This window comes from Oncorhynchus kisutch, linkage group LG26, assembly GCF_002021735.2.
Source record: "Oncorhynchus kisutch isolate 150728-3 linkage group LG26, Okis_V2, whole genome shotgun sequence".
Taxonomy (NCBI): Eukaryota; Metazoa; Chordata; class Actinopteri; order Salmoniformes; family Salmonidae; genus Oncorhynchus; species Oncorhynchus kisutch.
In genome coordinates, this window is record NC_034199.2 from 14,128,393 (window position 1) to 14,416,750 (window position 288,358).

At 43.6% G+C, this 288,358-nt stretch overlaps 5 protein-coding genes, 1 non-coding gene and 1 pseudogene across 16 annotated transcripts; 6 read left to right on the forward strand and 1 right to left on the reverse strand.

Moving 5' to 3' along the window:
* The first annotated feature begins 36,815 nt into the window (after window positions 1–36,815).
* LOC109871313 (integrin alpha-6-like) lies at window positions 36,816–66,901 on the forward strand. The gene is made up of 26 exons (XM_020462145.2): window positions 36,816–37,114; window positions 52,051–52,178; window positions 52,315–52,394; window positions 52,549–52,810; window positions 53,546–53,677; window positions 54,200–54,413; window positions 56,222–56,415; window positions 56,501–56,595; window positions 56,702–56,829; window positions 56,927–57,016; window positions 57,138–57,199; window positions 57,324–57,493; window positions 57,587–57,730; window positions 57,867–57,982; window positions 58,101–58,260; window positions 58,348–58,434; window positions 58,536–58,615; window positions 62,637–62,714; window positions 63,432–63,534; window positions 63,626–63,802; window positions 63,934–64,026; window positions 64,108–64,224; window positions 64,332–64,430; window positions 64,567–64,692; window positions 64,862–64,996; window positions 65,530–66,901. Exons 1-25 carry the CDS (start codon window positions 36,933–36,935, stop codon window positions 64,967–64,969), a joined length of 3,225 nt encoding a protein of 1,074 aa, XP_020317734.1. The 5' UTR covers window positions 36,816–36,932; the 3' UTR covers window positions 64,970–64,996; window positions 65,530–66,901.
* A 6,214-nt stretch (window positions 66,902–73,115) lies between these two features.
* LOC109871150 (pyruvate dehydrogenase (acetyl-transferring) kinase isozyme 1, mitochondrial-like) lies at window positions 73,116–86,607 on the forward strand (annotated as a pseudogene).
* A 55-nt stretch (window positions 86,608–86,662) lies between these two features.
* Window positions 86,663–121,768, reverse strand: LOC109871312 (neurabin-1). 4 transcript variants are annotated; one of them, XM_020462142.2, is made up of 20 exons: window positions 121,603–121,768; window positions 117,384–119,367; window positions 98,004–98,136; window positions 97,703–97,823; window positions 97,138–97,242; window positions 96,485–96,617; window positions 95,619–95,777; window positions 95,477–95,530; window positions 95,023–95,252; window positions 94,327–94,423; window positions 93,480–93,624; window positions 92,629–92,774; window positions 92,100–92,430; window positions 91,866–91,917; window positions 91,720–91,791; window positions 91,386–91,581; window positions 90,334–90,378; window positions 89,745–89,861; window positions 88,510–88,698; window positions 86,663–88,076 (listed from the first exon to the last, which is right to left on the reverse strand). In XM_020462142.2, the coding sequence occupies exons 2-20, from the start codon at window positions 119,208–119,210 to the stop codon at window positions 87,918–87,920; spliced, it is 4,311 nt and encodes a 1,436-aa protein (XP_020317731.2). In that variant the 5' UTR covers window positions 119,211–119,367; window positions 121,603–121,768; the 3' UTR covers window positions 86,663–87,917. The 4 variants fall into 4 exon arrangements, with proteins under 4 accessions (XP_020317731.2, XP_020317730.2, XP_020317732.2 ...); XM_020462141.2 differs by lacking the exon at window positions 121,603–121,768 and adding an exon at window positions 119,950–120,145; XM_020462143.2 differs by lacking the exons at window positions 90,334–90,378; window positions 121,603–121,768 and adding an exon at window positions 119,950–120,105.
* A 9,106-nt stretch (window positions 121,769–130,874) lies between these two features.
* Window positions 130,875–189,315, forward strand: LOC109871314 (rap guanine nucleotide exchange factor 4-like). 3 transcript variants are annotated; one of them, XM_020462148.2, is made up of 31 exons: window positions 130,875–130,982; window positions 134,580–134,722; window positions 134,817–134,905; window positions 137,380–137,526; window positions 170,612–170,687; window positions 171,110–171,174; window positions 173,370–173,420; window positions 173,513–173,619; window positions 175,793–175,914; window positions 176,602–176,785; window positions 177,000–177,084; window positions 177,535–177,595; window positions 177,837–177,913; window positions 178,112–178,258; window positions 179,959–180,080; window positions 181,084–181,169; window positions 181,625–181,703; window positions 181,970–182,120; window positions 182,382–182,470; window positions 182,564–182,594; window positions 182,698–182,776; window positions 182,996–183,142; window positions 184,672–184,769; window positions 185,091–185,216; window positions 185,442–185,620; window positions 186,848–186,938; window positions 187,108–187,158; window positions 187,391–187,478; window positions 187,986–188,050; window positions 188,262–188,316; window positions 188,415–189,315. In XM_020462148.2, the coding sequence occupies exons 1-31, from the start codon at window positions 130,900–130,902 to the stop codon at window positions 188,540–188,542; spliced, it is 3,102 nt and encodes a 1,033-aa protein (XP_020317737.2). In that variant the 5' UTR covers window positions 130,875–130,899; the 3' UTR covers window positions 188,543–189,315. The 3 variants fall into 3 exon arrangements, with proteins under 3 accessions (XP_020317737.2, XP_031661488.1, XP_031661489.1); XM_031805628.1 differs by lacking the exon at window positions 173,370–173,420; XM_031805629.1 differs by lacking the exons at window positions 130,875–130,982; window positions 134,580–134,722; window positions 134,817–134,905; window positions 137,380–137,526 and adding exons at window positions 153,848–154,273; window positions 154,391–154,550.
* Window positions 158,285–158,339, forward strand: LOC116357754 (U7 small nuclear RNA). Its single transcript, XR_004205697.1, has one exon. It is a non-coding gene; the product is annotated as a U7 small nuclear RNA (small nuclear RNA).
* Window positions 189,316–189,637: 322 nt separating the features above from the next.
* On the forward strand, window positions 189,638–236,086 carry LOC109871317 (mitogen-activated protein kinase kinase kinase 20). Of its 6 annotated transcripts, none has more exons than XM_020462153.2 (20): window positions 189,638–189,822; window positions 199,300–199,497; window positions 200,022–200,109; window positions 203,970–204,071; window positions 204,481–204,546; window positions 204,704–204,732; window positions 204,848–204,985; window positions 210,096–210,182; window positions 210,583–210,657; window positions 213,567–213,673; window positions 225,444–225,579; window positions 230,183–230,227; window positions 230,351–230,381; window positions 230,496–230,635; window positions 230,779–230,841; window positions 230,928–231,023; window positions 233,250–233,366; window positions 233,646–233,720; window positions 234,399–234,552; window positions 234,691–236,086. In XM_020462153.2, the coding sequence occupies exons 2-20, from the start codon at window positions 199,339–199,341 to the stop codon at window positions 235,410–235,412; spliced, it is 2,430 nt and encodes an 809-aa protein (XP_020317742.1). In that variant the 5' UTR covers window positions 189,638–189,822; window positions 199,300–199,338; the 3' UTR covers window positions 235,413–236,086. The 6 variants fall into 6 exon arrangements, with proteins under 6 accessions (XP_020317742.1, XP_020317743.1, XP_020317740.2 ...); XM_020462151.2 differs by lacking the exon at window positions 189,638–189,822 and adding an exon at window positions 192,038–192,939; XM_020462150.2 differs by lacking the exon at window positions 189,638–189,822 and adding an exon at window positions 192,038–192,927.
* Window positions 236,087–236,193: 107 nt separating this feature from the next.
* On the forward strand, window positions 236,194–239,511 carry LOC109871328 (cell division cycle-associated protein 7-like). The gene is made up of 10 exons (XM_020462170.2): window positions 236,194–236,352; window positions 237,120–237,251; window positions 237,368–237,487; window positions 237,603–237,821; window positions 237,915–237,989; window positions 238,123–238,305; window positions 238,474–238,608; window positions 238,728–238,877; window positions 238,986–239,122; window positions 239,225–239,511. The coding sequence occupies exons 1-10, from the start codon at window positions 236,332–236,334 to the stop codon at window positions 239,253–239,255; spliced, it is 1,203 nt and encodes a 400-aa protein (XP_020317759.1). The 5' UTR covers window positions 236,194–236,331; the 3' UTR covers window positions 239,256–239,511.
* The last annotated feature ends 48,847 nt before the right edge of the window (window positions 239,512–288,358 follow it).

The following is a 288,358-nucleotide window of genomic DNA, read 5'->3' on the forward strand; positions in this document are numbered from 1 at the left end:
GGAGTTCAAATTATATTTATATGGTTCAAGATTGTATTTGTTTTAAAAGATTTCAAAGACAAATGTTTTATTTTACAGGATCATATTTCAACGATAAGTATAGGACATAATGGCATCTGTGCGCCACCTGTCTGCGCCCAAAAAGAAAAGACCAACACACAAACACACACGCACACACGCACCCCGCCTTCTTAACATTTTAGGCTTCTACTCACCAGATTGAGGTGTATGCCTAAACGTCACTGCAATGAAAATTTGAGGATGAGAGGATGTCAGACCCTGAGAATTTTCTCTTCACCTTTTGGTTTTGGGCGTGGAGGTTATGATTGACATATACTACTCCTGCCTGTAGCCCTCTGGGAGACCGTCATGGTAGGCTAGCGTCCTCATGTGGTGGCAGAATATAGATTGTGAAGATTTTCTCGTTGAAACGAGGATGCCTGAGATAATTTATAGATTAAGTGGACTAGTGTAGGCTTACTGAACTACCAGTTTAGCGACCTCCAAAAACGGCACCCACTTCGAACCCTATAGGCCTACTAGAACATGGAGGCGAGTTACCTACACGGGGAAGAACGGTAGAAGAGACACGGATGTTGGGGGATACCACATCGCAGAAGCAGCTGGCTTGTCTCAAGCAAGTTTCTATCCCCATCTTGGTCAACATTTCTTGCGGCACTTGCAGGTCCTTTTCCACTACAAGATGGCAGCATGTTGGCCCACAGACATTTACTGCACTTAAACATTTATTTTAATTTTTACTGCACTTCATTTTTTTTGGGGGGGGGGGATTCTTCAGTCATGTTTTATCGAATGTATACGCTATTTTAGCTCTGTAAACACATCTCAGCAATGTAAAAAAATATATATGTCTTGTTTTCCCAGAGAACATGACTGAAGTGTCAGCCTCTTTCTCTATTTGAAGTGATACCTATTCTGTCCTCTAAAATTTACATGAACATATCTTCTACCCCCGTGAGAAGACTATTTCGACTATTTATACACTTTTCACCAGGCAGCGTGACATGATCGTGAGTGACATTGAGGCAAGTGTAAACATTGTTCTCTGTTGCTACAACTGCATTCACCTTCATCGTGGTATAAGAAATATACCATAATAATATAGTGGGTGGGTGGTACATTACAAATTAAGAGTTTATTTCCAAAACTCTATATCAAAAAATATATATATATTTTTTTAAAATCAGAAATGATTTCTTATGGGTACGTTCATGTGTGTGTAAAATATTGCAAATGTTTTATTCATAGATTTTAGACGTGTGTGAAATAATTGTTTTGTTGTTGCAGAACGCTATATATCCATTGTTTAGCTGGAATTGTTTTATTTACTTAACCCTTATTTTACCAGGTAAGTTGATTGAGAACACATTCTCATTTACAGCAATGACCTGGTTCCACCCTAGAGTTGATGTGGTAGGAAACTCCTGGTTTCTCATTCCGGTTTGGGCCACAACCCTCCTGCGACCGGTTCTTCTATACAGAACCATGAATATTTCGGAAACGTAACCAGATAGAAACTTCTCATCTTTTTCCCGACTTAGGGGAAGTACATATTACTGTATTGAAATATTATTTTAACCATTTTTTAAATATTGATGTCACAGATCTATCATTTGTTTATTAAAAAAGTAGTTATTTGTTGCATTTGACTGTGGTAAACCTAGCAGGTCTACTTATTTTTCTGAGAGTGAGGTGGATATATAGCATGTAGTAAAAAAAACATGATTATTTATCTCTCTGAAATGAAACCATCAAGTGATAGATTTTAAACAAATACATGCATGTCAACCCCATGCCATAATTAGATAGAGAGAAAACACACTAATCTCTTTCATAATTTCTTTAAACATCCAAAGCTAATTGACCAACATTTCTGAAAATGTATATATAGCGTTTTGGAATGAAACTCTTCAAATCATTCTGTTCTTTTGATGAGGGCACTACACACCTCTATTACGAACTCATCTTGGTTGATTACATATAGGCCTATATGTCCTTTCTAAGACAACAACACCTGGCAAGCAACTCATATTGCTATACCATTTGCGTCCTATCTGAGAACTGATGCATGAGGACATTAAGACAGCAATAAGACGACAAATAATATTGTCAATCATTTTTATGCATTATTTTGGTTGTTTAGAGTGGCCCAAATATGCCCTCTAGGGGTCAGTATCATCTCATTTAGCCAACAGATTCTTGAAATAATGTCTTCTGTTTTATTGTAGACAGGCAGTCATACACATTCCAAATGCCCTTGATGTACAGAACACCCCATGTATCACAGCATTTCAAGTTGATATGAGACTATGTGGACATGATCATACTGATCATACAGTATATTATATGAGGTTCAGTAGAAACTGTATTGAGACTCCTTCTCTTGTTGCCCTTACCACAGTAACATGGAGATATGCTTGTGAAGAAATGAAACCATGAGCATACAGCAACAGTTGCAGTTCTTAATTTGTAAATCGGGAGGTGCCGGAACAAAAAGTGAGCACAAGGGGCCTCCCAGGTGGCGCAGTGGTCTAGGGCACTGGATCGCAGCGCTAGCTGTGCCACCAGAGACTCTGGGTTTGCGCCCAGGCTCTGTCGCAGCCGGCTGCAATTGGGAGGTCTGTGGGGCAATGCACAATTGGCCTAGCGTCGTCCGGGTTAGGGAGGGTTTGGCCGGTAGGGATATCCTTGTCTCATCACGCACCAGCGACTCCTGTGGCAGGCCGGGTGCAGAGCACGCTAGCCAAGGTCGCCAGGTGCGCAGTGTTTCCTCCAACACATTGGTGCGGCTGCCTTCCAGGTTGGATGCGCCCTGCGCAGTGCGGCTTGGTTGGGTTGTGTTTCGGAGGACGCATGACTTTCGACCTTCGTCACTCCCGAGCCCGTACAGGAGTTGTAGCGATGAGACAAGATGGTAACTACTAATAATTGGATACTACGAAAAAGGGGGAAAATTTGCTTTTAAACAATTGAGCACAAGAAGGGGGATCTCCGAGGTACCGGAAAGCATAAGAAAAAAAAATACAATAAACTTTATAATAAAGCATTGCATGAAAACTATTACGGTCTACAAAGGGAAACCCAGATGCGAGCTGCCCAGTGACGCAAGCCTACCAAACAAGCTAAATTACTTTTATGCTCGCTTTGAGGCAAGCAACATTGAAGCACGCACAAGAGCACCAGCTGTTCTGGATGACTGCGATAACGCTCTCGGTAGCCAATGTGAGCAAGAACTTTAAACAGGTCAACATTCACAAAGCCGCAGGGCCAGATGGATTACCAGGATGTGTACTCAAAGCATGCATGGACTAACTGGCAAGTGACTTCACTGACATTATCAACCTCTGAGTCTGTAATACCTAGATGTTCGAAGCGGACCACCACAATCCTTGTGCCCAAGGAAGCGAAGGTGACCTGCCTAAATGATTACCACGCCGTAACACTCACGTCGGTAGCCATGAAGTGCTTTGAAAGGCTGATCATGGCTCATCAACAGCATCCTCCCGGATACCCTAGACCCACTCCAATTCGCATACCGGCCCAACAGATCCACAGATGACGCAATCTCAATCTCACTCCACACTGCCCTTTCCCACCTGGACAAAAGGAACACCTATGTGAGAATACTGTTCATTGACTACAGCTCTGCGTTCAACACCATAGTGCCCACGAAGCTCATCACTAAGCCAATGACCCTGGGACTAAACACCTCCCCTGCAACTGGATTCTGGTCTTCTTGACGGGCCGCCCCCAGGTAGGGGTAAGGGTAGGCAACAATACGTCTGCCACGCTGATCCACAACACTGGGGCCCCTCAGGGGTGTGTACTTAGTTCCCTCCTGTACTCCCTGTTCACCCACTACTGTGGTGCCAAACACGACTCCAACACCATCATTAAGTTTGCTGACGACACAACAGTGGTAAGCCTGATCACCAACAACAATGACACAGCCTATAAGGAGGTCAGAGAACAGGCAGTGTGGTGCCAGGACAACAACCTCTCCCTCAATGTGAGCAAGACAAAGGAGCTGATCATGGACTACAGGAAAAGGTGGTCCGAACAGGCCTCCATTAACATCAACGGGGCTGTAGTGGAGCAGGTTGAGAGAATCAAGTTCCTTGGTGTCCACATCTCCAACGAACTATCATGGTCCAAACACACCAAGACAGTCGTGAAGAGGGGACGACAAAACCTTTTCCCCCTCAAGAGGCTGAAAGGATTTAGCATGGGTGCCCAGATCCTCAAAAAGTTCTACAGCTGCACCATCGAGATGGTCCTGACCGGTTGCATCACCGCCTGGTATGGCAATTGCTTGGCATCTGACCGTAAGGCGCTACAGAGTGTAGTGCGTGGGCCAAGCTTCCTGCAATCCAGGACCTATAAAATAGGCGGTGTCAGAGGAAAGACCATAAAATTGTCAGAGACTCCAATCACCCGAGTCATAAACTGTTTTCTCTGCTACCACACGGCAAGCGGTACCAGAGCGCCAAGTCTAGGACCAAAAGGCTCCTTAACGGCTTCTACCACCCACGCCATAAGACTGCTGAATAATTGATCAAATGGCCACCGGACTATTACATTGACCCCCCCCCCCCCTCGTTTTGTACACTGCTGCTACTTGCTGTTTATTATCTATGCATAGTCACTTCACCCCTACCTACATGTACAAATTACCTTGACTAACCGGTACCCCTGCACATTGACTCTTTACCTGTATATAGCCTCGTTATTGTGTTACTTTTTATTATTTTGTATTTTTTTACTGTAGTTAATTTGGTAAATATTTTCTTAACCCTTCTTGAACTGCACTGTTGGTTAAAGGAATGTAAGTAAGCATTTCACGGTAAGGTCTACACTTGTTGTATTCGGCACGTGACAAATACAGTTTGATTTGAATATCGTCACATTTTTATTTATTCTTTATTTAACCTTTAGATAACTAGGCATGTCAGTTAAGAACAAATTCTTATTTACAATGATGGCCTACCAAAAGGCATGTGACCTCCTGCGGGGACAGGGGCTGTGATTAAAAATAAAATAAATAACATAAATATAGGCCAAAACACACATCATGACAAGGGAGACAACACAGCACTACGTAAGAGACCTAAGACAACATAGCAAGGCAGCAACACATAACACAGCATGGTAGCAACATAACATGGTAGCAGCACAAAACATGGTTCAAACATTATTGGGCACAGACAACAGCACACAAAGGGCAAGAAGGTAGAGACAACAATACATCACACAAAGCAACCACAACTGTCAGTAAGAGTGTCCATGATTGAGTCTTTGAACGAAGAGATTGAGATAAAACTGTCCAGTTTGAGTGTTTGTTGCAGCTCATTCCAGTCGCTAGCTGCAGCGAACTGAAAAGACGAGCGACCCAGGCATGTGTGTGCTTTGGGGACCTGTAACAGAATGTGACTGGCAGAACGGGTATTGTATGTGGAGGATGAGGGCTGCAGTAGATATCTCAGACATGGGGGAGAAAGGCCTAAGAGGGTTTTATAAATAAGCATCAACCAGTGAGTCTTGGTCCTCTCCAGAAAGGAGAGACAGGTTAAAAAGGTTGGAGATAGGCTTGGTGATGATAGGGGCAGCAACCTTAATGAAGAAAGGGTCTATCTAACCCAGATGTTTTTTGGGGGTCAAGTTTCAGGAACTCCTCTAGCACCTCAGACTCAGTGACTGCCTGCAGGGAGAAACTTTGTAGCACATTCAAAGGGGTGGGAGATGAGGAAATGTTGGAGGTGCAAGGAGGCACGGCTGAGTCAAATGGGAATCCTGACTTAATGAAGTGATGATTCAGCCATGTGATTCTTGTCAGTAACAACCACATCATTTAAGCGACATGGGCAGCTGTGAGGAGGAGGGTTTATTCTCCAGGTCTTTAACCGTATTCCAGAACTTCTTGGTGTTAGACCCACAGAGAGAGGACTGCTCCTTAAACTAACTAACTTTGGCCTTCCGGATAGCCTGAGTGCACTTAGTTCTCATTTGCCTGAATGAGAGCCAGTCAGCCTGAGCATGCGCGTGCCGAGCCTTTCACCAAATGCAATTCTTGAGGTGGAGTAACTCTGCATGATCATGGTGGAACCAGGGGCTGAACCTGTTTTCAATTCTCATTTTCTGTATGGGGGCGTGTTTTTGTTAATAATACCACTGAAAATATAAAAAAGAAGGTACAATTTACAGAGGCCAGGTCATGAAGGAAGGCTTGCTCATTCAAGTTTTTTTAGCAACGTCTATGACAAATCAGGACAGGTCGTTTCACTGAGCAGCCATTATGAACACAGGCTGTAAAACAGTGTTCACTAAGGTCATTACAGAAAACCCCAGGCTGATTCCTATCAGGATTATTTGTGAGAATAACATCAAGAAGAGTAGCCTTTTCTGGGTGTTTGGACTCATACCTTGTGGGATTGGTAATAATCTGAGAAAGATTTAGGGAGTCCCGTTGCTTTAGGACTTGGTCAGGTGGTTTAAGCATGTCCCAGTTTAGGTCACCTAGCAGGACAAATTCAGACTTGGTGTAAGGGGCCAGGAGAGAGTTTAGGGCAGGTCGAGTACAGGCCGGTGCTGATGGAGGACAATAGCACCCAACAACAGCCAACAAAGAGCTATTTGAAAGTTTAATACTTAAAACCAGCAAATCAAATTGTTTGGGGACAGACTTGGTGGAGACAAATGAGCACTGAAGGTGATCCTTGGTAACGATTGTCCCTCCCCCACCTTTGGAACTTCTGTCTTGTCGAAAAAGGTTATTACCAGAAAGGTTAACATCAGTATTCCAAACACTCTTCTTTAACCACATCTCAGTGGTTAAGGACTGCACATTTGCATAGTGCAGGGTTTTCTGAACTCGGTCTAAGGGGTGGGCGTTTTGGTTTTTGCACTTATCATCAAGCTTTGATTATTTGAATCAGCTGTGTAGTGCTAGGGGGAAAAACCAAAACTACTTTGGCACTGTCAAACAGATAATCTGAGATCAATAAAAACGCCCTTGTCTTGAATCCATAGCCTAGGCCAGAGGTGTCAAACAAATTCCATGGAGTGCCTAGTGTCTGCTGGCTTTTGGGTTTTCCTTTAATTTAAGAACTAGACAACCAGGTGAGAGGAGTTCCTTACTAATTAGTAACCTTAAATCATCAGTCATGTACAAGGAAGGAGCGAAAACCAGCAGACACTCGGCCCTCTGCAGAATGAGTTGGACACATGGTCTAGGCCTGGACATGTGGAGAAATATTGTAGGCTACAATATGAGAAGGAAATGACTTCGGACATTGAACTCGTCATTACATCTGGTTGGCAAGCATGTGAATGGTTTGTTTCAGGAGTGTATGGTCGATGAAACGGTGGAGCTTGTGTTGTTATATTGTAAGTATGTTGAAGAGAGGGAAAGATTGAAGTGTAGGGCCATTGAAGTTGGACGGGGTTGGGGGAAGGTCTATTAGAAGTTAGTAGGGCTTTTTTTTATTTTCTCAGAAGTACTGAGTTAGGTAGGATTTAGACATTTTGTAAACTGAGATTGATCACACACTCCAGCACAGTAGGTGGCGGCATGCACCTTTAACATTTTGTTTGCAGACCGCCATTATATTATAGAAGAATGCGAAAAAGAAGGTAGTCCTAAAAATGCTTTCCATTTTCACTGACTCACCCAATGATGCGCAAACGTACCACAAGTTTATATCTCCCTCTCTTAAAACTCAAATTAACTTTGATCCCTTTCAGTATAATGTTTGTATAGCAAAAAGTGACAATTATTTCTCATGCCACGAGATGTACTGGATGCGGCCAAATAGGTTCCGGAACGAAGCAGTCCAAAATGGAGAGGTGCTGGGGAAACAGTCAAGGTTGCCATGTTCGTGTTTTTTTTTCTGAAAATTGGAGTACTTCGAAAACGATGTCCTGGGTGAAAATGTATTGTTCACAGGTTGCAGTGTTTTTTTGGGCTACTTCTAAGTTGCACCGCAGCCGCCATGGCATTTCTCTTAAAAAATCAAACATATATTTCACTGTGACCTGTTGCTGCTGACTATCAGGCAGTGTGGCAGGCTGTAGCTGAGTGGTGCTGAGAGTGCACAGCAGTATGCAGCTTTGTCCCCTATTGGCTGAGTCAGGTGAGTGAGAGGAGACCGAGCAGCACACGTCCTGACAACTTTTTTACCAGTTGTAGGTAGGATATTTAACGGAACTGTTTAGCTATTTAACCCCCCTGTGCCTTATTGCTTAATCATAGTAGTCAAATGAGTCAAATCGACATCCATTGAAGGAAAAGGATCTGGCGAGTTTAATAATGGCAAATTGTATTTTCTCTTGTGACATATTGGTGGCTTCCGAGTGGTGCTGTGGTAAAGGCGTCACTACAGACCCTGGTTTGATCGGCGCACAATTGGCCCAGCGTTGCCGGGGTAGGCCGTTATTGTCAATACAATTTTTTTCTTAACTGACTTGCCTAGTTAAAGGTTAAATAAATCAAATATTCAAGTTAGTTTATTATGTCATAGTTCGCAATAATTATTATTTGAATGAAAACGGCATTTTGCTTCTAACGTAGTTACAAGTTTTGTCGATATTCCTTAATTTGCTCGATAACGTAATGGAAAAATGATTCAAAAAATAATAATTGGCTAGTTTTCAGGCCTATTGGGTGGGTTTTGAGTGTTCATTGGGCTACGAATTACACCTGGCAACCCTGGAAAGAGGTGCCAGATCTGGCTCAAATAAAGCACTGAACAGTCGTCAGTACACATGCTTTTTGTCAGATCTTGCACAGGACTCGGGGTACGATGGATGCAGGGATGGGCAGGGGTCAGTACACAGGTCACTACACCAGTACCAACAGGCCCCCCTACACAATGGACACAATCTGAATTCATTCTAACTTAGATCTCACTTTCTCTTTCCAACAACTTTTATCAGTGTGTAAGGAACTTTTGAATGACAAAACGAAAAGAGGAATCTCACATACACTGAATGACCCGATCAATCAATTTGTCTAATTTACCCTTTCACTTCAAATTCACCTACTCAGAAGATGTCCAATTTGTCCAGGCCCGAGTGAACTTTGCATTGAAAATGTCGAAAGGTATATGGATACATCGTAAATAAAAGTCAACATTTCTACAAATAAGCTAACAGTAAAATACCTGCTGAGATTGAATAAACCATAGACATGACCCTCTGTTTCCAGGTTACCTTTGACCTGGCCATCTGCTGTGGTGGACATGGTCAGTTTGAGTTTTCTTAGTCATTCTGGCAGAGCCAGACTGCTGGGATCTCTCCTCCTCACATAATGAGGGGGATATATCTGCCCATTGTTTCCAGGGACACAACGCTCCATTCCCAGGCTGGACTGATGGGGACTGCCTGTCACAGCCCATTAAGGATCTCCACAGTCTCATTGCACTCAGCCAGCAACAACCTAATAGTCTATGGCCAGAATGAGCTGCTCCCATGCAGTTAAAGTAGCAGCACTGAAGCTGATCTGTCTCATTACCACTTCATGTTTTACTAAGGATATACTAAGTTTGAGTTTATTCTTTGAAATAAGCATACTAGAAAAAAACAATGTATACCTACAAAACATGGTTAATCAGTGGTTTCACTACGTTTCCTACGTTTAAGTTGCTTTTTTATTTTCAAATGTGTTTCATACCGAACCATTTGGTTATTGACACGTTGCGGTTTGAGACTCAACAAACGGCAAGAGACAACAGACAAGTTGTTTTCAGCCAGGACAGTCATCGTACAGTAATCTGGAGGGAGAGTGAAAGATGAGCAGTCATCACCCCTACTACTACTCTCCTCTGCTTGGCCCTGTGTGAAGAGGTGAGAGGTGAGTCTTGGCTGTGTGCCACGAGAGTGCCCCTGGAATAGATTTGTCCATTGTCTCAACATCTGTTTTTCCTCGGGAGGCCAGCTAACAAGGCACAGGGTGCAAATACTTGGCACGGAAAACGTAAGTACTGTCAGAAGCAATTTAAGGCAACAGATACCCACTGGGAATGCATGATTCATCACTTTCGGATTGTGGAATGATGGAACTTCACAGTGTAGTTTCACCGTTCAAGAGGATTATTTTGTTTAAATATTAAAGTTAAATTGTCATGTGCACAAGAACAGTGAAATGCCTTTAGTTCGAGCTCTATCTCAACAATGCAGTAAACAATATCAGTAGTACTATAAAATAAAGTAGAACAAAAACACACCAGAAATAGAAATAAGGAGAACATGAGGAAGTAAGGAAGCGATATACAGTGAGTGTGTGTGCATGTGTGTGAGTGTGTGTGAGTGTGTGTGCATGTGTGTGAGTATGTGTGCATGTGTGTGTGCATGTGTGTGAGTGTGTGTGCATGTGTGTTGCAGTCGATGTTACTGAGGGGAGGAAGGCTCATAATAACGGCCGAAATGGAGTAAATGGAATGGCATCAAACACATGGGAACATGACTACTCTTCTCCATCAAGGATAGCATAGAGGTTTTGGGAGGCACTCAATACAGATTCTTTAGTACTCAACATTTACCATCCTGATTCTCATAATCGGAGTTTATTGCACATCAATAGTTCTGTAGTGTAAGGTCCTGTTTGTATTCAACGTATTGATTTTGCTGTTAGAGTTCTTCCCTTCAGTGCTGTGCTTAAACATGGTGCTGTTTGTCTGCTCAGTGTTCACTGAAATGAGGATGATGACAGAAGACAAGAAGCAGGTGCCTGGGCCTTTTAGAGCAACCACGTCTCACCCCTGTGCTTGTAACCCTCCTTGACCAAAGTAAAACTCAGTCTGTTTTGAACCTCTGATTCAGAATCTTTGTCACGATGACTCACTTGTCGGGAACCTTTTTTCTTCATACTCTTCCCACTGGACACACACTGGTTGAAGCAACGTTGTTTCCACTTTATTTCAATGAAATTATGTTGAACCAATGTCGATTATGCGCTGAATTGATGTCTGTGCCCATTGGGTTCAGTCTGACCTTGAGAATTGGGTCACAAAGTGTTGACTTCACAAGTTCGGCTTCTCGCCATCTGACGAACATGTCGGAAGAGGTAGTAGCTCAGAGTTTAGTATAAGGGTTTTGCCATGGATGGAGGTTGGGGAGGCCAGCCCCCGATCATGGATTGGCCTCCCGGGCAGGGTCAGCCCCCGGTCATGAACTGTGGTTGTGCTGAGCCTGCTGGCAGAGCCAACCTCCAGCCTTATGTCGAGGTTGTGCTGGCCTTCCTGCTGGCTATAACAGGATAGCCCCCGATCGTGGCCCAAGGTTGAGCTGGCACCCCCAAAAGGAATATCCATGAATTGGAGGCCAAAAGTATGTGGACACCTGCTCATCCATAATCATGGGCTTCAATATGGAGTTGGTCCCCCCTAGCTGCTCTAACAGCCTCCACTCTTCAGGGAAGGCTTTCCACTAGATGTTGGAATATTGCTGCAGGGACTTGCTTCCATTCAGCCATAAGAGCAATAGTGAGGTTGGGCACTGATTTTGTGAAATTAGGCCTGGCTCGTAATCAGCGTTCCAATTCATCCCAAAGGTGTTTGATGGAGTTGAGGTCAGGGCTCTGTACAGGCCAGTCAAGTTCTTCCACACCGATCTCAACAAACCATGTCTGTATGGACCTCGCTTTCTGCACGGGGGCATTATCATGCTGAAACAGGAAAGGGCCTGTTTCAGGGGCCTAGTTCGAACCAGGAAAAGCATTACCAGACCACTAAACCTCCACCAAACTTTACAGTTGGCACTATGCATTGGGGCAGGTACAGCGTTCTCTTGGCAAACCTGGACACGTCAGTCGGAATGCCAGATAATGAAGCGTGATTCATCACTCCAGAGAATGCATTTCCACTGCTCCCCCCAAGCTTTACACCACACCAGCCGACGCTTGGCATTGCGCATGGTGATCTTAGGCTTGTGTGCGGCTGCTCGGCCATGGAAACATTTCATGAAGCTCCCCACACACAGTTATTATGCCTACTTTGCTTCCAGAGGCAGCTTGGAACTCGGTAGTGAGTGTTGCAACCGAGGACAGACAATTGTTACGTGCTTCAGCACTCGTGACCACTTTCTGTGAGCTTGTGTGGCCTACCACTTTGCGACTGAGCCCTTGTTGCTCCTAGACGTTTCCACTTCACAATAACAGCACTTACAGTTGACCAGGGCAGAAATTTGACGAACTGACTTGTTGGAAAGTTGGCATCCCATGACGGTGCCACGTTGAAAGTCACTGAGCCCTTCAGTAAGGCCATTTTACTGCCAATATTTGTCTGTGGAGAATTCTGACAGGTGTATAAAATGAGCACACAGCCATGCAATGGGTGTGGCTGGAGTAGCGGTGGTGCTGGTGGGCGTACTTGACGTAGGATGTGATGATAGGAAAGTCACACATAGGGACATTGACTCCTCCAAAAAATGATCAAGCTTCAGAAGGCCTGGTCAACAGGAAAGGAGGGTGAAGGGTCGGGGCTCGGCGTAGGGAGGTCCGTGGCTGTGGGGTAGAGATGGGAGCTAAGTCCCGGCTGCAGAAGAGAAGGGGAGTGAGGGCAGGATGCCCAGTCTGGGCTCAGAATGGACGCAGCAAGATAGGTAGGTGTGAGGTGGAAGCGGGAGCTCTGGCTGACTGCTAGAGAGAAGGTGCATGCAGGAGCCTCAGTCCTGTCTCATCAGAAGGCCCTGAGAGGAGGCTCTGTCCAATCCTGCCGTGGAGGAATGCGATGACTGTGGGGATGACGTGGGAGCAGTGATGTAGTCAAGTCCCTAAACCTCAAGTCCGAGTCGCGTCCCTGGTGTTCTTTTATTTATTTTTTATTTAAAAAAAATGGACCCCCTTTTTCTCCCCAATTTCATGGTATCCAATTGTTAGTAGCTACTATCTTGTGTCATCGCTACATCTCCCGTACGGGCTCTGCAGAGACGAAGGTTGAAAGTCATGCGTCCTCCGATACACTACCTAACCAAGCCACACTGCTTCTTAACACAGCGCGCATCCAACCCGGAAGCCAGCCGCACCAATGTGTCAGAGAAAACACCATGCACCTGGCAACCTTGGTTAGCGTGTACTGCGCCCGGCCCGCCACAGGAGTTGCTGGTGCGTGATGAGACAAGGATATCCCTACCGGCCAAACCCTCCCTAACACGGACGACACTATGCCAATTGTGCGTCGCCCCACAGACCTCCCGGTCGCAGCCGGTTACGACAGAGCCTGGGCGCGAACCCAGAGTCTCTGGTGGCACAGCTGGCGCTGCAGTACAGCGCCCTTAACCACTGCGCCACCCGGGAGGCCGCTTCCCTGGTATTCGAGTCCCAGTCTGAGTCCTGTATTCGCTAGAGTCTAGTCCAAGTCAAGACCCTTGGGAGTGCTAAAGCTGTGCTCTAAAAATGTAAAGCTACATTGGTAATGGAGTTACACATTATGAAGGCTGGCTAGGAAACAGCGTGGGAGCGTAGTTCCAACTGTTAGAGAGAAAATGGGTGCTTGCAGGAGATTCAGCCCCGTCCTAGGGTGGAGCCAAAGCTCCAGTAGAGAGCCAAGTTGGAATGGACACGTTGCACTTCGGTGAATGAGCTGAGTCATTCACTCGACCTAGTTGAAGTGTTTGCTTGTAGAAATGCAGTAGAGTGGCCAATATCGAGTGGCAGGTGCTTTTGGCACGGAGGAGGCGAAAAGAGCAGACGAGGGTGGAAATGTAATGTAAGGGAAGCCCCCGTCCGGTCCTGGACCGAGGTTTTGCTCAATCCCACTTCCTGGTAGGGTCAATCCCCAGTTATTGACTGGGGTTTTGCTGGACTGCCCAGCACAGAGAAAGGTAGAAATGGACAGGGAGAAAGTTGAGTTATTCTCTTTGGTGAAGTCTTTAGCCAAGTTGTCCTCTGGAGAAAGCTCTGTAGCTCTGTAGTTGCCATCTTTAGCATTATATTGCTTGGGGGTTGCTATCAAAACTGTTCATCCCAGTTTGATGCATATTTCAAAGGATTACCATGTTAGTCATATGAGTGTTAAGACTCGCACGAATTGGTTGCCCCCAAAATGGTTCAGGCAGATGCCGGAATGGTTCATCTGGAGGAGCTGGGAACTGTCAGAAGGCAGGAGGGGTGCTAAGGATGCGGGAGGTGCACTTTGGAGATGGAGGAAAAGTGGCGCGGAGGGAGTGAGGGCGGAGGGGCAGGTGAGTGGGCGAGAGGAGCAGTGAGAAAAGGGAGAAAGTGGCTGAGAAGGCCAGAGAAGCAGCAGGTTGCAGTGTTTTGCTTTGTCTTTCGCTTCTCCTAGAGCAGTGGTTCCCAAACGTTTATAGTCCTGTACCCCTTCAAACATTCAACCTTCAGCTGCATACCCCCTCTAGCTCCAGGGTCAGCGCACTCTTACATGTTTACCATCATTGTAAGTCTGCCACACACACACACTCACTAGATAATACATTTATTAAACATAAGAATGAGTGTGAGTTGTTGTCACAACCCAGCTCGTGGGAAGTGACAAATAGCTCTTATAGGACCAGGGCACAAATATTAATAATAATTTTGCTCTTTTTATAAAACATCTTACATGTAAAACATTATTTTTTTCATCAAAAATTGTGAATAACTCACCTATAGGTTAATGAGAAGGGTGTGCTTGAAAGGATGCACACAACTCTGCAATGTTGGGTTGTATTGGAGAGAGTCTCAGTCTTAAATCATTTTCCACACACACAGTCTGTGCCTGTATTTAGTTTTCATGCTAGTGAGAGCCAAGAATCCACTCTCACATAGGTACGTGGTTGCAAAGGGCATCAGTGTCTTATCAGCACAATTTGCCAAGGCAGGATACTCTGATCACAGCCCAATCCAGAAATCTGGCAGTGGCTTCTGATTAAATTCAATTTTCACAGAACTGCTTGTTGAAATTTCAATGAAGCTCCCTTGAGGCAGGGCATGAAAGGGATAACGAATCCAGTTGTTTGTGTCATCCGTTTCGGGAAAGTACCTGCGTAATTGCGCATTCAATTCAGGTGCTTCGCTGTATCACATTGTCCGTAAGCTTGAATTCATTTGCACACAAAAAATCATACAATGATGGAAGACCTGTGTGTTGTCCAGACAGAAGAGCACCAACTTCTTAACCATAGCCTCAATTTTGTCCCGCACATTGAATATAGTTGGAGAGTCCCTGTAATCCTAGATTCAGATCATTCAGGTGAGAAAAAACATCACCCAGATAGGCCAGTCATGTGAGAATCTCATCATCATGCAAGCGGTCAGACAAGTGAAAATGATGGTCACTAAAGAAAACTTTAAGCTTGTCTCTCAATCAAAAAACTTGATAACCAGTGCACTTCTGTATGTTGTAAAAGCATTACATAGTCGCTGCCCTATATCCATCCTGCCCTGCCTTTCTAAAGTCTTCGAAAGCCAAGTGAACAAACAGATCACAGACCATTTCGAATCCCACCGTACCTTCTCCGCTATGCAATATGGTTTCCGAACTGGTCACGGGTGCACCTCAGCCACGCTCAAGGTCCTAAACGATATCATAACCGCCATCAATAAAAGACAGTACTGTGCGGCAGTCTTCCTCGACCTGGCCAAGGCTTTCGACTCAATCGCCGTATTCTTATCAGCAGGATCAACATCCTTGATTTCTCTGACTGTCTCACCTGGTTCACTAACTACTTCTCAGATAGAGTTCAGTGTGTCAAATTGGAGGGCCTGTTGTCTAGACCTCTGGCAGTCTCTATGGGGGTGCCACAGGGTTCAATTCTCGGGCCGACTCTTTTCTCGTAAAACGGACTATCCTACGGATCCTTGACATCGGTGATGTCATTTACAAAATAGCCTCCAACACTCTACTCAGCAAATTGGATGCAGTCTATCACAGTGCCATTCATTTTGTCACCAAAGCCCCATATACTACCCACCACTGCGACCTGAATGCTCTCGTTGGCTGGTCTTCGCTACATATTTGTCGCCAAACCCACTGGCTCCAGGCCATCTATATGTCTTTGCTAGGTAAAGCCCTGCCTTATCTCAGCTCACTGGTCAGCATAGCAACACCTACCAGCAGCACACGCTTCAGCAGGTATATTTTACTGGTCATCCCCAAAGCCAACACCTCCTTTGACCGCCTTTCCTTCCAGTTCTCTGCTGCCTATGACTGGAACAAATAGCAAAAATCACTGAAGTTGGAGACTTATATTTCCCTCACTAACTTTAAGCGTCAGCTGTCAGAGCAGCTTACCGATCGATGCAGCTGTAAATAGACCATCCAACCAACTACCTACCTCATCCCCATATGTGTTTTTGTTTTTCTGCTCTTTTGCACACCAGTATTTCTACTTGCACATCCTCATCTGCACATATAGCACTCCAGTGTAAATTGCTAAATTGTAATTACTTTGCCACTATTGGCCGATTTATTGCCTTACCTCCTTACTTCATTTGCACACACTGTATACAGATTTTTATATTTTGTTATTGACTGTATGTTTGTTTATCCCATGTGTAACTCTGTGTTGCTGTTTTTGTCGCATTGCTTTGCTTTATCTTGGCCAGGTCGCAGTTGTAAATGAGAACTTGTTCTCAACTGGCCTACCTGGTTAAATAAAGGTGAAATAGGGCCTCGCGGGTGGCACAGTGGTCTAAGGCACTGCATCGCAGTGTTAGCTGTGCCACCAGAGACTCTGGGTTCGGGCCTTGCTTTTAATAAAGTTAACCATTTTTCACTGTAGTGTCCAACACACCGGCATTCCCTTGGCAGCAAGAGCCTCTCGATGGATGCTGTAGCGTACCCAAGAGGCATCGGGAGCAACTGCTTGCACACGCTTTACCACTCCACTACGTCTCCCTGTCTGGCTTTTGCACCATCAGTATAGATACCAACATGAGCAGCAGTTAGCGGAATTCCGGTTAATGTGATTGGATGTTAGTTATTTGACTAGGCTACCTGTATTTGACATTGTGTTGTTATTTCGCTGAACACTAGATGGTTTAATTTTGGCAGTGAAACAAGGCTACTCAGGTGAGAAAAAAAACTCACCCAAATGTATAGTCACGTTGGAAAATATAAAATGTAAATGTGTATCACTTTTTTTATTTGGCGTACCCCCGACAGCATTGCATGTACCCCTGGGGGTACACATACCCCAGTTTGGGAATACCTGTCCTAGAGGAAAAGGAGAGAGGAAGGACCTCCAAGTCAGGGGAACTCAAGGGTGGAACCATGGCAATGGACCCTGGCAGTGAGGCAGCATGCCAGGCCAGTCACAGCAGGAGCCATTGACCATGGAGAAAGATCAGACTGAGAACAAAGGCATTAGCAGGGCAGATAATATTCCACAGGGGTCATCATAGGTAGAGGGGGATAGAAGTTCTCACAACTTGAAGGCACATGACAACACAAGCTAGGTGTTGCAAGGCCTAAACTGCTTGATTTGGGGGACCAAAAACAGTCATGGGTGAGGTCGCTAGGCAGATGTACAAAGGAGTGAGGATGGATGCCGTTTAAATACTATGAGGGTGGTTGATTAAGAAAGGGGATCCAGGTGAGTGAGGCGGGCTGGTAGCTAATGAAGATTGGATGCAGTTGAGCATATTGGCATGGTCAAGGCTCTATGTCCATATGGAATACCTTGCTTATAGGCCACGTTCCAATATGGGTGTCTGGGCCCATATATGGCTTTCCTGCTCCTGGGCCAAGTTCCAATATAAATGTCGGTGACCATGTAAAGAGTTCCTGCTCAGGGCCACATTCCAATACGAAAGTCTTTGTCCACATATGGAGTTCCTGCTCTAAGGCTGATTTCCAATACGGAATGCCGATATATGGAAGTTCCTGCTGTGGATTAGATGTGTCATCTGAAGCTTAAAGTTCTCCTCCCAAAACTGCGTAATAAACTGAACATAATAAGAAACCGTTGAGAGGAACGTGTGAAAATCTGCTGCTGGTAACTAGAACAGATAACTGCAGGGAGCTTTCAATTAACAGGCTTTTCCCAGTGATTTATTGTTTTAATGGCTGAGGAAGGATTTTCTTTGGCCAGTTCACATACTGTGCTGATGTCCTGTTAGATCCGTTATAGGATAAAAGCCTGAAAGCAGGTCTGATAGAGGCACTTCTCTTTTTTGCTGCATTATCAATTATTGAATGCTTGAAATGCTCATATATTATGTATTATTGTGTACAGTCAATAGGGAGATTTAGAAAAGGTGCCTGAACATATTCTAAATAGGTTTTTAAAGCAAACTGTACTTTACTGCCACATTGATTTGATGTGCTTGGTATGAATGGACATTTTATAAAGGATTTTGTTACGTGTGGAGCATGAGTGTTTTATTTTGACTTCAACAAGGCCAGACAAGGTTGATGTGCTTTATCATCTTGGTTATGGTGATAACATGTTCCTATTCCTGTGTGTGTGTGGTTGTGTGTGTCTCTCACACTCTCTCTCTCTGTCCATTTTACTAATACACACAGCACACAATCTGTAGAAACAAAGGTTTCACACCTGCTTTCCCACCAGAGGTTATGTTAAAAAAAGAAGAAGTTTGGAACAATCTTCCTCTCATCCCCCTTGCATTCCCACCCACATCCTCCCTCTGACTCCGTGTCACTGCCCTCGCTGGCACAACAACACATTCCTGCCCTCTCTTCACCCATGTTCTCTGCTACTTTAGAGCCTCATACAAGAGCCTACGACAAGTTGCCATTTGTAGTTCTATCTGATGCAAAATGGTTACAAACAGGTTTCAGTAAAGGTTAAACATCAACTGGCGTTAATACTTGCTGTGAGCAATAAACGTTCAGACAGCAGGATGTCAATGTGCAATGTGACAGATAACAATTCTGACCATTAAGTCGATCTATACATTCTGCTTGAGTGTCCAACGTATCCCAGCAAGTTCCATGTTACTGTGCCTCAGCTGGAGGTATAAAAGCTGTTTGAAGGAGGCCACACCTGAGAAACTTTAGCAGGACACCTCTTTTCTGGAGAAAATAAATGGCTTGGCATGATTCCATGGCATCCCAATTGGCCCTGGTTTGAGCACTCCAAGCTGTGAGCGTTGTTGTTGTGATCACACCTCAGACACCAGTAGGGAATTAGCCGTCCTGGTGGCTAATGGAGCTACAGGGGAACACAGTCAATCATGCTAACACTTAGCCACAAATCTCTCTCAGCTGTCCTCCACCACGCCCTATCATGGTAGTGCCAATGTGAGGCCTGAGAATATGACGTGTGCCTATGTACTTGACTGGAGTCATAGCTACTGGCAGTTTCTCAGATTGATGTGCTCTTTCTTTGGGCCTTCACTGTAATGCTTTATTTGACCCCAAGCCAAATGCCCATGCTGGAATAATAAAGATTGACTTCAGGCTCCATCTACCAGAATGTCCGTTAATGAACTATTCCTGGCAGAGGACGCTCTGGTTTCTTTCTCAAAACCTTTGGCTGCCAGTGGAAAAAAACAAAAAATGACTCAGGATATTGAGACTCAGATACAGTAGGAAATGATAATTAGTGGCCGCTCTGGCAGCACACAAGCATTCCAATTAAACCATCTATAGTTATGACAGATAGAAAAATGAGACCGATATTTCACCAATGTGTAAATGTAAAGCAGCCGCTTGGCGTTTCCATAGTGAGAGGAACCCCAGTGGCCGGCAGTGGGAGAAGATGGAAGGACATGGATTTTGACTGATATTCTGCACATTTTCCCGTTGAAAGTTTTCTCTTTCCAAAACTAGAATCTGTTATGAACAGAGTAGACTACGTTTTTTTGACTTTAGAACCTTTCCCAAAGTTTTTTTAAATCGCATTGTTTAGATGGAGTGCAAAGGCCAATTTAGTTATTGCACATGCTCCACTGGCTCCAGGTCATCTATAAGTCTTTGCCCTGCCTTACTGCCTTATTTCAGCTCACTGGTCACCATAGCAACACCCACCCGTAGCACGCACTCCAGCAGGTATATTTCACTGATCATCCCCAAAGCCAACATCTCCTTTGGCTGCCTTTCCTTCCAGTTCTCTTCTGCCAATGACTGGAATGAATTGCAAAAATCGCTGAAGTTGGAGACATATCTCCCTCACTAACTTTAAGCACCAGCTATCTGAGCAGCTCACAGATCGCTGCAACTGTACACAGCCTATCTGTAAATAGCCCATCCAACTACCTACCCCATCCCCATATTGTTTTTATGTACTTTTTTTTGCTCTTTTGCACACCAGTATTTCTACTTACACATCATCACCTGCACATGTATCACTCCAGTGTTAATTTTCCATGTTGTAATTACTTTGCTACTATGGCCTATTTATTGCCTTACCTCCTTACTCCATTTGCACACACTGTATGTAGTTTTTTCTATTGTTATTGACTGTACTTTTGATTATCCCATGTGTAACTCTGTGTTGTTGTTTTTTGTCACACTGCTTTGCTTTATCTTGGCCAGGTCACAGTTGTAAATGAGAACTTGAAACACTTTTTTGCTTACTACATGATTCCTTATGTTATTTCCCAGTTTTAATTGTCTGAAAATAAAAATTAATTAAAAAGAAAAATAAAGAAAAATCCTTCAATTAGTAGGTGTGTCTAAACTTTTGACTAGTACTGTAGGGTAGGGAAATGTACTGGTGATAGACATTAGCATATTTGGGCACATGGTCAAATATATGTGCATTTGTGCCAACCGTCAGTGAAAGTGTTTTAGCAGTTTAAGTGTTTGGTGGCTATGCCGATTCAAGTCAAACATCTCCTTTGACACTGTCTGTCCTGCAAACATTGTAAGAGAATATGTCAGTAATGAGCAGCACTGTGAGAGGTTATTGTTCTCTTTTTCACTAAGTTAAAACCAACTTGTTGCTGTGTATTTGACGTTTCTTACCTGGAAATTACCAGTTAGTGTAAAATGCACAATACATTGCCAGGAACCTACAGGACAATTTCTGCCACTAGCAATCCTTGCCGGTAAACTACAGTGTTCACCTACTCTTCTATTGACAACATGTGCATCACTTGCTGATTGGCAGCGTACTGTAGCACCGGCAGCCTATCAGAAGATTGCAGGTGTAGCTTATTGGAGGCGTGGCTTTCGGCTAACTTTTTAAGGTCTCCCATGAAAGGGATTGTCATCCCAGTTAATATTGTATTCTGCCTTATTTAAAGCTGAGTTAAGTGCGTCTACTGTGAAAAAGCATGCAATATTTAATTTATAGCTGATCACCATGTTGTAATACTTCCTACCAGACTATCAGGTCAGAGAGAGTGATGGGTTAGCTATGTTAAATGTTACCGACTGGCTCCATTTGGTTTTATATAGCAACATTTGAAATTGTTTACATTGGCTAAAAGTAGAGACTCGGAGCTAGAAAATGGAATAACATACACTACATTTGAGGAACAATGGGAAAGTCATTCTGCTTTGAAAGTTGATAAACTTGTAACTTCACTTTTGAGAAAATGGCCTTTCAATGTTTTGGTACACCTACTGGAGAGTTCTTTGTCTAGACCCATTCAGTGTCGTTCACACCTTCTTAAGCTTTAGCCCCACCCATCTCTTTAAGGGTTGATCTGAGAGTTCTGTCCTAACCACAGCAGTCAATACCCAACCTAATTGGCTAACGTTGGCTAACTTGCTAACTACTTCCAGACACAAACAAAATAATAGCTCACTCTGACCATTTTACTTGCCCATTTAGAGCTGGTTAGGCTGTTTTTGTGTTATCCAGAGTGTTGGCAACTACAACTGTACTGCTGGCAATAATTTCCCTTTTTTGCCAACGTTTACTGACACCGGCCATATTCAGCTGGTGTTGGTGTTCGTAAATTCCTCAGTTGTTCTGTGCTATGGCACACTCAGATGAGAGTGCTCTGAAATCAGAGTAGATAGCCAGAGCAAGTGACATCATTAACATTAAATTGAAATAGTTACTTGCATAGTGGAGTCTTTTGTTAAGACATGTAGCAAGTTAGCAAAATAATGAACCATAATCCCAATTTATGATGTTAAGACCCTGTATGAATCTGCAGGTAGCTAACCAACCAGGTTCAATGTTAACTAACTAACTTTAGGCTATAACTAGCAAAGCAAATGGCTCTGATATATGAATAAATATTACTACACAGTTCATACACATAATGCTAGCTAGCAAGCCCGCCAGCCAGCTAATGTTAGCTAGCTAACTAACAGTACACTTTAACTTGAAATGAAAATGACTTTCTGACAAAATTAGAAACGTGTAATATCTGAAAATGTAGCTAGCTACAGTAGACTCTTACCTGTATACATGGATGGATGCCTCTTCCTCTCTGTCACTGATGCCATGGTTGCCCTTAGTTTGAAGATCCTCTACTGATTTCAAAACTTGGTCCTCCAGAAAGTGAAGAGCAACGCTTATGCAGTTTTACTAAGCAATATATATATTTTTAAATGCAGCGTTAGACAGGATTACGCTTGATCTGAATAAAAATAGGCCTTAATGTCAAGTGTCCCTGAACTTTTTGTTGGTGTAGTCGCATAATCACACAATTGGGGCGGCAGCGTAGCCTAGTGGTTAGAGCGTTGGACTAGTAACCGGAAGGTTGCGAGTTCAAACCCCCGAGCTGACAAGGTACAAATCTGTCGTTCTGCCCCTGAACATGCAGTTAACCCACTGTTCCCAGGCTGTCATTGAAAATAAGAATGTGTTCTTAACTGACTTGCCTGTTTAAATAAAGGTAAAAAATAAAAAATAAAAATTGACTTGAATCTGGGCAACTTTTAGCTAAGTGCAGAAATGTATGGTCGATCGTTGTCATGGCCACAGACTCGGTGGCAAAGCAGGAAATACATGTTGCTGGCATCCAAGAGGTTGTGAGTTTAAATCCCTGGTGTGGTTGTGTCCAAAGTGTGCTTACCAATTTTGAGGTTAATTCCAGTCAATTCAGAAAGTCAACTAAATTCTACTTTATCATTTTCTAGCATTGAAAGTAATTAAAATTTCTGTATACTTCATGGATACAGTTTTTGTTGTTGTAAATTTACTGACAAAATGCAGTTCAGCTGTAGAAATACATTAAATACATCACCGCAACTCAATAGCTGGTAGCTTACTATAAAAGAATAAGTGAATCTAAAGTATCCAAAAATCGAATTGCAAAAATCACTGAAGTTGGAGACTTTTATTTCCCTCACCAACTTTAAACATCTGCTATCTGAGCAGCTAACCGATCACTGCAGCTGTACATAGTCCATCTGTAAATAGCCCACCCAATTTACCTACCTCATCCCCATACTGTTTTTATTTATTTACTTTTCTGCTCTTTTGCACACCTGTATCTCTACTTGCACATGATCATCTGATCTGCTAAATTGTAATTATTCGCTCCTATGGCCTATTTATTGCCTACCTCCTCATGCCTTTTGCACACAATGTATATAGACTCTTTTTTTCCTACTGTGTTATTGACTTGTTTATTGTTTACTCCATGTGTAACTCTGTGTTGTTGTCTGTTCACACTGCTATGCTTTATCTTGGCCAGGTCGCAGTTGTAAATGAGAACTTGTTCTCAACTAGCCTACCTGGTTAAATAAAGGTGAAATAAAAAATAAATAAATATCCTATAAGTTTAAATGCAATTGCAAGTGAGGCATGCTAAGTTAATTTGTAGGACAGGCCAAAAAGTAACCTTCCCATGTGCATTGTGATGACAGTAAATATATAGCAGAACACTAATACAGTATCCGATTACTGTAGAAATGTACAGTAAAATGACAAAAAATTCCCGCTAAATTTACAGCATTGGCTAACAATTCAGTTTCATGTTATCACATGTTGAACCACATGATTTCACACATGGAAAATGTATTTTTGGAAAACTTCACGTGACAGTTCACATGTGAAAACGTGTTTTTGGAAAACTTCACGTGACATTTCACACGTGAAAATGTGCTTTTGGAAAACTTCATGTGACATTTCACATGTGAAAACGTGCTTTTGGAAAACTTCACGTGACATTTCACATGTGAAAACGTGCTTTTGGAAAACTTCATGTGACATTTCACATGTGAAAACGTGCTTTTGGAAAACTTCATGTGACATTTCACATATGAAAACGTGCTTTTGGAACACTTCACATGTAACATTTCACATTTGAAAAAGTGTTTTTGGAGCACTTCACGTGATTATTATTTTTATTTCACGTGCGATTTAAGTGCAATTTCATGTGTTATCGCCAAAGTACAACCCTACCAGGGATTTGAACTCACAACCTGGACTTGAAGTACACTCACCTTTCTGCAGCATTCACATACACGTTCAATAGTTAATAATACATCTCTGCACTTAGTAAAATAGTGTCATCTGCACTGTTATTTTAATTATCAGTTATTCTGACGATTCTCTCATCATTGATTTCAGCAACTTGAGGATTTTTTGTATAGTTGTCTAATGTTGGTTGGGCATATTATTCTGATTTAATGTTACTCCTGAATCACTATGATAAATATAATAGTTTTTCTTCAGTGTAATTTTAACAAAGCTGAGATCTACTTTGAAGTCCAAAGTGTAGGAATACAGGGGAAATCAGTAATTGACACAGATCATAGCAGGATGATTGAAATACAGAGGTTGTGAGTTCAAATCCCAGGTAAGGACATAATGAATAATAAAGTATAAACACACTATTTCATATGTGAAAATCTGAAGTGTTCCAAAAACACATGTGAAATGTCACATGTGAAGGGTTCCAAAAACAGATGGTGGTACATGGTTTCACGTGCCAAACGTGTGGAAATGTCACATGGGAAATCATGCCGTTTTTCCATGAGGGTTGTTAATGACCCCTGTGACTCAGGCCCTGGGAAACATGACCCTTGATACAAATGTGGTCTTCCACCCTGTTCTCTGTTTGGAATTCCAGGTGTCCAGGGTGACCAATACTGTCTGTTTGCACTTCCAACTCCCTTTATAAAAGCAGCCATTCCTCTCATCAGGCATACATTGGCAGTGGGAGAGGGGAGTGGTAAGGTTATATTTATTAGTATGTTTCCATGTTGTTTATTTATCCCTTGAATGATTCTGAAATTAGACTATACAGACAAAGGCCGGAGATGCAAATGGTGCCTGGTGGTCAGGCCCATTTCAGCAATGAGAAATCTGTTACTGTTTCAACTTTCGACATGGGAAAACATACACAAAACATACATGGTGGAGTTTGCAACACTTAAGCTGCCAAGCACGGCTCCTGCACCTCACAAGATAACAGGAGAAAGTAGAGGATATGACTTTCATTGTGAGGCTAATCAACTATGGGCAACCCCACTGTGTAAGCTGGGACCTCCCGTCGCCCTGTCCACTCTCTCACAATGCTGAGCAGTGGTGCAGAGGAGCCCCATAAATCTACTGGGGTGGATACATCTACCATAGCCTTACGCATACTGTATGAGACAATAACTCGGTTCAAATCTACAAGACAATGTCATACATTTAAGTTTGAGTAAACTATGAGTGAGAACACTCAATGAAATGCAGACGCCTTTCCAGTTCAGTAAAATAGCTTTTGCTGCGATTCACGGAACCTATGCCCTGCTGAGAGTTTTGCAGCATTAATCACTATGGCAAATCGCCCTTGTTAATCCCTTAGTTCAGTGTACCCAACGTTTATTATACCTGGTTGTTTGTGTGGTGGGTATCCATACACAACCTCGAAAACAACTGGTGGCTTATTTTTCCCTTTGTCTTAGCACACAAAGCTAATTTACTGAAAAATAGCATATAGCATGATTTGCTGATTAGTCAAGCACCAACTGTTGTTTGATTCATATAACCATTAATAAAAACACATGCATGCCATGAGTGTATGGAGTTTTCGTAATGTATCACACGTGATTGTGTATCCTGTGAACACGGATACAATTTCCTTAATGGTTTTTAGCTTTGCAAGACCATTCCCTGTCAGACTGGGGCCAAAGTAGCTCTGACACTGTTCCTCTGCTGGGTGCAGGAAGAGACTGTTTATGTTGGGACCATCCACCCCTGGGCTCTCATGATTGAGCACATGTTTCCTTTGAATTAGTCATGCTGGCTTTTGTCAGATGCTAGGGTATTTTTGAACAACAATGGCTTCCATGGGCAAGCTGCAGTAGACAATCACAACTGGAAGGAAGTCTTCCCTTTGGAACTCTATACTGCTATTTAGGTTAATGTCTGATGTGCTTGAGTGCATATTATTCAGCTGATAATGTCAGTATTGATGGGGTTTTTCTTGTTTTTTGACACTTTAAAATAGTATTTTTCATTTACACATTGCGCTCATTTTGTACATTTAGATGTTGAATACAACATTGGTGTGCACAGAATATAATTGTGTTATTAATCTATTACATATGTATTATAATACAGAATGAGCCATTTTTGATGATATTATACATTTACCTTATTCAGTAATTACCTGCTGATGAGCCTTGTGATGCTATGCAAGAACAACCTGCGAGGCACATGGAGAGATGCATGGCTTTGTATCCAAGGAACGCAGTCCTGCAGTTTGCAGAGAGGCAACAAAGGGGAGTCCCCCAGAATTCCCTGCCTCATCTGCTGGACCTGCCTGAGAAAGAATGCAGTGAGGTCCGTGAGGTCCCACTCCCCTCATTGTTTATTCAGAGGCACACCTCCCTCAGAGGAGTCGTAAATGGAGGCAGTGCTTTGTGAGGAGGACCAGAGCAGATTTACTGCCAGGGGTTCCTCCACAAAGGGCCTTGTCACTGTCACAACAGGAGCAGATGAGGAGCTCTCCCTTTCACACAGTGTGATTTAACGCCACGCTTCACACAGCCACTGGTGCAGACAAAACTATCTGGCCACAGACTTTTCATTGGGGCCTTCAGCTTCAGCCACACTCACTCACCAGGCATTCCCACACGTTCACTGTAAAGCAGTAAGAGGTCTGTGTACTCCATATTAATAGCTGTGACTAATGTTTGCTTTTCCTGAAATGTATGACCTTGATAAAATGCTAATGTTCAGTTTCCTATAAAGTTGAATATTTGTATTTACCTATTTTTTTATTATAAAAAAAAGAAAAGAAAAAAAAAAGATTGATTTTAAGGGATGCCGAGAGAGAGGATTGTGCGGTTGGTGTCGCAATAGTGACACCATGATCACGCCAGAGACTGTGCCCTGTGGAGTTTCGCGGTGAACTTGTCTCAGATAACACTCTATCGTCCCTGTTTCGGCTGTCAAACTGAATGTAAGATGAATATGCGAACATAAGCAGGACAAATCCGTCTGAGTGATGTTTTGACCAAAGAACCACCTGATATGCATGTAGCCAGGTATATCTCCCCAAACACAGATGTTTGAAATCATTATGACGTGATCATGTAACCAGTGATCCTCTCCTTGCCTAGTGAAGTATGGGAGAGCGATTTATTAGAGCTACACCAAGGTGGATTACAAAGGCATCCAACTTTAAAAAACGGATCTCATGAACAGGAATGCTTTGAAATCCCTGTGAACCTACTTCCTCATGACAATCGGCTAAGTATGTAATAACTGAGGTGGACAGATGGCATGATAATGACTGAGGAGTTCTGTACTCCTTAGTGGTCTAATAGTGCATCTGTCATTGCATTGCATAGCAGTGACCAGTCCAGGATTGTTAGATGGGGTGTAACGGCAGTTGTCTAAATGCCTTTATGAGTGCCATGCCTGCTGTGCTCTTTGGGCTGTGTCCGATAACTTGTGGGTTTGATTTCTTTAGCCAGTCATCTTTGATTTCACCATAGTGTAACTTCAGAAGTTAGTCCTTCAGTCTCGAAAGCAGCTTGGGTGACAGGTCTGCAAAATCCAAACGGCAGTGTTACAAAGATGCCTGGACAAAGCAATGAAGTCTGATTGCAAAAAGTACTAAAAGTTATCCATCTCTTTTTGTTTATACAAATCACCAATCTTTAGAGGGATTATAGAATATATCAAATGTATATAATGGTTTGAACATTATGGAAAATAAATGTTGAATTAGGTGCACCCAAATAGCACACACTCATTTTCAAATAATGTCTGACATTTTTCACCACAGCTTGATTACGCAGGGGCCCATATCAGCATCACACATCCTTCCTCTCTTTAGCATTTGGTAAAAAAAAACAAAAAAAACATTGCTTCTGAAAGATAGTGACAGTTGGGGCATGACATGCATGCTTACGAAATATATGCCACTGAGATGTACCACACATTTTTGAAAATAACGTTACAGCAGTTTTACTTGGGGTCAGTCTTTGTGTACAGGACTCATCATTGTATTTTGAGCATACAAAGATGCAAATGTTGTAAGAAGACCAACCACATATAAAGGTAAAAGCTCCCTCCTGCTACAGATGTAGGATCTTAGTTTGATCACTCTTTTGTTGCTGAGAATTTTCTTGCAAAGCAGGAACTGCAAGCTGTAGCCTATTTGAGTTTTTAAAAGGCTTCTAATGTTTAAGAATATCCACTTGGAAATTTGAGACTTGATTTCCCTAACACAAAATGTATCAACCCCTACAAAAATGTCCATTAATCATAATCCACATAATAACTGGAAACCAGCTCAAATTAAGATCCTACATCTGTATACAAATGACTCAAATGTAAAAGCAAATATGTAGAGAAAGGCTCTCTCATCTGTGAACACCCACCTGTGTCCCTCCTCAATATGCACCGTCTCTCAGGTTACCTCCTACCATTGACATGAGAAAATCTGACATAGCAGACTGACCTCTTCTGACTGCTCACATTACACAGCCACCCAGGGCTATAGTGGACATGAAAGCCCTGGCTGGCCCTGCTGTTTATCTGGTTTCTTTTTTAAATTCCTATACTAGTTTGGTAATTAAAGGCTACACCTCATACAATGCATTTGGAAATTGTTCAGACCCCACCCCCTTTTTCACATTTTGTTATGTTACAGCTTCATTCTAAAATGTATTAAATAAACAATTTTCCTCATCAATCTACACACAATACTCCATAATGACAAAGCGTAAACAGGTTTTAAGAAATTGTTAGAAAATGTATTACAAATAAAAACAGAAATACCTTATTTACATACGGTAGGTATTCAGACCCTTTGCTATGAGACTCGAAATTGAGCTCAGTTGAATCCTGTTTCCATTGATAATCCTTGAGATGTTTCTACAACTTGATTGGAGTCCACCGGTGTTACATTCAATTAATTGGACATGATTTGGAAAGGCACACACCTGTCTATATAAGGTCCCACAGTTGACAAGTCACTCTGACTGAGCTCCAGGGCTCCTCTGTGGAGATGAGAGAACCTTCCAGAAGGATTACCATCTCTGCAGTACTCCACCAATCAGGCCTTTATGGTAGAGTGGCCAGACAGAAGCCACACCTCAGTAAAAGGCACATGGCGGCCATCTTGGAATTTGCCAAAAGGCACCTAAATGACTTTCAGACCATGAGAAACAAGATTCTCTGATCTGATGGAACCAAGAAGGAACCCTTTTGCCTGAATGCCAAGCGTCACTTCTGGAGGAAACCAAGCACTGCTCATCACCTGACTAGTCAGTATCGAGTTAAAGATGAATGGAGTAAAGTACAGAGAGATTCTTGATGAAAACCTGCTCCAGAGCACTCAGGACCTCAGACTGGGGCGAAGGTTCACCTTCCAACAGGACAAAATCCTAAGCACACAGCCAAGACAACGCAGGAGCGGCTTCAGGACAAGTCTCTGAATGTCCTTGAGTGTCCCAGCCAGAGCCTGGAATTGAACCCGATCAAACATCTCTGGAGACACCTGACAACAGCTGTACAGCGACGCTCCCCGTCCAACCTGACAGAGATTGAGAGGGTCTGCAGAGAAGAATGGGAGAAACTCCCAAATACAGGGGTGTCAAGCTTGTAGCATCATACCCAAGAAGACTTGAGGCTGTAATTGCTGCCAAAGGTGCTTCAACAACGTACTGATTAAAGGGTCTTATCAGGATAAAGGTAAGACTCAGATGCAGACCGTGTCGAAGTAACAATGTTTATTACAGCAACAGGGGCAAAGGTACAGGACGGCAGGCAGGCTCAGGGTCAGGTTAGGCAGAGGTCGCTAATCCAGAGGTGGGACAAAGGTACAGGACGGCAGGCAGGCTCAGGGCCAGGGGGAAGCAGAGTGGTCAGGCGGGGCGGGCTCAGGGTCAGGACAGGCAAGTGTCAAAACCAGGAGGATGAGAAAAGAGAGACCGGGGAATAGCAGGTGCTGATATAAAAAACGTTGGTTGACTTGACAAACAAGACGAACTGGCAACAGACAAACAGAGAACACAGGCATAAATACACAGGGGATAATGTGGAATATGGGCGGGGGGTGGACAGGTGAAACATATCAGGGTGTGACAGGTCTGAATACTTATGTAAATGTGATCATTTTTATTTGTATTTTTACAAATACATTTTCAAAGATTTCTAAAAACGTGTTTTTGCTTTTTCATTATGTGGTATTGTGTGTAGATTGATGAATACTTTCCAAATGCACTGTAGGTAAAAGGCCCTGGTGACTTCATGACCCTTTTCTACACATTGATTTAACAAATCAAAATGCTGGACAGTAATACAGAATAACAGATTGTATAATTCTTTATGATAATATACAGCACACCGCACCATCAGCCGCCTTGATTTATGTCACAAAGCCATTAATTAATTTGCCACCTCATTTGTTAATTTGCCAACATTGATCAAGATAAATCCTTTCTAAGTACATCTTACAATAGACTTTGGTCTGAACCTGAACTCCTGTGACTAAGCTTAAATCAAGAAGTTCTTTATTCACTCTAAATCTAGTATATTATCCTTAACCTAGACGTTAACAGAATGCTACACGCCTATCAGCAACATTAGAAGCCTGTTTCAGAACAGTGTCACTATTAGCCACTCACATTCCAGTGTCTTTAAGAGAAGAGCGAAAGGTGACATTTTGACTCAGAAGCTATTCAACACGCAATCTGGAATTCTTGTTCCTGACTCAAAATGGTCATGTAATTGGCTTTGTGTTTGACAAGATGTAGTTTAAAAGGATAAATACAAAAGTTCCTTTGGATTGGAACTCAATAGCTTGCTTTATTGCAACTGGAAAGCAAACACTGACTATGTGAATCTTCTTATTGAGTAAATGCTGAGCTTAACACTGCAAACATACATTAACTGTACTATTCTTTCTACCTCATGAGATAACTGGACTATGTTAGCAAACATACTTCCATATGGTCCCTTGCTTTGGTCTTGTGAGCTCCATAATTGTAACCCTTGTGTTCTGACACATCTTTGCTGTAACCAGTAATGCTGCCATTATGATGACCTGACATAGGCCCCTTTCTAATCCTTTGTAGAAATTAGGAATGCGTTTAGAAAGTCCTCTCTCTCTCTCTCTCTCTCTCACTCTCTCCTCCCTATAATCTTTGAAAAGTTGAAATGGGGGCAGACTTAGCTTTGAGGTCTCTACAATGTCCACATTGTTTTATGATCTGCAGTGAGAATAAGACCCAGGCCAGTTCAAGCTGTAACCCATCTTAAAGGCATGATCAAACGACATCTTTTGTGAATGATAGGCAGAATACATTCCATTGAAACATGTTAAAACCAATTGTGTGTGATATACACTGAGAGCACAACACATTGGGAACACCTGCTCTTTCCATAACATAGACTGACCAGGTGAATCCAGGTGAAAGCTATGATCCCTTATGGATATCACCTGTTAAATTCACTTCAATCAGTGTAGATGAAGGTGAGGAGACAATTGAGACATGGATTGTGTATGTGTGCCATTCAGATGGTGAATGGGCAAGGCAAAATATTTAAGTGGTAGTAGGTGCCAGGCGTACCGGTTTGAGTGTGTCAAGAACTGGGTTTTTTCACACTCAACAGTATCCTGTGTGTATCAAGAATGGTCCACCACCCAAAGGACATCCAGCCAACTTAACACAACTGGGGAAGCATTTGGGGTCAACATGGGCCAGCATCCCTGTGGAACGCAGTCAACACCTTGTAGAGTCCATGCCCCGGCGAATTGAGGCTCTTCTGAGGGCCAAAGAGGGTGTAACTCAATATGCCTAATGTTTTGTACACTCAGTGTATGTGAATATACAGTAGATTTATGTGCACAGGTTCGGGTTTTCAAGGAAAACATTTTAAAAAGTGTTCCTCAAGGCTAAAATACACTCATCAATAATGTTTTGTCTCAGGACATGTCAACACTGTATTCATGCCTTTGTCATCCCTTTGTCCAGTCAACAGTCTCCTAATAAGAGTGTTATTCCCAGTGTTGCCCTCGAGTTCATCAGACAAGATGGCGCCGTACTGGATTGCTCCTACCCCTTGTGATTTGTTTTGGCATTTTCACAAAATGTATCCACTACCGTTTCTTATAACCGATGATGACTTTTGAACATGAGATCTGCAGTTACTTACCCCAATTCCAGCTTCAACTTTGACTTCGACTCATCTGCGCTGGGCTCTTTCTGTAATTTCAGGGTAACCAAGAGGAAATGGCGGCATTACAGAGGCAAGAGAGGGGGAATTCTGGCGAGATTAAAGCAAAGGGAAAACCGGCCACCTCTTTCCTCCATTCTATTGGCCAGTCACTGATTTGCTACCAACAGGACTCTCGTAACTGCAATATTCTCTGCGTTTCTGAAACATGGTTTTCCAACTCGTTGGATTCTCCATTCAGAGAGCGGACGGGACATTAGAGTCAGGGCAATCGAGAGGGGGAGGGGTGTGCCTCTTCATTAACAAAAAATGGTGTTCTGACTCGAGTGCAGTGGTTGTCTCAAGCCATTGGAATACCTGATGGTCAAATGCCGACCCTTCTACCTCCCAAGGGAGTTTTCAGCTGTTATCGTGACTGTTGTATACATTCCACTTCAGGACAATAACTATAACAAGCTGGCACTTAACAAACTGTATGAAGGCTATAAACAAGAAGGGAAACTGACATCCCGAGGATGCCTTCCTCGTTGGTGGTGATTTTAATTCTCTGTCATTAAGACACGTGACGCTCAACTTCCATCAACACGTCTCTTTCGCCGCTAGGGACGATAGAGTCCTAGACCACCGTTACTCTACACACAAGCAAGCATACAAGGCCCTCCCCCGTTTGCCAAATCAGATCATGACTCTGTACTCCTGCTTCCGGTTCACAAGAATAAGCTCAAACAGGAAGTCCCTGTGACTCACTCCATTGAAAAATGGTAATCAGTATCAGAGTATATGCTACAGGACTGTTTTGCTAGCGCTGATTGGAATATGTTCCGAGACTCCGCGAATAACATCAACGAGCAAACCACCTCTATCACCGGCTTCACAAGGAAATGCATCGGCGACATTCTCCCCAGAGTGAAGGTTTGCTGCTTTCCCAATCAAAAGCCCTGGATTAACATAGGAGGGCTACCACACACAAACTAAAGGACAGGGCTACCACACACAATGCTATCGCTGACAACTCTGAGGCCATAACTGAGGACAGGAACAAGTACATGAAGTCCTTCTACGAGCAAAAGTCCAATATAGGAATAAGGTGGAATCATATTACACAAGCACCTATGCCTGTCCCATAGGGCAGATCAGCTGGCAGGCATATTCACATGGATGTTCAACCTCTCCTTGTCCCAGTCTGTAAATCCCCACATTTTAAGATGACTACCATCATTCCTGTTCCCAAGAACTTTAAGGCTTTATGCCACAATGAACACTGCCCTACAGCACTCACATCTGTAATCATAAAGTGCTTTGAAAGGCTGGTTATGGCACGCATCAACTCCATCATCCCAGACATCCCAGATCCACTCCAATGTGCATACGTCCCCAACACCATTGTCCCCTCCAAGCTCGTCACCAAGCTTAAGGATATTGGGACTGAACACCTCCCTCTGCAACTCAATACTGGACTTCCTGACGGGTCGACCCCACGCTGACCCTTAACACGGGGGCCCCACAGGGATGTGTGCTTAGTCCCCTCCTGTACTGACTGTTCACCCATGACCGCTTGGCAAAACACAACTCCAACACCATCATCAAGTTTGCTGACGACACAACATTGGTAGGCCTCATCACTAGCGACGATGAGACACCCTGCAGGGAGGAGACCAGTGACCTGGCAGTGTGGGGCTGGGACAACAACATCAATGGACTATCTGAATTTACCCTTATTTTTTATTTTTGCTGTCTTTATGCATACTCACAGGACTCTACACATACGCACACTGACACTCCAACACACACAGTACATGCACACACATTTATACTGACTCCACACACACACACACACACACACACACACACACACACACATACACACACACACACACACACTCACACTCACATGTAATCTTAATTTACGCTGCTGCTACTCTGTTTATCATACATCCCGATGCCTAGTCACCTTACCCCGATACATATCTACCTCTATCACTCCAGTATTCTGCACATTATAAATATGGTATTGGAACTGACCCTCTAAATATACTGAACAAAAATATAACTGCAACAATTTAAAAGATTTTACTGAGTTACAGCTCATATAAGGAAATCAGTCAATTGAAATAAACAAATTAGGCTCTAATCTATATATTTCATATGACTGGGAATACAGATATGCATCTGTTGGTCACAGATACCTTAAAAAAAGGTAGGGGTGTGAATCAGAAAACCAGTCAGTATCTGGTGTGACAACCATTGGCCTTATGCAGCCCAACTCATCTCCTTCGCATAGAGTTGATTAGGCTGTTGATTGTGGCCTGTGGAAAGTGTGTCCCACTCCTCTTCAATGGCTGTGCGAAGTTACTCGATATTGGCGTAACCCCACCGCCACCATGGGGCACTCTGTTCACAGCATTGGTATCAGCAAACTGCTCACCCACACAATGCCAGATACACTGTCTGCCATCTGCCAGGTACACCGGGATGAAACCGGGATTCATCTGTGAAGAGCGCACTTCTCCAGTGTGCCAGTGACCATCGAAGGTGAACATTTTCCTTCTGAAGTCGGTTACGACGCCAAACTGCTGTCAGGTCAAGATCCTGGTGAGGACGATGAGCACACAGATGAGCTTACCTGAGATGGTTTCCTACAGTTTGTGCAGAAATTTGTCAGTTGGGCAACCCCACAGTTTCATCAGCTGTCCAGGTGGCATGTGGAGGTCCTGGGCTAGCGTGGTTACACATGGTCTGCGGTTGTGAGGCCGGTTGGACGTACTGCCAAATTCTCTAAAACAACGTTGGAAGTGGCTTGTGGTAAAGAAATGAACATTCAATTCTCTGGCAACAGTTCTGGTGGGCATTCCTACAGACAGCATGCCAATTTGCACACTCCCTGAGACATCTGGCTTTGTCTTGTGTGACAAAACTGCACATTTTAGAGTGTCCTTTTTATTGTCCCCAGCAGAAGGTGCACCTGTGTAATGCCACACCTGTCAGGTGGATGGATTACGTTAGCAGAGGAGAAATGCTCACTAACAGGTATGCAAACAGAAATAAGAGAGAGATAAGCTTTCTGTGCGTATGGAACATTTCTGGAGTCTTATATTTCAACTCATGAAACATGTGACCAACACTTTACATGTTCCGATTATATATCTGTTCAGTGTATCTTTATTCCTCATGTGTTTTTGTTCTACCTTATGTTACCTTTACTATTCAATTAATATTGATCATTGCATTGTTGGGTTTATAGATTTGCCAGAGATACATTTCACTATACTTGTGCATGTGACATTAAAACTTGGCTGCCTTGACAGACAGTTAAGAGTTAAAAGTGTTCTCAGCGCTGTCTTACAGTGGCTCTGAGTGACTCATCCATTTGTTTTTTACGTCCCCAATATGTCTTGAGAAGATAGCAGGGCATGGCTGGCACATGGGCTGGGTTCTTCCTGTAAAGGGATGTTCCAAGGAGCTTGGAGAGGAGGATGCCATTTCCTGAAGACCTTTCCACAATTGTGACGTAAACGCAGAGACCACATTTAGGGATCATGACTAATTCATGAACAGTGTGTCCACCAGGTGTTGTTAGTCAGAATGGTCATACATATTTCAGAAGCCGTTCTCTTTTGGATGAATGATTAGGAGCCTATCAAATGGACCATTGTCTATCAAAAAATATGCCTTGTTTTAAGAAGCTTTAAACATTTTAATCAACTTGGCAAACTACTATGACACAAGACATTCCCCGACTCTCGTGTTTTTTTTTATGGAGCTTGAATTAGAGAGGATCCATTCCCTGCAGCTTAATGAACACAAAAGGCTTGAGGCAGAGTATCGAGTCAGTGCCAATCCTACCTACCCCATTGTCCACCTGGATTTGGGAGGTTCATTTGTCCAATTGATTCGCTTCACATTTGACCTAGTGTCCATCTGCGTCCAACCACTACGTTTACTGTCTGCAAAGACTAAAATCCCTGGCCACTCGTGCATTATTAGCTAGATGCCCTAAGACACATGGACCTCTTTTGATGATCAGTTCTGGGCATAAGAGTGTGATTATTGATAAATATACTGTACATGTTGATGAATAGACTTAATGTGCCTCTCAGTCCAGTCTGGTTACCAAATAGCCATTTCGGATCAATATTGGCTACAGTGTACTTTGATTTAATTTAATGACACCGTGTATATTTTTATAAAATGTTACCTCTAATGTGAACTGGAATGAATGAAGACGACTGAATGGGCAGGGACTGGAGGTCAAATCAAACCCCAAAGTTAGAAAACTGTTAGGGATTTGTGTGGTGACGTAAAGGGTGGAGGGAGCAGAGGAGGAGCGCTGTAGTGCACGATTACTAATCCGTAAACCCGGGATAACAACAGAGGCATTCAGCAGGTCATGGAATTCTGCAGCGAATCCTGAGCGAGGGGTAGTGGAACAACCAGCACAGCATTGAACTATAGTGGTACCCTTAGGTCCTAACGCAATGGTGCACCCGAGAATATATTTTCCAATTCACGTGGTACTTATTTGTTTGCTAGAATGGACCCATATATCAGGCTTCAACCTGGATACCTTGAATGTCCTGAGGAAAGACGGAGAACCGGGCAGTTTATTTGGATTCTCTCTAGCCATGCACCGGCAACTTAATCCTTCAGATAAAACAATGTAAGATTTGTTTTTTGTTTGTTTGTGTTGTTGTTGTTGTATGAGTTCTGTTGCGTTTATTGTACTACGTTTGAGTTTGGTTAGCTACTTATTTTACGTCTCCACTTTACGCATCGTTGGATCATTCATCTCTCGAAGCATGGTAGCAGGTTCATTGGCCAAATTCTTATGGGACCGTTTTCTTGTCGACGGAGGTGAATAGGTACATTTAAAACTAACACGTTTTGTTGAAAACCGTTCCTAATTAAAAGCAACTTTCCGCAATTGTTTCATTATGTAGATACATTATCCATTGCTTTTCCTACATGGGAATAAGGACAGATTCGTTGAAATACTTGTAGAAATTACGTTAAGGAATTTTGAAGATTTTTACTCCCAATGTTTTGTAGACCTACATGTTGAATGCGCTGTAGTAAGAGCACAGTGAGGATTTATATTCAGTAGAGCGTGGGGCCAGGCATTGTGTGTATTAAGAATGCCCTTTTGACAGAGACCTTGCTACAAGTTAACAATGGCAAACCAGAGGTAACAAGCTTTGCCACTCGAGAAATCTTGCATGTTAATTGAATTTGTTCCAAAGAAAGTGACTCTAAATCCCCAGTAACAAGTGACTACTCAAGGGATATCTATCTAACCCCTTTTCACAGTATTGGACACTGTAATGCATGCCTAGCTGTTATTTAAAAAGTATAATATTACTGTTATATTTCAGAAGCCTTTTGGCAGTGTCAATTGGTCAAATAGTATTATACTTAACAAAAATATCAACGCAACATGCAACCATTTCAAAGATTTGACTGAGTTACAGTTCATATGAGGAAATCAGTCAATTGAAATAAATTCATTAGGCCCTAATCAATGGATTTCACATTTCACACAGATATGCATCTGTTTTCACAGATACCTTAAAAAAAAGTGGGCCTCACAATGGGCCTCAGGATCTCATCACAGTATTTTTGTGCATTCAAATTGCCGTCGATAAAATGCAATTGTGTTCATTGTCCGTAGTTTATGCCTGCCCATACCATAACCCCACCGCCACCACGGGGCACTCTGTTCACAACGTTGACATCAGCAAACCGTTCACCTACACAACGCCATACACGTGGTCTGCGGTTGTGAGGCCGGTTGGATGTATTGCCAATTTCTCTAAAACAAAGGTGGAGGCGGCTTATTGTAGATATATTAACATTCAATTTTCTGGCAACCGCTCTGGTGGACATTCCTGCAGTCAGCCAGCAAATTGCACACTCCCTCAAACTTGAGACATCTGTGGCATTGTGTTGTGTGACAAAACTGTACATTTGGCCTTTTCTTTCCCCAGCACAAGGTGCACCTGTGTAAGGATCATGCTGTTTAATCAGCTTCTTAATATGCCACACCTGTCAGGTGGATGGATTATCTTGGCAATAGGAGAAATGCTCACTAACAGGGATGTAAACAAATGTGTGCACAACATTTGAGAGAAATAAGCTTTTTTGTGCATCTGGAACATTTCTGGGATCTTTCTGTGACCAACACTTTACATGTTGCGTTTATATTTTTGTTCCGTGTACTTTGTCTGGGGTTCTTAGTGTCAATATTTCCTTTCACCAATGACTCCAGCCTTTTGCACTTATTGAATGAGTTCATAACATGTTTATAAACCCTGGTCTATAAAACAAACGGTTGTCATTCTATTAAATAACAACTCTGGCATCTTCAGTGGTGTGACCATGGTTTTCACTATTAAGCTGTGATCCATTCTTTGGCAGTTGAGATTTATCCTGTGAAAAGAGCAATGAACTGTGACCTGTTGTTTTCCCAACAGTGAGAGTTGCTACGTGTGACATGAGTCAAGGTTAGTTATTGGTTTAGAACAGGAGTGCTAAGGGCAGTGGTCCAGACAGAACACACTGGGATTTTAACTGTCAAACATCTGTGTAAGTACAGTGCATTGTGCACCATTTAAAAACATGGCAGCCCAATCTGCAAACCATGCAGATGTGTCCATATTCAGAGTTTTATTGGCTCTTGGCAACCACCACAGAGTTACGCACGCACACACATCATAAATGCACCGTTCTGTATACATCTGGCCCTTGTGTTGTCGTCCTCTGGTGGCTAGCTAGCTAGCTAAGATGGACCCTTTCCTAAATTAGCTATGGATGGAGATAGGGATTTGGACTTGTGGTTTTACTTAATTCTCCTTACTGGCCAATTATTATAACGGCGATCCAACCATAAATGTATACATAGTGCCCCTGGACTGAGATGATGGAAGTTCAATATGTAGCTAGATGTAGACGACTAACGATAACTAGCTAACGTTGCCCATGAAAGGAAGTTACGCTAGCGAGCAAGCATTTTATTCAGGTAGCCTAGGACAACAAAAAATAAAAGCGTGTACTGTATGACAGAGTGATAGACCGTTTCATCAACATGAAAGAGAGGAGGATGGCATTGGCTTTTCTCTACAAGTAGAGTGAGTCAACATGTTTGGAATATTTTAGTTGTCACTGTGTTAGACTAAGCATAGGTGATTTGATGATGTTGAAATGGTGTTGGATTAGTGTAGGCAGCTCCTGTTTTCTTTGCGACTTGCAGTAACTCTCCGTGGTTCTGAAATTGTTGGAAACATTAACTTGCTTGACCATGCTGTAGGTCATGTTTGTTACATGCAATATGCTTTCACCAACAAACAAGCTGTCATGGTCCAAACACACCAAGAAAATAATTAAGAGAGCATGACAACTCCTTTCTCCCCTCAGGAGACTGAAAAGATTTGGCATGGGTCCCCAGATCCATCGAGAGCATCGGCATTTCGACCGTAACGCGCTACAGAGGGTAGTGCATACAGCCCTGTACATCACTGGGGCAAAGCTTCCTGCCATCCCGTACCTATATACTAGGCAGTGTCAGAGGAAGTCCCCAAAAAATGTCTGACTCCAGTCACCTAAGTCATAGACTGTTCTCTCTGCTACTGCACGGAAACGGTACCAGAGCACCAAGTCTAGGTCCAAAAGGCTCCTTAACAGCTTCTACCCCCAAGCCATAAGACTGTTGAACAATTGATCAAATGACCACCCGGACTATTTACATTGACATGTCCCCCTCCCTTTGTTTTTACACTCCTGCTACTCGCTGTTTATTATCTATTCATAGTCACTTCACCCCTACCTACATGTACAAATTACCTTGACTAACCTGTACCCCCGCACATTGACTCGGTACCCGTACCCCCTGTATATAGCCTCATTATTGTTACTTATTTTTTTAAACTTTAGTTTATTTAGTACATATGTTCTTAACTCTATTTTCGACGCATGTGACAAATACAATTTGATTTGATTTTGACTTCACCGGACAGAGGATGCTCTCCGGTTTTGTGATGAAACAAAGGTGTGGTTGAATGTATTCTTCTCATTGTCTCTGCCTTAGGCCTATACAGTATATCACGGTCGCAAGGCTTATGAACTAACGGGTTACAGAGCAAACAACGCAATTATCACAACAGGTTGAAAAATTGCTTTTTTTTGGCTTCCCCAGTGATTTTATCCACACACTGTTACTGACTGTAGACCACATAGCCTATCATTATCATTGCAGACACCAATTCACACAACTAAAGATGAGATGTCAACATCTTGGCAGAGAGAGAGGCTAATAACTGCTGCCAGTCAGAATTGACGGCCTACTCTCTCTGGCCAGCTAGAGATCTTATCTGATAGGCCATAAATCAAGTGTGCATGCAGAGTGCACCAGGCCATTTAGAGTCTTCTACTAATTTGATAACTTTATCTGGCATATAACACATTATCTTCCAGTAATAGTAGCATGCACAACATACTCATACTAATACACTATATATATACAAAAGTATGTGGACACCCATTCAAATGAGTGCATTCGGCTATTTCAGTCACAGTCATTGCTGTCAGCTGTATAAAATTGAGCACACGTCCATGCAATCTTCATAGACAAACATTGGCAATAGAATGGCCTTACAACGTGGCACCGTCATAGGATTCCACTTTTCCAACAAGTCAGTAAGTAAAATTTCTACTCTGCTAGAGCTGCCCTGGTCAACTGTAAGTGCTGTTATTGTGAAGTGGAAATGTCTAGGAGCAACAACGGTTCAGCCGTGAAGTGGTAGGCCACATAAGCTCACAGAATGGGACTGCAGAGTGCTGAAGCACGTAGCGAGTAAAAATGGTCTGTCCTCAGCTGCAACACTCACTACCGAGTTCCAAACTGCCTCTGGAAGCAACATCAGCACAATAACTACTGTTCATCAGGAGCTTAATGAAATGGATTTCCATGGCAGAGCAGCCTCACACAAGCCTAAGATCATCAATTCCAAGACGCCAGCTGGAGTGGTGTAAAGCTCGCCGCCATTGGACTCTGGAGCAGTGGAAACACGTTCTCTGGAGTGATAAATCACGCTTCACCATCTGGTAGCCCGGCGGATTAATCTGAGTTTGGCGTATGTCAGGAGAACTCTACCTGCCCGAATGCATAGTGTCAAATGTAAAGTTTGGTGAAGGAGGAATAATGGTCTGGGGCTGTTTTTCATTGTTTGGGCTAGACCCCTTAGGTCCAATGAAGGGAAATCTGTACACTACAGCATACAATGACATTCTAGACGATTCTGTGTTTCCAACATTGTGGCAACAGTTTGGGAAAGGCCCTTTCCTGTTTCAGCATGACAGTGCCCCCGTGCACAAAGCGAAGTACATACAGAAATGTTTTGTCAAGATCGGTGTGGAAGAACTTGACTGATCTGCACAGAGCCCTGACTTCAACCCCGTTGAACACCTATGGGATGAATTGGAAACCTGACTGCGAGCCAGACCTAATCGCCCAACATCAGTGCCCAACCTCACTAATGCTCTTTTGGCTGAATGTCCCCGCAGCAATGTTCCAACTAGTGGAAAGCCATCCCAGAAGAATTGAGCCTATTATAGCAACAAGAGGGGGACCAACTCCATATTAATGCCCATGAATTTGGAATGAGATGTTCGACGAGCAGGTGTGCAAATACTTTTGGTCATATAGTGTAAATACAGACATGCAAAATGTATATTAACTGGCAATTCTGTACTGACGATATGTATTAGTTAAACAGGTAAACAATGATACCAACTGGCGACAGAACGACTACGTTATAGATGTAACAAGATAACCAACATTATTCAGGTTTCTGTAGCATGCAGTAATCATCATAAACAATCCCCAACAATATAAAGCCCCAACTTACATTGTGGATGCACACACAACACTTCTCAAATAAACACTGAAAACTTAGTCGCCGGCTAGACTTGCATCTTCTGTCGAAGACTAAAAAACACTGAGCTACAGTGGGCGGAGCCAGAATCCAAATGATCATTCAAAGCTGCTGATTGGCTGAAAGGAATGGCCTTTTTTACAGCCGCCCTTGGATTTCTTACGGAAATCCAAACAACTTCGGAAATACCTCAATGTGGGGCATAGTCTTTAAGTGCCTTGCCCTATCCAGCAGGACAGGCAGGGCACAGGGTCAGAGCAGCTAAGGGACCAGACAAAATGGGGTCCAGTCCTACTGTGCATCTGGCCAAACTAGAGGGGCAGCTGATAGCAAGTGTCACTTTAGAGGACCATGGGGGCCTGGAAGGTGCTGGCTTTGGGGCACGTAAGGGCGTAGGGGCCACCCCACGAGGAGGAACAGTGTCTGGCCATCCCATGGGATGCCACAGGGATGGTGGAAGATCCTCTAGCTCAGCTGGTTGAAGGCCTCTGGGGCCCATTCCTGGGCACTGAGTTAGTGACTTCTCCCTACTGCTGAAGAAGATGGCTCCCATGGTGGAGCAGGTGGAGACCTCTAGTCGAGGCTCATCAGAGATCCGAAGGCAGGGGCAGGCTGGGCCCCAGAGATGAGGTCAGGTGATTTCCCAGGTGTGATGGCCAAGGGTCTTCAAGTGCAGGAGGTGGGGCGGCCTCCCAGAACTGGAGACAGCCGGCCCCTGAGTCAGTGAACAGTGGTTCCCCCAGGTCAGGAGGCTGAGGGCTTAGCCGGGCAGGAAACTCGGGGCCTACTACTAAGACAGAGGCCTGCAAGCCTAGCTGAGTAGGGATCTGGGAGCATAGCGCTAGGACAGGTGGCTGGGCACTGGCTGAGGCTGGGGGCTGCAAACTGGCTAGGAGCAGGGACTGCAGACCTAGAGTGACAGCCAACTCGGTGCCTAGCAGGGCAGGAGACCCAGGGCCTGGAACAGGAGATTTACATTTCATGATCTTTGATGGAAAAACAGAAGCTTGGAATTTCTCAAGAGCCTGGCAGTTGGCTGTGTCCCAGGAAAGCTCAAAGGCAGGTTATAATCTCCTGGGTAGAGACTGAGACACTGATTTATTAGCAGTGATAGAGGAGCTCAGGCCCTGGTGGTTTGAAAAACCACACACTTTTGCCAAATGTTGTTATGGCCTGGCTGGTGTAACAAGCCAACTCTAGGCCAGTGCCAAGTGTTGGTGTAGGTAAACGGACACAGTTAGAACAGCTGCAGTGGTTCTGGGGGCTTTGAGTGCACAGCTGTAGGGTCAGCATCACACAACATTTGGGGAAAAAGGTCAGCAAGGTCACAGGATACAACTACAGTTTGGCCACCACTATTCATTTACACGTTGGCCTCTATTTTAACATGCCTAATGCAAATGTAAATCGTAGCGCTGGTGGTAGCGTTATAGGTTCAGGGGTGTTTCAGAAATATTTGAACTATTTTCACAATTGGAATTATGGGCGTAGTAGCTGGCGATGCTGTGAAAGGGCTGGGTTTTGGAGAATAAACAACTTGTGGGTGTGTGAAGGCGTGCTCCATGGCTAATTATGTGGTTGCTTCATGTTGTGTATTTACGGTATTTTATGTATTGCGTTGTCATCAACTCCAATTTCAAAGTTAGTCCCTTATAGCCTCCTTCGTTAAATAGCCTGCCCCATATTTGCTAAATATGTTGAACATGTTTGCAGCCCACAGTCTTCTAATTGCATTGGTTCAGTATGGAAATACATTGTTAAACATAGGCTACAGTATAGCATTCACACTGATATTAGGGGCTAGCCTTACTGTAAATTGCAGTCTGGATATGGACATGCCAAACTTAGTCAATAAGCAAGATCAAATTCACTAGGCAATTGATAAGGCCTAAAAAGACACACAAAAAAAACTTAACAACAACTTGTTTTAAATAGGCTATGTATAGAGACAGTTACAGACACCATAATTGCTCCCTGTGGGGCGCATAATAATACAGACAAGGCAACTTAGACCATGGAGGGTTTTACGCACATCCAAACATTGTTTATAAAATCATGTTTTATAAACATCATAGAACGCTCTTACAGATCATACTGTATTTGCACTTCTGCAGAAATAACAGACGAAACTGCATTGCATTCAAAGCCATGGAAGTTTGGTTTTGAATCAGAATTAAACAAAAAACAACCAACAACAATATTTCTAGGTAGGACCGAGTCAGATGCATGACATCATAAATCACTTCTCTCGTTTCATGGCACTGTGTGCACGCGTAGGCTTAAATGTCTTTACGCATAACATTTGCACGTCTGTACTAAATACTCGGCTCCTGTCAATTATCGTTGCCTATGTGTGTGGCAGATTCTCCCAAAAATGATAGGAGGACTGAATAGTATTTGAGGAGTGTGTCTTTGGTAATGGGATGAGGAGTGTATCTTTGGTAATCGGATGAGGAGTGTGTCTTTGGTAATCGGATGAGGAGTGTGTATTTGGTAATCAGATGAGGAGTGTGTCTTTGCTAATCGGATGAGGAGTGTGTCTTTGGTAATCGGATGAGGAGTGTGTCTTTGGTAATCGGATGAGAAGTGTGTCTTTGGTAATCGGATGAGGAGTGTGTCTTTGGTAATCGGATGAGAAGTGTGTCTTTGGTAATCGGATGAGAAGTGTGTCTTTGGTAATCGGATGAGGAGTGTGTCTTTGGTAATCGGATGAGGAGTGTGTCTTTGGTAATGGGATGACGAGTGCTCTTCCAAAAGGGGGATGGATAGCCTACGTGAACAAGCAAAATGCAGGGATGCGAATTGTGAGTAATAAAAAAGAATGAGGGTCAAAATAAAAAAGACACACTATGTGCTATGCTGCTAAACCAGCCATGATTAAGGGGAGGGTAGGCTATGGTTGGTTTTGAATCAAATGAAATGAAATCGGGGGGAAACCAATTGTTTTTTTAAATGATTCTAAATACTACATTTTTCAACAACAACAAAAATATGTTTCCATGGGCAATGTGCGTCATGATAGGCTGCCCTTCTGCTCTCAAAATCCCTGCCATTATCAACTGCGTTACTGCTTTTTGTGGGTCTTTAAACTTCCCACTAGCGCTGAATGAAATTGTCACTTTTCCACTTGTTTTTAAGGACACACAGCAAATATTGCCACCCCTCCTAGCCATAGTCTGTAACCAATCCGACTGTCTTAGACTTCTTGACATGGATAGGAATATGATGGCTCTCCATGCACTTAGTTGCTCAGCTAACTTGATGCTATAACCTGGGGGTTTCTTTTTTTTAGAGGAACATAGGACAGTAGATTTGCAATGTTATTTTTGATAAGGTGTCCTAAAAAGTTCATTTCCGATGCATTGAACCTTTTCAAATCTGGTTGTACCTGGAAAATGAGTCTCCTTTCCCCTAAGTGTAACTTGTTGGCAGTTCCGTCTTTGCCTGGCTACCCATCCACATCGCTCCTGTCAAACGCCACGCCCACTGACGTTTCTTCTCCACGGTGAGTCTGGATTTGCTTCCTCCCCGAGGACTTCTAGAATGTGTACACATTCTAACCATTCTGTTTGGTTCAAGAAACCGATGCGTTGGGCCAGAGCCGGCCAACACGAATCATGAATCACGTAATTTTTACGTCAGCACAAACTACTTCTAAGATAGTCGTCAGGCAAGTTCCATGACTGTCAAAGTTCTCAACTACCAGTAGCACTTTTGACTTTTTGTCTTGTGGACTAAGCTAACAAAGTCCAGCCTGGCTTGAGTCTAATTGCTTAATAGTTCCCTATTAGTTTATCTAGATCAGAAGCTGTTGGGTAAACATTATAGAGGGGAATAAGGTACATATCTATAAGTACTTTAAAAAAATATATATTTTCTCCTTCAGAAATGAGCAGCCTGTTTTCATGTGTCATCTAGACTTTGTACGTGAAGGCTGGAGTGCTGCGTGTGAATGTCGATGTTACCCTTCAGTGACTTGCCAAATTTTACAACTACAGTTGAAGTCGGAGGTTTACATACACCTTAGCCAAATACATTTAAACTCAGTTTCTCACAATTCCTGACATTTAATCCTAGTAAAAATGCCCTGTTTTAGGTCAGTTAGGGTCACCAGAGAGAATGATTTATTTAAGCTTTTATTTCTTTCATCACATTCCCAGCGGGTCAGAAGTTTACATACACTCAATTAGTATTTGGTAGCATTGCCTTTAAATTGTTTCGCTTGGGTCAAACGTTTCGGGTAGCCTTCCACAAGCTTCCCACAATAAGTTGGGTGAATTTTGGCCCATTCCTCCTGACAGAGCTGGTGTAACTAAGTCAGGCATGTAGGCCTCCTTGCTCGCACACGCCTTTTCACTTCTGCCCACAAATGTTCTATAGAATTGAGGTCAGGGCTTTGTGATGGCCACTCCAATACCTTGACTTTGTTGTCCTTAAGCCATTTTGCCACAACTTTGTAAGTTCCATCAGACCAGAGGACATTTCTCCAAAAAGTACGATCTTTGTCCACATTAGCAGTTGCAAACTGTAGTCTGGCTTTTTTATGGCGGTTTTGGAGCAGTGGCTTCTTCCTTGCTGAGCAGCCTTTCAGGTTATGTCGATAGAGTTCTCGTTTTACTGTAGATACTTTTGTACCTGTTTCCTCCTCTGGGATTGATTTGCACATTTCGCACCAAAGTAGTTCATCTCTAGGAGACAGAATGTGTCTCCTTCCTGAGCGGTATGACGGCTGCGTGGTCCCATGGTGATTATACTTTGCATACAATTTTTGTACAGATGAACGTGGTACCTTCAGGCACCTTCTTTTGATTTTCCCATGATGTCAAGCAAAAAGGCACTGAGTTTGAAGGTAGGCCTTGAAATACATCCACGGATACACCACCAATTGACTCAAATGATGTCAATTAGAGAGAGAGAGAGAGAGAGAGAGAGAGAGAACCTAGGCCCCCAACACAAACTATTGCAGCATAATTACTGGAGGCTGAGACCGGAGGGGTTGGGAGACTCTATGGCACCATCTGACTATACCTCCGGACAGGGCCAAACAGCAAGGGCGGTTCGTTGCTCCAGTGCCTTTCCATTCACCTTCACACCCCTGGGCCAGACTACACTCAATCATAGGACCTACTGAAGAGATGAGTCCAATAAAGACTTCTCTCACATGGGTAGGCAGACCATTCCATGAAAATTGAGCTCTATAGGAGAAAGCCCTGCCTCCAGCTGATTGCTTAGAAATTCTAGGGACAATAAGGAGGCCTGCGTCTTGTGACCGTAGCGTACATGTAGGTACAGTGGGGAGAACAAGTATTTGATACACTGCCGATTTAGCAGGTTTTCCTACTTACAAAGCATGTAGAGGTCTGTAATTTTTATCATAGGTACACTTCAACTGTGAGAGACGGAATTTAAAACAATAATCCAGAAAATCACATTGTATGATTTTTAAGTAATTAATTAGCATTTTATTGCATGACATAAGCATTTGATCACCTACCAACCAGTAAGAATTCTGGCTCTCACAGACCTGTTAGTTTTTCTTTAAGAAGCCCTCCTGTTCTCCACTCATTTACCTGTATTAACTGCACCTGTTTGAACTCGTTACCTGTATAAAAGACACCTGTCCACACACTCAATCAAACAGACTCCAACCTTTCCACAATGGCCAATACCAAAGAGCTGTGTAAGGACATCAGGGATAAAATTGTAGACCTGCACAAGGCTGGGATGGGCTACAGGACAATAGGCAAGCAGCTTGGTGAGAAGGCAACAACTGTTGGCGCAATTATTAGAAAATGGAAGAAGTTCAAGATGACGGTCAATCACCCTCGGTCTGGAACTCCATGCAAGATCTCACCTCGTGGGGCATCAATGATCATGAGGAAGGTGAGGGATCAGCCCAGAACTACACAGCAGGACCTGGTCAATGACCTGAAGAGAGCTGAGACCACAGTCTCAAAGAAAACCATTAGTAACACACTACGCCGTCATGGATTAAAATCCTGCAGCGCACGCAAGGTCCCCCTGCTCAAGCCATCGCATGTCCAGTCCCGTCTGAAGTTTGCCAATGACCATCTGGATGATCCAGAGGAGGAATGGGAGAAGGCCAAGTGGTCTGATGAGACAAAAATAGAGCTTTTTGGTCTAAACTCCACTCGCCATGTTTTGAGGAAGAAGAAGGATGAGTACAACCCCAAGAACACCATCCCAACCGTGAAGCATGGAGGTGGAAACATCATTCTTTGGGGATGCTTTTCTGCAAAGGGGACAGGACGACTGCACCGTATTGAGGGGAGGATGGATGGGGCCATGTATCGCGAGAACTTGGCCAACAACCTCCTTCCCTCAGTAAGAGCATTGAAGATGGGTCGTGGCTGGGTCTTCCAGCATGACAACGACCCAAAACACACAGCCAGGGCAACTAAGGAGTGCCTCCGTAAGAAGCATCTCAAGGTCCTGGAGTGGCCTAGCCAGTCTCCAGACCTGAACCCAATAGAAAATCTTTGGAGGGAGCTGAAAGTCCTTATTGCCCAGCGACAGCCCCGAAACCTGAAGGATCTGGAGAAGGTCTGTATGGAGGAGTGGGCCATAATCCCTGCTGCAATGTGTGCAAACCTGGTCAAGAACTACATGAAACGTATGATCTCTGTAATTGCAAACAAAGGTTTCTGTACGCAGGTTGAAGGTTTAGAGGCCATGACTATTTTCATCAATATGTCAAGATATATAGTATTAAAACACTTGAGTGTCTCCCTTGATCCTAGGTCCTGGCAGTGTTGTGCAGACTCAGGACAACTAAGCTTTGGAGAAATATGCAGATTTAAAGAGGAGTCCGTAATTTGCTTTCTAATGATCATGATCTTTTTGTCAAAGAGGTTCATTAATTTTTCACTGCTGAAGTGAAAGCCATCCTCTCTTGGGGAATGCTGCTTTTTAGTTAGCTTTGTGACAGTATCAAGAACACATTTTGGATTGTTCTTCGTCTCCTCAATTAAGTTGGAAAAATAGGATGATCGAGCAGCAGCGAGGGCTCTTCGATATTGTATGGTACTGTCTTTCCAAGCTCATCGGAAGACTTACAGTTGGTGTAGCGTCATTTCCGTTCCAATTTTCTGGAAGCTTGCTTCAGGGCTCGGTTATTTTCTGTATACCAGGGCGCTAGTTTCTTATGACAAATGTTTTTTTGTTTTTAGGGGTGCGACTGCATTTATGGTATTACACAAGGTTAAATTAAGTTCCTCAGGTGGTTGACCGATTGTTGTACTGTGACGTCCTTGGGTAGGTGGAAGGAGTCTGGAAGGGCATCTAGAAAACTTTGAGTTGTCTTGAGAATTTATAGCATGGCTTTTGAAGATCCTTGGTTGAGCAGATTATTTTTTGCGATTGCAAACGTAATAAAATGGTAGTCCGATAGTCCAGGATTATGAGGAAAAACATTAAGATCCACAGTATTTATTCCGCGGGAAAGAACTAGGTCCAGAGTATGACAGTGGCGGTGAGTTTGTCCGAAGACATGTTGGACAAAACCCACTGAGTCGATGATGGATCCGAAAGCCTTTTGGGGTGTGTCTGTGGACTTCTCCATGTGAATATTAAATTTTAAAATTAGAATATTATCTGCCATGACTACAAGGTACGAAAGGAATTCAGGGAACTCGGTGAGGAACGCTGTATATGGCCCAGGAGGCCTGTAAACAGTAGCTATAAAAATGGATTGAGTAGGCTGCATAGATTTCATGACTAGAAGCTCAAAATATGAAAACACAGTAATTTTTGTTTTTATACATTGAAATTTGGAATCGTAAATGTTAGCAACACCTCTGCCTTTGCGGGATGTGCAGGGGATATGGTCACTAGTGTAACCAGGAGGAGAGGCCTCATTAAACACATAAATTCATCAGGCTTAAGCCATGTCTTAGTCAGGCCAATTGCATCAAGATTATGATCAGTGATTAGTTGACTGCCTTGGAAGTGAGGGATCTAACATTAAGTAGCCCTATTTTGAGAAGTGAGATATCACATTCTCTTTCAATAATGGCAGGAATGGAGGAGGTCTTTATTCTAGTGAGATTGCTAAGGCAAACACCGCCATGTTAAGTTTTGCCCAACTGAAATCTAGGCACAGCCCCCGTCTCAATGGGGATAGCTGAGCTGACTACACTGACTGTGCTAGTGGCAGACTCTGCTAAGCCGACAGGCCTGTACCCTATCTCATTGTGGAGCTAGGGGAGTTAGAGCCCTGTCTATGTTCACAGATAAGATGAGCGCACCTGTCCAGATAGGATGGAGTCCGTCACTCCTCATCAGGCCAAGCTTGGTCCTGTTTGTGGGTGAGTCCCAGAAAGAGGGCCAATTATCTACAAATTATATATTTTGGGAGGGGCAGAAAACAGTTTTCAACCAGCGATTGAGTTGTGAGACTCTGCTGTAGAGCTCATCACTCGCCCTAACTGGGAGGGGGCCAGAGACAATTACTCGATGCCGACACATCTTTCTAGTTGATTTACATGCTGAAGCTATGTTGAGCTTGGTGACCTCTGACTGTTTCATCCGAACATCGTTGGTGCCGATGTGGATAACAAAATTCAGCGTAGCCTTAACGTTGGTAGCCCTGCCCCCTGGTAAACAGTGTGTGATCGCTGGATGATTCTTTTTTAAGTATAATACTGCTGGTAATGGAGTCGCCAATGACTAGGGTTTTCAATTTGTCCGAGCTAATGGTGGGAGGCTTCGGTATTGTTAGCCATTCTCATTGATGCATCTGATCATGTTTTCAGTGTTCCTTAGTATGTGGCTGTGGCTCTCACTCACTGTTCAGGCTGGAAAATATGACCCAGAGAGGTCCTGCTGAAGTGTTTTGTCTCTCACTGTGGTTGTTCTGTTTGGTCCCCTTTTATAGTGTTAGCCTAACAGGGATGCTTTTTTCATTTAGCGAAAAGCCAACTACAGCCAATTCCTCAAAGCCCTCCTAAGCTATTACATTGAATTGCAATATCAGTCAGTCACAGCTATTATAAAGTATTGTGCATAAATAGAGGGCATAAATAAATGGCTCTACAAGTTATTCAACCCTAAAACGTATTCATGCAGGATATTGTCCCCTGTGGTTGTTAAGATTCTCTTCGGCACTCGGGGTGATTTGGTTATGTTGTGGTCAGTGAACTAATGTTGCACAGGACAATCGTATGATTGAATATGCTCCAAATTAGATTATACAGTTTCTCTGCCTAGTGCTAATTGTAAAGCACAGTAGACTACTGTGCTACAGAGACAGATCATGAGAAGTTCACAAAAATAATTATTCTGAGGACATTAACTGACAGCCAGATGAAATACAAAAAAAAACATATTTCATTGTGGTACATCTCAAATGGCATGTTCACAATTTCTTGAAGTCTATGAGACAGTACTATGATTGTAGGCAGTTTGAATATTAAGTAGTGGACATGTACTATATTTGCCAGTTTGACATGGTGTCTGTTATCCAGGCCAGTTCTGGGTTACTAAACTGACCGCTTTGGTCAATATGAATTATTGAATATGACAGCTGCAGTATAGGATTACCAAACATCTCTAACATCTGCTATTGTCACAGTACATTCATCTATAGACAATGAATATCTTAAAGAGACAGTAATTGGAAAATAGTTGATTATATTTTTATTTTTTGCAGACTGTTGATTGGAGCACCAAGAGCCAAAGCACTGGCTAACCAGAGAGCCAACATAACCGGTGGCTTGTACAGTTGTGACATCACCACCGAATCCGATGACTGTCACCGAATCGATTTTGACAATGAAGGTGAGGTGTTACTCAAATCTGGTTCTCTCTGTTTCTCTTTCTTACACAACATATGGTTGAACATTATGTTTTATTAACCACAATACACTGTAATTAAAATTAATTCTAAAGCGAGAATCAACATCAATTCCCACAGAGGATGTGAGAGTTGAGAACAAGGAGAACCAGTGGATGGGGGTGACAGTTAACAGCCAGGGCCCCGGAGGGAAGATTGTGGTAAGTCCGTGTCAGAGAATACTGTGCATTGCTGTGTTACTAGCCAGGTTCATAGTGCTTTGTATATCTGTCATGCAGAACTTTGCGTCAGATCTACAGTATCATTAGCTAAGGATCTGCCTTGCGTGCTGATTTCGCTGTCTCGTCGTTGCAGACCTGTGCTCACCGCTATCAGAGACGTCTGTTTGTGGACACTGCTCAGGAGTCCCGTGACATCACAGGTCGCTGCTACATCCTGAGTCAGGACCTCACTATTGACGAATCCTCTGATGAAGATGGAGGGAACTGGAGGTTCTGTGAGGGGAGAGCCAGAGGCCATGAGAGGTTTGGCTCCTGTCAGCAGGGTCTGGCTGCCACTTTCACCAAGGACTACCATTACGTGGTGTTTGGAGCGCCTGGCGCCTACAACTGGAAAGGTAGGTGTCTGTTCAGAAGGTATGCAATTAAGTTGCCATTGTAAGTCACTCTGGATAAGAATGTCTGCAAAATGACAAAAAAATGTACAATGTGAAAAGTAAATGTAAGTTATCAAAACCTATTTACTTCAATCAATCAAAATCAATTTCAATCTCTGCAGAATGAGCTGTGCAGTTTATTGTGACTCACATGTCCTCTAGAGGTAAGGAAAGGCTCTGCAACAGACTTCATCAGACATTTCCTTACTGTGCTTTAAAGTGTCAATCAGCAGTTGAAACAATGACCAAGTATTCTTCCGACCACTGTTTCTGTAAAAAGCTGGGGATGGGGCTGGATAAATGTAACCACCTTCAAATTTAAAGACAGAGCTATGGATGACCATCTATGATTGCACAATTATAGTTTTAACCATGTTTTTAGACTATAGAGTGTGTGTTTACATGTACTTTGTTTACAAACATTGAACAAGCTTATATTTTGGGTTCTGATGGGGTACGACAGTTGACCTAAGCTCAGGAGCCATTTATAAGTCATTCTTCGAGAATGAATGGGTACATTTCATTCATTCAGAAGTCCACCCATGGATGGCCCTTCAATACAATGTTATTTTCACCTGTAAAAAAGAAATTCACCCAGTTACATGTCATTATTGTTGAAGATTTCATATTGTTTTGTTGAGGATCATATTTAATCCAGCACCATTCCGTTGTCATCTTCACTCTCAACCACTCTAGGCATTGTACGTGTAGAGCAAAAGAACAACACTTTGTTGGAAAGGGGATTTTATGATGACGGACCTTATGAAGTTGGAGATGAGAACCGCTTGGATCCTGACCTGGTGCCTGTGCCTGCTAACAGCTACTTAGGTGGGTACAGTAGGTCTGAACCTTGACTGCGGGAACTACGTGTTTTCTGTGCTTAGGCATCCTGCTCGTGGCCAGTTTGTCTGCTGCCAACGCTGATCAGTTTCTGTATAAGTCGCCTTCTCTACAGGTCAGCCCTGAGAGAACTCTGGATGTGACGATCCAATAGTTTCTTAGGTGTGTGACTTCCCAGGTGGCTAAAACATACTCTCTTAACCATTCCATCTACATGGTCGTTAACTTGTGAATGGTTTATAATCTGAACATTTACCATGTAATTATTTCAATGTAATGTTTGAATGTACTGCAGTTTTTACTGGAATTACTTATATGTATATCAACATATGTTGTCTTGGCTGCTTCAAGATGACATGACTACTATAGTTCACATCTTGTGATTTTCTTTACATCCCAAATTCACTCATTTATTCATGAAAGTTGAATGCTCTGAATTATACATAGTATAAGATATAAGCTGAACAAGCTTATGAACAATATCTAGATTCCTCTTATTTCATGTTGCAGGGTTTTCCATTGATTCTGGGCATAGCATCACCAAGGGGCGTGGCCTGACCATTGTGTCTGGGGCACCGCGAGCCAATCACTGTGGGGCTGTGGTCCTGTTGAGAAAGGAGAATGAAGCGTCCGCAAGACTCTCCCCGGAGTACATTCTAGAAGGGCCTGGATTGGCATCTTCTTTTGGATATGATGTAGCTGTGGTCGACCTGAATGGAGATGGGTATGTGACACAGTTTTGGCTTATCCATACATTATGTCAGGGGTCCCCAATTACATTCAGCCGTGGGCCCATTTTTCCTTGAGCGGATGGTTGGGGGGCCGGAACTTAGTTATAAATCATTTGTACACTGCAAATTCACATCAAGAATCTCAAACAGATACAGTATTTGGCATAAACAGAATAATTTCAAACCTTGATTACATTGGGATTAGAGCTCTGCTACCCAAGCTGAGTCTGATGGGCCCTGACATTATACATAGGGTTAGTGCCGTGTAGGGCCAGTTTTTACATAAATAACTAGGATATGGGCAGGGCTTGGGTATCACTAAATTGATCACTAACATTTTGAAGCTGAGCCATTTGCTCATGCCCTGCTGCGTCGTACAGTCATATCTGACTAAGATCATAACATGGAGTCAGAAGTCCTTCAACCTCGTCAAATATAAGATGGGAGAGATTTCACAGAAAATTTTAATGTTCCTTGAGTTTTGTCGGAGTTTGCAGTGATGAAAAGTAGCTAACAGCTAACTGCTCTCATGTCTCATCATTGAGCAGAGCAGCCCAAGCGGAGCCGTTGCTATGGGTACTTACAGATCCAGAGCCGCCATGAGCAGAGTGCATGCAGAGTGAGCAGCGTGCAGGGAGTGAGTGACACACAGAGAGGAGCAGCTAATGGATTTACTAATGGAGGAAGTTATTTCTGGTTTCGGGCAGGGCCGAAAATTTGGCAGAAAAAAATCGGCCTGGGTAGGGTAGGGCATGAACATTGTGGGCATGGGTAGGGCTTGGGTTTAAAATGCATGCTTGTGCAGTACTCTAATTGGGATACGATCACAGTGTGAATACTTGGGAACAGATTTCCTGAATTACAATCCCTTTGAGATGATTTCCTGGTGATTTTAGGAAAATTATATCCCCCCCAAAAACTTTTTTTTTTTTACTCAGAAAACTTGTGGGGCCAAATATACTGAACAACAATATAAACGCAACCGGTAAAGTGTTGGTGCCATGTTTTATGAGCTGGAAAAAAATAAATGTTCCTATACGCACAAAAAAAAAAAAAACTCACATTTTGTGCACAAATTTGTGTTCATCCCTGTTAGTGAGCATTTCTCCTTTGACAAGATAATCCATCCACCTGACAGGTGTGGCATATCATGAAGCTGACAAAACAGCATGATCATTGCTCAGGTGCACCCTGTGTTGGGGACAATAAAAGGCCAGTCTAAAATGTGCAGTTTTGTCACACAACACAATGCAACAGATGTCTCAAGTTTTGAGGGAGCATGCAATTGGCTGGCCAGCTGCAGGGTTCTCCACCAGAGCTGTTGCCAGAGCATTTAATATTCATTTCTCTACCATAAGCCGCCTCCAATGTTGTTTTTGAGGATTTGGCAGTACGTCCAATCAGCCTCACTACCGCCTCACACGTGTAACCATGACAGCCCAGTACCTCCACATCCGGCTTCTTCACATGCGGGATCATCTGGGACCAGCGACCCGGACAGCTGATGAAACTGAGGAGTTTTTCTGTATGTAATAAAGCCCTTTTGTGGGGAAAACTCATTCTGATTGGCTCCCCAGTAGGTGGGCCTGGCTGCACCCCTGCCAAGTCATGTGAAGAGCATAATTGACTGAATTCCTTATATGAACTGTAACTCAGTAAAATCGTTGAAATTGTTGCGTTTATATTTTTGTTCAGTATAGAATCACCCGCCTATTGGGGAACCCCGCATTTATGTCATCAAACCTACATGGATATTGTAACTTATGTTTCAAATATCGCCTTTATTTTTTTTGCATCACAGGTGGCAGGATATTGTTGTGGGAGCCCCTCAGTTCTTCATGAAAGAGGGAGACTTTGGAGGAGCTGTTTATGTCTACATCAACCAGGCAGGAAAGTGGGACAAGATCACCCCAATCCGCCTCAATGGAACCAAAGACTCAATGTTTGGGCTGGCAGTGGAAAACATCGGTGACATCAATCAGGACTCCTATCAAGGTGGGAACCTGGCATCTGTACTTATTTCTGACCTTTCTGTGCTTGTGTCATAACATTCCACAGCTAAATGGCTTCTCTTTTACAGACATTGCTGTTGGAGCGCCCTACGCTGATGCCGGGGCAGGAAAAGTGTACATTTACCACGGTTCTGCTATTGGAATCAACACCAAGCCAGCACAGGTTGGTTATGCAGTGTTTTATTGGTCACAGGATATGCTTGTTGACGTAGTGGAATGACATCACTGCTGCATCCCATTTTCACCTCTTGATTTATTTGTCATTTCAGATCCTTGAGGGAATGCCCAACAACATCAGATTATTTGGATATTCTCTGGCTGGGAATATGGATTTAGATAAGAATTCCTATCCTGATATAGCTATTGGGTCTCTCTCAGATACAGTTCTCGTTTACAGGTAACGATCTTGTTCGGCTATCTACAACAATCCAGTAACGACCTCACAAATACATTTCACGATAACACATACAGTAACAACTCTTTTTTTGTTTTAGGGCAAGGCCAATTATTAGCATTCAGAAGGATGTCAAATTTACTCCAAAGGAAATTGACCTCACAAAGAAAACCTGTGGCAACAGTATCTGGTAAGGTGTTGATGGGATTTGATGAGTGCTCATGTTTGAAAATATGTCTGACATCTTTGCGCTTCTGTAGATTTGTTTCCTATGAACACAATTGAATTCATAATCCATTTGTTGTCTATAGCTTGACCGTGGAGGCATGTTTCACCTATAAAGCAAACCCTGTATCCTACAGCCCAAAACTAAGTAAGCGAAGCCTCTCTCTTCTTTCACCTCAGCCCAATTGGCATACTTTGTCATAGTCCTGAAAGTCCTGAATCCCTTTGTCCTTACATAATACACACTGTTGTTCTGGCATGTTTCCTTACAGCTATCCGCTACGCATTTGAGGGTGAGGCAGATCGCAGGAAGCAAGGGCTTCCCTCCAGGATCCTCTTCCTCGACAAGTCTCGCACCGACCAGGACTTCCAATCGACCGGAACTCTGGACCTCCGGGGACAAAACAAAAGAGCTTGCACCAAGACAAAAATCAAACTGCAGGTAATACTTTTTGGTATTCTTCTAACCCTCTTGGGATTCTAGAAGGATACCTAGAAGGGAGATGGTGTACATAATTGTGTTCTCTGTCTGTAGGATAACATTAGGGACAAGCTGCGTGGTATTCCCATTGAGGTGTCGTTGGGAATCCAGGGTACCAAGCGGCAGAAGAGGCAGAACGCTCTCCCCCAGCTTGTGCCTATTCTTGACAACTCCCAGCCAAGCAAGGTCGTCACTGAGGTAACCTTCCTTTCCCAACTGTTACACATGTTTCATGATGTCATTGAATGTCTCAGAGTGATTGGAATTCAGTACATTTTAGAATGGACTTACTGTCAGATGCATTAAAAATAAGCTTGATCTTGTTTCATTACAGGTGAACTTCTTAAAGGAGGGATGCGGAAACGATAATATTTGCCAGAGTAGCTTACAACTGGAGTACAGATTCTGCTCCAAAGAGCTCAACCAAGATATATTTTCCCCATTACCTATGTGAGTATGAACAAACATTCTTAGTGCATATACATTCAGGGACTTTCATGATAAGATTTGGAAAAGAAAACCACGCCTCTGAGGAAGTGGTATCAGGCAATGTTTCGTTTTTATCCAGGGAGAATGGGCTACCAGTGATCTCCCTCAGTGATCAGAAGGACATAGCTCTGGAGGTGACAGTGAAGAACAGAAATGGGGATGATGCCCATGAGGCTAAACTGGTGGGGATGTTCCCCAACGCTCTCTCATACTCCGGTTTCCGCTCTCAGAAAATGACAGTAAGTGAAGTGACTCTGGTTTATTTCAGCATACACCTTTTTACTATCCGTCAAGTAATACCATTGTAATGAGTTCCTGTTCTCCAGAGGGATAAACCGGTTCTCTGTTTAGCCAACCAGAATGGCTCCCAAACAGAGTGTGAACTGGGGAATCCATTCAAAAGAGATTCAGAGGTAGGCTATTTGTTTTCATGACAGTATTTTTTATTATTCTGTCATTGTGTGGCTCACTTGTGGTGAATGTTATCAAATATTTGGATGCAATGTGTTTCCAGGTTACTTTCTACATAATCTTGAGCACTGCTGGTATCTCTCTCAATACGGCAGAAATTAATATTGACCTTGAGCTTCAAACGTAAGTGGCACTATTATTTTTTCACGAAGGTGACTGATGATTGACTTGTATAAATCCTTTTTTCTTCAATTCAGTCTGGTATGATAACGGTAGCCCCTATCTGCAAAAGTATGGTGTCTGTGGAAAGCTGAGTATCTTGGCCATTGATCATACCTTCAAATCTTTGGTGTGACTTAATAGCATATATGGGAAAACACATTTATAAGGGCAGGCCGAGCCGATGACCGCTACCTAGATTGCGGATTTTAATATATATTTTTATTTAACTAGGCAAGTCAATTAAGAACAAATTCTTATTTTCAATGACTGCCTAGGAACAGTGGTTTAACTTCCTTGTTTAGGGGCAGAGCAACGGTTATTTTGTAGCTTGTCAGCTCGGGGATTCGATCTTGCAACCTTTCAGTTACTAGTCCAACGCTCTAACCACTAGAGTTGACTTGGGCGGGACAAAGCAAGGCCTAGAAACATTTATGCGTGATGCGAACAATTGCTACCTGACTCAGAGGACGAGACGTACCGAGCACCGTACATCACATTGTAAACACATTTAAACGCTTTTTCATCAAATATGGCTTCTCAAAAAAATAAAAAATAATATCGAAGTGAAGTAAACTCAAATAAATATATCTAACAGGAACCTAAAAAGAAGGCCGCTATGAATAAGTATATCGACATAGACGCTTTAAATAAAAATGGAGTCGGACTCGGATCAGGGGAGCGATTTGGAAAAGGAGGAATTCGACTCGGCCGACGAAGATTGCTTTCTAGAAGGATTGGATCCTCTTTTAGATCTGTAAGTAAATGATTTCCATGGCTTTACATAGCTAATTTACTATGTGTATTTCAGTTTTTATAAGTTGTCTGCTTTTTGTGCTTTGGATTTAGTTTACATAGGCCTATGTAACAAGTCATTTCAATGTTATATAATTCCAAAGTAGTTATCCTTGTAAATCTGGAGAGGCCAACATATTCTTATGGCCATTGTTTATTCAGAGTGGTTAAATGCTGAAGACACACTTCAGTTGTACAACTGTCTAGGTATCCCCATTTTCCTTTCCCTTTCTTTGTGGTTCTCACCTCTACCTTTTGTCTCCAAAGTCTTACTGTTTGGATTGTGTGTGTGCTTCTCACCATCTATGTGAGTCCCTTTCCAGATCAAATTTAGGCTTGGTGTTTTTACTTTACAGTAATGTTGTTTGGTAAATTTAGTCAACTGTTATTCTGTGTGTCTTACAACAAAATATCCCTTTATTTTAGTCGCCACAGAGTGGAGGATGCATAGAATTTGGATGATGACGTTTGGGAGCCCCCCTTCCCAGTAAGCGCCCCTGCCGGTCAAGGTCTTCACTGCTCTGTCAATCACCCCGTCTGATGGTTCTAAATCCACCACTCGACAAAGGCCCCACTCCTCTTCAACCACCCCCACTGCAGGCCCTGGCACCACTCCCCTGTCTGCTAGTTCATCTGGAGGTGCGGGGGCAGGGAGGAGATCTAGGCCTCAACAGAGAAGAGGGAGAGGGAGAGGGAGGCAGGGAGGAGATCTAGGCCTCAACAGAGAAGAGGGAGAGGGAGGCAGGGAGGAGATCTAGGCCTCAACAGAGAAGAGGGAGAGGTGGTGGAAGCAGCACAACGGAGGACAGGTGCTATACGGTCCTTCAAGATGATGAGGAGCCAGAACAATTTAGGTTTAAACCCAAACGACCTGAAGGCCTCCCTTACAGCTGGGGGCCTTCCCAAACGACCTGAAGGCCCCCCTTACAGCTAGGGGCCTTCTCAAACGACCTGAAGGCCTCCCTTACAGCTGGGGGCCTTCCCAAACGACCTGAAGGCGCCACTTACAGCTGTTTCAGCTTTACTTTACCACCTCTGTACTGGGAACACTAATTAGTAATACCGACAAGAAGCAGCAGGGAGGGGTGACATGCTCAACTACATGTCCTTGGTGATTTACATGGGACTGGTAAAGGTATCAAGACTAGTTGACAACTGGAGCAAGACCCCACTCTATCTGTTTTGAGTTCCCCACCTCCATCGTAGGTGAAAACTGATTTTTGGCCATCAACCGTGCTCTTCACATGAGTGACCCACAAAAGGATCAGGAGAATGACCAGAAGGGGACTTCAGGGTATGATCGTCTTGTAAGAGTCAAGCCCCTTTATCATGACATTATTTCCAGCCTGCTCAAAATCTATCTATAGTTGAGTGCATGGTTGCCTCAAAGGCTCGAATTGGCTTCAAGCAGTATATGAAAAATAAGCTGACCAAGTGGGGCTACAAGCTGTTTGTGCCGATTCAGCCCCTGCCTACCCGTGAACCCTTTTCATCTTTGAAGGCAAGGTGATCACACCCACTGGGAAGGGCCTCAGTTATGACTCTGTTATGCAGCTGATGGACTTCCCCTTACTTGGCAGTGAGTACAAGCTCTTTGTGGACCATTTTTACACAAGTCCCACGCTTTTCATAGACCTCTAGAAAAAGAAAATATTGGCTTGTCCTAACAGAATCGCGTTTCCCTAAGACCAAGGTAAACGGCATGACAAAGACAGCGAAGAGGGGTACTATATGTTGGATCAGGACTAATAAGCTGCTTTTTGTGATATGGATGGACACTATGGAAGTAACCACTCTCACCACACAGCATAAAGCATTTAATAACAACCATGTCTCAAGGAGGGTGAAAAATGCCAATGGGGCACGGGTGAGGAAGAATGTCCCCGTTTCTGTGAAGGACTGATGCTCTGATAGGCTACTACCAGGTCCTCCACAAGACCAGGAAGTGGTGTAAGACTTTCGTTTACCACTTTGTGGACATTGCTACAGTAAATGCTTTCATTCTCCACAAGCAGATGGCCAAAGCAAAAGGTCAAACCCCTCTCTCCTAGTTGGCCTTCTGAGAGCAGCTGGTGTTGGAAATCGCTGAATTAGGGGCCCAACTAGGGGGGTGAAATGCCAGCTCACTTTTTGTTTCCTGGCAGAGACGGACTGCTTCAAAGACTATTGACATGCACAAGCTATGGTGAAATGTAATCATCTGGGATGTAAAACGAACATGAATGCCATTTGTAAATAGTTTCTATTCATTCCATTTTTGCACATTTTCTAGTGAAGGACACATGCGAAACCAAGTTGTGTTTCAGAATTCATTTTTTATGTGTACATGTTGCTTTAATATTGTTTTTGTAAACAGTTCGTTTGAATGTGGGACCAATACATTGGATAAGCCTACGCTAAACGTTCAGGCACTTTGGAGAGGTTGAAAAAACACTTCTATGTCCCCCGACACCACCACAATGTTTGAGAGAGGTTGGTGTTGTAGAAATGTTGTTTTTATAGTTAACAATAACTTTTAGGCACATCCATTTTGCAAAAACAGTGCAATTACCACATTCAGACACTTTGGAGAGGTTGAAAGGACACTGAAATGTACCCTGGCTAACCTATAACACCACCACAATGTTTGAAGTGAGGTTGATATGGTAAAAATAGTTTTTATACTGAACAAATAGCATTTAGGGATTGCAAATATGTAATAGCACTGGAATTATCTCATTTGCAGACATATCCCACTTTGGAGAGGTTTAGGGACACTTGGAAATGTCCCGTGACCACACCTGTCACCACTTACTAAAACATCTGCCCATTTCTAATTGTTAGGTCTATCAAGCCTATTTTTTTTTTCTGATATTGTTCACATGTTGTGGAAGCCTTCTGATGCGTTTCCAGCTCTAGTCATCAATAATCCACTTATAGCTAGCTGGTCAATGAAAGATGACCATCAAAAGAACAATAAAAACGTATTTTGTGTGTTCTTGTTCATGTGTAAACTATCTATCTTCTGATCATTTCCTCATCTCTCAGATGTCTTCTTTCCAAATACACAAAGTTTCTGCATGTCAGAAGCATGTAATTACACACGAACAGCAGTTACTTTTGGGTATGTCTATTTCAGGCTGAAATGTATCTTTTGCCATTACATTTTAAGAGGATAACAAACACTTATGTGTCACTTCTCTACCTTCAGGACCAGTACACAGGACAAAATGGGAAGAGTGAAAGCAAAGGCGAAAGTCGTGATTGAGCTGTTACTTTCTGTTGCAGGGTAAGTAGTGTTTCTAACGTGTTGACTTGTTGACTACTGCATCGACTCGATTTCAAATACTTTTTTCGATCTGATGTATTTAAAAGTACACGGAGAGCGAACATTAATGGCATCCCATGTCAATCTTTCATGGCTCAAAGTGGAAGAGAGATCATCATTACTTGCTTTCGTAAGACATGTTGACAAGCTGAAGGTACCGAGCCGTCTGTTTTTAAAATACTAGCACACAGCTCGGACACCCATGCATACCCCACAAGACATGCCACTTAGAGGTCTCTTCACAGTCCAGAACAGACTATGGAGGCGCTCAGCACTACATAGAGCCATGACTACACAGAACTCTATTCCACATCAGGTAACTGATGCAGCAGTAGAATCAGACTTAAAAAGCAGGTCAAAATACACCTTATGGAACAGTGGGGACTGTGAAGTAACAAACACAGACACATGCACACACACACACGATAACATACGCACTATACACACACAAACAAATATTGTGTTGTAGATATGTGGTGTTGGAGTAAGGGCCTGAGGGCACACACTTAGTGTGTTGTGAATTCTGTAATGAATGTAATTGTAATGTTTTTAAAATTGTATAACTGCCCTAATTCCGACAGACCCCAGGAAGAGTAGCTGCTGCCTTGGCAGCAGCTAATGGAGATCCTTAATAAATACAAATGTAGTCCACTAATATGTGGTTTGTTTATCAATCAGAGTTGCGAGACCCTCCCAGGTGTATTTTGGGGGTGATGTGAAAGGAGAGAGTGCCATCAAGACAGAAGAGGAGATCGGCGGTTTGATTGATTATGAATTTAAGGTAATTATCATTGTCTGCTTATCTCAGTTTCTCAATATCACTTTGTCTGAGTTTGACCGTGATGTAAAAAATGTTAATATTATACCTCCAGATAATCAATTTGGGTAAGCCGTTGAAGTCCTTTGGCACAGCCTCGTTGAACATCCAGTGGCCCAAAGAGAATGTGGATGGGAAATGGCTGTTATATCTGGTTAAGATCAGCAGTACTGGCCTGGAAGAGATCCCCTGCTCCCCAGAGACTGAGATCAACTCTCTCAAACACATTCAGGTAATACTTTCCTACTGAAGTTTCACTGTACCTGATGCATTTGTGGAAAAGCAAAATGGGCCAGAGATTAAGCGTTATTAAGACATTCACGTTTGAATCACTAACTTGTGATGAGTTTATTTATTTTTTAGGAGTCCAGCACATCTAGGAAAAAGCGTGAAGTTGGAGGCAAAAAATCTGGAAGCAAAATGACTTTATTGGACCAAAAAAAGCACAAGATTTTGGTAAACACACTTTCACTTGCATTTAAAAATAGATCAATAATGACACGTTGTCTGTCTGACAAAAGGTTATGATCCTCTCAGATGTGTGGCAATGGCTATGACGCTAGATGTGTGGTGATCAAGTGCCCTCTACAGGGCTTGGACAGTAGTGCAGTGATTGCGCTGCGATGCCGTCTGTGGAACGCTACCTTCCTTGAGGTGAGAAACAACATGCCTGTTGCTATTTGCTTTTCAAAAGAGTCCCAAATAGCAGATACGAATAATTCAGTCATTCTCTAATATTGAAAACCTTTGTTTTGAAACAGAATTATGCCAATTTGAACTATCTTGATATAATTGTGAAAGCATCCATCAGCCTTGATGCTCCTGCAAAGAATATGGTTCTCAGGAATGCTGAGACTCAGGTGTGTGGCACAGAAGAACTCTTGACATCCGTTATCACCCACTCACACAATGACACCTTCACTGATCAATACAATTTTAAGAATGTATATGTAACAAATCGAAATACACAGACGGTTTCTTCTTGTACCCATGCAGGTGAGAGTCACGGTGTTTCCAGAGAAGGCAGTAACCCAGTATGGTGGAGTTCCCTGGTGGATCATCCTTGTGGCTGTCCTGGCTGGTATTCTGATGTTGGCATTGCTAGTGTTTCTACTCTGGAAGGTAGGCATGGTCTACAACCGCAACACACTTACCAACATATTCACTGTATTCTACTCTGAGCTATTAGTAGACACATGCAACATTGAATCATTATTCATTCAGGTAGTGTTATAGTATATCTGTGTTCTCATATTGTTCCCAATGATTCATCATCCTCGCTCTCCTTTAGTGTGGTTTCTTCAAGAGAGCCCCACAAGACCAGTACGATGCAGCGTATCACAAGGCTCAGATCCATGTTCAGGCCTCTGATAAAGAGAAACTCACTACTGAGGCATAGTGCCCGTTCTCTGCGCTCAGACCTGGGGTAAAATGGGCATTGCAGTCAGCATGGCGTGTGGGCTTAAACACTAACTCACTTTTGCTTTAAAGGAAATGCTTACTTCCGCACGTCTCGAGTGCAAAAATGTCAGAGACACATACATAGACCAATGTAGTTTATACTCTAATTGATCATTTAGCCAATTAGTATGTAAAACAAGCTTTGATTGGGTGTTCAGACATTTGTTCATGTATGTGTGTTTGAATCAGGTCAGCATTTAATGCCCCCCCCCCCCCCCCCCAAATGAGAAGTTATTACATTTTCCTACATTTCACACCTATCAACCACTATTTCTTGTGTGCTTTGGAGTTTCTTAATGTTTTATAGGTTTCTGCTTTGTCAGGCTGGCTGTTTGGAAATGCTATTTTGAATACTACTCTTAGCATGCTCTCACACAACTCTCTTTGGATTGCCTCTCTGATTTGCTTGAGCATTATGTGTGTTCTATTTGTACGTTCAGGTTGATACGAGCCTATAAAATGCAGAATGAATCATTATCTTTGCTTTTCTCTTGCCAGTGTGGATTTTTCAAACGTTCTGAACATGATGACAGCGTTCCAATATACCATGCTGTACGGATAAGGAAAGAGGCTCGTCAGTTCAAAGACAGGAAAGCCAAGCTGCATTCCTTTGAGAAAAAGCAGTGGGTGACACGCTGGAATGAGAATGAGAACTACTCATAAGACACTTGACTGTTGGGATGCTGTCAGAGACAAGAATCTTCCATTTTTTTCTAAACATCCCAGTGTCACAAACCCATTGATCTTAGTTATTTATTGTGTACAGTCTAAACTCAATTGACTGCATTTGTGAAGCAAACTCCCAAATAAACTGTGTCCTATCCTGAGGAAATGAGAAGCATCATATCTTACAATTCATTTTCTCTGAATTGGGACTTTTTAAATGAATTATCTGCCATTGATCGTTTTTTAATTTTATTTTTTAGCATTAACAGTTTCAATCCAATGTTTTGTCACTTTTTTCCAATCTAATGTACTGTATAGACTGGAACATGTTGTATGTTTGTATATATTTAAATACTTTAGCACACTGTATATTTATTTTAGTCATTATTTAATTTTAAAAATGCATTGGCCAAATTGGCCAATCCTTTTTCAAATCCTTTTTTAATTTTTTATCTAAAAGTTACTTTTCAGTAAGGGCAAATGTTACTGATGATTTTCTAGTGCAACACAGACTAAAAAGTAGCTACAGGTATTATGCAAATAATATTGTCATTGGGACTAATTTCTTTGCACTTGCTTTGATTATAAAAAAGGTCATTCAATACACGCTATTAGATATAAATCAGTTAAGAGTTTTGAGTTAGAACTATGATTAACACCATACCTTTGTTTGTCCCCCTGTACTGGGATATGCTTCAGTTAATAGCAATGCAGCTGGGACAACTGGAGCCAACAAGCAATACAATGCTAATTATTGTTTAGCTAATTGTATTTGAAGGATGTTGTGGGTCTTGAAGATGACACAAAATACGCACCAAAATGCAGATTTGAGAAACATTGATCTTGTTGATGAATAACCTGCATCGTTGTTCACTTGTGGTTATGGCCAGGTCCATGTGATGGAGTTTGGACACTCCAAATTGGTTGTTCACACATAATAGGTTCACTGTGATAAGAGGTGCGACTAAACTATCATTGTTCACATTTAAATCTAAATGTGTGTTTTATGTGATTGCCTCTGTATCAGATTTCATTATATGGAATCTATTCAAAGGGATATTGCTATGGAATGGTGATCAATGAGAAAAATTTAGTAGCCCCACCTAAAAAAAAGTGGAGGAGAAATGATGTAAATCACTGGCTATTCATTCCTCAATTCAGATGTTTTGAATACTGTGCAAATTGCAATAAATAGATAAATGTATGGAAGTTGTACCAGTATTTCACTCCTTTTCCTCCTTCTGTTTTACATATCTATGGCCAAAATATATTAGGTTAGGCCAGATATAAACTCGGCAAAAAAGAAACATCCTCTCACTGTCAACTGCGTTTATTTTCAGCAAACTTAACATGTGTAAATATTTGTATGAATATAAGATTCAACAACTGAGACAAAGTGAACAAGTTCCACAGACGTGACGAACAGAAATGGAATAATGTGTCCCTGAACAAAGGGTGGGTTCAAAATCAAAAGTAACAGTCAGTATCTGGTGTGGTCACCAGCTGCATTAAGTACTGCATTGCATCTCCTTATGGATTGCACCAGATTTGCCAGTTCTTGCTGTGAGATGTTGCCCCACTCTTCCACCAAGGCACCTGCAAGTTCCCGGACATTTCTGTGGGGAATGGCTCTAGCCCTCACCCCCCGATCCAACAGTTCCCAGACGTGCTCAATGGGATGGAGATCCGGGCTCTTCGCTGGCCATGGCAGAACACCGACATTCCTGTCTTGCAGGAAATCACTCACAGAACGAGCAGTATGGGTGGTGGCATTGTCATGCTGGAGGGTCATGTTAGGATGAGCCTGCAGGAAGGGTACCACATGAGGGAGGAGGATGTCTTCCCTGTAACGCACAGCGTTGAGATTGCGGTGATGTCTGGTGAGGACCTACCTTACAACAGGCCTACAAGCCCCCAGTCCAGCCTCTCTCAGCCTATTGCGGTCAGTCTGAGCACTGATGGAGGGATTGTGCGTTCCTGGTGTAACTCGGGCAGTTGTTGTTGCCATCCTGTACCTGTCCCAGAGGTGTGATGTTTGGATGTACCGATCCTGTGCAGGTGTTGTTACACGTGGTCTGCCACTGCGAGGACGATCAGCTGTCCGTCCTGTCTCCCTGTAGCGCTGTCTTAGGCATCTCACAGTACCGACATTGCAATTTATTGCCCTGGCCACATCTGCAGTCCTCATGCCCCCTTGCAGTATGCCTAAGGCACGTTCACGTAGATGAGCAGGGACCCTGGGCATCTTTCTTTTGGTGTTTTTCAGAGTCAGTAGAAAGGCCTCTTTAGTGCCCTAAATTTTCATAACTGTGACCTTAATTGCCTACATCTGTAAGCTAGTGTCTTAACGATAGTTCCAGAGGTGCATGTTCATTACTTGTTTGTGGTTCATTGAACAAGCATGGGAAACAGTGTTTAAACCCTTTACAATGAAGATCTATGAAGTTATTTGAATTTTTACGAATTAACTTTGAAAGACAGGGTCCTGGAAAAAGGGACGTTTCTTTTTTTGCTGAGTTTACATTTGAGGAGATGGGAAAATCCATTGGTATCGTGTTAACTGCCATTGCACTTTGCCCATGCGTCGTCGCAGCTCTCAAGGAGTGAATGGGGGTCAATTCGGCGCTAGCTCAAAAACCCAACAGTAAAAGACATGTCAAATGTCATTATGGTCTAAGGCACTGCATCTCAGTGCTTGAGGCGTCACTACAGACACATTGGTTCGAATCCAGGCCGTATCACAACCAGCATTGATTGGGAGTTCCATAGGGCGGCGCACAATTGGCCCAGCATCGTCCGGGTTTGGCCTGGAGTAGGCGTCATTGTAAATTTGAATTTGTTCTTACCTGACTTGCCTGGTTAAATAAAAGGTAAAACAATGAAAAATAAAACATTCCATATACAGTGTTGTAAAGATGTGCAAATAGTTAAAGTTCAAAAGGGAAAATAAATAATCAAATATAGTTGAAATCAGTTGAAGGCATTCAGTTGTACAACTGACTAGGTATTGAAGGTTACGTATGTAACCATGGTTATGTGAGCTACAGTATATGGATCACTCCAACATATTGGGATCACTCCGCGGTGGAGGGATACATCAGAGGTGAGGATTTACAGATTTACTCCCGTGTACACCTGTGTCACGGCTGGGGTCCGCCACTATATATAGACCCCTTGGCCGCAACACACGTTATCTACATCATTTATTTATTTATTTAAATTTTACCCCCTTTTCTCCCCAATTTCATGGTATCCAAGTAGTTACTATCTCGATAGTAGTTACTATCTTGTCTCATCGCTACAACTCCCGTACGGGCTCGGGAGAGATGATGGTCGAAAGCCATGCGTCCTCCGAAACACAACCCAACCAACAGCACTGCTTCTTAACACAGCGCGCATCCAACCTGGAAGCCAGCCGCACCAATGTGTCGGAGAAAACACTGTGCACCTGGCGACCTGGTTGGCGTGCACTGCGCCCGGCCTGCCACAGGTGTCGCTAGTGCGCAATGAGACAAGGGTACCGGCCAAACAATCCCTAACCCGGACGACGCTAGGCCAATTGTGCGTCACCCCATGGACCCCCCGCTCACGGCCGGCTGCGACAGAGCCTGGGTGCGAACCCAGAGTCTCTGGTGGCACAGCTAGCACTGCGATGCAGTGCCCTAGACCACTGCGCCACCCGGGAGGCATCTACATCATTTTTGAGGTGCCTTTAGCGCCATAGAGGATTGGAGTGATCCATATAGCTCACATAACCATGGTTACATACATAACCTTCATTATGTTTCACTATATTGGATCACTCCAATATATTGGTATACCCATACCAGATTAGTTGGTGCTAGATGGACCTGGCCAGCCAGTGGCGAAGTCACAGCGTGGGGGCGCAGGCGACGCCCAGGACCTCTGAACCAACCACAGATGGCGGTGCCACATTTATCCGATAGTACCTAGCAAAGTTGCAAGAGGAAGCCCAGTTGGCCGCAGCACAGATATCAGCGAGGGGCACTCCTCTCATTAGAGCCCAGTACGCAGCCACACCTCGTGTTGAATGCGCCACCACAGATCCCAGCACTGGCCTGCCAGCCAGGTGGTATGCTGTCGTAATCGTTTCCACGATCCAGTGGCCCAGACTCCCCCGCCACTGCTGGAGGGGTTGTAAGCAGACAGGATAAAAGGGATGTTCACATGCCTGTCTGACAGAACCTTCGGGAGGAATGAAGGGTTGGGGTGGAGAGACATACTCCTCCCCCCGGGGTCCATCCGGTATCCAGCACTCAGAACTTACCGAAAGAGCATGGAGTTCATCCACCCTCTTCATGGAAGTAATTGCGACCAAGAAAACCTCCTTCATAGAGAGGTGTTTCGGGGAGGCACACTCCAACGGTTCGAAAAGGGGCTTTGCCAAAGCTGCCAAGACCACATTCAGATCCCAGCTCGCCATTGAGCGGGTCCTGGCTGGATGTAGGTAACAAACCCTCTTCATAAACTTGGAGACCAAGAGATGGCGCCCCACTGGCCTGTCCATCCACCCCACATGGCAGGCAGATATTGCTGCCAAATACGCTCTCAGTGTAGAGGCTGCCAAGCCCTCATCCAAGCGAGACTGCAGGTATTGGATGACATACTGCATAATTTGGGCACAACCTCAATACCAGTGCACCAAGAGCAGAACAACCGCCAGCGCAATGGGTATGTAGCGGTTGTAGCCGGCACCCTTGCGCTCTGCATGGTGTTCATTACACCCTCCTGTAGTCCTAACATGGACCATTGGTGCCGGTCAGTGGCCAAGCCCACAGACTGAGGCGGTACAGCCTTGGATGACACAGAGTTCCCCCGGCCTGAGACTGCAAGTCCGGTGTCAGGGGAAGTTGCCAAGGTGTCCCACACAACAGGGATAGGAGAAGCCTGAACCAGGGTCGTCTGGGCCAGTATGGGGCCACCAGAAGCACACGTTACTCTGCCATCCTGGTCCTGTCCAGCACAGCCTGGATCAGGGGAAAAGGAGGGAAGTGCATAAAGCTTCAGCCCTGGCCAATCATGAGCCAGAGCATCCAAGCCCAGAGGCCCTGGTGGCTCCGATATGGAGTACCACAGGGGGCAGTATGCATTGTCCAGGGAGGCAACAGATCCACATGTGCCCTCCCAAACGTCTCCCACAGATGCTGCACCACCTGGGGATGTAGGCTCCAGTCCCAAGGTGGCGGGTCCTCCCTCAAGAGCATATTCGCTGCCACACTCAGGATGTCAGGTACGTGCACTGCACGTAGAGATGCTGGACTTCCGTGAGCCCAGAGAAGGAGCTCCCGTGCTATAAGATTGAGGCAGTGGGACCTCAGTCCACCCTGATGGTTGATGTAAGCCACCACTGTGGTGTTGTCTGTTCTCACCAGGACATGTCATCCTTTCAGACCGCAGGGCCAGCAGTACAGCTCAGAGCTCTAGTGAATTGATGTGCCTGACTCTCCAAGGGGGTAGCCAACAGCCGCTGGCCAACAGCCCCCCCCCCAGCCGATGAGAGGCATCTGTGCTGACCAGCTCCCGGCGGCACATCCTCAGCATCTCCACACAACCTGAGAGAAAGGAGCGACAGCACCACCTCAACAATGCCCTGAGGCCCTGTGTGGTCACCCGCAGCTGGCGGTGACAGTGGCGCTTCAGGTGCAGCCGGTGGGAGTTGAACCACCATTGAAGAGGCCGGAGATGGAGCAGGCCTAGAGGAATCAGCAATGAGGCCGCCATCAGCAAGCCCAACAGGCTTTGGCGGGTCAGGGCGGATACCACCCACCCCTGACGAAAGTGGTCGAGGCAAGATAAGATCGCCTGAACCCTTCTGGTGGGCAGGCGTGCTCTCATGAGGAATGAGTCCAGTTCCATGCCAATGAAGGCCACCCTCTGGGTGTGCATCGGATGTCTCTTCTTGTCATTTACAGTAATGCCCAGCCTGTCGATGTGGGTCAGGAGCAAGTCTCTGTCTGACAGAACCTGGGTCCTGGTCGGGGCACAAATCAGCCAATTGTCCAGGTAATTGAGGATCAACAATCCTCAGGATGTGAGAGGTGCCAGGACAGCATCCATGCACTTTGTGAAAGTGCGAGGTGCCAAGGAGAGGCCGAAGGGAAGAACCATGAATTCGTAAGCTGTCCCTTCGAAAGTGAATCAGAGGTACTGCCAATGAGCTGGGCGAACAGGAACATGGAAGTATGCATTCCTCAGGTCCATGTAACCGAGCACCTGGGTTGACACCATCACACCTGTCACAAAGGGAAGCCATAAGCTCAACCAAGCCAACAAGGCCATGGAGCAGGGGTTCGACACCCTGGGAGATCTTATGTCGTGACCCCCTTGGAAGAATAGGAACCCAGTGAGGGATAAATTACCCAGTACCTCTGCAAAAACCGGGGAAGACCCGTGTGGGAAAAACAGGCTGTTGCTTCACCGCACGCTGTGCCCCTCCCCGCTGTCGTCACTTAGCACGAGGCGATGGGGCAGGAGAGGGACCCCACCATCGTTCTGGTGCGATGGTCCGTCTGCCTTGGACCCGGGGCCTAAGGAGGCGACATGAACCGTCTCAGGGTCTCCAGGTCCCTACGAACCTTATCAGTCTGCTCTAGAATGTCATCAACCCCTGGGTCTCACGTCAGCCCTGGGGTGATGGGGTGAGTGGCAAATGTGCTCTGGAGAGCAGGTGGCCGACGGGATTGGGCCAGCAGAGATGGCGCCCAGAGGTAACCACCTGGACCATGGCCTGTCCGTTGGCGCGGGCCACATCCGTCTGGAGCAGGGAAAGCAGACGAGACACCTCCATCACTTCCCAGAGGAGCTCCTATGTGGCCTCATGCAGCCAGGTAGGCCTGCAGCAGCATGGCTGCGTTGGTAAGGCAGGCAAGAGATCAGAGGGACCCAAACTTGCTGGGTCTTGGCTTTCACCAGTTGATGCCCAGTGCAGTGGATACCAAAGTGAGTAGGCTCCTCATAGCCTCTCGAGCCGCTGGGGGCAATGAAGCCTGCTGGCGGCTTCTGATGGCCTGTCAACCTGGTAGCCCTGCTCACGGTGGTGAACAGTGCCAGCATCGTCCCCCAGGAACAGCCTATCACTGGCCAACAGGGAACAGCTGTCATCGCCATCGAAGCTATCAACCTCCTGACGCAGGGCATGCACCCTCCGTTCCAGGTGGTCCAAGCGGTCTGACTCATGCCCCTGTCCAGGACTGGCAGCAGATGGGCTCTGCCTGCGGTGGCTCTGGCCACGCTTCCTGGGAGGGGTTACCGAGTCCAGTAGAGGGACTAACAGCTCACTGCCGCACCACTCCCGAGGGAGGGAGCTCGTCCCAAGCCTGGCAGACTCACCTGCGCATAGCCTCCAATCACGCCAGGCGTTCTGAGAACACCTGATCTTGATGAGCAACTCCTCCTCCATGAGAAAGCGTATTGATTACTACTCCAGATTCTCCCCTTCACCACTCTCAATGAAACAATTCTTGGACTTCGGTAAGCGGACTTGAATCTCAATGCTTTGAGTCAACTGATTGCTAACGTCATTGTGACATGTGGCAAGCAGCAGGGCAGGCTATGCACAGTGTACAAAACATTAGCCATACCTTCCTGCCATACCTGGCATACCATCAAAGGTACTTCAATCTTTTGTCTTGCCATTCATAGGGTGAATGGGCACACATACACAATCCATGTCTCAAGGATTAATGTCTCCTCGCCTTCATTTACATCGATTGAAGTGGATTTAACAGGTGACATTAAAAAGGATTATATTTTTCACCTGGATAGTCTGTCATGCAAAGATCAGGTGTTGATAATGTTTTCTACACTATATGAATATATGTATTTATCACACACGCACACGCACCCACACACACACACACACACACACACACACACACACACACACACACACACACACAGTGCATTCGGAAAGTATTCAGACCGCTTTGCCTTTTCCATATTTTGTTACGTTACAGCCTTACTCTAACATTTAAAATTTTTTTTCCCTCAATCTACACATAATACCCCATAATGCAGTAAAAAACTGATGACATTTAGATGAGTATTCAGACCCTTTAAAAGCACCTTTGGCAGCGATTACAGCCTTGAGTTTTGGGTATGACACTACAAGCTTGGCACAGCAGCTAAAGAAGTTTTGAGGAGGCTACTCACTTGGGTAGCCACTGCACTGGGCATCAACTGTTGAAAGCCACATATGGGTCCCTCTGCTCTCTAGGCCGCCTTACCAACGCGGCCATGCTGCTGCAGGCCTACCTGCAGACCATGTTTTCCTGGCTGCACGAGGCCACATAGGAGCTCCTCCGGGAAGTGATGGAGGTGTCTCGTCTGCTTTCCCTGCTCCAGAGGGATGTTGTTCATGCCAACGGACGGGCCATGGTGCAGGTGGTTACCTCCAGGTGCCATCTCTGGCTGGCCCAATCCCGTCGCAAATCCTCTCAAGCTCTGTCAGTTTGGATGTGAAGCGTCGCTGCAAAGCTATTTTCAGGTCTCTCCAGAGATGTTTGATTGGGTTCAAGTCCGGGCTCTGGCTGGGCCACTCAAGGACATTCAGAGACTTGTTCCCAAAGCCACTCCTGTGATGTCTTGGCTGTGTGCTTAGGGTCGTTGTCCTGTTGGAAGGTAAACCTTCACCCCTGTCCGAGATCCTGAGCGCTCTAAAGCAGGTTTTCATCAAGGATCTCTCTGTACTTTGCTCCGTTCATCTTTGCCTCTGTTGACCAGTCTCCCAGTCCCTGCTGCTGAAAAACATCCCCACAGCATGATGCTGCCACCCCTGCATCACCGTTGGGATGCTACCATAAAGGCCTGATTGGTGGACTGCTGCAGAGATGCTTGTCCTTCTGGAAGGTTCTCCTAACTCCACAGAGGAACTCTGGAGCTCTGTCAGAGTGACCATCCGGTTCTTGGTCACCTCCCTGACCAAGGCCCTTCTCCCCCGATTGCTCAGTTTGGCCGGGCGGGCCAGCTCTAGGAAGAATCTTGGTGGTTCCAAACTTCTTCCATTTAAGAACGATAGAAGCCACTGTGTTCTTGGGGACCTTCAATACTGCAGAAATGTTTTGGTACCATTCCTCAGATCTGTGCCTCAACACAATCCTGTTTCGGAGCTCTACGGACAATTCCTTCAACCTAATGGTTTGGTATTTGCTCCGTATTTCCAAATCATGTCCAATCAATTGAATTTACCACAGGTGGATTGCAATGCAGTTGTGGAAACATCACAAAGATGATCAATGGAAACTGGATGCACCTGAGCTCAATATCGAGTTTCATAGCAAAGGGTCTGGATACTTATGTAAATAAGGTCTGAATACTTTTCGAATGCACTTTATATATATATTACATGACAAAGTATGTACACCTGCACGTTGAACATCTCATTCCAAAATCTTGGTCATTAATATGGAGTAGGTCCCCCCTTGGCTGCAATAACAGCCTCCACTTTTCTGGGAAGGCTTTCCACTAGATGTTGGAACATTGCTGCTGGGAATTGCTTCTATTCAGCCACAAGAGCATTAGTGATGTCTGGCACTAATGCTGGGCGATTACGCCTGGCTCGCAGTCGGCTTTCCAATTCATCCCAAAGGTGTTCGATGGGGTTGAAGTCAGGGCTTTGTGCAGGCCAGTCAAGTTCTTCCACACCAATCTCAACAAACCATTTCTGTATGGACCTCGCTTTGTGCAAGGGGGCATTGTCATTCTGAAACAGGAAAGGGTCTTCCCCAAAATGTTGCCCCAATGTTGGAAGCACAGAATTGTCTTGAATGTCATTGTATGTTGTAGCATTAAGATTTCCCTTCACTGGAACTAAGGGGCCTAGCCCGAACCATGAAAAACAGCCCCAGACCATTATTCCTCCTCCACCAAACTTTACACTTGGCACTATGCATTCGGCCAGTAGCGTTCTGCTGGCACCATCTGTTGGACTGCCAGATGGTGAAGCATGATTCATCATTCATCACTCCAAGGAACGCGTTTCCACTGCTCCAGAGTCCAATCATGGCGAGCTTTACACCACTCGATTTGTATGCGCTTCAGCCCTTTCTGTGAGCTTGTGTGGCCTACCAATTTGTGGCTGAGCCCTTGTTGCTCCTAGACGTTTCCACTTCACAATAACAGCACTTCCAGTTTACCAGAGTAAAGATTTGACCAACTGACTTGTTGGAAAGGTGGCATCCTATGACGGTGCCATGTTGAAAGTCACTGAGCTCTTCAGTAAGACCATTCTACTGCCAATATTTTACTATGGAGACTGCATGGCTGTGTGCTCGATTTTATCCACCTGTCAGCAACGGTTGTGGCCGAAATGGCAGTATCTACTCATTTGAAGGTGTTTCCACACATATTTTATATTTGAGATTCTTCAAAGAAGCCACCCTTTGCCTTGATGATAGCTTTGCACACTCTCTCAACCAGCTTCATGAGGTAGTCACCTGGAATGCATTTCAATTAACAGATGTGCCTTGTTTTAAAGTTAATTTGTGGAATGTCTTTCCTTAATGCGTTTGAGCCAATCAGTCGTTGTGACAAGGTAGGATTGGTATACAGAAGATAGCCCTATTTGGTAAAAGACCAAGTCCATATTATGGCAAGAACAGCTAAAATAAGCAAAGAGAAAACAACAATCCATCAATACTTAAGACATGAAGATCAGTCAATGCGGAACATTTCAAGAACTTTGAAAGTTTCTTCAAGTGCAGTCGCAAAAACCATAAAGGGCACTCATTAGGACCGCCACAGGAAAGGAAGCCAGATTTATCTCTGCTGCAAAGGATAAGTTCATTAGAGTTACCAGCCCTAGATATTGCAGCCCAAATAAATGCTACAGAGTTCAAGTAACAGACACATCTCAACATCAACTGTTCAGAGGAGACTGTGTGATTGCTTTAAAGAAACCACTACTAATAAGAAGAGATTTGCTTGTGCCAAGAAACACAAGCAATGGACTTTAGACCGGTGGAAATCTGTCCTTTGGTCTAATGAGTCCAAATTTGAGATTTTTGGTTCCAACTGCCGTGTCTTTGTGAGATGCAGAGTAGGTGAACGGATGATCTCCGCATGTGTGGTTCCCACAGTGAAGCATGGAGGAGGTGTGATGGTGTGGGGGGTGCTTCGCTGGTGACACTGTCAGTGATTTATTTAGAATTCAAGGCACACTTAACCAGCATGGCTACCACAGCATTCTGCAGCGATATGCCATCCTATCTTAGTGGGACTATCATTTGTTTTTCAACAGGACAATGAGCCAACACACCTCCATGCTGTGTAAGGGCCATTTGACCAAGAAGGAGAGTAATGGAGTGCTGTATCAGATGTGAAGGAATAGCAGCCAACAAATGCAAAGCGTATGTGGGAACTCCTTCAAGATTGTTGGAAAAAACATTCCAGCTCCCAAGTGGCGCAGCAGTCTAAGGCACTGCATCTCAGTGCTAGAGGTATCACTACAGACCCTGGTTCGATTCCAGGCTGTATCAAAACCGGCTGTGATTGGGAGTCCCATAGGGCAGCGCACAATTGGCCCAGCGTCATCCTGGTTAGGGTTTGGCCGGGGTAAGCCGTAATTGTGAAGATTTTGTTCTTAACCGACTTGCCTAGTTACAGTGAGGGAAAAAAGTATTTGATCCCCTGCTGATTTTGTACGTTTTCCCACTGACAAAGAAATGATCAGTCTATAATTTTAATGGTAGGTTTATTTGAACAGTGAGAGACAGACTAACAACAAAACAATCCAGAAAAACACATGTCAAAAATGTTATAAATTGATTTGCATTTTAATGAGGGAAATAAGTATTTGACCGCTCTGCAAAACATGACTTAGTACTTGGTGGCAAAACCCTTGTTGACAATCACAGAGGTCAGACGTTTCTTGTAGTTGGTCACCAGGTTTGCACACATCTCAGGAGGGATTTTGTCCCACTCCTCTTTGCAGCTCTTCTCCAAGTCATTAAGGTTTCGAGGCTGATGTTTGGCAACTCGAACCTTCAGCTCCCTCCACAGATTTTCTACGGGATTAAGGTCTGGAGACCTTAATGTGCTTCTTCTTGAGCCACTCCTTTGTTGCCTTAGCTATGTGTTTTGGGTCATTGTCATGCTGGAATACCCATCCACGACCCATTTTCAATGCCTTGGCTGAGGGAAGGAGGTTCTCACCCAAGATTTGACGGTAAATGGCCCCGTCCATCGTCCCTTTGATGTGGTGAAATTGCCCTGTCCCCTTAGCAGAAAAACACTCCCAAAGCATAATGTTTCCACCTCCATGTTTGACGGTGGGGATGGTGTTCTTGGGGTCATAGGCAGCATTCCTCCTCCTCCAAACACAGCGAGTTGAGTTGATGCCAAAGAGCTCCATTTTGGTCTCATCTGACCACAACACTTTCACCCAGTTGCCCTCTGAATCATTCAGATGTTCATTGGCAAACTTCAGAAGGGCATGTATATGTGCTTTCTTGAGCAGGGGGACCTTGCGGGCGCTGCAGGATTGCAGTCCTTCACGGCGTAGTGTTTTACCAATTGTTTTCTTGGTGACTATGGTCCCAGCTGCCTTGAGATCATTGACAAGATCCTCCCGTGTAGTTCTGGGCTGATTCCTCACCGTTCTCATGATCATTGCAACTCCAAGAGGGGAGATCTTGCATGGAGCCCCAGGCCGAGGGAGATTGACAGTTCTTTTGTGTTTCTTCCATTTGCGAATAATTGCACCAACTGTTGTCAATCTCAGCTTGTTACCTGTATAAAAGACACCTGGGAGCCAGAAATCTTTCTGATTGAGAGGGGGTCAAATACTAATTTCCCTCATTAAAATGCAAATAAATGTATAACATTTTTGCCATGCGTTTTTCTGTTTTTTGTTGTTGTTATTCTGTCTCTCACTGTTCAAATAAACCTACCATTAAAATTATAGACTGATCATTTCTTTGTCAGTGGGCAAACTTACAAAATTAGCAGGGGATGAAATACTTGTATCCCTCACTGTAAATAAAGATTAAATAAAAATAAATGATTAAAAAAGCCGGTAGAGATAATGCCAAGAATGTGCAAAGCTGTCATCAGGCTACTTTGAAGAATATAAAATAACACTTTGATTCCATTTGTGTTATTTCATAGTTTTGATGTCTTCACTATTATTCTACAATGTAGAAAATAGTAAAAATAACAAAAAACCCTTGAATGAGTAGGTGTGTCCAAACTTTTGACTGGTACTGTTTTATATAGCTCCTTTACCTGTTTCATATCTTTCATCTAACTAACCTCTCAGTCATGTTTGTTCTGTTTCACATTCAGGGTCTGGTGAAAATGCATGCGAGAGAACATCGTTGAAATTCCTGAGACAGGAGCTACCTGTGAGGTTGGCAAACATAACGAAGAAGATCAAGTTGTTACCAGATCATCTGCTAGAGACTCCATCAGTCCGGTTGGTACAGAGTTGGTGAGTACTCTTATTTTAGGCTCACTCCCATCTAGCCTGGGGGGAACCAGCCCGATCGCTGTGTTTACTGTTCTATTTCACTTCAGTAAAACAGAATGGTGAACGCAGCATTCAGGCTGATTCCACTAAGCTAAACCCCCATCTTCTGTCACGCATGTTCCAACAGGCCTATCAATAACATCACCAATGTATGAGATCTTTTTTTTTTTTTGGTACATGCAAAGTCTTCAAGACATTATGGAGTTCAAGGAGAAGCATGCTGATGATGAGAAAGTCACATGGGTAAGATGATTATATAGTTGCGTTATTAAAATCAAATAAAATGTTATTGGTCACATACACATATTTAGCAGATGTTATTGCGGATGTAGCGAAATGCTTGTGTTCCTAGTTCCAACAGTGCAATAGTATCTAACAATTCACAACAATACACACATCTAAAAGTAAAAGAATGGAATTAAGAAATATGTAAATATTAGGACGAGCAATGTCGAAGTGGCATTGACGAGAATACAGTATATGCATATGAAATAAGTAAAGTGGTATGTTGTAGATGAACACATCACTGTAATTGTAGGCCCATTCCTACTGTGGATCATAATTCCTTTGGTCTCGGTCTTCACACAGTTTCTCTTATAAAGATCCGAAACCGCCACAATGACGTCATCCCGACTATGGCCCAGGGGGCTGTGGAGTACAAGGAGACCTATGGCCCAGGGGGCTGTGGAGTACAAGGAGACCTATGGCCCAGGGGGCTGTGGAGTACAAGGAGACCTATGGCCCAGGGGGCTGTGGCGTACAAGGAGACCCATGGCCCAGGGGGCTGTGGAGTACAAGGAGACCTATGGCCCAGGGGGCTGTGGAGTACAAGGAGATCTATGGCCCAGGGGGCTGTGGAGTACAAGGAGACCTCTGGCCCAGGGGGCTGTGGAGTACAAGGAGACCTATGGCCCAGGGGGCTGTGGCGTACAAGGAGACCTATGGCCCAGGGGGCTGTGGAGTACAAGGAGACCTATGGCCCAGGGGGCTGTGGAGTACAAGGAGACCTATGGCCCAGGGGGCTGTGGAGTACAAGGAGACCTATGGCCCAGGGGGCTGTGGAGTACAAGGAGACCTATGGCCCAGGGGGCTGTGGCGTACAAGGAGACCTAAGGCCCAGGGGGCTGTGGAGTACAAGGAGACCTATGGCCCAGGGGGCTGTGGAGTACAAGGAGACCTATGGCCCAGACCCCATCGTCAGCCAAGAACGTTCAGTATTTCCTGGATCGCTTCTACATGAGCAGAATATCCATCAGGATGCCGCTTAACCAGCACAGTGAGTATGTCACTTGTTATGGCGGAATAAATCTATTTGAATTCAAAAACTTTTTTGACAGCATTTCTTTTGATTTAAACAAAACTTTCCAGACATGTTTACCTCTGGAAGAAGTGGTCGGAAAGGGACTTATAGGACATGAATGACAAAACATTCAGGAGATAAACGTCGCTTTAAGTTGACCCCTTTTGCATGCTTCACCATCACGTGAGACATGCATGTCTTCCTCACTGGAAAATAGAAAAGGTTGTGTTTGATATCATTTAAAAGCTTACAAACTGTTTTAGAATTTATAGATTTTTTTTTTTTAATCAAATGTCATTTTCTAATATTTACATACAGTGCCTTGCAAAAGTATTCACCCCCTTGGCATTTTTCCTATTTTGTTGCATTACAACATGTAACTTAAATGGATTTTTATTTGGATTTCATGTAATGGACATGCACAAAACGGTCAATTGTTGAAGTGAAATCAAAAAAATAATCAATGGAAAAGGGGTGTGTGCATATGTATTCACCCCCTTTGCTATGAAGCCTTTAAATAAGATCTGGTACAACCAATTACCTTCAGAAGTCACATAATTTGTTAGATTGCACACAGTTGGACTTTATTTAAGTGTCACATGTTCTCAGTGCATATAGGCACCTGTTCTGAAAGGCCCCAGAGTCTGCAACACCACTAAGCAAGGGGCACCATCAAGCAAGTGGCACCATGAAGACCAAGGAGCTCTCCAAACAGGTCAGTGACAAAGTTGTGGAGAAGTACAGATCAGGGTTGGGTTATACAAAAATATTTGAAACTTTGAACATCATCAAATCCATTATAAAAAAATTGAAAGAATATGGCACCACAACAAACGTGCCAAGAGAGGGCCACCTACCAAAACTCACGGACCAGGCAAGGAGGGCATTAATCAGAGAGGCAACAAAGAGACCAAAGATAACCCTGAAGGAGCGGCAAAGCTCCACAGCGGAGATTGGAGTATCTGTCCATAGGACCACTTTAAGCCGTACACTCCACAGAGCTGGGCTTTACAGAAGAGGAGCCAGAAAAAAGCCATTGCTTAAAGAAAAAATTAGACAAACACATTTGGTGTTCGCCAAAAGGCATGAGGGAGACTCTCCAAACATATGGAAGAAGGTTTTCTGGTTAGATGAGACTAAAATTGAGCTATTTGGCCATCAAGGAAAACGCTATGTCTGGCGCAAACCCAACACCGCTCATCACCCCGAGAACACCATCCCCACAGTAAAGCATGGAGGTGGCAGCATCATGCTGTGGGTATGTTTTTCATCGGCAGGGACTGGGAAACTGGTCAGAATAGAAGGAATGATGGATGGTGCTAAATACAGGGAAATTCTTGAGGGAAGACCTGTTTCAGTCTTCAAGAGATATGAGACTGGGATGGAGGTTCACCTTCCAGCAGGACAATGACCCTAAGCATACTGCTAAAGCAACACTTGAGTGGTTTAAGGGGAAACATCTACATGTCTTGGAATGGACTAGTCAAAGCCCAGACCTCAATCCGCTGTACACCAGCAGAACCCATCCAACTTGAAGGAGCTGGAGCAGTTTTGCCTTGAAGAATGGGCAAAAATCGCAGTGGCTAGATGTGCCAAACATACCCCAAGAGACTTGTAGCTGTAATTGCTGTAAAAGGTGTCTCTACAAAGTATTGATTATTTATGGGGGTGAATAGTTATGCACACTCGTTTTCTGTTTTTTGTCTTATTTCTTGTTTGTTTCACAATAAAAAATATTTTGAATCTTCAAAGTGGTAGGCATGTTGTGTAAATCAAATGATATAACCCCCCCAAAAATGAATTTGGAAAGGCAAGCCAGAAAAAATTGAAATGGGCCTATTTACATAATGAATATGAATTCGGAGGGCAGAAATGATTCAATATTAAAGCATAAGACCTCTAAAATCTTCAGTCATAGAAAAGCTGTACTTAAAGCAGATTAGTAACAATGGCTCATCCCGTGTTCAAGATTGTCCTTTTTTCCCTTTATTCAGATTACAACCGCTCACTTTAGATTATTGGAAAATGAAATTGTCTCCAAAATATCACTATTTTTTATAACAAGCCATATAAAGCTGGTTGCAATTTCAATTTAATCCACCAGAAACGACAGAACAAATATTATGGTTAAACTCAAATATACTAATTGATGATATAATTAGATATTAAGATCTTTGTAAATGATATCATAAATAGGACTGGTAGAGTTAAGTCACACATTCAATTAACAAAAATATATGGAAATGTCTGCTCTATCCAAAATTATAACCAACGGGTTGCAGCATTACCACAAAAATGGAGTAGGGAAGTGGAAGGGGGAGAAAGTCAGGAACTTGTCTGTCGCCAGTTGGTATCATTGTTTACCTGTTTAACTAATACATATCGTCAGTACAGAATTGCCAGTTATGGCTTTTGCATGGTTGTATTTACACTACATGACAAAGTATTTGGACACCTGCTCGTCGAACATCTCATTCAAAAATCATGGGCTTTAATATGGAGTTGGTCCCCCTCTTGTTGCTATAATAGCCTCCATTCTTCTGGGAAGGCTTTCCACTAGATGTTGCAACATTGCTGCGGGAACTTGCTTCCATTCAGCCACAAGAGCACTAGTGAGGTTGAGCACTGATGTTGGGCTATTAGGCCTGGCTTGCAGTCAGGGTTCCAATTCATGCCAAAGGTGTTCAATGGGGTTGAGGTCAGGGCTCTGTGCAGATCAGTCAAGTTCTCCCACACCGATCTTGACAAACCATTTCTGTATGGACCTCGCTTTGTGAACACTGTCATGCTGAAACAGGAAAGGGCCTTCACCAAACTGTTGCCACAGAGTTGGAGGCACAGAATCATCTAGAATGTATGCTGTAGCGTTAAGATTTCCCTTCACTGGAACTAAGGGGCCTAGCCCGAACCATGAAAAACAGCCCCAGACCATTATTCCTTCTCAAACAAAATTTACAATTGGCACTATGCATTCAGGTATGTAGCATTCTGCTGGCATCCGCCAAACCAAGATTAGTCTGTCAGACTGCTAGATGGTGAAGCATAATTCATCACTCCAGAGAACGTGTTTTCCACTGCTCCTGGGTCCAATAGCGGCGAGCTTTATACCATTCCAGCCCACGCTTGGCATTGCGCATAGTGATCTCAGGCTTGTGTGCGGCTTCTCTGCCATGGAAACTATTTTCATGATGCTCCCGAATAAACATTTTTTTTGTGCTGATGTTGCTTCCAGAGGCAGTTTGGAACTCGGTAGTGTGTGTTACAACCAAGGACAGACAATTTTTGTGCGCTATTTGTTTCAGCACTTGGCGGTCCCGTTCAGTGATCTTGTGTGACCTACCACTTCGTTTGCTGAGCTGTTGTTGGTCCTAGACTTTTCCACTTCACAATAACAGCACTTACAGTTCACCGGGGTAGCTCTAGCAGGGCATACATTTGACAAACTGACATGTTGGAAAGGCATCCTATGACTGTGCCATATTGAAAGTCACTGAGCTCTTCAGTGAGGCCATTCTACTGATGTTTGTCTATGGAGATTACTTGCTACTTTTTCGCTACTTAGCATGTTAGCTAACCCTTTCCCTAACCCAGCTAACGTTAGCCAGCTAGCTAGAATTCTTTAAACATTCATACATTTTGATAATTCGTAACATATCAAACTAAATGGGTGATGGACATCCACAAATGAATACATACCATACAAAACTTGACAGATTTTACTGAAGGGAGTGTTTCAGATATATGTACAGATTAATATTCAATGCTCCGAGACTAGTTTGTGCAGCCAGGGATCTTTTTTGTTTCAGGCAACAAAAAAACTTAAACTTCAAAAAACTTCAACCTGAGACCAGAATGGCTGAAATAAATTGAGAAATTATGAAAGCAGAGCTATCAAACTTGTTATATAAACAACTGTTAAATGTTAGTGGTAACGGTTTTGCATGTCTTCTATTCTAGCCCTGCTCTTTGGTGGGAAAGTGAGGGTAAACCCAGCGCACCCTAAACAGATTGGCAGTATTGATCCCCACTGCACAGTTACTGAGGTAGTCCGGGGTAAATGCTGCACGTTTATTGGAATTGTAAATTCCGCATTACTTTCCTAACCAAACTACTTTGCCTTTCCCCCAGATGCATATGAAAATGCAAGAAACCTTTGTGATCGGTATTACATGAACTCTCCGGAGTTGGTACTGGAAGAATTCAATGGTAAATTTCATTGCCGACTTAAGCGTATTTATAAACTTGGTGGACTTGTGATAATATTATAGACTACCTTTACTTATATTTTCAGAAATGGTTGTATCACTTAGTTTCCAATTGTCTCTACAGTAAAAGATGGAAAACCCGTAACTGTTGGGTTTGTGCCATCTCATCTTTACCACATGGTATTTGAACTTTTCAAGGTATGCCTTTATTTTTTCACTTCACAGTTCATTACTTTTGAGCTTAAGTTTTCAAGTTCTGAGAAAATAAATGTAACCTTAAATGTGGATTTGATCTCTTCAGAATGCCATGAGAGCCACCATGGAGTTGTATGAAGATTCCATGGACTATCCTCCTGTACATGCTCTGGGGAGTGAAGACCTGACAGTCAAGGTACAACTACTTTACAGTGCTGCTTCTCATTTAACCACTCTTATATGGCTAGAGACTCCCCCCCCAACACAGCCCTCTGGTGAGTCCTTTCACTTTATAACAAGGAGTCAGCACACAATATTGATAGTTATTTAAATATTGTAAGCTTTCTCTTATCTGTTCTGTTGTAGGCTGGCTATGGTTACGGCCTTCCCATCTCCCGATTATATGCCAGGTACTTCCAAGGTGATTTGAAGCTGTACTCTCTGGAGGGCTATGGCACCGATGCTGTGATATATATATATATCCGGGTAAGTCACAAATCGTATGAACCCATTCTGGAAGTGTTGCTTTGTCAAAACGGTAATGTGTATGATCTAACGTTTCAGTGCTGTTTTAGTCAAACATCGGTTTGGGCTTCTTGCAGTCTACAAATGATGTTCTGACCATCCTCTCAAAAAAAAAGAAGCCGCGGCTGAATCTAGTTGATGATCCCTGGCATATATTAGCTATACATGACGGGAGAGGCAACAATTACAGATATAGAACTTGTTCCAGACACTGAGATACTTTTGAAGTACAATCTGGTTTCCTTGACGTAGTGTATATGGACACCTGCTCGTCAAACATCTCATTCCAAAATCATGTGCATTTAATATGGAGTGGGTCACCCCTTTGGTGCTATAACAGCCTCCACTCTTCTGGGAAGGCTTACACTAGATGTTGGTACATTGCTGCCGGCACTTGCTTAAATTCAGTCACAAAAGCATTAGTGAGGTTGGGCACTGATGTTGGGGGATTAGGCCTGGCTCGCAGTCGGCTTTCCAATTCATCCCAAAGGTGTTCGATGGGGTTGAGGTTGGTGCTCTGTGCAGGCCAGTCAAGTTCATCCTTGACAAACCATTTCTGTATGGACCTCGCTTTGTGCACGGGGGCATTGTCATGCTGAAACAGGGAAGGGCCTTCTCCAAACTGTTGGAAGCACAGAATGTCAGTGTATGCTGTAGAGTTAAGATTTCCCTTCATGAACCATGAAAAACAGCTCCAAACCATTATTCCTCCACCAAACTTTACACTTGGCACTGCATTGGGGCAGGCAAAGCGTTCTCCTGGCATCCGCCAAACCAAGATTTTTACAGGCCACGCGCTTCAGCAACCTGCAGTCCCGTTCTGTGAGCTTGTATCATCTACCACTTCGCGGCTGAGCCGTTGTTGCTCCTAGACATATCCACTTCACAAAAGCAGCACTTACAGTTGACCAGGGCAGGAATTTGACAAACTGACTTGTTGGAAAGGTGGCATCCTATGACAGTGCCACGTTGTAAGACCCTGAGCTCTTCAGTAAAGCCATTCTACTGCCAATGTTTCTATGGAGATTGCATGGCTGTGTGCTCGATTTTATACACTTGTCAGCAACGGGTGTGGCTGATATAGCCGAATCCACTAATGTTTTGAAGGGATGTCCACATACTTTTATATATATAGTGTTTGTATTGTGTTGACTATTAAAGTGTCCATTTGTTGAACTTAGCAGTCTGCCATCTCTTGAATGCAAAAACCATTAGACCTCCTAGTAAAAAGCACAAAATACACCCACAACAGAATCTGGTGTGAGAATTTGTTTATTTTATGTTGCTTTTACAATATGTACCAAGAATAGAATAATAAGATCTAGCTCTTTGTATTAGAACAAGTGGAGGGAATTAAACTAGTGTTTTTACATCCAAAATATAAACGAATCATTCTTGAATTTAAAATGTACATTGAAACATGCACCCAACAGACACAGCCAACCATTCAATGGATTTATTGTCACAGGCGCACACACTTCCATGGACCCCACACCCTGTCAGCAAGCAGTGCATGCAGTGTACAATAATATTGCATGTCTTGGTACCATCTCAGCAACACGTAAACCTATTCGGTACAATAAGACCACAGAGTAGTACATCCTCCATTCTCGATACAGGCACAGTTGGGGAGGGGATCAGCAGCATTGTTCGTTGTCATTACTTGATTCCTTTCATTTAGCAAAAAAATTCTCTCATCCTAGTGGCTATTCTACTTAGTAGAAAAAGTATATATAAAATTATGAACCTTAATTATATAAAAAAAAAAATTATGCAGTTAATAAACCAACGTATACACTTTCTCACGCTTAAAAGACAATATAGTGCTTTTATCTCAACTGTACAAAGTTCCTGCAAGAAAAGATCTGTACATGGTTACAGGAAAGTTATGCTAGCAAAAATACAATCTAAAAAAACCACAAAGCCGTACTGAATTCATTCCAATTGTTGTATGGGTAAATGTGCACAAATGCTGCAACTACATATTTGGAAACTTTTAAAAATGGATTAAAGTACTTTATAGCTTTATAGTGGTAAAAAAACAAAACATGTTGGGTTTTGTTCTTGGTCATATCCCCACCAACACTTGTCAATATTACAGTATCACTTTCAGAAATCCCCGTTTCCCCCAATCTATCACAATGATGACGTGATACAGATACTGCTGGAAACAGGACCGGTAGTGTGTTTGATTTGATTAAAAAGCAAAGCCGGCTTGTGTGTTCTTGTGAATAACCCAATGACAAATAGGGCTATTTTCAGATGATTCTTCCAATTGGCACATTAAATCAACACTGTTATGCTAGCATTAATCATTACTGGCCATTATAGTCTCAGTACTGTGTGTGACTGTGCTTGTGCTCTCTTAGTAACTACTGTGAAGTGGATGGCACTTACGTAGGCCTATAGGTGAAACAGAACAGATACAGGGGCTCGTTGAATGTCCAGCCTCGCCCGAGGGACATTGGGTTATGTTACGACAGAGAGTGGGGGTCACCTCTAGGGCAGCTCAGCAGACAGAGTCAGTGTTGGGAGGCAGCCTCCCACTGCGTCGTGCCTCCTTCTCCCTTTTCTCCCTCTGTTTCTCCAGCTTCTCCTGGGCCTTCCTCATGTCCTTCAGCTTCTTCTTGATGGTGGCCCGGTCACTCTGGCTGGACACACCCAGGGCCTGAGGGGACAAACATCATGGGTCACATTCTAGAACACTACTTTCTGAAATGCATATAAACATCGGACAATTTCCTCTTGTTTCTTATGTGTAATTGTCCATATGCACCGTGTTAGTGTAAATCATTGTGCAATTCACCCTGTTTATGTTTGGCCATTAGGTGGCAGTCAAAGATTAGAAACCTGACTGATATCGAGATGATGCAAGATGCAAGACTTCGCTCTAGCACAGTATCTGCGCATGTGCAACGGTTCCCACGCCGTCCACAGCGTGGTAGCCAGGGCACTAAAACACTGGAGAAGTGAAGCCTCGCGCTTCTACGCTCTTAGTTGTCGCAGAAATTGACCCACTATGTACATTTGTACATCTATGTCCTATCGCTGCGTCTACCTTTACATTTTCTTTGGCCTTGTTGCTTGTGATGCCCTCTCACCTTCAACTTGTCACTGTCCAGGTGCATGAGCTGATGTCCATCCACACCCTTGGCAGTGAACTCAGGCGTGTATTGGTCCATGTTCATGCCCATCAACCAGTGACAGATTTGCTGATTGGTCCACTCGGAGACGGGGCGGTTCTGCCATTGGTACTCCTTCCCTGTGGGCACTGGCTCGTCATCCAGGGTCTACGGAACACCAAGAAACACATGCCACCCCAAGAAAACTAACAAAAAAACAGTAGCAATAATGTATTAAATAGCGAATCAATGTCAGTTACATGACAATACGTAAGCACAATATCAAAATATCATGGCACGGTGCAAAGTGACAAATCCCATTCATTATTTTTTTCAAAGAAGCTGTGTGCGCACTGGTCAATTCAGTTTGTCACAGCGCTGTTAAGTGGAAGAGGCCACGACATGCAGACGGAGCATGTTTGTTTTGTTCTACCTGGCTTGTTTGAGTATAGTAGGCAGGGCTTTGGTCTTAACGTTTATCGGAGTTTAAATAGAAATCACTTATCGACTGAAACACCTACAAGATAAGCCATACAGCCACAAAACACAGCCATACACACAATCCATACACCATACACACAAAACAAGCCATACACACAATCCATACACCATACACACAAAACACAGACATACACACAATCCATACACCATACACACAAAACACAGCCATACACACAATCCATACACCATACACACAAAACACAGCCATACACACAATCCATACACCATACACACAAAACACAGCCATACACACAATCCATACACCATACACACAAAACACAGCCATACACACAATCCATACACCATACACACAAAACACAGCCATACACACAATCCATACACCATACACACAAAACACAGCCATACACACAAAACACAGCCATACACACAATGCCAACACCAAAGGGATGTTCCTTTCCACTAAACAGACACAGGAGCAGCACAGATCATTCTACGGTCTAACCAAGGAGCCTCTTCTGCTAGTTTGGCAAGCTGACTTGCACATCAAGGACCCGAAGCTAAAGACAGAAACGTGTTTTAACACCACACAGACAACTTCATCACACACATGCAACTTCACTCTCCGGCGGCCATTCACAATTCCATCATCACAGCCACACGGGGGGCAAAGAGCATGCAGAGACATCTGAGCAGCACCATCCCACACGGGCTTTTGTGGACGTGGAACAAAGAGAGAGAGAGAGAGCACTCACCTCACTGGACGAGAAGACTAAAGTATGTGAACGCCCAGGCAGATTGGGCTCTGCAACTAAGCCTGCGATGTCTGAACTGGGGCTGCAAGGGTTTGAATCGTCTATGACTGACAAACTCTGGAACAAGTGGAAACAAGGAGGAACGCATTAACTAGACAAACACATGGGTGGGTAAAACAACAGTTCTTTACTCTGGGGAGTAAAAGCTCTAGGGAGGAAGGGGATCCACAGTAGTACCGGTAAAACATGGAACTTTAGGTTGAGAACTAGAACAGTGCATTTTCTGAAGAGAAAGTGGCGCGCTTGCAAGCTTGTGAAGGATCGATTGATTCCTAAGACAAACAAACTACTTCTACACTTAATTCTAATCATCAAATCGTGTGTGATATGAATGTGAAAGGTTAAGATTTAGAATGCTCGACACACTACCACAAACCCAAGTCCACTACGACGACACAAATCAATTTGGGGGTATAATTAGTATGATCTAGATGCGAAATGAACAATCACAACACTAGATGAAGGGTTAGTTCTAGTCTACCAGCTCCTCTAAGATTGGGGGGGGGGTAAAAAGGAAATCATACTGTACCAAATCTAACGAGCGACTGAACAAAGAGGACCAGGAGAGATTTGTCTGTTTTGAAAGAAGGACTGTTAGTGAGCGAGCTTGTCAGGTCGTTCTCCCTACTTTACACTGTGGATCACACTGCTCTGGCTGGCACAGGACCATGGGGTACAGACTCCGAGAAGTAGAATCCCAGCCAGCAGAACCAGGGGAGACCCTGTTTGTGGCCAACACTCCCCACACACTGCCCACTATCTCCCCATAGCCCTGGTGCTGTTGGCCTCCATCTACACCCCAGGCAGCCTAGTTGTGAATTAGGCCTGTTTGAGTAGATGCATTTAAAAATGGGGATAATTCTGTGGTTGCTAAGCCATTGAAATGCCAGTGAATCCTCCTCCTCTCTCTCTCTGATTAATAACGAATCAGCGTCTCAAAAAGCACCCTATATAGGGCACTACTTTTGAACTGCAATGTCATCATCTCTCGCTGGGAAACACGACGCCGGCCCGGCCGCACATCTCTTGACTGGATTCTCTATTTATTTTAATGCAGAGCAGAAACCTTGAACTGTGGACTACTGATCAAAGAATCACTGACCTATTACTGGCATGAATTGGTCCAGAAATGGGGGTCAGTTCAGTGACACAGTGAAGGCATTTCATTTCACTTTGTAGTAGCCAGAGCCATTTATTTCAAGAATTAGGCCAACTTTTAGAATTTTGAATACTCAGTTGCATAGCATTGTTTAATCATCCCTCATGCAATGTTAATGGCTGGCTAACATGGCTGCCATAGAATGTTGAGGTGTCATGCAAATGCATCATAACGCAGAAACCCTTACTGGGCCAACTCTTTAAATACATGGCTTTAGTAGTAGCTAATGAAATGTCATTTTGAGTCCCGGCTGGATTTGGCATACTAATTAAAATGGCTTCATACAATCTCTCCTCAATGCAAATGTCTTCTGCTTCTGTTTGTTACTGGCGATCCTGAAATTACTAAACATCTGTGTCTAGATTACTTTTTCTTTCCGTCTTTTGCACGGGGTCAGCTGAGGGGCGCATGCGCGTGCTTACCTTGTTTTTGCGGTCCTGGCTCTGCTCGCTGCTGGTCTCAGTGGCTGCGTATGGTAGGCTGCTGCTGGAGGACGAAGGCTCCTTGTCCCTGTCTCTGTCCCCAAACCAGGAGAAGGGCATACAGGTGGGAATAGAGGTCATGGACTCAGAGGGGGACAGGTTCCCTCCAGGTTCCTCCAGGAGCTCGGCAGAACCCCTGGGCATTAGGAAAATTAAGAAAAATAACATATCGTCTCTTCAATAGCACTAAGGTCCTCTGATAGCAGAGCTGTGAGTGTACGGTGATGACATAGCCAGGATGTGGTGACGCAGTAGGCATAGTGACATGACATACCTGCTGTCCAGAGATGCTCGCATCGCCTCCTTGTCATGTTTCTTCCCTTTGCCACCAGACTTCCGAAGGCCGCTGTTGGTTTTCAAAAGCTTTAGATAACACAGGACTGACAAATTGAAAACAAAATCATTCTCTCAGGCACTTACCCAAAAATGGTCTTTTTGGGTTTTCCTGCTGAAGAACTCTCATTTGTCTCATCTGTAACAGAGTCACATTTTCAAAATAACATAATTACATCAACTGCTGCAAGCAGAGAGACAGTAGAGACACATCAATATGGTGACAGTCAGTGGCGATAGTAGCAACATCTTGTTTTGTGAATGTACAGCGTGAGGAGAATGCTGTGGTCAGCAGACTGATCTCTGGATATGGGACAGTACCTTTGAGCTCCTTGCCCTTCCCCCTGGACTCCCGTTTCTTCACATTGCGCTGGAGCCCCGAGGGGGAGTGTGGCGAGAGCAAAGCGGTATCTTTAGGTGGCGACAGAGAAGGACTGCTCCCACTCTCGGCGCTGTTTCTCTGGGACGGGGGCAGGGAGGAGCTGCTGGAGAGCTCCAGCTTGCTCCTGGGTCTCTCCCCAGCCTCGGGGATCTCGTCCTTCTGGCCGTTCCCAGGGTAACAGATGGGCACCGGCAAGGACAGGCTCTCCTGGATGGACCTCCTCCTCCTGACGTAGTCCTCCTCTGCATCCTCCTCCTCTTCCTTGTTCTCCTGGAGGGAAAGACACCGTCAGCAGTGTTGACTAAAGATACAAAACAGTGTCTCCGTGACGGGACTGACCCATGTGAGCATTGGTATTGAACACGCAGTCAACAGAAGGAGATGAGGAAGGATGTGTCTTTGAATTAGCTGGTACTATTCACCCTGATATTACTTCCCAAAATGAACGAGAGAACATTCTGAGCTGACCTGTGAATGGCAAGGGGACGCGCCAAGGTTCTCCTTCAGTTTGTTGCGAGACGGACGATTCCTCCTTGGGGCCAGTAAGCCCTTGGCCTTGTGTGCACTGGTGTCCAAGCGGTCAGTCTCAGGGACCAGCTCGCTCCAGTCTGTATCTGTGGGGGAGGGACAAAAACACAGCTCGGTACAGTAGACAGTAAGGCCTGGGAATTGTCAGGGACCTCATGATACGATGTCGCCTTACTGCTGATACGATTCCATACTGCGATTTGAATTGCGATTTGATGTGCCAACCATATTGCTGACTATGAGTCTGCTGCAGAGAGACGAGAGCAGGAGAAGACGAGTTTCGATCAGTCGGGAAATAAAAGTGGTGAAAACATGTCGGCTCACGATCCCAAAATAATACTGCGATAAGTGACTATCACTTTTTTTCTCGATCACTACTACACGAGGTACACACGCTGCCTCCCTATTCCCTATTTAGTGAGCTACTTCTGGTCAGGGCCCACTGGTTCACTGAGTGTACAAAACATTAGGAACACATCTAATATTGAGTTGTACCCCCTTTTGCCCTCAGAACTGCCTCAATTCGTCGTTGCACGGACTCCACGAGGTGTCGAAAGCGTTCCACAGGGATGCTGACCCATGTTGACTCCAATGCTTCCCACAGTTGTTGTCAAGTTGCTGACATCAATAAGGGATCGTAGCTTTCACCTGAATTTCACCTGGTCATCCTGTCATGTTCCTAATGTTTTGTGTACTCAGTGTATAGTTTACAAGGGTGTCATTTGAGATGTATCCACACTCTTGCCCTCTTTTAGTGGTAAATGGAGGATGGCTCCTAGACTCCTACTTACCTAACAGTAGAGAGTCCACAGACTGTGTGTTGGTGACGGGGCCTTCACTCCCCTGGCTGCTCCATCGTCTTTCCTCGGCAAAGTCCTGACCTGACTGGGTCTCCACGCGGTCAGCAGATGGACCGCTGCCCTCCAGGACCGCTATCTGAGGAGAGAACCACAGAACGGACCATCAACCCTCTCTCCTTCTCCACGAAGTCTGAACCCGCTCTCCTTCTCCACGAGGTCTGAACCCTCTCTCTCCTTCTCCACGAGGTCTGAACCCTCTCTCTCCTTCTCCACGAGGTCTGAACCCTCTCTCCCCTTCTCCACGAGGTCTGAACCCTCTCTCCCCTTCTCCACGAGGTCTGAACCCTCTCTCCCCTTCTCCACGAGGTCTGAACCCTCTCTCCTTCTCCACGAGGTCTGAACCCTCTCTCCTTCTCCACGAGGTCTGAACCCTCTCTCCTTCCCCACTAGGTCTGAACCCTCTCTCCTTCTCCACGAGGTCTGAACCCTCTCTCATTCTCCACTAGGTCTGAACCCTCTCTCCTTCCCCACTAGGTCTGAACCCTCACTCCTTCTCCACTAGGTCTGAACCCTCACTCCTTCTCCACTAGGTCTGAACCCTCTCCGTCTCCACTACATCTGTTAGAATATTCCAGTCTCTTTCTCATAATTTGTAAATGAGAACTTGTTCTCAACTAGCCTACCTGGCTAAATAAAGGTGTTCTCAACTAGCCTACCTGGCTAAATAAAGGTGTTCTCAACTAGCCTACCTGGCTAAATAAAGGTGTTCTCAACTAGCCTACCTGGCTAAATAAAGGTGAAATAAATCATAAAACCAATAATAATATGTTCCTCTCACCCGGTCCTGCAGGCTTTCAAGCTGCTCCTTGTACCATCGATCCTTCTCATCTAGAACTTTCTTCAGCTCCTCCTCCTTCTTCACAAAGTCAATTTCCCTGGAAAGGAATCAGACCATTAGACTTCAAAATCATTCCACTGACGTGTGGACATACAGTGCATTCGATTGAACCCAATCGAAACATCTCTGGAGAGACCTGAAAATAGCTGTGCAGCAACGCTCTCCATCCAACCTGACAGAGCTTGAGAGGATCTGGAGAGAAGAATGGGAGAACCTCCCCAAATACAGGTGCGCCAAGCTTGTAGCATCATACCCAAGAAGACTCGAGGCTGTAATCACTGCCAAAGGTGCTTCAACAAAGTACTGAGTAAAGGGTCTGAATACTTATGTACATGTGATATCTTATTTTATTTTTTGCAAAAATGTCATTACGGGGTATTGTGTGTAGATTGATGAGTGGGGGAAAACGATTTAATCCATTTGAGAATAAGGCTGTAACGTGATAAAATGTGGAAAATGTCAAGGGATACTTTCCAAATGCACTGTACTGTACTTTTTACACAACATGACTCAGCATAGAGGTAGTGGAAGAATGCCTTCAGCTTGTTCAGAATGAGGCAAGCACAGGTCAACACAAGTCGAGACTTCGAAATAACGCACTTCTAAATAACTTGACCCCAAGTGAACTCAACTCACTTCTGCTGGTAGTCTTTGAGAAGTTTCTTGGCCTTGTTGTATTTCTTGTCCAGCGTCTCGTACTGGCTCTGGCTCTCAGACAGGTGCTCGTTGACAGTTTTACACAGAGCCTGGGCTTCTAGCCAGTACCCTTCCAGATTCAACATTTTCTCATTGCTGCTCTCAATCTTCTGCTCCAACTCAGCCACTCTCGTCTCCCTGGATGCTTTGTCCTCCTCGGACGCCCTTAACTGTAGAGGAAGAGTGAAATGTATTTTTTTAGTACCTAAATCTAAGGGCTTCTCATCTAATAGTACAATCAACGTATTCAAAAATCATTACGGTCAGTCAGATGAGACAGACAAGACGACAATTACGGGTTGGTCACCGGCCGGGGCGACAGATTGCACTCCATGCATTGACCCATATGTACTCATGTTTATGAAACAGTAGCTTGCCCTTCAGATGTACATGCCTTTTCCTTCAGTTGGTTTATTGACGCTGTTCCTAAGCTGTGTTTCAGTTGGAGCTAGGGTAAAGAGAGAAACCATTTCAGTAACAAAAACAATTACACATCCGCCATAATATAAAGCGGTGGTAATTCTCAGGTGAAATACCTCCTGGAATTTTAAGCCCATCTGCGTGGAGTCCATGTTGAAGGGCATGAACATGGCCTCTGTCTCTGGCGGGTCAAACACCTCCACCGTCCTTCCGCCAGAGAAACTAGACCTTAGCATATCTTCCTCCTCGCAGTCTTCCTCCTCGTAGTGCTCCTCCTGAAACATAACCAACCACAACCACATCACACGGCCAGTCACCTAGCCACGCCCGCGTGGCGCCCTGCGGCTCGGCGCCCAGCGGGGAGGTATGGGTAATCACTACATCATATCCCGGTGATACCGTGACATCCTGCAGGAGAGCCAAGCGGGAGCCCGGTGTCAGAAGGAAACTCATCTCTGCGTCAACATGTTCCATCACACAACCAACCCCAAACATGAGGCAACACAGGGAAAAACACTGCATAAATCCCCACACAGCTCATTGACTTGCATACCTACACAGAAATAATGAAATATCTAACCATTTTGGCACCCACCACCAACCACACAGCTCCTTGTACACGAGTAGCCCAGTATTGAAGTAGATGCACACGTATGAAATATGTTCCACAACGGGACATGTTTTATCACCTTTTAAGAGATTCAATAGGCTTAAGCTTTTACTTGCTTTTCCAGGAGCTCTACCTCTCTGTTCTCAGTTCCTCTATAAATAAAGGCTTGTGGTTGCTTGTGCTTTTGAAAAGCAAACATTGCACAATTCCACCAGGCTCCAGCAGCCAGACCCCCCCACCCCCACCCCACCCCACACAGCCCCAGGGTGACAACACACCATGCTTATTCACTGCTACCTTCCCGGCTGGAGTGGCGACTGGACTGAGCTAACCACAGGACCAGGGTTGGGTGAGGCCGCCCATGTGACTCACCTCCTCGGTGGACTGTTCGTAGGGGTCGTCCCGGTGCTGCTGCTCCTGCTGGCTCTTCTCCTGCTCCAGAGTCTCGCTGATCAGACGCGCCACCTCGCTCTGTGTCCCCGGCTTCTCCCGGCCAATCAGAAAGCTGTTTGTGTGAGAGCGTGGTGGGTCAGCGTGAAGAGGGGTAGTACCAGGAGATGCCTGGCTGGTCGATGACATTCCCTTTGCTCTAAGCCTTGGCATACCAGTTTAGTTCCAATCATAATAGCTGACTCATGCTGATAAGAGTCAGTGTAAATGTCAGGAAAAACGGATTAAACCTGTTTATTGAACTTTTCCTAGAGTGTGAGCGTGTCGTTTGCCTACGGTGAATCATTCACCTGCGCCCTATGTGGGCCTGCTCTCTTTGTGTAGGCTTGAGGCACACTCAGTATACAATAATAAAAACAAACCCATTTACTCTTTCAACATCTCTCAAGGATATTTATTTTCCTCAGGTCATACCCGAACAACTTTAAAACGATAGCTATGAGGTCATTCACTGGTAGGCTACTGGACGGCCACACGTTTAATCTCAGAACACAAGGGGAGGGGGGGAGGCTGCTCACACCTAGGATCATAAGGACTTATTTCAAAATGTACTACTGAAGCTGGACTGAGCTCACCTGACCGTTCCTTTCGTGTTCTTCAGGACTGTAGCAGCAAACAGCTGAGTCACTCCCACCAGACTGATCCCGTCCACCTCCACTATCTGGTCATTCACCTGGATCCTAGGGGAAAGGACAACAGGTCATCGTAAGGCAACGCGTAGATGTCGGAAAGAGGGCGTGTAATCGACAAGGTGTACCCTGGAACCACGTCCTAGTAATAACTCCTTTCCTTTTTATTTTTTCAGCGAACAAATTCTTCCTGCTGGCAGCGCAACATAAGGCCAGATTCCCTGGGAAGCGGAAGGAGCTATTTTCTTTCGCTGCCTTACAGGGTTATAAATACAGCCAGTTGCTTAGAAATGGTGTCTGAAGACCATTGGGGAAATGAAGCATTTGTACCCTTTCACATCCCCACAATGTGGTGGACCATCGAGATGGCTCTGTAATGCATCCAGAGACAGTTCCAGGTGTCTACGGTACAAAGCATTTGAACTGCCAAGGTTAAAACACGGTTCAAATGTGAATGCCTCTGTTAAGCACGGTAGAGTGCAACGCGTTCCCTCAGGGGGTGGGGCATCACCTGCCATCCCGTTCAGCCGCGCCCTGCTCTGTTATGGTCTTCACAAAGATTCCCAGTTTCTCCAGGCCCTGGTCAGCTCCCACTCCCATCCCTATGATACTGATGCCCAGGCCGTTATCTCCTGTGGGACAAAACAAGGATAGGGAGTTAGAATGGATGGATGGGACTGCATTCTCTGGACAACTGTGATGAGGATGCTGCTCTTTGCCAGGGCGGCCTTGTAAAAAAGAAAATCTCAAATGGTACTCAGAGACACTTGGGTTAATAAAACGAAAGATGAAATGCAGACGAGAACACGGACCCTTTTCAATTTCCACGGGGAACACGTCCATCTTCTCCACCCTCTTCTCCAGCTCGTACTCAGCCGACGCCGCCACGGGGTCCACCTCATCGTTGCGCCGGTCGTATTCCTCGTTAGAGTAGGTGCTGAACACCTGCATTGTGGAAGCAAGCACAAGAGGTCTTACAACTAGGCTCACCACAGTGTCCCCACACAACAAGCAATGACCTTAAAAAGGTTGACTCTCAACCCAAATTTCAGCCTTTGCCCGACCCCTTTAAAAAAATATATATTTTTTTAAATGCATTCAGGTGAGAATTGGTCTTAAATATTCATTTTGGCGGTGGGTAAACATAGTTGTACCTGATCCCAACACATCACGAACAAATACGGCTCTGGAAAGCTAGTTAGCTCACAGCGGTAAAGCGCAGAGTTCCTGACATCTATTGCCACTTGCGGTGTAAGTTTGAATCCTCCATTGGATGCCAAATAAATCTGAAATGTGGACTCATATTGATTGCGGTATTGTGGTGGGAAGAAAAGTGCAATCGTCACCTTGAATATTAAGATTAGTGACTCAATTCGATCCAACCCTCATTGCAGTATTTACACAGTAGCTCTTTTTCCCCAATGGTCAAATACAAGCACAGAATGGTCTTGGGTACTGTATAAAACCCTAGAACTACTACCAGGGCGACCCCTCTCACAGGTATGCTTTCGCTTTTCAGAATTAGAAGTGTGTGGGCACGGGATGAATATTGTATATAAAGGATAAAAACAATTATTTAAAAAAACATCTGCCCCATGTGGGATTAGAACTTACAACCATTGAACTATTTTGCAAAGAAAATCATATATATATTAACTGAAATATCACATTTACATAAGTATTCAGACCCTTTACTCAGTACTTTGTTGAAGCACCTTTGGCAGAGGTTACAGCCTGACACTACAAGCTTGGCACACCTGTATTTGGAGAGTTCCTCCCATTCATCTCTGCTCTCTCAAGCTCTGTCAGGTTGGATGGGGAGCGTCGCTGCACAGCAATTTTCAGGTCTGAATACTTATGTAAATAAGGTACGTCTGTATTTGATTTTTAATACATTTTCGCTTTGTCATTATGGGCTATTGTGTGTAGATTGACGAGGGGGAAAAAGTTACATTTAGTCCATTTTAGAATATGGCTGTAAAGTAACAAAATGTGGAAAAAGGGGAAAAGGTCTGAATACTTTCCCAGAATGCACTGTAAGAAACGGTAAGCAAAAACATTTCAATGTGGTCATATGCAGCAATGTGTCCTACTGCCTTTTGAATTGTGTGTAATGTCAGTTGTCTAGTCAAGGAAGCGTCATGCTAAATATATTGGCACACTTCACTTACCAAGACCATTACCAAATAAGTTGTGCTGTCACCAGCTTTTATAGTAAGCCTTGAGGTGGTACCACCCAGCACATCTAGAAGAGAGTGTATTTCATGTCGAACCCCTCCCTTGAGATGACGTAGGTGCCTCTACATCACAATTTCAATGGTAGAATTGAACCGCTAGGGGCAAAATAGGCTAGATTTACTACTAAAAGTATATGACTTCTGCAACAAACTTAAAATGAAGACCAGAATTGGCTTTTCATTCTAACTAAGCCAAAAACATTTGGTTTTCAATTATTTTTTATTTACTTCATGAAAGTTTCTGTGTAATAAAGGGCCAGACACATTTTCTGTCTGTCTGTACTCATAAAACAAGTCTCTACCGTGGTTATGAGTTTCAATAAATATGAAGCAGACTAGGCCTTGAGGTCTGAAACTCTAACCCTTCTTCATTAGTTATCAATAAAAACAAAACAGTGCTCCCAGTACCATCAACAGTTGTTCACCCTTTGTATTGCCAGTGAAAGAAGCCTCTGTCTCTGTTATTTTTCAGACAGTGAGGTAGCTCAGTGTCTCACCAGTTTACAGCAAACAGACGCGCTGAGGCATACAAATGCCCGTATGCACAAAGACGCACTGTTCCAGGGATTTCATTAAGGTTTAAAGAACCTATGATTTGAGCAGACATAACATAGCAGGCTGGTTCAGTCTCAGTTCACCGACGATGTGGCCGATTTCTTGTTCGGACCCTAGTTGCACACACAGTATGGCAGGCAAAGAACGCCCCGCGAGAAAGTAGGCCACAGCTGGGAGGAAAAGAGGAATAGATGTGGCAAAGAGCAATGCTCTGTGGAAACAGGTGGTAATCCTCAGTACTAAAATGAAGAGATAACATGAACAGCGGACAGAAAGCCTGTATTCAGTCCCCAATCTTCTGCTCTCTGCCATTGCAGATATTACTGTAGTATTTACTATAGTGTTTTTGTTGCATTATCTTTGACATAGAAGTGAAACCTCCCGGAGAAACACTAAAATAGCAAAATTTCCATAAACTGTAGGTCGGTCGGTAGGTAGGTAGGACTGGGGTCTGAACAGATAGATCAGAGATTCTGCTCTATAACCTGTACTGAACAAAATATAGTCTATACTTGGCATGTAGGTTTCTTACTTATGGCACCAATGGGATATGGGGAGGGAAATGGGCAGGGTATATGCAAATTAAAGTGTCATGTTTTGCAGACCTTCCTGTAGTATTTGCTAGTGTTTTTTCCCGCCGGATAATACTGTAGTATATGCTATAGTATTCTACAATATACTACAACATTCTATAGTAAGTACTACACATGATCGATGGATACTAGGGTGTGTAGTATAGTATTCTACAGTATACTACAGTTTACTCCAGAATTATAGTATATAGTATGTACTGGAATATTCTATATTAAAATGTAAGTATTTTGGGAATCTGGGTTTGGCGGATGTCAGGAAACCCCTACCTGCCCGAATGCATAGTGCCAACTGTAAAGTTTGGTGGAGGAGGATCTGGGGCTGCCTTTCATGGTTCGGGCTAGGCCGCTTAGTTCCAGTGAAGGGATATTTAATGGTACAGCATACAATTACCTTTCAGACGATTCTGTACTTCCAACATTGTGGCAACAGTTTGGGGAAGGTCTTTTCCTGTTTCAGCATGACAATGCCCCCGTGCAAAAGCGAGGTCCATACAGAAATGGTTTGTGAGATCCGTGTGGAAGAACTTGACTTGCCTGCACAGAGTCCTGACCTCAACCCCATCAAACACCTTTGGGATGAATTGGAACGCAGACTGCGATCAGATGTTTGATGAGCAGGTGTCCACATACTTTTGATCATGTAGTGTATGTATCCGACCTATCTAAAGCAGCCTGGGCTGTGGGCTCCAAGGCCTTTATGGCATGTCCTCTCTTCCTCAGTCACAATGTGATATCCAGCCAGAGAGACAGAGCCAGAGCAAGCAGTGCAGCCAGATGGGAATTCAAAGCTGCTTTTTACAGATGAGCACAGGTCTGCTCTGGGACATCACCAGTAACACAGTAAACTCTACTGATCACAGGGATAGAGCTCTTCGGGCTTTGATTTTTTTTCAGACATCCTGTGTCAAGAACTCCGGGAAACTGCAGATTTGTTTGGGTTTAAAAAGAAAAAGGAATGCTGACGAGTCTACAACTGTCAAAGCCAAAGGAATGAACTCAGTCTAGTGTGGATTCTGTTCTCCCTCATTTCTAAGGCATAGGGTCAGATTCAAGTGTGACCTCACTGAAACAGTGCTCTCCATACATGGACAGAGCAGTTGTTACCTCATGCATCCACAGTGTCTGGACCCTACCCAATGCCCTCACCATGTTATTACAACTCAATGAAGGGCTCAGAAAAGAGGGGCCCACTGTTCCAGTCAGAGCACTTTAAATCGAGTAGAGAATACCAGAGACAAACAAAAACGGGCTCAGTTATTCTCCAGAAGATAGACGTAAAGCCTGGCATCAACTGACCGTCCATGGTTTGGGAAGTTAGACGTCTAACTGGGAGAGACTTATCCTCTCTCTCTCTCCATGGCGGTTCATGGCCGTTGTGATCTCTCGAGTGCTCCCCAGATGTCGCGAGCGGTGCGGACGTATGGTCCGGGAGATTAAAGCACGCCATCCTCAGAGAGAAACAGGAGGTTGCCGTCTGCTCGGGGCTGGCAGAGTGGGAGTGAGAGCAAGGCTATAGGATTAGAACCGGGTTTCGTTTGGAAGCTTGGCTGGAGTCGTAGTGAGAAGGCTGCACGGTGTAATCCAGTACACATTTCCACAGCCCCGAGGTCCGGATCCCAGGAGCGTGTCTGGACTTGAGGATCCAGGCAGGCCAGGCGGTCGGTCGGCTCCGACACCCGCCGGTCTCTGTGTAGACTACTATGGGTTTCTCTCGTGAACATTCCTAGTGTAAACAGATTGGAAACCAAAAAGGGTGTGTACACACTACTGCAATTTTGTGGTGAATGGAAGAATGCCATATATGAAGCCTCATCCCTCTCCTAGAAGCCCAGCTCTATTCTCCTCGTCATCTTATCAGAGGTAGAGCTAGCTTTCGACCGTGTCTCTGGGTATAATTTAGTTTTAGCTGAACACTATCCTCTCCTCCTGAAAGGCAAGGCCATCTCATGAAGGATTCGGATTAGAGTGGATCTGCCAAATAATACAGGGCGTACAAATGTTCTCTGGTATTTCAAATGAAAACAGTTCAGTCAAAGCACATCAGTCCTTGGTTTCTCTGACACACACACACACACACACACACACACATTTAAAAAAAGGTTGAGAACAGTGTGCTCTACAAACGTCCGTATTTACATGAACAACCAGGCAGATCAGTTTGGGGATTTAATAGCCAGTTCAAATCCAAACAAATCAATAAAAACGAAAGCAGACAGAAAATGTAATTAAAAGATGAAAAGGGCTTGGTTTTGGGGGTTTACAGTAATTAGGTGGAGAAAACATAATAGAAAATGTAACTGTGGAACGGAGGGAACACACTGATGATTCCCAGGCTTCAGTTGGACTCTGCAGCACTGAAGTGGTTTTGCTTGGCTTCTTCCCTGGCACTTTTTCTGTACCGACTTTCCTGTTGCCATGGAATACTTCCAGCTATTCGGAACAACGTTCCTTTCTCTTGCGGCTGAAACCTAATCACTCAAGCACTGTCTTGTGTGGTAGACACAAGAAAAAGACTCAGAAATCAAATCTCTTTATTAGCCCCGGAAAAAAAAACACACAGCTTGCTGTTGTTATCACCGATCTCCAGTTACCATGTGAAACCCCCAGTTACCTTTATCTCTGTGTGCAGGCCTGGTGGTTGGGCAGGTACGGGTCACCATTGGTTCCAATTCTGGAGGCCCAACTTTCAGTGAACATCACTTAGCCTACACCGACCAGGACAAGCAGATTCAAAATCTATTGGTCAAGCTCAGTGCATTTCCTTTGACTACTTGGCTGAAAGCTTGGCAATTAATGTAGCATTAGTTTTTTGTTGTTGTGCCTCTAAATCTTTAATGGGGTGGCAGAAGCTGTGAAGTGGCTTGGTAAGCCATAGTGCCATCTGCTTCATATGTTCTCTTTCTCCACGTCGTGTGAAAGCCCGTCTCTCAGCACGCCTGGCTTGATTAATGCACGTCATCCACCTTCAACCAACATAGAGGGCTGCTGTAGACACACACACAAAACTTTCCCCTCTCCCGTTATCCCCCCCCCCCCCCCCCCCCCAAAAAATAACACTGTGGGAAATGAGTCAGCAGCTGAGAGAGAAACTAACCAGAGAATGCAGCACCCCACCAGGGTACCAAAGCGAGCACAGAGCACTGGATCGGGAGGAGCACATTACGTAAGCAGCTACAAATGAAAACATGCTGTGGGAACGGGAAAGGGGTCTGGTGCGGATCATACAGTAATTAGGAAAGAAAGCATCCCACCAAGTTATTCAGTCCTGAATAAACCGAACACAGAATAGGCCCAATATTTCCTGCTAGCATGCTCTACAAAAACACATAGGACCAGATAAACATATACATTGGTTGGATAACAAAAACTATGTCAAGGTAGGCCTACTTTTGAACTCGACCTTTGAAGAAATAAACAATGAATGAATCACTCTGGAAAAGAAAGATACTGACTGGCTGTTTAATTGGGACAAAGAGTCCATATCCTAACCCTGTTTTTGGTGATTTGGAGTCTGAGAAAAATAGAATGCAGCGTAATTCCAGTTTGGAATCAGATATGTGACTCGCACGTCACTACTTCACAGGAGCACCATTTTTATTTTATTTTATCAAACTGCATTTTTTTTGTCAGAAATGCCTTCTGGAGCATTTGAACTTTCATGTGCCTTAATAACACATTTGTACAAATAACAAATAAGAATAAAATTGTTAAAATTACTAGCTAAAAAGGACAGCAACCTTCCCGCTAGACATGATTGGCTGAGATAATGCCAAGAGATGAGTTTGGATTGGTCTACCATCTGACACGCGTCTGTCTATAACATGAGCTGGTCAGTATGTGTAGGTAATCATTTTTAACGCAGCTTTTTTAGAAATATATCACGTTGTAGAACTGCATAAGTGCTGTTCTCCACTTTCTGGAGGACCGAGTTTTGAAATCAGTGGAATTAGAGTATGATGGCTAAGGAGATTGATTGCAAATGTGCAGACAGGGTCGAAAAGAGAACACACACTTGTCTACGGATTACATCTTCAAGCTAAGGGGCAACCATGATGGAGAAGGAGAAGTATCCATCCATATATACGGGTAAGAGAGTCTAGCTAGCTACATTTTCTGATATCTCACGTTTCGAATTTTGTCAGAAAGTTGTTTTTATTTCAAGTTAAAGTGTACTGTCAGCTAGCTAACATTACGTGTATGATCTGTGTAGTAATATTATCTCAGAGCCATTTGCTTTTCTAGTTATAGCCTAATGTTAGCTAGTTAATATTGAACCTGGTTGGTTAGCTACCTGCAGATTCATGCAGGGTAGTAACGTTATGAGTTCGGATTATGGTTAATTGTTTAGCAAGCTAGCTACATGTCTAAAAATACATTATGCAAGTAACTACTTCAACAGAATGTTTATGATGTCACGGCGACAGCTGTTGATAGACGTAGCTGGTAAATTTGCTCTGGCTATCTACTCTGATTTCAGAGCACTTTCATCTGAATGTGCAAGAGCGCAGAATAACTGACCAATTTACGAACACTCAACAGCTGTTGAATACGGCCGTTGAATACGGCCGGTGTCAATAAATGTTGGCAAAAAAGCGTCATTCAATTGTTGCCAGCAGCACATTTGCAGTTACCGACGCTCTGGATAACATTAAAAACAGCCAAACCAGCTCTTCTAGGGCAAGTAAAATGGTCAGAGTGAGGTGTTCTCTCATTTGTGTCTGGAAGTAGCTAGCAAGCTAGCCAATGTTAGTCAGTTAGCTTGGGTGCTTGACTGCTGTTAGGGTTGATCTGAGCGTACGGACCTACTCCTCAGCCAGAGCGTCCAGTGTGCGCTCTGACCCCCGCCCCCCGAGAGCTGAACGCTCTGAATTTACGAACGGCAAATCTGACAACACACTTAAGTTTATGAATGCCCAGAGCACACTCTGGCACTCCAGATTAAATTGACGAACACACCAGTAGTATAAACCAGCCTTTAGTCTTAAAATCTTTGGTTGTTTAGTACATACAGTAGCCTCACATGTGAATCGTTAAAGAGATGGTTGGGTAAAAAGCTTAACATGCTGTAAATGATGCTGAATGGGTGAAGACAAAGACAAGCTCTCCAGTAGGTGTACCAAAACATTCAAAGGGCATTTTCTCAAAAGTGAGGTTACAAGTTCATCAACTTTCAAAGCAGAATTATTTCCCCACTGTTCCTCAACTGTAGTGTATGATATACCATTTTCTTGTGATTGTATTTGTTTGTCCCACTATCAAGTGAGTGTATGAATAAGGGGCAGGGGGCGGCAGGGTAGCCTAGTGGTTAGAGCATTGGACTAGTAACCGGAAGGTTGCAAGTTCAAACCCCTGAACTAATAAGGTACAAATCGTGTCGTTCTGCCCCTGAACAGGCAGTTAACCCACTGTTCCTAGGCAGTCATTGAAAATAAGAATTTGACTTGCCTAGTTAAATAAAGGTATAAAAAAAATAAGAGCTTGTGCGCTTTATCTAAATATTCATTTTTTAAAATTATTGCTGTAGTTATCACCTACTTTTATCCCATGTATATAAAAAAAACACAATTTAACATAAGACTGAATGGAGCCGGTCGGTCACATAAAATTAAAGGAGCATGGAGTAGAGACGAGTTGAGCAGGTTTGTTTACACATGGCTCGCAGACTCAGATTAACCTCGTTGTGTCCAGCCGTGCGGCTAAAAAGTATCTGATACCACTTCGTCTTCTGCAGCGCTGAAAACACAAGTTATTGATGTACTTGTATTTGTAATCGCATAATGAAACACAGTATGAGGCAATCACAATCAGCCCCAGACCAGCCAGTCTCTCACTGTGCCAAAGAGCTTAAAAGGCAGCATTGAGGCAGCTGTATTGGTATTCAGGCCCATCCCTCCAGTCTCCAGCCCAGGTGGCTGGAGAGAGCCCAGATCCTGGCCGGGCCTCACTCTCTTCTCAGGCTATGCTGGTTTGGCTTAAATGCGGAAGACAAATTTCATTTGAATGCATTCAGTTGTACAACAGGGTTTCCCTTTCTCTGCTGGCTAGATGAGAGGTGGTGTGTGTCAGACACATTCCTTTTGCCACTAAACAGAGATAGGAAATGGAAAGCATAACACTTTGTGGACGGGACGGAAGGGAGTAGCCCATAGCGAAAGAGGACTCAACTTTGTATCTGTGCCATTATAGCATCTGTGACAACATGGGCAGCGCCATTGAGGCTTTCTTCTTCAAGATCGGCTTATCCCTGCCGATGACCTGGTAGGATATGACTCTAACAGGGTCACCAGGAGGGGGTCAGGCAATGAAGTTGGAAGTCCCACCCAGTTGACTACATTAAAATTGTGAAAACCCTTTTGGCCACTAGAGGCCTCTATCATGCTGTATGGAGTAGCCCCTCTTGGAGGTCCCCTGGCCACAGTGGAGGGCCCGGACTATATCTAGCCTCACTCACTTTCCAGGGTTCCCACACAGAAAATAAAGTGGGAAGGAGAGGAGTGGCACAGCCCACTGCTGTGAACAAAGGATCCGTTTCAGATTTTTACAACATACATGAGTAATCACACACAGCCTCTGGTACGAGGAATTCCTTTTCAGGGCTTGTGGGTTGTAGCAAACGGAGAGAAGCAGGGGGACAGAGGGGAACATACCGTCACCACTGGCAGACGTTTGTCCCTTACACAGTCAGCACGAAGGAACGCTGTTACAGCCTACAACATGACAGAGATGGCTGATGCCTTCTCGATACAGTTGAAGTCGGAAGTTTACATACACTTAGGTTGGAGTCATTAAAACTTGTTTTTCAACCACTACGCAAATTTCTTGTTAACAAACTATACTATTGGCATCTACTTTGTGTATGACACAAGTCATTTTTCCAAGAATTGTTTACAGACATTATTTAACTTAAAATTCAATGTATCACAATTCCAGTGGGTCAGAGGTTTACATACATTAAGTTGACTGTGCCTTTAAACAGCTTGGAAAATTCCAGAAAATGATGTCATAGCTTTAGAAGCTTCTGATAGGCTAATTGACATCATTTGATTCAATTGTAGGTGTACCTGTGGATGTATTTCAAGGCCTACCTTCAAACTCAGGGCCGCTCATCAAGGAAGAAGCCACTGCTCCAAAACCACCATAAAAAAAAGCCAGACTACGGTTTGTAACTTCACATGGGGACAAAGACGGTACTTTTTGGAGAAATGTCCTCTGGTCTGATGAAACAAAATAGAACTGTTTGGCCATAATGCCCATCGTTATATTTGGAGGAAAAATGGGGAGCCTTGCAAGCCGAAGAACACCATCACAACTGTGAAGCACGGCGATGGCAGCATCATGTTGTGGGGGTGCTTTGCTGCAGGAGGGACTAGTGCACTTCACAAAATAGATGGCATCATGAGGAGGGAAATTATGTGGATATATTGAAGCAACATCTCAAGACATCAGTCAGGATGTCTTGGTCGCAAATGGGATCAATGGACAATGATCCCAAGCATACTTCCAAAGTTGTGGCAAAATGGCTTCAGGACAACAAAGTCAAGGTATTGGAGTGGCCATCACAAAGCACTGACCTCAATCCCAATCTCAATCCCTCAATTTGTGGGCAGAACTTAAAAAGCATGTGCGAGCAAGGAGGCCTACAAACCTGACTCAGTTACACCAGCTCTGCCAGGAGGAATGGGCCAAAATTCACCCAACTTATTGTGGGAAGCTTGTGGAAGGCTACCCGAAACGTTTGACCCAAGTTAAACAATTTACAGGCAATGCTACCAAATACTAATTGAGTGTATGTAAACTTCTGACCCACTGGAAATGTGATGAAAGAAATAAAAGCTGAAAGAAATCATTCTCTCTACTATTATTCTGACATTTCACATTCTTAAAATAAAGTGGTGACCCTAACTGACCTAAGACATGGAATTGTTACTAGGATTAAATGTCAGAAATTGTGAAAAACTGAGTTTAAATGTACTTGGCTAAGGTCTATGTAAACTTCAGACTTCAACTTTACATACACCGAACAGTACACTCCTGAAAGTACAGTGTCTAACAGTATAGAAAGTTGAGACTATAGTTAAGCCAGTAAGGAAAAAGTACTCTAGACATAAAATGCTCTGCAACCAATCCATGTTGAGTGCAGTTCGCAGTACACGCAAAAGTTAGCCAGCAAACGACTAACATATTCTTATTTACAATGCCCTATCAAAAGTCTTATCCACCACACCCTGTGTGTGAGGGAAGGGGCAATGTCTGTGTTTACTTGACCGAGTCAGTGCATGGTACTTCCTGTGACAGCGTGGTGGGGGTGGGGCAGAGTGTGAGAGCAGCCGGTGCACATCCTGGTTCCTGCTGCCATTTACTTTTCTCTGATGATTAACTTAATCGTCTACTCCACCCAGGCTGAAACCACGATGTGCAGAACAATAGTTACCCCAGCCCCTTTGGACAGTGAATTAACTGCTTAACTACAGTATACATAATACCTCTGTACTACACAGTATCTACAACAGGATAATAACACACCTGGCACTTGGGAGTGTTACCGCTCTACTATAATTCTCCAACCTGTGGTCATAGCATTGGTGTCAAGGTGAACCTGAATTCCAGCAGACACACAGGTTCAGTTTGAACATAGCTCTGTCACACCACTCCATGATTTTCCTCAGATTAGGACACACCTATAAAAACTATTCCGAATGTGCAGAGGGGTTAACCCTTTCCTTACCTCTACTGACGGGTGCAACCAAATGTTTCAAAAGCGCTTGGAAGTGCCACTAAAAGCAAAGCTATATTACACTGGGCAAAAACAAAATAAAAAGATCCTGGATATTTTCCATGAACACAAAAAGCTTATTTCTCTCTAATTTTGTGTACAAATTTGTTTACATCCCTGTTAGTGAGCATTTCTCCCTTGCCAAGATAATCCATCCACCTGACAGATATGGCAAATCAAGAAGCTGATTAAATAGCAAGATCATTACACAGGTACACCTTGTGCTGGGGACAATAAAATGTGCAGTTTTGTCACTACACAATGCCACATATGTCTCAAGTTGAGAGAGTGCGCAATTGGCTTACTGACCTCAGGAATGTCCACCCAAAGTGTTGCCAGAGAATTTAATGTTCATGTATGTATCATAAGCCACCTCCAACGTAATTTTAGAGAATTTGACAATAAGTCCAACCAGCCTCACAACCGCAGACCACGTGTATGGCGTCGTGTGGGTGAGCGGTTTGCTGATGTCAACGCTGTAAACAGAGTGCCACATGGTGGCGGTGGGGTTATTATGTGGGCAGGCATAAGCTACGGACAACGAACACGATTGGATTTTAATTGATGGCAAATTTAATGCAAAGAGATACAGTGACGAGATCCTGAGGCCCATTGTTGTGCCATTCATCCACCGCCATCACCTCATGTTTCAGCATAATGCACGGCCCCATGTCGCAAGGATCTGTACACAAATATCCCAGTTCTTCCATAGCCTGCATACTCAGACATGTCACCCATTGAGCATGTTTGGGATGCTCTGGGTCAACAACATGTTGCAGTACCCGCCATTATCCAGCAACTTCACACAGCCATTCAAGGAGTGGGACAACATTCCACAGGCCACAATCAGCAGCCTGATCAACTCTATGCGACGGAGTTGTTGTACTGCATGAGGCAAATGGTGGTCCCACCAGTTATTGACTGGTTTTCTGATCCACGCCCCTACTTTTAAAAAAAAGTATCTGTGACAAACAGATACCATATCTGTATTCCCAGTCATGTGAAATCCATAGATTTGGACCTAATGAATTTATTTCAAATGACCGATTTCCTTATATGAACGGTAACTCAGTAAAATCTTTGAAATTGTTGCATGTTGCGTTAAATTTTTTTGAACAGTAACACATAAAACAATAGATTGTGCAAGAGGCATCTCAGAACGAAAGCAAATGTGCGAGAAAGACTATGTTAAGGCGCAAGCCCCGTGTTTTATGAATATTTACCAGGAGGCCTGTACCGTCGGCCATGGGGCTGCTGCTGCAGTACATTACTACTGACACAGCTGCAATGGGAATGCAGTATATCCAACGCCCCATTAAAGTGGTCCGCTAGACAAACACTACCAAGATATTTCCCCACCACTGTACTAACGCACGGACAGACTGAGGAACCTTCAGCAATACAGCGATTTAGACTGCAGTAAATCGAGGAGCAGCAGTCCGCCCCGCTTCCTGGCGTATACTGTCGGAATATGAATGAGTGTGCACGTGTCAACAAGCCAGTGGGTAGTACAGCAGACTGAGAATACACATTTTTAAAAAAGGGTCCTTAGTGTCACCTAGTAAGATAGATAAGCCTAACCTTTAAATCAATATGGCTCTTCTGCTTGGAATACTCAGCTTCTGACGAGCGCGGGTCAGGAACGTCATGTAAAGTTGGGATTCCCTAAGTAAAAACACCCGACTACCTCTACCTCTAAGACGGTATCAAACAGAACAAACAGATGAACTATAGAGTTGATGGAATATGATGATAAATACATGCATCTCTCAAACAATTCACCTGAATGAATTACAATCTATAAAATAAAAAAAACAGGGGGAAACAAACAGTCTATCCACATGTGTAACTCCAAAGTGCCTTTTGAATTTGGTTAGGGGACATGTTCCGAATGGAAGTCTCCTGCAGCAGCAGCTTGACAAAGATGACCTTTCTTCTTCAGATGACAACCTCTCTGTACAGGCTCAGGTTACACACAGAGACCTAATCCTGCTGCAGGCTGGAGCACAAAGTACTTTGTCTCTCCTCTGATAGCCGGCCAGGGCTCCAGAGTGGTCCGCCGTGACAGGGCCAGCTCAGACCTGCACACTGTTGGAGGGAAAAGGATGGGCACGACTGGTGGGGGAGAGAGCCATTGTCAATGGAAGCCCCCCAGTCAAGCACTACTAGTAAAAGGGAACTAGGACGTCATTCGTAATGTGCCGCTGGAGGCGAGGACAGACTTGTGTTGGAGATGCAAAGGAAAGATGCTTCAGTTAGGCTAAAGATGAAGATCAAACTGTCAAATGGGCAATTCCACAGGTATCTCCCAATTGTTCAGGCAATTCTCACTTAGGAATTTAACTGGGAGGTAAAATATTTAACATGCCTTTTTACATCTATCACAAACAATAGTTTTTTTTTCATGTCATGATGAAAGTGGCCACTTTATTCTTCTACATGCCTCCTGTAAGACCCTATGCTCCAGCAGGTATATTTCACTGGTCATCCCCAAAGCCAACTCCTGCTTTGGCTGCCTTTCCATCCTGGTCTCTGCTACCAATGACTGGAACGAATTGCAAAAATCCCTGAAGCTGGAGTCTTATACCTCCTTCACTAACTTTAAGCATCAGCTGTCAGTGCAGCTTACCAATCATTGCACCTGTACACAGCCCATCTATAACTTGTTCTCAACTGGCCTACCTTGTTAAATAAAGGTGAAATAAATAAATATTTGTTTAAATTAACCGTACATAATGCAGACAACATCTTGGTGTCATTATACTCCACACAGTGTGCTCTAACATAGGGAGTATGTCTAGATTCAGAAAGACACATTTTCACTGACTTTATACATTATTTCATATCTCAACTATTCTTTTAGATTTTGTTTCAATTTAAAAGACAAGATCGTTTGGAACAATATAGTCTACAAGTACGTGACATTTCCAGAGTGGTCTCTCTGCCAATTCTGCAGTTTTGATTCCCTTTATGAGCACAACCAACACAGTGAATGGTAAACGGACTCAAAGGGAATTACTCCCGTTGATTTGCTGAATGTGCAATCCTACAGGAGGGTTGCCCATCACCTTGTCCTAGAGAGATTTAAATGGTTACCAAACCACCACAACAGGGTATGCTCACACGAAACACAGCCCTTATTTTAAGTGTTTCTAAAAAATCCCCTATGGGGAAAACAAATGAATGGTGGAAAAACGATTGGAACCATTTCCTTGTTTGACCGCCAGGTCTTATGGGTATTATGACTCATGCTGTGGTACTCCATTTGAGAGGGAACGAATACAGCACACACACAACTTGACTTTCTAACCTTGTAAGGCTACACTTTGGAAACAAAATGGTAAGTATTGTAAGAGAAACCCATTCCTGCTTGCAATCTAATCGTTGAAGGTGTTTTTCCATTTGGTGCGTTCCCTTTCGGAGTCAACACATAGCAGGAGAAATCTCATCCTTGTGTTGGTAAGAAATACTCCCTCATCACACTGAGGGCTTAGTCCTAACACGGAGACACCCTCTAATCTTTGTGTTATCGGGACAAAAACACTGGTGATCATACATTTAAGAAATGCATTCATTCATTATTTACTGAAGCGGTGTTTGATGGTGGAGTTTGCAGTGGTTTGAATTGCCGAACAAGTTGGTGAATTTGTCTTCACCCACACTGTTGCGATTCTCACTGTTCTATATGTATTGCATGTCGATACTGTGATTTTATTGCCATTTCAGGTACCATATTGCTCACTACACACAGTGTACAAAACCTACTGACCAGGTGAAAGCTATGATCCCTTATTGACATCAGTTGTTAAATCCACTTCAAATCAGTGGAGATGAATGGGAGGAGACAGGTTAAAGAAGGATTTTTAAGCCTTGAGACAACTGAACTATGGATTGTGTATGTCTGCCATTAAGAGGGTGAATGGGGAGGCAGGTAGCCTAGTGGTTGGAGCGTTGTGCCAGTAACCGAAAGGTTGCTAGATTGGATCCCTGAGCTGACAAGGTAAAAATCTGTCATTCTGCCCCTGAACAAGGCAGTTAACCCACTGTTCCCCGGTAGGCCATCAATGTAAATAAGAATTTGTTCTTAACTGAGTTGCCTAGTTAAATAAAAGGCTCAGGAAAAAATAAAATAAAAAAGACAAAGGATTTAAGCGCCTTTGAATGGAGTACGGTAGTAGGTGCCAGGCGCACCGGTTTGAGTGTGTCAAGAACTGCAACGCTGCTGGGTTTTTCACACTCAACAGTTTCCTGTTTGTATCAAGAATGGTCCACCATCCAAATGACATCCAGCCAACTTGACACAACTTTGGGAAGCATTGGAGTCAACATGGGCCAGCAATAAACTGCAAATGAATTACTTAAAAATCATACAATGTGATTTTCTGGATTTTTGTTTTGGATTCAGTCTCTCACAGTTGAAGTGTACCTATGATAAAAATTACAGACCTCTACATGCTTTGTAAGTAGGAAAACCTGCAAAATCGGCAGTGTATCAAATACTTGTTCTCCCCACTGTATATACACTGTGTGCGTGTGTGATATAGATATATATTAGTTGAGGTCAGAAGATATATATATATATATATATATATATATATATATATATATATATAGACAGTACCAGTCAAATATATAGACAGTACCAGTCAAAAGTTTGGACATCTAGTCATTCAAGGGTTTTTCTTTATTTTTACAGTTGTCTACATTGTAGAATAATAGTGAAGACATCAAAACTATGAAATCACACAAGTGTCAGACAAATCAAAATACATTCTATATTTGAGATTCTTCAAAGTAACCACCCTTTGTCTTGATGACAGCTTTTCAGACTCTTGGCATCCTCTCAACCAGCTTAATGAGGTAGTCGCTTGGAATGCTTTTCAATTAACAGGTGTGCCTTGTTAAAAGTTCATTTGCGGAATTTATTTCCTTCTTAATGCGTTTGAGCCAATCAGTTGTGTTGTGACAAGGTATGGTTGGTATACAGAAGAACAGCTCAAATAAGCAAAGAGAAATGACTGTCCATCATTACTTTAAGACATGAAGGTCAGTGAATGCAGAACATTTCAAGAACTTTGAAAGATTCTTCAAGTGCAGTTGCAAAAACCATCAAGCACGATGATGAAACTGGCTCTCATGAGGACCGGCACAGGAAAGGAAGACTCAGAGTTACGTCTGCTGTAGAGGAGAAGTTAATTTGAGTTAACTGCACCTCAGATTGCAGCCCAAATAAATGATTCACGGAGTTCAAGTAACAGACACATCTCAACATTGACAGTTCAGAGGAGACTGCATGAATCAGGCCTTCATGCGGAGAAACCACTACTAAAGGACACCAATAATAAGAGACTTGCTTGGGCCAAGAAACACAAGCATTTTTTTTTACCTTTATTTAACTAGGCAATTCAGTTAAGAACAAATTCTTATTTTCAATGATGGCCTAGGAACAGTGGGTTAACTGCCATGTTAGGGGTTGAACGACAGATTTGTACCTATCAGCTCGGGGGTTTGAACTTGCAACCTTCCGGTTACTAGTCCAACGCTCTAACCACTAGGCTACCCTAGATTTTTAGTCCCAACTGCCGTGTCTTTGTGAGATGTAGAGTAGGTGAACAGATGATCTCTGCATGTGTGGTTCCCACCGTGAAGCATGGAGGAGGTGTGATGGTGCTTCGCTGGTGACACTGTCAGTGATTTATTTAGAATCCAAGGCACACTTAACCAGCATGGCTACCACAGCATTCTGCAGCGATATGCCATCCCATCTGGTTTGCGCTTAGTGAGAACTATGTTGTTTTTCAACAGGACAATGACCCAACACACCTCCAGGCTTATTTTTAAAAAGTAAAAAATAAAGAAAAACCCTTGAATGAGTAGATCTGTCCAAACTTTTGACTGGTACTGTATGCATGTATGTATATTGTTTTAAAAAAATGTTTTACTAATTGATGTTGGAGTCAAAGTATCGATATATAATCCAAAATAATCCAATATATATAACTATACCGATATTTTTCCCCCGTCAGTACTAAAGCCGATTTATGGTCATTCCGCATCCGTATTGGGAGTACAGCATTTACTGCGATGCAGCCTCTGCAGAAGTTAGTACAGGACGTACCACCCCCACCTACCGTCAACCAATCATGTCAATGCGGAGCCATACGGCGCTCTCCACATTGTTATAACATTTGGGAGGTGCACAGCGATGTGCTCCGGAGCTTGGTTTGGCATCCGCAAGCCTCCGGAGGCTTCACAATTGTGTCTCACTCTCTGTATGGAGCCTCTTGATCGTATGCCGGATAAAGCATAAATGAGCTTTAACTCAGTTCTTCCAGGATTTTGTGCCGTTTAAACATTTTTTTTAAACGAGTTGGAGGCAAAATGCTTGATTTAGCTTTTTGCAAAGATTTTGCCAAATTTATCATGAAAATGCGCTGACGAGGGGACGTTTTGCTTGATTAAACCATTTTATGCAGTGATTGGTTAAAATTGAGAGCTCTCGCAGAATTGCAAAATCCTGGAGGGACTGGTTATTGAGCTCTGTCAATATGTGAACTGTTACTGAGCAGGAGGAAGACAATGCAACACATTGTTGTAAAGTGTAAAGCTCGAGCCAATCTCTGCCATGTCATCCCCGGGACAGATGCAGCGCACTGTTGTTCGTGTCGTCCTCCAGGTCAGCTACTGGCCCCTTTTTCCAGGACCTCCTCCCTCGGAACCCCTACCAGGACAATTGGGGGCCATACACACCCTCAGATAACACATTCGAGGCTCTGGATAAACATTGACCAGATCACAGGCTGTGGAAAGCCCTGAAGTGATTTGTTTTCCCCTGTTCTACCAAAATGTTGATTAGATGTGGTGATAATAGGAGATAGCACCCAACCCAGCCCACTCCATGTTAATGCTGTTTACATGATTGCCAGTGGTAATGGGGGGGAAAAAATCAAATAAATGACATCATTTGTTTGGTAATGCCAGGCACAGGCCCAGATAATAATACCCTCTAGCTTACCATCTTTAAATCACTCACCGGCAACCAACTGAGCATATAGACCTGGCGGATCATTAACACAATACATGGGTGGGATTTCTGGAGTGTGTCATTTGTTCCCAAAAGGGATTTACGTTCTGCTTGTAAAAGGTAGAGATTAAATAGTAAAACCAAGAATTCCATACATACATACATACCACTGTCATGAAATTACTTGGCACCGTGAAATGACTTGGCACCGGTCTGTAAATCAGATCATACGAGTGAATGAACATCTACGACTTGGGAGTCCCTCCTCCCAAGTATGCATGGCTGATTAACAGTGAGTGGAAAGAATCCTTCTCAAGGAGGAGGCCTATAACCAACCACCCTACAAGTCACTGGAGGAGCCACGACGAGGTTGTTTACACTGTACAGTAAAAGTCAGGTTCCGCCACACGTCACTCCAGTTCCCTCCCGGCTGTCCTCATTCATAGCCCTTATGTAATGTCAACAATGTTTCCAAAAATACCCCTAGGAGCATTCCGGACTGACATCCGCAAACATGTCTCCACTATTACTAGCCTAGATCCTATGCAGTTTTAATAGGAGAAATGTGTGACTCTCAGACACGTCAGCTTTAGGCAATGTCTCAGTATTTACAGAAGCTTAAAAACGCGCCATAGTTTGGGTTTTCATCCATTACACGGTTTGCCTGATACTATACTACTACAGCAGCCATAACAACATCAGCATGTGGGACAAAGATCCTCATTTTGTGTGTGATCTGTCAGTCAACGCACCAAAGAATGCCCTCCACAAATATTTCAACACCGAGCGAAGTTAATGCTTAATAAGTTAGATCCAAAAGTGCACCAACGGTGACATTGTCCAGTATATTACCACATATACAACCGACCTCTCTCAGACCGTTAAAAGGTCAGACAAGAGTTAGCCAGCTATGAAACCCTATTGTAAGGTTTGCATTCTGGAAGAGTTGAATAATCAAAGCAATTATCATGAACTTCAGTTTAGATTAAAATTAAATAATACATTCTTACCCGTATTGGAGATGTTGAGAACTTGATCTTCCTCCGTGGTTCTGGTTCCTCCTCATCCGAGAGTCCAGGGGCATCCTCAAAGTCCTCTTCATACTTCTCCTCACCGGGCTGCTCCTCCTGCTCTTGTTCCTCCTCCTCCTCCTCCTCGAGGATCTGGTCAGTATCCCTATCGTCCACAAATGCTGCGTTCTCTATGCCGTACACCACTGGGGGAACCTTGCCCCTGATTCTTTGTTCCACCTGTTCACTCTCCTCCTCAGCAACCTCCTCATCCACCTCTTCCTCATTGCAAGCCCCAGTTTGATTTGCAGGACTTGTGTCGTCCCTCCTCTCCTCTTTCAGTTCATACTGCCGCAACTCCTCAACTCGGCTTCCTCCTTCCTTCTCCAGTGTCCTCGCAGTCTCCTTGCCCTCATCTTTCTCTAAGATCTGCCGATGGGGGTCGTCATTCTGACTGATCACCTTGGGTGGTGATTCTTTCCGCTCAACTTTGAGCTCTTTTGGGGGGTGCACGTTCGTCTCCTCAAAAACATTGTCTTCGACATTCTCATTATCATTCTCCTCGCTCTCGGATGACTCATTTTGGACCACTACGAGCTCAGCCCGGACCATACCAGGCAGAGATGAGGCCTGGGCAGGTGAGTTTTCCATGGTGAGACTCTGTGCCACATGCCCATCACTCTTGGCACTGTCTGAGGTTTTGGCCCTGTTGCTACTGTAAACACTACTGGCAATCATGGTAGTCTGTTTTTGATTCCCGGGGGATGGGCTGGAGAGTTTTACTCCATCGCTACTCACAGATGGCCTACTAAAACCGTCACTGGTTGAGGGGGAGCGCTTGTAAGAGCTTTGGCCACCTGGGGATATGGGCTCTGGGGAGATGGGTTTTTGGGTGGCATTGGCTGTTGGGGAAATATGTTTTCGGGTGGCGTTGGTGACTGGGGAGGTTGGTTTGAGAATGACACCGGTAACGATGGAGGTGGGTTTGTTAGTGGCGTCACTAGTTGGAGTGGTGGATTTATACAAGCCTTCCCTTGTCAGAGACGTAGGCAGTGAGCGATCAGTGGGACCGCATACTTTAGATGACATCTCTGTGGCTTTTGCCGCGTCGTCACTGTCCACAATGAAGTTGTCTAGCCGCTTGGACATGGGTCCGGCATTCAGCGACAACCTGGACACGTGTTTTGTCTCCTCAGTATCGCTCCTCTCATCCAGACGGTTTTTCACCAATGGCGTAGGAACAGGCTCTGTTTTGATGTTGCTCGTCTCAGTGGACCCCGACAATCTCCTGGTACTTTTCCCCCCATCAGACACACTGCCCAGGGACACCCGGCTTACAACTCTGTTGGGAGACTTCTCCGCTGCGGGTTGTTCTTTGAGGCTCCTCTCAAAGAGCTTTCTGGTCGAGCAAAACTTCTCTGCCAAAGCTGCTTTGTCAATTTCGACATCTTCTCCCTTGGGGTTTTTGTCTAAACTTTGAGATTCTGGGCTAGTGGCACTGCTCAAGCTTGTTTTGTGTGCGATGACTGCAAATGGTACCTTTGGTGGGGAGACCAGCAACACATCAGATTTCACCTCTTGACTCTCTTGCTGCTGACCATCCATTTGCAGGAAAATATTCTTTATCTTGTTCACCCGATTGCCAAAAGGCCTCCCCCTTGTGTCCTCCCGGGTGTCGCCAGAGCCATTTGCATACGTCTTTGCAGCGCCTTCGGATTTCGTCCCATCAAATGAGCACTTGATAGCATGGAAGTCGGACTTGTATGCATTTCTATGCGGCGACGCACTCCTCAGAGTCCTTTCTCCTTTGCTCTCGGCTTTTATCATTTTCAAAAGATTTACAGGGAGTGTCTTGGGAAGAGATATAACTAAGTATTTCCTTGTTTCTTGTTCCACTATTGTTGTTCTCTCTCGACCAGTGCCAAGGGCCCCGCTGAGATTCTCCGGCGCCCTTACCTCAAATCATGCGTAATGTGGTGGCCATCTACAAAGAAAATAGCAAAAAACACGTTCAAAACCAAGCGGTTAGAATAATCCGAGCCTATCCAGCCAGGACCAGTGTCATATTAACTTTATGTAGCCCTCGTATACTTCGGGCAACTTCATAGTAAAGGATCCCCCCCCCCACCACTACTGTACATCGTTGTAGACCAACTTCTTTAATTTAATAAAAGGATATCAATCAATTTAGCCACACTGAATTTCAAAACATTTATCTTTTTTATCTAACACTAGTAACCATTTAAAACACACCATGCTGCAACATTATGAGTTTACTAGCTTATTGTAGGCTATTGCGTAAAGATATGCTATAAATTATGCTATAAATAACAACAGGCTACAGTCGATTTTATTATTTAAACTGAATGGGCTTTCAAGTATCCAATTCTTAACCGGTCAAATGTATAATAAAGTCAGTTGAAGAGTTTCCACTGCGCCTGTGAGGAACACGTTCGATACAAAGTGTCTCTAGCGGTGATCAGTTTCATTGTAACAATTCAAAGTAAATCGAGAGCAAAACATCGGAGCTTTCCCGCACACAGATGAACTAACTTCACATTTTTACCTCCGAAGGCCACTTGTTTCATCGTCCTATGCGCGGAAGACTCCTCGGTAGACAACTCTTGTGAAATGTATACTTCCAAACTTGTCATTTCTTCACCGCCATCGTTCCCCGTTCCATAGTTTCCCTCCCTCCTTGTACTCCAGACACAGACCTGTCGCGCTACCGCGCAAACCCTCGCCCTCGAGCGCGCAACACGATCAGACAAGATCGGGGGCGCGCACACGGACACATTCCAGGACTAGAAACCCCCACCCTCTTCTTGAGTGCATGCAGGTTGCGCAGACACATGAGAGCTTTGGGGAATATCGTGGAAAGAGAAGTACCGTATACTTCATGGAGAAACTCACCTACCGCACTGGTGCATATGAAAGAAGAACTTGGTTCTGGAAAAACGATTTAAAAAAATCCTCAAACCAACATCTGACCGATATACGGTTAGAGCATTGGGCTAGTAACAGAAAGGTCGCTGGTTCGAATCCTGGAGCTGACAAAGGCACTTAACCCCAATTGCTCCAGTGGTGCTGGACAATTGTGACCCTACTCCCAGCAGGTGTTTTAGGGGGAGTTGGGATATGTAAGAAACTCATTTCAATCACACACTTGTGTGTAACAAGGCAAAAATAAGCCTCCCCAAAAATTATTATTATTATAGGTGGCTATGTGTCTTCAACTGCTCTATCTGATAGTGGTAGTATTGTTTAGGGAGTGATAGTATTGTTTGGAGGGTAAATGTCTCTCAAGAGCAATATGTATATTTGATATTTCAGTGGCTGCGATTTTGGTGAATAATCTGAGTGAGATCTTGTGTGAAATAGGCTTGGCATTATGACACTTGCGATATCTGGCCCCTTGGTCAGACTTCACCTCTCTAAATGGTCACCTGCATGACTCTCTAACTGACAGATAAGTGACACTCAACCAAAATATCACACAACCTAATCCTGACTGTGTATGTGTCATAACTCTGTTCATAGTGTAATAACATTGTTCCAGAATAGTTGACCTGTAAAGAAACTCAAAAAAGCTTAATAAAATGCATGATTTCCTGACTGAGGAACTGTGCTGCCTTGCAGAGAAGCCAAACTAGTCTCCCTCATACAAAGCAAATAGGTCACCATCACAGAGAGCTCTCTCTCTCTCTCTCTCTCTCTCTCTCTCTCTCTCTCTCTCTCTCTCTCTCTCAGCAGCATTCATGGCTGTGTAGCCTGTCTCAAAGAAAACATGACTGGTTTTAATTTTAGATGCACTGTCTAGTGCTTCGGTGCTTGCTTAATGAGGATGGAAAAGTACAGTGAAAAGGATGTGTGCAGTGTGACAGGAGAACGAGAACATAAACACGGGTGGTGTTTGCACAGGTACGGTAAAGAGAGCTCGTCTTCTCTGTGGAGAACACACCATAACACTTTAGTAAATGGAGAAGATGACTTCACACTCAACAGAGTTAACTATTCATTGAGATATTTACTGTGGAAAATGAAGTTGGTAAATTAGGCTATACCTGCCAAATGTTTCCACACAATCCGTACAATGGCAGTCATATTGTTTTTTAGACTTTAACAGTACAACACATTGTAGTGCAATGGCTGGATTCTTATATAGGCAGAAGGGTAAACACAGTACTTCATTCATGTGGAAAATGGAGCAACTACTTACCATGCAGCTCTTAAAAACTGGATCCCTCCACGACAGTAGTCGTGTACGAAGTAGCACCAAAATGTACTTTCATTTCTTCACTGTAAATACAGACAAATATTTGACATTTGTAAATTCTAATGTGAAATTACGAAGATAGCCTTATCAGAATTTGCTGATGTTCTTGAGCTCAGCCACAGACTCACGGAAAGAGAGTTTAGTGACATTTCCCAAGTGGCCCGAGGACCTAGTTTTCAAAAATACCAACCAATCAAATAGAAAGGGGGAAAGAACAGTTGAAGAAAAAAGGGCTTTGAACATACAAGACTAACTAGATATGTTAAAAATGTTGATAAGTGGAAGTTTTAAAGACATCTGAATCATCGTTGAAATGTTTGAGTGAAAGTAAACAGGACTCTGCTGTACTGAGCCAAGATTTGTTTAACAGTAGCTATTTTGTAGAGCATTAACTCCTGCCCAATGCCCGTCTTGGTGCAGTAGGCCAGGGATTCCCAAACTTTTTTCCTTCGTGACCAGCCAATTGACATGCCTTTTTAAGTCATGACCCACCATGAGGGTTGAAAGGTGAAAAAACATACACAGACCAAAGAATTAGATATTGCTGTTTCAAAGATAATCTCCTGCAATTCCACACATCCTGCCATGGAGCTGAGATAAAAAAAAAATAAGCACATTTTCTATAATTCTACATGGCCAATCCTGTGTTCTTATGCTCAAACATTATAACAAAGTCAATGGGGGACTAATTGTCTAGAATGTTTAGTTTATTGTAAGTTTTCAAAGATATAGGTACTTTTTTGAGAAATATATAGGTCCAATTATCTTTTCTAAATACTTTCGATTTGGTTTTAGTCGTTTATGTTGACACTGAAAGCATTTTTTCCATCCTGAAAATCTATTCCATTTTTTTTGTTGCTTTGCACTAATAATGTCATCCCACAGTTTGGTAACCATTGCGATTAGAACATAGTCTACCCAAGCTAATCATAGATAACAAAATGCAGTTAGAATATGTTGATGCTTCATTGGGTGCTCATTCCAAAACTATTCTGTATTGCAAAATTAATACAGATAAACTCATCTGGGTACAAGTGATTTGTTTTGAATGAAATATGAAATACACTTGGCACCTAATGCATAAACAGATGGTGATCTATTTAGCAGGCCAAAGTTTGAGCTTTGTAATTTTTTCAATCGCCCCGGGAGTGAACCCATACATATTTAACTGTGTGAAACATGAAAAATTAACCTTTGTTGACACCAAGAAAGACATCAAACATGTTTCTCCACAAACATAATCTTTTACCCAATTACTCACTCACTGCAGTGCAAAGTAGGCCTACCCAATGCATTTCCTGACAAGTTCAGTAAAGCTTATCAAAGCTGCAAAACACTGTTTTACGACATGTTAGCGTAGCAGTAGCTACATTTAGGGAAGGGATCTGTGCTGTCTGACTGGAGAAATGCTGTTCTCCAGGCATTTCCTGGGGAGTTATCTGCTCTCACATTCCATTTTAGACAGTTATCTGATGTAGGAGGTTTTTATAAAGCATCTCACAGAAACCCACATGTGCTTCTGGTTTATTTGTCATTTATTTTCTATAGATAGATTTCAAATTTGGTCACCCATAGGAATTGGTTGTGGGTTCAACAAGGTGAAGGTTGAAAGATCTCGATTATCTAAATTATGAAGCAGATTGATGATGGCGCTGACTTGATTTCCCTTTGACGTTTAGCACTTAGCGTTCAGTCATAACTCATGTCTAGATCCACGGTGTTTGGAACCTTGAAAGAAAGGACAAATATGATTTATTCTGTGTGAAAATGACTAAAGTATTGCCTTTTTCAGTAGTGGGTGACATGGACACTTATCTACTACATACCAGCTGCGACAAACAGCTTCCTGAATGCTTGTCAGCATCTGAAATGATGCTGCGTGTGCACATGAGGTCTGCATGTGTGTGTTTACTATTACGAGTTCGCTGGATTATCTCCTAGCAACGGTGGGCCATTGGGCCCTGAAAGCTTCCCTCCCAGGGGTAAAATCGCAGCAGGCCATTGTCAAGCCCATGGTCCCCATGACAACATCTCAAACCATTTCTGAACGCACCAGTATCTTCAAATCAAGGGAAAACAGGACATTGTACAGGCAACAAAGCACTCTAAAATCATACTACAAGGTAGACAGCTCACATGATATCATGAAGATATTCAGCCCTCTGAAGGGCCAGAAATCACATGTTTTAATAATAGCCCAGTTGTAAGCCATTTTCCATTAGGCCTATATACAGTTGAAGTCGGAAGTTTGCAAACACTTCATTAAAGTCATTAAAACTCGTTTTTCAACCACTCCACAAATTTCTTGTTAACAAACTATAGTTCTGGATAGTCGGTTAGGACATCTACTTTGTGCATGACACAAGTCATTGTTCCAACAGTTGTTTATTTCACTCATAATTAACTGTATCACAATTCCAGTGGGTCAGAAGTTTACATACACAAAGTTGACTGCGCCTTTAAACAGCTTGGAAAATTCAAGAAAATGACGTCATGGCTTTAGAAGCAACTGATAGGATAATTGACATAATTTAAATCAATTGGAGGTGTACCTGTGGATGTATTTCAAGGCCTACCTTCAAACTCAGTGCCTCTTTGCTTGACAATCAAAAGAAATCAGCCAAGACCTCAGAAAAAAAATTGTAGACCTCCACAAGTCTGGTTCATTCTTGGTAGAAATTTCCAAACGCCTGCAGGTACCACTTTCATCTGTACAAACAATAGTACGCAAGTATAAATACCATGGGACCACGCAGCCGTCATACCGCTTAGGAAGGAGACGCGTTCTGTCTCCTAGAGATGAACGTACTTTGGTGTGAAAAATGTAAATCAATCCCAGAAAAACAGCAAAGCATCTTGTGAAAATGCTGGAGGAAACAGGTACAAAAGTATCTATATCCACAGTAAAACGAGTCCTATATCGACATACCTGAAAGGCCGCTCAGCAAGGAAGAAGCCACTGCTCCAAAACCGCCATAAAAAAAGCCAGGCTACGGTTTGCAACTGCACATGGGGACAAAGATGGTACTTTTTGTAGAAATGTCCTCTGGTCTGATGAAACAAAAATAGAATTGTTTGGCCATAATGACCATCGTTATGTTTGGAGGAAAAAGGGGGAGGCTTGCAAGCTGAAGAACACCATCCCAACCGTGAAGCACGGGGCTAGCAGCATCATGTTTTGTGGGTGCTTTTCTGCAGGAGGGACTGGTGCACATCACAAAATAGATGGCACCATGAGGAAGGAAAATGATGTGGATATATTGAAGCAACATCTCAAGACATCAGTCAGGAAGTTAAAGCTTGGTTGCATATGGGTCTTCCAAATGGACAATGACCTCAAGCATACTTCCAAAGTTGTGTCAAAATGGCTGAAGGACAACAAAGTCAAGGTATTGGAGTGGCCATCACAAAGCCCTGACGTCAATCCCATAGAACATTTGTGAGCAGAACTGAAAAAGCCTACAAACCTGACTCTGTCAGGAGGAATGGGCCAAAATTCACCCAACTTATTGTGGGAAGCTTGTGGAAGGCTACCCGAAACTTTTGACCCAAGTTAAACAATTTAAAGGCAATGCTACCAAATACTAATTGAGTGTATGTTAACTTCTGACCCACAGGGAATGTGATGAAAGAAACACAAGCTGAAGAAATAAAAGCTGAAAGAAATCATTCTCTCTACTATTATTCTGACATTTAACATTCTTAAAATAAAGTGGTGACCCTAACTGATCTAAAACATGATTAACAGGATTTTTACCAGGATTAAATGTCAGGAATTGTGAAAAACTGAGTTTAAATGTATTTGGCTAAGGTGTATGTACACTTCCGACTTCAACTGTATGTAGATCCTTCTTTTACCCATTTGCTGGCAGAGAACTCATGAAATACAGCCATGAATCCAGAAACGAAGGTTAGTTGCGTTTCCTCTCAGAACACCTTTTCACTCTCTGTTGTAAATCTCAGGTGTTCTATTAGCTGCATTAGTCCATTGACGTCTTCTCCGAGATACAGTGGATTGGACATATGAAGGTTTTCTCAGCACATTTTTTTATGAATTGAAGAGAATAGTTTCACCAAGGTACCATGAAGTGGGCCGAGTTGGTATTCAGCAAGGGAGTAAAATGTCAAGTGACTAGATCCTAAAGTAATTAAATAAATTCAGATACACAAATCCGATAATTCATGTAGTCTTTTGACAAAAAAAACCCAACATGCATCAATCCTCCACATGTGGACAAAGGCCCTCTGGAGCGAACAACTTTCCATTCCAGCACCACAGATTTTTTGTTGTTGTTCTGTTGGGAACTTCTTAGTCATGTCATACAAATCTACGAGTTCTTCACAGATCAAATCTCTGAAGTGTTTATTGATTATTTTTCAAATCTCTGCCAGAAGTTACATGACTAAAATTGCGTCAGTAAAACTTCACAGACGACCTTCAGATTTCCACCCTTGGCTTCTTGACTGGAAATATGTAGCATGTGTTGTACGCTCCTTTCAATGTTCAATTACATGAAGCAAATCATACTCCAATCTAAACATAACATGTTCTCAACAGTTCCCTGTGGTTAACCTTTTCACTGTGTTATCCACGGGTGGTTGATGAGCCTTGGAAGATGATTATCCACTTCATAAAGCCATGTCATGAGGTTGCATGGTGCAGCTGCCATGCACTGTATGCCGAAGCCTGTGCAGAAACTGCTCACATGACCCCATCCTCCTGACCAACTCACAAATTCCACCTCAGATGAGAAGGAGTAACTATGGGGATGGCAGCAAACTTTCCCTTCAGTTGATGGCAATTGCCGTTCTGAAACACAACTTGTGGTTGGTTTGTCGCCATCACACAACAGTTAGACCGAATCTACAACAGTAGATCAGACTTGACAGTCGTATGTGGGTATGTGAGTTGTGGTCTGTGCCCAGTTGGATAAGTAAGCAGTATTCAAAAGTTAGAAAATAAAGGATATCATGATGTTACTGGACAGAATGAACCCTGATAGGTTTACCTTCGAGAAGAAACGGTCAATGCTGCCATCTTCTGAGAGAAAATACAATTGCTGGGAACAAATCAAATCAAATGTTATTTGTCACACGTGCTAAAGACAACAGCAGTATACCTTACCGTGAAATGCTTGCTTACAAGCTCTTTATTAACCAACAATTCAGTTTAAGAAAATAGAGTCAAGACAATATTGACTAAATAAACTAAATTGAAAAAATACATTAAAATAATAATTTTTTGGGGCCTTACTCTGACACCTCCTAGTATATAGGCCCTGGATGGCAGGAAGCTTGACCCCAGTGATATACTAGGCTGTATGCACTACCCTCTGTAGCGCCTTACGGTTGGATGCCCAGCAGTTGCCATGCCAGGCGGTGATGGTCAGGATGCTCTCAGTGGTCCAGCTGTATACCTTTTTGAGGATCTGGGGAACCATGCCAAATCTTTTCAATCTCCTGAGGGGGAAAAGGTGTCGTGACCTCTTCAAGACTGTCTTGGTGTGTTTGGACCATGATAGTTTGTTGGTGATGTGGACGCCAAGGAACTTGAAACTCTTGACCCGCTGCACTACAGCGCCGTCGATGTGAATGGGGGCGTGTCCTTTGTCTTGCTCATGTTGAAGGAGAGGTTGTTGTCCTGGCAGCACACTGCCAGGTCTCTGACCTCCTCCATGGGTGAGATAGATCAGAAATGCTCCTAAATCATATCAGTAGTGTGATTATGGCAATGATGATGATGATAATGATAATCTCATGTCAAAATAATAACTTAAAAAATCATCTATAACAAATCCAATCAAATTTATTTATATAGCCCTTCGTACATGAGCTGATATCTCAAAGTGCTGTACAGAAACCCAGCCTAAAACCCCAAACAGCAAGCAATGCAGGTGTAGAAGCACGGTGGCTAGGAAAAACTCCCTAGAAAGGCCAAAACCTAGGAAGAAACCTAGAGAGGAACCAGGCTATGTGGGGTGGCCAGTCCTCTTCTGGCTGTGCCGGGTGGAGATTATAACAGAACATGGCCAAGATGTTCAAATGTTCATAAATGACCAGCATGGTCAAATAATAATAATCACAGGCAGAACCGTTGAAACTGGAGGTGGACTGGGGACAGCAAGGAGTCATCATGTCAGGTAGTCCTGAGGCATGGTCCTAGGGCTCAGGTCCTCCAAGAGAGAGAAAGAAAGAGAGAAAGAGAGAATTAGAGAGAGCATACTAAAATTCACACAGGACACCAGATAGGACAGGAGAAGTACTCCAGATATAACAAACTGACCATAGCCCCCCGACACATAAACTACTGCAGCATAAATACTGGAGGCTGAGACAGGAGGGGTCAGGAGACACTGTGGCCCCATCCGATGACACCCCCGGACAGGGCCAAACAGGAAGGATATAACCCCACCCACTTTGCCATCTATACTGTGTAAGTGCCCAGGTTAATTAATGTAATACCGCACATAGTTTTTATTCCCAGTTCAGTGAGGTCATTTTGGACTAAAAACTGCAGTCAGATGGAACTTTCAAACACGAATTACAGTCTAGCTAACAAACACATAGTGGATTTAAAACATCTAATGAGGCAAGATAACAACATAGCCATTACTTTCACGTTTCCAAGTCAACTGTTAAAGGGAAGGACAAGAAACAACTTAACATTGTGATAAATGTGATACTGTTTATGAATTCTATCTTTCTCTCCTCCATAGTCACAAGCACAGCTCCAACGGTGCATAAATGAGATTAGATACTGTTTTCAGGAGAAGAAATGGTGTGCAATGTGAATAAAAATTGATTCTGCCGTCATTATAGCAGCCAAGTATACTATAGAGCAGACAGAAGCAAATGTTATTCCCTGCCTGTACTAGCTTCCTGTTACTTGACTTCACCGGACCCTTCCTGTACGATCCTCCAAATATCACACTATACGTCTGCCTCCCTGCATGGCATACTAATACCCTTTAGCACTGAATTCCCCTTCCCCTGGCCATTTAAATCATGCTGTTTGGCACATCTGTCTTCAGCAGCTGCTGCCACTTGATTCCCTGGGTATAGCACACACACCGTCTGGACATCGGATATTGTATATGGGATACATCTGCAGGATGTGGAACCGTCCCCTCCTGCCAATCCAAAGAGCCCATTGGGCTTGAGTTGCTTTTTTGGTGTTGTTGTAGTCAGTGTGTGTTGCAGTGGAATGAGAGTGGCAGAGCCTGTGTCTAGCTACCTTAGGACTCCTATGGTTCCTATTCATCTGAATGCCTGAGCACAGAGTGCAAGAAGTTCTCCAAATCAATCAGAGAGACGGTTGGAAGCCAGAGTGATTTGAGTGAACCAGTTTGATGTTAATTACATATTTCTGCAAAAACACAAAACACAGGAATCTCTCTCAGGTTGCCAAATGTAAAGCAGGCATTAGCCTACATGAATGTGAAATTTACACTTTTATTGTCCCGTTATCCACAGCGTACCAGTGTGTCATTCCAATATTGACTATTCATGACCTACCATGGGCTGACTGCAGGTTCTTCCTTACCGTGGAAATAAAAGCATTTAACTGTTTCCCTCTATATCCTCCCACTCATTTTGCTGCAGTGCTGTCACCGTGGTGACTGGCCTTCACAGCTATTGTGGTTTTTATTGCTTGTCCTGCTTTGCTTTGTCATCCCATCAACTCAGTAGCATCTCTCTGGTGGCCGTGCATTTACAGTGTTTGTATAATCTACTGCAATCGAACCACCATAGTCATAATGGCTTTGTATCCACAAAATCTGAACATAATTATTCCAAGCAACAGTAGCTTCCTTTCCGGAGGAAATAGCTGGCTTCTTTTATTCATCACCACTAAGGTGACAACCCAGCACATTACCTCGGTTACATTCACCCCTACATTCAAGCTCATTTGACCACCTCCTCCTCTCCGCAGCAACCCCAGCAGCTGACCGATATCAGCTCTCTGGAGATACGAGTCATGGCACCACTGTAACCGATTTCCATCAAACCTTGGCTGTCAACGCTGCCACTGTTTTAGGTCCCAGGCAAGGTTGTAAACACTGAGCTATTGCAAAGACTGTCTTTAAAAGGGGCAATCTGCAATGCAAACAACAAAAAAACAGCCACCCACCACTGCTTTGGTAAACAGCTGAGGGATGGGGCTGTAGACATGTAAACACTCTCAAATGCATATGCAGAGCTTCGGATTGAAGGACTGACCATCCATCATCCGAATTGTAGTTTGAACCTGTCACGCCCTGATCTGTTTCACCAGTCCTTGTGCTTGTCTCCACCCCCCAGGTGTCGCTCATCATCCCCGGTGTAAATAACCTATGGTTTTCTGTCTCTCTGTGCCAGTTCGTCATGTTTTTCAAGTCAACCCGAGTTTATCTCCTAGCTTCTATTTTACCCAGTCTCTGTTTTTCCTAGTATTCCTGGTTTTGACCCTTGCCTGTCTTGACACTGACCCCGCCTGCCTGACAATTCTTCCTGCCCTGACCTTGAGCCTGCCTAATGCCTTGTACTGTTTGGACTCTGACCTGGTTTATAAACTCTCGCCTGTATCCGACCTGCCTTTTTGCCCACCCCTTGTGTTATAATAAATATCGGAGCTCAACCATCTGCCTTCTGTGTCTGCATATGGGTCTCGCCTTGTGCCCTTATAGATTCATGTTTTGATGCTATACAATGTAAGTTTACAATTACATTGCTTACAAACAATGAAATTAAACAAGCTCATATTTTTGGTTTTAATGGGGTATGTATGGGGTATGTAAGCTTATTTATAAGTTATATGCTTCAAGAATCAATGCATGTATATCATTCATTTAAAAGTCCAACATTGGGTGTACCAATCGCATATTTCCTCTCAAATGACTTTGAACCTTACTTGCGTCACATGTTGTCGCACAGTCTATTGTTTTTGTATTGTAGTAGGTATTTTTTCCAAACTGGTCTGGAGAGCTGAAGTCTGGCAAAAGCTCCCAGGTCAGTATTGTTTTTTGGAAACTTGCCAGCTTTACAGTTGTAACTCGTAGGCTAAAAATGATCCTATTAATTGTTTTCAGAATATAATCCCCCGTCTCCCAACCATCATTAACGTTCCACTCAAGTAACGTATTGCGTGAAAAGGGATCACAAAAAGGCGTCAAATTCAACGATGCATTTGAAGAGCAGGAGGGATAAGGGAATAGACCAATAAAAAGAGCTGCTGATGCAAGTCTTCCTTTCACCGGGTCTATGATCTCTCCGAAAATGGTAGCAGCGCACACCTCTGGCCATTCCTCTGCCTCTGCAGATTGGATTATTTGCCTTGATAAAAGGTAATTCCACATTTCTTTAAAATGTCTTTTGAAACCAACTTCGTACTTTTCACACTACGCTGTGTTTTCGTCTGAATTTGGAGATGACTACTACGTTTTAGGCATTTCCTTCCAATGGGACCAGTGTAGCCTGTTTGCTTGCCTCACAGAAGCAGGTTATCCTCCGCAATGCACTCTTTTTAGGCTACCATATGTTGTCTAACGGGTGAATTTGATACAGTGAATATCGCTAGGTTTATGCCTTTATAATATGTCTTCATAAATGTGCCATATGAAACACTGCTCTAGCCTACGTATGTTTATATTCTAGATACAGCCCATTTCTAAACACGATATGAACTGATTCAGAGCGTGGATGTGCCATCATTCCTAATTAACATATAATACTACTAACTGATGATTCTGAAAGTAATAGTAGGTTACGCTCTTTAATTACGAGATCGTTTACATCAAATGTCACGAGAAGATGGACAAGAACCAGTGATGTATTTACAAACACACTGCTATGCTATGGTCCCCCACTGTGGGTGCACCCCATGCGGTCTATTGAGTGACTATGGTGTACCACTGTGTAAATTATTAGATGGAAATATCAGTCATTGAGAGTTGAATGTTCATCCTCTATTTATGACTGACAGATACAGAACTCCCCATGATGGTCACGAGTTGGAAACCAAGGGATGATCCTTCTAGAAAATCTATGTTGCTATTTTCCTACTTCTACTGCACTACTCTTCATGCAGAATGTAACCTTAGGTCAGAAATACTCTACACGGACTTATTTGACTCTTATTGTCCAGTGAGAATTTGTAAACACAAGTGAATACTTCTTGGATTATATGTGCTTTCTAACAGCATTTTAAATAGAAAGGGCGTGTGTTGAACCACCAAAGACATCTATTAGGTGATACAGGTGGGAGGTTGTGGTCGTTTCACTGTTGATTGCTCTAGTCTAGAGCTTTAAACGTGCCATTCTAGCTTTGCCCCCCGAGGAGCATGACACAACTTTACCTGTCTGGAAAATGACTTGTATAACACAGGGAGGAGATGATGCGGGGGCTGACATGGTGTATTCCCGGGGGTTCTCTGGGCCCACTGCTCTAAATACGGAGCTGTGGATAAGGCTGCAGGAGAAAGGAAAGAAAGAGGCCCCAATGCTCCAGGAAACCTACTTCTCTACAGTCTCTCCATTCTGTACCATCACCTCCATGAGAGAGAGAGAGAGAGATACACAACTGTTCTAAGGGCAGGTTCAAAGTGCATTAGCCACACGGCCATCACAGCTTGCCAGATGTGTTTACACAGTACATGTCCCTTTGTCACTGTAGAGAGTACTAGGCACTTTAGGCAGTGCAGCTTAAATGAGTTGCTTTTGGTGTGGCTCATTATCCCCCGCCGGCAAACATGACTCGCCATATGATGTAGACATTTGACATTTACAGTACAGACTTTTGATTTGACTTTGGTTGGTTGTGTCACTTTCCCCACCAAATGTAAGTGCAAATACAATGTGAATGGCTAAATATAGAATTTCATATGTGCATTGTTATACTCGGTCTTGCATTAAACACAACAGGTATCAAAGGGCCTATACCAGCTACCAAGACAGTTGGTAGTCTCTCAAATATGTTTGATCCCATAGTCGGCTAGTAAGGTACAGAACAAGCAGCTATAATATGCCACGAGGAAAATGTTTACCTCACATGATGCAATTTGGGGCTTAAAATATTGCCGGTGTGTAGGAAGGGAACGACAGGAAATAGGAATAGCTGAATATGCAGCTGTGTCCCTCACATTTAGGAAGTATCTTCCCAAATCTGCGTCCAGTAATGTTGTTACACTTTATCAGTATTGGGAAGTTATCGCACCACTAGGGAGTTGAAAGTGTGCCAGAAAAATTATATATTTTTCCCGCACTTTACCCCCAGGCTATAGGTCAGTGAAATATGTTGTATTTTATATATATACACATTACCTGTGGCAAGTAATTCAACAGTGTAATGTGAATGCAAGATAGTGGATCCAACACGGTCTTGTGAGGGGGTGCGAAGAATCAGGTGCAAAATGGTGGTATTTATTTACAGGGGCAGAAGGAGAGCTGGATCCATTAATATTTACAAGACATTGACAAACACTGACAAATAGACAGATAATTTAAAAATAACAGATAATTTACTGGCTTCTAAGGCAGAGTGCCTATAATTTTGACAGTCAATAATTTCTTACACCACTGAGGCTGAGAGCCCTGGGACAACATGTCACTCCAGCCCAAGCTCTCCTGAAATAAGCACGGTGTCTCTTCCACAAGATGGTTGAGCTAACGTAGGCTAATGCGATGAGCATGAGGTTGTAAGTAACAAGAACATTTCCCAGGACATAGACATATCTGATATTGGCAGAAAGCTTAAATTCTTGTTAATCGAACTGCACTGACCAATTTACAGCAGTATTACAGTGAAAGAATACCATGCGACTGTTTGAGGAGAGTGCACCATTTTTAACATGAAAAGTTATTACCAAACAAATTAGGCACATTTGAACATAAATACAATGGTTCATTGGATCAGTCTAGAACATTAGACATACACTGCTGCCAAAATCTACATTGCACCTGCGCTGGAATAATACATATTGGTCTTTCTTTTGCATTTCAAAGATGGTACAAAAAAAATACAAAAGAATGGTTGTTTTTTTCTTTGTATTATCTTTTACCAGATCTATTGTGTTATATTCTCCTACATTCCTTTCACATTTCCATAAACTTTAAAGTGTTTCCTTTCAAATGGTACCAAGAATATGCATATCCTTGCTTCAGGGCCTGAGCTACAGGCAGTTAGATTTGGGTATGTCATTTTAGGCGAAAATTGAAAAAAAGGAGCTAATCCTTAAGAGGTTTTAAGGAACAAAATATTAAGACTACAGATTATTGTAAGGGACAATATACAAACGTTTTTGAGAAAGATAATTTGTAAGATGCAATTTTATTGAGTAAATGTATTTATTGGTTTCTTTTCATTTTGATAAGAGATGAAAATGCAATGAATTGAAGGTTATTTGTTGATGTAAAAATCGAAATTTACCGATTTTAAGGTTGTTAAATTTAGAGTGGGATCGCAAGACATTCTGGGGGGGAAAAATAGGGTCCTCAGAAATTCTGTCAGGAAGAAAGTAGGGTCCCCAGAAATGAGGTCCCTGCTGAAAAAGTTTGAATGCCACTGACATAGAACATTCTTTCTGGATAACTATGTGGTCTGGGTCGGCATGTGCTCTCCAAATCAGTACACAAACAATCCGCTGTGGTGAGTAAGCTACAAGTCGTCGATTTTATTTAACTTTAAAGTTTCAATTCGAATAAACAACGTTAACAACTTTTGTATGAAATAGTTTGACATGTTAAGCGATAGAAGTAAGTTTTGAAAACGTAACATAAACATTTTCAATCTGTTTTTGACTCTAATCGAGGGGATATGAATGGAGCTGAATGTCTGACGGGTGGGTGCTCTCCAGGGAGAATTGTCACAAACAATTATTTTCCTAATTCTCTAACGTTGTGCAGAATAACTGACCAATAAGGATATGTCCTCTCCATCTATCTAGACCCGCTGAACGCTCTGGGGAAGATGTGGACATCATCCTGGCCAGGCTGAAATGTGTGAAGGCCTTTGAGAGGTTCCACCCTAGCCTTCTACAGCAGATATGCCTTTGTGGATTCTACGAATGTCTAGAGAAGGGTATCACATGTAAGTCTTGGCTTCATGTTCAAAAGACCTGTATGCTAAAACAAGACTCTAGAATATGAGAATCTGTTCTCACCTCGTGTATTTTCTTTTACAGTATACCGTCAAGGAGATATTGGTACCAGCTGGTATGCTGTCATCTCTGGCTCACTTGATGTCAAAGTGTCAGAGACAGCAAATCATCAGGTATATTGGGAGGGGGTTATGGTGGAGTTCAAACCAGACGGTGCATTACCTCCACCTGCTGGATTGGAGTATGGTGGAGACTGGAACTAGGTTCTTGTTGTTTATATTCTAGACTTGAAACCACAGGTGGTTAGGAATAATATTAAAGATGCACTACGCAGAAATCCCTTTGCCATTTCCTTGCAAAAAAATTGAATAGTTCACCCCATTTCTGTTTATTTGACAAAACAAGCATGTATAGCGTAGATAATCACTGCATCTAAACCGCTGTGACAAACAATATATTTGACATAACCCCAAATATTATATTTTCAGTTGTTTAAAGCTGGTGTACAAAACCAAAAATAAAAGACTCAAAAACAAAACTTTTGAATGGGACCCATAGAAATAGTGCACATAGAACAGATCTACCGCATCTTAGACTTTCTTTCAATGAGAATGACAGATCTAGAACTCACATTTTTATGTGCATTTGGCCGGGTCGCCCAAAAAGTTACATATTACTGTTTAAAGCTTTGAGGATATCCTCGTCAGACTGTTGGGAGGAGGGGTTGATAGAGTAGCACAGTATTAGTCATAACACCCTAGCGGTCAAACAGGGAAATTGTTCCAATCGTTTTTCCACCATACATTTTTCCCATTTCCCTCCCAAAATGAAATGCTAATTGGCTATCATAAAGAACTACAAATACCATGATTTTCTGGATGAGACTGCCGAATCAAGGCAAAGGCTCGAATCTTGGATTAACTGTCTAATGTTAGCTAAATGTAGTAACAAATAAATTGGCTACATTTATTTGTGAACTGTCTTGTGCAAGTTTTAAATTGACACAATACCGTTTAGCAAAGGGGTTAGCTAGCGATGACGTACAAGAGCTTGCAGGGATTTGTAGTCTTGTATGATGTCTAAATTCATGCTAATTAGCATTTTCGAATCAAAGAGTAAATAGAGACAAATATATTGATAAAAGTCAACTTGTCTGAGAGAGATTTACATGGTTATCAAATCTTTACGCCAGGGTTAGCCTACACGAAACACAGCCCTTATTGTTTGACCTGTATGTTTTATGGGTATTTTGACACTTCCAATATGGGGCTCTATTGCTCTTTGCCGAGGGGGTGACAGGTCACTTCTGGTCACTGAAAAAAAAAATATATATATTCTCCTCCAAAATGCATGAAACTGTAATTATGTTGACACCATCGGAAATATAACTGATGTGCGCCACAGCACTATAGGTGGCTGTGCACTTGTGTCTCTCATTCGTGCCACTGCTCGCTCTGTTTGCTACAAATATAAGTTGTGATCTTCACTCTGATCTTAAAGGGACAGTGGGAGATTTTGACTTACCCAAAGTCAGTGTAGTTTGAAGGAAGTTGAAGGTAGTTTCGCAAGCCATCGACTGGAATTCTACAGGAACAGCTAGCATGCTGCTGCTAAATTAATATAGGGGAAACACTGCCTTTAATGAAAAGCGATATACTTTATTGAGTAGATGCTAAAAAACAGTAGATGGCATGAAAAATAGCAAATGAACAAGATTGCAAAATGAAACAGCAGAATGAAATGACCTCCCTTACTTTGAATTACTTTTCTGTGTAATATAAATCACTACCCTGTATTGTATTCAATCCATTCCTTGGTTCCAAAATAAATTGTACTATAGCAACAGTTAATATTTATGCATACAATCATTAAATACCAAATGAGATATATCAGAGGTGTGTCCACTTTCCTACAATAAATACATGATTAATATTCCTTATGGTTTGCCTGTAGTGTTGCAAAATTCCTTGAAGTTTCAATAAATTCTCAGGTTTTCCCTAATTCCCGGTTGGAGGATTCCCGGAATCAGAAGTTAAAAACCAGGAAATACGGAATTCTCCAACCAGGATTTCTGGGAAACCAGGGAATTTATTGAAAGTTCCCAGAATTTTGCAAACCTAATTGCCTGACTTGGGAGAAAATATTTTCAATACCTTCGATTCTATTAGTTAGTTGGTCTCCTTTCACGTCAAAGGATGAACTGCACTGTAACATGTGCATGAGGAGATCAAGATGTACATTAACCCTGGAGCTCATCTGAAGAGCCAACTAGAAAGGGCACTCTACTTCACAGTGATTTGTATCTTCTGAGATTGGTAACCTTGGGGACACCAGGAGTCTTTTCATATAATTACCAGCGCCCCATGTGCTCTAGTCTGCCTGGCGGCCCTCTGTTGATTGGAGTGATTTTAGAAGCCCTCTGTCTAATGCAAGTGTTCAGATCTGCTAGATTGCGTCCCACCTTTGGGAGTGATCTTATCACTGCCAAAGCCAGCATTTTGAGTCCCATTTTTTAAGGCAAGGCCCATTTTTAAGGGGATTAAAAACATTTGATTAGCATAGTCCCCCTACCTCCTCCCTGTCTCTTCCTCTTTTGAAAAGAACGAGGAACCATCCAAGCAGAGATCATTTTCAGTGTCTCTTGTAGGATGCTGTCACAATCTGCACTCTGGGTATTGGGACAGCATTTGGGGAGTCGATCCTGGATAACACCCCTCGGCACGCCACCATTGTCACCCGGGAATTCAGTGAACTCCTCCGCATCGACCAGAGGGAGTTCAAGTCTCTGTGGGAGGTAAGCACCTCAGCATTACGCCTTACCTTTGTGGATTCAGCTTTCAATACACCATCCAGTATGACTCACCTCAGATAGTGGCTGTATCAAAGGAGGCTGCTGAGGGGAGGACAGCTCATAATAATGGCTGCAACGGAGCGAATGGAATGGCATCAAACACATGGTACCATTCCACTTATTCCACTACAGCTATTACCACGAGCCTGTCCTCCCCAATTACGGTGCCACCAACCTCCGCTGTAACTCTCTGGTAACTATCTGTATCAGTGGACTGATGATACCCACACTGGAAATAATGAGGCTTTGTGGGAGTTCTTGGATTTTCTTTGATATGTATGTGCAAAATAAGCGTGCAGGCCTGGTGATTTAATGCCATTTACATTCTTTGAGGTGTGTTACTGAAGCAGTGCATTTTAAGTTGTGTTTATACAATGTGTTTACATCACGTGAGGAGGACATGAAAGTGCAAAGCAGGTTATTTACACCACAAGAAATATCCTTTTTGTAATATGTTAATTGGGATGGTATTTCTCTTCTCGAAACATCTGCTTGAAGTTCCAATGTGAGGCAGTCTCATTTAGACATTTTGACCACTAGGGGGAAGTGCAGTGTTATAGACAATCGGTGCACTTCCTGTTGTGTGTGGGCTCGCCGATCTCCATGATATGTTATACAATTGTGGTTAGACCGCTGGCGTCATCACCATCATTTAAGCGGTCATCTAGAGCCATTCTTCCCTTGAATAAATAGTGTAGGAATAATAGTTCACCGCTGGGTAGATTCTTCTCCCCATATCTATGACAGATGGATCCTTGTGCTAAGGTCACAAGTAATTCCATGGGGATTTGTTTTGGAAGAGCAGTGTTGATGTTTGTATGTCTTTCAGTGTCACCCATGTTGGTTTAAGACTAAAGGAGTAGAGCTTGTCATTAGCAGGTTAGAAAATGATATCCCTTGCCAAATTGTCCCTTCCTGCTGCCCTAAGGAGCTCCCCTCTCCCCTATCCCTCCACCCCCTCAGCCGTACAGGAAGGCACGAGTGAGCGAGTTGGCCAGGATAGGAAGTCCCACGCTGTCCAAAGGCCCCTGTCTGTCCTGGTGGAGCCACTACACTGTCTTCCTTTCCTCTGAGAGCAGAGGGCAGGCAGGGGGGGGGGGGGGGGGTTGTTAGTTTTAAAGCTATGGACTCTACGTCACTCACTGGTCCTTCACAATGGAACTGGAATCTGAGCCCAGTTTGAATGTATGCTATGCTGTGGACAACCACGTGGAGATACTACACGTCTCTAGTCAGAGGATGAGCTCTTCTGAGAGGTCGGTCTGAGGTGAGCCGGGGGGGGGGGGGTGAAAGGCTTTTAGCTGCCAGACAGGAGCACCATGACTGTACACTCATGCTTCATTGATGGAACATGTGTTTGTCCTGTCTTAAGATAATACTTTCTGCCCACGGTCGTGGTTAGCTTTTTAGAGCGGGGATAAGAGGAGTACTGAGTGATATAATGGCCTTCTATATTGGGGCTTTCCGTTGGATTTGTTGATGGGTTTCAAGCTCAGAACCTTGGATGATTGTGTAGTTGTCCAGCGACTCCTTTTCAAACGATTCAACAGCAACGATTCAACAATAACATACATTAATGTCGAGAGAAGCGTCTGCATTTCCCTCACTATGAGGTAAGTGTTTAGTGCCTCATTGACGCGCTCCTATTTCATTACTAACACAGTCAAATCATTGGAGAGACTGTAGCAACTCACAGCCCATTGCTTAATTGCTGTCAATAGTGCTCAGTGAAAGCAATCTCTTTTGCCCCTGCCACTCTAGCCAATGCCCATGACGACCATTTGGTTCCGCGAAACATCACTCCATCGTGGCGTTGTTGCTTGCCGTGCTGCGTTAGCTATGTCACACAAGCTGTGGGTGACTCAACTGCTATCAAAAGTGAACCCTGTGAACGTGCCCATCGACAAGCTTTAGATGAATGATGGCGTTAGCATGTCTCGGTTGTGACTTTGGGTTGTATACTGGGCATGCCCGTCACTCAGTGTTTTGCTCATGATCACCGGATTTCGTTGATCCCTTTCAATTCTTTTGAGAATCTCCTCTCTGCTCACGGTCAAGGTGCTAGACACGACCTGCGATAGGAATATTTAGCCATGCTGGTGCTCACCTGTGGAGCCTTGGTTTGAGACGGTCCAGGGGTTATTTATTTCTGTCAGACATGCCGCAATGCAGAAAGTGCTCCTGATATCCTGTTACTAGCAGCAGAGGGCTTTCGAAATTCTTCATTTTCTCAAATGTTTATTCCCTGCCTGTTTACGATACATCACTTGTACTGTGCCGTAATTGATTGTAAATGCAGCCTAACTCCCTGCGGCATAGACAACTTCACCTTGTGTGTTTTTCTGATTGAGTCAAACGCAAAGCTAATTAAAGGCAAATGATCTCCCTCAGGCCATGACTACAGTAGTATTCAACCATGTATGAGTTGTATATCATTATTTGTCTGAAGAATCAAAGAGTAGTAGTTGCCTTAGGAGCTCCTTTGGGAGTTGATTGAGCACAGACCGATCTGTGAGCGAGAGGTCACGTTGAGGTGATGCTGAACGGAGTCGTCCGAGCCCCAGGTACATCCCCTGAGGAAGAATATTTTGAGGTTGAGGGAGACCTTGATACACGCGTGCACACACACACGCTCACACACACACACACACACACACACACACACACACACACACACACACACACACACACACACACACACACACACACACACACACACACACACACACACACACACACACACACACACACACACACACACACACACACACACCACACACCACACACCACACACCACACACCACAGACCACAGACCTCCACCCACACAGATCTGAGAAGTGAGCAGAAAGCCTTTGGCTCAACACTCCTACAGAGTGGTGGCAGACTGAGAACAGCTCAACACTCCTACAGAGTGGTGGCAGACTGAGAACAGCTCAACACTTCTTCAGAGTGGTGGCAGACTGAGAACAGCTCAACATTCCTTCAGAGTGGTGGCAGACTGAGAACAGCTCAACACTCCTTCAGAGTGGTGGCAGACTGAGAACAGCTCAACACTCCTACAGAGTGGTGGCAGACTGAGAACAGCTCAACACTCCTACAGAGTGGTGGCAGACTGAGAACAGCTCAACACTCCTTCAGAGTGGTGGCAGACTGAGAACAGCTCAACATTCCTTTAGAGTGGTGGCAGACTGAGAACAGCTCAACATTCCTTCAGAGTGGTGGCAGACTGAGAACAGCTCAACACTCCTACAGAGTGGTGGCAGACTGAGAACAGCTCAACACTCCTGCAGAGTGGTGGCAGACTGAGAACAACTAAACACCTACAGAGTGGTGGCAGACTGAGAACAGCTCAACATTCCTTCAGAGTGGTGGCAGACTGAGAACAGCTCAACACTCCTTCAGAGTGGTGGCAGACTGAGAACAGCTCAACACTCCTGCAGAGTGGTGGCAGACTGAGAACAGCTCAACACTCCTTCAGAGTGGTGGCAGACTAAGAACAGCTCAACACTCCTTCAGAGTGGTGGCAGACTGAGAACAGCTCAACACTCCTTCAGAGTGGTGGCAGAATGAGAACAGCTCAACACTCCTGCAGAGTGGTGGTAGACTGAGAACAGCTCAACACTCCTGCAGAGTGGTGGTAGACTGAGAACAGCTCAACACCTACAGAGTGGTGGCAGACTGAGAACAGCTCAACACTCCTTCAGAGTGGTGGCAGACTGAGAACAGCTCAACATTCCTTCAGAGTGGTGGCAGACTGAGAACAGCTCAACACTCATGCAGAGTGGTGGCAGACTGAGAACAGCTCAACACTCCTGCAGAGTGGTGGCAGACTGAGAACAGCTCAACACTCCTACAGAGTGGTGGCAGACTGAGACCAGCTCAACACTCCTACAGAGTGGTGGTAGACTGAGAACAGCTCAACACTCCTTCAGAGTGGTGGCAGACTGAGAACAGCTCAACATTCCTTCAGAGTGGTGGCAGACTGAGAACAGCTCAACACTCCTACAGAGTGGTGGCAGACTGAGAACAGCTCAACACTCCTGCAGAGTGGTGGCAGACTGAGAACAGCTCAACACCTACAGAGTGGTGGCAGACTGAGAACAGCTCAACACTCCTACAGAGTGGTGGCAGACTGAGAACAGCTCAACACTCCTGCAGAGTGGTGGCAGACTGAGAACAGCTCAACACTCCTTCAGAGTGGTGGCAGACTGAGAACAGCTCAACACTCCTGCAGAGTGGTGGCAGACTGAGAACAGCTCAACATTCCTTCAGAGTGGTGGCAGACTGAGAACAGTTCAACACTCCTACAGAGTGGTGGCAGACTAAGAACAGCTCAACACTCCTACAGAGTGGTGGCAGACTGAGAACAGCTCAACACTCCTTCAGAGTGGTGGCAGACTGAGAACAGCTCAACATTCCTTCAGAGTGGTGGCAGACTGAGAACAGCTCAACACTCCTACAGAGTGGTGGCAGACTGAGACCAGCTCAACACTCCTACAGAGTGGTGGTAGACTGAGAACAGCTCAACACTCCTTCAGAGTGGTGGCAGACTGAGAACAGCTCAACATTCCTTCAGAGTGGTGGCAGACTGAGAACAGCTCAACACTCCTACAGAGTGGTGGCAGACTGAGAACAGCTCAACACTCCTGCAGAGTGGTGGCAGACTGAGAACAGCTCAACACCTACAGAGTGGTGGCAGACTGAGAACAGCTCAACACTCCTACAGAGTGGTGGCAGACTGAGAACAGCTCAACACTCCTGCAGAGTGGTGGCAGACTGAGAACAGCTCAACACTCCTTCAGAGTGGTGGCAGACTGAGAACAGCTCAACACTCCTGCAGAGTGGTGGCAGACTGAGAACAGCTCAACACTCCTACAGAGTGGTGGCAGACTGAGAACAGCTCAACACTCCTACAGAGTGGTGGCAGACTGAGAACAGCTCAACATTCCTTCAGAGTGGTGGCAGACTGAGAACAGCTCAACACTCCTACAGAGTGGTGGCAGACTGAGAACAGCTCAACACTCCTGGAGAGTGGTGGCAGACTGAGAACAACTAAACACCTACAGAGTGGTGGCAGACTGAGAACAGCTCAACATTCCTTCAGAGTGGTGGCAGACTGAGAACAGCTCAACACTCCTACAGAGTGGTGGCAGACTGAGAACAGCTCAACACTCCTACAGAGTGGTGGCAGACTGAGAACAGCTCAACACTCCTGCAGAGTGGTGGCAGACTGAGAACAGCTCAACACCTACAGAGTGGTGGCAGACTGAGAACAGCTCAACACTCCTACAGAGTGGTGGCAGACTGAGAACAGCTCAACACTCCTGCAGAGTGGTGGCAGACTGAGAACAGCTCAACACTCCTTCAGAGTGGTGGCAGACTGAGAACAGCTCCACACTCCTGCAGAGTGGTGGCAGACTGAGAACAGCTCAACACTCCTTCAGAGTGGTGGCAGACTGAGAACAGCTCAACACTCCTACAGAGTGGTGGCAGACTAAGAACAGCTCAACACTCCTACAGAGTGGTGGCAGACTGAGAACAGCTCAACACTCCTACAGAGTGGTGGCAGACTGAGAACAGCTCAACACTCCTTCAGAGTGGTGGCAGACTGAGAACAGCTCAACATTCCTTCAGAGTGGTGGCAGACTGAGAACAGCTCAACACTCCTACAGAGTGGTGGCAGACTGAGAACAGCTCAACACTCCTGCAGAGTGGTGGCAGACTGAGAACAACTAAACACCTACAGAGTGGTGGCAGACTGAGAACAGCTCAACATTCCTTCAGAGTGGTGGCAGACTGAGAACAGCTCAACACTCCTGCAGAGTGGTGGCAGACTGAGAACAGCTCAACACTCCTTCAGAGTGGTGGCAGACTAAGAACAGCTCAACACTCCTTCAGAGTGGTGGCAGACTGAGAACAGCTCAACACTCCTTCAGAGTGGTGGCAGAATGAGAACAGCTCAACACTCCTGCAGAGTGGTGGTAGACTGAGAACAGCTCAACACTCCTGCAGAGTGGTGGCAGACTGAGAACAGCTCAACACTCCTGCAGAGTGGTGGCAGACTGAGAACAGCTCAACACTCCTTCAGAGTGGTGGCAGACTGAGAACAGCTCAACATTCCTTCAGAGTGGTGGCAGACTGAGAACAGCTCAACACTCCTACAGAGTGGTGGCAGACTGAGAACAGCTCAACACTCCTTCAGAGTGGTGGCAGACTGAGAACAGCTCAACACTCCTTCAGAGTGGTGGCAGACTGAGAACAGCTCAACACTCCTACAGAGTAGTGGCAGACTGAGAACAGCTCAACACTCCTTCAGAGTGGTGGCAGACTGAGAACAGCTCAACACTCCTACAGAGTGGTGGCAGACTGAGACCAGCTCAACACTCCTACAGAGTGGTGGTAGACTGAGAACAGCTCAACACTCCTTCAGAGTGGTGGCAGACTGAGAACAGCTCAACATTCCTTCAGAGTGGTGGCAGACTGAGAACAGCTCAACACTCCTACAGAGTGGTGGCAGACTGAGAACAGCTCAACACTCCTGCAGAGTGGTGGCAGACTGAGAACAGCTCAACACCTACAGAGTGGTGGCAGACTGAGAACAGCTCAACACTCCTACAGAGTGGTGGCAGACTGAGAACAGCTCAACACTCCTGCAGAGTGGTGGCAGACTGAGAACAGCTCAACACTCCTACAGAGTGGTGGCAGACTGAGAACAGCTCAACATTCCTTCAGAGTGGTGGCAGACTGAGAACAGTTCAACACTCCTACAGAGTGGTGGCAGACTAAGAACAGCTCAACACTCCTACAGAGTGGTGGCAGACTGAGAACAGCTCAACACTCCTTCAGAGTGGTGGCAGACTGAGAACAGCTCAACATTCCTTCAGAGTGGTGGCAGACTGAGAACAGCTCAACACTCCTACAGAGTCGTGGCAGACTGAGACCAGCTCAACACTCCTACAGAGTGGTGGTAGACTGAGAACAGCTCAACACTCCTTCAGAGTGGTGGCAGACTGAGAACAGCTCAACATTCCTTCAGAGTGGTGGCAGACTGAGAACAGCTCAACACTCCTACAGAGTGGTGGCAGACTGAGAACAGCTCAACACTCCTGCAGAGTGGTGGCAGACTGAGAACAGCTCAACACCTACAGAGTGGTGGCAGACTGAGAACAGCTCAACACTCCTACAGAGTGGTGGCAGACTGAGAACAGCTCAACACTCCTGCAGAGTGGTGGCAGACTGAGAACAGCTCAACACTCCTGCAGAGTGGTGGCAGACTGAGAACAGCTCAACACTCCTGCAGAGTGGTGGCAGACTGAGAACAGCTCAACACTCCTTCAGAGTGGTGGCAGACTGAGAACAGCTCAACATTCCTTCAGAGTGGTGGCAGACTGAGAACAGCTCAACACTCCTACAGAGTGGTGGCAGACTGAGAACAGCTCAACACTCCTTCAGAGTGGTGGCAGACTGAGAACAGCTCAACACTCCTTCAGAGTGGTGGCAGACTGAGAACAGCTCAACACTCCTACAGAGTAGTGGCAGACTGAGAACAGCTCAACACTCCTTCAGAGTGGTGGCAGACTGAGAACAGCTCAACACTCCTACAGAGTGGTGGCAGACTGAGACCAGCTCAACACTCCTACAGAGTGGTGGTAGACTGAGAACAGCTCAACACTCCTTCAGAGTGGTGGCAGACTGAGAACAGCTCAACATTCCTTCAGAGTGGTGGCAGACTGAGAACAGCTCAACACTCCTACAGAGTGGTGGCAGACTGAGAACAGCTCAACACTCCTGCAGAGTGGTGGCAGACTGAGAACAGCTCAACACCTACAGAGTGGTGGCAGACTGAGAACAGCTCAACACTCCTACAGAGTGGTGGCAGACTGAGAACAGCTCAACACTCCTGCAGAGTGGTGGCAGACTGAGAACAGCTCAACACTCCTACAGAGTGGTGGCAGACTGAGAACAGCTCAACATTCCTTCAGAGTGGTGGCAGACTGAGAACAGTTCAACACTCCTACAGAGTGGTGGCAGACTAAGAACAGCTCAACACTCCTACAGAGTGGTGGCAGACTGAGAACAGCTCAACACTCCTTCAGAGTGGTGGCAGACTGAGAACAGCTCAACATTCCTTCAGAGTGGTGGCAGACTGAGAACAGCTCAACACTCCTACAGAGTCGTGGCAGACTGAGACCAGCTCAACACTCCTACAGAGTGGTGGTAGACTGAGAACAGCTCAACACTCCTTCAGAGTGGTGGCAGACTGAGAACAGCTCAACATTCCTTCAGAGTGGTGGCAGACTGAGAACAGCTCAACACTCCTACAGAGTGGTGGCAGACTGAGAACAGCTCAACACTCCTGCAGAGTGGTGGCAGACTGAGAACAGCTCAACACCTACAGAGTGGTGGCAGACTGAGAACAGCTCAACACTCCTACAGAGTGGTGGCAGACTGAGAACAGCTCAACACTCCTGCAGAGTGGTGGCAGACTGAGAACAGCTCAACACTCCTTCAGAGTGGTGGCAGACTGAGAACAGCTCAACACTCCTGCAGAGTGGTGGCAGACTGAGAACAGCTCAACACTCCTTCAGAGTGGTGGCAGACTGAGAACAGCTCAACACTCCTACAGAGTGGTGGCAGACTAAGAACAGCTCAACACTCCTACAGAGTGGTGGCAGACTGAGAACAGCTCAACACTCCTACAGAGTGGTGGCAGACTGAGAACAGCTCAACACTCCTACAGAGTGGTGGCAGACTGAGAACAGCTCAACACTCCTTCAGAGTGGTGGCAGACTGAGAACAGCTCAACATTCCTTCAGAGTGGTGGCAGACTGAGAACAGCTCAACACTCCTACAGAGTGGTGGCAGACTGAGAACAGCTCAACACTCCTACAGTGTGGTGGCAGACTGAGAACAGCTCAACACTCCTGCAGAGTGGTGGCAGACTGAGAACAACTAAACACCTACAGAGTGGTGGCAGACTGAGAACAGCTCAACATTCCTTCAGAGTGGTGGCAGACTGAGAACAGCTCAACACTCCTTCAGAGTGGTGGCAGACTGAGAACAGCTCAACACTCCTGCAGAGTGGTGGCAGACTGAGAACAGCTCAACACTCCTTCAGAGTGGTGGCAGACTAAGAACAGCTCAACACTCCTTCAGAGTGGTGGCAGACTGAGAACAGCTCAACACTCCTTCAGAGTGGTGGCAGAATGAGAACAGCTCAACACTCCTGCAGAGTGGTGGTAGACTGAGAACAGCTCAACACTCCTGCAGAGTGGTGGTAGACTGAGAACAGCTCAACACCTACAGAGTGGTGGCAGACTGAGAACAGCTCAACACTCCTTCAGAGTGGTGGCAGACTGAGAACAGCTCAACATTCCTTCAGAGTGGTGGCAGACTGAGAACAGCTCAACACTCCTGCAGAGTGGTGGCAGACTGAGAACAGCTCAACACTCCTGCAGAGTGGTGGCAGACTGAGAACAGCTCAACACTCCTTCAGAGTGGTGGCAGACTGAGAACAGCTCAACATTCCTTCAGAGTGGTGGCAGACTGAGAACAGCTCAACACTCCTACAGAGTGGTGGCAGACTGAGAACAGCTCAACACTCCTTCAGAGTGGTGGCAGACTGAGAACAGCTCAACACTCCTTCAGAGTGGTGGCAGACTGAGAACAGCTCAACACTCCTACAGAGTAGTGGCAGACTGAGAACAGCTCAACACTCCTTCAGAGTGGTGGCAGACTGAGAACAGCTCAACACTCCTACAGAGTGGTGGCAGACTGAGACCAGCTCAACACTCCTACAGAGTGGTGGTAGACTGAGAACAGCTCAACACTCCTTCAGAGTGGTGGCAGACTGAGAACAGCTCAACATTCCTTCAGAGTGGTGGCAGACTGAGAACAGCTCAACACTCCTGCAGAGTAGTGGCAGACTGAGAACAGCTCAACACCTACAGAGTGGTGGCAGACTGAGAACAGCTCAACACTCCTACAGAGTGGTGGCAGACTGAGAACAGCTCAACACTCCTGCAGAGTGGTGGCAGACTGAGAACAGCTCAACACTCCTTCAGAGTGGTGGCAGACTGAGAACAGCTCAACACTCCTGCAGAGTGGTGGCAGACTGAGAACAGCTCAACACTCCTTCAGAGTGGTGGCAGACTGAGAACAGCTCAACACTCCTACAGAGTGGTGGCAGACTAAGAGCAGCTCAACACTCCTACAGAGTGGTGGCAGACTGAGAACAGCTCAACACTCCTTCAGAGTGGTGGCAGACTGAGAACAGCTCAACATTCCTTCAGAGTGGTGGCAGACTGAGAACAGCTCAACACTCCTACAGAGTGGTGGCAGACTGAGACCAGCTCAACACTCCTACAGAGTGGTGGTAGACTGAGAACAGCTCAACACTCCTTCAGAGTGGTGGCAGACTGAGAACAGCTCAACATTCCTTCAGAGTGGTGGCAGACTGAGAACAGCTCAACACTCCTACAGAGTGGTGGCAGACTGAGAACAGCTCAACACTCCTGCAGAGTGGTGGCAGACTGAGAACAGCTCAACACCTACAGAGTGGTGGCAGACTGAGAACAGCTCAACACTCCTACAGAGTGGTGGCAGACTGAGAACAGCTCAACACTCCTGCAGAGTGGTGGCAGACTGAGAACAGCTCAACACTCCTTCAGAGTGGTGGCAGACTGAGAACAGCTCAACACTCCTGCAGAGTGGTGGCAGACTGAGAACAGCTCAACACTCCTTCAGAGTGGTGGCAGACTGAGAACAGCTCAACACTCCTACAGAGTGGTGGCAGACTAAGAACAGCTCAACACTCCTACAGAGTGGTGGCAGACTGAGAACAGCTCAACACTCCTTCAGAGTGGTGGCAGACTGAGAACAGCTCAACATTCCTTCAGAGTGGTGGCAGACTGAGAACAGCTCAACACTCCTACAGAGTGGTGGCAGACTGAGAACAGCTCAACACTCCTGCAGAGTGGTGGCAGACTGAGAACAGCTCAACACCTACAGAGTGGTGGCAGACTGAACAGCTCAACACTCCTTCAGAGTGGTGGCAGACTGAGAACAGCTCAACACTCCTTCGGAGTGGTGACAGACTGAGAACAGCTCAACACTCCTTCAGAGTGGTGGCAGACTGAGAACAGCTTAACACCTACAGAGTGGTGGCAGACTGAGAACAGCTCAACACTCCTTCAGAGTGGTGGCAGACTGAGAACAGCTCAACACTCCTTCAGAGTGGTGGCAGACTGAGAACAGCTCAACACTCCTGCAGAGTGGTGGCAGACTGAGAACAGCTCAACACATACAGAGTGGTGGCAGACTGAGAACAGCTCAACACCTATAGAGTGGTGGCAGACTGAGAACAGCTCAACACCTATAGAGTGGTGGCAGACTGAACAGCTCAACACTCCTTCAGAGTGGTGGCAGACTGAGAACAGCTCAACACTCCTTCGGGGTGGTGACAGACTGAGAACAGCTCAACACTCCTTCAGAGTGGTGGCAGACTGAGAACAGCTCAACACCTATAGAGTGGTGGCAGACTGAGAACAGCACTGCCTGTATGAACTGGGAATTATTCTTTAGTCATGGCTGCCATGTTAAGTGTTCAGAACATATTCTTCAACCAGTCTCAGCCTTCTCACTTCAAAGCATCATGAAAGAAAACAAATGTCCAGACAGTACGTGTATATTCACTGATGGCCTTTGCTCCACGTTTGCTCCCAGTTTTGTGGCTTGCTGAAGTGAATGGGACACAAACTGTTTGTGATTATGGTGTGATATACTGTCGCACTCAGCTTGACATTGACTGTGGCGGAGTCATAGAAATATCTCTGGAACATGCCATGTTCATTGCTCTCTATTCCCCTGACCCCGCCTTCAACAACAATATCAACTGTCACGTCTACACTCTTAGAAAAATGTGTTCCAAAAGGGTTCTTCGGCTGTCCCAATAGGAGAACCCATTTTGGTTCCAGATGGAATGCTTTTTTGGTTCCAGGTAGAACTCTTTTGGGTTCCATGTAGAATCCTCTGTGTAAAAGGTTCTACATGGAACTAAAACGGGTTCCACCTGGAACCAAAAATGGTTCTTCAAAGGGTTCTCCTATGGAGACAGGTTGTAGACAGCACATTTTTTTCTAAGAGTGTATCAGGCATGGCTCCCGCTCTGCACATATCAGAGTCTGACTTATGTTATTGAGGTAGGCGGTGTGCTTGTTTGTTTAACAGAATACATGGGCTGGGCTCTTCACACACAGGAAAACTGGCTGTGGCTCCAATGACCTGATCATCAATTTCCCCCACACTTTTCCTGCTTCCACCGTCCATTGAGATTGGAACAACAAAATTGTGATTTGTGCTTTGTGCTTTGCTTTTCCTCACTCTTCTTCTTTTCTTGCACGACAGCACAATCTGTATCGGTAGCTTATAGCCAGTCTATCGCTGTCTGTTCCATGTCCTTGATGCACATAGGAATGATTTTCATACCCAGGATTTTATTTGTTGCCCAATTTTCTGTTATTATTACACACTGTATATCTGTGCTGCAGGTTAGTGGAGAGACAGTGTTCAAAGGCGGGCGACCACCTGGGGGCTCAGTTTCTTGCAGGGCAGGCAGAGTGGGAGGTTCCTGGTAGAGAGCCAGATGCCACCCCCAGGATGGAACACAGGGGTCTCACTGCTCCTTCTGACGATGGACGGCTCTCGCTGGAGTATCACGTGCACATTTTTCCACACCTCCTCCCCCCGCCGGAACCACTCATCTATCGCAGGAGCCACGGTCTGGTCCGGGGTCCACGGGGTCCACGGGGCCCACGGGGCCAGGGCGGTCTGGAAACCCAAAATACACTGGAAGGAGGTCAACCCAGTGGAGGAGTGACGTAGGAAGAAAACGTGCACACTCACCCTGCCGGTCCTGACAGTGACTCCTCAGGAACCTTCCCTAGCTCCTGATTCATCCTCTCCACCTGTCCGTTAGACTGAGGCCTATACCTGGAAGTGAGGCTAACCGTGACCCCGAGCTTCTCCAAGAAGGACCTCCATACTTGGGATATGAATTGGGAGCCACAGTCCGAGACGATGTCCTCCGGGAGGCCATAATACCAGAAGACCTGTTGGAAGAGTGCCTCAGCGACCTGGAGAGCAGTGGGAAGACAGGAAGGCAGGAAGAGGGATTTATCGACATGTCTTGGATAATTTATCCATGTTAGAATGGTCAAACCATCAGAAGGGGGAAGATCAGTAACAATGTCAATGGATAGATGGGACCGAGGTCGCTGAGGTACGGGAAGCGGCAGGAGCTTCCCTGCTGGAGCATTCCCGGTGGGACTTGGTTTGAGTACACACAGAACAGGACTTGACATACCATGTAACATCCTGCACCAAGGTGGGCCACCAGTATTTCTCAGTGATGGAATGAATGGTGTGAGAAATACCTGGATGTCCTGCGATGACAGCTGTGTGTGCCCAGGTCAGCAGCCGATCCCTTATCCCTGTGGGAACGTAGATGTGCGCGGGAGGACAATTCCGGGGTGCAGGCTCCCTCTCTAGAGCTTGGAGGATGTCCACATCTACGTCCAAAACCCCTGGACTCATGACTCGGGAGTATGGGATTACGGCTGCCCTCTGGACAGGAGCCTCTCCCAAATTGTAGATATGGGACAGGGCACTGGCCTTGATGTTCTTAGAACCTGGGCGATAGTTGAACCTGGTGAAAAAGAAAAAGAACCTGCCTTGGAGCGGATTCAGTCTCCTCGCTGTCCGTGTGTACTCAAGGTTTCGATGGTCGGTGAGGATGATGAATGGTTCCTTGACACCCTCCAGCCAGTGTCTCCACTCCTCTAATGCCAACTTCACCGCCAAGAGCTCCCGATTGCTGACGTCGTAATTTCTCTCTGCGGTGGATATTTTTTTGGACAAGAAAGCACAAGGATACAATTTTAGGGTGTCCCCCTGTCTTTGTGGCAAAACTGCCCCCACATCCACCTCCGATGCGTCTACCTCAACCACAAACGGTAGCGTGGAATCTGGGTGTTTTTAGCGAGGGGGCTGGGGGGGAAACGCCCCTTGAGGAGACGAAAGGCCTCGTCGGCTACTGGAGACCAAAACAACCTACGAGGCCCACCGTTGAGGAGGGAGGTGAGAGGGGTGGTGACAGCTCTGAAGTTCCTGATGAAGCGGCAGGGTAAAATTTGGCAAATCCTCAAAAACGTTGTAATCTCTTGATGGTGGTTGGGACTGGCCATGACCTTACCACATCTACCTTCTTGTCCTCTATCCTCACTCCCCGATTTGGTAGTCCAAGAAGGAGATAGCCCTGTGGTGGAATTGGCACTTCTCCGCCTTGACGAACAGGTGGTTAGCCAAGAGGCGTTCAAGGACTGCTCGAACGTGAGTGATGTGATCTTCCAGGTAGGTCGACAAGAACAGGGTGTCATTGATGTACACAATCACCTGACGTCCGAGCATGTCCCTAAACACCTTGTTGACAAATGCCTGGAACCCTGACGGAGCATTGGCTAAGCCAAAGGGCATAACCAAATACTCATATTGACCAGACATCGTGCATAGTCACTTTAACTATACATTCATGTACATACTACCTCAACTGGGCTGACCAACCAGTGCTCCCGCGCATTGGCTAACCGGGCTATCTGCATTGTGTCCCACCACCCGCCAACCCCTCTTTTTATGCTAATGCTACTCTCTGTTCATCATATATGCATAGTCACTTTAACCCATCCCATCTGACGTGTGAAATAGAGGGAGCACTGAAGGAGGAAGCCACGGCATTTGGATGGTGTCCCGTCATATTTCTCCGGGAGGGATAGACGGGTATCGCTGACCTGAGCGGGTTGCTGGATGGGCTGGTGTGCTGACTCGTCGGGTAGACTGGCTCTAGAATGTCCTCCGCAGTTGAGACGTTGTAGACTGCGGAGAACATCTTCCATGGCCGTCCCCAGTTGAGCCAGCTGATCATGGTGTTGACAAAGAAGGTCACCTTGTTCATTGATCGTCTGGGAGATGTCCGGTTGTCCTGCTGCTTCCATATTTTGAGTTGGTATTCTGTAATGATGTGGCGGTGAGTCAGAAGCATGTGAAACGTTTTATTAAAACAACAAAACCCAGAACACGACACTAACATAAGGCAGTACGCCGATAAACAAGAACAATACCAACCTGGTGAGTGAACATGTGAGAGTGACATGTAAAGGGCAGGAATTTAGGAAGGTAATGGAGTCCAGGTGTGAATCATGATGATTCACTGGTGCACGTAATGATGAGTGCCAGGTGTGCGTAATGATGAATCCCAGGACCCGTGGTTAGTATACTGGCGACGTCGTACGCTGGAGGGGAGGAGCAGGAGCAGACGTGACAGATTGTAAATATGTTACTACCTAACAATATTGTCAAAAACACTTATTGGATGCCGTGTGGCTGTTGGTTACAAGGCCAGAACAGAGATAAAAGCTGCATACCTATGTGGCTGTAATCAGTAGGAAGGTCAAAGATAAGATTCCATCTGCACACTGTCCTTGATGTAATGCAGAGAGGCTAAGTAATAGACCCAGGGGTACTGAATGTACGTAACGTTTCGGGGTCAGAACTCACGAAATAGAGGAGAAAGGATTCAGGGCCTTAAATAATGCTCCTTGTATGCCACCCTGCCACCCCTAGATAATAGGAGAACAAGAGCGATTCCTGAGTCCAAAAAGCTATTACTGCGGTTGGCTTTCTGCTTTGCTCTGGATGTAATGTCCCTTAATACCCTGCTGCAGGCCCAGTGTGTCTGGACAATACCATACTGTCCGATCAGTTTAGTTTCAACTGTAGGTTTGAACATGCAATTTGGAATAATTCTTCAATTTCACGAATGCCCTGTGTGTGAAATGGCAAGTTGGGTGCTGTAAATGTAATATGCCTTCATTAACCATTGGTACGTTGGAATTTAGACGTCACTCTCAACAAGAGAGATGTACAGTTGTTGCATACAAAGTGGATGAACCACAGCATATAAAACAACAATTCCAATGTCAATATGAAATTATGAAATCTTCAAGTTGAGCAGGTGTCAAAATGAAGGATATCTGCATGAAAAGGTACTATGATCAGTGTTCCAGTCTTATGTGTTCACATTTCAAGGTTAGATGGTACTTAGGGTACACATCTGTATTTTCTGTGTAAGTACGACTTTAATCGGTTAAATAATCGAGTAAAGCTCCCGTTTGTCCCTGCCTTTTGGGACCACGTGAGCAAGTTACAGTAGAACTGTGTCTGCGCTGCGTGTGCGTAGTGTACTCTAGCTGTGTGGCGCTGCGATGGACCGAGCGTCCACTCATGAGCGCATGATGATTGGAGGAGTAGAGTAATCGCCTAGCAACTGCTGCGTGGGGGAAGTAAGCTGGCAGGCAGGGAAGCAGGGAGGGAGGGAGGCACTCTGCTGGGCAAAGGGAGGCTGGGCTCAACTCACTCTGCTCTGCTCTGAGAGAGGGATGGATGGAGGCTGGAGCACCAGGACTGGACCACACTAACAACCAGGGGATGTGGGGGGGGGGTTTAGACCAGTTACTGACACAGGGACTTTGAAAGGTGGAGTCTATTACTGGGACTGTGGAAGAAGGGAATCGTGTCTTTTTAAGATAACTATACAGTAACAGTTGTCTGCACATGGGACAGTGTGAACACTTTTAGGTGAGTCTTGCTTTATCAAGCGTCTGTGTAATGCTAATGTGGGGCTTAAAAATGGGATGATATTCTATACGTTAACCCATTGTAATACATTTTAATTATGTCTTATCATTTGTACAGAAACGTACCACAAGGATAATGTGCATAACTATAATGTTTTGGATACTTGAAATGTCTCTGTTTGGTGAGAACCTAAAGCTGAAGAACTGAACTGAAACTCTTGGGAGGGGCTTCCCCAAATTCTTTTCCAAGTAGCCTGAAGTCTGCCAGTCAGTAGAAGGTATGTACTAGTTTATAAAACGTCTTGAGAGCAGGCAGCAGTTTGTATTATGCATGTTATGTAATCTGACGTGAATTATTCAACATACAAGTGTGCATCCATGCATAATGATGCGCAGAGTGCCAAATGTACTCATGACCTGTGAATTTAGTAATGTTTTTGTGTTTCTGAACTTTGATTTTAAGATCCACTATTGGATCCCATAGCATTCATTTAAAAATGATTCTGTATAATTAGATCAAATGCATAGTCATTTTTGAAGCATTATAGTATTTATAGAAAAATGAACATAGACAAGCCATAAGGGTTGGAGAGGTGAAGTGGATCATGTGTGTGTGTTTGTGAACAACAGTGCGCATCAGTTTGTCAGAGTGGATGTGGCAGATCAGATAGTAGTTGCCCAGACCTCCCACTTCTCCCCCCAGAGGGAAAGCACATGAGAATGGACACATCTGTCATTGCAGACTCCATTGATAAAGCCTTTGTTTGTATGGAGGGTTAAGTGATGGTTATGACGAGTCACAGAGTTATAGTTTCACTCCTCTTATGAGTGTATTATCACATAGATATGGGGCTTTTTGGGTCTGTGTTTATACTTGACATGTCACTATTTAATTGCATTGAATAGTTTTTGCACAATATGATACGGTAGTCTGGGTTTGTGGGTTGGATTCACTCCTCCACAGTAATTTGCGTTCCCTTCTCCCGGACTCAAATCCCAGGTAACTAACTAACTTGATCTGGTTCGATCATGTCCTCCTATTCAGAGAACAGCTGTGTTGTTTCCTGTGTATGCCTTTAATTCCTTTCATTAACTCAAAGTAAATCCACTCGAACAATGTTTCTAATCATAACCTCCTAAGCCTACTGCTCTGATGGGATCACAAAACCGTTTCATTATTTGGAGGAAGACTAAGATGAGTTTTTCTGAGTTAAATCAGGCAAAGAGCATTTTGACTCTTAAACCTTGGTTTTGGCTGTTGCCTTGTCGTAAAACGGTCTTTAAGGATTTCTGGACACGGATTGCCCCCAAAGACTGCATTAACTTTGAATGGTGACCGCTAATCCTGTTGACTGCTTTGTTGGAGGTTAAACTGGATTCTGGATTAGACATCAGTGACTGACCCTTCTATAGTTCGACTACAGGATTATCTGAACGAACAGCGGAGACGGAAAGCAATATGGAGTTTTATTAAATAGTTTGGGGTATGGCCTCGTTTCCAATGAATGCTCCTCGGAGCCAGATGCTGATGACAGGTAGCCCTTTGCTGGGCAGCTGGCATCAAAACCCCACGCTGGGGGAAAGGAGTTCCATTGACGGGGCTTAAGGTTGTTATAGCTGGTGGTGGTGGGGAGGAAGATTGTCGTCAACAACTGTTGCTAAAAAACAGCAAGAGAGAGAACAATGGTATGTTGACATGTAAATATACCCCAAGATATATGCCCATTGGTTGAGAGGAAGGTGATAATTGCAAGAGTGAGCCCATGCAGTAGATTGAACAGCAACGATCGTGCCGTGCTTAGAGGTCTATTGGGAAAATAGGTGAATGACCTTCCACACATGGCTAATAGGAAAGAAGAGAAGAAGCAAGATGCTATGCTGATGTATTCATTCCCACTATGCCCATATAATAGGAAAATAAGTGATTGAGGTTGTGCTTACTTGATGAAGTTAAACGAGCGTTCAGAGCGGCCTTCCTGATTGAGCTTTCGTAAACGACATTACCCCAACATGACAGTCCTATTTGCGTCTGACGAAAGTCATATTTAACGTGAAAACCATTTAGCATCTTGAAATTCTTATCGTCTTCTGAACGATCATCTGCTGAACCTTGCACCTCGTGTCTGACACTGTGGGAGGTGGGATGGATAGGTTTTTGCATGTGATTCATGCAAACCTTTGACCCCTATCTCCTCAATCTGATCTAGCCTAAATACAGTAGTGCTCCTAATGTACAGCAGAAAGCCTCTTTCAGTGAAGTGATACAGTAGGGCTGGCTAGGTAATCTGACACGGTGATTAGGTCACTTCCTTTGATACCGTGGTAGGTGTGTCAGCCAGGCCGTCAATGAAGCTCTGTTGGCCTGTCATGTCCTGTTGCATCAAATCTTTGATGGTTGGCTTGTTGTGTAGTGGCACATACTTTCATATGAATAATGTGGTTTATCTATCTGCTGTGAATGAGGCTTGCGGTTTTGACCGGCATGATGTAATGTTGAAAGGTGCACAACTTTACCAGTAGTTCAGTTGTTTTGAACTGGAATGGTCTCGTTTAAATGGACCAACCATTATGTGAAACCATTACCCGCAACAGACAGAGCTGATCATAGTGTTTTTCCAACCCTGATCATTCTGCAGTAGTTGGTATGTGAAAAATGAATTGATACTGTCCATGTAATCCTCTGTGAGTTGAAATAATGGAGGGTAATTTGAGAGATCATTCTAATGGATATTGCAGTTGTGAAGAGCTCTTTGTAATTACAGAGCTGGATCTCTGTTGATGGAATTTGGGCTATCTAATAAAATGAAGGGGTTAGAGTGACAAGAAAATAGGGAAATGGGCGAGAGTCAATTGCATTGTCGGGAACAGTCTATTTTTCAGTTGGTCCACAACTCCTACTGTGTTACTGTAAGATGAGCTGAGATAGAGTGTCTAAAGGCCTCCTTCCATACGCGTCGGTTCGGCTGGCGCCTAGCCAAACTCGGCTAGGGCAACAGATAGAGCGTGCTCGCAGACTCCCTTAAAAGACATTTGCTTGAAAAACGAGAACAAAAACAGCGACAATAGTTTTGTTTATCCACGGTAGCCACTTCCTCACAATAGTCAGAACCAATCTAAGATAACTCAGGAAAGTTATCATTACTTTTTAGCCGCAAAAGTGTACACCTAAGTATTTGGATGGAGTATTTCTCAAGTGACATGAAAATGAGTCGCTGAATGACAACAAACACTTTATTGAAGAATCACTACTGTTGACCAATGAGCGATGTAGGGGTGTAGACTTCGGCTACCGAAATTCGGCCTGCCTCGAAAACAATGTGTGTGCACGAACAGCTGAAAAAAAACCTTGCCATCAAAATGTTGTCATTATACAGTATATGCTGAAACTGTAACAAATTATTTCAGATGGGAAGCATGCAGATGCCTTTAGTGAGCTGATGAATACACTTTCAAATATACCGTACATTATATTTGATCTTGTATCTATATTCCTTTTGTCAGGAGAGCATATTTTAAGGCTAACCTGGCAAAATAAATCATTGATAATGTATTTGTTTGTTCCTCATCAGCATTGCTAAAAGCTTCCTATAGAAGCAAGTGCAGTAGGTCACAGGGGGAGAGTGTCGCTTTGTGTAAATGTAGTGTTTTCTGACACGCCTCCCACATAACAAAATACTACAGTTTACTATAGAATACTACAGTTCTTACTGTAGAATTCTGTAGTAAACTGTAATATACTGTAGGATACTATACTACACACTGTAGTATCCCTCAATCATGTGTAGTATTTTGTAAATACACTACAGTCCGCAACAACACTTTTCTTAACGATAGTAAATACTACAGTATTTAATTTGTATGTAGTACACCCTGTCCATTCCCCTCTTCCATATCCCAAATTGTGCCACCCGTAAGTGAGAAACCTACGTGCGGAGTATAGACCATATATTGTGTTCCCTATGGTTATAGAAAACTCTCCGTTCAGTCCTACCTACAGTAGCTACAGGTTATGGAACATTTGCTCTTTTAGTATTTCTCCAGTAGGTTTCCTCACAGAGAAAGCCCCCCACTTCTATGTCAAAGACAATAAAAAAATAAAAAAAACTTGAATAAATACTACAGTCATGTCCCCAAAAACACTACAGCGAATACTACATTGTAAATTGGGTGGTTCGAGCCCAGAATGCTGGTTGGCTGAAAGCCGTGGTATATCAAGGGTAATACAAACTTATTTATTTTTACTGCTCTAATAAAGTTGGTAACCAGTTTATAATAGCAATAAGGTACTTCTCTGGTTTGGGGTATATGGCCAATATACCATGGCTAAGGGCTGCATCTGTCGCGCATAAGAACAGCCCTTAGCCATGGTATATTGACCATATACCACATGCCCTCGTGCCTTATAAGTATACTGCACTACAGTTGGCAAGAACACTATAGTAAATACTACAGTATAATACAGTCCGCAAAAACACTGCAGTAATTAAGATAGTATATACTATTTTTTTTACTACAGTATTTATACTAGAGTAAACTGTAAATACTACAGTATACTAAAGTATATTACAGTAAATTATTCAGTATTCACTGTAATGTTTTTGAGAAATACCTACCATAGTATACACTATAGTATTTTTTAAATGTGGGCACTAATCCCCATCTAAAATAACACCCTCACCCACCCTCCAACACCCCGCACTTTCTCCATCAGCCAGTACCTCTGGGGAGAGACTTATTGGTCCAGTAGGGTCATTTAAGTGTTGAAGGCATCTCATGTGCACTGAATGCTTATTTGTTGCTCAGTTTAAGTGCTCCTCTCAAGCCCAAGCCCTTTCATTTTCAGCAAAGAAAGATGGGCATGTTTACAGTAACTGATCCTGGAGGCTTTTTTTCTATTTCCATTGAATAATTGATCGAAAAAGCATGCTGTTATATGCTTTTTCAGACAAATGTGATGATTAGGTCAGTTCTAAGATTGAATACATGCTGACATACAATGTAAGTCTCATGGTTTATGATACAATTTTTGCTCATATCTTGGTAACTCTCAAAGAGCATAGAGTTTTGGATTACAGTAAGGGAAATGCTTTTAAAATCGGAAGTCATTGAGACATTTTCAAAAGGCTTCTTAATTGGGGGGAAAAGCTGTTTGCATCTGAGGGGGTCTTGAAGTGATTAGCTCTGGGTAGAATTGAATTTAGAATTGGACCTCTGGGAGAAAACTGACATCTGGTAACAAATGACTCTGTCGGTTTGGCTTTCATTTGGTCTGTAGTGACCAAAAATACAAAGGATGGCAGGCAGCATTAATATGTTGCTAAATGCTCCTTAACCAGCTTCTACGGAGCCCCACTGTTCATTTAGGCGCTTAGCCCATTGTATTATGCTAATGTCCATTGACCTGTTGTTGAAAGCCCTTTACCACGTGTTGTTATAGGGTATTGATTTAACAGTGATCCATTCCAGGAATGCTAATGCCCCCACAATAGTATATGCATTGGTTGAAGCTCAATGTGAAATTCAAAATCTCCCTACTATCATACAGTAGCTAAGCCAATGTGACACCAATGATGATGATCATTTGCAAATCAATTTGATTGGAGGTACATAACACACTCCCCTCCTCTCGACATGAGCTGCCCGGGCGTTACTGAGAACCACATACCGAATTTTTAACAGGGTCATTAGCATTAGTAAAAAAAAAAAGAAGCAATTTCTTGCCTGACCTAGCTCGATATATTCGGTTAAGAACAAGACTATAGCCTCTATAAAGTGACCATTAGACTTGCCACCTTTCGGAATCAATAAGTTTGTAGGGGCAACAGGTTTGATTACATTTTTAATTTGTCACTCTCCTGTGCTCATTTCTGTCCATTAAGAACCAGAGATGTGCTACCCTTTTGTAGCATTTCTGACAATGCTAACATCTTTTCAGCCAAATCTCAGAGTTCTAAAACCGGACCAAAACAATTGGGTTGCACAGCAACAGTGCTAGTAGCTAGTTAACACCAGTCGGATGAGAGGCAAGGCACAAGCAAAGGAAGCTAGCTATATTTTGCTTTGGAAGGTTTTCACATGGCTGAAGTCACCTGTGTAAACTGTTGGCCTTGACAGTTGTGTGTAATCAGAGCACAAACAAATAAGATAGCAAACATCCTTGGCTGCTAGCCAGTAACGTTAGCTAGCTAGCTACAAGCCAACAAGGCTGTAACATTAGCCGTATGGACAGATCGCAATGCACCAGCACAACTTAATCTTAAAAATAAAATAAAAAATTATTTATTTAACCTTTATTTAACTAGGCAAGTCAGTTAAATAAACTTTCTTCCACAAAGCACAGCTAGCTAGCTAGTAAGTAAAGTTAGTCAACACCATACTTTGGGAAACTGCCATGCTGCTAATATATAATAGATGAGCAATGCCCATTGCTTCTAACGCTAACGTTACTCCATACACTAGTCAATCTGGCTTGCCTAGCAATGTAGCGAGCTAACATTACAGCCCTTACTTTATGCATTTATTCAGTACTCTCACTCCTCTGTCAGTGCAATTGTCTTCTTGTTATTATAATCCAGATTTGCGCTGACTGATTGACACAGTGTCAAGTTAATTTTCAATGTATTCCTGAAAACCTGAAGTCGCCATCCAAGTAAAAATAGCCAAGGGAGTGCGGGTGCACCCAGGTTAAACAACACAAACATAATTTCTTGCTTGCGTTACCTTTGCGCAATCAAAAGAAAAAGCCATTCTTGCTTACTTGGTTAGCTATGTGACTGTTTTCAACACAGCAACTTTTTTAGGATAGGGGGCAGCATTCAGAATTTTGGATGAAAAGCGTTCCCAAAGTAAACTGCCTGCTACTCAGGCCCAGAAGCTAGGATATGCATGTAATGCATGTAGATTTGGATAGAACACACTCTAAAGTTTCCAAAACTGTTAAAATAATGTATGTGAGTATAACAGATCTGAAATGGCAGGCGAAAACCTGAGGAAAATCCATCCAGGAAGTGCTATTATTTTGAAATGGGTGTTTTTCTATTGAAAGTCTATCCACCATATAAATGGTTATGACCCAGATTGCGTTCCCTATGGCTTCCACTAGCTGTGAACAGTCTTTAGACATTGTTTCAGGCCTTTATTCTGAAAAATGAGGGCGAATGAGCAGTTTCTTTGAGAGGCCAGTGGAAAGTCCCCAACCTGTTTGGTGCGCCATCCCGAGAGCGCGCCTTTAATTGTTTTTCTTTTATAATGACGACGCTATTGTCCGGTTGAAATATTATCGATTACTTAGGCTAAAAACAACCTGAGAATTGATTATAAACATCGTTTGACATGTTTCTACGAACTTTACGGATACTATTTGGAATTTTCGTCTGCCTCTTGTGACCGTATTTGAGCCATTGGATTACTGAACAAAATGCGCCAACAAAATGGAGGTTTTTGGATATAAAGAGGGACTTTATCGAACAAAACAAACATTTATTGTGTAACTGGGAGTCTTCTGAGGGCAACCATACGAAGATCATCAAAGGTAAGTGATTAATTTTATTGCTATTTCTGACTTTCGTGACTAGTCTACTTGGCTGGTAACTGTATGTAATGTTTTGTCTGCTGAGCGCTGTCCTCAGATAATCGCATGGTTTGCTTTCGCCGTAAAGCATTTGTGAAATCTGACCCAGCGGCTGGATTAACAACAAGTTAAGCTTTATTTTGATGTATTGCACTTGTGATTATGTAAGTTAAATATTTATAGTAATTTAATTTGAATTTGGCGCTCTGTAATTTCACCAGAAGTTGTCGAGGTGGGACGCTAGCGTCCTAATACATAAGAAGTTTTAACCAAGCAAGAAAACATTCAATCAGTACTGAGTGAATGAACAACATCAAACGCTTCCTGTCATCACCAGACTGTCCATTTAAATAGTGTCAAGAAAATGCGTTCATGGCAGGGTTTGTAGCGTAAGCGTTAACGTCTTAAGGTCTTGGGTTCGCCTCTGCGAGGAGACATTTTGACCATTTTCTTTCATGTATAGTTTTGACACCCCCCTCTCCCGATACACACACACTGGCCCGCACGTTGTGTGCTTATTTTCAATTATTAGGTGGCTCTTAAAAGAGCATCGTTGAGTGGCAATGGACAAGGACTGTGGTGTGCGTACTACTGCGCGTTTCTTGCCAATAGTGTGGGACTGCGGCCCGCAATTTGGGGTGTTCCTGATGCCCCCCCACCATCGTCAACATAACTCCGGGAAAGCAGTGGCCGACAGGCGGGGGCAAAGAACACTGTCTATTGATTTCTTGCTATCGTTAGCTAGCTAGCTAGCTACTTATCCCACCTTCTGTGTACTGGAGTACTAGTTAGCTAGCTAACTAGCTAGCACCCAGTGTCTTTCACTGATGCCTGCCGAACACCTGCCCTTGCCGTCGTTAACTACGGGAAAAGTGCTCTACAGGCGGGGGCCAAGGACACTGTCTACCATTGTCCCTAGCTAGCTACCAGGTTTGTCCCCCCCGCCTCTTCTTCTCTTGGGTCTGTCTGCGGTTCAAATATTAAGCAACCTGCATACACATTGTTTGACCAACATACAGTACCTTCAGGAAGTATTCAAACCCCTTTAATATGTCCACATTTATTAGGTTACAGCCTTATTGGAAAATGTATTTATTTTCCCCCTCATCAATCTACACACAATACAGGGTTTTAGACATTTTTGCTAACTTATTAAAAATAAAAAACAGAAATATCACATTTACATAAGTATTCAGACCCTTTACTCAGTACTTTGTTGTTCTTCTCTGCAGATCCTCTCAAGCTCTGTCATTTTGGATGGGTAGCTATTTTCAGGTCTCTCCAGAGATGTTCTTTCGGGTTCAAGTCTGGGCTCTGGCTGGACCACTCAAGGACATTCAGAGACTTGTCCTGAAGCCACACCTGCGTTGTCTTGGCTGGGTGCTTAGGGTCGTTGTCCTGTTAGAATGTGAACCTTCACCCCAGTCTGAGGTCCTGAGCGCTCTGGAGCAGGTTTTCATAAATGATCTCTCTGCACTTTGCTCCGTTCATCTTTGCCTCGATCTGGACTAGTCTCCCCATCCCTGTCGTTTAAAAACACCCCCACAGCATGATGCTTCCACCACCATGCTTCACCATAGGGATGGTTCCAAATTTCCTCCAGATGTGATGCTTGTCATTTAGGCCAAAGAGTTGAATCTTGGTTTTATCAGACCACATAATCTTGTTTCTGATGGTCTGAGAGTCTTTAGGTGCCTTTTGGAAAACTCCAAGTGGCCTGTCATGTGCCTTTTACTGAGGAGTGGCTTCCATCTGGCCACTCTACCATAAAGGCCTGATTGGTGGAGTGCTGCAGAGATGGCTGTCCTTCTGGAAGGTTCTCCCATCTCCACAGAGGAACTATAGAGCCCTTCAGAGTGACCATCGGGTTCTTTGTCACCTCCCTGACCAAGGCCCTTCTCCCCCGATTTCTCATTTTGGCCGGGCGGCCAGCTCTAGGAAGAATGTTGGTTACTTTGAATAAATGTACACAACTTTATTCAAACATGTTTTCGCTTTGTCACTCTGGGCTATTGTATGTAGGATATTTTTGTATTTAATCCATTTTAGAATAAGGCTGTAATGTAACCAAGTGTGGAAAAAGTCAAGGGGTCTGAATACTTTCCGAAGTCACTGCAGCTACTGTAGTAGGTAAAAGCTGTGTGCTGGAAAACCTTGGTAGAGCATGGGTGGGGTAGGCATTGTGGTGTTCATGTGAATTTTCTTTCTTTTTAGGCTTCAGACCAATGCCTAGTTTTCACTTAAAATATTGTTTTTCTGTTTTTAATTTAGATTATGGTTGTTTGATGATTAATGTTCTAGTTTCTTATTGTGTCAATAATTCAAGACAATTGATTCGGAGACAAAGTACTGCTATAAATGAGCCTTGATTTTGTGTATTTTATTTTGTACCTGAGGGTCTAGTAGTAGGGAGACTGAATTAGCCTATAAAAGCTTAGCAGAAGAAAATTCATATTCTGACAGAGAAGCAGAGCTCTACTACACTCTCCTTGATATGGAAGCTCTTCACATATAATTAAACAGGCAAATGGTTTCATGCATTTTTTAAAATTATTTAAGTGATATACACTGAGTGTACAAAACATTAGCTATGATCCCTTATTGATGTCACTTGTTAAATCCACTTCAATCAGTGTAAATGAAGGGAAGGAGATAGGTTGAAGAAGCATTTTTAAGCCTTGAGACAATTGAGACATGGGCTGTTGTACAGTATGTGTGCCATTCAGAGGATGCAACTCAATATTAGGCCTATACGGCATTGTTTGTTACATAATAGTCATGCTGCATGGCACAGCTACACTATAAGCCACTTATAGCCTTATAGTCATACGCTGATTCCTCAGAGCAGGTATTCCCAAACTGGCGTATGAGTACCCAAAGGGATACTCGCAATGCAGTCGGGGGTACCCCTAAAAAAAATGTAATTCACATTTTTAAACAGTCCATTTATATTTTCCAACGGGGCTATACATTTGGGTAAGGTTTTTTCTCGCCTGAGTAGCCTCGTTTCACTGCCAAAAATAAAATGAAACCATCTAGTTTTCAGTGAAATAACAACAATTTCAAATACAGGTAGCGTAGTTAAATAATTAACATCCAATCACATTAACCGTTACTCTCTCGTGGGAATTCCACCAACGGTCCATTTGTAGCCAAAAATAGCTGCTGCTCATTCCATTTGCTCGAAAATTGATAAATGGTTAAAAAATGTAAGTCCATAGAGACACATACCAGCTCTACTGGAAGTACTGCTACTACCAGCAGTACGACACCTGCACCTGTCGACAACACAAGTTGTTCTGCTTCCACGAGCACATCCAATGCTAGCATCAGTAATTCTACATTTGTTGTTAGCCCAGCTAGCATGGACACTGACAGTTGTGAATCTGATGCAGCCAAAGATCTACTGCCCCCTTTACCCGGGAACACACTGAACAACAGACAGGGACGTTGGACCATCGAAGAGTTGCAAATATGATGAGAACTATATTGATTTAGGGTTCACTTATATTGGAAGTAGTGCCTTTCCTCAGCCACGGTGTGTTATATGTGCAAAAATATTATCTCACAAGTCTATGAAACCTTCACTCTTTCACAGACATTTAGAAACAAAACATGCCAATTTGGAAAATAAGTTTTTTGAGCGAGAATTAAGACAACTTCTGAGTAGTAAGACATGTATAAAAGCAACAGATACCATTAAGAAGAATGGGCTAGAAGCGTCTTATCTGGTGAGCTACCGAGTGGCTAGGACAGGCAAGTCGCATACTATTGTGGAGGTCTTAATTCTTCCTGCTGCCGCGGATATGGCTGGGACAATGCTGGGGGTAAAGGCCAAAAAAACTATACAGACAATGCCTTCATCAAACAACACTGTTTCACAATACATCAATGACTTGGCAGGAGATGCTTTGAAACAATTACTGCTTCGTATACAAGCCAGTGAATTCTATGCGTTTACAGCCCTCTTTACGGCGGCTGTGCGGGATGGAGACCCCACTCCACCTCCGGCTTGGCCCACTTAGGTGGTGCCTCTGGAGAGGGGACCCTCGCAGCGGGCCCCGGACAGGAGGGTGACCCTGGAAGCTCCGGACAGGAGGGCGACTCTCGCAGCTCCGAACAGGAGGGCGACTCTCGCAGCTCCGGACAGGAGGGCGACTCTCGCAGCTCCAGACAGGAGGGCGACTCTGGCAGCTCGGGACAGGAGGGCAACTCTGGCAGCTCCGGACAGGAGGGCGACTCTCGCAGCTCCGGACAGGAGGGCGACTCTGGCAGCTCCAGACAGGAGGGCGACTCTCGCAGCTCCGGACAGGAGGGCGACTCTGGCAGCTCCGGACAGGAGGGCGACTCTGGCAGCTCCGGACAGGACACAGGCACAGGACTCACCAGGCTGGGGAGACCTACTGGAGGCCTGGTCCGTGGGGGAGGCACAGGATAGACCGGGCTGTGGGGGAGCACTGGAGATCTGGTGCGTAGCCTTGACATCACTCTTCCAGGCTGAATGCCCACTCTAGCCTGGCACGTGCGCGGAGCTGGAACAGGCCGCACTGGGATCTCCTGGCGAACTGGGGAAACCGTGCCTAGAGCCGGAGCGGGATATCCTGGCCCGAGGAGACGCACTGGAGGTCTGGAGAGCAGGGCTGGCACCATCCGTCCTGGCTGGATCCTCAACCTAGCCCGGCAGATGCGGGGAGTTGTAATGTAGCGCACCGGGCTAAGAACGCGTACTGGAGATCTGTAGCGCCAAGCTGGCACAAGACGTGCAGGGCTGGGGAGGCTCACAGGAGGCCTGGTGTGTGGGGCTGGCACAGTCTTCACCAGACGGCTAGCATGCACCTCAGGACGAGTATGGAGAGCTGACTCAGGTGACATCAAATCGAGGACACGCTCCGTCGGGCGGATGTCGTGCCTCATGCACCAACACAGCAACTCTCTCATTACTCTCTCCTCCAATCTCCCCATCAACTCCTTCACTGTCTCTGCTTTGCTTCCTTCGCTCACCTCCAATTCACCCTGACTGGCTCTGGTTCCATCCTCGGCTCCGCCAACCATACCGTGTGCCTCCCCCAAAATGTTTTTTATTGAGGCTGCCTCTCCTGGCCACGCTGCTTGGTCCTTTGGTGGTGGGTAGTTCTGTAACGATGCTCTTCCTGTGAATGACTGGACCAAGGCGCAGCGTGAGACGTGTTCATGATATTTATTTAAAACCACTAGAACAAAAAACAACAAAGAGGAAAACGAACAGTTCTGTAAGGAAACTAATAATACAGAAAACAACTAACCACAAAACCCATGTGGGCAAGAGCTACCTAAGTATGGTTCCCAATCAGAGACAACGATAGACAGCCGGTCCCTGATTGAGAACCATACCTGGCCAAAAACATAGAAAAAAGAACATAGAATGCTCACCCTAGTCACACCCTGGCCTAACCAAAATAGAGAATAAAAGCCTCTCTGTGGCCAGGGCGTGACACACGACTGGTCTATCTGGGTGATGTTTTTTCTTTCCTGAATGATCTGAATCTAGGATTACTATATTCAATGTGCGGGACAAAATTGAGGCTATGATTAAGAAGTTGGAGCTCTTCTCTGTCTGCATTAACAAGGACAACACACAGGTCTTTCCATCACTGCATGATTTTTTAGTGTGATAATGAACTCAAGCTTATGGACAATGTCAAATGTGATATAGCGAAGCACCTGAGTGAGTTGGGTGTGCAATTACGCAGGTGCTTTCCCGAAACAGATGACACAAACAACTGGATTCGTTATCCCTATCATGCCCTGCCTCCAATCCACTTACCTATATTTGAACAAGAGAGCCTCACTGAAATTGCAACAAGCGGTTCTGTGAAAATCGAATTTAATCAGAAGCCACTGCCAGATTTCTGGATTGGGCTGCGCACAGAGTATCCTGCCTTGGCAAATCGTGCTGCTAAGTCACTGATGCCCTTTGCAACCACGTACCTATGTGAGAGTGGATTCTCGGCCCTCACTAGCTAGATAAAGGCACAGAGTGTGGAAAATAATTTAAGACTGAGACTCTCTCCAATACAACCCAAATGCAGAGTTTTGTGCATCCTTTCAAGCACACCCTTCTCATTAACCTGTGGTGAGTTATTGACAATTTTCGATAAACAAATGAGGTTTTATATGAATAATGGTTAAATAAAGAGCAACATTATGGATTATTATTATATTATTATTTGTGGCCTGTGCCATTAAAGCTCTTTGTCACTTCCCACACCCCGGGTTGTGACAGAAACTCACACTCATTCTTATGTTTAATAAATGTATTGTGTAGTGTGTGTGTGGCAGGCTTACAATGATGTTTAAAAAAGAATCTACATTTGAGAGTGTGCTGACCCTGGTGCTAGAGGATTACAGCAGCTGGAGGTTGAGTGTTTGAAGGGGTGCGGGACTATAAAAAGTTTGGGAACCACTGAGGATCTCTCCACAGGTAGGATGAATGCGCTAATGCTTACAGACAGATATGGGTTGAGGCTAAAGCCAAGTAGTAGGAGTCTGTGGAGCGTACATAGATAGGCCTAATCTACAGTACAGACAGAAACCACTTGATCCTAGCTGTGTGTGCCTGTGCTCTGGTGGGAGGGACTACACACTAGAATATCAATGCAGTGTAAAGATACTTATTTTCAGAGGTTAGGACGCTTCCCTCTTGTGTGTGTGCATGTGTGAGTGTCTGTGTATGCGTTTTGTGTGTGGCTTGTTAAATCTTGGTGTAATCTGTTTGTAATGCCTTCTTATCTGTAAAGACCACAGATTGAGGCGATTTGATCAACTCGTAAGTCAACTACTCTCTGCCACAATCTGCTCATCCCCCAGTAATGCCATCATTAGTCAAATATGGCATGGAAAGCAAGCGTAGATAGTTGAACATTTCCCCATGTCTCACCATTGATTCCTTACTGTGGTTTTGTAGCCTGTTGTCCTGTATACACGTTAGGCTATTGTGGCCTACAGCGATAGGCTTTTACTTCAAATGAAGCGACATGAAACGTGTATTTTGCTCTGTCCTTTGAAATGCAGTGGGACACTGGAGCTTTTTGTGAGATGAAGGCTCATTTAAATGAGGCTGCCGCAGTTGTAAAGCTTCTGAATGCTCATAACTGCCAGCTGGAGGTCTCAGCTGTGTATTTACATAGTCCTCAATGGCCCATGTTGATACAGAGAGTACAGGGCCGAGCAGGAGCGGTGCGTGGGTAACATCACCGGGGAAGCCAAGACAGAAAAAAAGATGGTGCTGTTTGCGCTGTACCCTGTTAGTTCATTATGCCTTGCCACCGTGATATATACGCCTAAGGCAGAGGCAATAAGAAGACACAGTGGCAGAATAAATTCAACCACACTTTTGTTTCATCACAGCAACCTCTGTCCGGTGAAGTCCACTAAGCATATTGCATGTAACAAACAGCACTGCCAAGCAAGTTAATGTTTCCGACATTTTCGGACTACTAAACAACTATTGATTTTAGAACCACAGAGACTTACCGCAAGTCGAAATAACAGGAGCTACCTCCGCTATTCCAGCACCATTTCAACTTCAACATTTCAACATCATCTAATCACCTCTGCTTAGTCTAATACAGTGGCAACTAAAATATACCAAAAACGATTTAGTCCAGTCAACGTCAGCTAAATATGATGTGGCTGTCCATGGTTCTGATTTCTCTGTGTGTTTGTGTATGTGCGTGCAGTGCAAGTAGAAAAAACACGTTGATTCATCCTACATGCAGAGAAACGCCAATGTCATCCACCTATTTTTCAAGTTTACGAAACGGTCTTTGACTCTGTCATACAGTACGCACTTTTAGTTTTTGTTAGGCCTTTTTGTTTTCCTAGGCTACCTGGCTAAAATGCTTGCTCGCTAGCCTAAATAACTTTCGTCTGCAACGATTAGCCAGCTGGTAAACATTAGCCTACGATATCTAGCTACATATTGGACTTCCATCAGGGGCACAATATATGAATTCATAGTTGGATCAGAATCTCAGTTTATAATCATTGGCTAGTACGGAGAGTTAAGTACAACCACAAGTCCAAATACCTATCCCCATCCATGGCTAATTTAGGGAAAGGGATAATTTTAGCTAGCTAGCCACCAGAGGACAACAACACAACGAGATGCAAAAATTCAAGTTTTATCTGACAATTATGTTTCGTCTTTGATGTGCTGTGATTTGGTGTGAAGCCAAATCCAGCCCGGCATCCCTTGACACTTTTTTTTGGTGCGCCAGGACCATTCACCGATGAGCTCAGTTTCACTCAGGCCAAATGCTCGATGGCTTTCCTTGCAACAATGTCATGCTCTTTTTGACCAGACAGCGTCAGATCGATGGGCTACACATACAGAGACAGAGGGATGCTGTTTCACTCATTCGGATGCTTTTTACGGTGAAACACATTCAGCCTCTTGCGAATTGAAGGAAAATGATGAAACACAGAGAGAGGAAAGATAGATTATTTTATGTTTTTTCTTTTTTTCTTGGTAAATGTTTTGGGGAAGACTGGCTTCCTTTGGCAGCCATGAATTCACACCAAGAGGGGGAGGGGGTCAAACACAGACACATAACACTACAATCCAAATAATTCTATTGACATCAACAGGTGACAGTAGTTGGCAGTGAACTACATCTTGAATTGAATTGCATCGACACACTAAAATGAACCTTGTAGTGTTTAGGATTTGGCTTTTGTGGCTGGTTCCATCATGTCTAGTTATAAGACCGTTCTTCTGTGTCTCTGTAGAAATATCGTCAGTGCATGGCTGGACTGCTTGCCCCACCCTATGGAGTTATGGAAAGTGGTGGACGTAGCACTGACAGTGAGTACAAGAACTACAGTGACATCAGTAATGTTCACCTACCGTACAATGCTCCGTACTGGCCTACCTCTCGCCTTTAATATGAAATAAGCTGATAATAATATCAGCAGTCTTAAAGTCAAGTCTAAGAACAGCCAGGTATCTTCCCCTCAGATAAGGTTTTGAAGTGAAATTACTAATGATGTTTTTCCTGAAGGCTAAAACACACACACACACACTTCTGACTGTACAAATCTCCCTTGGGGACTGTCCGATGATATTATGTAACACATACTGTATCTACATTCAACATAGCATTGAGGTTATGTATTGACATCTGTCTAAGTATATTTGTGAACATGCACCAATTGTTGCAGATGAACAAGTGCTGATGTAGAGTATGTGAATGACAACAAGTGTCATTTTTCTATTTTCTTGTTCAGGAATGTCTGACAAAGAGAACATAAGCAACAACTCTTTTGGATCCATCTCTAAACATCTGAATAAGGTACGGTCGTCTCTCCTGAACACAGAACGGAGACTTCATCATCATATATCATAATGATTTAGTTTCACCATCAAACATTGTCCACTATCATCATCATCCAAAAAGCACTGTATGATGTGGCAGTAACCATGTAATCTTGGCAGCCCAGAGACAATATCTAGCGTAAACAACCAGCTACTCATCCGTGTACGAGAGATTAGTGACCACTTTATGTCAAGTGAGTATCATCCAGATTGAACACTGTTGTGAATGGCAGAGTGACAGTGGGTGGTAAAAGTGTTGGTGGTTTGCTCATATGTGCTTGCTGCTGACGTGGATCCTGATCGAACAACATCCTCTTGCAGTTGCCAGAAGCTCGAAATAAGTCTGGAATGTGGAGTTTGTTTAAACTTTGACTAAATATAAACAGGGCTGCTGCTAAGACCTCGCTTCCGGTGGTGTGCATCACGTCCTTCATAGTTCCCGTTCCACCTTCTTAACCCCGTTGGGACTTCCTTACCTCCATGCATATAACATGGTGCTACTCTGGAGGGGATTTCACTATTTATTGCGGCTTGGACTTTGTTCTTTTCAGACCAGCCAAAACATGTGCACTATAAATAACTACAAGGCCAGTATAATTGAGTGTCTTTTTTTTAAAAAAATTGCAAACTCCCCTTCGGTTGTATTGTCTGCAAATTGTTGGCAAAACTCGACGGCTCTACATATTCCAGTCACAGAAGAAAAAAGTAATGAGGCGACGCTGTTTTTGTTGTGTAATTCGTACCTTCAGTTAAAGCTGAGTGCATCCATCTACAGGACTCCGTAGACCAGTGAACCCAAACCCTACAGGCACAGAATGCATACATTCCCACAGTAATACATGAATTAAGGGAACCCAGAGTCCTCGCTGACGTGTACGGTACGTGTACATGCTGTAGCTTATGCATTCTTCACGAGTCCAAATGATCAGTGATGCATATTAGAAAGATCTTGAAGCGTCACCTACAGTATATGGACCTCCTTTGAACGGCATCCTTGTGTTTGTCCTCGCTGGTGTCATTTCATGGCCGCCATAAGACGCTGCGGCGAGAAAAGAGCAGCGCTCAGCAACATTTGAATCAAGATGTTGAAGGGGGCTGTGGCGTTAGTGCATTTCACCCTCATCGTAGGGTTAAAGAGTTGATGATGAATTTGTAGGGTGGTTAAGCATCTATGTAACTGTTGGTCATGGCTGTGAGAGTAATGATGTTCGAAAAGAGGTTATGTAGAGGTTGAACAGCAGTCATTATGTCTGCTCTGTGGTGCATGGTGTGCTGGTTTAGTGCCTAGTCTCTGTTTGATCGTTCTCTGCTCTTGATGTTTTTACCTCATGAATACCACATCCCATACAGGACTAGTTCAAGGTGGTTTCTGTGCTGTGGATCCAAGGGTTTGGGATGTAAGCACCAACACCTGCTTGTGAATCTCGTAAATAACTGCCCATGTAAACTTCTTCCGGATTGGTGGGTCCCCTGCGGGACGTTGAGCTAACGTAGGCTAATGCGATTAGCATGAGGTTGTAAGTAACACGAACATTTCCCAGGACATAGACATATCTGATATTGGCAGAAAGCTTAAATTCTTGTTAATCTAACTGCACTGTCCAATTTACAGTAGCTATTACAGTGAAAAAAAACCATGCTATTGTTTGAGGAGAGTGCACAGTTTTGAACATGAAAAGTTATTAATAAACTATTTAAGCACATTTGGGCAAACTTTTGAACAGAAATATTATGGTTCATTGGATCAGTCTAAAACTTTGTACATACACTGCTGCCATCTAGTGGCCATAATCTTAATTGCAGCTGGGCTGAAATAATACATGATGACCTTTCTCTTGCATTTCAAAGATGATGGTACAAAACAAATACAAAAGAACGGTTGTTTTTTTCTTTGTATTATCTTTTACCAGATCTATTGTGTTATATTCTCCTACATTCCTTTCACATTTCCACAAACTTCAAAGTGTTTCCTTTCAAATGGTACCAAGAATATGCATATCCTTGCTTCAGGGCCTGAGTTACACCCAGTTAGATTTCGGAATTTCATTTTAGGTGACAATTGAAAAAAAGGGTCCAATCCTGAAGGGCCATGTTGATAGTGCTTTTGTTTTCCAATCCATGATGTTTCCTTGTGTGTTTTTTCAGTCATTGTCATGTCATTTTATTTTTCAGAAGTCATTAATTGAAAGCCCAGCCAAACTCCGTCCTAAACCCATTTCTCAGGTAGTAAAGACCATCACATCAGTAAAGGCCAACTCCTCTGTTTCTATTGTAAAGCTCTGCCTCTACTCCATCCTTCTATTTTCTCCCAACAGGTCCCGTCTGAGAAGATCTTGCGAGCAGGGAAGGTTCTCCGTGATGCCATCCTCTCCAGAGCTCCCCACATGATCCGAGACAGGAAGTACCACCTGAAGACATACAGGTGGGTTGTAGTATCTCATGTACAGTACCATGTACATGCTACTCTCATGTCAAAGAATTTGTACATCTGTGTGTGCGTGTATTTTTTATGTCAGATTTTTTCCTGTATCAAAACAAATGTTATTTGCAGAATACAACAGGTGTAGTAGACCTTACAGTGAAATGCTTACTTACAAGCCCTTCACCAACAATTAAATAGCAACAATAAAATAACAGTAATGAGGCTATATACAGGGGTACAGGTACCCCTGTATATACCGGTACCCCTGTATATAGCCTCATTACTGTTATTTTATTGTTGCTATTTAATTATTTGTTATTTTTCTATTTTCTTGTGTTTAAAAAAAATGTTTTTTTACTTCAGTTTATTTGAGTAAATACTTTAACACTTATTTTTCTTAAAACTGCATTGTTGGTGAAGGGCTTGTAAGTAAGCATTTCACTGTAAGGTCTACTACACCTGTTGTATTCGGCAAATAACATTTGTTTTGATACAGCAAAAAATCTGACATAAAAAATGGGGGCACAGGTTAGTCGAGGTAATTGAGGTAATATGTACATGTAGGTAAAGGGACTATGCATAGATAATAAACAGAGAGTAGTGTAAAATGGGGGTGGGGGGGTCAATGCAAACAGTCCGGGTAGCCATTTGATTAGCTGTTCAGGAGTCTTATGGCTTCGGGGTAGAAGCTGTTAAGAAGCCTTTTGGACATAGACTTGGCGCTCTGGTACTGCTTGCCGTGTGATTGCAGAGATAACAGTTTATGACTAGGGTGGCTGGAGTCTTTGTCAATTTTTAGGGCCTTCCGCTGACACCGCCTGGTATAGAGGTCCTGGATGGCAGGAAGCTTGGCCCCAGTGATGTACTGGGCCATACGCACTACCCTCTGTAGTGCCTTGCGGTCGGAGGCCGAGCAGTCGAGGGTGCAGATGTAGAACTTTTTGAGGGTCTGAGGACCCATTCCAAATCTTTTCAGTCTCCCGAGGTGGAATAGGCATTGTCGCGCCCTCTTCACTACTGTCTTGGTGTGTTTGGACCATGATAGTTCGATGGTGATTGTGGACACCAAGGAACTTGAAGCTCTCAACTGGCTCCCATACAGCCCCATCAATGAGAATGGGGGCGTGCTCGGCCCTCCTTTTCCTGTAGTCCACGATCATCTTTGTGGTCTTGATCACGTTGAGGGAGACGTTGTTATCCTGGCACCACACTACCAGGTCTCTGACCTCCTCCCTAAAGGCTGCCTCATCGTTGTCGGTTGTGTCGTCTGCAAACTTAATGATGGTGTTGGAGTCATGCTTGGCTATGCAGTCATGAGTGAACAGGGAGTACAGGAGGGGACTGAGCACGCACCCCTGAGGGGCCCCCTGTGTTGAGGATCAGTGTGGCAGATGGGTTGTTACCTACCCTAACAACTGGGGGCGGCCCGTCGGGAAGTCCAATATCCAGTTGCAGAGGGAGGGGTTTGTCCCAGGGTCCTTAGCTTGGTGATGAGCTTAGAGGGCACTATTGTATTGAACGCTGAGCTGTAGTCAATGAATAGAATTCTCACGTAGGTGTTCCTTTTGTCCAGGTGGGAGAGGGCAGTGTGGACTGCAATAAAGATTGCATCATCTGTGGATCTGTTGGGGCGATATGCGAATTGGAGTGGGTCTAGGGTTTCTGGGATAATGGTGTTGATGTGAGCCATGACCAGCCTTTCAAAGCACTTCATGGCTACAGATGTGAGTGCTACGGTAGTCATTTAGGCAGGTTACTTTGATGTTCTTGGGCACAGGGACTATGGTGGTCTGCTTGAAAAAGGGACAGGTTGAAAATGTCAGTGAAGACACTTGCCAGTTGGACAGTGCATGCTTGGAGTACACATCCTGGTAATCTGTCTGGCACTACGGCCTTATGAATGTTGACCTGTTTAAAGGTCACACTCACATCGGCTACGGAGAGCATGATCACACAGTCGTCCGGAACAGCTGGTGCTCTCATGCATGCTTCAGTGTTGCTTGCCTCAAAGCGCGCATAGAACTAATTTAGTTCATCTGGTGTCACTGAACAGCTCGCGGCTGTGCTTCCCTTTGTAATCCGTAATAGTTTGCAAGCCCTGCCACATCTGACGAGCATCGCAGACAATGTAGTAGGATTCATGTATTCATTTCCTGATGTGTATCTCCTACAGGCAATGCTGTGTGGGAACAGAGCTGGTTGACTGGCAGATGCAGCAGAGCTCCTCTGTTTACTCTCGCATTCAAGCAGTGGGCATGTGGCAGGTGCTGTTAGAGGAAGGTGTTCTCAACCACGGTGAGCCACAACAGTAGAGTAGACAGTAGCTAAGGATACCCTCTGTGTGTGTGTGTGTGTGTGTGTGTGTGTGTGTGTGTGTGTGTGTGTGTGTGTGTGTGTGTGTGTGTGTGTGTGTGTGTGTGTGTGTGTGTGTGTGTGTGTGTGTGTTGGGGGGGGGTCTTTAGTGCCTTTTGCGACATTTCTCCAAGTTTCACCATCATTGTTAAGCCCTAGATATTTTGTTGCTTTGACAAAGTCTTCTCTGATCATTGATATCATGTGATTAGTGATTCATTTATGTCTTTCCCGCATTTTAAGGTCAACAATTAAACATGTTTTGTGAAGCTTGCATTCAATTGCCACTCTCTGTTGCACACGACAAGCTTCCATTCCCTCTGTCTCAAGGGGATTTATGGCTGATTTAAGAAGAAATCGTCAAAGCTGTTTATGGTCAACTCTGATACTTTATTTGGCACTTAAAATTTCACCTCTTGAGAAAACAACATGTTTTTTATGAAGTTGACAGAATGTTAAAATTAGATGAAAACAAACGTTTCCCCCCCCCCCCACCACCAAGTTCTACTTCTCAAAAGGCACCGAATTGGTGGAACGACCTGTGTGTGTGCCTGTGTGTGAGTGCATGTAAAAGAGGCTCCATTTCTAAACCTCTAAACCTGTGGGATCTGTGTTGGTATTGTGCTGCAGTGGACCAGGAGCTGACCTTCCAGGACAAGTATCTTTTCTACCGTTTCCTGGAGGATGAACAGGAAGACGCTCCCCTGCCCACCGAGGAGGAGACCAGGGAGAGCGATGAGGAGCTGCAGGACACCCTCCTCCTCCTCTCCCAGGTCGGCCCTGACGCCCACATGCGCATGGTCCTGAGGAAACAGTAAGGACCAATCACAGAGATCGCCACCTGCTGGTATGATAGATATACAGTACCTGCAGGTTTGGCAGGGTTAGGAAAGATATATAAGATATGTAAGCTAAGTGCAAAGCTGATGCTAGCAAAGCTGATGCTAAAATCCTGTTCAAAGTGAATCGATTAGATTGTAGTCGAAGTCAAATGATTTTTTAATTGGTGCATATTTCCCCTTCCCCAGTCCAGGACAGAGGGCAGCGGATGATTTGGAGATAATTTATGAGGAGCTGCTTCATATAAAGGCCTTATCGCACCTATCCACCACTGTGAGTGCAGATTTGGTTACAATAATAACCCATTGTAGGCCTATATCAGGTGTCGGCAACAGGTTTTGGATGTTTTTTTTTGTGTGTTTTTTTTGGTCCCCGATGATTTTAGTTAAAAAACTTGTGGGGGTAAAAAAAGACAAAAAAATCACCAGGAATTCAGCAAAAATAAAAATGTATTCAGTAAATCTGTTCCCAAGGATTCCTACAAGTAAAAAGAGAGAAGTATGTGATCGTGTCTCAATCTAATGAGGTGTGAAATTATTGCTATTTTCAAATACAATAATTTTTTGGGTTTACTTGTGGTCAATTTGCAATGTACAGATGGTTATAATTATGCTCCGAAACCCCTGACCCTCCGCTTGGGCATAAATCGGACCACGGCTGAATCTAGTTGCCTACCCGTGGCCTATATGACGTCACCTCTAACCTTTTCCTCTGCTTCTACAGGTAAAGAAAGAACTAGCCGGCGTCCTGATCTTTGAGTCCCATGCCAAAGCAGGAACAGTCTGTAAGTAGTACAACACTGTCTCTATGACCGGAACTCAATCGATTTAACTTAATCAACGTTGCACGCAAGACGTCATTTTATAAATGCATTATCTACATGGAGGCAGAAAGAAAATCCCAGATTATATACTAAATCCTTTGTTTTGTCTATTTCAGTGGAATTCTTTGAAATGTTTTGGTGGAAAACCTCTTTATGACCTCTTTACATATAATTTTGTTGTTGTAATCTTTCACTTGTTCAGTGTTCAATCAAGGGGAGGAAGGCACATCGTGGTACATCATTCTAAAGGGCTCTGTAAACGTTGTCATTTATGGAAAGGTAAAAAAATATATATTATTTGAATTTTTCATCTCATACAATTGATCCCCATTTGATCAGTACAGCTCATCACCATAGCTTATTATAGAATATATGAGTGTGTAAGAGTTATATCATTTAAAAGATGCTTTACATGATCTCACTCATCTCATTTTCCCTGTTTCACACATACATTCTTTGTTTGCTTGTTTCACAAAGGGGGTTGTTTGCACGCTGCATGAGGGAGACGACTTTGGGAAGCTTGCTCTGGTCAACGATGCCCCCCGTGCCGCCTCCATTGTTCTACGAGAGGATAACTGCCACTTCCTACGTGTGGACAAGGAGGACTTCAACCGGATCCTCAGAGTGAGTTATCTGGGGAAGTTAACATGGCCCTCCTCCACCTCTGCTCAGTGAAGTCCCACTATCCTTTTTCAATGGTATAGTCTCCCTCTATTGGTTGAGGTTCAGCATTGCACAAGGATGCCAACATTAAAGGGTATTCTACTATCAACTTTGTGGTTCAATGTCGACAGATGTCTGTAGAAAAGGTACAGTATAAACCCTAAGGCCAAACTATCAGCTGCTAGTCTCTTGTCTCTCTACGTTCTCCCTCCACTGCCTATTGTTAGCCTGGCCCACGTGCAGCCTGCATCAGACTTTGATAGGGCATCAGGGTCTTGATTGTGTCTATTGAAAAGCGGATGGATGGATGATGGTTATCTGTGTGATCCACAGAGGCAGGCTCTCTGTAATAGGCTCACTCAATCCTCTGTAAATCTCCCGTTGGCTCTGGCCTGATGGGCTGCTAGGCCAGACACGGGTTGTGTCCCAAATGGCACCCTATTCCCTATATAGTGCCCTACTTTTGAATAGAGCCCTATGGGCCCTGGTCAAAAGTAGCGCACTACATAGGAAATAGGGTGCCATTTGGGATGATGCCTCAGTCAAACTGCTGACCTCCCAGTCTCTCTGTCAGTACTAGCATACTAATCCACCAGGCATACAGTACCATAGTCCTGATGGGATGATGTAGTCTGGCCTCAGACCAGGGGTCATATTTAAGTCAGATAAATATATCAACTACCCCCCCCCCCATATTATTTTGGCTGCATGATGTGTGTACTGTAGGCCTATTCTACAGGATTTCCTTGTACTATATTACTGATATATATTATTATAATATAGAGTATATATAAACACTGTATCAATACACCAGTTTATTAGGTACACCCATTTAGTACCAGGTCGGACCCCTTTTTTGCCTCCAGAACAGCGTTCCGAGATGCCGATCTGCACACCACTGTTGTAGCCCACAGTTATTTACCTGTTTGTGGCCCGCCTGTTACCTTGACATTCTCCTTCGACCACTCAACAATGGGCTGTTTTCACCGCCGTCTGAATTTATTTAGTTTGTCACACCATTCTCGGGAAACCCTGTAGAGCGTGAACAGCCCAGGAGGCTGGCCGTTTCTGAGATACTATAACCGGGACTCATGGCACTGACGATCACACCGTGAAGTCGCTTAGGTCACTCGTTTTGCCCGTTATAACGTTTAATCGAACAATAACTGAATGCCTCGATGACTGTCTGGGTGGTGTCCCTAATAAACAGAATGGTGTACCTAATAAACTTTCCAATGTGTGTGCATATGTATATATACTGTATATATATATATATATATATATACATACATACATACATCAACAAAAGTATATGGACGCCACTTCAAATTAGTGGATTCAGCTTTTTCAGCCACACCTGTTGCTGACAGGTGTTAAAAATCAAGCACACAGCCATGCAATCCCCATAGACAAACATTGGCAGTAGAATGGCCTTACTGAAGAACTCGGTGACTTTCAACATAGCACCGTCATAGGATGCCACCTTTCCATCAAGTCAGTTTGTCAAATTTCTGCCCTGCTAGAGCTTCCCCGGTAAGTGCTGTTATTGTGAAGTGGAAACGTCTAGGAGCAACAAGCTTCTTGAAACGGATCATATTTCTGATGATATAATGATGAATTTGTGCCTGTGTGTGTTTGTGTGTGTGTGTGTGTGTGTCCAGGACGTGGAGGCCAACACGGTGCGTCTGAAGGAACACGATCAGGATGTACTGGTCTTGGAGAAGAGCCCCAGCAGCATCCAGACCTCTACCCACGGCACCACCACCACCCCCTCCCACTACAAGTAGCCTACTGAGCTAACTCTGTCTGAATCACCTTTTCATCTAAACCACTTACTCTAGCAGCCCTGTTCAATAGAGTTAGATTTATATAGGAAGTTAAAGGGGGCTGTAGGTGTGTAAGATACACTAACCTCACTCCCTTCAGAAAAGAGGAGGAGAAACTCTCCTGCAGGCACAGTTAGGGGAGTGTGGTTTGTGAATTAGATACTCTCTTGAAGAGATTTGTGAGTGGAAGAAGTGGGTGAGTTCGTGAGTTACTCTCTGCTAAAGGGCGTGGAGCTAGAGACTGGGCATCAGTTCTAGGGTAAGCCAAGGCTGTGACTGCGAGGCTGCAGACGTGTGTTATCTAGTAGACTAGACTTAATGGAGGTTGCTGCCAGTGACCGCGGCTGCAGTAATGGAGAGAGACACATTAATGGTAATGACTGAGAGATGTGCTCCCGGGGAGAAGGCAGGCCGCACGGGTTACAATCACTCTGCCAGGGTTGGCCTCTAATCAACTACAGTGCCAGTCACATATGAAGAGTGTGAGGGTGTCAATCACCTCTCCTTCCCCCATGGAGTGCCTGCCACACATTCTGTCCCAAATTCCACGCTATTCCCTATATAGTGCACTATTTTGTTTTCTACCAGGGCCCTATGGAAGAATAGGGTGCTATTTGGGGAACACACACCTTGTTATCTGTCTCCCCTTAACTAACCAATCACAACAGGCCTGGCTGTGCACTGTGTTGATTCTGAAAGTTCAAGTGGTGGTCTCTCCTTCTGTTTACCTATGGAGAGGCTTCCACACCCTCTCTCCCCCAGCCAGCCCCTTATAATCTTAAGCAGGGGTCAGGACCTCTTTTGACTGTAGTTTGGATTATTATCTAATGTAGTAATCACAGGCAGGTATTCAGATCACACAGCTCAGTGAAGTGTGGATGGAATTGGAACAGTAGTGAGAACTAGCAAGTACCTGTCTTGTTTAATTTATTAGGTGATTGATTGACACTGCCATTCCAGATACACTGTGATGTCAGGGGCACCAGAGAAGATTCTGGAGCACTTCCTGGAAATGATGCGACTGGACTCTCACCTCAACGAATCAGGTACGGTAGTGCACTCTGTCCCTCCAATAACATCTCTGGCCACTGTGTACCGTTGTATTTCAGTGTAGGGACCGAATTAACATTATTTCAACCCTATGTGATATTGACTAATGTACTGTAGATGGATGTGTTGTGTTCGTCATGGCTGTCATGTTTAGATTGTCTCCTCTGTACCCTCAGAGAGAGAGCATCCATCCTCCGTGCTGCTGCTGCTGACCTGTTTGTTCATGTCTATAATTAGCAGCGCACAACAGTGCTTATCTAATTACGCTTGGTTGTGTGGACTCTCCTGGCTGCTTTCATGCCTCAGCCGTCCACGGTGACAGAGCCATGTGTGATCAGGCCTATAATACTGTCAGCATGCTGGCCTGGCGTCGTTTCATCTGACATCACAGGTGCCTCATTCTCTCTCGCGCTCTCGCTCTGGCTCTTTCTCGCACTCTCGCTCTGCACAGACCCAGCTCTGGACGACTTTGTGCTCATGCACTGCGTCTTCATCCCTAACAGCCAGTTGTGCCCGGTGCTCATGGCCCAATATCCTTTCAGTCACTGAAAATAGCATTTGAGCGTATATGTTTTTGTGTGGATTTCTACTAATGTGTATCAATATACAATATGTATCTTGTATGTATTAGGCATCTAAGAGTAGGATCCGAATCAGGATCTAGGATCAGGTCCCCCATGTCCAAATAATCATATTAGTTGTGACTTAAATGGCTAAACTGATCCTGAATCAACCCTGGAGTAAATGGGAGTCAAGCTGTAGCTCCTATGTGTTTCTGTCCTTAACGTCACTGCACCTACCACGCTGAGGCGTCCCAGGGCTCAGAACAGGAGCGTCTGGACTACACTTTGAACAACAAGAGGAGGGTGATCAGGCTGGTGCTCCAGTGGGCCTCAGTACATGGAGATCACCTTCAGGAGGAGGATGCCTCACTAGCCTTCCTAGAGGTCAGTGTATGCGTCCCAAATGGCACTCTATTTCCTATTTCGTGAACTACTTTTGACCAGGGCCCTAGCCCAAAGGGAATAGGGTGCCATTTTGGCCTTGTCTTCCTCACCCTTTTTTCTTGCGTACTGAATTCAGCTTGTTGTTTAAAAAGATACGGCTTGCTGTGAATTGTAGAGTATTAGGGATCGTCATCTGATAATCCAAATGAGTTTGGCCTCATTTTGAACCTCTCCTCATTGTGAGTGTGTCATGTGTTACAGGAGTTCTTTGTGTCTGTATCTGATGACGCCAGTGTGATTCCTGCTCTGAAAGATCAACTCCCAGAGTTAGAGAAGCTAGTTAAAAACAGGTAAGTGTGTGTAAATGTATTGTTACTGCGTGCACTTGTCTTTAGTGTCCCGGGCTTAAGCATGGTGTAATCTCACTTTCTTTACCCTTTCAGCTCTGACGATGCCAGATCCTCTCCACAAAAGGTATGTGACCCAGCTGTGACCCCGAGCACTGTAGTCGTATTCTGTGCTTTTGTTTTCATTGTCAATCCGTGCTATACATACATTTCTGTCTGTCCTGTTTCAGCACAAAGTCCTGTTGCGGCAGTTCAGCATGGGGGATGAGAAGCTGCAGAAACGACAGGCCATCAAGAGTAATGATGAGAGTAAGTGGGGCGTAGTGTATGTGTGAAATCATGCAGGATATGAGGTGGAAGAGAGCTATACATAGAAAAGCACAGTGTAGTAGTATGAGCCTTTTGGCTATGCAGCCAGCAGTGACACACAGTGTTTTGAACATCTACAATGGACTGGACTCTAGTTTGGCTACCCATCCCCCATTCCTTCATGTTAATGACCCTGAGTTGTGCTCTGTCCCCATGCAGTCCTGTTCAAAGTGTACTGCAGCGACCACACCTACACCACCATCCGGGTCACCGTGGCCGCCTCAGTCAGAGAGGTCATCAGCGCAGTGGCCGACAAGCTGGGGTCAGCGGAGGACCTCCTCCTGGTCAACCTCAGTTCGGCCGGAGGTGAGAAGGGCCACAGCCACATGCTAATCAAACGACGGTGGACACCACACAGTCTTTCCACGCATAGATATTTGCAGATGCTATGATGCTCATTAGTCAAGGGCTGATTTACTGGGAAATGATTGGCTTTTGGTGCTGGATTATTCTGTTTCAATTACCCGGTATATGCTCAAGATAGTACCGTGACCTGCAGGAGAGCTGCATGGAGAAAAGCTTGGGGCAATATTGCTCAACTCATAAGATTTTACACCCGCTTGTTGCTGCCATTGGTTGGTACTTGCTGGATGGATGTTCCAGTGTCTCTGCCAGGGCATACTTATCCACCTCTCTCTCTGGCCCATGTTTGATCTGCTCTTTCCCCGTACCAAGTAAGGCCAGAGGCACAGCTGCTCCATGGTCTCTGAGACCCTAATCATATTGCCCATTAATCTAGTTATTTACTGGCATTTGTTTTTGCTGCTAAGAATCTGGGCACAATTCTCAGCTGAGGATTCAGAGGAGTAAGGATGCCCCGTTCTGTCATATTCAATGCATGATTGCCAGTTCTAATGCAAACATAATGCAGCCTCTTCAGAGTCTTCTTGACCACTTTCTTTGATGATGAAGTTCAAGGATGACTGAGCTCCATGGCAACCATAGCCAGTTAAACCCTGTAGCAGTGTAACCGTATCTACTCCTGGGATTAGGGATAAGTCAAATACTGGGGGGCAATACCGGGGGGCATCTTTAGCACCTTGCCCTTGTTGTGTGACTTTTGAACATAGCATAATAATATGTTTATGTTTTGATATGATAATAATAATAATTTATTGAACTTCTATAGCACTTTTAATAACAGAAAGAAATCTGAAACAAACAAACAAGCAATACATCATCCTGAGTAGCCTATAAGAATCTAGCTAGGTCAACCAATAGAGGCCATAGATGGAGTGGGACAGTTCATGGTGTGATCAGAGGAAGTTGGTCAGAGAGATGGTTGATGAAGAAGTCTGGTGACGATCTTGTAGAGGGCTACTCTGGGAACAAGCTTGACTTGTGAAGCCACTGGAACTGGAGCCACTTTCCTCCTTCAGTCTGCGTAGCCTCAGTAGCTCTGGGCACCAGGAAGCTCACCACTCACAGTTCAGAGTAGTAGCCAGTCGTCCTCCTTACGAACCCGCAGCACTGCATTCCTCTACTGCATCTCCCGTTCTCCTCAAATTATGTTTTCAAAAGATCAGGAACCAGCAGCCAGGTGAAACAAAAAAAGCTGGTAGCTGTGTCCAGATGAATAAACAAAACAAAAAATTAATCATCAAAAACATTAGCCAACTAACTTGCTAGCTAGAGTAGCAAAGCCAAAAAGAGTTGACCTGCCTGTCAATCTGCAAATTTGTGGGTGAAAACTACCAGATATATGTGACAAAGACTCAATGTTATCGAAAACAAAACAGCTGATAAAAATTATAATAATTCAGTCACTTAAAAATAATGAAATATGTCCACATTTACAGGAGCTCTTGGTCTCTTGTTTTGTTGTTTTCCTTCAGATAAAGTGGTGCTGAAGCCCAACGATATTTCAGTCTTCTCCACACTCAGCATCAACGGCCGTCTGTTTGTCTGCCCCAGGGATCAACTGGATTCATTGGTGTGTAAATGCCCCTCAGGAAGAAAAAAACCGCATTCAGACTGACCCGACTGATTCCCAGAGGTTCCCCTACAAGCTGTACATCTCTTGCAGCTGTTACTTCTCATGTATTTCGCTCACGTAATATTTTGTTTTAAAATCAACAGACATATGTTCACTGGCCCGAGGCTACTGTTGAATTTCGACTTGTTATAGTTGTAGAACTGCCATTGTATCCATCAAAACGGTCCTGTATTTCACATGAGTGTTAAATGTATGATGAAGGATGATATACAGACACATGTAAATTATACTGTATATTAAGTGTGCGCTATATTTCAGACACCCTTGCCAGAGCAGGAAGGGCCCTCCACTGGCTCCTTGGGCAGCTTTGAGTTAATGAGCTCGAAAGACCTGGCCTACCAGATGACTGTCTACGACTGGGAACTCTTCCACTGTGTACACGAGGTGTGTCAAACCACTTAGGGAATGAGGAATTACTTGATTCTACGGTTGCGTCCTAAATGGCACCCTATTCCTGATATAGTGCACTACTTTCAGCCAGAGCCCTATGGGGAATAGGGAGCCATTTGGGGCTCCTGGCGATGAACTCTTCGACCAATATATTGATACATTATTATGGAAACTATCAGGGACACGGTAATTGACATCCTCTCTTGCCCTGTTCTACAGCATGAGCTGATCTACCATACGTTTGGGAGGCAGAACTTCAAGAAGACCACAGCCAACATGGACCTGTTCCTCAGGAGGTTCAATGAGATCCAGCTGTGGGTGATCACAGAGATCTGTCTGTGTGCTCAGCTCAGCAAGCGCGTTCAGATGCTCAAGAAGTTCATCAAGATCGCTGCCCAGTAAGTGGCCCTTGCCTTGTCCCAGTGGTCCTGTCGCCCTCTCTCTCTCTCTCATGCATGCACGTTGGCGCACACATACATACACACACGTGGCCCTGCTATTCTACAGCCATCGAGGGCGTCAGCCATTGAGGAAATGATTCCTTTGAAAAGAAATTAAAGCTGCTCTACTGCCCTTGTTGTGCTTGCGTTGCGTCACGTCCAATGGCAGCGTCCAAGCTCAAGAATGGCTGAGTTTCAATTCTTGATGGCTGACGCGCACGTTCATTATATCTTGTGAATTGAAATAATGAGAAATAGTCAGTTAAATAGTCAGTTAAATATAATATTTTGATTTAAACGTTCACATGCTTTGCAAGAAGAACAATGTCCCTAATAATCCTGTTTACACGGACTCATCTGAAAACAGGACTTTGATAAATGCAGAAAATTGCAAATGAAAATACATTTTCCATTACTCGTTCTACCACAGCCACCGTGTTATTTTTGGGATTTCGGACATATCACTTCACTCGTGCAGAAGAAGGAAAGATGTGCGGCTAGTGTTACAACAGTCGCAGATCTAATACACCGCTGTAACTCGGATTAAGGCCTTCATATGTCCTAGTAATTCAAAAGATTTCTCAGAAAACCAGTTGTTTTAATCGGCGTATGCAGAGTAAGATGTTTACATGACTAATGCCATACTCGCCATATTGCCATAATCAGTTATAATCGACTCATTAGTGTGCATGTAAATGCACTCACTGACTATGTTCACAATGTAAACAAAAAGCAACTAGTGCAATTAGAGGGTCATTTATTCCAACCACTAGTGACAATTTAAGGAGTACTGCGAAAAACTGGACCAAAGCGATTCTACTTCCGCATAATGGATGAATGTGGTACAGTACAGTTGGGGAACAAAAAATAAAGATGCTCTTCCCTCTGCCCCTCTCCACTCTCAAAATAACACGCTTTGTGTAAGCAGGTAGAATTTCACATTGACCCGACGCTGATGGGAAAGCAACCAAACGTGTACAGTGGAGCTGAAATAACACACTCACACACACACACACTTAGCTGTAAGGGTACAGGTCTATATGTCAAGACGAACAAATGTGTAAATGGCTGAACGTACGTGTACCATGTGTTTCCTCTCCAGACCCCTATGGTGACTTACATTAGTCACATGTAACATGTGACCTGATCCTGATTAATCATTGGACTATTTTCTCTCTGTGACAGCTGTAAGGAGTATAAGAACCTCAACTCCTTCTTCGCTATCATCATGGGCATGAGCAACCCAGCCGTGAGCAGACTGAGTCAGACCTGGGAGGTGGGTCTCTGTCTGTCTGTGTCTGTCTGTCACTGTGTCGGTTGGGTCTGTCCGTCTGTCCCTCTCTGTCTATCTGTCTGTCCAACAACACTCACCTGTGTTTAGCACCTGCCCAAGAATATGGAGATTTCAACTGTCTGTTAACCTTCCCTGTTATTTGTGTTGACAGAAACTACCCAGCAAATTCAAGAAATTTTACAGTGAATTTGAAAGCTTAATGGTGAGTAGCATGAACCATTTTAGCCCCATATCAACTATTCATCCACTCACATAGTCTCTAGCCTTGCTTTCTATAGCTTCTATTTATTCAAATATTGAATTGAAACTTTCTTGCACGGTCATTTGTCATCGAGCAATGTATGGATTGAGCAGCACCACCTTTGGCTGTGACTGTGATGTGCCCACTTAACAGGGTTATGGCAGATCTCAGAACAGTGTGAGTGTTTCCACAGGACCCGTCCAGGAACCATCGGGCGTACCGGCTCACTGTGGCCAAGCTGGACCCACCCATCATTCCCTTCATGCCGCTGCTGATCAAAGGTCAGTGCAACACAACACAGCTCTCTCTCCACTGCCTTCATGACCCTCCATGTTGTTTACACATTATCTCACCCATTGATTGACTATTGAGAGGCTTATCTTCACTGCCTCTTGTGTGAAGAAGTTATGATCGGCGACTTTTGACCTCTTGTTTTGGAGTGTCGACCTGCGACACAGTGTAACTACAGTAGCTTCTATATTGTTTGCTCTGGTCAATTCCACTCCTAGGAACTGGGAAAGGGGGATACCTAGTCAGTTGTACAACTGAATGCATTCAACTGAAATACGTCTTCTACATTTAATCCCTCTGAATCAGAGAGTTGCGGAGGGCTGCCTTAATCGACATCCACGGCGCCCGGGGAACAGGGGGTTAACGGCCTTTTTCAGGGGCAGAACATCAGATTTTTACCTTGTCAGCTCTGGGATTCGATCTGGCCCAATGCTCCTACCTGCCAGGCTAAATATGCTCTCTCTATGTGTGTAATCATATTGCAATTATCTTTTCAGACATGACATTCACTCATGATGGAAACAAGACGTTTATTGACAGTTTGGTCAATTTTGAGAAAATGGTAAGGCCCTCCAAGATGATATATATTTGTACATGATATTATTTTACATTGGGAGTCTACAGTCTTAATGGTACCCTGAAGAAGGCACAGTGATGCCGAAACGTTGGTGTTTCACCCAATCAATTACTGGGCGCTTACATATAGTGTGTGACTCTCTATTTGTGTAAATTCACAATGATAACATCTAGTTGTGTTGTTTTTTTTCTTCCAGCGAATGATCGCTAATACAGTGAGGATTGTGAGATACTGCAGAAGTCTACCATTCGGTAAGTCAACATACGGTTCTTCTGTGTAAGTCTTCACTTGACTGGCTTCCAACAGGACGTTGTTTTAATAAAAGTGGGTTTTCCTCGTCCTCTCTCAGGTGCAGAGCCGTCGCAGACCAGTAAGAACCACCCGGACGTGCGGAGCTACGTGCGCCAGCTGACTGTTATTGACAACCAGAGAACACTGTCTCAGCTCTCCCACAGACTGGAGCCTCGCAGAACCTGAATCCTCACTGGACACTGGACAGACACATGTCACATGCGGCTGCTCTACTGCCAAAAAGAAGCTTGCTTTATACAGTATGTTATACCAGTACACACACATACCCACTCTTGCTACATGGAACGTCACATTATTACATGTATAGTCAAGTATCATTTTAGATGCTACAGAGTTCATCAGCTCCACCTTCAACTGTATTACAAATGTCAGTATCATCTATGCTTCTTTGTTTCCTTAAGTGTATTGTTTACATTTTTTTTGTAAACAACGGGCAGGCAGCCTGGTTTAAATTTCACAGCATTTTCAAATTCATCTCATTCTTATGTCCCTGAAGGTCTATTTGATACTTTGAAGTCACCTGCCCCATGAAAAGGACACAATGTATAAAGCGAAGGATCTTTTGGAAATAATCATCCATTAGATTGTTGCACAAATCTATGTCGGGTTGATGTTAGTTAGGAAACGTTTTCCGAATGGAAACATTGGCTCTTATTTCACTCCCTGACCTCATCAATTGCAAATCCTGATATTCAGTTGTGGTTTCATATCTTTTTTGTAAATCAGATTATATTTATACATATTTTAGTTTGTGGCTTTTTATTACACCTTGTACAATGTATTCCTCTATTTATGATGACCTCAGCATGCAATGATTTGAGATGTTGGGCTGGATATATGTGAGCACATTCCTCTATAACAATCTGTGAGGTAACTATTGTCAGCAAGATTTTTTCCCCCATGTTTATTCTGTAAATATTAAAAACGAATTAGATGTATCTGCTGACGTTTGATTGTCCATTGATTGTCCATTGATTCTTTTTTTTTATAACAACTAATTATGAGCTGATGACATATTTAGAGTAGCCTGGATAATATTTCAAATGCCGTTTCATGCTGCCATAGTAGTCTTTTGATGATAGGAAAACGAATTAAATTCCCTAAAACTGCAGGTTTTGGTTGTTATAAGATAGCTGCTACGACTGTGTGGTGCTAATATCGTTTGGGGTGTACAGATTTTGTCCATGGAGTGGAGCTGTTGTCATCAGAATTTGTGTGAAAGTACTCGAAATATGTTGGGACCTTCTCTCTTGTGTGTTACAGCGTTTGGTAGCCCGGGTCAAGGAAGTTGGGTAACTCTAGAATTCACCGTATGGGGAAATCATAGACGTCACGCTCGGGTTCCGAAAGTGGGGTCTTTACAGTACTGTATTTGGTTATATGTTTACCTACAGAAGTTACGCTACACCTTGGATTGCCAGTTTTATTTGTTGGAAAAGTCAAAGGTAGGTAATATCGCATTAGGTTTCATTGTAGCCTAGCCTATGAGATGTTTTCAATTACATAATTTTTTGAAAGCTGTAATAATCACTAATGCGTGATGTAAACATCACGTACAAGACCAATAACCTAAATGTTATGATTTCTATCTTTATTTTACAGTTGTCTTTTTTTGGCAAACGCTTGGTCTCGTGCGTAAAAGTGCTAATGTTATGTTAATCCTTAGCTGCTGAAGTGTCTTTATCTTGCTAAATTATATTGGACACAATTAAGGGTTCAATTCAATAAAACCCAGATTTGACTAGTCACACATTAGGGATGGTTCTAAATGTACATAATGGGGACCTGACAGAAAATGGGGGAGGGTCATGCTTTTTCATTTCAGTCAGGGCAACCTTTTAGTATTTTTTAAACTCTAGTCCATGGTAGGGTCTTTTAATTTGTCCGATACCACATCTCATCTCTGATTCTCTAATGGGTACACAATATCAAGCGCCTACAGGCTATTTAGTGTGGTCTCAATCAAATGATCCATAGCTATATAGGCTATACGAAGTGCTTGGAGAAGCTCAGAGCCAAGTCATATTTCTAAGAAAATGTACTTGCTTCCTGAGTCTTATGCTGATGCAGAACACTTGTCCATTATGTATTTATTGGAGTTATTGACCTCACAATAAGCCAGATTCAATCAACTTGGTGCTGAAACTTGAAGTGGCAGCCGCTGCACAATCAATCTGAAATGGACAGCTCATGGTGCTGAAATTAGACAAATTCGAGTAGGCATCATTCATTTAAACCATATTCGTTTTACTAACAACAAGAGGGGTTTATGTTGGAGCCTATTTCTTCCTATTTAAGATATAAGAGATTAGCCTACCTGCTTGACAGACAGAATATGGCTATAGGCTGCTATCCATCGATTGTTCGACCAATTCCTCCACCCACAATGCACTCTTTAAATAGCCTATCTTCGTGTCAGTGAAGGGTTGTTAAGTTAAAACCAGGACTCTAATTGAGAAGGTATGAGAAGGTATGCCATAGGCCTTCCTTATATTAAAGAAAATGGCAAAAAGCATAGGTGTAACGTCTGCTTCCAACTCACACTCTCAAACACATAGATCCCCTGAACACAGCTCACCTTCCAGCCCACTTTCCAGCTCACACTCTCAAACACATAGATCCCCTAAACACAGCTCACTTTCCAGCTCACTTTCCAACTCACACTCTCAAACACATAGATCCCCTAAACACAGCTCACTTTCCAGCCCACTTTCCAACTCACACTCTCAAACACATAGATCCCCTAAACACAGCTCACTTTCCAGCCCACTTTCCAGCTCACACTCTCAAACACATAGATCCCCTGAACACAGCTCACTTTCCAGCCCACTTTCCAGCTCACACTCTCAAACACATAGATCCCCTGAACACAGCTCACTTTCCAGCCCACAATCTCAAACACATAGATCCCCTGAACACAGCTCACTTTCCAGCCCACTTTCCAACTCACACTCTCAAACACATAGATCCCCTAAACACAGCTCACTTTCCAGCCCACTTTCCAGCTCACAATCTCAAACACATAGATCCCCTGAACACAGCTCACTTTCCAGCCCACTTTCCAACTCACACTCTCAAACACATAGATCCCCTGAACACAGCTCACTTTCCAGCCCACTTTCCAGCTCACACTCTCAAACACATAGATCCCCTGAACACAGCTCACTTTCCAGCCCACTTTCCAGCTCACAATCTCAAACACGTAGATCCCCTGAACACAGCTCACTTTCCAGCCCACTTTCCAACTCACACTCTCAAACACATAGATCCCCTAAACACAGCTCACTTTCCAGCCCACTTTCCAGCTCACAATCTCAAACACATAGATCCCCTGAACACAGCTCACTTTCCAGCCCACTTTCCAGCTCACAATCTTAAACACATAGATCCCTGAACACAGCTCACTCTCCAGCCCACTTTCCAACTCACACTCTCAAACACATAGATCCCCTGAACACAGCTCAATTTCCAGCCCACTTTCCAGCTCACAATCTCAAACACATAGATCCCCTGAACACAGCTCACTTTCCAGCTCACAATCTTAAACACATAGATCCCTGAACACAGCTCACTCTCCAGCCCACTTTCCAGCTCACACTCTCAAACACATAGATCCCCTAAACGCAGCTCACTCTCCAGATCCCAATCACCTGAATTCTGATCACCAGTTCACACACCTGTATGTCATTTCCACACACTATTTAGTTCAGTTCATTGCACCCCATCATTGTTTGTATTGTTTGTTTTTGTACACATTATATTCGGAGCTCTGTTTATTTCCATTTGAGTTCCCTTCGTGTACCATAGTTTTTGGCTATTCTCACGTCCTTGCCTTTACTTTTGCTTATCAGATTTCCTGTTATCTTCCTATTGCCTGATCTCCCGGACTATGTTATTAGCCTTTTTCCCTGCCTGTACTGTTCCCTTTTTTGGATTCCCTGTGTATGACCTGTCCCTGGACCCTGATAGCTGCCTCCTCCTGTGGTCATTTACTAAATAAACACCTGCTGCACCCTGCGCTTGAAACCAGCAGTCTGTCTCTGATCATACTCATTACAATAGGCCTACCCCTTGTTAGCTTAATTTACTGCAGTGGGCTAAATCAGGGTCACACTCTTGGTCGTCTTAAACAAATGTACTTTGAAACAAAAGTAAACACCTTACACACATGTTATGGGCTTAAAAAACACATCTGTACCATGTCAGATATAAAGTTGAAATGTATCACATTTTCGAGTTTGCATCCCAATATTACACATTATATACACTTACCGTTCAAAAGATTGGGGTCACTTAGAAATGTCCTTGATTTTGAAAGAAAAGCACATTTTTTGTCTGTTAAATGTCACGCCCTGATCTGTTTCACCTGTCCACCATCTGGCATACACGGTAAAACGCCTCCTGGGTGTTTCGACCACGAGGCAGGGGTTTCCAGTACCTGGTTGACTGGGAAGGTTACAGGCCGGAGGAGAGGTGCTGGGTTCCCGCTACAGACATCCTGGATCCAGCCCTCATCACCGACTTCCACCGCTGACACCCCGGTCAACCAGGTATGCGCCCAGGTAGGATGACAGTTGGTGCCCCTAGTACTGTCACACCCGGATCTGTTTCACCTGTCGTTGTGATTGTCTCCACCTCCTCCAGGTGTCGCTTATTTTCCCCGGTGTATTTATCCCTGTGTTTCCTGTCTCTCTATGTCAATTTGTCTTGTTTGTTAAGTCAACCAGTGGTTTTGTTTCCCAGCTCCTGCTTTCCCAGTCTCTCATTTCTCACCCTCCTGGTTTTGACCCTTGCTTGTCCTGACTCCGAGTCCGCCTGCCTGACCACTCTACCTGACCTTGAGCCTGCCTATCGTCTTGTACCGTTTGGACTCTGACCTGGTTTATGAACTCTCGCCTGTACCCGACCTGCCTTTTGCCTACCCATTTTGTCATAATAAATATCAGAGCTCAACCAGCTGCCTTATGTGTCTGCATTTGGGTCTCGCCTTGTGCCCTTATAATGAAAGTAACATCAAATTGATCAGAAATACAGTGTAGACATTGTTATTGTTGTAAATGACTTTTGTAGCTGGAAGCTAATTAAAAGGCTAATTGATCATTGGAAAACCCTTTTTAAATTATGTTAGCACAGCTGAAAATGGTTGTTCTGATTAAAGGGGCGGCAGCGTAGCCTAGTGGTTAGAGTGTTGGACTAGCAGCCGGAAGGTTGCGGGTTCAAACCCCCGAGCTGACAAGGTACAAATCTGTCGTTCTGCCCCTGAACAGGCAGTTAACCCACTGTTCCCAGGCTGTCATTGAAAATAAGAATGTGTTCTTAACTGACTTGCTTGGTTAAGAAGCAATAAACCTGGCCTTCTTTAGACTAGTTGAGTATCTGGAGCATCTGCATTTGTGGGTTCGATTACAGGCTCAAAATGGCCAGAAACAAATAACTTTCTTCTGACACTTGTCAGTCTATTCTTGTTTTGAGAAATGAAGGCTAGTCCATGCGAGAAATTGCCAAGAAATTGATGATCCTGTACAACGCTGTGTACTACTCCCTTCACAGAACAGCGCAAACTGTCTCTAGCCAGAATAGAAAGAGGAGTGGGAGGCCCCGGTGCACAACTGAGCAAGAGTACAAGTACATTAGAGTGTCTAATTTGAGAAACAGACGCCTCACAAGTCCTCAACTGGAAGCTTCATTAAATGGTACCCGCAAAAGACCAGTCTCAACATCAACAGCAAAGAGGCGACTCCGAGATGCTGGCTTTCTAGGCAGAGTTCCCCTGTCCAGTGTCTGTTCTTTTGCCCATCTTAATCTGTTCTTTTTATTGGCCAGTCTGAGATGGCTTTTTCCTTGCAACTCTGGCTAAAAGGCCAGCATCCCGGAGTCGCCTCTTCACTGTTGACGTTGAAACTGGTGTTTTGCGGGTAGTGAAGCTGCCAGTTGAGGACATGTGAGGCATCTGTTTTCTCTACATCAGACAACTGAAATTTAACAAAACCGTTTGATATAGAAACACTGGATTTTCAGCGTTGATTTTCAAAATGTATTTGCATCATGAAACGATTAAACATATTAATAACATTCCACCCATTAAGCCACTAGAGGGTGCTAAGGTCATTCGACTGCAGGAAAGGGTTAGACTTTGAAAAAAATTAAGCGGATCTGAATATAAAAAGTGAACCATAACAGCGCTTTGGTCCACGATGCTTTATGCTAGAAAGAAGTTGTGAAATACCTGGATACCATATTCATATTTATAATGATGCCTCAGATTTAATTATTTGCAAACAGGGACATTTTCCTTGCAAACAAAACACACTGATTTGACATTGGGTAAATATGATAAGATGAACACAGCCTATTTCTCTGTCCATTCTCAGGTTGTAATGTGTGTGGTAATAAAAACAGATTATACTAAGGTCTCCATGTAAAATGATGTAGAATTGTATGATATGTTTATAAAAGGGGGCCTCCCGGGTGGCGCAGTGGTCTAAGGCACTTCATCACAGTGCTAGCTGTGCCACCAGAGACCCTGGGTTTGAGCCCAGGCTCTGTCGCAGCCGGCCGCGACCTGGGGGCCCATGTGACGATGCACAATTGGCCTAGCGTCGTCCGGGTTAGGGAGGGTTTGGCCGGTAGGGATATCCTTGTCTCATCGCGCACTAGCAACTCCTGTGGCGGGCCGGGCGCAGTGCATGCTGACCAGGTCGCTAGGTGCACAGTGTTTCCTCCAACACATTGGTGCGGCTGCTTCCGGGATGGATCTTTCCACCCCTACTCTTGTCCATGGTGGTCTGCAAACCCACAACCTTCTATCTCGCAGCCTTGTGCGCTATCAAAATTCCTGCATTTCAATGTACTGCTTGCAGGACGAAGAACAATTTCCAAAACTACATATCTAAGTCTCTGGTAAACGGTAGGCATGTTATCTGCTATTCACTTTATGTTTTCATTTTTATTTTGGGCATAGGGGAGAGTCCCTTTTTTCAAGCCTTTAGGGAGTATTTAGTTCAAATATGCTGAAGGGGGGGTCATCCATTTTCATTTCAGAGAGGTCCGATTTTCTCCAGGTAACCCTTATGAACTCAGCAAAAAAAGAAAATGTCCTCTCACTGTGAACTGCATTTATTTTCAGCAAACTTAACATGTGTAAATATTTGTATGAACATAACAAGATTCAGCAACTGAGACATAAACTGAACAAGTTCCACAGACATGTGACTAACAGAAATTGAATAATGTGTCCATGAACAAAGGGGGGTCAAAATGAATCTGTATCAGTCAGTATCTGGTGTGGCTACCAGCTGCATTAAGTACCACAGTGCATCTCTTCCTCATGGACTGCACCAGATTTTCCAGTTCTTGCTGTGACATGTTACCCCACTCTTCCACCAAGGCACTTGCAAGTTCCCAAATATTTATTGGGGGAATGGCCCTAGTCCTCACCCTCCGATCCAACAGGTCCCAGATGTGCTCAATGGGATTGAGATCCGGGCTCTTCGTTGGCCATGGCAGAACACTGACATTCATATCTTGCAGGAAATCATGCACAGAACGAGCAGTATGGCTGGTGGCATTGTCATGCTGGAGGGTCATGTCAGGATGAGCCTGCAGGAACGGTACCACATGAGGGAGGAGGATGTCTGTAACGCAGTGTTGAGATTGCCTGCAATGACAACAAGCTCAGTCCGGTGATGCTATGACACACCGCCCCAGACCATGACTGACCCTCCACCTCCAAATCTAGCCCACTCCAGAGTACAGGCCTCGGTGTAACGCTCATTCCTTCGACTATAAACACAAATCCAACAATCACCCCTGGTGAGACAAAACCACAACTCGTCAGTGAAGAGCACTTTTTGCCAGTCCTGTCTGGTCCAGCGACGGTGGGTTTGTGCCCATAGGCAACGTTGTTGCCAGTGATATCTGGTGAGGATCTGCTTTACAACAGGCCTACAAGCCCTCAGTCCAGCCTCTCTCAGCCTATTGCGGACAGTCTGAGCACTGATGGAGGAATTGTGCATTCCTGGTGTAACTCGGGCAGTTGTTGTTGCCATCCTGTACCTGTCCCGCAGGGGTGATGTTCGGATGTACCGATCCTGTGCAGGTGTTGTTACACGTGGTCTGCCACTGCAAGGACGATCAGCTGTCCATCCTGTCTCCCTGTAGCACTGTCTTAGGCGTCTCACAGTACGGACATTGCAATTTATTGCCCTGGCCACATCTGCAGTCCTCATGCCTCCTTGCAGCATGCCTAAGGCACGTTCACGCAGATGAGCAGGGACCCTGTGCATCTTTCTTTTGGTGTTTTTCAGAGTCAGTAGAAAGGCCTCTTTAGTGTCCTACGTTTTCATAACTGTGACCTTAATTGCCTACATCTGTAAGCTGTTAGTGTCTTAACGACCGTTCCACATGTGCATGTTCATTAAGTGTTTATGGTTCATTGAACATGCATGGGAAACAGTGTTTAAACCCTTTACAATGAAGATCTGTGAAGTTATTTGGATTTTTACAAATTATCTTTGAAAGACAGGGTCCTGAAAAAGGGACATTTCTTTTTAGGCTGAGTTTAAATAACCTACATTTCCTTAGGTCTTTTTTTCCCATGGTCAAATTAACTCAGACTGGTCTTGGGTACTGTATAAAAAACTACTACCAGGGCGACTCCCCTCGCAGGTTTGCTTTAGCTTTCAGAATTAGAGGTGTGTGGGGACAGGATGAATATTGTAAAGACACTGCGTAAACATTGCTGTGGCAGGTTGGAATGAATCCCAGCCTTGCACTACGTACTGGCCACAGACGTCATTTCAACGACTAGTTTTGATTTACCTTTGGTTGAGTCGTCAACTGACGTGAATTCAACACGAAATCAATCTAACATGTCGCCAATGTCACTGAAAAAAAGTTACAATTCCCTGACGTCGATTACTTTTTGCAAATCCAATAAATGTTCCACGTTGTTTCAACATCCTCACGTGACATTTTCTTCTTGAACTGACGTGGAAACAACGTTTCAACCAGTTTTTGCTCAGTGGGTAGCTTATACGTATTTTGGGTGTGGTGCGTGCAGCAGCATAAACACCAATGAGCAATGGTCCCTTCCCATACAGTAGCTCACCCACTGTTTCCCTTGATATGGTGATCTCTCCAAACAGAGCACAGTAGTTGTAACCAGTTCGGTCCTCTTGGGTGCACCAGTATCTATACTAGCATGAGCTAGTAATATTAGTAATTATAGCGGTTTATGCCACAAATTGCGTATTACATTTTTCTTGAATCAAATTTATTATCTTAGGGTGGTGGAGAATTTGAGGGGAGTGAAGATGACAATCTTAACCCTCCAACATTTTGTCCACAATACAATGTACTTGATACACGGTAGCCTATTCAGTGTAGTATCACTGTCCCGAACTTCAGCTGATCAAGTTTTGTTTCATCCTTAGTGCCATTTTGCCCTGGCTGAATTATTGACTGCACATCCCAGGAGTCATTTTTATTACGTACGTAATCAAGATGGTAGAGTTTAAACACTGCAGCTTCCCTGGAGCTGAAGTTAGGACTTCCTGATGGGACACTTACAGTGTTTGCTGATGTAGCTGAGTTAAACCTATATCAATATTTACAGTAATGACATCCAACACAGGGATGATATAGATGGGTAAAGCAGATGAGGTAACTCGATACATTTGATTATTTCCCCCCAAAATGTACTATCCGCAGAGTTTATTTCCACGTGGGTATTGGTCCATTATTTCAATGTCTGCAGCAGAGTGTTTACGTTCCAGTGAGGACAGGCAGAAACGAGCCCTAAAGTAGAGTGTGTGTGCTCCAATAACATCCAGCAACCCTGGCGTCTTGAGTGGCCACAGCAAATGTCAGAGCTGCTCATGCACTGGGAAGATTGGTGTGAGGCTAAGTATAGCAGGAATAGCCATAAATTAGCAGAGAGCATTGACTCCCCTCTGTGACAATGGAGGCATTTTCTGCTCGGGTTGGATAGCAATCCTGATTCAGGTCCAAGTAAGAGCCTCTTAAAAGCCATAATTGCTGAGCAGTAAATGGGTAACTTATGAACAACAGCCGAGCTACAATTTCCTGTAATGTAGGGATTGTTTCTTTACAGGATGCATTTAGGTTATGTGCAAACAAAATGTGCTCATTGTCTGTGGGCACACGTTTGATGCTTTGGTGTTCCCTCTCCCTAAACATTGCAATTGATATGCATTAGGAAAACACAGTCAGTGTTCTTTGAATATAGAATTAGAGGTGTGTAGCACCTTCTTTGAGTGTGATTTTTTAAAACAAGCGTGGAGTGATAGTGTGTCGTTCCAGGTTTGCAGTGTTTCATGGGAGACTAGAGGGTGCGATCCCTTTATGAGCTCTGCTGTGTCTAACTCACTCGCCTTACATGTCCAGACCACACTAGACTGTTCTGGAATAGTCTGTGGCTTTGGCCGGGGTGTATTTTGTGCAAAGTGATCACAGCAGAGTGGAGAATGCATGCCAGGGATGCCGTAGTCCTTATTCAAGCTGACGGAGGATCCTGGGCCACTCATTCAGTGCTTACTGGTAGTGGTGACTGTGTGACGTAGGTCTGGGGCAGGCAGGCACGTTGAATGTCCCGTAAATCACTGGCTGAGATATCACGGTGCCACTCCGGGTGGGCATAGCCAATGGTACAGAGGCCTCCCTGGGGTACTGTTAGCAGCACATCCAGTCACACACTCTCTAATGGTGTGCTCTAGTGTACAGCTGTTCTTTTAGTGTGCCACCGGCGCAGGACTTTTACTTGAGGAATCAGAGGGGTCTTTTTTGGGGGGGGGAACAAACCTGAGACAGATTTGAGCGTTGGTTCTAAAAGAAAAAGCGTTTTAGTGAACTGTGCCTCTTCTTCTTCCTCCTCCACTGTCTCCTTCCCTGTGGTCCTCCAGACAGACAGACGTCGAGTTGGGTCCGAGTGTCATTATGAGATGTCGTCTCTCAGCGCCTCCTTCGTGCAAATCAGGTTTGATGACATCCACTTCTACGAGAACTGCGGCGGCGGCAGCTTCGGGAGCGTGTACCGAGCCAGGTGGATCTCTCAGGACAAAGAGGTGGCGGTGAAAAAGCTACTCAAGATCGAAAATGAGGTAGGAGTCGTAATTGCCGAGGCTTTTCATATACTTTTTAATTGTCGGTGTAGCAATCATTGTAATTGCTCCCGTTTAGTGGGTTGTGGTGACGTTTGGGAACCATCAGTCATAGTCATTATGCTCCTCCTCGCCTTGTGCACAGAATTGGCACATACTGTATGCTTTAAAGAAAGATTATTGCCAAATGAGAGATCATATTAAGACCAATTAAAGCAAGTGTTTCTTAGTCTGGAGATTTTGTGTAAGTGATGGCCTCATTGTCTTAAGACAAAAAACACATCTGATATACCTATTCATGCATATTCTATTTGATCTCCAGGCCTATGGCGGGGTGTGCATAACTTTGAGCCTTTACTTTAAGTAAGAGTTCACTGATAGCCATTGATCTTCAGCGGCTTAACACAATGCAAGGCCAAGCCAAATCATTTTGAACGGAAAACGCAACACAGTCCCGTTTTGCAACAACATTTGCCACGCCGTTATGCCGTCTATCTTTTGCTTTCCGTCTTTTTTTTGTTCAGGCTGAAATCCTCAGTGTGCTCAGCCATCGCAACATCATTCAGTTCTATGGGGCGATCCTTGAAGCACCCAACTATGGAATCGTCACCGGTAAGTCCATGCAACCCTTATCGGGTTAGTTTGTCATCCAATAGTAACCACAGCTATTATCTCCACAGCAGCTTCAGACCACGTTTACATCCGTCGCGTTAATGGGAAACCAGGAATCACCATCTGTTCATGCTTGTTTCACAGCTATTTTGTTTGCTTAGAACTGAATGGTGCTGTGGTCTATATTAACAGTATTGGTAGATGACTTTAGGGTTCAGTAAGATAACATGCTGCTGGCTTTTTGTTCATGTTGAATGTTTCTGAAGTTCATGCCATGTGACAGTCCTCTCCCTTCTCATGCTCAGAATATGTTATCACATGGCAGTCATTGGCAGACTGAACACTCCCATGATTAGGATGTTAGCTATGAACTTCTCTCAGCCAGTGAGTGGTGAATAACACTGCTGTTGATAGGAATAGGACAGTGCTCACTGCTCACTGCTCACTGCTCGCTGATCACTGCTCACTGCTCACTGCTTACTGCTCACTGCTTACTGCTCACTGCTCACTGCTCACTGCTCACTGCTCACTGCTTACTGCTCACTGCTTACTGCTCACTGCTTACTGCTCACTGCTTACTGCTCACTGCTTACTGCTCACTGCTTACTGCTCACTGCTTACTGCTTACTGCTTACTGCTTACTCTAGATATTTATTCACTATTGACTTGAATTTTCTACCTTCTTTTACTACTTGGAGTTTACCTACTCCATTTCCTCCCTAATCTCTTCCTTAGGGGGTTTTAAGCATGCTCTACACTCATTTTATGGTACTTTCTGGTATGCTTCAGACTTGATTCTATCTTTGTTCCCTATAACTCCTTGTTTGGGCAAGCTTAAGTCTTTGTCCTTTTGCTTGTGATCTCCTCTCACGTTCTGGCTTAACAGTGACCTAAGCAATCAGGTCATTTTGGAAGTGCTTTTAGAATGATTTAGACAAATGACATTTAACTATGACATGTAATTCCTTCCCATTCTACCCACCCACACTCACACGCTTACTCTGCCGGCTCCTGCTCTACTTTCATAGATCATGGAAGGCTGTTGTATGGAAACGTCCTGTCCCAGTTAGGAAAAACCTAAATCCCATTGCATAAATGTTGGGTGCTACTTCATGGATTGAGGAATTGGAAAATACCCTCATATCTTTGCAATCAGGAGACGTTGCTAGATGGAAAAAGATGCTCCTTTGATGTTTCTACTTGCTTCCCTCTGTTTATGTCTTAAAATACAGTCTTATATTAGCCCTGTACTGTTATAGTCGGTTACAAGGCAGTAATGTTGAAATCTTTCACAGAGTTCTCAGACTTGACATTTCCCTCCTCCGGCCAGTGTTATGTGAGTGCGAGAGAAGGGGTTGGCTGGTTGTCAAGGAGCTGCTGTCTATATTTATCAAAGCAGAATCTAATTAGCAAGAGATAAAGGAAAAAATGTTAAAGACCATTCTGACCATGCCATATCCACATTCATCAGCTCTGTTATAAATGTCCCCTGTCTGCTCATATATCAGGGACTGTTGTCTCAGCAATCTAACAAACATTATAAACTGGGTGGCTTGAGCCCTGAATTCTGATTGGCTGAAGGTCTTGGTATATCAGACCGTATACCACGGGTATGACAAAACATTTGTTTTTCCTGCTCTAATTATGTTGGTAACCAGTTTGTAATAGCAATAAGGGGGTCGTGCTTTGCGTCGTGCCTATCAACAGCCCTTAGCCTTGGTATATTGGCCATATACCACACCCCCTTGGGCCTTATTGCTTAAATATCTATCAGGTGAAGACATTTGTCTCTGCTGACCCACGTGGCAGAGAGTTTGTCAATAACTACCTAAATTTACTAGAGAAAAGCTAAATGTTTAATGTCATAGCAGGTTATATCATTCCTTTCAGTTAACTCATGCTTCAATACTCACTTTGAGAGGCTAAACTGTGACTGATAGAAAAACGGTGTATGATGAAAGCAGTTCAGGGAGATGCATTATCTATGGAATTTGCCAGTCTTGTAAAAAAAAAGTACAAAGTACAGAGCCACATGATAAAAAGTGAGCCTATCTAAGAGATATTATATTGAGATGGCCCAGTATTTGTTTTCCAGTAGGCGGACCTAATCATGCAATACCATTACAATTAACCACTTTCACAGAACTGGTTTTTGTAGTTACAGCCTTCATCGGTCATTACCATTTAGAAGGGAAAAAATCCGTAGGAAGCCCTGGTGTTCGCTTCTAAAACACACACTGTAAATGACTAGTTCAATAACCGACATCTTTCCTGGATTTATAATAGGGCATAACATGGTCAGGGCAATTAATATTATTAATGACAAGTATAGGCCTGGTTCCTTCCCTCAAGGTTGATTCTTGTTTGCACTATTTTATGAGGTGACGCAGACGTTTTGGTCGCGCGAACATCCGACTCCCACCAGTCTAGCTGGTATCAGATAATATCAGTTTCAGCCATCTGTCTTTGCCAGGCCACTTTATAGTTCATGGAGCGACTGGAACGCCGTGTGTCTGTCTCTCTGTCTCCCCGATACTGAAGTGTCTCAGTGATTTAACAATGTTTATTGGCAGGCTTTCTTTTTCTTTTTTAGAAGGAGGTGTTGCATTGAGTAGCAAAGCATTCAAGTCCACATAATGCTTCTATTGTTCGTGTGTCACTACTGGTCTGGGGAAACTATTGCATTTCAGTAATACGATTGGCCTGATCCTTCTTGAACATTATATCAACATTGTTTTACAGGGATGTTCTTAACAGTGCCATGTACCTGTCTGTAATCATTTACGGTATATGGGGACTTTGTGTGGCCGTACACCTTGGCTTCATTTGGATATGGCGAGTTACAGCTGGAATCACAATGACAGGAGAACTGTGCACAAGAGCGTAGGCCTCAGGTGTTTGAACCGTGAGTGTGAGTGAGGTTGATAGAGTAGTACCCCTTTCCGGCAGTCCAATGTCCAAAGTGTGACCGGGATTTTAGTCTTTTTTTAAAATTTGAATTTCATAATTAATCAACATTATTTATTTTTAAAAGCTGGATGCTTTTTGTTATATTTTAGTCTTCTGTGATGTATGTAAATTGTAATATTGGGATGCAAACTCAAAATGGAATACGCTTTAAGTCTATCTCTGACATGGTACAGGCGTCTTCTTGTTTTTAAGCCCATAGCCATGTGTGTGAGGTGTATACTTTTGTTTCAAAGTAGATTTGTTTAAGACCAAGAATCACTCTGTGTGACCCTGATTTAGCCCGCCGCAGTTGAATGTTAAAGAGTATGTGGTGAAGGAAACAGAGGAACAGAGACACACAGGGTGCTAAGCTGAGGCAGTAGCGTTTCCACAATGCATTGTGATGAATGAGCTCATCTCTTCTGACAGGTCAATGACAGAACAGAGGACAGGACTGTAAACCGGATTTCAACTGCTCTCTAAACTACTGTATAAAACCAAACGCTCTATTCACAAATAGAGGACATATTGTCTCACATATTTTTATTAACTCATGATTTCTGAACGAGATACGGTTGAAATGATGCATATATATTTGATATTGCACACTCTTAGAAAAAAAGGTGCTACCTAGAACCTTGAAGGATTCTTTGGCTGTCCCCATAGGATAAGCCTTTGAAGAACCCTTTTTGGTTGGAGGTAGAACCCTTTTTGGTTTCAGGTAGAACTCTTTCGGGTTCCACCCTTTCTACAGAGGGTTCTACATGTAACCCAACATGGTTCTACCTGGAACCAAACAGGGTTCTCCTATGGGGACACCTGAAGAACCCTTTTGGAACCCTTTTCTCTAAGGGTGCAGTGCAATGTAAGTGTAGATTTGGGAGTCTTAGGACTGTATGTGTTTCCCACAGAATATGCTGGTGGAGGGTCCCTGTATGACTATCTGTCCAGTGCAGAGAGTGAGGAGATGGACCTGGGACAGGTTATGACTTGGGCCATGGAGATTGCCAAAGGTACAGTCACGATTCATTGTAGGATCTACTTTAAACCAGGCAATGCTACATGTTGTTTAGGAATTTTTGCTTAGCCATTTGACTTAACTAAACCACCCGCTGAGATTCCACATTTGTTTTAGCTCATTACCAACTTAACAATAGAATATAATTCAGATTTGTCCGCTTATGGTCTGTTCCAACTCATTGTTATTCTAGGCATATTTGTTATAGAATTCGGGTCTCACTGAGAACAAGTGAAGTCAAAACATGTAGGCCTAAATGTGATTAATCTATGTCCTTAGTTTGCATAATAAATTAGCATTGAGAGGGAGGCATGGAGGAGAGCACAGACGAACACAGCCTTGTTTACCTCTGCTGGTTGCACATTGACCTCAGTCAGATGAAATGTGCTTTATTTCTCCATTAGGCATGCACTATTTACACTCAGAGGCCCCGGTCAAGGTTATCCACAGGGATCTGAAGTCCAGGAATGGTAAGGTTTCAGATCCATCTGCATGATCTCTGTGTCTGTTTCAGTCTGTACAAAAGATATCTGGTCAAACTGATTATGTCTTTAGCCAGAGGCAAATATTACATACGCTGAATTAGAAGAAAACTAAAAATACACATTCTCCTGTTTTCTATTGCAGTGGTTGTGACGGCAGACAACGTTCTTAAGGTACATTTGTTTGCACATGCAAGTGATCTGACATTTGCATACTGGCTTCACCCAAAACGGTTTAATCCCCAACCCTTGCTAAATCCCAGGACCACCTGTTTCCCCCCCTGTGTAGATCTGTGATTTTGGGGCATCCCGGTTCCACTCCCACACCACACACATGTCCCTGGTAGGCACGTTCCCCTGGATGGCCCCAGAAATCATCCAGAGCCTACCCGTGTCTGAGACCTGTGACACCTACTCCTACGGTGTGGTAAGTGACCAACACATAGGACACACACTGACCACAGATCAGCTGTTGGATAGTCAGTACAATAGTTGTGTAACCTTTATTTAACTAAGCAAGTCAAGCAAGTAAGAACAAATTCTTATTTACGATGACGGCCTACCCCGGCCAAACCCGGATGACGCTGGGCCAATTGTGTGCCGCCCAATGGGACTCCCAATCATGGCAAGATGTGATACACCCTGGATTCAAACCAGGGACTAGTGTCACCTCTTGCACCGAGATGCAGTGCCTTAGACGGCTACACCACTCGAGAGTCCATAGTTACTTAGACTGGGCTATTTTTATTCTCAAACTGATGCTGCAAGATAATCTGCATGTGAAGTCCATATGTATCAACTTATAGGTGGAATTTTATTTACAGTAGTATACTGTAATTTAACTACAGAAACCATCAGAGGAGATTTAGGGACTGAACCAGCTTGGGAAAGAAATAGCTCTAATGTCACTGTTGCAACTTCATGGTCGAGAGAGTAAACTGTCAATCAAACAGTACCTAGCACTTGAAAGAACAGACTTTTCAGAGATGACATTTTCATGCCTGCATTACATCCACTTGAAAAGTAGACGTGAGTGGCATTATTGACCTTTGTAGAAGTACTAACAGCGATTCCATATGTTTTCTGCCTCATTCTTGTCATCATCAGAAAATGTAATCTGTCACCCCTGAGTAGAGAGAGAGTATGAAGCCTTGGTATATGTTAGTGTGTGTGTGGGTGTTGGTGTGTGTTTGTGTGTGTGCTACTGCGCATGGCTGTGCGCGCGTGTGTGTACAGAAAGTATTCATATCCCTTGACTCAATTATTTTCTCACCCATCTACACACAATACCACATAATGACAAAGTGCCGGCATGTTTTTAGAAATGTTGGCACGTGAAATACAGAAATATCTATTTCACACCTCTGAGTCAATGCTTTGTAGAAGCACATTTGGCGGCGATTACAGCTGAGCTGAGTCTTTTGGGGTAAGTATCTTATGAGATTTGCACACCTGGATGGGACAATATTTGCCCATTATTCTTTAGAAAATTCTTCAGGTTCTGTCAAGTTGATTGTGGATCATTGCTAGACAGCCATTTTCAAGTCTTGCCGATTTAGGTCAAAACTGTAACTAGGCCGCTCAAGACCAATCAATGTCATCTTGGTAAGCAACTCCAGTTTAGATTTTGCTGAAAGGTGAATTCGTGTCCCAGTGTCTGGTAGAAAGCAGACTGAACCAGATTTTCCTCTAGGATTTTGCCTGTTCTTTTAGCTGTATTCCGTGTATTTCTATCACAACAAAACTCAGTAGTCCTTGCCGATGACAAGCATACCCATAACATGACGCGGGCACCACTATGCTTGAGAATATGGAAAGTGGTATATTGTAGACATTGCTCATGTTGTAAATGACTATTGTTGTATTGGATTTACCCCAAACATAACACTTAGTGTTCAGGCCCAATGTTTATTTATTTATTAAGGGGATTGTTGCAAACACGATGCATGTTTTGGAATATTTTTTATTCTGTACAGGCTTCCTTCTTTTCACTCTGTCATTTAGGTCAGTATTGTGGAGTAACTACGATGTTGTTGATCCATCCTCAGTTTTCTCATATCACAACCATTAGATTCTGTAACTGTCTTAATATCACCACTGGCCTCATAGTGCAATCCATGAACAGTGTCATTCCTCTCCGGCAACTGAGTTAGGAAGGACGCCTGTAACTTTGTAGTGACTGGGTGTACTGATACACCATCCAAAGCCTAATGAATAATTTCACCATGCTCAAAGGGATATTCAGCGTCTCATATAGGTGCCTTTCTTTGTGAGGCATTGAAAACACTCCCTGGTCTTAGTGGTGGAATCTGTGCTTGAAATTCACTACTCGATTAAGTGACCTTACAGATAGATGTATGTGTGGGGTACAGAGATGACGTAGTCATTACAAAATCATGTTAAACCCTTTTATTAAACATGGAATGAGTCCATGAACTTATTATAAGATTTGTTAAGCACATTTTTACCCCTGAGCTTATTTAGGCTTGCCACACAACAAAGGGGTTGAATACTTAGTGGCTCAAGATATTTCAGCTTTACATTTTTTATTAATTTCAAAAATTCTGATATATCAAAGTGCTGTACAGAAACCCAGCCTAAAACCCCAAACAGCAAGCAATGCCGGTGTAGAAGCACGGTGGCTAGGAAAAACAATAGTGGTCCTAAAACAGAACCTTGGGGAACCCCGAAATTTACAGTTGATTTGCCAGAGGAGAAACCAATCACAGAGAGAAATTGATATCTTTCCGACAGTTAAGATCTAAACCAAGCCAGAACTTGTCCGTGTAGACCAATTTGGGTTTCCAATCTCTCCAAAAGAATGTGGTGATCGATGGTATCAAAAGCAGCACTAAGGTCTAGGAGCATGAGGACAGATGCAGAGCCTCGGTCTGACGTCATTAAAAGGTAATTTACCACCTTCACAAGTGCAGTCTCAGTGCTATGATGGGGTCTAAAACCAGACTGAAGCATTTCGTATACATTGTTTGTCTTCAGGAAGGCAGTGAGTTGCTGCGCAACAGATTTTAAAAATATTTTAGAGAGGAATGGAAGATTCGATATAGGCCGATAGTTTTTTATATTTTCTGGGTCCAGGTTTGGCTTTTTCAAGAGAGGCTTTATTACTGCCACTTTTAGTGAGTTTGGTACACATCCGGTGGATAGAGAGCCATTTATTATGATCAACATAGGAGGGCCAAGAACAGGAAGCAGCTCTTTCAGTTGTTTAGTTGGAATAGGGTCCAGTATGCAGCTTGAAGATTTAGAGGCCATGATTATTTTGATCATTGTGTCAAGAGATAAAGTACTAAAACACTTGAGTGTCTCCCTTGATCCTAGGTCCTGGCAGAGTTGTGCAGACTCAGGACAACAGAGCGTTGGAGGAATACGCAGATTTAAAGAGTAGTCCGTAATTTGCCTTCTAATGATCGTGATCTTTTCCTCAAAGAAGTTCATGAATTTATTACTGCTGAGGTGAAAGCCACCCTCTCTTGGGGAATGCTGCTTTTTAGTTAGCTTTGCGACAGTATCAAAAATACATTTCGGATTGTTCTTATTTTCCTCAATTAAGTTGGAAAAATAGGATGATTGAGCAGCAGTGAGGGCTCTTCGATACTGTCTTTCCAGCTAGTCGGAAGACTTCCGGTTTGGTATGGCGCCATTTCCGTTCCAATTTTCTGGAAGCTTGCTTCAGAGCTCGGGTGTTTTCTGTATACCAGGGAGCTAGTTTCTTATGACAAATGTTTTTAGTTTTTAGGGGTGCAACTGCATCTAGGGTATTGCGCAAGGTTAAATTGAGGTCCTCAGTTAGGTGATTGTTGTCCTCTGACGTCCTTGGGTAGGCAGAGGGAGTCTGGAAGGGCATCAAGGAATCTTTGGGTTGTCTGAGAATTTATAGCACGACTTTTGATGCTCCTTGGTTGGCGTCTGAGCAGATTATTTGTTGCGATTGCAAACGTAATAAAATGGTGGTCTGATCGTCCAGGGTTATGAGGAAAAACATTAAGATGCACAACATTTATTCCATGGGACAAAACTAGGTCCAGAGTATGACTGGCAGTGAGTAGGTCCAGAGACATGTTGGACAAAACCCACTGAGTCGATGATGGCTCCGAAAGCCTTTTGGAGTGGGTCTGTGGACTTTTCCATGTGAATATTAAAGTCACCAAAACTTTGAATATTATCTGCTATGACTACAAGGTCCGATAGGAATTCAGGGAACTCAGTGAGGAACGCTGTATATGGCCCAGGAGGCCTGTAAACAGTAGCTATAAAAAGTGATTGGGTAGGCTGCATAGATTTCATGACAAGAAGCTCAAAAGACGAAAACTTTGTTTTTTGTTTGTAAATTGAAATTTGCTATCGTAAATGTTAGCAACACCTCTGCCTTTGCGGGATGCACGGGGATATGGTCACTAGTATGGTCACTAGTGTAACCAGGAGGTGAGGCCTCACAGTAAATTCATCAGTTTCAGTCAGGCCAATCACATCAAGATTATGATCAGTGATTCGTTCATTGACTATAACTGCCTTTGAAGTGAGGGATCTAACATTAAGTAGCCCTATTTTGTGAGGTATCACGATCTCTTTCAATAATGGCAGGAATGGATGAGGTCTTTATTCTAGTGAGATTGCTAAGGTTTTGCCCAACCTAGGTCGAGGCACAGACATGGTCTCAATGGGGATAGCTGAGCTGACTACACTGACTGTGCTAGTCGCAGACTCCACTAAGTAGGCAGGCTGGCTAACAGCCTGCTCCCTGGCCGGCACCCTATTTCATTGTGGAGCTAGGGGAGTTAGAGCCCTGTCTATGTTCATAGATAAGATGAGAGCACACCTCCAGCTAGGATGGACTCCGTCACTCCTCAACAGGCCAGGCTTGGTCCTGTTTTTGGGTGAGTCCCAGAAAGAGGGCCAATTATCTACAAATTCTATATTTTGGGAGGGACAGAAAACAGTTTTCAACCAGCGATTGAGTTGTGAGACTCTGCTGTAGAGCTCATCACTCCCCAGAATACTTTCTGAAGGCACTGTATCTGCCAGCCTGTGTATATGACTGCTTGGCTACATTCCTGCGTGGTGACGGAGAAGGTGTGAAGTGTGGAGTGACAGAGCATATGAGGCGCGTTCTGTGTCACCCAGCCAGCCAAGGGCTTGACTCCTGAGTGTCATAAACAGTCAGTGTACAAACAGAGCCGGACCTGGGTTCAGGCCAGGAAAGCGTCTGGGTCAACACTCTGTTCTATCACAATCACCTGGCTTTCACTTACACGGGGGTTTACTTACATAGTGAACAATGATATTTACTCGTCTTATAAATGATGTGTATAATAAAATGAGTCATGTGTATCAATTAGCATTTTTAAACAAGCACTCCATTTCATATCATGCAAGGTTTCCGTTCTCCTAATATGGTATCTGATATGTGAAGTCTGTATTGTGTCTCAGTTCAGTGGAAGACCCTGAGCGGACTATGCAGTCTGTGGGCTAGATGCGTTATGCTCATTGACTGACCACGACGTCTCTCCCTGTGTCAGGTTCTGTGGGAGATGCTCACCCGGGAGATTCCCTTTAAAGGCCTGGAGGGATTACAAGTCGCCTGGCTGGTGGTGGAGAAGAGTGAGGTAATGTACAGCTACGCTTGTTTTGACCCTTTTACTCGTTATGCAGTTAGGAACAGCTGCTGCTTCCTTTATCTATGCTAATGGATTTTGTGAAGATACACATACCTGACAGTCTTTTGTAATGAGCTAGTGCATCTGTACAATCATGTCAGTCATCACAAACCAGCATAGCTAGTTGGGAGATCGTCATATGGGCCGGAGCCAATTGATCCCAATCGTGCACTGTCCGCATTCACAGTCTCCAGTCACATGAGTCATCAGTGTATTTGACCGGCCTCCTGACATGAATGCTCTACCAATATCCCGACCTCAGAACTGAAAGTTGAAACTACTGCAATCCTTTCAGGGAAACAGGAACAGTGAGTGTGTGTGTGACTGTGATCCTGTCTGTCTGTTCCAGAGATTAACCATTCCCAGTAGCTGCCCAACTAGTTTCGCTGAGCTGATGAGGAAGTGCTGGGTGACTGAGCCAAAGGTACGACATCCTCACACACACCAACATCCTCACACACACAGATCCTTTTAAATGACACACACTACCGTTCAAAGGTTTGGGGTCACTTAGAAATGTCCTTGTTTTTTAAAGAATAGCAAATTTTTTGTCCATTAAAATAACACCAAATTGATCAGAAATACAGTGTAGACATTGTTATTGTAGCTGGAAACGGCAGATTATCTACATAGGCGTACAGAGGCCCATTATCAGCAACCATCGTTCCTGTGTTCCAATGGCACGTTATGTTAGCTAATCCAAGTTTATCATTTTAAAAGGCTAATTGATCATTAGAAAACCCTTTTGCAATTATGTTAGCACAGCTGAAAAACTGTTGTTCTGATTAAAGAAGCAATAAAACTGGCCTTCTTTAGACTAGTTGAGTATCTGGAGCATCAGCATTTGTTGGTTCGATTACAGGCTCAAAATGTCCAGAAACAAAGAACTTTCTTCTGAAACTCGTCAGTCTATTCTTATTCTGAGAAATGAAGGCTATTCCATGCGAGAAATTGCTAAGAAACTGAAGATCCTGTACAACGCTGTGTACTACTCCCTTCACAGAACAGTGAAAACTGGCTCTAACCAGAATAGAAAGAGGAGTGGGAGGCCCCAGTGCACAACTGAGCAAGAGGACAAGTACATTAGAGTGTCTAGTTTTAAGAAACGAACGCCTCACAAATCTTCAACTGGCAGCTTCAATAAATAGTACCTGCAAAAGACCAGTCTCAACGTCAACAACGAAGAGGCGACTCCAAGATGCTGGCCTTCTAGGCAGAGTTCCTCTGTCCAGTGTCTTTTCTTTTGCCCATCTTAATCTTTTCTTTTTATTGGCCAGTCTGAGATGGCTTTTTCTTTGCAACTCTGCCTAGAAGGCCAGCATCCTGGAGTCGCCTCTTCACTGTTGACGTTGAGACTGGTGCTTTGCGGGTACTTTTCTTTTAAAATGATAAACATGGATTAGCTAACACAACGTGCCATTGGAACACAGGAGTGATGGTTGCTGATAATGGGCCTCTGTACGCTGTCATGACGTTGGCCTCTTTGGGTATCCTCCTCTCCCTGCCTCCCCCTTGCCTCCTTCAACTAGGTTGCTGTGGTCAGCAAGACGTCGTAAATTCCAGAGGATCTCCTCATGGACACACAGTATAGAGAGAGTAGATTTTCATGGAGAACAAAGGAATTCCTTCCACCTCACAGAACTTGAGGTACAAACAAATGTCATGTTCCGGAGAAAGTATAAAAGATCGGTGAAGAATCCAGCTACGAACTGGTCTGTTTGTCACAACTTGGGGAAGCTCATGGGAGACGGTGTGGCCACATTACCATAACGCTGTTTATATAATAGCCTCAGAGATGAGGTTTACATCTAATTGTTGTATAAGATGAATGAGTGAGTATGATACTGTTTGTATAATTGTGTAATATGATTTTGGGCTGTTTAATGAAGAAAAATACAATTCCCTTTTGATTTGAACTAAATCAGAGGACCGCCCCTGAGCCCAGTTATGGTCAGACATCCTGGGACAGCCCTTTTCGGCCCTTCCGAATAAAACCCCCACTCTGGTTTTCGATCAGCAGACCGAGCTTACCTCAACTACGAGATGGCTAAAGGTTGCAGACCATGTTTTTCTCCATTAGGGGAGACAAAGGTTGTAGACCATTGCTGAATCTTTTAACCATACCACATGGTTAAACTCTTAGACTATCGATACCGACAGAATAAGAACAAGTCTTTGATATTAATTACTAGTCTGCAGCTAGGAATTCGGTATCATTGAACGCGAAGAACGACAACCGCTGAAACACCCATTCTATAATGAAACGAATGAATGTCACTCTGAACTATCCCCTCTAACCACGAGAGAGAGAGGGAGAATTCTACTAACTTTTCACCAGCGATCAAGACGACACACTGAGCGTTACTATATATATTTGATTGCAATTGTTCCCGAACGAGTGAGCGTTCATGTGCAAGGGATTAGCATTTCAATAGTTATAATTATCACTCTGTAGTGACTTCTTAGTCGACCCCCACTTCCCCTTTTGTCTAACAAGCCTCCATGCCGGTTTAGCCCACTAGGGCACATTCTCCTATCATTTCTTGTAACCACATTTACCTTGTTTGTTTGTTTGTTTATGCATTTCTGTGAATTACTTAGTTAGTTAATAAATCAATTATTTAAGACAATTGATGGATGGATGACTCATAGTGAAGACTGGGTTCGTGCAGATAAACAACAATTTACTATGTTTGGAATGAGACTAACGTTAGGTAAAGTAAATAATTAATTAATCAGAAGACTTTTGATCAGATATGAAAATAAATGAAAGGTTATATTAGGAAATTATAACCTTGTATTCTGAATATTTTTCCTTGGTGCCCCGACTTCCTAGTTAATTACATTTACATGATTAATCAGTTGATCGCGTAATACTAATTACAGAGAATCTTTGATAAAAACTATGTCTTCAAATTAATGATAGTAAAGACACGACCACGCCTATGTAGATATTCCATTACAAATCTGCCGTTTCCAGCTACAATAGTCCTTTACAGCATTAACAATGTCTACACTGCATTTCTGATCTATTTGAGGTTATTTTAATGGACAAGAAATGTGCTTTTCTTTCAAAAACAATGACATTTCTAAGTGATCCCAAATTTTTGAATGGTAGTGTAGGTAATTCTATGCTCGCGCATTACCTCCACACCCACACATATCCACTGTGCACAACAGACTCGGCACACAAGTCCGTACTACAATGGATAATACTAAACATTCATTTTATGTCACATACGGTCAAGAGACCCGTCGAATTGTCATGAATAGATACCCTACATGTCTGCTTACGGATTATTACACTATGTTTTTGCTTTTGTTTCGTTCCAGGAAAGACCCATGTTCAAACATATCCTTACAACCCTGGAGTCCATGTCCAATGACAGCAAGCTTCCTGAAGAGTGCAACTCCTTCCTACACAACAAGGCTGAATGGAGGTACTGGGATCATACTGTATCAGACTGCATCCTCCTTTCTCTTCTCGGCCAACACACTGCTAGAGCCTAAGGAGATGCCGGACTTGTTTCTACACTGGGTGAACAAAACATTAGGAACACCTTCCTAATATTGAGTTACACTCACTTTTGTAGGGGCGTGGACTCTACAAGTTGTCGAAAGCGTTCCACAGGGATGCTGGCCCCATGTTGACTTCAATGCTTCCCACAGTTGTGTAATGTTGGCTGGATGTCCTTTGGGTGGTGGACCGTTCTTGAAAAGCATGAAAAACCCAGCAGCGTTGCAGTTCTTGACACACTCAACCTGGTGCCCCTGGAACCTGCTACCATGCCCCGTTCAAAGGCACTTCAATCTTTTGACTTGCCAATTCACCCTCTGAATGGCACACACACGATCCATTTAAAAATCCTCCTTTAACCCGTCTCCCCCCCTTCATCCACACTGATTGAAGTGGATTTAACAAGCAACATCAATAAGGGATCACAGCTTTCACCTGAATTCACCTGGTCGGTCTATGTCATGGAAAGAGCAGGTGTTCCTAATGTTTTGTACACTCAGTGCTGCTTTTGTGGGCCGCTAAACGCCTGAAGGGACATTGCAGTGTGCATATAGATATTTATAATTGCACTGATAACGTAAAGGCATCAAATATCTAAAGAATCGCCCGTCTGTATATTCTTCCTCTCTATACCCATAAGGTCTATAAGATAATCAAGGTATTTTTCAAGTCCAAGTGTTTAATTGGCCGGTATGAGCAGCTGGAGGATTAGTGATGTTCAGCACAGCCTGGGTGTCAGCTGCTACTGCTTACTCTCTCTTTGGGCTTTTCTACGCTGACAACTCTTCATGAAGTCATGTCCAAGCCTGCACCTGCAGGTGTGCTGCTCGAGAGCGAGAGTCGATAAGAGCATGTGTGATAGAAAGAGGCATGTGTTGCACGTCAAGCACCGGGGTAGCTAGCTTTCCAAGACTGTCTGTCATCCTTGAGAAGAAGGAGAAGAAACAGGAGAAGAGTGGAGTAGTGCTTCAGAGGCAAACAGGTGTTGCAGGTGCATGGCGCTGTGGTTTCTCATCACCCTGGTCAGGGGGGAGTCCCTGTGCAGACAGATGCTATGTGCTGATTGGGTTGGACCGCCACAGTTTGGGTTACACACAGACAGATCTCCTGGGTACTATGTAATAGTCTGCCAGGGCCAACAGCTGTGTATTTATCCATGCTTCTACTACGAGGTAATATGTGTTGTGTCTTTGGCTAGGCCGGATTAAGTGGCATGACATGCTATTCTATAAAATCATTTCTCTGCCATTAATATTACCTGATTGAGCTAATCATGTAAATGTATTTAACTAGAAAGTCGGGGCACCACGAAATAATGTTTATAGAGCGGTTATCTTCCGAATAAACTCTTAAAGACCTAGTAATATTTTACATAATCTGAAAGTAAATTCTTGGTTATCTTCACGAACGCTGGCTAACAAGTTCAATCAGCAATACAAAATTGGGTTTAATTATTTATTTACTAAATACCTAACTAAGCACACAGAATCACATATACACAGAATGAATCATACCTTGATTACAAATTACGTCATAAAGGAAAACATCCCTAGCGGACGGAACAGATATGACAGCTGGTTACACAAAAGAAAAGGGTCTGGGTTTGAGTGAAAGAGCGGGAAGACTGAGGAACAAAGGGAGAAGCCATGCTATCGTAAATACAGTATCTTATGCATACTAAATTACCGCCCATTTGGAAAAGGGAAATGCAATCAATATTTACTCTGAGCTGCGCTTCGGTAGGTTGGTGGTAGATGGAAGGCCGTGCCCAACAGAGTCCTTTGTCCTTTGAAGAATGTCTCTGCTGGTTAATACGTTGTAGTAACGTCGTTGTGTGGTAGACAGGATTCTCTGTCTGTTCTTTCCTAGCCCACGTTTGCAGCTGCTGTTCCTAACTCAATGGCTAGGAGGTATCACTTCTGTAGTGAATAAGAGTTCAAAGTTCATACCATTCGCAACAAAAGGTCACGCTGAGGTTGGCTTCGTCCGTAGTTATTATCTGAACCCTTCTGACATTGGATCTTCATCCAAATGTACCCGGAACAGGAGGTTATATTTTCGTCAAGGGCTTATATAGTGGAGGGAGAAGGGTATGTTTTCATAGTTTTATAACCCATGTCTCTTCACAGGGGCGGGCCACTGATTGAGCAGAGCCCTAACCTTATGAAAACCCAAATCTCTCATTTGGAAGCTAAAATTACATTTAATCTTTTCACCAATAATTTTATATTCAAATATTTAAATTGAACAACAATTCCATGTGAATCCGATAACTACAATGTGCAGACTTTCCACTGTAGAGTTTATGTCATCCTATCATTGATGAGAATGTCTCAGATGACAACCGAACTGACATCATATTCATTAAGTATCAAGGCATATGTTCAACTGGTCGGATTACCAAAGTATAGTTCATTTCCCCCAACCTTCTGATGTTCTCAGAATCTCTCTGTTAACCAAGGGATTTTCAAATGTCACAGCAGTTGGGTAGAGAGAGGAAAAGGGGGGGAGAGGTATTTATGACTGTCATAAACCTACTCCCAGGCCAACGTGATGACATATGCCACTGTCCCACTGATGAAGGCTCAATGGCTATATGAGAAAGTTTGACATTAATGTGGATGCTACCATGATTACAGATAGTCCTGAATGAATCGTGAATAATGATGAGTGAGAAAGCTACAGACACACAAATATCATACCCCCAAGACATACAAACCTCTCACCATTACCAGGGGAGCTTATCAATTGGGGGGGGGGTATATGATTTCTGTGCATCTGTAACTTTCTCACTCTTCATTATTTACGATTCATTCAGGACTCTCCGTAATCATGGTAGCATCCACATTAATGTAGTAGTGTTTAGAAACATATTCTATGCTTATTTAGAATAAAAGTGACTCCAAAATGACACGACACATTATTTACCATTCATTTCTATTGGGCAAAAAAATGATCTAGAATACAACCAAAACAAACAGAAAGTGCATCCAACAAGTTTGTAGAGTCACAAGCTTCATGTAATCATTGCATGCTAGGAATATGGGACCAAATCCTAAACTTTGGACTACTTTAATACACATATACAGTGGCAAAAAAAAGTATGTGAACCCTTTGGAATTACCTGGATTTCTGCATAAATTGGTCATAAACCTTGATCTGATCTTCATCTAGTCAGAAGTTTACATACACCTTAGCCAAATACATTTAAACTAATTTTCACAATTCCTGACATTTAATCCTAGTAAACATTCCCTGTCTTAGGTCAGTTATGATCACCACTTTATTTTAAGAATGAAATGTCAGAATAATAGTAGCGAGTGATTTATTTCAGCTTTTATTTCTTTCATCACATACCCAGTGGGTCAGACGTTTACATACACTCAATTAGTATTTGGTAGCATTGCCTTTAAATTGCTTAACTTGGGTCAAACACTTCAGGTAGCCTTCCACAAGCTTCCCACAATAAGTTGGGTGAAATGTGGCCCATTCCTCCTGACAGAGTTGGTGTAACTGAGTCAGGTTTGTAGGCCTCCGTGCTCGCACATGCTTTTTCAGTTCTGCCCAAACGTTTTCTATAGGATTGAGGTCGGGCTTTGTGATGGCCACTTTGTTGTTCTTAAGCCATTTTGACACAACTTTGGAAGTATGCTTGGGGTCATTGTCCATTTTGAAGACCCATTTCTGACTGATGTCTTGAGATGTTGCTTCAATATATCCACATAATTTTCCTTCCTCATGATGCTATCTATTTTGTGACGTGCACCAGTCCCTCCTGCAGCAAAGCACCCCCACAACATGATGCTGACACTCCCGTGCTTCACGGTTGAGATGGTGTTCTTCGGCTTGCAAGCATCCCCCTTTTTCCTCCAAAAATAACGATGGTCATTATGGCCAAACAGTTCTATTTTTGTTTCATCAGACCAGAGGACATTTCTCCAAAAAGTATGATCTTTGTCCTCATGTGCAGTTGCAAACCGTAGTCTGGATTTTTTATGGTGGTTTTGGAGCAGTGGCTTCTTCCTTGATGAGCCGCCTTTCAAGTTATGTCGATATAGGACTCGTTTTACTGTAGATACTTTTGTACCTGTTTCCTCCAGCATCTTCACAAGGTCCTTTGCTATTGTTCTGGGATTGATTTGCACTTTTCGCACCAAAGTACGTTCATCTCTAGGAGACAGAATGGGTCTCCATCCTGAGCGCTATGACGGCTGTGTGGTCCTTGTTTATACTTGCGTAATATTGTTTGTACAGATTAACGTGGTACCTTCAGGCGCTTGGAAATTACTCCCAAGGATGAACAGACTAGTGGAGGTCTACAATGTTTTTTCTGGGGTCTTGTCTGATTTCTTTAGATTTTCCCATGATGTCAAGCAAAGAGGCACTGAGTTTGAAGGTAGGCCTTGAAATACATCCTCAGGTACACTTCCAATTGACTCAAATTATGTCAATTAGCCTATCTGAACCTTCTAAAACCATGACATAATTTTCTGGAATTTTCCAAGCTGTTTAAAAGGCACAGTCAACTTAGTGTACGTAAACTTCTGACCCACTGGAATTGTGATACAGTGAATGATAAGTGAAATAATCTGTCTGTAAACAATTGTTGGAAAAATTACTTGTGTCATGCACAAAGTAGATGTCCTAACCGACTTGCCAAAACTATAGTTTGTTAACAAGAAATTTGTGGAGTGGTTGAAAAACGAGTTTTAGTGACAACAACCTAAGTGTATGTAAACTTCCGACTTCAACTGAAAGTCACAGCAACAGACAAACACAGTCTGCTTAAACTAATAACACACAAACAATTATACAGGGGGGGGGAATAGGCTTTGTCGTGCCCTCTTCACGACTGTCTTGGTGTGTTTGGACCAATCTAGTTTGTTGTTGATGTGGACACCAAGGAATTTTAAGCTCTCAACCTGCTCCACTATACTTTACAGTTGGGATGAGGTTTTGATGTTGGTGTGCTGTGTCTTTTTTTCTCCACACATAGTGTTGTGTGTTCCTTCCAAACTCAACCTTAGTTTAGTCTGTCTGCAAAATATTTTGCCAGAAGCACTGTGGAACATCTAGGTGCTCTTTTGCAAACTTCAGATGTGCAGCAATGTTTTTTTTGGACAGCAGTGGCTTCTTCCATTGTCCTCCCATGAACGCCATTTTTGTTTAGTGTTTTACGTACCGTAGACTTGTCAACAGAGATGTTAGCATGTTCCAGAGATTTCTGTAAGTATTTAGCTGACACTCTAGGATTCTTCTTAACATCATTGAGCATTCTGCACTGTGCTCTTGCAGTCATCTTTGCAGGACGGCCACTCATAGGGAGAGTAGCAACAGTGCTGAACTTTCTCCCTTCATAGACAATTTGTCTTACCGTGGACTGATGAACATCAAGGCTTTTAGAGATACTTTTGTAACCCTTTCCAGCTTTATGCAAGTCAACAATTCTTAATCAGGTCTTCTGAGATCTCTTTTGTTCGAGGCATGGTTCACATCAGGCAATGCTTCTTGTGAATAGCAAACTCAAATTTTGTGAGTGTTTTTTATAGGGCAGGGCAGCTCTAACTAACATCTCCAATCTCGTCACATTGATTGGACTCCACACTGTGAATGTTTAAATGATGTATTCAATATAGACAAGAAAAATACAATAATTTGTGTGTTATTAGTTTAAGCACACTGTTTGTCTATTGTTGTGACTAAGACGAAGATCAGATCAAATGTTATGACTAATTTATGCAGAAATCCAGGTAATTACAAAGGGTTCACATACTTTTTTACTTCACTACATTCCTAAATAAAATAATGTACGTTTTACTCCATACATTTTCCCTGACACCCAAAAGTACTCGTTACGTTTTGAATGCTTAGCAGGGCAGGAAAATGGTCCAATTCACACACTTATCAAGAGAACATCCCTGGTCATCCTTACTGCCCCTGATCTGGCAGACTCACTAAACATATGCTTCGTTTGTAAATGATGTCTGAGTGTTGGAGAATGCCCCTGGCTATCCGTAAATGTAAAAAAACAAGAAAATGATGCCGTCTGGTTTGCTTAATATAAGGAATTTTAAAGGATTTATACTTTCACTTTTCTTACTTAAGTATATTTTAGCAATTACATTTACTTTTGATACTTAAGTATAATTTCAAACCAAATACTTTTAGACTTTTACTGAAGTAGTATTTTAGAGGGTGACTGTCACTTTTTTTTGTCATTTTACTTTACTTTACTTTTACTCAAGTATGACAATTAGGTACTTTTTCCACCACTGCAAAAAGTGCTGTAATTTCTAAACGGTTCACCCGATATGGACGAAAATACCCTCAAATTAAAGCTGACATACTCCTCATAGTCATTGTATTATTTCAAGTACAGAGCCAAAATAATTTTAAAATGCTTTTCTGTGATACCTGAGGCCGAGACAATAAGAAGACACAGTGCCAGAGTAAATTCAACCACACCTTTGGTGAAGTCCACAAAACATATTGCATGTAACAAACAGATACATGACCTACAGCATGGTCAAGTAAGTTAATGTTTCTGACATTTTCGGACAACTTAACAACTACTGATTTAGAACCACGGAGACTTACCGCAAGTCGCAAAGAAAAGGAGCTGCCTCCACTATTCCAGCACCATTTCAACTTAAAAAATTAAACATCATCAAATCACCTATACTTAGTCCAAAACAGTGACAACTAAAAGATACCAAAAAATATTTTGTCCAATCAACTTAAGCTATATAAATATGATGTGGCTGTCTATGGTACTGATTTCTCTGTGTGTGTGTGTGTGTGTGTGTGTGTGTGTGTGTGTGTGTGTGTGTGTGTGTGTGTGTGTGTGTGAGAGAGAGTGTGAGTGTGAGTGTGTGTGTGTGTGTGTGTGTGTGTGTGTGTGTGTGTGTGTGTGTGTGTGTGTGTGTGTGTGAGTGTGCGCATGCATGAGTGCAAGTAGAAAAAAAACATGTTTACTCACCCTACTTGTAGAGGAAAGGCAATGATTTCCTTCTCTCTTTCAAATTGACGTAACGGCCTAAATAGTCTGTAAAGTTGATGAATAAAGGTTTTTGGGAGTGATCCATGCTCAATCAAGCACAATCATTAGGTGAGACAAAAATGTTCAGCTGCCCCTTGTCTGTGATGAAAGAAATCCCAGACTGTGATGTCTTCATAGCAGCAGACAGGTGCAACAAACTCAAACTAACATTGAAAAACAACCTAGCGTGTATACAAAACGATATAACTGGCCAAGAAACATGAGGACAAAGTCACACTTTAGTAGCTTTTCTTGTCAATTCAACCAACTTCTACAGGTTGCGTTTGGATAAAAATGTAAAAAACAGTTCCCAAATGCTCTGTGTGACCCTTTTGTGTGTGACCACCCGCCAACGTGGCTGGTGAAACAGACATTCTTACCCGCCAATGACAAAATCTACCCGCATTTGGCGGGTGGTGGGTGTTCATTTCTAACCCTGTTTGCATAGCCCCTGTTGTCGGCTATATTAGATCTGGCATGGTGTTACAGTATGTTTCTTCTCTCTTAACGGACTGTTAGTCCAGTGAACAGTGTCTTTCTGTCTCATTAGGCTATCAATGCACTCATTTGTGTAAATGTGACAGTCAAAAGCTGCTCACAGTTCTGCAACGATGGCTCAGAGGGCAGTCTTGTTGCAGTCTATTAAGGCAGTTTGGACATAGTCCAGAGCAGCATGAAAATACTGTTTTCCCTGTTTCTCTGGCAGCTGTCTGGCTCAGAGAGGACGAGCAGACAGGGGGAATTAGTTGGTGAGGGAAAGAAAGGGTGAGTTGGAGTGCTGGGGTAGGAAATGTGAGAGGTATTTAATTTTGTTAATGATAGAACCCTTATTGAAACTACACATGATTTCACGTTTTGCACATTTTTTGGAGCACTTCACATGTTTTGATACACTATATATACAAACATGTGTGGACACGCCTTGAAATTAGTGGATTTGGCTATTTCAGCCACACCCGTTGCTGACAGGTGTATAAAATAGAGCACACAGCCATGCAATCTCCATAGACAAACATTGCCGGTAAAATGTCATTACTGAAGAGCTCAGTGACTTTCAACGTGGCACTATCAGAGGATGCCACCTTTTCAACAAGTCAGTCCGTCAAATTTCTCCCCTGATAGAGCTGTTCTGGTCAACTGAAAGTGCAGTTATTGTGAAGTGGAAATGTCTAGGAGCAGCCAATGGCTCAGCCGTGAAGTGGTAGGCCACACAAGCTCACAGAATGGGACCGCTGAGTGCTGAAGCGTGTAGCATGTAAAAATTGTCTGTCCTCGGTTGCAACACTCATGACCGAGTCCCAAACTGCCTCTGGAAGCAACGTCAGCACAAGAACTGTTAGTCGGGAGCTTCATGAAATGGGTTTCCAGGGCCGAGCATCCGCACCCAAGCCTAAGATTACCATGCGCAATGCCAAGCGTGGGATGGAGTAGTGTGAAGCTCGCCGCCATTGGGACTCTGGAGCAGTGGAAACACGTTCTTTGGAGTGATGAATCACGCTTCACCATCTGGAAGTCTGACGGACAAATCTGGGTTTGGCGGATGCCAGGAGAACGCTACCTGCCCAAATGCATGGTGCCAACTGTAAAGTTTGGTGGAGGAGGAATAATGGTCTGGGGCTGTTTTTCATGGTTCGGACTAAGTCTCTTAGTTCCAGTGAAGGGAAATCTTAACGCTACAGCATACAATGACATTCTAGATGATTCTGTGCTTCCAACTTTGTGGCAACAGTTTGGGGAAGGCCCTTCTCTGTTTCAGCATGACAATGCCCCCACGCACAAAGTAAGGTCGATACAGAAATGGTTTGTCGAGATCAGTGTGGAAGAACTTGACTGGCCTGCACAGACTCCTGACCTCAACCCCATCAGACACCCTTGGGATGAATTGGAACGCCGACTGCGAGCAAGGCCTAATCGCCCAACATCAATGTCCGACCTCACTAATGCTCCCCACATCAATGTCCCAACATCTAGTGGAAAGCCTTCCCAGAAGAGTGGAGGCCGTTTGGAGCATCAAAGGGGGGGACCAACTCCATATTAATGCCCATGATTTTGGAACGAGATGTTTGACGAGCAGGTGTCCGCATACTTTTGGTCATGTACTGTATTTCACATGGAGTTTCACATGTGGATTTTCACGTGATCACATAACCTTTCACATATGAAATCATGTGAAACCATGTGGTTTTGGGACACTTCACATGTGGATTCACATTTTCACATGATGCCCTGCAAACAAAAGTGAGTTGTTACGATGTCCCCGGAATAGCCACAGTGTTTTCAACTTACAAATTTGACATTGACATACAGTGTATTTGGAAAGTATTCAGACCCCTTGATATTTTCCACATTTTGTTACTCTAAAATTGATTCAATATTTTTTTTCTCATCACTCTACACACAATACCCCATAATGACAAAGCAAAAACAGGTTTTTAGAAATAAAATAAACAAAAAAATGAAATATCACCTTTACATAAATATTCTGACCCTTTACTCAGTACTTTGTTGAAGCACCTTTGGCAGCGATGACAGCCTCGACTCTACTTGGGTTTGACGCTACAAGCTTGGCACACCTGTATTTGGGGAGTTTCTCCAATTCTTCTCTGCAGACCCTCTCAAGCTCTGTCAGATTGGATGGGGAGCTGCACAGCTATTTTCAGGTCTCTCCAGAGATGTTCAATTGGGTTCAAGTCCGGGCTCTGGCTGAGCCAATCAAGGACATTCACTGAAGGACAGAAGCCACTCCTGCGTTGTCTTGGCTGTGTGCTTAGGGTCGTTGTCCTGTGCGCTCAGTCTGTGCGCTCAGTCTGTGGTCCTGAGCGCTCTGGAGCAGGTTTTCATCAAGGATCTTTCTATACTTTGCTCCGTTCATCTTTCCCTCGATCCTAGTCTCCCAGTCCCTGCCGCTGAAATACATCCCCACAGCATGATACTGCCACCACCATGTTTCACTGTAGAGATGGTGCCAGATTTCCTCCAGATGTGACGCTTGGCATTCAGGTCAAATAGTTCAATCTTGATTTCATCAGACCAGAGAATCTTGTTTTTTATGTAATTTAAGTGCCTTTTGACAAACTCCAAGCAGGCTGTCATGTGCCTTTTACAGAGGAGTAGCTTCTGTCTGGCCACTCTACCATAAAGGCCTGATTGGTGGTGTACTGCAGAGATCGTTGTCTTTCTGGATTGTTCTCCCATCTCCACAGAGGAACTCTGGAGCTCTGTCAGAGTGACCAAGGCCCTTCAATGCTGCAGAAATGTTTTGGTACCCTTCCCCAGATCTGTGCCTCAACACAATCCTGTCTCTGAGATCTATGGACATTTCCTTCGACCTCATGGCTCATTTTGGTCTGACATGCACTGTCAACTGTGAGACCTTATAGAGACAGGTGTGTACCTTTCCATATCATGTCCAATGAATTTAATTTACCACAGGTGGACTCCAATCAAGTTGTAGAAACATCTAGAAACAACAGCTCAATTTCGAGTCTCATAGCAAAAGGTCTGAATACTTATATAAATAAGGTATTTCTGTTTTTCTAAAAACCTTTTTTTGCGTGTCAATTTTAGAATAAGGCTGTATGTCAAGAGGTCTGAATACTTTCCGAATGTGCTGTAGAGGATGTAATTATATGTATACAGTAATTAATTATTCAACATGCCCCCACAACCTCTTGGTTCCCAGCATTCCAATCTTCCTGCTACACCACCATATCTGTGTCAATGACTGATTTCACCTGTATTCCTACACTTTGGACTTCAAAGTAAATCTCAGCATTGTTAAAAATACACTCAAGAAAAACAACCATAGTTATCATAGTGATTCAGGTGTAAACAGAAAATCGTAACATTTGGACTTTGGACTTTCACGTGTAATAAAAGTTGTAGTTTCATGGTGTCACATTTATTTCACGAGATCATGTTTTTACATGCGTAGTTTGTTATCCCATGTTGGTTTTATATGTTGTCACATGTTATTACATTACATTCACATAAGATCACTTGTGATCACATGAGATCTCATTCTATTGCATGTGAAATACCTGTGATCACGTGTGAAATTCATGGGTTTTTTCCATAAGGGAAGAGCAGGGTAGGAGGACGAGAAATACCAAGAGTGTTGGTCAGGAAAGCGACAAGCAAGAGAATCAATTACGAGGAAAGTTTCGAGCATGAGTGGAAAGTCTTTGAGGTAGAGACGGGAGGAGGGACGGGAGGAGTGGGAGGGTGCAGGGACAGGCGGGAGTTTCTGTCTGCTTCACATGCCTGACATTGCCTGTTTATAAATAGTTTCTGTGGGAGCAGATTGTGTTGGCCCCTGACAGCATGGCTACCCGTGGTACGCCACACAGCCCCACCTGCTGGGCAAAGCAGACCAGACCACTCTCAGTGGCTGAACCCCATTAGCAAAGACCGTGGACTGTAAGTGTTCCTCTACTGTCTGAGGCCGTGGGGCTATCGCTAAAAAGGCAGAATCCAAACTTGAGAAATACATTCATAACTCCAAACTTTTGTGTATAATGCATTGATGTCAAGGAGTTTAGCACAAGTGTCTCAAGTCAATGGTTTGACACCGGTATTGTAAGTTGCGGAGTTGGATGTGATGAGGTGGATGATGCTTGATTCTAAACACATCTCTATGCTGTCTGTACTGTAGCTGTGAGATTGAGGCCACACTGGAGAGACTGAAGAAGTTGGAGCGGGATCTGAGCAGCAAAGAGCAGGAACTGAAGGAGAGAGAACGTCGCCTGAAGATGTGGGAGCGCAAGCTCATTGAGCAGTCCAACACCCCGGTAAGTTCCTCAGTAGCCTATACCCACTGCACAACCACAACCGCCACACACTGTGTCGAGTCACTGAACATGAACAGCACCCCAGCTTAGCTCCACCTTCCCCCGTGTTGGCCACCTTCACCATGTGTCACGGTCCACGTCCTGTCCACATTGTCACAAGGAGAAGCAAAGAATTCACGTTGCTTCAGACTGTCTGGATTGAAGGGGAACGGAATGCAATGGAATGGAGGGGAAATCTAAGGCTCTGGTTCACTGAGTCTCGCTGATGGGCGTTTGAGTTGAATCGAGGTATTAGCTCATCGTGCTACTCTGTGCGTGACTGTCACTGAGCTCCTATTGGCGATCAGTGATAATTAGAGGCCAGCGTAATTGCAACGCTGGTCATGCCAATGGTGTCACGCTGACATGGGAGTCTTTGCTGCTTGTGTGTCTGTGCCTGTACTGCCCTTTCCTTGTGTGTCTGTGCCTGTACTGCCCTTTCCTTGTGCTGCTTCCAAAACGACACCTCGCTAGAGCTTGGCCACATGTTTCTGTAGTTGCTTTTACCTGATTTGATTGAATTTGATTTCACACATCTAACCAGCATATGACCTTTCTAGTTGGTTTTATTGGTTGGATTTGGTTTCCAAACGTCCCACATCACTAATACGTTCTATGCTAGATTCTTTGTTTTGTCCGTTGTGCTGTGTAAATTGCCTGCTACAGCCATGCATTGGTATTGTCTAAACAGTGATTTGCCTGGGTATCAATTTGACATGAGTTGAAATTGATACACGCACTGTAGTGTCTGAGAACCGTCATCCAGAGAGAGAGCCATGCTGGCTCTCCAATTGTCTAGCTCTCTTTATTCTTTGTTTTCTCCCTTAATCTGTCCTGTAGACCAATCATTTCAGTCCAACCTTCTCTGATAACCCAATTGACTGTATCTCTGAACTCTACTCTTCTAGTTTTTGACAATCACCTTTTATATTGGGTAAAAAAAAGATTTCACATTTCATCATTCCTCTTGGTGTATGCGGTCTAATTTCCTTCCCTCCTTTTCTTTCCCGTCCTCTTTTCCTCCCTCTTCTTCCCTTCCTATCCTCCCCCATCTTTCCCTCTCAGCTGTTCCTACCCGTGGCGGCTCAGATTAGCGCTGAGTCGTTCTATGAGTCTAAGACGGAGGAGTCGAACAGTTCGGAGATGACGTGTCAGATCACATCCTCCAGTAACGGGGAGGTGGAGGGGATGAGTCTGCAGGCCATGATGAAGGGCTTTGGGGACATGTTTGCCTTGGACATGGGGGGCCCCGTCCTGCACTCTGGCATGCAGGTCAACATGCAGGCCAAGCAGAACTCTTCCAAGTCCAGCAGTGTCAGAGAGGGCCGCAAAATCCACACGGCCTTGGGGATGTCCGACTTCAACTGGTCAGACGACAGTGATTAGAGCGAACTGATTGGTCCAGCTATGTATGGGCCACTCAGTAGCGTCTGTCAATCAATCCTTTTGACCTGTGTCAAAACTGTGATCTTGCGGCAAGCTCCCATGCATATTCCTTCTCACGTCACTGGTGTTATGGACACAAGCCACATTAGATAATTCATTACTAATAGTTTTTGTAGCGATCCATTTTCTTTTACATACATTCTTTTTCTAAACGCTGTATGAACATAATGTATTAGAAGCCTTTCGCCTACATGGCCCTTACGGGTGTCATTTATGCCTAATGTACTGGATGTATAGTGCCATGCTGTGAAGAAAGAGCCATGTGAGCAAGTTGCAAGGAGGAGGCAAAGCTTTTATGATGAAGTGACATTTTGCTGACATTAAGAGTGGCCAATTTTGTTCTGTATGTGGTGGAGCGTAGTTGCTGTGATTAAGTGTCTCACCAGGATGAGAAAGAACATGTTTCCCTCAGCTGACCCAGACTGGTGTCAGCGGGAGAGAGAGAGAGAGAGAGAGAGAAAGTTTCCTGATAGCACTGTTCAACTACGGACTTCCCGTGCCTTTTTCCTCTATACACTGTCAGGAATCTTTGGATTTCAGGCCCACATACTATGGCTTAGTGGTGTAAAGTGCACTTTAGGTGTCTGTGTCTATCTATGTGGGGCCCCAGTAAAGTCTTGGTTCATGTGCTGGTTGAAAGAAGCACGTTACAGATGCATATCATCAAGATGTTTGTGAGGTGTGCCGTAGACCTTAGACTTCCACAGCTTGACAGGACTAAGTTCTCACAGACAAGGGCAACTGTATACGACATTCAGTCACTTAATTCAGTGGCAAAAGCGCTGCCGTGTGCTGGAATCATTTCGTTAAATCAAATGATATGTGAAGTAAAAAATAAAATAAAAAGTATTTCATTGGAGAGAGGATGTGAAATACTGTTTTAGAGGGCTTCTCTAAGCTAAAGGTGATCTACCAGCTCAATATGTTTGCATCTGCACCAACGGTTTTGACCACAGGCCAACGTGTGTTTAACAACCCCCAAAGTGAGCCTATTAAAGCTCACCTAACGAGTGTCATCACCAAATGCCCTGTAAATTATGCTAGGAGCTCTTCTCTTCTAGCCAATATGAAGGATCTTTCTGTTTGACTCCCAAGAGCTTGGACCTAGTTCCTGCAGCTTGGACTTCTATCTACTTAGTTGATGTATGTTTTTTTATATACTGTTGTGTAGTTATTAAACCTAGACTGAAACATCATCCATTAACAGGCTATAACCAACCGATACACTAGCTTGTGTGAAAGTCAACCACTTTGTAAAGGTATTTTCTAGACATCTAATGCCCAGAGTTGCAATATGATCTATGCAAACTACATCACCTTGGATTAGTTAAATTCCTTGGATTAGTCAAATTCCTTGGATTAGTCAAATCACTTGGATTAGTCAAATAGTGTCTCTTTAATGGCGTGCCATAACTCTATCAGACCGACCACTTTTTGATGTGAACCTATTTTGCTGCAGAATTTCTCTACTGTTCCTTGTTTCTCAATAAACATTTTCTCATTAAACATTGAACTTCCTGCTTTGGTTCTTCACTCTTCCTGTTTTCTCAAATTTCCTCTTGGTTTTCCCAGTTTTGTTTACCTCGAAGTAGGAAAGAGCCATGTGAGCAAGTTGCATTGAGGAGGCGAAGCTTTTGACGATGACGTGACATTTCGCTGACACAAGAGTGGCCAAAATCGAACAACTAATTCAATAATGTCACAAATCAAAGGTTTGTCAACCTCAAAATTCCAAAAGTGGCCCCAAAAAAATAAGAGTGAAAATATTTATGCCAGGAGAAGATTAATAAAATGTGACTGGTGTTAGAAATATAACTTCAGATGAAAAGCTTCTTTTTTTTTTACATGTAAAACCTGAAATCATCCTCGTATTATATTAATTGATTTGCATCAGACCCATGTTAACTGTAGTCCTCAAGGATTCAAATAAACATATAATCAATGGCAGAATTTCTATAATTAGCTAATTAACAATACATTTGTATTGTATATGTTACACTTGCTGACAATGCCTGCTTAATTGCCCCTGCGGGGAGTGAAAATCGTATTGGATTTGAGTTTGTGGTGTAGCCACTGGCATACTAGCCAATAGGTTTCCAATGCTCTATAGGATAATCAACTTGTTACAGTATACTCCCATTCCACATGGGGGCAGAGTGGTGTGAACTACTGAACTCTTCTTCCCTGTCAAAGGAATTCCAATGGCTGAGCAATTTCTGCTGACTTCCCCCCCCTTTCCCCTCCTCTCATCAATTAAGATCTGTTTCCCTTTGTCAACAATTTGCTTTGGATTTTAATAAACGATGCAAGTCATTTGTGAAATACAATATGGCTGCTCGAAATGTGATATTATGTCACTTTAATTAGGCAATATCTGTAATGGAACTTTGGCAGTAGGGCAAGGGAGGGTTTTTGAATGTGTTTACTTCCGAACCGTACCACTGGAGTAGACGGAAAATGCAGCTGGGGGTGAGGGAGTTTAGGAGGCTGCAAAGAAATGTATCGCGCTGATTCTGAAATGGCCCGCTTTGAATGTGATCTGTAGAGATTGCCATTCAGCTCAGTCTCTGGGCTGTTATCAGATGCCGTGGGAAGCAAATATTGAATGCTCAGATTAGTCATTCATTTTGTCATCTATCCCCCCCCGGTGCATTGCTTTTATCCCCACATAGCAGCCTCATGATCATCATGATGAAATCTTTATTTTAGCTGGCTACTTTCTGCTCGATTACACTTAATGAACAGTAAATGATTTACTATTGAAATGCATCATGAAAGAGCAGTCAGATGGACATTGGACACATTTTGGTTTGAGTTAGACCATTAGGACGCAATCATCTTGATTGCAGACCACAATAACTACAAAAAGCATTGTTATAATTCACGGTTAACTTGACTTGGAATGAGGCATTTTCTATTTTGTCACGTATGTATGTATGTAAATGTACTGATTTGGTACTTGCACACATGAATGCTAAACGCAAGATTTGTGTTAGACTCCAAACATCAAGTATAGGCAGCACATGTCTTTCTTTGAGCGGTACACATCTGTATGATATGACCACTGGACCAGTATTCCCTGGTACTATTTCAGTTCTCTCTTTTTTTTCCCACGCAGCTCCTTTCCAACCTTCATATTCATTCCTGGACAGAGGAACATGTGGTCAGTATCAACAAATGTCAATCGACCACTTCCCTTTGTCTAATTAGCCATTAAGCAACCACCATGGCTCCGGATGGACGGCTCCATTTTAATACGAATGCTTTTCCAATTCCATCCCCGCAGTACTTTTGGATACAGCAGATATTTGGGGCGGGTATGTTCACTTTCTAGATTTCTCGTACTGAAGGTATGGTCAAATGAATGAACCCGTCATTTTGGCTTGTATGTCTTTGTGCTTTCATTTGCATTTTGTTTTCCATGTTGTCAGGGGAGGGGGCAAGTGGCATGCAGCTGTATGGTGACCTGTTTAAGGAGAACCACATTACTGGCAAGAGGCTGCTGCTGCTCACGGAAACGGACATGCGAGACCTGGGGGTCAAGTCCAAAGGTCACATCATGCACCTCAAGGTACCATTCTACCTTTCAAACTAACGTGAACTAGCCAGTCATTTAACAAGGTGTCCAAATGGTATAATTATTTAAATTGAGCTATATGGTCAAATGTTTAAGACCTATGTATAAGACTATGTCTAACTTGCTTTCGCCAACAGAGGGAGATTGAGAAGCTAACCAATGATTACATGGTGCTCTTCCACTTCCCTCCACTAATGAAGGTACTGCGTGTCCTTTCTCTTTGTTATATAATGGTTGGCATTGTTTACTGTTGCAATATGCTTTCCTGAAAATCTCTGTTCCACAGGATGAGTGTGCAGAGGAGGAGGAGGAGGAGAGGAGGAAGATTGTTCATCTGGAGCTGGTGTTTGGGTACCACTGGAAAGCTGGAACAGGTCACTCGGTAGGTTTTGGACACTGAAAATATTCTAGGACAAATAACCAAGATGTCTTGGAGGGAATCGGTATGCGTTTTCATCCAAATACAGTCATTTTGTAAAATATTTTGTCAACTTTAGTCTCAGCTCTGGTCTGGTTCAAATGCATATAGGAATAGCTAACTAGCGGTATTTATTTTTATTTTTTTACTTTTAAATTTTGTCAGGGTTAATACCTGCCTGGCACCCAAACAAAATCTTAATCTTTTACTACTCTCTAACAATACTGCTACAACTGGTGTTGTCAGATGCGATTTAAAACTGGTATGTCAAGATGGAAATATTCCTTCAAGATGCTATTTCTCTAGGTAAAGATGCACATTATGGTCCCCATCAAACTCAATCAAACACTGACCACTGTTACACTGAGCATGCTTTGCCTTCAAGACATATCCTTGCAAGAGAAACAGATGAATAAATATTTCATCTAAAGCCATGCATCCCATCCACCCCCACTTGCTCACCGTCCTTTGTTAGAGTCTCCAACGGTGGAGAAAGGCTGCTTCTCTACTTGCTGTTTGAATTTAATCAAAAACAGCCAATTTAGTCAGAAGTCGTTTTCTTTTTAGAAAGGCAAATGTTATTTAATCTTTCAGCTGTTCATTGTCCCATCATAAATAGTCCCCTTTCAGTGCGTTCGGCGGGGCTGAAACGAGCCTGCTAATTGCCTCCCATTTCTTCTGACATGTGGTGGTTTAGTGTGTAGAAAACACAGCAGGGAGAAGGAAACAGGAGGCTGAGAAAATGAGAGCTAATTATTTTCCCCCTGCCTGGTGTCAGGTTCCATGTCAGCCTTGTTTTTACAAACTGGAAGGTTTTTGCACTAAATAAAACAAACCCGCACTGCGTTTCTTTCCCGCCCCTCTTTGCTGGCGGTGTCATGGAAGCAGCTGCACTTCTCAAAGACAAAACGAGGGCCTGCGATTGTGCGGCCACCATCTGACAACCACTGAGGGTCCCCCACTAATGAGGATATCACCGCGAAGCCAAGAGAAAGGTGCTGAATTATGTATGAGTTGCCATTAGACCAGACGCACTCCGGTCTTGGGCATCATTACCAGACATTGTTTCTGCTGGAGTGATTAGACCAACAAGTGGACCTGGGGGCCCTGGTGCGACTGGCCGGGGCCGACAAGGGGCCGCTGCCTGGTGTGTCTTGGAACCCGAGCCTTCCTCACGCTAGCTCCCCCTTTGAGCCCCGGCCCAGCCCCTGGGGACAGTGTAGGAGTGGGCTGAGACTCCTCAGATGAGTGTGTTAGTGGCCCTTCTTTGATGTCTTCTTCTGTGATCCCCACACAATAGATTGGCCCACACCGTGAACCGTGTGTGGTTAAGCAGTGACCTGTGGCTTCATGGCTGGCTTTTGGGGATGGCAAAATCATTACTGCTTTGTCAGCATGCAATTTTCAGCAGGAGTATGGGGTTTGTTCAGATTTGTATTGCCTGGTGAGGATTGGATCCCTTATGTGCCTTGTGCAACAGTGATCGAACTACCGAGTTTATTTTCACCTAACTGGAATAACATTAGCATTACTCAAATGTGTATTTCACCAACAATAGCACCAGGTGTTAAGGTACTGCAAATCATATCCCCTACAGGAAATAATACAGGCTATCCACCATAGCAACTTATATTTACCCCTGAAGTAAAACAAATGTCTCTGCAAAGATTGATGGGTTGTTCACATTCTCATTTACCACTTATGTCATCCTTCATGCTATGATCATTCAAGAGACATGCTATCCTTTCTGTGATTCTGAGAGCACATCAAAAAGAGTGTGAGGAAAGCAATCAATTGCCAAACAAAATCAAATCAAATCAAATCAAATTTATTTATATAGCCCTTCGTACATCAGCTGATATCTCAAAGTGCTGTACAGAAACCCAGCCTAAAACCCCAAACAGCAAGCAATGCAGGTGTAGAAAATGATACATTTGTCTCAATTGAAGGCAACTCACAGTGGATACTAGGCGAAAGCAGGATTCAAATCTAAATGCACAACATAACTTGTGCTTCTGTCCCATTTGATGATGATTTATTCATAGAAATTCATGTTTACATTCCCGGAAATGTTCAATTCCAAGGAACTACCTCTAGGCTGTGCTGTTGGTTTAGGAAAAAATGCAGTTAGGTTCTCAACTGACAGCAGTTATTTCATGTTTTTTAAGACCTACAATCTGTCATTTTTAGGACTGCAAATGGAAAATGTACATTGAACTTGACGGAGATGAAGTTGCAACAACGTACATCAAGGATGTGACCTTTAATGCCAACAGACAGGATATGGATGTCCTGAAGATGACCAAGGTGTGATCATAAGCATTACTCCAGGCCATGCACTGAAAGAGCATCAGGACTTAACAACAGTCCCTTGTTCATTACATTTATCTGTTGAAGTTTTTTTTTTAGGATCGTTGAAAGAGTGTACCTTTTTGCTAAATGTTATGACGTTAAAAATCCCTTTCTGTATCTTCAGATGAGTTGAATTATTCCTTACATGAATGTCATTGTCGTGTTGAAGAGGCCGTATTGAAGTAGCTACCATGTATGACGATTAATAATCAACATCAAACTATTTCCTTGCAGCCCCCATTTGTGATGGACAAATGGGTAGTTGGACTATGGGAGAATGAGGTTGTTGACTGCATTGTAAATTATGAGGTGAGTCAGCTCAAACACTGCTATAGGAGCAGGGCCCTTAGGGCACCTACCTCCAGGGGGTCCACAAAGGGGGGAGAGGGAACTCTCTGGGAACTGTGGGGGGATCTTGGAGGGTTGGTGGCCTGGTGGTTGGGAGCTTGGCACAGTGGCCGATAGGTCGCTGGTTCGGGTCACCGTTGTGAGACCTGTCGACGTTGACCCTGGTTGCTCCTGTGTGTCACTCTGGATGGGAGTCTGTTACATGACTGAATGTAATGTAAATGTTGAGTGGCTTCACTGCAGGTAGATTGTATGTTTTAATATTCAATAAACATTTTGATAAATAATACAAATACATAAAACATTTGCAGTTTTATAGCTTCTGTCATGCTATTTTACACATTTTGCAATGAGGTTGAGAGAAAAGTTTGATGTTTTAAAGCTAATTTCCTGCAATTCTACACATTTTGCCATGGGGCAGAGAGAAAAATGTGCAGCTTTAAAGCTAATCTCATGCTATTCTACACAATTGCCATGAGGCTGAGAGAACATTTTCTAATTTTTAAACAACATTTCTGCAATTCTACACATTTTGTCATGGTTTCATCTGTACTGTGTGGTGTGCCTTCAATTTGACATGTAGCTAGATGTGTTCAATGTTTAAAATCGCCTACAGTGATCGTTGTGTCCCTATACTAGAACGATGTGAGATCACCCAGGTGTACGAGACATAGCCATGCAGTGACGTGGAACCCCACCGGTGGACGAGATGAGATCAAGACTGTGGAGCTGCGGATAGAAACAGCTCAGTTAAACATTGAAGGAAACCCCAGAAGCAGATCAAACTCAAAAGGTCACTTTTTATGGTGTTTTGGATGCAGATTTAATTGACAAATGATCCATTTAGAGCTGTCTTAAATACAGAATGCACAAAATGTATGCACACACCTATGTAGCCAACCCTACCAGTGGATGTTCTTTCTGCTTCCAGATGTGGATCCCAGATGGTTGTACAACCTGAGACAGAGGCAGCTGAAGAGCCAGTCAGCAGCACAGCAGCATGGTGCCCAGACCCCCACCGGAGGCTCAGAAACCCGCACCCTGTCTCAGTTCTTGTCTGCATATGGAGATCAGGCCTCTTCCTACGCTGCAGCAGTGCGGAGGTCTCCCAACAGCCCCCTCTCTCCCTGGTGCTCCCGCAGCTCGTCCCCTACCGCAGGCCTGTCCGCCATGCTCTCCCCCCTTTACCTGGGGTCAAAGGGCAGCAGCCCCTCCAGCACCACCTCAGAGAGTCCCTTGGAGCGCGAACGCCTGCTCAGTGCCGGGGAAGTGCAAGGTTACCACAGGCACAGAAGCTACATTGACAACTCATTGAGTGCAACAAGGGGCCACAACAGAGACACGTGGTCCCATACAAGGGGCAACTTCACACAGAATAAGTCAAACAGAACCTCACAGCAAATGGGGAGGCCCCGGACCAATAATTACAGTGTAGCAGGTCAGAACCGAGCCAGGGTGATACCGGGCATATCGGCGGTGGTGGAAAACCTCAGTACAGAGCAAGGGGGAGCTAAAGTCAGTGAGGGGGGATGGATCAAAGTGGAGCGCCAAAAAAGGTTACCTCGACAGGACAATAAACAGGCCAGAGGAAGACAGAGGAGAGGGTGTAGAGGTGGCCGTGGTGGACGAAGCGGAGAATCATTTGCTGTTTGAAAGTGTTAACATCTCTTAACAGACTGGACATCAGGTTTCCTTTGAACATTAACCTTCACACAACTTCTATATATACACATTTTCTCTCTGGGGGGGGGGGTCTTTCTATATTATTTGAGCTAGGGAGAATTGTGTTTTAGGGAATGCACCCAATTCAGTCTTTTAGGGCAGATTTCCGAAATGTACTGTACGCACTCAAATATTTTTGGGATTTAGCATCTACATATCATTTGTAGTTGTATATTGTGAACTATTGTACATAAGCCTATTGTAAATTGTATAGCCTACATTGTCCTAATCTTTTGATATATGAGATATACTGTATAGCTAGATAATTATTTTACTACAATAAAAAAAAAGTTTATCTACCTATGGATTCATAAATGGAATAGTTTTTTTTTTTTAAATAGTCTATAACTATATGTTGGGTAAAAAAAAAAGAAGATAAACATTACATGAAAGTTCAAAGTATTATTTCATTAAACAAGGACGCGACGACAACACCAGATGGAAAGGACGCGGGAGTTTTTCTATAAACCCGCCCATTTAGGCAAATGTGGACCTTGGGATATCGCGCCACTGCTTAGTACTTGAAAGGTTAGATGTTGTGGGATCCGTATATGACATAATGTTTCAAAAAATGTGCACAAAAATAAAGATGTCCACCAGCAGTATTTTCTAAAGACTTTTTTCAAATTTTATGTGGCGTATATTTGTGGATTATATTTTTCTTTTAGACCGTCTTTTGAAACAAAAGTTTATACACCTTTCAGGACACTTTCCTGGCGCGGGAAATTTCTCAGCCAACATCTGCTAGTCCGAATTTTGGTGGGGTTTCTCTGTATTCATGAAAGGACTGCAGAAACGTGTACTTGAGTTTTGACTGAATTTCTTTGCAGAAAACTTTATAGAAAACAAAATGCGTCCATCTGGCTCTAAGGTAATGAATGTTTCTTAGAGTATAATATATTTATCTTAATATATCAAACAATAACAGGGTAATTTATTTATCTGATTGTATAGCTGCAGAGAATGTAATACTAAGTAGCTAGCAAAAATTCTGCTGTGGTGAACTTAACGTTTGGCTCTTATTTTCTTGCTCACATTTGAGTAAACCTGCCTTCGTTTACTTTAAGCAAAAGCTGCTACAGACTGCCTAGATCTTATTGGAGTTGCAATGCAATCATTGCTTTGCTTCAAATCCAGTATCCTAAGGCTTAACGTCACCTAGTTACCATGTAGTTGTCAATTGAATCTAGCCAGTCTGGATGTTATAACAATTTCAGTGGCTACTATCTAACAGTAGTTATACCACATAGTTTTGGCTACACAGATTTTAGATATTTATCCTGGCAAAAGTTTTGCCATTTAAAATGTCGTTTTTGGCCACCATCACAGTAAGTAAATCGTACCTGGATAATCACACTCGTTTGAATAGCCACATAACGTTAACTAGCTAGCTTCAATAAATGATACATTTGTGTCAATGTAGCCTCGATATGGCTTAACTATGCTAGCTTCCATTGTTGAATCTTGCAGTTGCATCTCTATCACCGTAGGTATTGCTGCTTCTCTCCTTGTCCAGAAGGGCGGCAGTGTGCAGGCAGTTTCTAAAACTACTAGTACTCACATTGTTCACGTATCTATGGTCTGAGCTTCCAGTCGATCCATTCAATTTCTCCTGACTTGCTCATCTTGTCTCTCCAGCGTCTGCAGGCCCCCCAGCCTCCCTCCACCAGGATGGGTTTGCGGAGTTTCCGTAATGTGCCCATGGAGACATCCTCTTCATCAGATGACAGTTGTGACAGCTTTGGCTCTGACGGTGGCTTTGCTAACACGGTAAGGCAAATAGCCGCATTTCACCCCGATTACAATCAGTGTTTGACCATATTCACTCATCAAATTAGTTATTTGTTGATGAAGCTAACTGAAGGTTGTGCTTTCACTTTCCACAGAAAAGTAGCTTCAGAGAAGCTAAGAAGGTGGCAGAGAGAGCCAAGGTGTTTGAGGCCAGCTCGGAGGAAGAGTCTCTCAGTGGGTTTGAGAATGCCTTCAGCAGTGAAATGAGTGCCATGGTGTGTTTTTTTGTATTGATATTACGAGCGTAATGTTACTATGCAATGGTGGCTACTATACACACAAAAACACATTTCAGAATGTGTGCTCAGACAAATGCACTGTGTACTTCAGAGAGTGGACTCTGAGGAGTCGGTGATGCCGCGGAAGAGGGGCCGTCAGTCACAAACTCTGAAAGTGGCCATGAAATTCCCCACCGGGAGGGCCAGCCAGAAGAAGAGTATTGCAGTAGAGCGCCCTAAACAGCCCAAAGTCGCTCCCAAACAGACCACTGGGGAGGGAGACAACTTCATGGACAAGAGAGCGCTTAACATCAGGGAGAACAAAGCCATGGTACGACACAATCATTCAGAGAAGTCGTTGTGGCTGTAGCTTGCCGAGGGACATTTGAGTGCTAATTATGTTATTTCCGTTTATTTTGTTTAGCTTGCAAAGCTGATGGCAGAACTCGACAAAATACCTGGCTTCCCTAGAAGAACGTCCCTGCCCATGATGAATGCGGTGAGTGAGACTAGATGGAGGATATGGCTGTCCTATAAAACACGTATTCGGGAAAGATTTTAGTAGTGATGAAATATGCTACAACGATTTACATTTTTGGGCTGTAGTTAATGCGTGCTTGTTTCTTCTGTAGCCCTGTCGCACCCCTCGCCGGTCTCAGGGAGCCCCTGGACCCCGCAGGAGGAACCCTGAGCGTACCTCTCGGCCCCACACTCGCTCCCGCTCCCTGGTGGACGGCCCCCCATCAGAGGAGGAGGAGGAGGAGGAAGAGGAGGACAAATTCAGCCTGGTGCGCAGGAGCTGCTACTACGAGGAGGTGAGTGACGCCCACACCCTTGTTGACCTCGGCGTTCGTTTGGTAACGTCAAGTAAAGCGGCATTTTAATTTTTTTTCTCCCACCGTTTCCTGATCTGTCCTTTCAGAAATGGTGAATACCGAACTCCGGGAATTGTCAGTTTGGTTTATACATTTGTGTGTTTACAGAAAGCGCCCCGTCGGCGCAGCTACAACGGGGTGCAGGCCTTTCCTCATGTGGTGCGGCCTGTGAAGGACATCTCCCAGAGGGAGCTGGATCTGATCGCAGACAACGTGCGGGAGAAGGTCTACAACAGCTCCACTGTAAGATCCCGTTCTCCTACAGTGGTTCTCAAACGGCTGTCTTCAGAGTTAGATTTCTGTTAAGTCACGTTCATACAGCCACGTTCACCAAATTCACCCCTCTAATGTTCTTGCTGTAGGGGTCCACTTGCCATCAGTGCCGGCAGAAAACGGTCGACACCAAGACCAACTGCCGTAACCCAGAGTGTGTGGGGGTGAGGGGTCAATTCTGTGGCCCGTGTCTCCGTAACCGCTACGGAGAGGAGGTCCGAGATGCCCTGCTGGATCCTGTAAGTGCTGCACTCTTCCTATCCGAGCCCTCAGACAGTCCATCTGATTATTTGAGTGTTTTGTCAAGAGAATGCCGCCTTGGTTGACATCGCCCTGATCTCTTGCAGGAGTGGGAGTGTCCGTCGTGCAGAGGGATCTGCAACTGCAGCTTCTGTAGAGCCAGAGAGGGTCGCTGTGCCACTGGAGTTCTGGTCTACCTGGCTAAATACCACGGCTACGACAACGTCCATTCTTATCTCAAGAGGTAAGGCTCTTTCTACTTATGATCTAAAACCTTTGTCTTGCAGTCGTATTAGTACTTTGACTGCTACTGTGTTGGGAATGAAAAATGTCTGTCTCTCTGCAGTCTGAAGAAGGAAATGGAAGAGGGCCAGTAAACCGTGGAGAATGTAACCGGATTCGGAACCTGACTGACGATGTTGCGATGTGGCTTTTATATTCCATAATGCAAAACAGTAGATTTTTCTATTGCTCCTGATTCTGAAAATGTTTACATTGTTTTAAATGTGTACAGTTTTACCGTCAATTACGTGAGTGGTATGTTTATACTGTGATGTTTGCCTGTGACATTCACACTTTTAACCTGTAAGTTTGGATAAAAACTATATGTATAAATTGGTTGTCCTCTGTTAATTGTACTTGAGTCGTCCATTTCTTTGTATAAGAAAATTAGCTTTAAACTTCAAGGTTTATTTGCTGATTTTAATAAGTCTCAGCTAGCCTGGGAGTGTTCGTCTGTTTGTGCTAACATTCCACAATGTTTGGCATCTGACACGGAGTACAAGGAGTGGGATGTTGGCGGCAAACCGGTCTGGATTTCAGGCTAACTAAGCTGTTGGAGTATGTTCTCTCTTCCCAATGTCACGTGGTTACTTTTGACTCTGCTCAGTAGTCCACCATTGTACCCATGAGGTGGTGAGGGCTATTTCCTCCTGAGCAGAGACAAACTGATATACTACAGCGCCTGGTTAAATCCTTCATTAGATAACTGTCACTAATGGTGTGGAAACAATTAGCAGTCTGTAATGGGAATCTCAAACCTGTAAATCATTTGTCCTGTTTTATCTCTTTGTTGCTCTGGTCTTTTTCTCTCTCCTTTCATTTCCCAACGATGTTTTACAGTGCAAATGGTAATGTTTTCAGGTGTCACTCGAGTGGCAATGGGGTTATTGCCGGTATTTTCTGTTCAGTGTGTGGTACTACACAGGAAATGCCGTGAGGTAAATCTTGGGTGGTTCGTTGCTATTCAGCCTTTGAGAATGTACTTAATTTGACCTGCACCATTTCCTGTGAACATGCTCTCATTGACACTGACACCTTTTTGAAATTACAGTCCACACGTGTTTTTGCTAGTTTGGTAGGAGACTTTCTCTCTTATTACAAGAGTTGCTACTCTAATTCGGAGTGCACTGCTTTGTTCTCTTTTTGGAAATGTTGCCCTCTTGCCCAGCAGGGTTTAAAGAAAGATGCATGTTTGGTCACAACAGTTTGTAGTAAGTAGTCCATTGCGTGCTGTCGTGTGGCAGAAAATGGCTTTGGCATGCAGTGAGGCTGTAGAAAACATTTGGGAGACCTTTTCACACAAGCTGATCAAGCTTCCAATTTTGTCTAAATGGCATATTAGAAAAGTAGCTTTTTATCTGAAGATGAGCAAAGAAAAGAACAGAGTGTTCTAATTCTTAACTATTCTCCACAAAGCCATTCATTATACAGTGACACTGTTCTTAGGTCCTCATCTCCATTCCTTACAAATTTCCATCACATCAAATGTGTAAAATATGTGTAGAAATATTTTTCTCCCCCAGAAACACATTTTTCAAAATCTATTATTAGCATAATAAAGATGCACTTGAAAATACTGGTATTAAATACCAATGATCATCCACTTTGGGGGTGATGAATATTTAGGGAAATAATTGTTTACGACGCTCAAGCATTGAGCTGATCTGGTAATCAGGCTATGAAATACAATATTTATTCATTAGAGCGGATTTAATGAGGCCTTGCGGCGCTAATTATGAAAACCAGTGTAGCAGTAAATGAGTAGCGCACGGTGGCGGGCTGTCGGGTACCTGTAAGGAGGGAAATGGGGGTTGAAGTGCCCTGAGTGCCATGCAACACTGAGCAACACAGAGCCACAGCCCTTCCCTGGGCCTGTCAGTCCAGCCCCCAGCACTACATCACTGGACCTGGAGACAGCACACAGATGGGCCCTCAGCCCACTATGCCTTGTTCTGCTTGGGCTGGAGGAATCAGAGCGGTAATGATGACAACCTTGTTACATTAATAGCGATAGTGATATGTGGTGGTTGAACTGTGAGCAGTGGTGCTGGGAGTAACTTTATAGAGACTCATCACGCAGCTTTTCAGATTACATAGAATGAGTTCGCATGCTGGGCTTTTTTCCGTTGTTTGATTGATTGATATTTTCATTTTGGCTGCAGGGTTGCGAAATTGCTGTTAATTTCCTAGTGTCCTGTAGGTTTCTAGTGATTGTTGTGTAGTCAGAGGAAGAACAGCTGACGAAATGGAACACACGGGGCATTATCGCAATGGGATCTGTAGGTCAAAATCAACAGATTAATTACAATGTAGAATACATCCGTCAGGCCTCCGCAATAAACACCCCTTTTCAGCTCGGTGCCTAATAACTAGATTGACATGTTCTATATTAGGAGCTACAGTAAGGCCTGGGTCACACAAGCACAACAGTAAAGCCAGAAGAGTACATTAAGGGGGACAAAGATATCCTCAATACTCTTTTCTGTGATTTCTTTAGCAGGCAGACGGGAGTTTCTAGACAATAATATCCCCCCCCCCCCCCCCCACCGTGTCCTGTAAAGTGGAGCGAGAGTCTGCTGCTGTTGAGTCACAGCGGCGAATGACTCGGGGTGTCTGGAGGCTTATGACGTGTTTCTTACCTCCGGCTCCAGAATGTGCGCTGATAGAAAAAAAAAACGTTTGGTCCAGGTGTCACACGGAAATTATCAAAGAAAAAAAAGCTGCCTGCTCCATCTTGGAGGAAATTGCAAACACACCTTTAACAAAGGAAGGCATAAGTGCATTCGCTGCCACCTTCAAAGGGAGCGTGATAAGATGACATTATAAATAGACAATTCTTCACAGAGGGGGAAAAACACATCAGGCAGCTAAACAATTGTGTTATTTCTGCTTCCTTAAAGCTAACTTGTTGTTTACCCATGGAGCATTTAAAGCAAATGTTCAATGTCACGAATAGTGCCATTTGGATATGTCTGATATAAGTGATGCATCTATAAGGGAATTTCTGATGAGTGACAAGGTTGTCCATCTCACAGCTAGGCTATATTACTATATACTACACTCACCTTTGACCCTCTCCTCACCAAAGCCACCTTAGCAGCTCTATCTATGATCGCACATGTAACACAAATGATCCTTGGATGTCATTGCTCCACATTCTTAACCCTACATACCTGCTTTTTCGTTTCTTTTTCAGTTTCGACAGACATAGCATGGCTTCTCACACCAACGCCGGGTTTCGACTGTTTGATTTCTATCGATTCACCTCATCTGATGGAAGTTACCCAATACATTGTTCCCTTCACTTCCTAAAGGGGGCGCTCTAATGCAGGCAACTCTGGAGACAGCCTGAGATCTTCAACTTTCAGTGACTCTTCCACAGAGTTGGTGGAGGAACAAGCATCTTTACCATTGAGTTTGTGGTAATGATTTTGACCTGCAAGTACAGACAAATTACAGATTCATTTTGTCTTTAGCCAATGAAAGAAAACACTTTCACGGAGGTGTCGCCAATCCATGTGTTGTCGGCCATGTACATAGCAAAGTGTATTCCATACTGATTCATTTAGACAACCGTTTAATTGCTATAGCTTATACCCTCAATACACAATGGAATAGAGCTGAGGAGGAGAATGACTAGTCTGGGGTGTTTGTCCCTCACGGTCTGTCATCCTGGTGAGGGCTTCACATAGACAAACGGGCTATAGCCAGGGCCGGAGAGAATGTGATGACATTGTCAGTGTTCCCATTAAATTCTTGAGGAGCAATAGGGCGATAATGGAAGTCCAGCCTGCCACTATGACCTGGCAGAGGGAGGGGCTAATTATGATGCGGGGGAAGTGCAGGGCCATAATGTGTAAATCTAATCTTACCTTAAGTGAGAACTGGTACATTTGATTGATTTTATTGAGATCATATAATATGAAGAGGAGCTTACAGCCATGAGTTTGTGGTGCTCATGTGCTTCATTAATTTTTACTTCATTAACTCTCTCCTCTAGAGCCGGCAACACAATTCATTGCTGGTCATGAATCCAGAGCACAGGCAAATGGACAGCAGCGTTAGACACAGACAACAGTGCAATGGATACACTGACTAACAGTGCATTTTCACATAACACGATAGGGGCGATGAAACAATGGAGCCCTGTTCATTTTCAATAGAAGGGAAGGGTGCGGGGGACCTTTCGGGCGATGGGAGCGTGAACAGGGCGGGACCAAAGTTGGGGAAAGTGCAACTTTATGTAAATACTCTGTGATATCGCAACGCTTTTGACCAATCGAAGCTCACTATAGCTTCCAGACCGTACTGCATTGGCTGTTGATACCTAGAACTCCCTAGCCTGCTTGCTAGCATGCGAGCCCCAACATGAGGGCGAAGCTAGAGCGGCTATCCGAATGATTGTGTTATGTGGAAATCCCCTCTAAGCGTGGATTCAATCCGTATTGCGGAAGTAATGCGGAGGATCCGCGTTAAAATGTAAAGGTCATTTCCAATTGAGTTGACATATATAGCTTTTACCCCGAACGTAGTCTCCGCAAACACGTGAACATTTCCTTTCCATTTCAACCCTGCTTTAATGTGGCTCTTCCACGATACAGATTAAATCCAGCTCACAGTCCAATCAAAACACAAACACGTGTAAAATACAGAATGTCAGAGGCATTTTGTATTTCTGCCTTGCTTGCACTACAATTCATCCATGTCTTCGCATGCGGAAAACATGTCTGAAAAACAAAGTATTCTTTACTCTAGCTCGTCAAAGGAACCATTTTCTATTAAACTGTAGAAATGATTTGATGCCTCTAGGTTATTTTGGAGGCTACTTGGAGGTTTTTGAATAACTTTCTTTAAACTTTCACTGAATGTCTCAAGACTTTTAATAATACTGATAGCTTATTATGGGTTATTCATGCAAAAAAAACATTGTTTTATTGTGACGCGGCATTAGTGAGATTTGAACCTATAATCTTTTGTTCTCTACCCATTGAATTAGTCATTTTTGCCAACGTGCCATGTTTTTTTTTACGCATACAAAGCTGTTCATTTTAGTCTATTTAAACAGACCCCATCGCAAAGGAAACAAGCACAAGATCACACCTGAACATACTTAACAAGAGGACAGAGCGCATTTTGTTGATGCTGAGAACAGAATGTTTATGTTTTTTAAATAACATTCTAAAGCGGTGTTTTTTTAAAGAAAGTTTCCTTAATGTTGTCGGAAACCATTTGAGAACATGACTTTAAAATACAACCACGAGGAAACCTGTAGGAAACGTTTTCAGTACTGAAATCCCACAGAAGAACCTTGTTTCTTAACGCTCTCTGAACGATTTGAGAACATTCCCAATGTCAAACCAGTTGGAGCACGTTCTCAGGATCCAAAATTGAAGTGAAATGTAGCCGCGTTTGAACTTTTAGGAAACGTTCTGTTAAAGTAATGAAATTCCAAGAAAATAAAGAATGTTCCAAAGCCAAGGAGGTATCCTGCACCATTCCCAGAAAGTTGTGGGAAGGTTGCATGACAAATAACCATAGGACAACCACTCTCTCACCAAGAGCTAAGAAACATATGGTTATCAAGACATCATGTGCTAGCTGGATCTTGTCTTGCCTGAAGAAAAGCAGACCATAAATGAATGAATCACGTATGAACCATCAATCATTCAAGGTTGTGGATGCACGGAGCTGAAAAGACAAAACAAAGTCACGTTTCTTATGAGTTCTCTTTGGTTTACTCAACATCTATTTGACATCCAGCTGTCCCTTTTCCCTGGGCAAAGGATTTCAACCATTCTCAATGCATCCCCTCCTTTTCAATGGTCCGTTTGTTTAATATTATAGTGTTAAACCCAGCAATATAAATCAGTCACGAAAGCACCTGTGCACGCTTCTCTGCCCCGTCATATCCACTCTCTCTATTAACCCATGGCGGTTGACTATACTGGTTTACAGGGGAGAAGAAAGGAGAGAGGGTGTTAGAGAGTGACTTTTAGATCGGTCCATTGTGACCTTGTCGATTGACCAGCAAAGCACAACAGCTGGATGTGCAAGTCTTTTGAGTCCTGGATCTGATACTTGACCTGGAATATGGTATAATACAGGAGAACGGATGCATTTTCCCTGAAGAACATGGCACTGGAGAGAATAGTGGGGTGGAGTGGGGGGTGGTAAGATGAGCAAATAGAGAGTATTGGCTGTGCCGGGCGTACGGTCGGAGCACTTCTGCAATGCGGCTTCCAAAGTTTCTGCTTTTCAAATTAGCTCTAGAACTGCCGTCCGCCAAGAGCGTCATGTGACATGTGTTTGACCGCACGCGCCGAAATAATGTTTCGGTCATGGTTGTTAGCAGACTTTCAAGCAATGTTGCCACAATCAGTTGACAAAGTAAACAGTGAAAACGTTTGAGGTAGCCACTCTAAAGTAGAATTCATGGGAGAGAAATAAAAGAGCTCTTAAGACAATTAGCACCAGAGACCACTCTATAATCTAAAGATTGTTCTCACCATTTAAAAGCAGCACAGATGGTTTATATTACCGTTGCGAAACAGAATGAACAAACACTCGACTGGATATGATTTGGTTCCCTCAGTGTGCATTTCCTTGAACATGTCTTTCATTTGGTCCTACATGTCAGTATTGTTCTGACCCAGCTGGCCTAACAAACCTCCTGTGTCATCATCCCACAGTACACATCCAAGGATTGTTCCCATGAACCAGCGTGAGAGATTTGGTGTCCATTTAACAATGTTGTAACCAAGCTCTCGAAAACTCTTCTCCGTATGCAGGGTTTTCAGCCATTACATTGCAGGGATTTCAGCCATTACATTGCAGGGTTTTCAGCCATTACATTGCAGGGTTTTCAGCCATTACATTGCAGAGTTTTCAGCCATTACATTGCAGGGTTTTCAGCCATTACATTGCAGGGTTTTCAGCCATTACATTGCAGGGTTTTCAGCCATTACATTGCAGGGTTTTCAGCCATTACATTGCAGGGTTTTCAGCCATTACATTGCAGGGTTTTCAGCCATTACATTGCAGGGATTTCAGCCATTACATTGCAGGGATTTCAGCCATTACATTGCAGGGTTTTCAGCCATTACATTGCAGGGTTTTCAGCCATTACATTGCAGGGTTTTCAGCCATTACATTGCAGGGTTTTCAGCCATTACATTGCAGGGTTTTCAGCCATTACATTGCAGGGTTTTCAGCCATTACATTGCAGGGTTTTCAGCCATTACATTGCAGGGTTTTCAGCCATTACATTGCAGGGATTTCAGTACATTCGCCCACATTTGGCCAGTGGTGGAAAAAGTATCCCATTTGGTCAGGGGTGGAAAAAGTATCCCATTTGGCCAGGGGTGGAAAAAGTATCCCATTTGGCCAGGGGTGGAAAAAGTATCCCATTTGGCCAGTGGTGGAAAAAGTATCCCATTTGGCCAGGGGTGGAAAAAGTATCCCATTTGGCCAGGGGTGGAAAAAGTATCCCATTTTCATACTTGAGTAAAAGTAAAGATGCCTTAAAGGAAATTACTCAAGTAAAAGTCACTTAGTAAAATACTACTTGAAGTAGAAGTATTTGGTTTTAAATGTAGTTAAGTATCAAAAGTACAAGTAGAAGTAATTTAAAATGTCTTATATTAAGCAAACCAGATGACACAATTATCTTGTTTTGTTCATTTACGGATAGCCGGGGGAACAGTTCAACACTCAGACATCATTTTCAAACAATGTATTTGTTTAGTGAGTCTGCCAGATCAGAGGCAGTAAGGATGACCAGGGATGTTGTCTTGATACCGTAAGAGCGTGAATTAGATCATTTTCCAGTCCTGCTAAGCATTCAAAATGTAATGAGTACTTTTGGGTGTCAGGCAAAATGTATGGAGTAAAAAGTCCATTATTTTCTTTAGGAATGTAGTGGAGTAAAAGTAAATGTTGTCACAAATATAAATAGTAAAGTAAAGTACAGATACCCCAAAAAAACTACTTAAGTAGTACTTTAAAGTATTTTTACGGAAGTACTTTACACCACTGCATTTGGCTCTGTGTAAACGACAATTCTGACACGGCGTTTTAACATTTAGAAAACTCAATAATCATCGCTTTCAAAGCGGTTTTTCTAAAAACACATGTTTGTTATGTTTCCGAAGCAGTGCCACAAGTGATGCATGTTAACTTTCAGACCAAGCGTCAGGGCTCTTAACAAAAAGCCCTCGTAAAGGGAGATTCACCGTCACACATCCATTTGTTTTGTACCACATGCTGCAGCAACAACATAGGGTTTGGCACCATACCAAGGGGCTTTCTCCAACACAAACGTCTAAATAAATGAATAATTACATTGACATGGTTATACATCCATTAGCCAGTAGCCTATGTCACGGATTCACATATTGACTGTTTAAGCTCCCTAATATAACTTCCTGGAAGCATGATCCCAGAAACATCCCAAAGCTATGATCATTTAAATAATGCATTACATAAAAAAATGAACCCTGTAATTGCAAAATCTGAAATTTAACCCTTGAGCTTGGTTGCTTAACCAAACATGTTTTGGCTGGTTAGGCTTCGTCGCTGAGGAAATGTCTGGCTCACAGATTACATTTGTTCTCTCCAGAGTCAAGAAAGGCACAAAAAAAACAATTAAGTGTCTGCATCACATTTCACTGTATGCCACTTAACACAGTTTTCACATCATCGGGGCAATTGTCTGCAGAGGGCTATGAGACGAGAGTCATTACTTCCCAATGTCTCAGAAAGATGGCATTGTCATTTTCCTGATTTCGAAACGTTTCAATTAAGCTGCAGATACACATAGTAGTGTGAGACTTCTGGTGTTGTCTTTTGTCCTGTCCCTGTCGGGAATAAGGAGGGTAACTGCTGTTGGGCCAGAGGTGGGAGGAATCGCTGGCACCCAATGGGTTTCTCCTCCCAACCTTCCCTTTTCAAAACAAGGTGAGGTTCAAAAAAAGTTTCTCTACGGCAATGATCAAACAGAGTCACATCACTTATGGAGCTGGGTGACGGGGGCCAGTGAATACAGACCAGCTTTAATTGTAGCAGGTCTTACTGCCACTGTCTGTCAATCAAAGCCTTTTGAATTGGGGACAATTTGCTCTGTTCATTCTGTTAAATGATGTGTCCAATTAGACGTGGTAGAATTCATGATCTTCAGACAAGGTTAAATGAAAGCAGTTACTCCTGTCAGTAAGGTGATTAAAGGCTGCCTTCATCAAGCACATTTTGTGCAAAATTTTAATTTGGGTCTAAAGCATGAATCTTTATGAATCATCTTGCAGTCCTGCTATATAAATGCCAAGGCACATTTGCTCTTAATCACCATGTTCATTTTAAATCTTCGCTTTAGTCTCTTTAATAAAAGGAGGCTCAATCCCCAAATTACACATTCAGAGAGGAATTATGGCCAGGTCGACTGATGTTCAAAGACCTCTTTCAACAGCAAAAAGGAATCTTTGACTTGAGTTTATGCCTATAAGTTTACTTGGTAGCAAAAAAGGTTTGATTTCCTTATAAGTCATACCTCAAGGATAATGATTTTCTGAGGTAGGAGCACAGAATATTGGGCAAAATCACACAAAAGGGGGGGGGGGGGGGGGGGGTTGTAGACTAGTGACAAAATGAAGAATTACTCAATGGGAAGGAAATTAATTTTGCTTCTGTAAGATGAATTGTCTGTGGCGTTATTAATGTGCACATGCACGTTGCGAGTACGTTTTCTGCGTCCCTGTGATGAATGTGATGATGCTGGAGAGGAGCATGATGACTAATGACCAAAGTCATGGGGTCTAGTCTGGTGTCCTCTGGGGGAGAAGGGCCTTGCTCCGAGTTTGGGTGTTTCACACATCCCCATCTCAACATATACCGCGTGAGTATAGCTCTATCTATTCATTATAGTTAAGCAGGGAAAGTGTTACCAAACTGAAAAGGGTTAAACGTTGACAAAAATTGGGATAGCATGGCTCACCAGATGATACTGATGACAGAGTCTGCGTTCTGTTGAGGTTTGTCTTGTCAGCGGAGATGGATGGTGCTCACCCTTATCTTAGAGAGGGGAATACTATCAACAATATCGATCAACATAAAAAGAGCAAGAGGAGAACAATTCCCCTCCGTGTATTCGGGACAGAAGTTCCACACACTTACTTTGCAATTTCAAGGTAGAGCGGGTCAAACAGAGAAATTAAAAGGCCTAATGGATGCTTCAACACCTCAAGCCAATTCGTACAGCAGCTTTATGGGACATTTGACAATGGCCTTACTATCTTTGAGTGATTGCCAAACGCTTGAGATAAGTCTTTCTCGGGGGTCTAACATGAATAAATAAGACTGGATTCCGCGGAGCCTGTGCTCTAGCCACTGCTACCTACCAATCCCAGTGTAGAGACCCTTTAGACTCTAGAAGGGACCAAACAGCAGCAGTTGGTCTCATTTAGACAAGTCTAAGAAAAGTAGAAAATAAATAAAGCCCCCGGCGCTCTCCTTTAATGTATTCAATTAACTGGGGTCCCTCTAGAGAACTCCAGCACACACTTGGATAAAGAGAGAGGATATCGCCTGGAGATGAATACGGTGAATGCACTCGTTCTGAAAACCATGATTGGAAATTTTCCTCAACAGGTTCTTACTTAATTAAACTTCCCTTCATCTGACTTTCTGTCGCTTTCAAAGGAAAATTGGGAGAGGCATATTCAACAACGGTGAAAAACTTTTTATGCTATCGCATTTTGTTTACAGGGTCATTCAGGAATTGGTAGAGTCTAATAATTTCCACCGGTATTGTGTAAGGGAAAGTGAGCTTATATGAACTGTATATAACATTTCTCACCCACTCATAGTCAATTATCAGGTGGAATGAAAGGAATCCTACAGCTTTCACAACTGTGTGTGGGTGAGATAATTACCTGACAGTCATCAGCACATCCATAACAGCAGAATGATATATTCATATGGGGACCGTCACTTGTTCTGTCAAGACAAATATGTGTGTTCAAAAATAATCAACCCATGGACATACTATGAAATGCAATATGTTGAAAAATAACACCTGAAAGCATAACACAGTCAATGTGCGCTCGGTTAAATGAGATATGATTTTCATTTTTTTGTAATTATCTCAAATATGTCTGGTAAGAATTAATTTAGCATCCCTTTGTACCTTACACTAATTTCCCCTCCAGTCCCATTGTGTTTCAAAGCCCTACAGAATTTGCTATCTATTAAAATGAATCTCTCATTACATCGCCTACATCCACCCTTTGCTACTTCATTTTTTCCCATAACAAATCAACTTAATCAAGCTCATTAAGTGTCATTATTAGCCATTTATTGTTATCTTTCCCAATGCACTCCTGACAGGCATATCCCGCCCACCCGTGTCCTCCTGACACCGGGGCCCTCGCTTGTCCCCAGCACCTCACGCACGCCGCCCGCCACTGCCACGACACCGGCTTTTAATTGGCCCTCATTGTGTTGGGCTCTCATCAGAGAAAATAAATATGACATCGCACAGCTCAGAAAGTTGCCTGTCTACTTCTCACCAAAACTAAACACACTTGATTAAAAAAAACTACCCCTAGAAGAAATACCAGGCCTTTACATCTGTCAACATCCTGTGGAATAAAAACTAACTACCAAACATCAACACCTTCTCTAATATTTTAAATGCTGGAGAATCCGTCGGCAAAACTCTTAAATAGGACACTTGCATAGTTGCCCCAAGGGCAGTTTGAATGATCGGTTCCTTTTGTGCTTAAAGTGCTGTTGAACACAGCGGATGCTTTTAAATACTGCATGGAGAATGTATTTCCACAGCTGTCAGAATGATGGACAGAGGGGCTGGGAATACCAGTAGCTGCATGCTCCTACCTGCACACAGTAACCCTGCGGGACACACCAGCGTGTGTGGAGCTGGCTGAGGGAGGAGGGAAGTGGGGAGGTGAAGTTAGTAGGAGGTGAGGTTTGCAGGAGTTCTTAAGTTTGTCTCTACTAGGACACACTTGGTTTCACCGGGATGCTCGTCCCTCATTCATAATAGATGCTAATCTGTTCAGGGATGACAGATGACAGAGATTCCTGCCCTTCACTGAATTAGTCCTCAGCTTTACCAAAGGACCCAAAATGCCTGCTAATCACACTAATTTCCCCCCTCATTAATTATTTATTTCCATTGTAACTGAGCTTATATGGGTGATGGTAACTAACGCATCCTGCTGCTCCCAGGTTTCACAGTGATGCATGCACATGCCAACACAAGTTAATAAACTCTCGCTGCATGCCACAGAGTTCACTGTGCTACGGGATGCGAGAGGAGACCTGTGTTTATTGAGTGCATTTTTTTTTCTCATTGAGTATTCCCACTTACACAAAATACAAAAATAGTTAATACAATAAGTGGTGTGTTTTGGTCCCAACTGGTCTCTAGCGACAGCCTTAACATCGAGTAGATGATTTGGTTCAGGGTGCTGAGATTAGGTCACAACACAATGTTAATGAAACAATAGAAAACAACGCGGTCCATGCTCTCTCAAAATGACTCATCTTGGGCTTAACCAACCACTTAGAAATAGTGTACCATATATGCTGTGGTGCCTTTTGTGACAAGCCGTAAGGTTGACTCAACCATGGGAATTAACAGTTTAAGTAGACAACAGACAACCGAGTTCTCCCACATTAACTCAGAATCGCTCAAGCCTTTCGCATAGCTGGTGAAAAACTCGGTTGACCATTTAAAAAATAGATACTTCTTCTACAAATCAACATTAGCATGGTGTCCATAACATTATGCATTAAAACTACCATACACAATACACTGTTCCAGGAGTAAAGATTTCATGAAAACATGTCTATTTTCTAATGTGGGGATTCTACATTATAGAAATGTATGGCTATATTCTTTAAGTTCTGTTCCCCTCATCACTGCATGTACTCGCTAATTACATCTACTTAAGCAATTCAGTAGTGAAGGAAAAAAATGCTGTGCCTAATTGCATCACTATCTGGAAGGCAGAAATATGCAGAGCGAAACAACGTATAGCAACGTGAGGGAATTGCTAATTAGACTGATATTTCCTTGGCATTACTAAATAGCACAACCAGACCAAAACAGATAGCAGCATGCTGAAGAGTTTGAGCTCCATATATTATTTCCTGTCAACAAATGAAACTAAGACAAACACAGATGCACAGACAAACACCTCAGGTGGCTAATTGGCTTAGAATCCGGGTTATACTTGGAAGTCTAAAGTATATCCCATCATAATAAGAGTATCAGCGGCAGCTTGAAGCCTACCCAGAGTTCTTCTTCCTGCCAGACATATCAATATAGAATATATATAGATCATTTGTAGGTCACTGTTGTTATCCTCAGCGCCAAAGATGAAATATGCAAATCATCTACAGCTATCAAAGGATTACAATGTAACCATAAGATGCAAAACGTTTAAATATTCAGGAGCTTGTGCAGTACAATATTTCAAAAGCTTACAGTATTTGTCAAAAATCTGGAGACACCTACTCATTCCAGGGTTTTTCTTTATTTGTACTATTTTCTACATTGTAGAATAATTGTGAAGACAAACTATGACATAACACACAAGGAATCATGTGGTAACCAAACAAAGTGTTAAACAAACCAAAATATATTTTATATTTGAGATTCTTTAAAGTAGCCACCATTTGCCTCGATGACAGCTTTGCACACTCTTGGCATTCTCTCAACCAGCTTCATGAGGTAATCACCTGGAATGCATTTCAGGTGAAAGCTAATTAGTGTTGAAAGCAAATTTGTGTAATTTCTTTCCTTCTTAATGTGTTTGAGCCAATCAGTTGTCTTGTGACAAGGTATTTGGGGGGGGGGGGGGGGGGGGGGGTATACGAAGATAGCACTATTTGGCAAGCTCAAATAAGCAAAGAGAAACGACAGTCCATCATTACTTTAAGACATGAAGGTCAGTCAATGTGGAACATTTCAAGAATGCTCCGAGGTGGCATAGCAGTTCAGACGTCTTTTGTCCTCGTCTTGTCGTGTCCTGTATATATATATATTTACAACTTTTTCACATACATTTTATTTTTATTTTCCATCAACTCATCTTCAAAACACTCTCCTGCAACCCGCCTCACCAATGTATATTTATAAAAAAGTATTATTTACCTCAGATCTGTAATCCTCCAAGAAGCTAGCCAGAAACTCCAGGAGGCTGGCCTGAAACTAGCCAGAAACTAATCCAGAAGCTAGTTCAGAAGCTAGTTGGCTCCTTTACTGGCAAGTCGTTGGTGTTCAGCTAACCACGGTTTGTGGTCATCGGCTATCCTTTGGCTCGAAAGTCTATCGCCAGTTCTGTACGGCGCAGCGCGGCTCGGAGCGGAGCATACCGGACCAATTTTTCTCTCCATGTCCCTGGATTTCGACTGCTCTCTGGACATTCATGCCCGGATCTCACAGCTAGCTAGCTGCTATCCGTGTGACTGTCGGCCTTCGTCGATTCCGGAGCAAACATCAATTGTTCCGGAGCTAGCGGGCTCCGTCAATCACTCCTGAGTTCCATCAATCGCACCTGGGCTGCGGTCGCCTATCCGGACCCGTTTTGCTGCCTTCGCGGAGCCCCACCGGGCCTTCACAACTGGACTGCCGACGTTATCTACCCGAAGGAGTTATTCGGCTGGCTCCTCCGTCGCGACGTTACCTGAACGCCCATCTGCGGCCTGCTAACCGTTAGCTGTCTTACCGGCTGCTATCTGAATAGACAATCGGACAATTTTTTTATTTTTTATTTTATTTTATTTTTTATTATTTTTTATTATTATTATTATGTTTTCTTCTTGGGCCTCTATAACTATATCTATTGTTTTTATTTTTGTTGTTGTTGTGTGATTTGGATTGATCCCCTCTACCACACGGAACCCCACTAATCTACTGACGGAGCGCAGGAGGTGGCTAACAACAGACCTCCATCCTATGCTAGCTTGCTACCGATGCCCTGGCTAGCTGTCTAAATCACCAACCAACCTCTCCACTCACCGGACCCTTTTGATCACTCGACTAAGCATGCCTCTCCTTAATGTCAATATGTCTTGTCCATTTCTGTTCTGGTTAGTGTTTATTGGCTTATTTCACTGTAGAGCCTCTAGTCCTGCTCACTATACCTTATCCAACCTATTAGTTCCACCACCCACACATGCAATGACATCTCCTGGTTTCAACGATGTTTCTAGAGACAATATCTCTCTCTTCATCACTCAATACCTAGGTTTACCTCCACTGTATTCACATCCTACCATACATTTGTCTGTACATTATACCTTGATGCTATTTTATCGCCCCCAGAAACCTCCTTTTACTCTATGTTCCAGACGTTCTAGACGACCAATTCTCATAGCTTTTAGCCGTACCCTTATTCTACTCCTCCTATGTTCCTCTGGCGATGTAGAGGTGAATCCAGGCCCTGCAGTGCCTAGCTCCACTCCTATTCCCCAGGCGCTCTCTTTTGACGACTTCTGTAACCGTAATAGCCTTGGTTTCATGCATGTTAACATTAGAAGCCTCCTCCCTAAGTTTGTTCTATTCACTGCTTTAGCACACTCTGCCAACCCGGATGTTCTAGCTGTGTCTGAATCCTGGCTTAGGAAGACCACCAAAAACTCAGACATTTTAATTCCAAACTACAACATTTTCAGACAAGATAGAACTGCCAAAGGGGGCGGTGTTGCAATCTACTGCAAAGATAGCCTGCAGAGTTCTGTCCTACTATCCAGGTCTGTACCCAAACAATTTGAACTTCTACTTTTAAAAATCCACCTCTCTAAAAACAAGTCTCTCACCGTTGCCGCCTGCTATAGACCACCCTCTGCCCCCAGCTGTGCTCTGGACACCATATGTGAACTGATTGCCCCCCATCTATCTTCAGAGTTCGTGCTGCTAGGCGACCTAAACTGGAACATGCTTAACACCCCAGCCATCCTACAATCTAAACTTGATGCCCTCAATCTCACACAAATAATCAATGAACCTACCAGGTACCTCCCCAAAACCTTAAACACGGGCACCCTCATAGATATCATCCTAACCAACTTCCCCTCTAAATACACCTCTGCTGTCTTCAACCAAGATCTCAGCGATCACTGCCTCATTGCCTGCATCCGTAATGGGTCAGCGGTCAAACGACCTCCACTCATCACTGTAAAACGCTCCCTGAAACACTTCTGCGAGCAGGCCTTTCTAATCGACCTGGCCGGGGTATCCTGGAAGGATATTGATCTCATCCCGTCAGTAGAGGATGCCTGGATATTTTTTAAAAATGCCTTCCTAACCATCTTAAATAAACATGCCCCATTTAAGAAATTTAGAACCAGGAACAGATATAGCCCTTGGTTCTCCCCAGACCTGACTGCCCTTAACCAACACAAAAACATCCTATGGCGTTCTGCATTAGCATCGAACAGCCCCCGTGATATGCAGCTGTTCAGGGAAGCTAGAAATCATTATACACAGGCAGTTAGAAAAGCCAAGGCTAGCTTTTTCAAGCAGAAATTTGCTTCCTGCAACACTAACTCAAAAAAGTTCTGGGACACTGTAAAGTCCATGGAGAATAAGAACACCTCCTCCCAGCTGCCCACTGCACTGAAGATAGGAAACACTGTCACCACTGATAAATCCACCATAATTGAGAATTTCAATAAGCATTTTTCTACGGCTGGCCATGCTTTCCACCTGGCTACTCCTACCCCGGACAACAGCACTGCACCCCCAACAGCAACTCGCCCAAGCCTTCCCCATTTCTCCTTCTCCCAAATCCATTCAGCTGATGTTCTGAAAGAGCTGCAAAATCTGGACCCCTACAAATCAGCCGGGCTAGACAATCTGGACCCTTTCTTTCTAAAATTATCTGCCGAAATTGTTGCCACCCCTATTACTAGCCTGTTCAACCTCTCTTTCGTGTCGTCTGAGATTCCCAAAGATTGGAAAGCAGCTGCGGTCATCCCCCTCTTCAAAGGGGGGGACACTCTTGACCCAAACTGCTACAGACCTATATCTATCCTACCGTGCCTTTCTAAGGTCTTCGAAAGCCAAGTCAACAAACAGATTACCGACCATTTCGAATCTCACCATACCTTCTCTGCTATGCAATCCGGTTTCAGAGCTGGTCATGGGTGCACCTCAGCCACGCTCAAGGTCCTAAACGATATCTTAACCGCCATCGATAAGAAACATTACTGTGCAGCCATATTCATTGATCTGGCCAAGGCTTTCGACTCTGTCAATCACCATATCCTCATTGGCAGACTCGACAGCCTTGGTTTCTCAAATGATTGCCTCGCCTGGTTCACCAACTACTTCTCTGATAGAGTTCAGTGTGTCAAATCGGAGGGTCTGCTGTCCGGACCTCTGGCAGTCTCTATGGGGGTGCCACAGGGTTCAATTCTTGGACCGACTCTCTTCTCTGTATACATCAATGAGGTCGCTCTTGCTGCTGGTGAGTCCCTGATCCACCTCTACGCAGACGACACCATTCTGTATACTTCCGGCCCTTCTTTGGACACTGTGTTAACAACCCTCCAGGCAAGCTTCAATGCCATACAACTCTCCTTCCGTGGCCTCCAATTGCTCTTAAATACAAGTAAAACTAAATGCATGCTCTTCAACCGATCGCTACCTGCACCTACCCGCCTGTCCAACATCACTACTCTGGACGGCTCTGACTTAGAATACGTGGACAACTACAAATACTTAGGTGTATGGTTAGACTGTAAACTCTCCTTCCAGACCCATATCAAACATCTCCAATCCAAAGTTAAATCTAGAATTGGCTTCCTATTTCGCAACAAAGCATCCTTCACTCATGCTGCCAAACATACCCTTGTAAAACTGACCATCCTACCAATCCTCGACTTTGGCGATGTCATTTACAAAATAGCCTCCAATACCCTACTCAACAAATTGGATGCAGTCTATCACAGTGCAATCCGTTTTATCACCAAAGCCCCATATACTACCCACCATTGCGACCTGTACGCTCTCGTTGGCTGGCCCTCGCTTCATACTCGTCGCCAAACCCACTGGCTCCATGTCATCTACAAGACCCTGCTAGGTAAAGTCCCCCCTTATCTCAGCTCGCTGGTCACCATAGCATCTCCCACCTGTAGCACACGCTCCAGCAGGTATATCTCTCTAGTCACCCCCAAAACCAATTCTTTCTTTGGCCGCCTCTCCTTCCAGTTCTCTGCTGCCAATGACTGGAACGAACTACAAAAATCTCTGAAACTGGAAACACTTATCTCCCTCACTAGCTTTAAGCACCAACTGTCAGAGCAGCTCACAGATTACTGCACCTGTACATAGCCCACCTATAATTTAGCCCAAACAACTACCTCTTTCCCAACTGTATTTAATTTTTATTTATTTATTTATTTTGCTGCTTTGCACCCCATTATTTTTTATTTCTACTTTGCACATTCTTCCATTGCAAAACTACCATTCCAGTATTTTACTTGCTATATTGTACTTACTTTGCCATCATGGCCTTTTTTGCCTTTACCTCCCTTCTCACCTCATTTGCTCACTATGTATATAGACTTGTTTATACTGCATTATTGACTGTATGTTTGTTTTTACTCCATGTGTAACTCTGTGTCGTTTTATCTGTCGAACTGCTTTGCTTTATCTTGGCCAGGTCGCAATTGTAAATGAGAACTTGTTCTCAACTTGCCTACCTGGTTAAATAAAGGTAAAATAAAATAAATAAAAAAGAACTTTGAAAGATTCTTCAAGTGCAGTTGCAAAAACCATCAAGCGCTATGATGAAACTGGCTCTCATGAGGACCACCACAGGAAAGGAAGACCCAGAGTAACCTCTGCTGCAGAGGATAAGTGCATTGGAGTTACCAGCCTCAGAGATTGCAGCCCAAATAAATGCTTCACAGAGTTCAAGTAACAGACATATCAACATCAACTGTTCAGAGGAGACTACGTGAATCAGGCCTTTGTGGTCGAATTGCTGCAAAGAAACCACCACTAAAGGACGCCAATAAGAAGAAGAGACTTGCTTGGGCCAAGAAACACGAGCAATGGACATTAGATGGACACCGGTGAAAATCTTTTCTTTGGTCTGATGAGTCCATGTCTTTGTGTAGACGCAGAGTAGGTGAACGGATGATCTCTGCATGTGTGGTTCCCACCGTGCAAGCATGGAGAAGAAGGTGTGATGGTGCTTTGCTGGTGACACTGTCTGTGATTTATTTAGAATTCAAGGCAAACTTAACCAGCATGGCTACCACAGCATTCTGCAGCGATACACCATCCCATCTAGTTTGCGCTTAGTAGGACTATCATTTGTTTTTCATCAGGACAATGAGCACACACACCTCCAGGCTGTGCAAGGGCTACTTGATCAAGAAGGAGAGTGATGGAGTGCTGCATCAGATGACCTGGCCTCCACAATCACCTGACCTCAACCTAATTGAGATGGTTTGGGATGAGTTGGACCGAAGAGTGAAGAACTCCTTCAAGACTGTTGGAAAAGCATTCCAGGTGAAACTGGTTGAGAGAATGCCAAGAGTGTGCAAAGCTGTCAAGACAAACGGTGACTTCATGAAGAATATCAAATATAATTTGTCAATATAATTTGACTTGTTTTTTTGGTTGCTACATGATTCCATGTGTGTTATTTCATAGTTTTGATGTCTTCACTATTATTCTACAATGTAGAAAGTAGTCAAAATAAAGAAAAACCCTTGAATGAGTGTGTCTGTCCAAACCTTTGACTGGTACCCTGTATTAACAAATCAGCCCAGTAGAAAAGGTGCACAAGAAGCCTGCCATTTTCTCTCTCAGCAAGGGTCAGTGCATAATTAGAATAAATTCCAGCTCACAATTTGAAAGTTTAATCACACTTTCAAAGCTGCAATGTTTCTTAATTACATTATTTTACTTTTAGACATGTGGGTATTGTTGTGAATTGTTAGATATTGCTGCACTGTTGGAGCTAGAAACACAAGCATTTCACAGACATTTGATTTGTCTTAAACAGAGGCCCTGCTCTGCACAATGGCACTTAAAACTGTTCTTTTGTGTGGCTTTTTTACACGAACAATAGCAAATTATGTCAGGGTACAAAATCTTTTATAATGAATCCCACATTTGCTGATTGCAAATAATTGCATTTAGCGGCTTATTTTCCTTGGGTCGCTGAGGGTGACTCCAGTGTAACTAATATGAGGATCTGATCCCTCACCCTCGCTGATGAGGCCTATTCACAGCTCCACTGACCTGCGCCCCCCCCTCCTGGCTCTCCACACTTCACTGTGATGAGGTGTGTTTGGTAAAGTTTTGAAGCGAGGTGCGATTATACCAGAGCCCCCCTTCTCCTTCTCAACCCTTCACCCCCCCCCCCCCCCCCCCCCCCCCCCCCCCTTTACTGAAGCTGGCCTTATAGTACCCTGGACTCAGGGGTAGTCCTAGTAAACAAAAATCCGGGACACTCAAATTATATGTTACGTTTGTTATGGTGTGTATTCATTTGTGGATGTCCATCATCTATTTCGTATGATATGTTATGAATTACAATTTGTATGAAATGTTAGGAGCAAAACATTTTAGACGTCCCTCTCGTGACAACAAACTGAACATTTTAAAGTTCATTTCCTGCAAATCTAGAGAGAACATTTAGCAATTGTATAACTCATTTCATGCAATTGTACTCATTTTGCCATGGCACGGAGAGAATAATGTGCAGTTTTACAGCTAATTTCATGCAGTTTGACACATTTTGCCGTAGGGTGGAAGCAAATGTTTAACATAACTGATGATCAATGGGCCCCACCACAGTCGATAATTCGACCATGCTTACTACAAGTTTAGATAGCTGGGCGCTAGGCTAGCCAATCTATTATTATTGTTTTCTTTTTTTTGACTAACCAATTTATAATTTAAAAAAAAAAGTTTTATTGTCCATGGGCCGCAAGTTTCCCATCCCTGACTTAGAATGTTAGCCAACCCTTCCCCTAACCTTTACCATTTAGCCTAATTCCTAACCTTAACCTAACCCCTCGATCATGTTAGCCAACTAGCTAACATTAGCGTTAGCCACAACAATTTGGTACAATACGAAACATAACATATTAGACCCAGTGTATGTAGGCTATTGTGCATTATTTTTAGCCAGATGTTATTATTTTGGATGTGTGTAAAAACCCATCCATCTATATGCCCATCATGGAATTCGAGATGAGAATCCGGTGACACTCGTATTTAGGAACATGTAAGTTATTTTCCTGTAACAATTGCTTGTTGTCCGTTTCGTTTGATTTTTAAAAAAACAAGCCCTTAGTGGGCTAGCCTTACCCTACTATAACGAATGCTGGTTCAACTGCAATGCGTCTGTTGTCGTTCTTATCCTGGCTATACAGTAGCCAAGTATCCGATCCATAGGTTTCTAAATGGTCTACTCGTGTGGCTTTAGCCTTCATGGTGTTGCATTATTCACAAATCACATAGGCCTACCTGCAGTGCATACTCCATTTGGCTTGTATGCATCTTCATTTCCAAAGATCACCCTTTGTCCAGTTACCAAAGATGCGTTCCTCCAAACATATTCAACATTTTTCAGTTGTTAAAAACACCATAACGACAGTAGGCCTAGGCTATATCTTGCTTATTGAGAACATGCACACATACAATACAATTTACGGGAGACTAGTATTTTTTTAACTGAGGAGAAGTGCGATGCTCAAAGGCCTATACTCGTTGAAGCCAATTACAACAATGGTCTTCTTCTTCTATGATATAATGGCGGTCCGCAAACACGTGTTTAAGGTGCATGACCCACTTACACTGCTGGGGTGTGTGGTCAATCACAGCTCCACATTTCAAAATTCTCCTACCGAGCTCATACTAAAGAAAAACAAGTACATAAAAATACCCTACTCAGGCTCTGGTGTAAAATCTTTTAATCCCAGAAAAAGTTCAGCTGCATAAACAATATTGATTTTCTTGACTTCCTTTCAAGTTGTGCAGTTCTGTTTTTTAAATATTTTTTATACCATTGCTATAAATTACACGAAGTCCACTTTCTTCACACTTTCTTCTTAGCAGGATTTTGGGGTCCTGCCATTGATTATCAGGCTGTGGTGAAGGCTCCGATGTAGGCACACCATTCTTCATTACCACTGGACCTCTGAAGATAATCACTCTTTCCACCCTTTTGACAACCTCTGTATATGGGACTCTCTCAAACTTCCCTGATTTTAGCAACCTCAGTCTCATTCACCCTACTCGGGCACTTCAAGGACTGCGCTTCATGCTCACCACCGCAGTTGCAACATTTTGCTCCTTGTCCATTCTCTTCTGCTAGACCTTTAAAATCTCCTTCATAGTGGTCTTTCCCATACATCCCACATCTCGGCTTCTCCCCCGTCTGCAGACACTACTTAAAATGTCCAAACATTTGACAGAAAGAACATTGTAAATGCCTATTTACAAAGCTCAAACAGGATAGGACACATTTCCCAGCTGCACTCGAGTAGGGAGAGATTCCATATAAAAAAAACACTTGAACAGACAAAGTCTTCCTGCCATTAACCATACGATTCATTCCACATGCACTGACCACTCCTGGAATTTTCTTCAATAAAGCAACGTCAACATCCTCCGATACTCCAGAAATGAGTCATTTGACAGGTGCCCTGCTCCGTAGCTCAAAGCATCTTGTTACTCTCTTGAAAATGTGTCTGTAAAGACAACCTACGGAGCTAGTTAAACCTACCTTTTAAATTCATATCCAAACATGCGTTGGCATTAGAAATGTGTGTTACATATCATATCCCATCAACTTGTTTGATTATCCAACACACATTTTTTTTCTGATCCTCAGAAACACAAGAAATCAGAACTAACCCACTTCTCGTGACCTTCCCTAATTTGACTTTGCCCATTGCTTTTTCCATCCTTTTGGATGTTTTTGAACGAGTTCCACAAGTCAGGCAAATCCCTCTCTTTCAAAAAAAACGTATTCCCACCAGATACGGTGGGTTATTATCAAAACTATAACAAGTCCCACAAGTTTGCATCTTTTTTCCATTCGTCTGGGCCGAAATCCATTCATCCTTATTTCCATCGCCTACCATCTCTAGCCTTAGCCGGCCTTACAACAATGTTGACTGTCAACACTCCAAACATATACTGAGTGTACAAAACATTAGGAACAACTGCTTTTTCCATGACATAGAGTGACAAGGCGAATCCAGGTGAAAGCTATGATCTCTTATTGATGTCACCTCTTAAATCCACTTCAATTAGTGTAGATAAAGGGGAGGAGACAGGTTAAAGAAGGATTTTTAAGCCTGGAGACAATTGAGACATGGATTGTGTACAGTGCCTTGCGAAAGTATTCGGCCCCCTTGAACTTTGCGACCTTTTGCCACATTTCAGGCTTCAAACATAAAGATATAAAACTGTATTTTTTTGTGAAGAATCAACAACAAGTGGGACACAATCATGAAGTGGAACGACATTTATTGGATATTTCAAACTTTTTTAACAAATCAAAAACTGAAAAATTGGGCGTGCAAAATTATTCAGCCCCTTTACTTTCAGTGCAGCAAACTCTCTCCAGAAGTTCAGTGAGGATCTCTGAATGATCCAATGTTGACCTAAATGACTAATGATGATAAATACAATCCACCTGTGTGTAATCAAGTCTCCGTATAAATGCACCTGCGCTGTGATAGTCTCAGAGGTCCGTTAAAAGCGCAGAGAGCATCATGAAGAACAAGGAACACACCAGGCAGGTCCGAGATACTGTTGTGAGGGGGCCGAATACTTTCGCAAGGCACTGTATTTCTGACCTATAGCACTACTTCCAGCAATTAGATCTACCATTGCGATAGGTTTGTTAAAATAGAGCCCTAAATTATTCATGTAACTAAATTGCCTTAATTAACATAAATGACCACGATGGGTTGAGTAACATCAGCAAAAACCGAAAACCACTTTGGAAAGGGTCTGTTCATCCTGCATTTATAATATACACTAATCTGCACATGATGCATTGATTGTTGTAGCTTCCATAACCACCATCAGTTTATCATTCTAGGCAATTTGCTAAATAAACGTGAACTGTTTGTTTGAAATGTTGACCTGGTCATTTGACTGTGTCCAGTTACAGTTAACCATTCAGAAATGGGCACGTTGTTTAAAAACTGCATTCTGAATGATGATGGAAAAACAAACCAATAATTGTACACATTGTCCTGGATTTGAAAGGAAATACCGAGGGAAATCATCACAATAAACAAAAACATATTTCAGATGGATGCTACCATAATTAAATTAGGGTATCCAATATTGTCTCATGGAATATCTGTGAGTCCGCCATGTCTGGGGTCTGACCTGAATGTGCTGAGAAATCCACAGAAGAAACATGACAAAATAAACACCTCCTCTTGTGGGCTGACATATTGTCCCCTTGAGAGACGACTACCACACACAGACTCACCACTAAGTGTTCAACAGAGGTCTCCTACGTCCCCAGCAAGCTATTGCCTATTCGGGATAATCACAGCTTTATAGACATGCCATATGCAGAGGAGCGGGTGACCACTAAATGGTTAACGCTCTGTGAACACCTACTCAGAATCTAAAGCAGTATGAAACACCTTATCTTTTCAAGTAACATGGCCATCTGCTAAATATATGTCATGAGGCACAGCATTTTACCTTGGATGTCTAACTTTAAACAATAAACACAAGTACAAAAAACAATTACACTGGAAATACATCTTTAGTCTTGTTATTCTTTTAAAACCATACATAAAAAAAAACAATTCCCCAGTTTGATTGCACATCCAGATTCATACATTTCCAAAAACTGAAATTAAGTAATTACTGATTATTTGTAAACCATTTAACATTACACTTAATGGAATAATTTATGAAGAAGGAACGATTTCACATTTCATTCTTATTTGTAAAGTTACACAAGACACACACATTTTCAGACGTGGGTTTAATTCAGAGAGCATCATTTCTGAGGTGATTAAAATAATGAGCGGAACTGAGAGGAGTGAAAAAGAGGGAAAGTTTTACAGTTCATATGCAGTTCATGCATAGTCTCCTCAGGAACCAGCGCTTATTAGTTACCCCATGGAGGACTGGCACCCACGGTACCATGCAATTAAGTGTCTCCATGCAGAATGAGCGCTCAGGTCAGGTTTAATGGGCACAGAGCTAATAAAGGTTGGCCAAGGCGAGAGAGGAGGTGAGTTGCCCATACAGTAGCACTGCAAAGGTGTTGTACAGGCAGAAAGGGACCATGGCCATCATGCAGTCCTTCTCACAGTTCAGGCACCTCATCATCTCCCATCGCGGTACCAGGTCTTTGGAGGAGAAGACCCCAGGTCCTCATACAGCTGCTCTGAAATTATAAAGCTCTTTCCATTGTGGAGGTCTGGAAATTACATGAGCAAAATCTATTAAAAAGGTCCATTACTAGCTAAACAACTGGAGGAAGCTGCATGATAGTGCCAGGTTTAACTTGTCATATTGGCTATCAACAATGCATCACCTAAGCATGCTACTCTTCTTACGACGTGCACTTAGAAATGGGATTTGTTTATGCACAAATAAATGGAGGTTGGTCTTGACGTGACCTACAGGACCATCACCAAGTACGCAGAGATATGGATTTGTGGGTGTATGATTAAAATTCTCTCAGTAAATCGACGGTAGGACACCGACGCACTGTTGACAACCTTTTGATCTCTTAGTCAATGTTATTTTACGAACAGAAAAAATGAAAATAATCGACAGAAAGTTCTGCGTCAAATGACTTATTGCTAATTGAACATAAGAGAGTTGTTTCCATCTTGAACAACAGCCTGTATCCTAGGAGTCAGCAGGACTACTTCAAACCCTATTTCCGGAGAAAGCGTGAGGCAAGTAAGTAGAATAAATCCTCTGGTAAATGTTATTATAGAGAATAGGACTCGGCCATGAAAAATCAACACCACAAGAGCAATCTGCAAAAAGACCTCTCTGCAAACCGTTTATCAGCTTGAAATGCTATTTCATGCATTAATACTCCACAAACTGCCTTACCCCCAACGTTTGCAGAGCAAAAAGCCCCCTGACTTATGATTACCAGTCAACTAAACAATCCCCTCTCACCCCCGTCGACACCACTTCCACTACCCTCACCCCGAGCCTGTCGCCGGTGCCCCTGCAGGTTTGGGGACAGGGCTGTCAAGAGTAATGTGATGAAGGTGGACTCAGGCCGAGAGGAGCTAAATCGTAGGCGAAGGATGACGGTTCTTAGATTTTTAACCATTACAGAGTTTTCATAGAGCTGCAGTCAATTCATTTTATTTATTCTAATGAAGAGCATTAGGAGTGCCGTAGTGTGCCGTGGCGCACATTGATCGCCTCGTTAATCACACTTTGCAGACACTCGCAAATCAAGTTCTAACAGCAAGCACTGAATCAAGGGCAATGAAGCATAAGCTCCTTCACAATTTATGATCTTTCAAATTGCATCTTTTCAACCATTAAATTGCAAGATACCATGAATTTGAATCCTAGCTACTTCAGTCCTGGTATTGATTGTCCCGTGTGAAAAAATAGAATAATAGTAAATTCAGGTAGATTGACCAAATGTAAGACTTGTCTTCAAAAAAGAAACTGAATGGCACAAGGAAGGCTGTTAATTAGCCACTGAGAACAAATACCAGGAGTGATAAAATGTAAAAGCCCAACAGGGGTTTAAAAAGAGCCGGCTCGGATGGGCTGCAGTCCTCTGCAACCTTGACTTTTTTCTGTCTTACTTCAGTAGTTCTGAAATGCCAAACCACCTTCGAGGTCTTTGACTTGCCATTTTTAAAGATTTAGGTACCTGATGTGCTGCGGAATTAGAATGAACTTCACATTCTGGAGATGATGGTGGATTGGATGGTGGTCGAGGAAGTGGTGTCAGTCAAGTAATGGCAGACTACGGAGTGGGTGATACAACAACATGACATCTCTCACGAGTGAGTCAACATGAGCCCGATCAGATCACTTGTTCACAGATTGGATCCATGGATACAAATGATCAATGATCCTAGAATATCAACAAGCTCCCCAACAGGACGGGTGAGGAAATATAGGAAATGGTCACACAGTAGCCATCAGTCTCCAGAACTGCAGTGACTAATGGATTCCATCCACTCCAAACCAATGTGAACAACTTGCTTGAAATTCACCAACTTTGAACAGGCACAACCCTTATTCGCAAACTAAGAAGTTCAACTCTTGTAGAGGGCTCGATTGAGGCCATTACATTTAACCTTAAGAAAGCTGAAAGGCTTCTTACCTGCCCCATACTGTTCTCAGGAACTGGCATAATTGTTTTTAGATTACATATCAGTCACTCCAAGCTGTAAGGAACACACTTGTCAAACAATATAGTTAGATTAGCTCTTTCTGATTGAGAGTGTTGAGTATCTATCCAGCTCCTTACATACCTAACAAAAGAAACAAAAGCACGGTTAAAGTGACTCAATTACTGGGATAAAGCAGGAGTTACAAAGCCAGCCTGTGGGTTCTAGGAGTGAAGTATTAACCCCGTCACGTCTGTAAGGAGAACAACACTTATGCTATGATTTCAGAAGGACGCATGCTGGTACAGGTGCCGGGAACAAACACTGCCTGGAAGACATGCCAGTCTCTGCCTCTCAGTGATCAACTCAAGTCAAACTCTGCTCTCCGCCTTCTCCTGTATAGTTAGACACCTGTAGGGTTCATATGTGAATATGAAGGAGGACCATATCTCATATCGAGGGAGGCTGTCTGTCTGTCTGTCTGTGAAACATCAGCCCACAGAGAGATCTGCACATCTGAATGGCACATCAGATTCTGCTGCAGTGTCCGCATAACATACACAAGACCATAGTCATAAAGGGATATCTGAGTACTCTGCAACATTCAATTCCTAACACAGGAGTTGGGGCTCCAAGTCAATCTGTATCTCACAACATTTGCATCAGGGACGGAGCGCCTAACTTCCGAACAAAAAAAGTGACAGAAAAAACAACAACTTGCTGATTCAGAGAGAGGGGACATTAGCCATATGCTGCTGGAGTTTGTTCTCCGCGGTGGGCATTAAAACTGCAGCAGCATGGAGGTCCAGTCAGAGAAAGCCAGAGCCAGCCCAGGGGGGGGGCAGGTCACGGTCCAAGCCCTGGCAGAGGCATCGATGGCCAGGCAGATTAACTCCCTGGCCCTCCCCAGGGGCAGACAAATCACCAGAGGAAATTACACGTAAAGAAAACAAACCATAATAAAAGTCATAAAAGCCCACAAACATTGGATTGATCAAACGATTACAACCCATCTGGCTTGTTAAACTCAATAAGCTATCGTACCTGTGCACACAGTTTGTTTTTAGTGGTTGCTATTGACGCTGAGCACTTTTGCATTTGCAGGAAACTGACGACAAAGAGGACTAAAGAAATACTGAAGCTTGTGCGAGAGTTGCTGTCTTAACCAAGTGAATCAGCAGAGTCTCACCTGGTAACCTCGACCAAAAGATACCAAAAACTTCACCAAGTGAGCGACTGAATATAACCAAGCAAGACCTCATCCAGCAACTTCCAGTGCACTGACACCAATTCAGGAAAGTGCACTGACACTTTGCGTTGTGATTTACGGTGTACCTCACTATGGTTACTGTACTGCACACATCGTGTTCCTCAGAATGAATGAAATAGAGTGGTCACAGACACAGTAGCACAGGGCTTACTCCTGTCCTGGCTGTACAACCACATCAGAAAGCAACACAATAGCACACTCAAAAAACAAACATGTACACAGGGCCAACAAAAGGTGATGTTTCAAGGTTTGACAACTTCAAGCCAACAACAAAATGCAGCCTGACAAGCTTTCAGGGGCTGGTTGAGCTCCAGCAGATTACAGAGATCTTTATCTTTCCATGAAACGGAGTGCAGCATTTAAGTGCCAATGACTGAGAATACAATCTGAATTGTAAAGCGTGTCACCGCCGTTGCATGGAGCTGTAGGGCAGTAATGGTGAGAGTAATTGTGTGATGACAGTTTCAATGCACAGTGGCGTTCTCTGGGGCATTGTGATCATCCCTGACAGGTGATACAGCACCGTTGGGAATAGGTATATCTTACAGCAGGAATCTTCCCTTCATAAACACACTCCCTATCATATCTGCAGCTCTGTCAACTCCCCTCCACACATGCTATGGCTTTTCAATACAGCACGTCTGTATAAGTTAATTAGGTATACTTCTCCACAGCAGCTATGTGAAATACGGGAGCATCAGGGGGCAGATACATAGGGAGAAAGACTGAGACAGACAAAGACAGGACGTCTCTCAGAGTGAAGGGCACAATTGCTAAAAATCTAAACATGCTGTCAGTGGCTCACCTAAGCAGCAGAAAATGCCCCGACTGTAGAATACATTAGTCAGGTAATTGCTCTGACAAAATTACATTCTGTGTGATGAGCTTGGCCACACGTCTCTGAAGCGGGGACGTCGATAGTCTCAATGTCGTGATCCTCTGCTGGGCTCAAATCAAGGGCTCTGCATTCAGAGAATAATATGATGTTAATGGGGGAAATCGACAATAAACATGACATGCCAGACAGTGGTGTCTCAAAACATATCCCTGGCAAGACACAAGTCCAGTGGTTTATCTATCTGGCTGCCTAATCACTTTACCCCTACCTGTACGTACCATACCGAGGTAAAATATGTTTTATACTGGATATTCAGTGGATATTCGGTTCTCTTGTCTATAACTCTTACACAAAGCGTGCCATGACTATGAAAATGAAATATTCTGAATCAGGGGAATATAATAAAAAAATGCTGTATATTTTTCTCTAACATTAAAAAAATGGCCTTTTAATCTTCAACAGCTTTACACAAAGCGTGCCATGACACTAACCACGTTTCCATCCACAGTTTTTATGCAAGTAAAGTCACAGCGAATAAAAAATCATCAGGACAGCTGTGATGGAAACAAGAAATGTCGGTGCAATTTTAGGAATACTGACAGATAATTTATTCATTCGACATGGTGGGATTGTTTTATATCTGTTAAATGAATTATGCGAGAAATGGCAGGGGAAACGCCTTTATGTGCAAATATTGATATAAAAACCATAATATCGAAGTAAACTTGGAGTCACGCGATGGTATGGTATGTGGTCCTCCCACTACGACTCGGGAAACCATGCAGTTTATTAGGCTACAGATGAAATAACTTCACAGGGTGGTGAACGTGCACAGTGATCTTGATGGTCCTTTCCAATAAATATCGAGGGTCTGATTCCGGTGACATGATGACCGATGCTTGACTGCAGTGTGACAAATAAAAATATTCTCGCTACCTACACAGCCTTCCTGCACTGTATCAGCAAACTGTTGCCTAGAGCAGACGTGACAAGACCAGAATTGGCATATTTTCTATTTAACTTCTTGGATATAGGGGGCGCTCTTTTAATTTATGGATAAAAAAACTTGCCCGTTTTAAGCGCAATATTTTGTCACGAAAAGATGCTCGACTATGCATATAATTGACAGCTTTGGAAAGAAAACACTCTAATGTTTCCAAAACTGCAAAGTTATTATCTGTGAGTGCCACAGAACTCATGCTACAGGCGAAACCAAGATGAAACTTCAACCAGGAAATGGGCAGAATTTTTGAGGCTCTGTTTTCCATTGTCTCCTTATATGGCTGTGAATGCGCCGGGAATGAGCCTGCCCTTTCTATCGTTTCTCCAAGGTGTCTGCAGCATTGTGACGTATCATATCATAGGCATATCATTGGAAGATTGGCCATAAGAGACTACATTTACTAGGGGTCCGGTTTTTTTCATAGCTAAACGTGACACACCAAACGGAGCGATTTCTCCTAAACAAATAATCTTTCAGGAAAAACTGAGCATTTGCTATCTAACTGAGAGTCTCTGAGAGTCTCTCTAACTGAGAGTTGAAAACATCTGAAGTTCTTCAAAGGTAAATTATTTTATTTGAATGATTTTCTGGTTTTTGTGAAAATGTTGCCTGCTGATGCTAACGCTAAATGCTACGCTAGCTGCGCTAGCTGTTACACAAATGCTTATTTTGCTATGGTTGAGAAGTATATTTTGAAAATCTGAGATGACAGTGTTGTTAACAAAAGGCTAAGCTTGAGAGCTAGCATATTAATTTCATTTCATTTGCGATTTTCATGAATAGTTAATGTTGCGTTATGGTAATGAGCTTGAGGCTGTATTCACGATCCCGGATCCGGGATGGCTAGAATCAAGAGGTAGTTAACACAACAGTTCTTGTGACAGAACTATCAGTAGAGTTGAAAATGCAATGGAAACACATTGAACTTTAGATTTTTTATTTGGTAGGCCTACATTAAAACTTAAGTGAAAAAAGTACATTGTGTGTGCACTACTTTATCATGCACAAGTCAGTTTGGTGGAAACACACCACTGGTGGGGAAATGCACATATTTTCTTTATGCAGATTTTTTTTTTATATTCACGTTGGAAATCTGTCGGCCAATTGGATGGAAACCTAGTTTATGAAAATAGTATATTTTGATTACCTTTTTATTTTTTTATTTCACCTTTATTTAACCAGGTAGGCTAGTTGAGAACAAGTTCTCATTTGCAACTGCGACCTGGCCAAGATAAAGCATAGCAGTGTGAACAGACAACACAGAGTTACACATGGAGTAAACAATTAACAAGTCAATAACACAGTAGAGAAAAAAAGGGGAGTTGTGTGCAAAAGGCATGAGGAGGTAGGCGAATAATTACAATTTTGCAGATTAATAACACTGGAGTGATAAATGATCAGATGGTCATGTACAGGTAGAGATATTGGTGTGCAAAAGAGCAGAAAAGTAAATAAATAAAAACAGTATGGGGATGAGGTAGGTAAAAATGGGTGGGCTATTTACCGATAGACTATGTACAGCTGCAGCGATCGGTTAACTGCTCAGATAACAGATGTTTGAAGTTGGTGAGGGAGATAAAAGTCTCCAACTTCAGCGATTTTTGCAATTCGTTCCAATCACAGGCAGCAGAGAACTGGAACGAAAGGCGGCCAAATGAGGTGTTGGCTTTAGGGATGATCAGTGAGATACACCTTCTGGAGTGCGTGCTACGGATGGGTGTTGCCATCGTGACCAGTGAACTGAGATAAAGCGGAGCTTTACCTAGCATGGACTTGTAGATGACCTGGAGCCAGTGGGTCTGGCGACGAATATGTAGCGAGGGCCAGCCGACTAGAGCATACAAGTCGCAGTGGTGGGTGGTATAAGGTGCTTTAGTGACAAAACGGATGGCACTGTGATAAACTGCATCCAGTTTGCTGAGTAGAGTGTTGGAAGCAATTATGTAGATGACATCGCCGAAGTAGAGGATCGGTAGGATAGTCAGTTTTACTAGGGTAAGTTTGGCGGCGTGAGTGAAGGAGGCTTTGTTGCGGAATAGAAAGCCAATTCTTGATTTGATTTTGGATTGGAGATGCTTATTGTGAGTCTGGAAGGAGAGTTTACAGTCTAACCAGACGCCTAGGTATTTGTAGTTGTTCACATATTCTAAGTCAGAACCATCCAGAGTAGTGATGCTGGACGGGCGGGCAGGTGCGGGCAGCGAACGGTTGAAGAGCATGCATTTAGTTTTACTTGAATTTAAGAGTAGTAGGAGGCCTCAGAAGGAGAGTTGTATGGCATTGAAGCTCGTCTGGAGGTTAGTTAACACAGTGTCCAAAGAAGGGCCAGAAGTATACAGAATGGTTTCGTCTGCGTAGAGGTGGATCAGAGAATCACCAGCAGCAAGAGCGACATCATTGATGTATACAGAGAAGAGAGTCGGCCCGAGAATTGAACCCTGTGATATCCCCATAGAGATTGCCAGAGGTCCGGACAACAGGCCCTCCGATTTGACACACTGAGCTCTATTAGAGAAGTAGTTGGTGAACCAGGCGAGGCAGTCATTTGAGAAATCAAGGCTGTTTAGTCTGCCGATAAGAATGTGGTGATTGACAGAGTCGAAAGCCTTGGCCAGGTCGATGAATACGGCTGCACAGTATTCTTTTATCGATGGCAGTTATGATATCGTTTAGGACCGTGACCGTGACTGAGGTGCACCCACGACCAGCTCGGAAACCAGATTGCATAGCGGAGAAGGTATGGTGGGATTCGAAATGGTCGGTAATCTGTTTGTTAACTTGGCTTTCGAAGACCTTAGAAAGGCATGGTAGGATAGATATAGGTCTGTAGCAGTTTGGGTCTAGAGTGTCTCCCCCTTTGAAGAGGGGGATGATCGCGGCAGCTTTCCAATCTTTGGGAATCTCAGATGATACGAAAGAGAGGTTGAACAGGCTAGTAATAGGGGTTGCAACAATTTCAAATCAAATCAAATCAATTTATATAGCCCTTCGTACATCAGCTGATATCTCAAAGTGCTGTACAGAAACCCAGCCTAAAACCCCAAACAGCAAGCAATGCAGGTGCAGGTCTACAGTCAATCACGGACTACAGGAAGAAATCCAGCCCAGTCACGGACCAGGATGTCTTGCTCCCAGGCAGCACTACTGTGCCACTGACACGGCCTGCAACGAAAACATGCGGTCTCTCCTTCACTGCAGCCGAGGTGAGTAAGACATTTAAACGTGTTAACCCTCGCAAGGCTGCGGGCCCAGACGGCATCCCCAGCCGCGCCCTCAGAGCATGCGCAGACCAGCTGGCCGGTGTGTTTACGGACATATTCAATCAATCCCTATACCAGTCTGCTGTTCCCACATGCTTCAAGAGGGCCACCATTGTTCCTGTTCCCAAGAAAGCTAAGGTAACTGAGCTAAACGACTACCGCCCCGTAGCACTCACATCCGTCATCATGAAGTGCTTTGAGAGACTAGTCAAGGACCATATCACCTCCACCCTACCTGACACCCTAGACCCACTCCAATTTGCTTACCGCCCAAATAGGTCCACAGACGATGCAATCTCAACCACACTGCACACTGCCCTAACCCATCTGGACAAGAGGAATACCTATGTGAGAATGCTGTTCATCGACTACAGCTCGGCATTCAACACCATAGTACCCTCCAAGCTCGTCATCAAGCTTGGGTCTCGACCCCGCCCTGTGCAACTGGGTACTGGACTTCCTGACGGGCCGCCCCCAGGTGGTGAGGGTAGGCAACAACATCTCCTCCCCGCTGATCCTCAACACTGGGGCCCCACAAGGGTGCGTTCTGAGCCCTCTCCTGTACTCCTTGTTTACCCACGACTGCGTGGCCACGCACGCCTCCAACTCAATCATCAAGTTTGCGGACGACACAACAGTGGTAGGCTTGATTACCAACAACGACGAGACGGCCTACAGGGAGGAGGTGAGGGCCCTCGGAGTGTGGTGTCAGGAAAATAACCTCACACTCAACGTCAACAAAACTAAGGAGATGATTGTGGACTTCAGGAAACAGCAGAGGGAACACTCCCCTATCCACATCGATGGAACAGTAGTGGAGAGGGTAGCAAGTTTTAAGTTCCTTGGCATACACATCTCAGACAAACTGAATTGGTCCACTCACACAGACAGCATCGTGAAGAAGGCGCAGCAGCGCCTCTTCAACCTCAGGAGGCTGAAGAAATTCGGCTTGTCACCAAAAGCACTCACAAACTTCTACAGATGCACAATCGAGAGCATCCTGGCGGGCTGTATCACCGCCTGGTATGGCAACTGCACCGCCCTCAACCGTAAAGCTCTCCAGAGGGTAGTGAGGTCTGCACAACGCATCACCGGGGGCAAACTACCTGCCCTCCAGGACACCTACACCACCCGATGCTACAGGAAGGCCATAAAGATCATCAAGGACATCAACCACCCGAGCCACTGCCTGTTCACCCCGCTGTCATCCAGAAGGCGAGGTCAGTACAGGTGCATCAAAGCTGGGACCGAGAGACTGAAAAACAGCTTCTATCTCAAGGCCATCAGACTGTTAAACAGCCACCACTAACATTGAGTGGCTGCTGCCAACACACTGTCAATGACACTGACTCAACTCCAGCCACTTTAATAATGGGAATTGATGGGAAATGATGTAAATATATCACTAGCCACTTTAAACAATGCTACCTTATATAATGTTACTTACCCTACATTATTCATCTCATATGCATACGTATATACTGTACTCTATATCATCGACTGCATCCTTATGTAATACATGTATCACTAGCCACTTTAACTATGCCACTTTGTTTACATACTCATCTCATATGTATATACTGTACTCGATATCATCTACTGTATCTTGCCTATGCTGCTCTGTACCATCACTCATTCATATATCCTTATGTACATATTCCTTATCCCCTTACACTGTGTATAAGACAGTAGTTTTTTGGGAATTGTTAGTTAGATTACTTGTTCGTTATTACTGCATTGTCGGAACTAGAAGCACAAGCATTTCGCTACACTCGCATTAACATCTGCTAACCATGTGTATGTGACAAATAAAATTTGATTTGATTTGATTTAGGTGTAGAAGCACGGTGGCTAGGAAAAACTCCCTAGAAAGGCCAAAACCTAGGAAGAAACCTAGAGAGGAAACCCTAGCCCCCCGACACATAAACTACTGCAGCATAAATACTGGAGGCTGAGACAGGAGGGGTCAGGAGACACTGTGCCCCCATCCGAGGACACCCCCGGACAGGGCCAAACAGGAAGGATATAAATCCACCCACTTTGCCAAAGCACAGCCCCCACACCACTAGAGGGATATCTTCAACCACCAACTTACCATCCTGAGACAAGGCCGAATATAACCCACAAAGATCTCCGCCACGGCACAACCCAAGGGGGGGGGGGCTCCAACCCAGACAGGAAGATCACATCAGTGACTCAACCCACTCAGGTGACACACCCCTCCCAGGGACGGTATGAAAGAGCCCCAGTAAGCCAGTGACTCAGCCCCTGTAATAGGGTTAGAGGCAGAGAATCCCAGTGGAAAGAGGGGAACCGGCCAGGCAGAGACAGCAAGGGCGGTTCGTTGCTCCAGAGCCTTTCCATTCACCTTCCCACTCCTGGGCCAGACTACACTCAATCATATGACCCACCCATTTTGGCAGATAATTTTAGAAAGAGAGGGTCCAGATTGTCTAGCCCGGCTGATTTGTTGGGGTACAGATTTTGCAGCTCTTTCAGAACATCAGCTATCTGGATTTGGGTGAAGGAGAAATGGTGGAGGCTTAGGCGAGTTGCTGTGGGAGGTGCCGGGCAGTTGACCGGGGTAGGGGTAGTTTGGTGGAAAACATGGCCAGCTGGGGTCACTTAGAAATGTCCTTGTTTTAGAAAGAAAAGCAAATTTTTTGTCCATTAAAATAACATCCAATTGATCAGAAATACAGTGTAGACATTGTTAATGTTGTAAATGACTATTGTAGCTGGAAACGACAGATTTTTTTATGAAAAATCTACATAGGGGTACAGAGGTCTATTATCAGCAACCATCACTTCTGTGTCCCAATGGCACGTTGTATTAGCTAATCCATGTTAATAATTTTAAAAGGCTAATTGATCATTAGAAAACCCTTTTGCAATTATGTTAAAAAAAACATTTTTTTTAAAGAAGCAATAAAACTAACCATCTTTAGTCTAGTTGAATATTTGGAGCATCAGCATTTGTGGGTTCGATAACAGGCACAAAATGTCCAGTGTTCTTTAATGGAAGTCTCTAAAACATAACCCAGGTAAAATCAGGAAATCCCCAGGGTAGCTGCTAAGGCCCCTTACTTTTTTCAATCTTTACTAACGACATGCCACTAGCTTTCAGCTACTAGAGCAATTGAAATGACTGCAACACTTAACAAAGAGCTGCAGTCAGTTACAGAATAGGTAGCAAGGAATACATTAGTCCTATATATTTCTAAAACTAAAAGCATTGTATTTGGGACAAATCATTCACTAAACCCTAAATCTCAACTACATCTTGCAATGAATAATGTGGAAATTGAGCAAGTTAAGGTGACTAAACTTTTTGGAGTAACCCTGGATTGTAAACTGTCATGGTGAAAACATAATGATACAACAGTAGCTAAGATGGGGAGAAGTTTGTCCATAATAAAGCGCTGCTCTGCCTTCTTATCAACACTATCAACAAGACAGGTCCTACAGGCTCTAGTTTTGTCACACCTAGACTACTGTTCAGCAGTTGGCTCAGAACAGGGCAGCACGACTGGACCTTAAAAGTACACAGAAAGCTAACATTAATGACATGCCTGCCAATCTCTAATGGCTAAAAGTGAAAGAGAGATTGACTTCATCACAACTTGTTTTTGTAATAGGTGTTGACAAGCTGAATGTACCGAGCTGTCTGTTTAAAATACTAGCACACAGTATGCACCCATGCATACCCCACAAGACATGACATCAGAGCTCTTCACAGTCCCCAAGTCCAGAACAGACTATGGGAGGCGCACAGTACTACATAGAGCCATGATTACATGGAACTCCATTCCACATCAGGAGACTGATGCTAGCAGTAGATTCAGATAAATAAATGGTAAAAATACACCTTATGGAACAACAGAGACTGTGAAGAGACAAACACAAAGGTACAGACACATGCATACGCACACATTGTGATATTGTTGTATGGTGGTATTAAACATTTTGCATTGTAGATACAGTTGAAGTCTGAAGTTTTACATACACTTAGGTTGGAGTCATTAAAACTAGTTTTTTAACCACGCCACAAATGTCTTAACAAACTATAGTTTTGGCAAGTCGGTTAGGACATCTACGTTGTGCATTACACAAGTAATTTCTCCAACAATTGTTTACAGACAGATTATTTAAATTATAATTGACTCTATCACAATTCCAGTGGGTCAGAAGTTTACATACACTAAGTTGACTGTGCCTTTAAACAGCTTGGAAAATTCCAGAAAATGATGTCATGGCTTTAGAAGCTTCTGATAGGCTAATTGACATAATTTGAGTCAATTAGAGGTGTACCTGTGGATGTATTTCAAGGCCTACCTTCAAACTCAGTGCCTCTTTGCTTGATATCATGGGAAAATCAAAAGAAATCAGACAAGAACTCAGAAAATAAATTGTAGACCTCTACAAGTCTGGTTCATCCTTTGGAGCAATTTCGAAACGCCTGAAGGTATCACCTTCATCTGTACAAACAATAGTACGCAAGTATAAACACCACGCAGCCGTCATACCGCTCAGGAAGGAGAAGCGTTCTGTCTCCTATTGATGAACATACTTTGGTGCGAAAAGTGCAAATCAATCCCAGAACAGCAGCAAAGGACCTTGTGAAGATGCTGGAGGAAATGGGTACAAAAGTATCTATATCCACAGCAAAACGAGTCCTATATCAACATAAGCAAGGAAGAAGCCACTGCTCCAAAATCGCCATAGAAAAGCCAGACTACGGTTTGCAACTGCACTTGGGAAAAAATATTGACTTTTTGGAGAAATGTCCTCTGGTCTGATGAAACAAAAATAGAACAGTTTGGCCATAATGACCATCGTTATGTTTGGAGGAAAAAGGGGGAGGCTTGCAAGCCAAAGAATACCATATCAACCGTTAAGCATGGGGGTGGCAGAATCATGTTGTGGGGGTGCATTGCTCCAGGAGGGACTGGTGCACTTCACAAAATAGATGGCATCATGAGGTTTTGAGGTATTGAAGCAACATCTCAAGACATCAGTCAGGAAGTTAAAGCTTGGTCGCATATGGGTCTTCGAAATGGTCAATGACCCCAAGCATACTTCCAAAGTTATGGCAAAATGGCTTAAGGACAACAAAGTCAAGGTATTGGAGTGGCCATCACAAAGCCCTGACCTCAATCCTATAGAAAATCTGTGGGCAGAACTGAAAAAGTGTGTGCGAGCAAGGAGGCCTACCAAAATGACACAGTTACACCAGCTCTGTCAGGAGGAATTGGCCAAAATTCACTCAACTTATTGTGGGAAGCTTGTGGAAGGCTACCCAAAACTTTTGACCGAAGTTAAACAATTGAAAGGCAAAGCTACCAAATACTAAATGAGTGTATGTAAACTTCTTACCCACTGGAAATGTGAAAGAAATAAAAGCTGAAATTATTCATTCTATCTACTATTATTCTGACATTTCACATTCTTAAAATAAAGTGGTGACCCTAACTGACTTAAGACAGGACATTTTTGTCAGTAATTGTGAAAACCTGAGTTTAAATGTATTTGGCTAAGGTGTATGTAAACTTCTGAATTCAAATGTATGTAGTGGTGTAATAATGTTATATGATGTACTGTTTTATCCTTTGTTTTATATTTAATTTAAGTGCTGTAATATGTTTGGACCTCAGGAAGAGTAGCTGCTGCCTTGGTTTATTCAGACCAGAGAATCTTGTTTCTCATGGTCTGAGTGTCCTTTAGGTGCCTTTTGGAAAAGGAGTGGCTTCTGTCTGGCCTGATTGTTGGAGTGCTGCAGAGATGGTTTTCCTTCTGGAAGGTTCTCCCATCTCCACAGAGGAACTCTGGTGCTCTGTCAGAGTGACCAACGGGGATCCTGGTCACCTCCCTGACCAAGGCCCTTCTCCCCTGATTGCTCAGTTTGGTGGTTCCAAACTTCTTCCAATTAAGAATGATAGAGGTCACTGTGTTCTTGGGAACCTTTGGTGCTGCAGACATTTTTTGCTACCCTTTCTCAGATCTGTGCCTCGACACAATTCTGTCTTGGAGCTTTACAGACAATTCCTTCAACCTCATGGCTTGGTTTTTGGGGCATTTATATAGACAGGTCTGTGCCTTTTCAAATCATCAAATCAAACCCAATTTTAATTGAAACCGTCGCCAAATACAACAGGCGTACGTAGACCTTAACGTGAAATGCTTACTTACAAGCCCTTAACCAACAATGCAGTTTAAGAAATAGAGTTTAAGAAAGTATTTATTAAATCAAGTAAAGTAAAAAATCTAATAAAAAGTAACACAATAATGAAGGTAGGGATAAAGTGACTATGCGTAGATAATTAACAGTGAATGGCAGCAGTGTAAAAACAAAAAGGGGGGGGGGGTTCAATGTAAATAGTCTAGGTGGCCATTTGATTAATTGTTAGCGGTCTTGTGGCTTGGGGATATAAATTGTGGAATCATAAATTGTTAAGGAGCCTTCTGGACCTAGACTTGGCACTCCAGTGCCGCTTGCCATGCGGTAGCAGATAGAGCATTCTATGACTTGGGTGACTGGAGTCTTTTGGGCCTTTTTCTTTATTTTACTATTTTCCACATTGTAGAATAATAGTGAAGCCATCAAAACTATGAAAGAACACATATGGAATCATATAGTAACCAAAAACATGTTAAACAAATCAAAATATATTTTATATTTGAGATTCTTCAAAGTAGCCACCCTTTGACAGCTTGGCACATTCTTGGCATTCTCTCAAACAGCTTCCTGAGGTAGTCACATGGAATGCATTTCAATTAACAGGTGTGCCTTGTTGAAAGTTAATTTGTGGAAATTCTTTCTTTCTTAATGCATTTGAGCCAATCAGTTGTGTTGTGACAGTTTAGGGACGGTATACAGAAGATAGCCATATTTTGTAAAAGACCAAGTCCATATTATAGCAAGAACAGCTCAAATAAGCAAAGAGAAATAACAGTCCATAATTACTTTAAGACATGAAGGTCAGTCAATATGGAAAATGTCAATAACTTTTAAAGTTTCTTCAAGTGCAGTCGCTAAAAATCATGAAGCGCTATGATGAAACTGGCTCTCATGAGGACCGCCACAGGAAAGGAAGACCTCTGCTGCAGAGGATAAATTCATTAGAGGTAACTGCACCTCAGATTGCAGCCCAAATAAATGCTTCACAGAGTTCAAGTAACAGACAGTCAACTGTTCAGAGGAGACTGTGTGAATCAGGCCTTCAAGGTCGAATTGCTGCAAAGAAACCACTACCAAAATACACCAATAAGAGGAAGGGACTTGCTTGGGTCAAGAAACACGAGCAATAGACATTAGACTGGTGGAAATCTGTACTTTGGTCTGATGCGTCTAAATTTGAGATTTCTGGATGCAACCGCTGTGTCTTTGTGAGACACAGAGTAGGTGAACGGATGTGCACTGCATGTGTGGTTCTCACCATGAAGCATGGGGGAGGAGGTGTGATGTGTGGGGGTGCTTTCCTGGTGACACTGGCATTGATTTATTTAGAACTCAAGGTACACTTAACCAGCATAGCTACTGCAGCATTCTGCAGGGCGCTACCATCCCATCTGGTTTGCGTTTAGTGGGACTATCATTTGGTTTTCAACAGCACAATGACCCAAAACACACCTCCAAGCTATGTAAGGGCTATTTCACCAAGGAGAGTAATGGACTGCTGCATCAGATGACCTGGCCTCCACAATCACCTGACCTCAACCCAATTGAGATGGTTTGGGATGAGTGGGACCGCAGAGCAAAGGAAAAGCAGCCAACAAGTGCTCAGCATATGTGGGAACTCCTTGAAGACTGTTGGAAAAGTATTCCAGGTGAAGCTGGTTGAGAGAATGTCATGAGTGTGCAAAGCTGTCATCAAGGCAAAGGGTGGCAATTTTGAAGAATCTAAAATATATTTTGATTTGTTTAACACTTTTCTGGTTACTACATGATTCCATATGTGTTATTTCATAGTTTTGATGTCTTCACAATAATTCTACAATGTAGAAAATAGTAAAATAAAGAAAAACCCTTCAATGAGTAGGTGTGTTCAAACTTTTGACTGGTACTGTGAGTCATGGATGGCAGGAAGCTTGGCCCCAGTGATATATTGGGCTGTACGCACTTCCCTATATAGCGCCATTCGGTCGGATGCCAAGCAGTTGCCATACCAGGTGGTGATGCAACCAGGATGCTCTCGATGGTGCAACTGTAGAACCTTTTGAGGATCTGGAGACCCATGCCAAATCTTTTCAGTCTCCTGAGGGGGAAAGGTGTTGTGCCCTCTTCACGACTGTCTTGGTGTGTTTGGACCATGATAGTTTGTTGGTGATGTGGACACCAAGGTCCATGATCAGCTCCTTTGTCTTGCTCAAATTGAGGGAGAGGCTGTTGCCCACACTGCCAGGTCTCTGACCTTCTCCCTTTTGGCGTTTCTCATCGTTGTCGGTGATCAGGATCACTGTTGTTTCATCGGGCAAACTTAATTATGGTTTTGGAGTCGTGCTTGGCCACGCAGTAATGGGTGAATAAGGAGTACAGCAAGGGACTAAGCACACACCCCTGAGGGGCCCCGGTGTTGAGGATCAGCGTGGCAGATGTGTTGTTGCCTACCCTTAACACCTGGGGGCGGCCCGTCAGGAAGTCCAGGATCCAGTTGCAGAGGGAGGTGTTTAGTCCCAGGGTCCTTAGCTTAATGATGACCTTTGTGGGCACTATGGTGTTGAACGCTGAGCTGTAGTCAATGAACAGCATTCTCACATAGGTGTTCCTTTTTGTCCAGTGGGAAAGGGCAGTGTGGAGTGAGATTGAGATTGCATCATCTGTGGATCTGTTGGGGCAGTATGAGAATTGGAGTGGGTCTAGGGTTTCCGGGAGGATGGTGTTGATGTGAGCCATGTCCAGCCTTTCAAAGCACTTCATAGCTACCGACCTGAGTGCTATGGCACGGTTACCTTTGCGTTAAATAAAAAGTATTTGTCCAGTTCGAGGTGAGTAAATCCCTGTTCTGATGTCCAGAAGCTCTTTTCGGTCATTAGAGATGGTAGCAGCAACTTTATGTACGGAATAAGTTACAAACCATGCGAAAAACGAACAAAGTAGCACGCATTATTTAATTGATATCCAATCAATTGAATTTATCACAGGTGGACTCCAATCAAGTTGTAGAAACATCTCAAGGATGATCAATGGAAACAGGGTGCATCTGAGCTCCATTTCGAGTCTCACAGCAAAGGTCTGAAAATGTATTCAAATAAGGTATTTCTCTTTTGTTTTCGCTTTGTCATTATGGGGCATTGTGTGTAGATTGATGAGGAGCTGTTTTTATTTAATCCATTTTAGATAAAGGCTGTAACGTAACAAAATATGGAAAAAGGGAAGGGGTCTGAATTCTTTCCGAATGCACTGTATACTGTAAGTAGGTGTAAAGTGCAAATGCAACAAGATAGATAAACCACTGGACTTATGTCTTACCAGGGATATGTTTAGAGACACCACAATCTGGCAGTGAAAATATGTGCATTTCCCCACCAGTGGTGTGTTTCCACCAAACTGACTTGTGCATGATAAAGTAGTACACACACAATGTACTTTTTTAAGTTTTAATGTAGGCCTGCCAAATAAAAAATCTAAGGTTCAATGTGTTTCCATTGCATTTTCAACTCTACTGATAGTTCTGTCACAAGAACTGTTGTGTTAAATAGCAAATATGCCAATTCTGGTCTTGTCACGTCTGTTCTAGGCAACAGTTTGTGCAGGAAACAGTGCAGGAAGGCTGTGTAGGTAGTGAGAATATTTTTATTTGTCACACTGCAGTCAAGCATCGGTCATCATGTCACCGGAATCAGACCCTCGATATTTATTGGAAAGGACCATCAAGATCACTGTGCACGTTCACCACCCTGTGAAGTTATTTCATCTGTAGCCTAATAAACTGCATGGTTTCCCGAGTCGTAGTGGGAGGACCACATACCATACCATCGCGTGACTCCAAGTTTACTTCGATATTATGGTTTTTATATCAATATTTGCACATAAAGGCGTTTCCCCTGCCATTTCTCGCATAATTAATTTAACAGATATAAAACAATCCCGCCATGTCGAATGAATAAATTATCTGTCAGTATTCCTAAAATTGTACCGACATTTCTTGTTTCCATCACAGCTGTCCTGATTATGTTTTATTCGCTGTGACTTTACTCGTATAAAAACTGTGGATGGAAACGTGGTTAGTGTCATGGCACGCTTTGTGTAAAGCTGTTGAAGATTAAAAGGCCATTTTTTTTATGTTAGAGAAAAATACACAGCTTTTTTTATTATCTTCCCCTGATTCTGAATATATAATTTTCATAGTCATGGCACGCTTTGTGTAAGAGCTATAGACGAGAGAACCGAATATCCACTGAATATCCAGTATAAAACATATTTTACCTCGGTATGGTACGTACAGGTAGGGGTAAAGTGATTAGGCAGCCAGATAGATAAACCACTGGACTTGTGTCTTACCAGGGATATGTTTTGAGACACCACTGTCTGGCATGTCATGTTTATTGTCGATTTCCCCCATTAACATCATATTATTCTCTGAATGCAGAGCCCTTGATTTGAGCCCAGCAGAGGATCACGACATTGAGACTATCGACGTCCACGCTTCAGAGACGTGTGGCCAAGCTCATCACACAGAAGGTAATTTTGTCAGAGCAATTACGTGACTAATGTATTCTACAGTCGGGGCATTTTCTGCTGCTTAGGTGAGCCACTGACAGCATGTTTAGATTTTTAGCAATTGTGCCCTTCACTCTGAGAGACGTCCTGTCTTTGTCTGTCTCAGTCTTTCTCCCTATGTATCTGCCCCCTGATGCTCCCGTATTTCACATAGCTGCTGTGGAGAAGTATACCTAATTAACTTATACAGACGTGCTGTATTGAAAAGCCATAGCATGTGTGGAGGGGAGTTGACAGAGCTGCAGATATGATAGGGAGTGTGTTTATGAAGGGAAGATTCCTGCTGTAAGATATACCTATTCCCAACGGTGCTATATCACCTGTCAGGGATGATCACAATGCCCCAGAGAACGCCACTGTGCATTGAAACTGTCATCACACAATTACTCTCACCATTACTGCCCTACAGCTCCATGCAACGGCGGTGACACGCTTTACAATTCAGATTGTATTCTCAGTCATTGGCACTTAAATGCTGCACTCCGTTTCATGGAAAGATAAAGATCTCTGTAATCTGCTGGAGCTCAACCAGCCCCTGAAAGCTTGTCAGGCTGCATTTTGTTGTTGGCTTGAAGTTGTCAAACCTTGAAACATCACCTTTTGTTGGCCCTGTGTACATGTTTGTTTTTTGAGTGTGCTATTGTGTTGCTTTCTGATGTGGTTGTACAGCCAGGACAGGAGTAAGCCCTGTGCTACTGTGTCTGTGACCACTTATCTATTTCATTCATTCTGAGGAACACGATGTGTGCAGTACAGTAACCATAGTGAGGTAGTGTCAGTGCACTTTCCTGAATTGGTGTCAGTGCACTTTCCTGAATTGGTGTCAGTGCACAAAGAAAAGCTGTGGATTTTTGTCCCATTTCTCCCTGATTAAGAATATATAATTTTCATAGTCATGGCACGCCTTGTGTAAGAGCTATTGAAGATTGAAATCCGAAATCGTATATATTTTTTTAAGGTGCCGACTGTTCCCCATCCACCCCTGATTCAGAATATATCATTTTCATAGTCATAGCTTGGTTAATAAAGAAATAGCTTTTGACAAGAGAAAACAGAATATCCACCGAAAGTAAAGCCATATTACAACCTACAGTGTCTTGTGATAATTGCGCTGTTTGCTCTGGAACCCATTCGTTCATGCGCCAACCCGATATACAATAAGGCTGAGACAACGAAAAGACAACAGAATAACGGAATAAATTCCACCACACATAGTTTGTTTCTTTACAAAACCAGAGAGCAACATTTGTCAGGTGAAGTCCACATTATTTTATGACAGACCTGATTGAAACAGAAAATTTGTTGGTAAACTTTCCACAAAATACAACAAAATGAGATCTTTTTGAGTCTGTAAAATGTATTATGCGAGAAATTTCAGTAGACATGCTTTTATGCACAAATATTGATATAATAACCATCATATTAAAGTAAAGTAATGCAATGACATGTTCTGGTCCTGGTCCTCCCTGTTCTGGTCCTCCCACTACGACTCATCAGGAAAGCATGCAGTTTATTAGGCTACAGATGAAATAATTTGTGATTTATCTTGACAGGCTGGTGAAAGTGCAAGATGATGAGCTTGATGCTCCTTTCCAATAAATATTGGGGGTCTTATTCTGGTGACATGATCATCGAGGCTTTGCTGACATTTGACGACAAACCAAAAATTCGCCCAATTTTGTCTAATAATCTCATAATTTAGGCTATACCTGCACTGTATCTGCGAGCTGTTGGCTAGAGCACACAGTGCCAATACCAGATCACTATATAAGGCAAGATTGTTTGTGAGAAAACCATTAGTTGAGTTGAAAATGGAATGGAAACCCATTTAACCTGTATTCTATACTAATCCCAACCGGGGAATTTAAACACAAATGGTATTTTTATGTGCACTATTTCATCACGTACAGCCTTTTATCCGCAACAAGTAAATTTGATGGAAACATCTCTGGTGGGAAAATGCGTAGATAGTTTTTATGTGGATTTTAGAATATTCACATTGAAATCTGTTGCTAATTGGATGGAAACCTGGCTAATGGCATCAAAGATTTTTGTTCTATCTGTGATGACGTTTTGCTGTTGATTTGATTAGTGTGATGCCAAATCCAAACTGGGCTGTGTTCAGTATGTTTTTGCGTTCTGGAACGTACATTTGAACGGAAATGATGTTGCACTAAACAACCAGTTAAAAAACGAGGAGGGAAAAAACGAGGAGGGGATGGATTGTGGGTTGGGGAACGCTATCAGCATGGCCACTGCCCATATACGTCACTCATTGCTTCAAGCCACACTAGGGATGGGCATCCCGGCTCTTTCAGTGAGCCGGCTCGTTCGGTTCAGCTTACTAAAAAGAGACGGCTCTTTTGGCTCCCAAACGGCACTTAAAAAAAAAAAGTTGTGTATTTTTTCAAGTCAAACAGTTTGCGATAGTTTGACTATGATTGGTGTCAAAACAATTCTAATTCAATTATTAAATGAAATCATACTCTACCTTAACCACAATGTATTTAAAAATGCATTGGTTTGTTATGAAAAAGAATGCTATTAAATACTTGCATTTATAGTATAACATTTTAATGTATATAAACAAAGAACATATAAATCTAACCATTCAAAACGAATACCATCTGAACAATATAATAGAATATTTCACCATATCAAAGAAAAATAAATAACAATGTGCAAAACTGCAGCATTCTACTTAAAACATTAAACTGGTCCCTCTTTTCTCTCTTCTTTATTGCCATGTTATAACCAGCAGCACACAGCAACGCTGACCATATTTAGTTTTTATGAGAGATTTGCATTCAGAAATGCAAGCTGCCTCACTTCCGAGTGGCTGATGTGGTTTCTTCTCTCAGTAATTATTTAACCAGTTTTCGAGAAGACCCTCTCAGAAGGAACAGGTGTGGCCACTTTGCAGTCTCCCTGTCATGACTTTAGTAAGCCGTGGGTCGACAGAGGCCTTGTTCTTCCACCAGCTCAGAGGATCTGCAGCGGCTCCTCCAAATAGGATCGGACCTCCATTATGGCATCTGGAGGGATTCCTTTGTGCTGCATCCCCAGATGCTCTCTCGTCAAACAGCATCCAAACAGCAGACGTTTGTGGCACTACTGCTGGTGCTTCTGCGCCATCTGATCCCTCTTCTTCCTGTTGCCCTGGTGTCTGAGCCGGCTTCATCACCTTCAGAGCATCTCTTACAATTAGCTTGATTGTGTGGGCAGGATATGGATGATGGGTCCATTTTAAAATGTTCATGGCTTTGATTATGTTAGCTGCATTGTCGCCAACACAACAGGCCACTTTTCCATCTACTTGCCATTCTCTGGCAACTCTCAACAGTTCCTCTGCCAAGTTCTCTGAGGTGTGTCTGTCGCTGAAGTCAAAGCAGTCCAGAAGACATTAGACATTGAAAAATCTTCAAAGAAGTGACATGTAACCGACATGTAAGAAGTGGTTAACCTTGATGTCCAGCAGTCAGTGGTAAGATAAACTACAGTAGCTTTTTGGACTTTTTCCCGCACTGAAGCCTGTGTGCTCTCGTACAGTTGTGGGATAAGTGATTATGAAACGTTTTTCCTGCTTGAAATTGTGTACATTGGATTTAGACTATTGCTATAATTTCTAAAAACCTATGTCCTCCACGATTGAAAATGGCTGGAAATCAGCGATTTTAGCCAATGCAATATAAAATTGGCCTTGTTATGCTACATACATAGACTTTGGCATAAACTGGTGCATAGAAGACTGCGTTGCTGTGTTTCGCAGAGTAGGCCTAGTTGACTGAGTAGATACATCTCCACGTGTGAAGGTGCTGGCTCCACCACTATCACTAGCAGGCCCGCTAGTTTCTCGAAGCTCCGCTACAGCTAGCTTCACAGTTGGGTGCACAGTTCGCATATGCCGGTGTAGGTTGTGTAGAACCAGCTTTATATGAGATTTTGTTTTGGCAAATTCTACACTGTGCTCTAACATTGTCTACATTATTAAAATGCATCTAAATGCTACTGTGCTTCCAACTAATTTTCGAGCTGTTGTTTTCACAGCTGTCCTGCCTCTCTCTCCTGGGCTGCTAAGTGTGTGACTGTGAGTGAGTTGGCTCGGCCCTCCCTCACGCATCTTTGGTTCATTGGTTGACACTGAGTGTCTGATTGACAAGCACAACAGGTAAGGCTGTTAGCAGACAGTCAGAACGAATGTGTGTGAGCTTGAGCATTAAGGCCTATATTATTATTATTATTTATTTTTTTTGTTCTTTGAATTAGTTAATTCTTTTCATTTAAATCTTTTGATTATTCATATCTTAATTTGTATTTTATTTTTATAATAGATTCAGCTCTTCTGATATGCGAGCTGGCTCCTAACGTTCACCTACAAGAGCCGACTCTTAGAGCAGTTCACGAACGACCCATCACTAAGCCACAACTCACCACACCCACCAAACAGGAACAAACCATTGACTGTAAAGAATATGGACAAAGTCATTGATGACGCCACCCCATTGTTTCCTATGAGAATGCTCAGTGGCGCATTTGATGATCAGGAAGTGTCATTGAAGTGTGTCGCCATCTTGTTACATGGAGGAGGTTTTGGAAACATTGCATGCACAGTTTGAGCTACTCTAGTAAGGCTGGCTCAGTGCTGCCCCCTCTCATGGAGTATCTCAGGTGGAAGGCCGATTGAGGTACTGCAGGCTGCCAATAGCAACTAAATTACCCTTATAACTTTGTCTGTGTGTGA

Bases quoted from the DNA above. Each gene is read 5' to 3' on its own strand.
- LOC109871313 (XM_020462145.2), top strand. From the start codon at position 36,933: ATGGTGCACCCGAGAATATATTTTCCAATTCACGTGGTACTTATTTGT. The intron at 52,811-53,545 runs GTAGGTGTCTGT...CAACCACTCTAG, and splicing joins TGGCGCCTACAACTGGAAAG to GCATTGTACGTGTAGAGCAA. The intron at 57,731-57,866 runs GTAACCTTCCTT...GTTTCATTACAG, and splicing joins CAAGCAAGGTCGTCACTGAG to GTGAACTTCTTAAAGGAGGG.
- LOC109871312 (XM_020462142.2), bottom strand. From the start codon at position 119,210: ATGATAAAAGCCGAGAGCAAAGGAGAAAGGACTCTGAGGAGTGCGTCG. The intron at 92,431-92,628 runs GTCAGCTCAGAA...CTTTCCCTCCAG, and splicing joins CGTCCCCTTGCCATTCACAG to GAGAACAAGGAAGAGGAGGA. The intron at 91,792-91,865 runs GTAAGTGCCTGA...GAAAACCAACAG, and splicing joins CCCAAAAAGACCATTTTTGG to CGGCCTTCGGAAGTCTGGTG.
- LOC109871314 (XM_020462148.2), top strand. From the start codon at position 130,900: ATGATCTCTCCGAAAATGGTAGCAGCGCACACCTCTGGCCATTCCTCT. The intron at 177,085-177,534 runs GTGAGTGCAGAT...CTGCTTCTACAG, and splicing joins TATCGCACCTATCCACCACT to GTAAAGAAAGAACTAGCCGG. The intron at 180,081-181,083 runs GTAGCCTACTGA...CTGCCATTCCAG, and splicing joins ACCACCCCCTCCCACTACAA to ATACACTGTGATGTCAGGGG.
- LOC109871317 (XM_020462151.2), top strand. From the start codon at position 192,322: ATGACCTGTCCCTGGACCCTGATAGCTGCCTCCTCCTGTGGTCATTTA. The intron at 204,986-210,095 runs GTAAGTGACCAA...TCCCTGTGTCAG, and splicing joins ACACCTACTCCTACGGTGTG to GTTCTGTGGGAGATGCTCAC. The intron at 230,228-230,350 runs GTCAGTATCAAC...CCATCCCCGCAG, and splicing joins CCTGGACAGAGGAACATGTG to TACTTTTGGATACAGCAGAT.
- LOC109871328 (XM_020462170.2), top strand. From the start codon at position 236,332: ATGCGTCCATCTGGCTCTAAG. The intron at 237,488-237,602 runs GTGTGTTTTTTT...TGTGTACTTCAG, and splicing joins GCAGTGAAATGAGTGCCATG to AGAGTGGACTCTGAGGAGTC. The intron at 239,123-239,224 runs GTAAGGCTCTTT...GTCTCTCTGCAG, and splicing joins GTCCATTCTTATCTCAAGAG to TCTGAAGAAGGAAATGGAAG.